General features: G+C 43.6%; 37 protein-coding genes and 3 pseudogenes across 50 annotated transcripts; 19 read left to right on the top strand and 21 right to left on the bottom strand.

Moving 5' to 3' along the window:
- The first annotated feature begins 2,707 nt into the window (after positions 1–2,707).
- On the top strand, positions 2,708–6,060 carry LOC4334653 (mannan endo-1,4-beta-mannosidase 4-like). 2 transcript variants are annotated; one of them, NM_001418976.1, is made up of 4 exons: positions 2,708–2,977; positions 4,312–4,601; positions 4,688–4,882; positions 4,984–6,060. In NM_001418976.1, exons 2-4 carry the CDS (start codon positions 4,359–4,361, stop codon positions 5,863–5,865), a joined length of 1,320 nt encoding a protein of 439 aa, NP_001405905.1. In that variant the 5' UTR covers positions 2,708–2,977; positions 4,312–4,358; the 3' UTR covers positions 5,866–6,060. The 2 variants fall into 2 exon arrangements, with proteins under 2 accessions (NP_001405905.1, NP_001405906.1); NM_001418977.1 differs by lacking the exon at positions 2,708–2,977 and having other exon boundaries at positions 3,527–4,601.
- Positions 6,061–7,815: 1,755 nt separating this feature from the next.
- Positions 7,816–13,088, top strand: LOC9270824 (cation/H(+) antiporter 19). The gene is made up of 2 exons (XM_015774824.3): positions 7,816–8,286; positions 10,623–13,088. The coding sequence occupies exons 1-2, from the start codon at positions 8,128–8,130 to the stop codon at positions 12,804–12,806; spliced, it is 2,343 nt and encodes a 780-aa protein (XP_015630310.1). The 5' UTR covers positions 7,816–8,127; the 3' UTR covers positions 12,807–13,088.
- A 1,069-nt stretch (positions 13,089–14,157) lies between these two features.
- On the top strand, positions 14,158–18,470 carry LOC4334654 (G-type lectin S-receptor-like serine/threonine-protein kinase LECRK3). Of its 7 annotated transcripts, none has more exons than XM_015773190.3 (4): positions 14,158–14,308; positions 14,441–14,536; positions 14,616–17,814; positions 18,149–18,470. In XM_015773190.3, exon 3 carries the CDS (start codon positions 15,225–15,227, stop codon positions 17,793–17,795), a length of 2,571 nt encoding a protein of 856 aa, XP_015628676.1. In that variant the 5' UTR covers positions 14,158–14,308; positions 14,441–14,536; positions 14,616–15,224; the 3' UTR covers positions 17,796–17,814; positions 18,149–18,470. The 7 variants fall into 7 exon arrangements, with proteins under 7 accessions (XP_015628676.1, XP_015628679.1, XP_015628674.1 ...); XM_015773193.3 differs by having other exon boundaries at positions 16,820–17,814; XM_015773188.3 differs by having other exon boundaries at positions 14,456–14,536.
- Positions 18,471–19,342: 872 nt separating this feature from the next.
- On the bottom strand, positions 19,343–20,293 carry LOC107280344 (NAC domain-containing protein 72-like). The gene has a single exon (XM_015774184.1). The coding sequence runs from the start codon at positions 20,291–20,293 to the stop codon at positions 19,343–19,345; it is 951 nt and encodes a 316-aa protein (XP_015629670.1).
- Positions 20,294–22,329: 2,036 nt separating this feature from the next.
- On the bottom strand, positions 22,330–25,566 carry LOC4334655 (probable acylpyruvase FAHD2, mitochondrial). 2 transcript variants are annotated; one of them, XM_015772806.3, is made up of 8 exons: positions 25,395–25,566; positions 25,104–25,278; positions 24,332–24,384; positions 23,849–23,911; positions 23,414–23,464; positions 23,193–23,310; positions 22,991–23,114; positions 22,330–22,672 (listed from the first exon to the last, which is right to left on the bottom strand). In XM_015772806.3, exons 1-7 carry the CDS (start codon positions 25,497–25,499, stop codon positions 22,999–23,001), a joined length of 681 nt encoding a protein of 226 aa, XP_015628292.1. In that variant the 5' UTR covers positions 25,500–25,566; the 3' UTR covers positions 22,330–22,672; positions 22,991–22,998. The 2 variants fall into 2 exon arrangements, with proteins under 2 accessions (XP_015628292.1, XP_015628291.1); XM_015772805.3 differs by lacking the exon at positions 22,330–22,672 and having other exon boundaries at positions 22,890–23,114.
- Positions 25,567–25,890: 324 nt separating this feature from the next.
- On the bottom strand, positions 25,891–28,747 carry LOC4334656 (uncharacterized). Its single transcript, XM_015772569.3, has 4 exons — positions 28,377–28,747; positions 28,113–28,295; positions 27,187–27,419; positions 25,891–26,373 (listed from the first exon to the last, which is right to left on the bottom strand). Exons 1-4 carry the CDS (start codon positions 28,677–28,679, stop codon positions 26,091–26,093), a joined length of 1,002 nt encoding a protein of 333 aa, XP_015628055.1. The 5' UTR covers positions 28,680–28,747; the 3' UTR covers positions 25,891–26,090.
- Positions 28,748–30,705: 1,958 nt separating this feature from the next.
- Positions 30,706–34,406, bottom strand: LOC4334657 (uncharacterized). Its single transcript, XM_015772820.3, has 3 exons — positions 33,765–34,406; positions 32,952–33,152; positions 30,706–31,384 (listed from the first exon to the last, which is right to left on the bottom strand). Exons 1-3 carry the CDS (start codon positions 34,077–34,079, stop codon positions 30,884–30,886), a joined length of 1,017 nt encoding a protein of 338 aa, XP_015628306.1. The 5' UTR covers positions 34,080–34,406; the 3' UTR covers positions 30,706–30,883.
- A 2,412-nt stretch (positions 34,407–36,818) lies between these two features.
- Positions 36,819–37,583, top strand: LOC136355699 (uncharacterized). The gene has a single exon (XM_066308523.1). The coding sequence runs from the start codon at positions 36,819–36,821 to the stop codon at positions 37,581–37,583; it is 765 nt and encodes a 254-aa protein (XP_066164620.1).
- Positions 37,584–47,088: 9,505 nt separating this feature from the next.
- Positions 47,089–48,405, top strand: LOC107280345 (uncharacterized). The gene is made up of 2 exons (XM_015774185.1): positions 47,089–47,398; positions 47,516–48,405. Exons 1-2 carry the CDS (start codon positions 47,089–47,091, stop codon positions 48,403–48,405), a joined length of 1,200 nt encoding a protein of 399 aa, XP_015629671.1.
- Positions 48,406–56,753: 8,348 nt separating this feature from the next.
- LOC4334658 (uncharacterized) lies at positions 56,754–57,835 on the bottom strand. Its single transcript, XM_015774704.3, has one exon. It carries the CDS (start codon positions 57,686–57,688, stop codon positions 57,197–57,199), a length of 492 nt encoding a protein of 163 aa, XP_015630190.1. The 5' UTR covers positions 57,689–57,835; the 3' UTR covers positions 56,754–57,196.
- Positions 57,836–62,322: 4,487 nt separating this feature from the next.
- On the bottom strand, positions 62,323–63,090 carry LOC9271206 (cell number regulator 10-like; annotated as a pseudogene).
- Positions 63,091–65,965: 2,875 nt separating this feature from the next.
- Positions 65,966–66,628, bottom strand: LOC107275571 (cell number regulator 10). The gene is made up of 2 exons (XM_015774186.3): positions 66,562–66,628; positions 65,966–66,309 (listed from the first exon to the last, which is right to left on the bottom strand). The coding sequence occupies exons 1-2, from the start codon at positions 66,626–66,628 to the stop codon at positions 65,966–65,968; spliced, it is 411 nt and encodes a 136-aa protein (XP_015629672.1).
- An 8,754-nt stretch (positions 66,629–75,382) lies between these two features.
- On the bottom strand, positions 75,383–76,651 carry LOC4334660 (cell number regulator 10). Its single transcript, XM_015773751.3, has 2 exons — positions 76,464–76,651; positions 75,383–76,237 (listed from the first exon to the last, which is right to left on the bottom strand). The coding sequence occupies exons 1-2, from the start codon at positions 76,558–76,560 to the stop codon at positions 75,882–75,884; spliced, it is 453 nt and encodes a 150-aa protein (XP_015629237.1). The 5' UTR covers positions 76,561–76,651; the 3' UTR covers positions 75,383–75,881.
- Positions 76,652–78,707: 2,056 nt separating this feature from the next.
- Positions 78,708–79,805, bottom strand: LOC9270047 (cell number regulator 10-like; annotated as a pseudogene).
- Positions 79,806–83,349: 3,544 nt separating this feature from the next.
- On the bottom strand, positions 83,350–84,230 carry LOC9272590 (cell number regulator 10). The gene is made up of 2 exons (XM_015773841.3): positions 84,033–84,230; positions 83,350–83,921 (listed from the first exon to the last, which is right to left on the bottom strand). The coding sequence occupies exons 1-2, from the start codon at positions 84,127–84,129 to the stop codon at positions 83,572–83,574; spliced, it is 447 nt and encodes a 148-aa protein (XP_015629327.1). The 5' UTR covers positions 84,130–84,230; the 3' UTR covers positions 83,350–83,571.
- A 4,492-nt stretch (positions 84,231–88,722) lies between these two features.
- Positions 88,723–89,784, bottom strand: LOC4334663 (cell number regulator 10). The gene is made up of 2 exons (XM_015773812.3): positions 89,610–89,784; positions 88,723–89,375 (listed from the first exon to the last, which is right to left on the bottom strand). Exons 1-2 carry the CDS (start codon positions 89,674–89,676, stop codon positions 89,017–89,019), a joined length of 426 nt encoding a protein of 141 aa, XP_015629298.1. The 5' UTR covers positions 89,677–89,784; the 3' UTR covers positions 88,723–89,016.
- A 6,640-nt stretch (positions 89,785–96,424) lies between these two features.
- Positions 96,425–97,464, bottom strand: LOC4334664 (uncharacterized). The gene has a single exon (XM_015774492.3). It carries the CDS (start codon positions 97,243–97,245, stop codon positions 96,640–96,642), a length of 606 nt encoding a protein of 201 aa, XP_015629978.1. The 5' UTR covers positions 97,246–97,464; the 3' UTR covers positions 96,425–96,639.
- A 3,087-nt stretch (positions 97,465–100,551) lies between these two features.
- On the bottom strand, positions 100,552–101,455 carry LOC4334665 (putative invertase inhibitor). The gene has a single exon (XM_066308764.1). The coding sequence runs from the start codon at positions 101,299–101,301 to the stop codon at positions 100,756–100,758; it is 546 nt and encodes a 181-aa protein (XP_066164861.1). The 5' UTR covers positions 101,302–101,455; the 3' UTR covers positions 100,552–100,755.
- Positions 101,456–101,537: 82 nt separating this feature from the next.
- LOC4334666 (uncharacterized) lies at positions 101,538–106,141 on the bottom strand. Its single transcript, XM_015777709.3, has 7 exons — positions 105,711–106,141; positions 104,431–104,622; positions 104,047–104,319; positions 103,711–103,813; positions 103,174–103,292; positions 102,707–102,862; positions 101,538–102,203 (listed from the first exon to the last, which is right to left on the bottom strand). The coding sequence occupies exons 1-7, from the start codon at positions 106,047–106,049 to the stop codon at positions 101,601–101,603; spliced, it is 1,785 nt and encodes a 594-aa protein (XP_015633195.1). The 5' UTR covers positions 106,050–106,141; the 3' UTR covers positions 101,538–101,600.
- Positions 106,142–109,913: 3,772 nt separating this feature from the next.
- Positions 109,914–111,470, top strand: LOC107276449 (uncharacterized). The gene is made up of 3 exons (XM_015776492.3): positions 109,914–110,262; positions 110,347–110,414; positions 110,774–111,470. The coding sequence occupies exons 1-3, from the start codon at positions 110,070–110,072 to the stop codon at positions 111,293–111,295; spliced, it is 783 nt and encodes a 260-aa protein (XP_015631978.1). The 5' UTR covers positions 109,914–110,069; the 3' UTR covers positions 111,296–111,470.
- A 389-nt stretch (positions 111,471–111,859) lies between these two features.
- Positions 111,860–117,233, bottom strand: LOC4334667 (pumilio homolog 24). The gene is made up of 17 exons (XM_015776491.2): positions 116,964–117,233; positions 116,807–116,860; positions 116,258–116,319; positions 116,084–116,165; positions 115,861–115,984; positions 115,685–115,768; positions 115,396–115,510; positions 115,084–115,234; positions 114,756–114,968; positions 114,482–114,553; positions 114,270–114,320; positions 114,121–114,171; positions 113,930–114,037; positions 113,687–113,851; positions 113,077–113,151; positions 112,470–112,708; positions 111,860–112,216 (listed from the first exon to the last, which is right to left on the bottom strand). Exons 1-17 carry the CDS (start codon positions 117,165–117,167, stop codon positions 112,087–112,089), a joined length of 1,980 nt encoding a protein of 659 aa, XP_015631977.1. The 5' UTR covers positions 117,168–117,233; the 3' UTR covers positions 111,860–112,086.
- A 1,377-nt stretch (positions 117,234–118,610) lies between these two features.
- On the top strand, positions 118,611–120,055 carry LOC4334668 (GATA transcription factor 16). Its single transcript, XM_015776493.3, has 3 exons — positions 118,611–119,037; positions 119,136–119,249; positions 119,370–120,055. The coding sequence occupies exons 1-3, from the start codon at positions 119,014–119,016 to the stop codon at positions 119,640–119,642; spliced, it is 411 nt and encodes a 136-aa protein (XP_015631979.1). The 5' UTR covers positions 118,611–119,013; the 3' UTR covers positions 119,643–120,055.
- A 3,729-nt stretch (positions 120,056–123,784) lies between these two features.
- Positions 123,785–127,801, top strand: LOC4334669 (uncharacterized). The gene is made up of 6 exons (XM_015772681.3): positions 123,785–124,420; positions 125,291–125,505; positions 126,162–126,387; positions 126,467–126,552; positions 127,050–127,141; positions 127,252–127,801. Exons 1-6 carry the CDS (start codon positions 124,010–124,012, stop codon positions 127,503–127,505), a joined length of 1,284 nt encoding a protein of 427 aa, XP_015628167.1. The 5' UTR covers positions 123,785–124,009; the 3' UTR covers positions 127,506–127,801.
- A 694-nt stretch (positions 127,802–128,495) lies between these two features.
- Positions 128,496–128,981, top strand: LOC4334670 (uncharacterized). The gene has a single exon (XM_015776224.3). The coding sequence runs from the start codon at positions 128,546–128,548 to the stop codon at positions 128,768–128,770; it is 225 nt and encodes a 74-aa protein (XP_015631710.2). The 5' UTR covers positions 128,496–128,545; the 3' UTR covers positions 128,771–128,981.
- A 123-nt stretch (positions 128,982–129,104) lies between these two features.
- On the bottom strand, positions 129,105–131,912 carry LOC4334671 (phosphoribosylformylglycinamidine cyclo-ligase, chloroplastic). Its single transcript, XM_015776223.3, has 8 exons — positions 131,513–131,912; positions 131,267–131,361; positions 131,081–131,182; positions 130,901–130,960; positions 130,313–130,485; positions 130,055–130,166; positions 129,818–129,976; positions 129,105–129,535 (listed from the first exon to the last, which is right to left on the bottom strand). The coding sequence occupies exons 1-8, from the start codon at positions 131,835–131,837 to the stop codon at positions 129,365–129,367; spliced, it is 1,197 nt and encodes a 398-aa protein (XP_015631709.1). The 5' UTR covers positions 131,838–131,912; the 3' UTR covers positions 129,105–129,364.
- Positions 131,913–132,548: 636 nt separating this feature from the next.
- LOC107280346 (GDSL esterase/lipase At2g04570-like) lies at positions 132,549–133,805 on the bottom strand (annotated as a pseudogene).
- A 3,811-nt stretch (positions 133,806–137,616) lies between these two features.
- LOC4334672 (uncharacterized) lies at positions 137,617–142,554 on the top strand. 2 transcript variants are annotated; one of them, XM_015776220.3, is made up of 6 exons: positions 137,617–138,076; positions 138,296–138,430; positions 138,539–138,597; positions 138,684–140,342; positions 141,441–141,582; positions 141,665–142,554. In XM_015776220.3, the coding sequence occupies exons 2-6, from the start codon at positions 138,316–138,318 to the stop codon at positions 142,348–142,350; spliced, it is 2,661 nt and encodes an 886-aa protein (XP_015631706.1). In that variant the 5' UTR covers positions 137,617–138,076; positions 138,296–138,315; the 3' UTR covers positions 142,351–142,554. The 2 variants fall into 2 exon arrangements, with proteins under 2 accessions (XP_015631706.1, XP_015631707.1); XM_015776221.3 differs by having other exon boundaries at positions 137,617–137,812.
- A 1,953-nt stretch (positions 142,555–144,507) lies between these two features.
- LOC4334673 (protein transport protein SEC13 homolog B) lies at positions 144,508–146,570 on the top strand. The gene is made up of 2 exons (XM_015776911.3): positions 144,508–144,625; positions 145,311–146,570. The coding sequence occupies exon 2, from the start codon at positions 145,358–145,360 to the stop codon at positions 146,261–146,263; it is 906 nt and encodes a 301-aa protein (XP_015632397.1). The 5' UTR covers positions 144,508–144,625; positions 145,311–145,357; the 3' UTR covers positions 146,264–146,570.
- A 277-nt stretch (positions 146,571–146,847) lies between these two features.
- On the top strand, positions 146,848–149,861 carry LOC4334674 (uncharacterized). The gene is made up of 11 exons (XM_015776912.3): positions 146,848–147,093; positions 147,417–147,459; positions 147,549–147,635; positions 147,749–147,770; positions 147,863–147,945; positions 148,159–148,191; positions 148,488–148,566; positions 148,662–148,714; positions 148,951–149,011; positions 149,188–149,270; positions 149,438–149,861. The coding sequence occupies exons 2-11, from the start codon at positions 147,448–147,450 to the stop codon at positions 149,531–149,533; spliced, it is 609 nt and encodes a 202-aa protein (XP_015632398.1). The 5' UTR covers positions 146,848–147,093; positions 147,417–147,447; the 3' UTR covers positions 149,534–149,861.
- Positions 149,862–151,046: 1,185 nt separating this feature from the next.
- On the top strand, positions 151,047–152,141 carry LOC136355700 (uncharacterized). The gene has a single exon (XM_066308525.1). It carries the CDS (start codon positions 151,047–151,049, stop codon positions 152,139–152,141), a length of 1,095 nt encoding a protein of 364 aa, XP_066164622.1.
- A 304-nt stretch (positions 152,142–152,445) lies between these two features.
- Positions 152,446–161,120, bottom strand: LOC4334675 (calreticulin-like). Of its 2 annotated transcripts, XR_010740286.1 has the most exons (14): positions 160,905–161,120; positions 160,188–160,295; positions 159,897–160,089; positions 159,545–159,803; positions 159,380–159,436; positions 159,024–159,071; positions 158,803–158,889; positions 158,653–158,710; positions 158,487–158,554; positions 158,311–158,406; positions 158,174–158,221; positions 157,985–158,029; positions 157,697–157,910; positions 152,446–152,689 (listed from the first exon to the last, which is right to left on the bottom strand). XR_010740286.1 is itself a non-coding variant. In XM_015773252.3 (13 exons), the coding sequence occupies exons 1-13, from the start codon at positions 161,005–161,007 to the stop codon at positions 157,752–157,754; spliced, it is 1,329 nt and encodes a 442-aa protein (XP_015628738.1). In that variant the 5' UTR covers positions 161,008–161,120; the 3' UTR covers positions 157,524–157,751. The 2 variants fall into 2 exon arrangements, 1 of the variants encoding a protein (XP_015628738.1); XM_015773252.3 differs by lacking the exon at positions 152,446–152,689 and having other exon boundaries at positions 157,524–157,910.
- A 1,116-nt stretch (positions 161,121–162,236) lies between these two features.
- Positions 162,237–164,592, bottom strand: LOC4334676 (uncharacterized). The gene is made up of 4 exons (XM_015773183.3): positions 164,337–164,592; positions 163,359–163,414; positions 162,614–162,680; positions 162,237–162,534 (listed from the first exon to the last, which is right to left on the bottom strand). The coding sequence occupies exons 1-4, from the start codon at positions 164,514–164,516 to the stop codon at positions 162,454–162,456; spliced, it is 384 nt and encodes a 127-aa protein (XP_015628669.1). The 5' UTR covers positions 164,517–164,592; the 3' UTR covers positions 162,237–162,453.
- A 1,530-nt stretch (positions 164,593–166,122) lies between these two features.
- On the top strand, positions 166,123–169,348 carry LOC4334678 (Probable protein phosphatase 2C 36). 2 transcript variants are annotated; one of them, XM_066308194.1, is made up of 4 exons: positions 166,123–166,640; positions 166,719–167,086; positions 167,190–167,426; positions 168,802–169,348. In XM_066308194.1, the coding sequence occupies exons 1-4, from the start codon at positions 166,298–166,300 to the stop codon at positions 168,832–168,834; spliced, it is 981 nt and encodes a 326-aa protein (XP_066164291.1). In that variant the 5' UTR covers positions 166,123–166,297; the 3' UTR covers positions 168,835–169,348. The 2 variants fall into 2 exon arrangements, with proteins under 2 accessions (XP_066164291.1, NP_001389245.1); NM_001402316.1 differs by having other exon boundaries at positions 166,173–166,640; positions 168,797–169,328.
- A 1,349-nt stretch (positions 169,349–170,697) lies between these two features.
- LOC124500712 (uncharacterized) lies at positions 170,698–178,084 on the top strand. 2 transcript variants are annotated; one of them, XM_066308104.1, is made up of 13 exons: positions 170,698–171,008; positions 171,418–171,604; positions 171,976–172,048; positions 172,165–172,309; positions 172,690–172,799; positions 173,147–173,278; positions 173,444–173,489; positions 173,565–173,699; positions 175,410–175,567; positions 176,459–176,533; positions 176,637–176,775; positions 176,970–177,239; positions 177,599–178,084. In XM_066308104.1, the coding sequence occupies exons 1-13, from the start codon at positions 170,778–170,780 to the stop codon at positions 177,743–177,745; spliced, it is 1,848 nt and encodes a 615-aa protein (XP_066164201.1). In that variant the 5' UTR covers positions 170,698–170,777; the 3' UTR covers positions 177,746–178,084. The 2 variants fall into 2 exon arrangements, with proteins under 2 accessions (XP_066164201.1, NP_001389244.1); NM_001402315.1 differs by having other exon boundaries at positions 173,348–173,489; positions 177,599–178,009.
- Positions 178,085–180,036: 1,952 nt separating this feature from the next.
- LOC4334679 (galactokinase) lies at positions 180,037–185,521 on the top strand. The gene is made up of 13 exons (XM_015777636.3): positions 180,037–180,318; positions 180,415–180,587; positions 181,502–181,548; positions 181,678–181,772; positions 181,866–181,948; positions 182,463–182,531; positions 183,006–183,191; positions 183,506–183,640; positions 183,906–184,040; positions 184,280–184,350; positions 184,525–184,602; positions 184,758–184,899; positions 185,072–185,521. The coding sequence occupies exons 1-13, from the start codon at positions 180,123–180,125 to the stop codon at positions 185,180–185,182; spliced, it is 1,521 nt and encodes a 506-aa protein (XP_015633122.1). The 5' UTR covers positions 180,037–180,122; the 3' UTR covers positions 185,183–185,521.
- A 4,989-nt stretch (positions 185,522–190,510) lies between these two features.
- LOC4334681 (probable glycerol-3-phosphate acyltransferase 3) lies at positions 190,511–196,032 on the top strand. The gene is made up of 2 exons (XM_015773935.3): positions 190,511–191,351; positions 194,978–196,032. Exons 1-2 carry the CDS (start codon positions 190,608–190,610, stop codon positions 195,857–195,859), a joined length of 1,626 nt encoding a protein of 541 aa, XP_015629421.1. The 5' UTR covers positions 190,511–190,607; the 3' UTR covers positions 195,860–196,032.
- A 1,116-nt stretch (positions 196,033–197,148) lies between these two features.
- On the bottom strand, positions 197,149–203,093 carry LOC4334682 (uncharacterized). Its single transcript, XM_015777027.3, has 10 exons — positions 202,947–203,093; positions 201,084–201,946; positions 200,682–200,811; positions 200,139–200,593; positions 199,955–200,035; positions 199,773–199,871; positions 198,854–199,012; positions 198,681–198,767; positions 198,472–198,543; positions 197,149–197,842 (listed from the first exon to the last, which is right to left on the bottom strand). Exons 2-10 carry the CDS (start codon positions 201,873–201,875, stop codon positions 197,540–197,542), a joined length of 2,178 nt encoding a protein of 725 aa, XP_015632513.1. The 5' UTR covers positions 201,876–201,946; positions 202,947–203,093; the 3' UTR covers positions 197,149–197,539.
- A 4,398-nt stretch (positions 203,094–207,491) lies between these two features.
- Positions 207,492–209,415, top strand: LOC4334683 (short-chain dehydrogenase reductase 5). The gene is made up of 2 exons (XM_015774445.3): positions 207,492–208,303; positions 208,417–209,415. The coding sequence occupies exons 1-2, from the start codon at positions 208,251–208,253 to the stop codon at positions 209,198–209,200; spliced, it is 837 nt and encodes a 278-aa protein (XP_015629931.1). The 5' UTR covers positions 207,492–208,250; the 3' UTR covers positions 209,201–209,415.
- Positions 209,416–209,876: 461 nt separating this feature from the next.
- On the top strand, positions 209,877–212,925 carry LOC9267457 (tRNA:m(4)X modification enzyme TRM13-like). The gene is made up of 9 exons (XM_015773378.3): positions 209,877–210,082; positions 210,175–210,261; positions 210,348–210,644; positions 210,736–210,967; positions 211,466–211,523; positions 211,719–211,805; positions 211,932–212,063; positions 212,240–212,378; positions 212,592–212,925. Exons 1-9 carry the CDS (start codon positions 209,958–209,960, stop codon positions 212,827–212,829), a joined length of 1,395 nt encoding a protein of 464 aa, XP_015628864.1. The 5' UTR covers positions 209,877–209,957; the 3' UTR covers positions 212,830–212,925.
- A 447-nt stretch (positions 212,926–213,372) lies between these two features.
- On the bottom strand, positions 213,373–221,044 carry LOC4334685 (squamosa promoter-binding-like protein 6). 2 transcript variants are annotated; one of them, NM_001418978.1, is made up of 11 exons: positions 219,931–221,044; positions 218,081–218,262; positions 217,218–217,520; positions 216,906–217,135; positions 216,026–216,100; positions 215,845–215,952; positions 215,636–215,753; positions 215,393–215,534; positions 215,140–215,278; positions 214,471–215,052; positions 213,373–214,247 (listed from the first exon to the last, which is right to left on the bottom strand). In NM_001418978.1, exons 1-11 carry the CDS (start codon positions 220,521–220,523, stop codon positions 213,810–213,812), a joined length of 2,910 nt encoding a protein of 969 aa, NP_001405907.1. In that variant the 5' UTR covers positions 220,524–221,044; the 3' UTR covers positions 213,373–213,809. The 2 variants fall into 2 exon arrangements, with proteins under 2 accessions (NP_001405907.1, XP_015631512.1); XM_015776026.3 differs by having other exon boundaries at positions 213,539–214,247; positions 216,906–217,075; positions 219,931–220,992.
- Between the last annotated feature and the right edge of the window lie 7,185 nt (positions 221,045–228,229).

The following is a 228,229-nucleotide window of genomic DNA, read 5'->3' on the forward strand; positions in this document are numbered from 1 at the left end:
CGGGCCTAGTATGTATGGGCCAAAGCTTCCGCCCATTAACGTGTTGGACCGTTGACGGTTGGTGTTAGAGGGGTGCATCCGGATGAAAGGGTTAGAATCTTCTCCCCACGCGCAAAGTGAGTCATTAATTAATTAAATTTTAAAATATATTAATATGAACTTTTAAAGAAACTTTTGTATAGAAAAATTTCGCAAAAAGTGTAAGGAATCTGAAGATGGGAACTTGTAGTTCAGAACGCAGTCGAAAAAAGATTCAATAAGATTTAATCTATCCATGTTTATCGGTCCATGGTGCAAGTTTAGAGTTTGGGGCAATTTGCTTATTTGACGCTGTTCGGAAGCATAACTTCTAATTTGTCCTCACTTTTTCAAATTTGCTTATTTGACCCATTTCTCAAAATGAAAGATCAAGACTAAACCTGTTATGTGAAAACAAGATAACGGTGCTAAGAACCAAATTGTCATATTTTTTTCTCTTGTTCATTTGACCATAATATATAAAAGCTTTTTTTATTCGAATCTTTGACATAATCTATTATATTATTAAAGGAATAGAAAAAGGAGCCTCCATATTCGCTCTCATGGTCTAGAAATTCTCACATTAATCGGAGAAAAATAAAAGGCAGAGTCCATATAGAAATACAATTTAGAAATAACTGAAATTCGGAATTAAAAAATAAGAATATTAGAAGAGGATACTAGAGTCCATATAGAGTCCATATAGAAATACAATTTAAAAATAGTTGAAATTCGAAATTAAAAAATAAGGAATATTAGAATAGTAGACTAGAGTCCATATAGAAATACAATTAGGAAATAACTGAAATTCAGAATTAAAAAATAAGGAATATTAGAAGTAGCGTATAGAGTTCATATAGAAGTACAATTAGGAAATAACTGAAATTCAAAATTAAAAATAAGGAATATTAGAAGTAGAGTGTAGAGTCCATATAGAAATACAATTAGAAAATTACTGAATTCGGAATTAAAAATAAGAAATATTAGAAGTAGAGTATAGAGTCCACATAGAAATACAATTAGGAAATAATAGAAATTCAGAATTAAAAATAGGAATATTATGAGTAGAGTATAGAGTCCATATAGGAATTGAAAACTAACTAAAATTTGGAATAAACATAACAAAATTAAAAGTAAAGTTTAGAGTCCGTATAAAAATAAAATTTACAAATAACTAAAATTAGAAATTAAGAAAAACATGGGAAGAAGAGTTTAAAGTCAATATAGGAATACAATTTAGAAGTAACTAAAATTCGAAAATTAAAAATTAAAGAATATTGAAAGATGAGTTTAGAGTCCACATAGAAATACAATTAGAAATAATAAAAATTCAGAAATAAAAATAAATAATATTGAAAGAAGAGCATAGAGTCTATATAGAAATACAATTTACAGAAAATTTGGAATTAAAAAAAGAAATATTAAAAGACGAGTCTAGAGTCCATATAGAAATATATATAATTTACAAATAACTAAAATTTGATATAAAAAATAATTAATAACTAACACGTATATAAAATACAATATGAATATTACACATTAGTAGTTTTGTAAAGTTATTGCAAAATTTAAAATTATGTTATCATTTTAATATATTTGAATAATATAATGAGAAAACATATATGCTATTATATGAGAAAATATAATGATGCTAGCCACGCAATCTGCGCGGGCCACCATGCTAGTTGTAATAAATTTAGCATAGCTCCGAGATTTGAGACAAGTTTAATCGATTTGGCTTCAAATTGATATATTTGACAAATCAAATTAACAAAATATGATATAATTATCTTTTTCCCATCCCAAATTGCATATAATTAATAAAATATAGATAAAGCAAAACACACATAGAGCTGAGAGCCATGCGCCACTGTCGCCCCTACTTCTCACGTGTCGCTGCCGCTGCTGGCGTGACTATTGATCCCTTCGTGCGCTGTAGTCTCCGCTGCTACCTCCTTGCCCCTGCCCCCCCTCGGGTGCCACTACCCCTGGCCCCTACTCCCACCATGCACCGTTGTCGTCGCACCCTCTGCGAGCCCACACCGCTGCTCTCTTCATGTGTCGTTGTCGCAGCTCTCATCGCACGCCGCCGCTTTCACCGCCCCGCTACCTCCGCACGTCACCACCCCCACTCCCTCCTCGTGTCGTCACCTCTCCCTCCATCTCGGCTACTGTCCGCCACGCTAGTCTTTGGAGATGAATGGATGAGAAGAAATTTAGGGATATGATGTTGTGTACTTAGGGGTATTTTGTCAATTTGGCGTATAAATAGTTTTTTTAAATGAAATCTTAACAGTGTTTGCAAATAAGGTCAAACGACAACTTCAATTTTAAAAAATATGGTCAAGTGAGTAAACTTAAAAAAATAGAGACAACGAGGTTTAAATAAGCAATTGTCTGTTAAAGTTTCCCTGTCTTTCCCATTGATGAAGATGACAGCGGCAACCAAGCTGCAGTTTGCCGGCTTGCAGCCTCTCGGATGGCTGATGGACGGTTGAGATGAAGGCATTGTAGGCAAGGGCCAATCCTGTCCAACCCGGCTCCGACACGTGCCGTTGCCAGTTTGCCACACCTCGTCGAGGCGAATCCCCCGCCTTTGTGATTCGAACCGCTTTTTGGGATCATTCGAATCCAATCCAATCAATCGAATGCTGCAAGAAAATCCAACGCGCGCCACCGACACACGCGACGACCACCTCTCTACCTCGCCGCATCCTTCGATCCCCTCCTCTTTCACTGGTGCCCAGCGCTCGCCCGTCTCCACCCAACTGAACTTGACTTGCGCCGCCGCCGCCGCGGGGAAGCCTCCGAATAAACTCGCAGCCGCGGGGCCTCTCCGGCGATGCTCGGGGCTGCCCAGGGAGGATACTAGGGGCGGATTTCGAGGGCGACACGGGGGGTGTCGCTTGCTCCGGTCCGAGTCCGACGCTGCTGAGCCATCCACGGACCTCAACCCTAGGTATCGCTTTATCGAATGAGCGTTCATTCGCCTCTCCTTTCTCTGTCCCTTTTTTTTTGGGATCTAGATGGGGCCATGGTTTGCTCTGTTTCTGTTTTTTTTTTTTTGGTTCTAAAAAATTCGTCACGGGCTCATGGCTAGACGTACGGGGTGTTGTGGTGTATTTTGGATAGCCGAACAGCACGAATTCTCAATTGGCTAGATTACGGTTGGATTCCTGAATAGCCGACCTGCAATTTGGGTGGATTAGGTTTGGTTCCTGGATAGCCTACCTGGGATGGGTTAAGCTTAGATTCTGTGGAAGTAGAATTTTGGTTGATTATCAGGGGCTTAGAGTTGAATTCAGTGAGGAATTTTCGTTTTCTTAGATTTAGGCGTATTATGATTTAGGGAGGTTTCGTGAGGAATGGGATTTTTATTTTGCTGGTTACTGTTTGATTTCGGTAGGAATTTGAAGTTGAGGTGATTGTGGTTGCAAAAGAGAGAGAATCTGGATGTGTGCCATCTTTCTATTATTTAGGTCGTTGATTGCTTAAGTTTCAATCTAATGCTAAATTTATTGTATTACCATTCTATAACTTTTGTCTAACACCCCTGGTTTAAAATTTTCATGTGGAACCTGCTATGGATTGGTTGGGATATTTTCATGAGATCTCTTCATCAAAGCATGATCTGTGCTGTTATTACAATATAAATGGTGCACGTTGCTCTTGTTTACACTTATCTGTGATTTGTTAATCTTCTGTTAAACAATTTGCTCCCTATGTTTGTCCTGCCCTGAAATCTGGACTTGTTTAGCACAAATGGTGCATTTTCTGAGACATGTGAATGGCTTTATCTCTAGGTCTATGGTTTAATTTGGCGTAGGTTGATTTTTGATTCTATACTTTTGTTTCCCTATCATTTGACGCTTTACACACAAAAAAAAAAACTTCACCGTTATTGACTGACTGGCATTGAATATGAAGCATCTAGCTGTAATAGTTTCTCAGCCATTAGTATGGTTACGAGTTGTTATGCCATACTGATTGTATTTATCCTTTTTTTCCTGGAGTGGGCAAGGGAAGCTGTTTTTGTTTTTATTCATCCTCAGTAAAAATTTTCATCTAGATCAGATTATGTTTCCTTTGTTTGCAAGTGATGTTTAAAAGAGAAAAAAAAATAACATGTGGGGGCTAAATCAGTGAACAATATAAAATTTTTCATGAAATGCTGGTGAAAAGCAGATAAGGTGTGGCTTGAGCATAGTAAGTTTTGACCTATAGTGAGGCTGTACAAATCTTCTGATGTCAATCATCTTGATAATGATAAATGCATGAGTTCTTGCGCTTTAGTTCAAAGACCTCCACCCTGGCGCGCTGCCGTGGCGCCTGGCGATGGCATGGTGGCCGTGGACGGCACGCAGTTCGTGGTGGACTGCGGCAGGACGATCTTCTTCAGCGGGTTCAACGCGTACTGGCTGATGATGATGGCGGCCGACCCGGCGCTGCGCGGCGCAGTGGCGACGGCGTTCCAGCAGGCATCGGCGCACGGGCTCAACCTGGCAAGAACGTGGGCCTTCAGCGACGGCGGCGACCAGCCGCTGCAGTCGTCGCCGGGCGTCTACAACGAGACCATGTTCCAGGTCATCCTCGCTTGCTTACCATCGTCGTCGTCCAAACCAACGCAAAAACTCACTGGTTGTCTTCTCTGTAACGTTTTTCTGGGCAGGGGCTGGACTTTGTGATCGCCGAAGCAAGGCGGCACGGTATATACCTTCTCCTCTGCCTGACCAACAACTTTGACAATTTTGGAGGCAAGCGGCAGTACGTGCGGTGGGCGGGGGACGCCGGCCACAACCTCACCTCCGACGACGACTTCTTCACCAGCACCATCGTCAAGTCCTACTTCAAGAACCACGTCAAGGTCAGTATATATGCAAAGCATATGCATCGATAATCGATGTGTTACATTTCAATCTCACTCATTCATTCATGCTGCCGTTGCATCGGCGTCGATCGATGCAGACGGTGCTGACGAGGGTGAACACCCTGACGGGCGTGGCGTACAAGGACGACCCCACCATCTTCGCCTGGGAGCTCATGAACGAGCCGCGATGCTACGCCGACCCAACCGGCGCCATGGTGCAGGCGTGGGTGGAGGAGATGGCGCCGTACGTGAAGAGCGTCGACGGCCGGCACCTGGTGACACCCGGGCTGGAGGGGTTCTACGGCGCCGGCGAGCACGAGAGCAAGGAGCTCAACCCGTGGGGCATCTACTACGGCACCAACTACGTCGCCACGCACCGCACCGCCGCCGTCGACTTCGCCACCATCCACCTCTACCCGGACGTCTGGCTATGGGGCTCCAGCGCCGACGAGCAGGCCACTTTCTTCCGGAACTGGACGCGCTCCCACATTGACGCCACGGCGGCGTACCTCGGCATGCCGCTTCTCGTCACCGAGTACGGCAAGTTCCTCTGGAAGGAGGTCGGCGCCAACAAGGCGCAGAGGAACTACTTCCTCGACTTGGTGCTCGACGCCATCTACGCCTCGGCATCGCGCGGTGGCCCGCTCGTCGGCGGCGCGTTCTGGCAGCTGCTGCTCGACGGTGACATCGTCGCTGGCATGGACAGCCTCAGGGACGGGTACGAGATCATACTCGCCGAGGACAGCCGCGCCGCGAGCATCATCGGCGAGCACTCGGAGCAGCTGGCTGCCCTCAATGGCCAGGACGCGGATGTGCTTTGCCGCCGGGCAAGCTCTCACCGGAGGACGCGTCTAGGCAACTCGCTTAGCTGCGGCGGCGGCGACACCCTTGAACTGCTCCTCCGGATGGTCTTGGCTTGTTTCGTCTCTTTGTCCAGATCGATCTCTTCATTTATTGTACAGAATTTCATTCTTTTGTGATTTGTTCCATGCATCCATCTTCATGGGTATAGCTGTTCGTTGGCACATGTTGCAACTGTAACTAGGACAAATTTTCAGGATTTGTTCAAGATGATTGTCCTAATGTTTTGTACCGTAGTTTTCTTGTAGACTATATAGAATGCTTTCTGTGAAAAAAAAATACTATACTTCAAAACAATCCCATCTTCCAATACTACTCCCTCTGTTTCAGGTTATAAGACGTTTTGACTTTAGTCAAAGTTAAATTGCTTTAAGTTTAACTATATATGTAGAAAAAAATAGTAATATTTTTAACCCAAGACAAATTTATTATGAAAATATATATTCAATTATATATTTGGTGAAACTAATTTAATATTATAAATATTACTATATTTGTCTATAAACGTAGTCAAACTTAAAACAATTTGACTTTGACCAAAATCAAAATGTCTTATAACCTAAAACGGAGGGAGTATTTGCCAATGGAAATCGTCATTTGAACCTAACACAATATTAATCAGTACACTTTCTTACTATTTTGGAGGTTAACAGTGGAGTGTCGCTGACAAAAGTCCCGTGGAAATGTTTGAGTTACAACAGGGAAAACATTTTTGTTTGCCATATGCATCCTTCTCCATCTGTTTTTCTTTCTTTTTCTTTTTTTTTAAAAAAAAGAGCACTACACATTGAGCGCTGCAACAATGGGCCGGCGCCAAGCGCATTACTTCACCCCTAATGGGCCGTCATGAACACCTGATGGGTTTAATGTCATGAAACCTGAACTCACGCTCTCTCGCTGCATTTTTTTTTTGCAGCAATTCAAGCCACAATGATCTGGAAGAACGTTGGCCTTCCAAATTTCTTTACATTGTCTCTAGGAAAGGACTTGCAGGTGCATTCAGTTAGTTTCAGTTTCAACAACCCTGCAGTTTTATACTTATGCTGTTTTCATTTAATTCGACTAGTTTCAACAACCTCTAGAATTTCAAATTTAGATAGTAATAATGCATGCATGTGATTAGATAAAAAGTTAGCGCTGACATTTCCCGGTTGCTTTGTTTGCTAGGATTGTGTTGCATCTCATGATTCTCATCTCGATTTCGCGGTAATTTTCAAACAAGTGTACAAGCTTCTCAGGGTACTTCGCATCCAAGCTAGCACTATTGACCTGCATCTCCTTCAGAATTTGCACGATTTGCATGTTTAGTGGATTTGCAAGATTGAAAATCAGTTAGCCAAGTTTGGGACTAAATTATAAGAGCCTAAGAGGTCATCAGTGACCGATTTAATTTGTCAGCCACACCATCAGTTCTAAATTATTTTTGTGGCGTCCACAAATTTGGCCTGCATACTTTTTTAAAAAAATCTGAATTAATCAACCCTGTTATGCCAAAAACGGTTGCTGATGATAACATTTGATTTGTGCGTACGTATCTGCTGACGATAAATTACGACAGAAGCAACTGAAACTACGATATGATGGTCTGAGAAACATCATATGCCTTAACGGACGATCACATTACAGTTGAATTTTCTAGTTACTACTAACTAATTGCTTCTCTAATCGAGTCTCCGCCGTGCAACTCGATCACATGACACATGCATGGTCCATACGCAGTCAAAAAAAACAAAAACAAAAAACAAAAAGAACTTTGCTTTCGTCTAATATATTTGAGGCGCGCAAGCTTTGCGTGATCACGAAAAGAAGTCACAGAAAAACGCAGGCGGTGAATACTCGATCGAATTGAGTTCCCCAAATCGATCTCATCTCATCAACAAATGCTCTCAAAATTCGTCCAATGCATAAGCATGGAAGTGAATGAGTGATCCAATATTTCACAAAAACCCAGCTCTCAAAAGCCCACTGCAACCGCTTAATTACTTGGCTATAAATAAGGTGGTGAAGTGGCCATGAATGGATCACAAAGCTTCACCCACTCCAAACCTCTAACACCTGCAGTGGCCTGCTGCCTATATTTGTCCAATTCGACACCGATCGATCAGCTTAAGAGGCTGAGCTTAATTAATAATCACTAGTGGTCACACGTGTAAGCACTACTAGTTAGCATCAGTTTGCATAATCCCCTCGCATATTTGCAGCTAGCTAGTTATACATATATATGGCAGGAATCTAGCTTGGCTGTGCTTGTTCTTGATCCATCCATCGCCAATTCGCCATGCATGCGTTCTTGCCCTGAGTCGATCTTGTGAATTGGTGGTGGTCGGAGAGATAGATTGGTTGGTTGCGAGGGCGAGGCGGCGGCGGCGGCGGCGAAGGGGATGAAGGCGACGTCGGAGGGGGCGTGGCAGGGGGACAACCCGCTGCGGTTCTCGCTGCCGCTGCTGATCGTGCAGATCTGCCTCGTCGTCGTCTTCACCCGCGGCCTCGCCTACGCCCTCCGCCCTCTCCGCCAGCCTCGCGTCATCGCCGAGATCATCGTAAGTTGTTCTCATCATGCCTTCATCAGTTAAATTTCGCAATCCTTTCTTGTCCTGGTATTATGCAACCATACTATATACAACCTTAATTACTCCCTCCACATTTTAATTTTAATGTATGACGCCGTTGACTTTTTGACGAACGTTTGACCTTTCATCTTATTCAAAAAATTTATATAATTATAATTTATTTTATTGTGACTTGATTTATCATCAAATGTTCTTTAAATATGACATAAGTATTTTTATATTTACATAAAATTTTTAAATAAGACGAGTGATCAAACGTTGATTAAAAAGTAAACGACGTAGTACGGAGTACTTTGTCGTTGCATGAACTGTATGGTTTATCATTTTGTTCTTGAATCCTGACACGCTGTTGATCAACGACACCACCTCATCCTGGCAAAGTTTCCTCCATTCGCACATCCTTCTTCCCATCCCAAACAGTAATTACGAAAAACGGAGCGGTCCATTAGCACGTGATTAATTAAGTATTAGCTATTTTTTTTAAAAAAATAGATTAATTTAATTTTTTAAAGCAACTTTCGTACAGAAACTTTTTTTAAAAAAACGCACCGTTTAGCCGTTTGAAAAGTATACGCACGGAAAACGAGGAAGAATGTTTGGGAAAAGGGGATAGCAAACAGAGCCATATGGTCACTCATTCTTACCTAGAGTGATATAAACCGCAGTTACTTGAGGATAATTCTAGTACCAATAATCACAAGATCACCATACCAAAGACCAACCGATATTTTTTTAAAAAAAAAATGCGTGCTTTTATACTAGCACAACCAAAAAAAAAAGTTAAGCTTTGGACCTCAGGAAAATTAATCCGGCTTTGTAGGTAAGGGAACCAGAGGTGGTAGTTGCAGAAGATTGCTGGCTATTTTTGGGTCACCTGCTAGTTTTATCTTTCCTACTTTTAGAGCAACCTGTACTTAGTAAGCACTAAGATGATGTTCTTGACAAGATCAGTAGCTTCTGCTGCCATTGACAAATGCACCATGCATACAATGAAGAACACAATGCAAGAAGCTGAACCTTACAGATAAAAACGTAAGAAAACTGTTTCTGATCGAGTTCTTCCTCATCACACGTGTGTAACTCGTACCAGTCCACGATACGTACCACGTGCAATCGTAGGAACAACACATACTAACCAGAGTTTTCTTTCTTCGATTTTGAAAATATAAATCAAGCATTGCCCTTCTATAGAAAATACAGGAGTTGACTTCGTGAGGATGGCTCTGACTCTGATAAGCTACCGGCTAGCTAGTACAGTTAAACTAGTAGGACTAGTATGAACCATTTCGAGCCAGCTGACTGTTTGGATTATTCTGTGGCAATTACTGATGCAGCTATTTTCTATGCAAATATTCCCTCCATACTCGTAAAGGAGATCGCTTTGGACAACGACATGGTCTCCAAAATACAACTTTGACTTTTTGTTTATATAAAAAATATTTATTGAAAAATGATATATGTATACTTTTATGAAAGTATTTTTCAAGACAAATCTATTCATATAATTTTTACATGTTCAAACTTAACAACTTGAGAGTTATTTATGAATTATATTCCCAAGGTTTGACTTAAACATTGTCCTAAACGACTTCATTTACAAATACGGAGGGAGTATTTTTCTTGTGTAGCTTTCTCTGGACTAACATATATTTTAGCAAACAGATACAGTTTCCAAGAAGAAGAAAGTAGAGCTCTAAAAAAAACTGGAGAAGTATGGTTCCTTTACACTTTAAAAAACATAATTTTCTTAGATTCTGAAGAAACATCTGGATTAATATTAGGCCAACAGTTGCATCACCATTGACCACCAAAGCACAGCAGCAATACGCTGCCAAACAACCAATTACTACAGATCATCAGTTGATTCCTGAAGAATATTAAATATAAAATATAAGTAGTATATGTGCTGTATCAATTTCAGGCCCATAGCATCAATCATACTATACTCTTTGGGTTCTTTCCCTTACAGTTTTGTATTTAATTCTTCATTTATTTATTTCTTTATTACCCGTTTGAGCAAAATGGGTATGTTGCATCCGTCCAAAATAAGTTCATTTTTCATCCAACCCACAACACGTGCCAATTCAAAACTTATCAATTCTCAATGCAACTAGTTCCAATTTTATCTGCTCTCAGTATAATTATTTTTTACTTTTTACAAATTCTGGTACAATGATTACTTAAAAATAGATTTATTTTATTTTAGGACAAGTAGTAAGAGTAGGTAAAAATAAACTTATTATGAGACGGAGGGAGGAAGCATCTTTGTGTGATGATGAACTGACTGCAATGGCGGCGTGATACAGGGCGGCATCCTCCTGGGCCCGTCGGCGCTTGGGCGGAACAAGCGATTCCTCGACAATGTCTTCCCCAAGGACAGCCTCACCGTGCTCGACACGCTCGCCAACGTCGGCTTGCTCTTCTTCCTCTTCCTCGTCGGCCTCGAGCTCGACCCGGCCTCGCTCCGCCGCACCGGCCGCACCGCCCTCGCCGTCGCCGCCGCCGGGATCTCGCTCCCGTTTGCTCTCGGCGTCGGCGCCTCGCTCGTGCTCCGCGCCGCCATCGCCCCCGACGCCCCCCGTGGCCCGCTCATCGTGTTCATGGGCGTCGCGCTGTCGATCACCGCGTTCCCCGTCCTCGCGCGCATCCTCGCCGAGCTCAAGCTCCTCACCACCGACATCGGACGCATGGCCATGTCGGCCGCGGCTGTCAACGACATCACCGCGTGGGTGCTGCTTGCCCTCGCCATCGCGCTCTCGGGATCCGGGTCGCCGCTCGTGTCCATCTACGTCCTGCTCTGCGGCGTCGCGTTCGTCGGCTTCGCCACGGTCGCCGTGCGGCCCGTGCTCGTCTTCATGGCACGGCGGTCGCCGGAGGGCGAGCCGGTGAAAGAATCGTTCGTCTGCGCCATTCTAGTCATCGTTCTCGCCGCCGGCTTCGCCACGGACGCCATCGGCATCCACGCGCTGTTCGGCGCGTTCGTCATCGGCGTGCTCGTCCCCAAGGAAGGCGCCTGCGCCGGCGCGCTGACGGAGAAGGTCGAGGACCTGGTGTCGTCGCTGTTCCTTCCCCTCTACTTCGTGTCGAGCGGTCTGAAGACGGACGTCACCACCATCTCCGGCGCCAAGTCGTGGGGGCTCCTCGTGCTCGTCATGACGACGGCCTGCGCCGGCAAGATCGGCGGCACGGTGGCGGCGTCGCTGCTGATGCGTGTGCCGCTGCGTGAGGCGCTCGCGCTGGGGATGCTGATGAACACCAAGGGGCTCGTGGAGCTCATCGTGCTCAACATCGGACGCGACCGGAAGGTGCTCAACGAGGAGGCCTTCGCCATCCTCGTGCTCATGGCGCTCGTCACCACCTTCATGACCACGCCGGCCGTCACCGCCGTGTACAAGCCGGCGCGGCGGCAGGCGTCGTACAAGCACCGCACGGTGGAGCGCGCCGACGCCGACAGCGAGCTGCGCGTGCTCGCGTGCTTCCACGCCAGCCGCGGCATCCCGACGCTGATCAACCTCGTGGAGGCGTCGCGCGGCACGAGGAGGAGCAAGCTCACCATGTACGCCATGCACCTCGTCGAGCTGTCGGAGCGCTCGTCGGCCATCTCCATGGTGCAGCGCGCGCGCCGCAACGGGCTCCCGTTCGCGAGCCGGCGCGGCCACGAAGGCGGCGGCGGCGGCGGGGAGGTGGTGGTGGCGTTCGAGGCGTTCCAGCGGCTCACCGCCGTGACGGTGAAGCCGATGACGGCCATCTCCGACCTCGACACCATCCACGACGACATCGTCGCGTCGGCGCTGGACAAGCGATCCGCCATCATCCTGCTCCCGTTCCACAAGATGCTCTGCCATGACGGCACGCTCGAGCCCGTGGACCGGGCGTTCCACCAGGTGAACGTCCGGGTGCTCCGCGACGCGCCATGCTCCGTCGCCGTCCTCGTCGACCGCGCGCTCGGTGGCGCGGCGCAGGTCTCGGCGCCGGACGTCTCCTACTCGGTCCTCCTCCTCTTCTTCGGCGGCGCCGACGACCGCGAGGCGCTCGCGTACGCCTCACGCATGGGCGAGCACCCTGGCATCGCGCTCACCGTGGCCCGTTTCACGGCCGCCGCCGACGACGCCGCCGAAGACGACGACGCCATACAAAAGCACATCTCCAACGTGCGCAAGGCCGGAAACGACGGAGCGTTCAAGTACGACGAGGTGTCGGCCCATGGCCGGCAAGAAGTGGCGTTCGCCATCAAGACACTGGGTAGAGGCAAGAACCTGGTGGTGGCCGGGCGGTCGGCGGCGGTGGCGACGCCGCTGGTGGACAAGACGGACTGCCCGGAGCTCGGCCACGTCGGGAGCTACCTGGCGACGCCGGAGTTCTCGACGACGTCCTCCGTGCTCGTGGTGCAGAAGTACGACTCGAGAGGTGACACTGGCACATCGTCGTCGAGCCAAGCCGGAGGAGAGGCGACCGTGGAGGAATCCGGCGTGCCAATCCGCCGGCCATAGTCGCCGGAGGAGACGGCCGCTACGTCGAGGCAGCCGGCGGAGCCATAGTCGCACTGCCTCTCTGCTGCATGATAGCACGTATATAGCAACATTAGTGTGTCCCTCCTGTCGGTGATTAGATCATATTTGGTTGTTAATTATTAGCTAATTAGTTGTTAAATTAGGGTTCACAGGTTTATTTAGAGAAAGTTTAATAGTATAGCCAACTATGGCTCCAAATCGCCTATATAATAGCCAATGTATACAATAGTTACCTATAAATATATACTATATAATTAATAATGTCTGGTCTCACCTGTCATACACACATGAATCTTAGAGTCTGTGTTGTAGCTGGCTACAAATATGTAGTCCGCTGCTCTTATCTCTTCTCTTTTATATTTTTAAAATATGTTTGTAGCTGACTTATAGTTTGCTATTGTACCTGCTCTTAGAGCATCTCGAACAGGTTCCATATTTAAATTTTAGCAATTTTGAAGCAAAATCGTGCTCCAATAGCCATCCGGCTGGCCAAACTACTCCTCTCGTTGGCCAAATTTGGCCAGCCAAAATAGCCTAGCCAAATCGTGGGTCCCACCTCTTCCCCCCCTCTCGTCCGATGAACGTTGGCGCCGCACCTTTGCTACTTCGCGCCGCCGCCCGTCCGCTTAGGCGACGCCCTCCACTGGCTCCGCCCCACCGCCCCTCCGCACCGCCTCTCCGCGTCGCCCCTCCGCCGGCGGTGCCCCTCCGCGCCGCCCCTTCACACCGCCGCCCGTCCGCGCCGCCCCTCCACGACGCCGCCCCCTGCTTTGCCGACGCTGCCGTTGACCGCCGCCGGGGCCGCCCCTCCGCCACCGTCGTCCTTTGCCGGCGCCGCCCCTCTGCAAGCATCGACGATGAGAAGGAACGAAAGAGAAAAAGAAAAAAAGGAAGGAGGAGAGAGAGAGGGGAAGAAGAGGAGTGGAGACTGACATGTGGGTTCGTTGTTATTTTGGAGAGGATTAATAGAGAGTCTGTTGGAGTGATCATCTAGTTTGACTAGCCAAATTAGATGGAGAATTGGCCATATAGATGTTTGGAGAATCTAATTTAGAGAGACTGTTGAAGGTACTCTTAGGGAAAGTGATGGGCTAACTAAGTTAGTGGTTAATTAGTACAAAATGCAGTGCAGCTGTAATTTTGTAAGAAAAAAGTGTTGTAAACTTGTACCCCACCAGTTAGCGTCAAAGCAAAAGTTAAAATTTGAATTTTTAACTTGATTCGATATTTTCTGAGTAATTTCTTCTTATTTTTGGCTTGTAAATCGCTACAAATAAATATATAAAATACTGTAAATTAACATAAATGGCGAAAATATTGTACATCACACAAGCGTATTCTCACACGAATTTGTAATCGTTCCAGCGGCACGCGCTGCCGCCTCCATTTCCCACGCTACCGGCACCGCCCACCGCCGGACTTCCTCACCCGCGGCTCCGGCGGCGCCACCGCCCACCGCCGGACTTCCACCGCCCGCCCAAGTACTCCCTCTATGCCCAGCATCGGCGAACTTCTCGACCCCTCCTCGCCCTCACCAATCCCGCTCCTCCCCCCACCCCCTACCTCCTCTCTCCTCGTTTAGTTGAGATTGCTTACCCTGTTTGATTCTTCAGTGGTATGATGTGTAGATGTAGTCCGGATACGTGCAGCGGGAGCGCGGGCGGAGCTGGAGTATGGCCAATCTAGAGGGCAAAGGGAGGTAAATTAAGGTATAGAATTTCAGTTTTATCCATTACGCCTATGCTTTGTTTTCCAATTCATACTCACTCTCATGTGCAAACTAACCAGGATCTGGTAATTGGAACGATCCCCATTCCTGCAGACTCATAGTGTGATTCATTGAATCAAGCTAACAAACTGACTGAAAATTACCTCATCAGTGCTGAGTCTAGATCATAACTAACTTTATACAGAAAACATTGAGTTGTACAACATGTATGATGTATCTGTATCAACTTGTTCAATCTCGGTTAACTGGAACCAATTTATGAAAAGGTGGTTATCACTTCCCTTAATCTCTGCTCAGGTTGTTGTTTTCACCATTTTCCTTACTGTAGATCACTTGGTGTTGTGCATTCCCGTTCTTTCTGTATGATGATCAATTTTTTAGACTAAACTCAGGTCCAAGTCTCCCAAGTCCACTAAAGACTTGACTAATAAGTCCATCCACAATTTCTTTCTGTCAGTTTCCTTGACTGTCAAAATACTACTCCCTCTGTCCCTAAATATTTGACGCCGTTGACTTTTTTAAACATGTTGGACCGTTCGTCTTATTCAAAAAATTTAAGTAATTATTAATTCTTTTCCTATCATTTGATTCATTGTTAAATATACTACTACTACTCAAGTTTTTTAATAATATTCACAAAAGTTTTTTAATAAGACGAACGGTCAAACATGTTTAAAGGAGTTAACGGTGTCAAATATTTAAGGACGGTGGGAGTAGTATTCAGTAGTTTACACTTCACAGGGTCTAACAAAAGCCATTCCCTGCTTAGAATTGCCAGTAGGTTTCTTCAGCATACAATTACTATCTCATCTCAAGGAACTGCAGTAGACTCTTCCACCTGGACAATGTTCCCACATATTCTCTTCCTATCCCTGCTGCTCTTGGTTCCTGAAGACCCCAATTTTGCCGCTGGAGCTTCAGCCAATGAGTCATTCATTACTTTGGGATCCTCTATCAACACAAGCAGCACCCAGTACTGGTCCTCCTCTTCAGGCCGCTTTGCGTTCGGCTTCTATCCCAACGGCGAAGGCTTTTCTATTGGGGTGTGGCTTGTGATTGGTGTGTCAAGGACAATTGTGTGGACTGCCAACCGTGATGAGCCCCCAATTGCTGGTGGTTCTATCATATTTGGGCATGGTGGTGCGCTCCAATGGTCACGAACTCCATCAACTCCAGGTAGCCAACTGAACCCCATATCTGACAGTTCTACACCTGCTGCCTCTGCTGCCATGTTGAACACCGGCAACTTTGTACTGTATGATATGAACAGACAGGTCATATGGTCTACTTTCAGTTTTCCGACAGACACATTGTTGGCAGGTCAGAACTTGCGTCCAGGCAGATTTCTTCTTTCAGGTGTCTCTCAGAGTAATCATGCCAGTGGCAAGTATAGGCTTGAGAACCAACAAGATGGCAATCTTGTGATGTACCCAACAGGCACCATTGACTCTGGTAGTGCGTACTGGTCTACCTGGACTTTCAACATGGGCCTCCTCCTCACGCTTTCCTTAGATCCTAATGGTACCATATGGATGTTCGACAGGAAAAACTCCTATACAAAGATACTGTTCCATGCCAACCAGCCTTCCAATGCCTCCCCTGATATGGAAATTTACTATCGTCTGACATTTGATCCCGACGGCATCCTACGACTCTACTCACATGTTTTCTTTAAGCTTGGCAGGGCACCTACAACAGAGGTTGAGTGGCTTGAGCCTGGCAGTGATCGCTGCCTTGTGAAAGGTGTTTGTGGTCCGAATAGCTTCTGCCATCTCACCGTGACTGGAGAGACAAGCTGCTCTTGCCTTCCTGGTTTTGAATTCTTGAGCACTAACCAGAGCACACTTGGTTGTTGGAGAGCATTGCCAACCGGTGGCTGCGTGAGGAACAGCTCTAACGATGAGACGAGAGTGACAACCACGATGGTCGAAGTGAAGAACACTACTTGGTTAGAGAACCCGTATGCTGTTCTACCAGCCACAACTAGTATTGAAGCCTGCAAACTACTTTGCCTCTCCGATTGTGCTTGCGATATCGCCATGTTTAGTGATTCCTACTGCTCAAAACAGATGCTTCCCATTAGATATGGCAGGATGCCTGGTAACACCACACTCTTTGTGAAGATCTACACTTACCAGACCATATCCGGTACTCGCCAAAGGGCTATGAGTATCCATGCAAATTCTGCATTGATATCAGGGGTTTCCTTGGCCATCTTTTCTCTGTTTGTGCTATTAGTGGCATCTCTATTACTTATCTGCAGGCATCGGCGATCATTGGCGCACATGACGATGACGGCACCACGGCAAGAGGACTCCAGGATTGATGGGAACATTGTTGGCCTCAGATCCTATTCTTTCCAGGAACTAGATTTGGCAACAAATGGTTTCGGCGAAGAGCTTGGCAAGGGGGCATACGGGACAGTATTCAAAGGTGTCGTGGCCGACACCAACCAGGACATCGCTGTGAAGAGGCTCGAAAAGATGGCTGAGGATGGGCAGCGTGAATTTAACAGGGAAGTGCGTGTGATTGCAAGAACACACCACCGGAACCTGCTGCGATTGCTTGGTTTCTGCAATGAGGGCATTCATCACCTGCTTGTGTATGAGTACATGCCAAATGGATCCCTGGCAAACCTCCTCTTTCACTCAGATGCCTCCCCTGCCTGGAGCAAGAGGGTTGCAATTGCACTAGATGTTGCCAGAGGGTTGCAATACCTGCATTCAGAGATAGAGGGCCCAATAATCCACTGCGATATCAAGCCAGAGAACATACTCATTGACAGTTTGGGGATAGCTAAGATTGCTGACTTTGGGCTAGCAAAGCTACTGATTGGGAACCAAACAAAGACATTCACCGGCATCCGAGGAACCCGGGGCTATCTAGCACCGGAGTGGAGCAAGAACAGAGCAATCACCGTGAAGGCAGACGTGTACAGCTACGGGATCATGCTTCTGGAGGTCATAAGCTGTAAGAAAAGCATGGATCTGAAGCGGGCTGGGGAGGAGTACAACATTTCCGAGTGGGCATATGAGTGTGTGATGTTTGGTGATGCTGGCAAGGTGGCAGATGGTGTCGACGAAGCTGAGCTGGTGAGAATGGTGAACGTCGGCATTTGGTGCACACAGAGTGAACCTGTGATGCGACCAGCGATGAAGAGTGTTGCTCTTATGATTGAAGGTGCCATCGAAGTTCACCAGCCCCCACCCCCTGCATCATATTCGCAGTCACTAACATGAGCTGCAAGCATAATTCTGAGTAAGTAAAAGGCAAAAAAAAAAGAGGTCTACCTGTAACATTTTTTTTTAAAAAAAAAACTGTTGATAAGCAGAGTGCAATCTGAATCTACTGAATAGATCCAGAGTATATGAGAAGTGGCACTTAGCAAAAGGTGTGATCAGAAGAAACCTCATTGATTGTGTAAAGGGAAAAAAACATTTGATAGCAGATACCCATTACAGAACAACTCTTTGTCAACAGGCACAAAAGAACCTAGCTAATTTTTTGTAATTTTAACAATTATAATATTTCAGACTTTTTTTAGTTGAAATGTCAGGTCGTTTGCTGATAGAAATCCTTGTTTAATTTGCAGAAAAATGATGAAGTTTGCTTGAAGCGCTGCAAAGTACAGCAAGGGTCGTCCGTCTATCACCAGTTCAAATACATGAGCTTGCATCATGGAACACCCTGAAAATTGACAACCAAGTCTTTTACATTATGCAGCTATAAGTTTTACATTTTGATCGGTAGAATGCTATGGATGGCATAAGTACAGGAACGGTCCTAGCAGATGCTGTTATGCTAGAAGTCTAATAGATCATTTCAGTGCAGGAAAATATATGATGAATCATGTACTCTGTTTCTGATATGGAATAAAGTTTATGAGTTCTAAAAAAAAAGTACAGGAACGGAAATCCATTTTCGTCTGCGATGGAGCCTTGATTTTTAGTTAACTGCCGTGTTCGCTTTTCTGATCGCGCAATGCATGTTGGATTGTTCTCTGAATCGTTGTAAATACATTGCTGCATTCTATCGTATCAAATGATTTGAAACTATGTACTACCTCCATGGCTCTGTCCTAGAATATATATGAACTTTTAACTATAGATTTGAATATGTACTTGTTCAGATTTATAGTCAAAATTATTATATTTTGTTACGGAGGTAGTTTGAAGTAAATGATTTTGATGTCAAGCAAATCAACTATTTGAAGTAAATGATTTGGCAACAAAATGAAACGATGAGAAGTCCCGGCCCACCAATGGTTACTGGATCTCAGGCTCTCAGCTACTATTCGTGACTCGAGTTCGTGATGGGCCGAGACCATGATCGCTACCAATGGTAGAGTGATCGGCACAGCACCATCGAACCAAATTGCCCAAACGCCAGAACGAATCACTCTGATGAATAGTCGACAAAAAAAAAGTATCACTCCGAAATCCGAATCCACGATGAAGATGAATTTCATTAGTCCACAAAAGTATCACTCCGAAGTCCGAATCTACGATGAAGATGAATTTCATTAGCCCACAAAAGGGCATTACATCAGACTTTACAGAAAGAATCGATTCAACTCTTCTCATTAGTTATTACAGATCGATCGATCGAGATGATCAATCGAGCAATGCATATCTTCATGCATCTCAGTTGATCAAACAAACACCTAACTAATTGATTGATACGTAGTACATAGTACATGTCTAACTAAACCTGTTCTCTGACGAAAAACACTGCACTACTTAGTGCTACAGCCGCTCACTACACCTCAATCAAAAACTTGTTTCATTTAATTAGGGTTCGAGCCAAGAATGTCGTCGAGGGTTTCTCCGGAAGCCAGCCGCTGGATGATCTCCTCTTCGCCCATGCAAGGTCCGTTCGTCGTCTCGATGAATTCGTCTCCGCCGCCGGCAACCTCCATCGTCGGAGCCCACGGCAATGGCTCGTCGTTCATCAGATACCTCATGTACTGCTCCGTCGTGGCCGTGTCGAATTCCACTCCCAAACTGTCGTCCATCGGCGCCGACAGCAACGCATCCAGGTCCAACTCCGGCAGGATCGCCGGCTGCTCGCTCCCGGCCTCCTCTTGCCGCGGCCGCGCGCTGGGCGGCGCCTCCGGGTGATCCGCGCCGTCGTCCGCCTTCCTCTTCGAGCCGGAGCATGGCGAATCGGCCGACTTCGCCGCCGCCGCCGTGCGCGCCTCCGCGCAGACCGCGCGCGGCGAGCGGTAGACCTTGCAGAGCACCTGCTTGTCTGCTCCGTCGATGGCGTCGTCGTCGAGGCCGTACTCCGTCATGCACCACCCTAGCCTCGTGAACGTGCGCGCCGACCCCGACGACGACGACTCGTAGACGCCATAGGAGAACTTCTGGAGGTACCCGACGCGGCGGCCATCGGCGCCGATCACGGCCTTCTTGCCGCCCTCCGACTTCCACACGCTCTCGCCGCCGCCGCCGCCGCCGACCGCGCGCTGCCGCCTCCCGGAGGTCTTGCGCTTGCTGGTGAAGCGCGGGGAGCAGAAGAAGTACCAGACGCTGCTGCTCCCATGGGTGCCCGGCGCCGGTCTGTGCTCGCCGACGAGCTCGGCCGGATTGGCGGAGTAGACGTCGGCGTGGTTGATGAGGCGGTCCTCGAAGGGGATCTTGGCGATGCTGGGGCGGAGGAAGAGGGTGATGAGGCCGTCGTCGGAAGGGTGGAAGACGTAGCCTGGCTCAAGAGCGATCTCGTCGTCGTCGGCCATGTCGGCGGCGCTAGCTCTCGCGTTGCCCTAGCTTCACCTCGATCAGGGGAGAATCTGAATTGATCGAGGAGAGCTAGAGCTAGCAGATGGTAGCCGATCGAGGGTATTTATCGTGGACGTGGCGCACGTACGCGCGATCAAATCGCAGTACAGACAATGCAATCGATCGAGAGTTCGAGACCGACTCGGACTCAGGCGAACCAAATGGTTTTTTTTTTTTTTTTGGCGGGAATGCGGTATTTGTACGCGTAAGACGAGTATGATTTACTAGTTTGTTGCAAAATGGTAATTAGCCCATCGAATTTATGCTTTTTCTGATGGGCTAGGCCTGGGACCCAATTCCGTGACGGGTGAGGCCCATCACTGAAACGTCGTGATGCGGCTAGGCCCAAATTTGGACAGCGTGGCCGGGGTCGTGACATCATCAGGTTCAAAGGGGGTTCGGAGTTTCCATCCTCCGAACCCCTTTGACCTCTTTTTCTCTCCACCACATGAATGCCTTTGTTTCTCTGGTTCCTTCTCTGAATTTCTCTGCTAATGAAGCTCAATCAAGTTATCATGCACCACCATTGAACTACTAATCTTCTAACACGCGTTTATTATCGATCTTGCCAAAACCATGTTCATGCATGCTCTGGCCATTCAGCGTCTGCTACTGATTGATCATGCAGTACAACTTTGGTCCCTTCTCTGAAATGTTACCATTTTTCTTCTGATGAAGCGTACATACCATGCGTTGCATGAGGCAAACATTCATTTTCTGCAGCCGGAGCTGGAGAGTAGCTCAAGTCGTGACGCCGCCAGGTTCGGAGATTAAAGCTCCGACCCCTATTTTGACCTCTTTTTTCCGGCCCCAACATGGATGCAAAATGTCTCCTTCAATTCAGCCGCCCATGGCTCTCTTGTCCTTATCATGCATGTATGGCCACACATGGTGAAGAAATCGATCGATAGAATCAAATTCACGAGACATTCAGACATGTTGGAATTAATAGATGGGCTAAGGCCAATTCAAAGATTAATTCTTTAGAAAATCACAAAAGCCCATCTCATAAGATGGTATGTATGTGAGTTTAATACCACTTTGCTTATTATAGGAGAGGGAACCTCCTTAAAAGGGAGGATGCCCTCCTAGCCACTTGAAGCATGTGTGGTGGAGAGAAGAGGGGGGAAATACACGCGCTCGCCCTGTCTCGCAGGGCAGGGTTGTTTTGCTGCGGGAAATTCGGATTTGTTTTGTTTTGGAAACATTCCAAAAAATCTGGTGCGTGAAAACGGCATGGAGTTGCGCGACTTATCCGGTTTGCTGCGGGAAATTCGGATTTGTTTTGTTTTGGAAACATTCCGCTGCGGAAAATTCGGATTTGTTTTGTTTTGGAAACATTCTGAAAAATCCGTTGCGTGAAAACGGCATGGAGTCCGAATAAGTTATGCGCGACTTATCCGGTTTGCTGCGGGAAATTCGGATTTGTTTTGTTTTGGAAACATTACGAAAAATCCGGTGTGTGAAAACGGCGTGGAGTCCGAATAAGTTACGCGCGACTTATCCGGTTCGGTTACGCGGAGTGAAGATCATGCGGGCGCCCTGATCAAGCGACCTATCTCTATATAAACCGAGTCGCTGCCTTCACGCAACACACACGAAATCAATCTAGGGTTTGCCTCCTCTGTACTGCGCCGTCGCTCGTAGACTACTACATCCCGCTCGCCGGCGTGCACCGGCGATCGGGAGAGCAGGTCTCCGGAACCTCTGCCTTCGACGTCTTGCACCGGGAGAAGGCGGCAATAAGATTTTTGGGAAGCGCTTCGCGCGACTGCTCCCTGTTCGTCCGTGACGGCTCGCCTTCCTCTCCGCTCACGTGCTGCACGTCTTCATCGACGCCCGCAACCACGAGTAGTTCCTGCCGAGCAACCGGTCTTTCCGCCACCTCGATACGTGTTCGACATGTTGCGCATATTTGATCTGTTCATGTTTTACTACTTAGTTTACATGTGTAGATCTAATGATGCGTTCAATCTAGTTTGCATCTGAAATGTAATAAATTAAATCATTATGTGCTTATAATTTCAACAAGACATTCACAACATTAACAGTTTAGCTGTTAGATGGAATCGGCAGCATAATATTTACATGGGTATTACTACCGCTGCGTATTTTGCCACAGGTAGACAAATCAAGTGTGCTTGGCGACAAGAGATTTGCTATTATTGCAGAGAGCTTAGAGCTCCATCAACATGGACAAAAATACAGCACCGGTATAGTTCATGAAAGGTCTGTTTGCTATAAACAGATCCGGGATAACAATGTGGGGGTAAAGTACGGTCTGGATTTCCCAAGAACAGATCCAGGATTTTCTTGATACAAATGCTCTCGAAGCTCTACATGAAAAGCATCACAAGTGATCCATAAGCATATATTAGACAGGCATATGCTAAAAGAATATCTACTTTTTCATGCACTATGTCATATGGGAAGCCTATGTTTACAATGTACATTAGTTTCAGTACGGGCAAGCCAAGAATATTGTGCAAGTACACTCCGGTTTCATGAAATTAATGGACCAAAATATTTTTTTTAGTTGCGCCAATAAATAAATGCATGCAACCTTAATATCTTGTTTTATTGCGCAAATCAAGATGAGCATAACAATATACTGATATGTCCACACAACAGATTGCATAGTATTAATCTCTTGCCTATCACATCAAGTAGAAAATGACCGCTTGCGCTTCTGAACATCAAACTCAACATCAATGAGGCCGGTTATACCAGCTTTGATCTTCTGTCCTGGTCGTACTGGGCCTACACCCTCAGGAGTACCTGCAGAGGAATTCATTAATAACCCCCACAATCACAACTCTAATGCACAACAAACTGTTCTCCAAAAATGTGATTTACCGGTCAGTATAACATCACCCTCCATTAATGTCATGATGGAACTGATATAACTTATTAGAGATGGTATCTTGAATATCATATCACTTGTAGATCCCTTCTGCCTAAGTTCATCATCAACCTGGACAAGATTTCTCTATGCTTGTTAATAATTTGTTGTACTTTCTACTTCTTAGGGGGCAAATGAATAGATTCACTACATGCCTACATATTTGTATAGTTACCTTTAGCCAGAGCTCTAGATCATCAGGATTAGCTACATCTGATTTTGGAATCTGTTCAATAGAGCAAGAATCATCAAGGAAAGTCAAATGCATTGGATGCAGCAATGGAATTATGTAGTTCATATTCAGTAGAATGACATCGGCAGCATTCAGAGAATACGATCCACGACCAACAAAAGGAGATGCCAATCTGTAACTAGTATCCTGTGGTTCTTTTCATATGATATTGACTCACCTTTTCCAGCATTCTATGATTTATTTCTATCCATTAATAATCATAAAGATTACTGGTGTATATTCCGTCTCTTCAGTTATCCACTACTTTGAATATGGTACTTGGAACTATTTATTACAAGCAAATACATGGAAATGAAAAATAACGTGTCGAGTCACCACCTGAACCAGTTTCTTTAAGCAAGAGAACACATTGCTTACCACTGCACTAATTGGAGTGAAGGTGTCCTGTGCTTTACCCAAAGTCCAAGGAAGACCTGCAGACTACAGAGTACATTGGTTTCTAAGTATAAAACATAGTACAAGACTGAAAAGTTATCTTACATTAAGAAACTATGTGATTGATTCATACAAGTACCAAGGATACAACTGCCAATTAGTTACCATGATTTTGCACAAAAATAGTTATAAAAAACATTGTGTGTATATGATCAAACAAGATAGTGGTAACCAAATTCAAAAGAAACAAATAGTTCTTGTTCTAGTAGCTTATACAATTATTAGTTGATATGATTGCATGAACATAATAAAGAAGCAGCTACTGAGATTATAGTGTGCAGCTTGTTGCTGAATTTCTTTTATCAATTTGAATGTTATGCTCTTATCTATCCTCTGAAACTACCAAGGATGATAGATGGCAATAAGGTGACAAGACCAAAGAAAACTAGGGCAGCTAGTGCACACCTTAGCCGCAGACTGAAGTTCTCTTGCTGTCATGTCCAAAGCAAGTGCATAACCTGGGAAATCCAAAGATATACCATTAGTTATAATTGTACTTTGTCACTGAAAGGGGAAAACTGAAAACCAGTATAGCTTTTTGTTGACTCGTAGAACCCACATTAACAAATACTAGCATAAAAGAAAGAGTAATAGTGAACAATCTGCTACTTACTGTAGCATAATTTGGTATTGAACCAAACAATAAGATCAATTTCACTACCATGATTATTTAGAGAACATGAAGCAACCAACGATAAAAGAAAATGTGACTATGTTAACGAATACTCCTCACTAATGAGACTTTCATGAGCCTGGTCATGGCAAAACAGGCATTGAACAAGCAGATGGCTAAGAGCTTAAAATTCCATGTCTGAATTTTTCTACCAAGCCTGTCAAATGTATATGGACAAAGTTTACCGGAATTGCTGAAAGAGTGAAATTTATATGTCCTATAGTTGTCCACTTTCAGTCTAAGTCTCTAAGGCCTGCTCAAATAGTTCTGAATGGCAATTCCAAGGTTCTAGTACGTAGTTTTCACAGAACAAAGCATATCGGCATCTCCTATTCGGATTTTTCGGTGGAAATCATATTTTGATTTATTTACCAAACTTGTGATTTTCTTCCATGATCAGGGATATAGAAGTATACAACTCATCACACAACTAATCAGCTGAAAGGATGCCACCAGTTTAGATTAGATCCATTTTATCACAGCACATCCTAGATTATCAATTACCTCCTACGAAGTCCATGGCGGATGCTTCGGGGACGTCGCGCGCGCGCTGGGAGATGACAACGGCAAGCTCGACCTCGTGGTGCAGCGACTCGACCGGCTCCGGCACCTCGATGGCGGCGCCGGCCACGCCCGCGTGGAGGAACGACGAGGTGGGCTTCAGGAACAGCACCGGCTCCTGCAACCAGACGCGGCACGGGCACCACCGACGCCGGATCAGGGCACCCCGCGGGAAGAAGGCGACCGGAGAACCCACCGCCGCCAGTGGTGGTTCGGGATTGGAGAGTACTGTACCTTGGGGACGGGGTTCCCGAGCTCCTTGGCGTGGGCGACGAAGTTGCGGCCCACCCCTACGATCTTCGTGCTGGCCGCCAGGAGCCTCTGCGCCGCCGCCGCCATGGCCGCCGGAGGAGAGCTGCGAGCGGCGGAGGGATGCGTCGATCGAGGAGGTGGAGGTGGTGGTGACGGGGAAGAAATGGACTCCAGCGCATGGTCAAGTGACAAAATATACGGCCCATAAGACAAAAACCGGCATATCATGGCCCACAAGACAGACACCTGCCTTCCTGTGTCAAACTTTTATAATTTTGACAAAGTTTTGTAGCAACTCTTGTAACACCAAATTAGTTTCATCAAACCTAACATTGAATGTATATGTTGATAGTACATTTGTTTGGTGTTGAAAATTTTACTATATTTTTATATAAATTTGATTAAACCTAAAAAAATTGACTTAAAAAAAGAAAAAGAAAATCAAAAGTGGTAGTATAAAACGGAGGGAGCATAGGAATTAGTTTATAGGCATCCTAGAAGCTCTTTTAAATTCATTCAGACCCTTGAAATTTCATTGTTTGCCAAGATAGCCAAACTTGGCATTACAAAAGCTCTGCAGCATTAGCCAAACACAGCATGACAAAAGAACCACACCATCAGCCTAAAGCATTACATCCTTTATTCTCTTGAAATTATTCTTTACAGCAGTAAATTATCTCACAACCTCGATGATTTTGGAGAAGAAACACCCGTATTGAACTTCTTGATGTAGTTATAGATGTGATCACTGATTTCCTGTGCTCTCTCCTGCTGGATGAAGTGCCCAGCACCTTTGATTACCACTACTTCCTCAAGCATAGGAACATCTTTCTTCAACCTACCCTTGTGTATGTAGCTTTTGACTCCTGGGAGATGGTAAGCCAGGTCACCATCCCCGACAATAAACTTTGTTGGCACTAGAACTTTTGCACCTGTCCATGGTGCCATCAGCTCCCAATTCCTGTGCATGCAGGTCAGAGGTTATGAGTTCCTGCTACATAGGATTATATGATCATATCATGCAACCCACAACTGCGTATGTTGATGCAGTTCTCAAGTCCATGGGAGTGCATGCTTGTGATCATGACTGGTGACAAAATATTCAATATGGAAATTACTGAATAAATAATCTGTGTAGTTCAGAACAGATTTCTATATTTACCATAAGTGTTTTTTTTCTTGAATACGCAGGAGAATTGCGAATCATCATTATATTAAGAAGAAGGAAAAGGAAAAGGTCCCGACAAACTACAAGACTGAGAAACCAAAAAGACGCACAGCACACGGCACACCCAGTCACCCACCCATACATATCCACCCTCACAAAGTGTTATGCAAACAAGAATTTCATCTCTCCGAGATCTGTTAACTGCAGTTCATATAGGTTGTGAGCTCCTGGTTAAAAACACACAACAGATGCTATGATATCTCATAGTAGTATAGAGGTATTGAATTGGACAACAGTTAATTCCAAGCAACACCATTATCTAAAAAAAAAAGTTAATTCCAAGCAACGTATGCAGTAAGACAAACAGGATACACAGCAATCAGTGACAACAGGTAAATCTAAAGGAAAAAATGTGATATTGTGCTTCATGTTTCTCTCTCTAGTAACCTGTCAGGGAGTTCAAAAACTGTATTGCAACGTTAAACAGGTTGTATGTGTGTCTTCTTTTGGATAGAATTTAGGTATCTGGAGAAAAATAATTCGAGTGATTTGACATGTATGAATTCTGCACACAATGATTTGGTACCTTAAAAATGGCATACTTACAGGTCAAAACATCGGTAGTAATTAATACCACCAGCGAAGCCAGTTTTTGCATACACACTTGCTACATAACTGATATCTTCCTCAGAGAGCCAAGGAGGCAATGTTACTTCCCTGTTGTTTGCCCGCATTTTTTTAATGGACATAGCAGAAGATCCTGTTGTTTGAACAATCAAGGCCAATTTGAAGAATCTCTTCAAGTCAAGACTGGCCAATTCTTTTTCAACTCCAGGTTCCTGGCAGCCAAGATGACACTTGTGAAGGCAAATTATAAAAATTACATGACTGAGAGTCCGAACATGGTTCAGAAACAGTTGTGAAGCACTGACTTCATGAGGACAAAACTTGTTCAGAAATGAAATTATTCCACATAGTTGTGCAAAATTGTTGTTGTTTTTCTAAGCATTATTTAGTATTTACTCATTAGCCCATGCCAATCCATTTAGCAAACTATGTATGATTGATATTTCATTTCAATGTGTACGCAAACTACAATTGGAGCTGCTCACAAAGAGGAAAAAGGGCTTGCGGCACGACTATATTACATTCCCCAAAGATCAATTGACAGGAAAATTTAACACCCCAGCCTAGCACATGCACAAAAATGAAATTTCCTGAGTATGTCTATGTTATGTGTTCATCTATATGACTAGTGTGTTAAGATGAAGAGCAGATGTGAGCACCATACCACTGGTAAGATACTAAAAGACTTCTTTTTGAAAATAAGTATTCATAGACACAACTCACTTATCCATTGCAATGAAGTGAACTATTCACTAATAAACAAAATAAGCACAATCATTCTCAAATTAGTTGATAATTAGTGGATGATAGACATTTGGGACGGGGATTTAGCTTTAATTCTTCGATTATTAAACAGATAGCAGTCGATTGGCCATTTCTGTGGCCTACGGGAACAAATTGCGCACCTGGAATCGGCAGACATAGTAATCATCGCCATACGCGCCGCGGAAGTAGTCGAGGGGCTTCTCGGCGGGGCGCCTCGGCATGAACGCGACGCTGAGGTTGACAAGCGCGCGCACCCGGTCAGGCCGCAGCAGGCACAGGTTCCACGACACGATGGCGCCCCAGTCATGCCCCACCACGAACACCTTCACCGCAACAACGCGCGACGCGTCATCTCAGCGATTTGGGGGCGGAAAGGGGAGAGGGGGCGCGTGCTTTTTTTTTACCTGGGGGAGCTCGAGGGCGTCGAGGAGGGCGACGAGGTCCCCGACGAGGTGGAAGATGGTGTAGGAGGTGTGCTCCGGCGGCGCGGTGGTGCCGCCGTAGCCGCGGAGGTCGGGCGCGACGCAGCGGTATCCGCGCGCGGCCAGGTGCCCCATCTGGTGGCGCCACGAGTACCACAGCTCCGGGAACCCGTGCACGAACAGCACCGCGGGAGCAGTGCCGCTGCCCGGCCCCGCCTCCGCGACGTGCATCGAGATCCCGTTCGCCTCCACCGTCCGGTGCCTTACCGCCGCCGCCGCCGCCATGGTCTCCTCTCCACTCCGTCGCGCGACGCGGCGACGACGTGCGGTGCTCTGCTACTGGCTGTGAACCTGCTGATTACCCGAGGTAGTTGGAGATAGTTGACTGACATGTGGGTCCAGTTTCCTGGATGGGCCGATGTGATACTGGGCCTAGTTCCTTTAGTTTCCAAATGCAAAGTGGCCCAGGACGGATAGAGCATTTGCATCGCAAAGCATGGTCAATTATACCAAATCAATGCATCATCCAAACATTGGGAAGAAAATTACACAGGAATTCAGTCTTTTACTTATCAGTAGGACTTTGCTTCTTTGCGTGACAGCTGTATAATACGAATCTCAAAGCAACATGTCTTCATCCCTGATTTCCCCAGAGACTTGACTTGACGAGTAAACGCGTTCTCCTGCCGCCGCCGCACGCCAGTATCCTTGGCGGTGCCCCCTCGCTTCGGCCCTTCCTTGCGTCCTTGTGGGCTGTGGCCCTCCGCGCCTCTCGTCGTGGCGGCCAGCGGTGCTAGCGGCAGCTAAGTGGTTTGCACGTGTTGACCAGCCGACTCTTTGTTAGACTAACTTTGCAGGTAGTGGGGATTATCACTTAGTTCTCGCCAGCACTTACGTTGTCAATTGAAAAGAAGTTCAACAGCTAAAAGACAATGGACTAGGCATGCCTATAAGACTTCACCATGGTCTTGGTGATGTGCTTCTATGATCTCGTGATGGCTTTTCTCTGGCAGACAATGGGTAGGCATGCCTTCAGGAGTTAGGTCCTTGCCATGGACCCTGTTGGAATTAATAGATGGGCTAAGGCACATTCAAAGATTAATTCTTTGGAAAATCATAAAAGCCCACCTCATGAGATGGCATGCATGTGGAGTTTAGTACCACCTTGCTTATTCTAGGAGAGGGGGACCTCCTTAAAAGCGAGGATGCCCTCCTAGCCACTTGAAGCATGTGTGGTAGAGAGAAGAGGGGAAACACGCGCGCGCTCGCTCGCCTGGCAGGGCAAGCGGCGCGCGTGCACGACGTTACTACGCGTCGAATGGTTCGAAAAATTGGCTCCTCACCCTTGCGGATAGGTTACGCGCGACTTATCCGAATTTGTTTTGTTTTGGAAACATTCCGGACGGTTCGAAAAATTGGCTCCTCACCCTTGTGCAGATGTAGCCTCCTTGTGAAAACGGCATGGAGTCCGGATAGGTTACGCGCGACTTATCCGGATTTGTTTTGTTTTGGAAACATTTCGGACTTATCCGGATTTGTTTTGTTTTGGAAACATTCCGAAAAATCCGGTGCGTGAAAACGGCATGGAGTCCGGATAGGTTACGCGCGACTTATCCGGTTCGGTTTACGCGGGCGCCCTGATCAGGCGATCTATCTCTATATAAACCGAGCCGCCGCCTTCACGCAACACATGCGAAATCAATCTAGGGTTTGCCTCCTACTCTGTACTGCGCCGTCGCTTGTAGATTACTCCATCCCGCTCGCCGGCGTGCACCGGCGATCGGGAGAGCAGGTCTCCGGAACCTCTGCCTTCGACGTCCTACACCGGGAGAAGGCGGCAATAAGGTTTTTGGGAAGCGCTTCGCGCGACTGCTCCCTGTTAGTCCGCGACGGCTCGCCTTCCTCTCCGCTCGCGTGCTTCGCGCCTTTGTCGACGCTCGCAACCGCGAGTAGTTCCTGTCGAGCAACCGGTCTTTCCGTCACCTCGGTACATGTTCGACATGTTGCGCATATTTGATCTGTTCATGTTTTACTGCTTAGTTTACATGTGTAGATCTAATGATGCATTCAATCTAGTTTATATCTGCAATGTCATGATTTATTTATGGAATAAATTAAATTATTATGTGCTTATAATTTCAATAGACCCATGGTCGGATAAGATGTTGGTCTCCTGCAGAAGGAGGAAGAGAACTCATGAAGAAAAGACAATGAGGAATTGGAGAAGAGGAGGAATCATGCTTTGAGATTTGGACTGGACAGGTGTCAAACAAATAAACAAAGTCCTACCGATGAGTAAAAGACTGAAGTCTTATGAAATTTTCTTCCCAAACATTGAAATTTCATAGGAATACGGTCCAAATTACAACAACATTTGGTCACATATACGTTGACACTGATTGGCACACACGCTTGTTTGAAGAGTTTTTTTTTTTGTTTTTTTTTTACGGCGATGAATTGCATCTGACAGTTGAGTTGAGTTGAGCGCTTCAGTTGGGTTGGGGTATGAACTTGGTGATGAAGTTGTAGATAAGGTCGCTGACCTCCTCAGCCCTCTCCTGCTGGATGAAGTGGCCGGCGCCGGGGATGACGACGACGTCCTCGAGCAGCGGCACCTCGGCCTTGAGCCCGCCCTTGTGCAGGTAGTCCTGGATGCCGGCGTAGTGGTACGTCAGGTCGCCGTCCCCGACGATGAACTTGGTCGGCACCTGCACCTTGGCGTCCGCCCATGGCGCCGCCATCTCCCAGTTCCTGTCCATGTTGCGGTAGTAGTTGATGCCGCCGGTGAAGCCCGTCCTCTCGAACGCGGCGGCGAAGTAGTCGATGTCCTCCTCCGTTAGCCAGGCCGGCAGCGGCAGCGGCGGCGGCGGCGGCGACTCCTCGCTCTCCGGCTTGCCGGCCTTGTGGACGGTGAAGCGGTTGCACAGTGTCCGCCTTATGATGTGCCTCGCGTGCGCCGGCGCGAACTCCTCCTCCGCAACGCCAGGCTCCTGCAAACAGCAACAATTAGCGGCCGGTATTGGGCCAGATTATCCTGTGCAATTGGGCCTCATAAATGGGCCGCCGGCCCAGAGAGGATGAAAGGTAAGTGGTCTCATGTATGGCAGTGGCTGAACCGACCAGAGGTGATCACGTACAAGAATGTAGTAGTAAAAGATTACCTAGAGAATCGATATCTTTCGATGAGAAACGGAATGGCCAAGTAACCTCAGGGCAAGTAATTAGGGCTTAATCTCTCAATTCCCTATTTCGGCTTGATTTGCTCCCTCCCTGCACCTCTATAAAATGGCACGCACGTAGTGCTCAGTTGATCAATCGATCAGAAGCAGATAGAGCTTTCTGTTGCGTCAATGGCGGAGATCATCCTGAACAACCACTGCGAGGGCTGCGCGATCGACATCCGCAAGGCCGTCGAGAAAATGTTCGGTAAGAAGCTAGATGATGTGTGCAGTGCCAGTGCATTTTTGTCATGGCGATCGATTTGACATTTTGGGCTGCGTGCGTGCGTGCGTGCGTGGGGGTGCAGGGGTAAAGAGGGTTTGGGTGGACATGTATGGGCGGCGGGTGGTGATCGCCGGCCGAAAGGTCGACGCGACGAAGCTCAGAGAGCGACTCAGGCGGAAGACCGGCAAGTCAGTCACCATCGTCAGCGACGGCACGCCGCCGCCGCCGCCCGACGACGTCCCCTTTGTCGGGATGATGCACCTGGCGCCGTCGCCGCCCTACTACCCATTGCCCGCGCCGCCTCCGCCGCCGCCGCCGGGGAGCTACCTGTACGGCGGCAACTACCCCTGCCAGAACCCGTACCACCAGTACGTTCAAGGAGGCATGCCGGCGCGCTTCGTCGGCGACGACACCTACGACGACGGATGCTGCTCCATGCAGTGACCGATCGTGCTACTACCAGTCGTAGACGAATAACGGAATAAGCCAACACGTAGTATTTCATCTACTGTTCCATCGGAGACACCAACAGTAGTAGCAGTATGCATTTTTTTTTTCTTGTACTGCGACCACGCACTGTACCGGTCAGGCTATCGAGTCCGTGCAGGAGAAAATTTCGCTACTCCGGCTGGACCGCTGGTTCTGATCCGTTTGGGACTTTGAACAATATTTACGATAGTATTATTCTACTACTAGTAGCATATATAAAAAAGGTTCGTTTGCGTCTATCTGCTCACGAGTTCTACCTAATTTTCTCCCATGCTGCATGTTGTAGTAGCTTCAAAGTAGAAGAAATATATATGCATATCATTCGTTACTTATTATAAGTCGTTTAATTTTTTTCTTAGTCAAACTTCTTAAAATTTAATTAAAATATAAAAAAATATAGCAATATTTTTAATACAAAACAAACATATTATCAAACTATATTAAATTTAATAAAATTAATTTGGTGTTATAAATATTACCGTTTTTTCTATAAATTTGATTAAATCTAACGAACTTTAATTAAAAAAATAAACAGTCGAATAGCTTATAAGTATATAATATGAAACGGAGGAAACGATAAGTACGTAGAGGAAATGGCAGAGGATGAGGTTCTGTGTATTGAACCTGGAAGCGGCAGATGTAGTAGGTGGGGCCGTAGGCCTTGTGGAAGTGATCGGTGGTCTTGATGGCGTCGGCGCCGGAGCGGATGAAGACGTGGCGCATGAAGGCGACGCTGGTGTTGACGAGCGCCGTCACGCGATCCGGCCGGAACAGGCACATGTACCACGCGATTATCGCGCCCCAGTCGTGCCCCACCACGAACACCTGCTTCAATCCAAAACCAGATCAGATCAGATCAGCCTCTAAGTTTTATTTGCAACAGCTAGTAGAAAATCTTGTAAATAAAAAAAAATTCACTAGTAGTGACGAATTGGCATTTAATTATTAGTAGTACTCTAGTTCTGCTTGATTTGATTAATAAGTTCCAAGATTTTCAGTACTGATCTGCTTAAGTACATAGCATTGACAGATTAGTCGTGGAGTCGTTGGATGATGCCAATCAAATTGACAGGCAAGCCACGGCGTCACGTTGGGTTGGGATATGCCCATATTTTTTTTTCATTCCGTCTACCCATTGTTGATGCCGCCTTCAGTTTGAACTTTGAACCGTATCGAAGCACTATCGAACAAAACAGTCAACTTCTTTGCGCTCACATCACAAAGCCAAATCAACCAAAAGCAATTTTAAAAATGGCAGCCTTTTCATTCGCTATCCATGTTCGACGCTTCTAGGGATCACGTATTTTATTTTATTTAGATAATGATCACATATTCGCATATTTTAATTAATAGCGGAATCAAACAATTTAAGCGCATGTGATTAATCAATTAACAGTAAATCAAAGCGTGGTTTGCATCTGCTAAGCTCGTACGTACCTTGGCGAGGCCGAGGGCGTCGAGGAGCGCGACGAGGTCGCCGACGACGTGGAAGGCGGAGTAGGACTCGATCTCGGGCGGCGCGTCGGTGTCGCCGTACCCGCGGAGGTCGGGGGCGAGGCAGCGGAATCCCCGGCCGGCGAGGTGCTCCATCTGGTGCCGCCACGAGTACCAGAGCTCCGGGAATCCGTGCAGGAACAGCACCGCCGCGCCATCGCCGCCCTCGCCGCCGGCCTCCGCGACGTGGATCGAGATGCCGTTCGCCTCCACCGTCCGGTGCCTAATGACCGCCGCCGCCGCCGCCGCGCCCTCCATGCTCTCTAGCTCCTTCGCTTTCTTCTCTCCTCTCCTCACCGGCGAGCTGATCGATCAGCGTGTGTTTGCACACTTCGCGTGCGAGGTGTGAGCTCGTATTTATCGTACGTGTGGTGCCCCCTGTCGTGTTGACAATGAAGAAGGTATTGTTTAGTTTCAACTTTTTTCTTTAAACTTTCTACTCACTTTTCTACACATATAAACTTTTAATTTTTTTATCGTATCATTTCAATTTCAACCAAACTTTTAATTTTGCTGTGAACTAAACACATCCGAACTCTCGTGTGAAAGTGGATAAACCGAGAGAGAGAGAGAGGGTCACGTTTGAAAAAAAAGAAACGGTGGCGAAGTGTGGCTGTGCAAGCGTGTGACGTGGACGCTAACGCACGTGGCGCGTGGGAACTGGCCCCCAGGAAAACGGCGACCGGAAGAGTGTGATCATAGCGGCTGAACTATTTTCTCAAATTAATTTTATAAAATTTAATATACTTCGATCAAGCTATTTCTTTAAGGTGGCATATCATGTAACTATACAGATTTAAGGTGAATTTCTTATTAAACTGTAGATTTAAAATAAGGTGTAAGATAAATAAATATCAAGTAGCAAAATCTCATAACTATAAGTTTGTTAGTGTCAATTTAATCATAAAATTACCACGTTTATAACTCCAACGTAATGGTAATTCTAGGGAATTTAAGCTTTAGAATTTATAGTTCTATGATAACTCCAAATTTATTTTGAGAGCGATAACTTCAATTTTAAATATGTAGTTTTGTAATACTTTATTATAAATCTATAGTTTTGTTATAAAAAAATAGTTAAATTTGTAAGTGTATAACATGATAAATCTATAATTTTGTGATAATTCGTTTAATATATTATAGTTTTTGAAATTTAGTCCTTTACTTTTGGATGAAATAGGAAGGTTATATTGACTTGGTCATGGCCTGCATCAATTTCAGTAGCAGTAGAGTAGGTGCATCCACGATGTGCTTGAAAAAAGCGATACCCCATCAACATGTTCAATAATACATTTATATAAGTGCTATAAATCATATTGTTGAGGAGAGATCCTCAATAGCGGGGAATTGTGAGACCCCCCATTTGTGATTTCGGCCGGGGGCGGAGGCTCATCTCTTGAAAATCACTCGCTCGTCCCTAGGATTACCGGCAAGCTTGCACGCAGTCGGATTATACAGGTTCGGGCCGCTATGGAGCGTAACACCCTACTCCTGTGTTTGGGATTATGGATGAGTTTTACAAAGATTTCTTCACTCTAGAAAGCGCACTCGCTTCCTCTCTTCTGGAGTTCAGGTTTTCTAGGCGTCCTCCTCTGTCTCAGTGGGCAGGGTCCTCCTTTTATAGCTCAAGGGGATACCATATGCGCCGCCTCTACCTACCCTCTATCGGAGGGGGATCCCACTCCACTTTTCCTGGGCTTTAAACCGTGCCTTCTCCCGGAAGCTAAGCAACAACCGGTTCTCGAGTGGAACCAGGCGCCGCCCCCGCCTGACACGGGGGACAGCCCTGTCATTCCCTCATAAATGAACGATGACCTGTGACAGCCCTTCCTCGAGTGACGCTTGGACGTGACGGGTCATACCCACCCCCACTCCGCCGGGTACAAGGGCGACGTGAGGACATGGTTGCCCTATCCATCGGATGTGACGGTGTCAGGCCGGTCACATCCGTTGGACAGAGGTTAGCTAGGCGCGCCGCACGTCTGCCCTTACCGCATTAAATGCGGTGAGGGACAGTTGGGGCGTCGCACTTTTATGGCTGTTCAGCCTGTGCTCTCGCTCTCTCCCTGTCACGCCCGGAAATTCACTAGTGAATTTCCGGGCGTGACAAGTTGGTATCAGAGCCATCTCGACTGTAGGATAAGCCAAATGGTCAAACCTTAAGGACTAATTTTCCGAAAACATGATTTGTGAAAATTTCTCCTTTCTTCCTTATCTAGAATTCTTTGCAAATTGTTTCATTGTCTACTCCCCTCTCTCTTTCAACTTGAGTAGTTCTAAGACATTGAAACTTGAAGACATTTATGTGGTCAACTTATGGAGGTCAGTCAAGTGGATCGAGGAAGGACCGAAGTGCCAAGTGGTCAAGATGGAATGAAGTTTGGATCCTACCTTAGAACCTATGCCGCCAAAGTGTCCTTGAAGAATAGTTAGTAGGGTAGAACGCTTGTTGTTTGCTTTGTGTGTAGGTATGGTTGCATTCCCATCATTGGAGTAGTTCATTGATGAGTGTGTAACTATACTAGGTTGCTTGCTTAATCAACTTGAACAATATAATGGTCTACACACATCAGATCAGTGTTAACCTGGTTAAGGTCTTGTCTTTAGTGTAACCCCTCTCCTTCTATCTTCTCTAATATGCAACAGATGGTGAACACTCGCGCCAGTGGAAGTGGAAACAATAACAATGAAGGGAACCCAATTCTTGCTCAAGTTCTGGCTCAACAGACTCAGTTAATGAACATGATGATACAGCAGATGCAGAACCAGCTCAACCAAGGGAACAACAATGCTCCACCGCCGCAGAACAAGTTAGCTGATTTTCTTCGTGTGAGGCCACCTACCTTTTCTAGCACTACTAACCCAGTGGAAGCAGGTGATTGGTTGCACACTATTGAGAAGAAGTTGGAACTGCTCCAGTGCACGGATCAGGAGAAAGTTGTTTTCGCTTCACATCAGTTGCAAGGACCTGCATCAGAATGGTGGGATCATTTTCGGATGAACAGAGCAGAAGGACAACCAATCACTTGGGTGGAGTTCACGGAAGCATTCAAGAAGACACACATACCTGTAGGAGTTGTTTCTTTGAAGAAGCGTGAGTTCAGGACATTGAAGCAAAAGGATCATACCGTGGCAGAGTATCTTCATGAGTTCAATCGTCTGGCACGTTATGCTCCAGAAGATGTGCGTACTGACGAAGAAAGGCAGGAGAAGTTCCTGGAAGGCCTGAAGGATGAACTGTCAGTTACATTGATCTCCCATGACTATGTTGATTTTCAGCAGCTGGTTGACAAAGCAATTCGACTTGAAGACAAGAAGAACAGGATGGATAACCGTAAACGGAGAATGACTGTATTCCAGGAGGCACAAGGTAGTAGCCAGAGGCAGCATATCAGGCCACTCCAAATTGGTGAATCTTCTTCCGCTGGTCAAGGACAGTCGCAACAATTGAACATCGCTGGTGAGATCAAATCAGAGACTAATGAAAGCAATGATGTTAACATCGAGCAAGCTAATCAGCCGGTGCCAGTTCAGCAGGACCAGTCTCAGGAGAATAACACTAGTGGAAGGGAGCAGCAGGTATGTTTCAACTGTTACAAGCCAGGCCACTTTGCAAGAGAGTGTCCGAAGCCGAAGCGTCAGCAGCCGCAAGGTCAGGTCAACAACATTGTCGTCACAGGAGCCAATGCAGTGCCAGTTGCGTCTTCAAGAGTTGCGTCTTCAAGTGTTACAGCTCAGCCACTAGTTTCAAAGCAGCAGTAGTTTTCTTTAAAGCCTTAGAATAATTATCTGAGTTATGGAATAATAAGATAGACTACAGTTTACCTATGCCCTTTTCTTTCTAGCCGTTCCGAATCTCGGGACGAGATTCTTTGTAAGGGGGGTAGATTTATCACATCCTGATTTTTGTTTCAGGATTTATAAATTATTTAATAAATTAATAATAGAATTTATGTTAAATGATCTTTAATTTACAAGTGAAGTTAAATGTGGGAAATAAAATTTCCTTAATATAAAGCATGGATGGATTTAATTTTTATTAAATTCTCCATGATTAAGTCAACTCTCTGAAATTTTCTCGGATTTTTCGGAGCTCAATTCCTAAATGATACAAAGAACAGTTCAGTAATTATTTGATTTTAATGATCTAATTATATTTGTTAAGAGCTTTTCTTGTTTAAAATCCTTAAATTATAAATTGTTGTTTAAAAGGAATTATTAGAAATGATTTTAAAAGCCTAGAAGAGAAGATCTAATTTTAATCTGTTAAATCTCAATATAAAATTGGGCTAGATAAAATTTTGTTAAATACTTTGCTTAATTCTATAATTCCTAGATTTTTCTGGGATTTATTTGAGCTAAGGAAGTATTTTTAATAAATGGAATTGCATTTCATGAATAATTTAAATTGAAAAAGGTTTTTAAAAGTCTCTTTTGGCTTTGGGCCGAAAGCCGGCCCAAAACCTCCTCTCTCTCTCTCTCCCCGGCCCAGTCGGCCCAGCTCGAGCCGCTGCTCTCTTCTCTCTCTCGGTGCCGCTGACAGGTGGGGCCCACCTGTCAGGCCTGTCTTCCTCCTCGCGCCGGCCGCCGCTCGAACCCTAGCGCCGCGCCGCCGTCGTCTCCTTCCAAATCCGGTCGATCCTTTCCCGATCCGGTGAAATCAATAGAGGGGAAATGATCTTCTCGATCTCCTCTTCCTTTTCTCTTATGGAATCATCGCCTAATTCGGTTTGGAAACTCGTGGATTCGAGGTCGAATCGGATCGGTCTCTTTCCTTCAAACCCCGATCTTTCCTTCCCGTCGCCGGCCGCCGTGGGCCTTCGTCGTCGCCTCCTAGCCCCTTTAAAAGGTTCCCCGAGCTCTTCTCTACCCGCCGCCACCTTTGCCTTCGCCTCTCGTCGTCCGTAGTGCCCTAGCGCCGTGTAGCTTCGAGCCGCCGTCGTCGCCGCCGCTCCAGCCGTGCGCCGCCGTCGTTTCAGCCGTCGTCGTCGCTCGGGAAGGTCGCCGTCGTGATCGTCAAGTCACCGCCGTCCTCGTCTGCCTCTTCGTCGCCGCCGGAGACCGCCGGAGCACCGCCGTCACCGTCGACCCGAAAACCGCCGCCGTTTCTTCCTCGTCGCCGGCGCCATCCGTTGCTCCTCCGCTGTTGCTTTGGTCACCGGTGAGTTCGCCGCGTCGCGCTCTACCCGTTGGTGCCCTCCGTTTGCGTCCTCGCGCCGTCGTTCGCCGGCGAGCTTGCGCTCCCGAGCCGTCGCCGGTGGTGACGTCATCGCCGACGTCATCGTCGCCCTTCCCCGTGAGCCGGTCGTGGACCGTTCGATCTCGGCCGTCCGTTTTGGATAGGTTCTATCTCGACCGTCCGTTCCCGTGAACCGCTGCCGTGCACCCGGTTCACCGCAAACCTTAGCCGCTGACGCAATAATCCTCTTTTCCTTTTCAAAAATAATTCATTATTGCGTCATAATTCAATTAAAATCCATATAAGTGTTTTAATCCGATTTAATCTTTGAAAATTCATAACTAATTCATTTCATTGTAACTCAGTTTAATGTGGTTCAAGTTGCAAAAATTATATAAAATAAAGATCTACATATTAAAATTGTCCATAAATTGAATTAAATTTATTTAATTCTTTTTAAATGGGCTTTAATTAGATTTAATCTTGTAAAATTCATATTAAATTCATATTAAGTCAGAATGAGGCCGTTCAAGTCTCATAATTCATCTAAAATTATGATCTACATGTTTGTTTACTTTTTATGTATTGTTTATTTGGTTTTTATTAGTCTTTTTCCTCGTTTTGCGTGTTAGCTTGTGAAGGTTCGCGAGTGCGCCGGAAGTATTCAAGAAGATTAATTGAAGACCGATTATTGCAAGGCAAGTCACACAGATCCTAAACACAATCCTTTGAGCATGTTGATCCTATATTTAAATTCTCTATTTATTTCAACTGTGCATTTATTTTCGAATGTCACCGGGTGGTGTGAACCTATTCCTTTGTTATGGCCTGTTTGCATTGATTACTCTATTCCTTGATACCTTGGGATATTATAACTTGACTAGTTGAGCTTTATATATTGGTTCAGCTAGATATTAGATATGATTGCTTAGCCATGCTTAGAAACATTAGCACACTATTGGGATAACTTATGACTTAATATTATTTAATGATGGCTTAATGATAGTTCACGATGGTCAATCGTGATTGGTTAATTAATTACTTGCCAACTAAAACTTGATAATGGTGGGTTGTGAGCACATGGTTTTGAGAGTCGTGCTCATGGCAATTAAGGACCGGTTCGCGAGCTACTGTTGTGAAACATTAACCGTGCCAACCACAAGCCAGCGTGGGCAACGGCTTTACCTTTTGTATAACATGGTTCATTGCGGATCACCAGACTGAGAAGTGGCGGAGATAAGCCCACGGGGGTCGCTGGGGAGTCCATGCCTTGTTTTATAAGGGGGTGATTATGATCCAGGAATGGTGCACTGTGGTGAGTTGTGTTGTGCAGAGGGTATTGTCACAGCCTCTATTCGGGTACTTTTCAGTATCGCGACGCATGGTAGACATGATGTTGAGGCTGTGTCTTGTGGGTACAGTGGTACACCTCTGGCCAGAGTAAAACTATTCGAATAGCCGTGCCCGCGGTTATGGGCGGGTTGAGCAATGTTTTTCGTGATTAGTCTCACACCTCTCACAATAATTATGGATGTTATACCTGGTAATAATTTGCTTAGCTCCTGGTTTGGAGTTAGATCTGTACAGCCGGGTATGGTTGTTCAGAATGGTTGGGCCTGTGCAGCATGGGTGTGTTGTTCAGTGTTGATTAAAATTTCTGATTAATTACTCCACTGTTTTACATCTCTTAAATGTTTTGCTAAGTGCTGCTTTTGCAAATGAGCCTATATTATGCCATCCTTTGGTATCCTTGTGCACTTGCATATTTGCTTTGTGGCTTGCTGAGTATGTCATATGCTCATTCTTGCAATAATCAATCAACCTCAGTTGAAGAAAAAGAATCCAGAAGGAGAAGACGTTTGGCTTATACCCCAGTTGAGCTGCCTGTGGGAGTGGAGCCGGAGCTTCGGTAGATTTTATTTTCCGCTGCAGTTTTCTTCATGGTGAGGACTAAGTGCCTCTTAAGTAAGTACTTATCGTTTTAGTTAATTTGATGAATCTGTATATTAAATTGTCAGTTTGTGTACCTCGGCTGATTCCTGGACGAGGATTTTATGCACAAATAAGTTTGGAAATTACTAGTGAATTTCCGGGCGTGACACTCCCTCCTCCGCATGGCAGCCGGGTGAGGGCCTCGGGGCGAACCCGCGGGATAGCCCGAGGGGGTGACGCCATGCCCCGAGCCCCCCCCGGCCGCTTCCACGACTCGCGTGACGCGCGAATGGGGCTAACTTGCAAAGTCACGTCGCCGGAGGGAAAGTAACCCTCTACTTCACATACCCCCGGGTCCATATCTCCGACAGTAGCCCCCGACGCTATATCAGGTATCGATTTCCTGAGATCGTTCTGACATGGTGCCTCACGACTCCTCGAGCTGGGGTTGTGGGCCCGGCAGGGAATCCAAAAGGATATCGCCGCGTGGCCAGGTTGGCGTGCCAACCATAATAGCGGTTTGACCGCCACTGACCGCGCTCATGATGAAGATGCTTGAGGCGCGATAACCCGGGGGGTCAGTCAGACCACGCCTCGATTCTCCCGCTCGCTACTCCTGCGGCGGTAGTGGTGACGGTTTGCTCAACTTGCGCTCATAGCCGTTGTGCACTCCACCTCGAGTGTGCCACTGACAGACGCACTAAAGGCGGGAGCGGATACAACGGGCGACGTGATGAGTGGGCGCAGGATGCGAAGAGACAAATGCGGGCGCGAGGATCGTGGGGGCAAGTATGGGAGCGCGAAACGAGGAGGCAAGTGCGGATGAAGCGAGGATAAAAGGGGGCGGAGGCAGAGACTCTGCCCCCTTCCTTTCACCAACCGCCCACTCGTCCTTTCGCTTCTCAAACCCTAACATTCTCGCCACCTCATACTGTCTCACGCTCCACGCTCTCCGCCGGTTGCCATGGCCCAAGACACCGGCGACGCAGTGCTCCCTTCCTCCCGCATCACAGCAGACAGGCACCTTAGCCTTCCCCGCAAGATCATGCCGGACGGTGCCGTCGTGCGGGCGGGAGAGTCGCGGCCACGGCCACGATATCCGGAGCGATCCATGCACCTCTTGTCCTTCGCCATGACGGGCTTGATTCCGCCGTTCTCCAGATTCTTCCATGAGGTTCTGGATTTCTACGAAATTCATGCCTTGCATCTCGCACCCAATGCCGTGATGACGCTGGCCATCTTCGTGCATTTGTGTGAGATGTTCATTGGGGTGCGACCGACGATGCGGTTGTTCCAGGCCTTCTTCATTCCGTAGCTTCTGCAAGGCGCGGTGGTGGGGGGATGCTACTTCCAGCCCCGGCCAGGCACAGCGGGTCAGTACATCGAGAGCAATCTCCGCAAGAAATGGGAGGACTGGAATAAGGACTGGTTCTACACCGCGTTGCCGGACCATCCGCGACTTCGAGTTCCCGCTGGCCCTCCTGAAAGGTCTGCCGCATGGCTGGCGACTTCGGAGCTGGGCGAGGAATACGACGCGGTGTGGGATCGCCTTAGGGGCCTGCGGAGCCTGGGCCTCACGGGGGCGATGGTCTTTGGCGATTACTTCCGCCGCTGCATCGCACCTCTTCAGGAACGATCCCGTGGAGCGTGGGAATACACTGGTCCCAACGACCCCATGCGGACGCATGTGGGCGAGCGCTGGGACTAGGGTGAGGAGGACGCGAAGAGGGTGATTCGGCGGGTGCTGGGCCTAGACTCCGCTGAGCCAACACTAATCCCAGATGGGATTCTTCCCCTCTGCTGCTACCGTGACCGGGAGAGCATTCTGGCCGTGATGTCAGCCATCGTGTCACGCCCGGAATTTCTATCCAAAATTCCAAACGCTTACATGTGTGTGAACCCTCGTCCAGGAATCAGCCGAGGCACACAATAACAAATTGATAATAGAGTACAATTATTACTCTAATTAATAGGCGAATAAAATGTCATTACAGAGGTAGATAGTTCCTCTCAATCAATAAAGATCTAAGCAGCGGAAAATAAAATAAACGGCGCAGACGGCTCCACTCCACAAGCAGCTTGACCAAGGCTACACCTAATCCTCCACACCATCAGCATCATTGTAGAACTCTTCCTCTGATGAATGATTGCAAGGTGAGTATATGACATACTCAGCAAGCCACGCAGCAAATATGCAAGTGCACAGGATAACAAAGGATGGCATAGTAGGGTTTCATCTTTTTGCAAAAGCAGCATTCAGCAAACATTTGAGAATTTAATAAAACAGTTAAGTATTAAACAATATTAACCCAACGCTATACAACATACCCTGTTGCATAGGCCCAACCATTCTGAACAACCATCCCGGCTGCACAGTTCTATCTCCAAACCAGGAATATACCATTCCAAACCAGGAGCTAATCAAATTATTACCAATTATAGCATCATTTACTATGGTGAGAAGTGTGAGACTAATCACGAAAGACATTGTTAGACCCGCCCATAACCGTGGGCACGGCTATTCGAATAGTTTTACTCTGATCAGAAGTGTACCACTGTACCCACAAGACACAACCCCACATCATGTCACCATGTGCCTCAATACCACCACGGTACCTCGGAAAGGAGTTGTGACAATACCCCTTGCATAACACAATCCACTACAGCGCACCTTTCCTGGATCATAATCACCCCCTTATAAACAAGGCATGGACTCCCCAGCGACCCCCGTGGGCTTATCTCCGCCACTTCTCAGTCTGGTGCTCCGCAATGAACCATGCTATACAAAAGATAAAGCCGTTGCCCACGCTGGCTTGTGGTTGGCACGGTTAATGTTTCACAACCGAAACTCGTGAACCGGTCCTTAATTGTCATGAGCACGACCATCAAAACCATGTGCTCACAACCCACCATTATCAGGTTTTAGTTGGCAAGTAATTAATTAACCAGTCACGATTGACCATCATGAACAATCATTAAGCCATCATTAAAATAATAGTGAGTCATAAGTTATCCCAATAGTGTGCTAATGTTTCTAAGCATGGATAAGCAATCACATCTAATATCTAGCTGAACCAATATATAAAGCTCAACTAGTCAAGTTATAATAACCCAAGGTATCAAGGAATAAAGTAACCAAGAACAAAAGGGCTATAACAAAGAATAGGTTAATTCCACCCAATGACATTCGAAAATAAATGCAATAGTTGAATAGAAACAATAGCTTTAAACGGGATCAACATGCTCAAAGGGTTGTTTGGGATCTGTGTGACTTGCCTTGCTGGCCTTGGAACTCTTCAAACTCTTCTCCTGCGAAAACGGACTCTCCGGAAACGACGGAATCTAAACAGAAAAGAGCAAAATCACCAAAACAGCACATAAACAAGCATGAACAGTACATGTGGATATTTTTAACATGTAGATCTCAATTTTAGAAAAATTTAGAGACTTGAACCAACTAAATCGGAGCTAAGATGAATTAGTTATGAATTTTTGAAGATTAAATCGGATTAAAACACTTGTATTGATTTTAATTGAATTATGACGCAATAATGAATTATTTTTGAAAAGGAAAAAGAGATTTATTGCGTCAGCGGGCTAGGGTTTCGGTGGACCGGGCGCACGGCGGCGGTTCACACGAACGGACGGCCGAGATCGACTTGATCCAAAACGGATGGCCGAGATTGAACGGTCCACGACCGGCTCACGGGGAAGGGCGACGATGACGTCGGCGATGATGTCACCACCGGCGACGGCGGCTCGGCGGCTCGGGCGCGCATGCTCGCCGGCGAACGGCTGCACTACGGCACGAACGGAGGGCACCAACGGGTAGAGGGCGACGCGGCGAACTCACCGGCGACCAAAAAGGCGGCGGAAGAGCAACGGACGGCGACGGCGACGAGGTTGAAACGGCGGCGGAGATCGGGTCGACGGTGACGGCGGTGCTCCGGCGGTCTTCGGCGGCGGCGAAGCGGCGGACGAGGACGGCGGCGACTTGACGATCACGACGGCGACCTTCCCGAGCAACGGCGACGGCTGAAACGACGGCGGCGCACGGCTGGAGCGGCGGCGACGACGGCGGCTCGAAGCTACACGGCGCTAGGGCACTACGGACGACGAGAGGCGAAGGCGAAGGTGGCGACGGGTAGAGGAGAGCTCGGGGAACCTTTTAAAGGGGCTAGGAGGCGACGGCGAAGGCCCACGGCGGCTGGCGACGGGAAGGAAAGATCGGGGTTTGAAGGAAAGAGACCGATCCGAATCGAACTTGATTCCACGAACTTCCAAAACGAATTAGCCGACGTTTCCAAAGGGGAAAAGGTAGAGGAGATCCCAAAGATTGTTTCCCCTCAATCAATTTCACCGGAAACGGAAAGGAGCGGCCGGATTTTGGAAGGAAACGGCGGCGGCGCGAAACTAGGGTTTCGGGCGGCGGCGGCCGGAGGTTGACGACGACCCTGACAGGTGGGCCCCACCTGTCAGCGGGCGGACGCGCGCGCGCGGCGGCGGACTGGGCCGGACTGGGCCGAGGAGAGAGAGAAGGGTTTTGGGCCGACTTTCGGCCCAAAGCCAAAAGAAGACTTTTTAAAACCTTTTTCAATTTAAATTATTTATGAAATGCAATTCCATTTATTAAAAATACTTTCTTAGCTCAAATAAATCCCAGAAAAATCTAGGAATTATAGAATTAAGCAAAGTATTTAATGAAATTTTATCTGGCCCCATTTTATATTGGAATTTATTAATTAAAATTAGATCGTCTCTTCTAGGCTTTTAAAATAAATTCTAAAAATTCCAATTAAACAACAATTTATATATTTTGAATTTTTAGGGTGTGACACATCGGCGCCGGTAGGAGCCGGTCCAGTCGATGCGGCGCCAGCGGTAGCGCCGTCGGCACGGGTGGCGGTGGTGCGACCGCGGGCGGGAGCCGGGCCGGCGGTCCAGGCGGCGGTGGCTCAAGGGCGCCTGGATCGAGCCGCGGACCTGGAGATGATTCCGCCGGTGACCCAAAGGGGAAACGGAAGGTGGCCTATTCCCGGCCGCCCTCTCCCCCACATGGAGGAGGTGCCGAGCGTGCAACGGATCGTTCGCCAATGGGCCACAAGCGACCTGCCGGGCCCGAGGCTGGTCGGAAAAAGAAGCGGCTCCGGAAGATAGCACAAACGGAGCCATGCCGGGGGGGGGGGGGGTTTCATCGAGCCCCCAAAGTGGACCTTCAACCGCCCTCCCCGTAGGTACGATTATTGGCGCTCACTTTGGTGCTCTTACCCAACCCATTTTCTTGTTCCTTCTTTTTCTTTTGTTAACATGATCTAGGTTCTCTTGTAGCGAGATTCCTTCTCAGGGAATCTCAGGGTCAGACCCCCCGCAAGGGACGAAATCTGAACGGTTGGGGCAGTCCGAGCCCGGCCAAACCAAGGCCGGGGTTTTCGCAGCCTCGTGGCGGGACCCAGAGGACACGCACTGGGCCCGATCCCGAGCGACCCTCAGGCGGGACCCGTCCTACTGTGGGTGGCAGGGGTGGCGACGCTCCTCCCGGGGGCGGCTCCGGGACCAGGGTCCACGCGGAGCACCACCAAGGATCGGGGGATGAGGGAGGTCGCGGCCTGGGAGCCGAAGCCGGAGGTGGTCCCGAGCTTGAGGTTGAGGCTGGGGGCGGTCCCGAGGCTGAGGCCGAGGCTGAGGCCGGGGGCGGTCCCGAGCCCGAGCCCGAGGCCGAGGCTGAATCCACCCGAGGACCCGAAGCGGGGGGTGAGAGGGACAGCCGTTCCCCCTTGCGCTTGGGGCGCCCTCGAGGCTGGTCTCGCAGAAGGGGGGCCGAGAGCAGCCCCCAGTCTCGCGGGGGATCCAGCAGTACCCCGTCGTCCCGGGGGCGGACCGCGGCCTTTTCCTCCCCAACTCCGGCGAGTATGGAGCCACTTCTGCAGGTGCTCGCCGCCGCCGACTACACTGTACGAGAGGGGTTGAACACCCAAGTTCAAGCCCTAGCGGAAGAGCGGGCGGCCCTGGATGCAGAGTGGGAACAGCTCGCCGCGGACCGCGCGCGAGTCGACGAGGGGCGTCGCGCCGTGGACGACATGGTAAGGGTGGGGGCGCAAAATGCATCAAACCCAACTAGCCAAAATCCAGGCGCGCGAGGAGGCACTGGACTCCGTCATGCGGGAGGCGGAGGAGGAGCGGCAGGCGGCGCTGATCGCCTCGAGCGTCCTGGATGAAGCGCGGGGCGATATCCGCCTTCAGTACGAGGCTCACGCCGAGGACTTGGCGAAGAGGATTAGGGACGCGCGCGGCATCCTCGACGCAGCCGCTGCCCACGAGCGGCGGGCATCGGAGGCCGACGCCTCGCTGCGGGCGCGGACGATGGCACTCGAGGCTGAACGCAGGGCCTTGGATGATCGTGCCCGCTCTGCACAGGAGTTTGAAGCCACAATCCGTCGGCGGATCGAGGTCCTCGATCGAAACCAGCGTGAGCAAAACGCGTGCGGTGAAGAACAGGCACGGCGGGCCCGGGAGCTGGAGGAGTGAGCACGCCTGCTAGATCAGCTGGAGTCTACCTTGGCCGCCCATGAAAGAACGGCGGCAGAGGTGGAGGCTTCCCTTCGCCTCCGTGAAGAAGCCGCGGCCGAGCGTGACCGGATCACCCTCGCCGCGAAAGCTTCCGCGGACCGCCGCGCGGAAGAGCTACGGCTGCGGGAAGAGGCATGCCGGGAACGGGATGCCGCACTCGCCGAGCGCGAAGCCGAGGTGAATCGCCGCGAGGTAGCCTTGCGCCGGCTAGGCGAGCAACTCGCGAAACGAGAGGAGGCCGTTGCCGGGCGCGAGGCTCGTCATCTGGAGAGCGCCCGCGCTGAGCGTGCGGCAATATCAGCGAAGGTCTCCGAGCTGGAGGCCCGGGAGAAGGACTTGGTAGCAGGCGGGCCGCCCGGCGGCGCGGGTTTGGCGAGCCAGCTCGCCATGGCTCAGAGTACCCTCGCCGACTTGGAACGCCTGGTGCAGGATCAGGCTGGGGAAATTGCGGCCCTCCGCCTCACCAACGAGCTCGGGCCCGGGCAACTCTCCGACACCGTCGACTGGCTGGAGCACGCGGGGCGCCGAGTCGGCATCTCTGTGCGTCGGGACAGCAAACTCCCGCCCACACAGCCAGCACTCGCGCTTCGGCTGGACGGGCTGGCGGTGGACCTGGAAAGGCTGGAGGAGGAGGTCGGCGAGACCATAAAGTCTTCGTCAGTTTCTTTGGCACGGGCTGCGGTGGAGCTGGTCCTCGCGAGCCACCAAGCGCGCGACCCCGAATTCATGCCGTGGCATGCGCTCGAGGATTTTCCCCCGGGTACCGAGGCAAGGGCCCGGGAGCAAGTCCGGGAGGCGGCTAACGCGATTGTCTCAAGCTTCGAGGGGTCGGCCCCCCGGTTCACCTCCGGGCTTACCGCGGACGAGGAAAACGGAAGCGGGGGTGACGACGGCGATGACGACTAGGACGACATCGTCAGTGGCGCTGGCCTCGGGGGGCCGGGCACTCCGTGACCACTCGCGCCTTTAATTCCTTTTTGCTGTGTGCCCGTAGCAGGCACTTCTTGTATTTAGGCCATTGTGCCATCCTATCTTGTTCTGCAACTGAAACTTCTTTAACCCCTCTTACTCTTTTGCTTTTTCCATTGGATGCCTGTGATATAAAGAGAAGAAAAAACCAGGACAAAAGGGGATTATTAGACTGCCTGCGATTGATATGTCGTTTTGACCCCCCCTCTCGGGCTTGTTCTAGCGAGAAGATAAATCCGCGCTCGGTCCATGGAATCTAAGTGGTGAAAGGCAAGACCATCGCCCCGAGGGAGCCGCCCAGCAGGACTGGCCAGACCGAGGCTGCGACGACCGGGGGTCGGGGACGACCGTGTGTAGGCCCTTCCGATCCCCCGGGGTTCGGCACAACCCGGGGCGCGGCCCGCGCTCGTGCTCCCTTTCGGCGGTTTTCAGGCCGTCTTACGGCACTTAGGGTTTAGAGTAAACGCGGATTATCCCTTGAACCGGGACAAGCCAGAGAAAGGGGAGAAAACGGTCTCCACGAAAACCAAGGGGTTGTGCGGGGGCTGGCCCGTGCTCCAGGAAAGCAAAAAATCTCGATGTCATGGATAGAAACGACAAAGGTGCTCGATATTCCAGGGGTTGGGCAGCTCTGTGCCGTCCTCCATGGTTAACCGAACGGAGCCTAGCCAGGGCACTTCGATCACTTTGTATGGCCCTTCCCACATTGGCGAGAGCTTCCTCAGCCCCAGGCGCGACTGAACGCGGCGTAGGACGAGGTCGCTAGCTTGTAGTGATCGGGCCCGGACGTGGCGCTGATGGTAGCGTCGCAGGCTTTGTTGATAGCGCGCGGCACGCAAGGCCGCTCGCCTTCTCCGTTCTTCAAGATAATCGAGATCTTCGCGGCGAAGGGCATCTTGGTTGGCCTCGTTGTACAACGCGACACGAGGCGACCCGAGGGAAAGCTCGAAGGGTAGGACCGCTTCGGCGCCGTACACCAAGAAAAATGGTGTTTCCCCTGTGGCGCGGCTTGGAGTGGTCCGATTTGCCCACAACACGGCGGGCAACTCCTCGAGCCATGAATCCCCGTGCTTCTTCAGGACGTTGTACGTCTTGGTCTTGAGTCCTTTAAGGATTTCGGCGTTGGCTCGCTCGACTTGGCTGTTGCTCTTGGGGTGGGCGGGTGAGGCAAAGCACAATTTGATACCCATGTCGTCACAGTAATCGCCAAACAGCTCACTGGGGAACTGGGTGCCGTTGTCTGTAATGATACGGTTGGGCACTCCGAATCGAGACGTGATGCCCCTGATGAACTTAAGAGCAGAATGCTTGTCGATTTTGACAACTGGGTAGGCCTCGGGCCACTTGGTGAATTTGTCGATGGCGACGTACAAGTGCTGATACCCGCCTCGAGCCGCCTTGAATGGCCCAAGGATGTCCAGCCCCCAAACTGCGAAAGGCCAAGATAGTGGGATGATCTGTAAGGCTTGGGCCGGCTGGTGGGTCCACTTGGCGTGGAACCGGCATGCCTTGCACCGCTGGACCCATTCTTGGGCATCTTGTAATGCAGTCGGCCAATAAAAACCTTGCCGGAAGGCTTTTCCGACCAAAGTTCGTAAGGTCGAATGGGCTCGGAACTCACCCTGATGGGCGTCGGCTATGAGCTCGATGCCCTGCTCTCGAGAAATACACTTCAAGAGTATCTCGTTGGCGGTACGCCGGTATAGGGTCCCTTCTACAAGGACGTACCGTTTGGAGATGCGCGCGAGCTTTTCAGCTTCTGCGCGATCCTCAGGATGAGTATTGCCTTCGAGATATGCCCGGATGTCGGTCATCCACACGACCTGACGAGGGGGGTCAGGGTTGACCCCCTCGGGCCCCGAGGGGCACAGGTCGCCCGGAGTCGGGTCGGAGGGCGTGTCATTGGGGTCCCTCAAAGGGCTCGGTCGTGCCGATGGTTGCGCGAGCCTTTCCTCGAAGGTCCCTGGGGGAGTGGGGCTCGTGCCGACGCAACATGCGACAACTCGTCAGCAATTGTGTTGTCGCGTCGGGGCACGTGCTGGAGCTTAAGTCCGTCGAAGTGGCGTTCCATGCGCCGTACCTCGCGGACGTACGCTTCCATTTGCGGGTCGTTGCACTGATACTCTTTGGATACTTGATTTACGATCAGCTGGGAGTCACCCAAGACCAGGAGACGGTGGATGCCCATTCCGGCTGCCGCCCTCAATCCCGCGAGGAGCCCTTCATATTCTGCCATGTTGTTCGTGGCTCGGAAGTCGAGACGAACGACGTATTTGAGGACATCCCCGTTTGGCGAGGTCAGCGTGACTCCGGCACTTGCACCTTGAAGGTTGAGGGAGCCGTCAAAATGCATAACCCAGTGCCCGTCGCGAATGTCGGCGTTTGGATCCTCTTCTTCTCCAGGGAGGGGAAAGGGGACATTAGACGAAACAGGTTCGTCCACCGGGGTTCATTCCGCGATGAAGTCAGCCAGGATTTGACTTTTGATCGCGTGCCGCGGTTCGAAGTGCAGATTGAACTCAGCCAGCTCGATGGCCCATTTTACCACTCGTCCAGTACCCTCTCGGTTGTGCAAAATTTGGCCAAGAGGGTATGTCGTCACTACGGAAACCCGATGCGCTTGGAAGTAATGACGCAACTTCCTTGAGGCCATTAAGACGTCATAAAGCATTTTCTGGGCCTGCGGATACCGGGTTTTCGCATCTCGAAGTGCCTCGCTAACAAAGTAGACGGGCCGCTGCACCTTTCGACGGGGCCAGTTCGTGTTGTCAGGGGCTGATGACTCGGAGCGCGCCTGTTCGGAGGTCCCGGGGGGATCCCAGACTGCCTCGGGATCATAAGGCTCGGGGCCACCTGCCAAAGCCTCCGCTCCTCCCTTGGGGGCCTCGGGGTCCTCCCGGGGGCTGGAAGCTTTGGGCGCTAGGCCTTCGGGGGACGAGGGGCCATCGCAAGCCGAAGGGGCCTCCCGTTCGCCTTCCTCACGCTCAACTACTAGGGCGGCACTCACCACATGGGGGGTCGCGGCCAAGTAGAGTAGCAATGGTTCCTCCGGTCCCGGGGCCACCAAGACGGGAGGGAAGTTAGGTAAGCTTTCAGCTGATTGAGAGCTTGCTCAGCTTCCTCCGTCCATACAAATGGCCCGGAGCGCTTGAGGAGCTTGAATAGGGGCAGCGCCCTCTCACCCAGCCTCGATATAAATCGACTCAGGGCGGCCATGCATCCAGTGACGCACTGCACATCCCTAAGCTTGCTAGGGGGGCGCATCCTCTCTATCGCGCATATTTTCTCAGGATTTGCTTCTATGCCTCGGGAAGAGACTAGAAAACCGAGAAGTTTGCCCGCCGGCACGCCGAACACACACTTATCGGGGTTCAGCTTTACGCGCGTGGACCTAAGACTATCGAAAGTTTCGGCCAGGTCCTGTAGCAACGTGTCTTGGTGGTGCGTCTTTACCACCAGATCATCGACATACGCCTCTACATTGTGCCCTATCTGATTACTTAAGGTAATACGAGTCATGCGCTGAAAAGTAGGGCCTGCATTCTTCAATCCAAAAGGCATAGTTGTATAACAAAAGGTGCCCACAGGAGTAATAAAGGCGGTTTTTTCCTCATCTTTCCTAGCCATACGAATTTGATGGTATCCAGAGTATGCATCTAGAAAACACAAAAGGTCGCACCCCGCAGTGGAGTCGACTATTTGATCTATGTGTGGTAGAGGGAAGGGATCTTTGGGGCATGCCTTGTTGAGGTCGGTGTAGTCGATGCACATCCGTAGCTTGCCATTGGCCTTCGGGACGACCACCGGGTTTGCCAGCCACTCCGGATGGATCACCTCGCGAATGAAATCAGCCTCCAGGAGCCGCGCCACTTCCTCCCTGATGAAGGCCTGCCGCTCCGGGGCTTGACGCCGCACTTTCTGCCGGACAGGTCGCGCATCCGGCCGCACGGCAAGGCGGTGCTCGATCACCTCCCTGAGGACCCCGGGCATATCTGACGGCTTCCATGCGAAAACGTCAGAATTCGCCAGCAGGAAGGAGACGAGCGCGCCTTCTTATTTGGCGTCCAAGGTTCTGCCAATCTTGGCGGTCTTAGATGGATCGTCGCCAAGGGGGATTTCCTTGACGGGCACCTCGTCAGCCGAGGGGAGGCGCTTCTTGGAAGCGTGGGACGCAGAGGCTTCTGGGGCCTGCGGCTCCGTGGCCACCGCCAGGTTGTCTGCGCGCTGCTCCGCGCAGGCGAGGGCGACCTTGACATCACCAAGGACGGTGATGGGACCAGCAGGACCCGGCATCTTCATCTAGAGGTAGGCGTAGTGGGTGGCGACCATGAACTTCACCAACGCGGGTCTACCCAAAACCGCATTGTAGGGCAGATTGAGGTCCGCCACATCGACTGGCCCCCCCATCCACCAGCACATGCTTCATCTTGACGTTGTGGATGGTCGGGGAGACCACCAGGGCCAACTTTCCCCCCCCCCCCCCGAGCGAGCACCGTCGGATGGTCGCTCTGGTCGAATGTGAGCTTCACCTCCGACCAGCGCACCTTCCGGACCACCTCATGCGTGGGAACAATGGCCAGAAGCTCCCACTTCATAGCCTTGAAGCTTCGGCGAGAGGTGTGAGCGCAAGCCCCCCCCCCCCGGTCGAGCGTGGCGACGGTCCCCTGAGGTATCTGGAAATCCAGATCCTCACCGTCTCCGCCATCATCGGCGGGGGCCTTGTCCTTGGCCTCCCCTCGCTGGTCACCGGTTGAGGTCGCGGGGGCTTTGCCCTCCCGTCGACCCTGCCGCTTTTCCTCATCAGCCTTTCGGAACCGCTCGGCTAAATTCTTGACCGAGCGGCAGTCGGCGAGACTGTGGCGGTAAGTGTTGTGTACCGAGCACCACTTGTCCGCCGACCGGCCCTCGCCGGAGGGAATGGTAGGGCTCGGCCTATCGACGGTGGCATTTTCTTTGCGCGGGGCCCGCGTGGGCCCGTCTGCTGCAAGGACATGGCCCTCGTCATCGGAGCGGGCTGGTTTCCTTTTGCCTCTCCTATCTCACTGCTTAGAGCGGGAGGCAGATTCGGGGGTAGCCGCAGCCGCCGCACCGGTGCTGGGAGAGTTCCAGGCCCATGCCTCCTTCTTCTGGGCCACCTTGTCCGCCAGCTCGAAGAGCTCGGCAGTGGTCTTGAGCTCCTTGGAGGCGATCTTCTCCAGCATGCGATTATGCCGCACGCTGTTCCGGAATGCATACACAACCGCGTGGGCTGGGATGCACGGAATGGTGTTGCGGACCTGACAGAAGTGTTGTATGTACGAACGGAGGGACTCATCATCCTTCCGCCGTACAGCATGTAGGTCCACCTCTTCCCCCGGGCGGGGATATGTGCCCTGGAAGTTCGTAATGAACTGCTGGCACAGATCCTCCCAGGAGTGAATGGAGCCGGGGGGCTGGGTCATCAACCAGCCACGCGCCTGACCCTTGAGGGCCATGGGAAAGTAATTCGCCATGACCCGGTCGTCACTCCCTGCCGCCACGATAACCGTGGTGTAGATCTGGAGGAACTCGGAGGGATTGATGCTACCATCATACTTCTCCGTAAGGTTGGGGCGAAACTTCGGGGGCCACCGGACATTCCGGAGACTCGCCACAAAGGCCCTACAACCCGTCCCCCCAGGGGTGAGTGTGGGGGGAGGGCCGCCTCGTGAAGAGGAGCGTGGCGCTCCAGATGAGGAGGCGCCTTCCCCCATACGGGTAGCTCGGCGCTCGTCTCGGCGTCGCTCGATGTTGATTCGAGCGTCCTGCGTCCCGTAGAGGCCGTCATGGCACCTCCGGCTTTCCGAGGCCCCTGACGATGTTGGAACCGTGGACCGCCTCGAGATCGTGGCCGATCGACGAGCCCTTCTCCTTGCCGACGAGGAGAGGGTGACCGAGGTACGCGACGTACCAGCGGCAGCGGATCGGCCACTCGTGGCTAACTGCCACTGGGTAGTAGTGACCAAGTTGGCCACGTCGTCCAACCAGCGCTGAACAGGAGTCTCCAGCTCCGGGTTTACCGGGGGATGCCGCAGAAGGGCGCCTGCTACCTGAAGCGTGCCTTGGGGCAAACCGCCGTCTCCATAGTCGAGACGGCAGCGTGCCCCGGCGCGTCGCGGCCTCCCTCCGCCAGGGGGCGGAGAGAGAGCCGAATCACCTGAACGAGTGGGATCCTCCCTCCGCGAAGGTTCGCGGCGGGGAGGAGTTGGAGAACCATGGCGACGGTGACGAGGACCTCGGCTCTCGCCGGAATCCCCACTCCCGGACAGGGTGGGAGTAAATGCCACCGCCTCCTCCTCTACTTTCAGGACCTCGACCATGGTCGGCTAAGGCCTGGAGAAAATTGGGACGAAAGAAAGCGACTTCCTCTCGGAATGCGCAACCGCCCCTACTTGGCGCGCCAGCTGTCGAGGAGAGATCCTCAATAGCGGGGAATCGTGAGACCCCCCATTTGTGAGTTCGGCCGGGGGCGGAGGCTCATCTCTTGGAAATCACTCGCTCGTCCCTAGGATTACCGGCAAGCTTGCACGCAGTCGGATTATACAGGTTCGGGCCGCTATGGAGCGTAACACCCTACTCCTGTATTTGGGATTATGGATGAGTTTTACAAAGATTTCTTCACTCTAGAAAGCGCACTCGCTTCCTCTCTTCTGGAGTTCAGGTTTTCTGGGCGTCCTCCTCTATCTCAGTGGGCAGGGTCCTCCTTTTATAGCTCAAGGGGATACCACATGCGCCGCCTCTACCTACCCTCTATCGGAGGGGGATCCCACTCCACTTTTCCTGGGCTTTAAACCGTGCCTTCTCCCGGAAGCTAAGCAACAACCGGTTCTCGAGTGGAACCAGGCGCTGCCCCCCGCCTGACACGGGGGACAGCCCTATCATTCCCTCATAAATGAACGATGACCTGTGACAGCCCTTCCTCGAGTGACGCTCGGACATGACGGGTCATACCCACCCCCACTCCGCCGGGTACAAGGGCGACGTGAGGACATGGTTGCCCTATCCATCGGATGTGACGGTGTCAGGCCGGTCACATCCGTTGGACAGAGGTTAGCTAGGCGCGCCGCACGTCTGCCCTTACCGCATTAAATGCGGTGAGGGACAGTTGGGGCGTCGCACTTTTATGGCTGTTCAGCCTGTGCTCTCGCTCTCTCCCTCCGCTGCGTGGCAGCCGGGTGAGGGCCTCGGGGCGAATCCGCGGGATAGCCCGAGGGGGTGACGCCATGCCCCGAGCCCCCCCCCCTCCCCCCCGCCCCCCCGCCGCTTCCACGACTCGCGTGACGCGCGAATGGGGCTAACTTGCAAAGTCACGTGGCCAGAGGGAAAGTAATTCCCCTCTACTTCACATACCCCCGGGTCCATATCTCCGACACATATCATCAGAAATCTTGAGGGGATGTCCCTTGATGCACCCATTTCTCTCCACTATAGTACTAGTTTAATAATAATCTAGAGTATAATGATACCATCACTCCACGAAATGAAGTTTAAAAGCCATATTGTGAGTACCTGCACGTTGGAATTTTCTCAACTAGATGTGGAGATGAACACGAGGGAACACGGCGTGTACCGCGATTTCATTATGTTATTATTATGAGATTGCATCTAGTAACAAGAAAATGTATGTGTTAGACAATAATTATGAAACTGACGGACTAACCATCCATACCGACAACATAGTGTGTGCCACCGCTCCTTTTCGATACGTACAATGCCCTACTATACGTTTTAATTTTATTCCTCATTAGCATTTACAGAGTACGTTACCATGATCGATCTAACAAAAACTCTACTTAAGGCGCCGAAGAATTAACTAATTAAAAAGTGATTTTACAGTTCTTGATACGATACTGAAAGATACCGTGTTTTTTATGTAAAATTTAATACCTCGCGATATCTTCAATAATAATAATAATAGAAGATTAATACCTTCAATAACAGTAGAAGATATCAAATTTACATTAAAAATTTTTGGTGTATCTCCGAAGGATTGTAAAATTTCTCGTGATTAAATGATAGTGTAGCATCTGACCACGATCGAATCATGCCAGTTTCAGAGCAAGGCGGCGACGGTGACGAGCTTCTCGAACTGGCGCGCCCGGCCGCTTCTGCGACGTCGGGGAGGCGAACGGCGTGGGCTGGACTTTCCGTTAGTGGGCCTCATTCAGGCCCACTGTTATCACCGCCGATCCACATTTCCGTCAATAAACCGACAGTTGACTCAGATGTTAGTTCAAAGCATTGGCCAGAGTGAGTATATTTGGATCTGTAATAACAATATTTACTTTACTTGCAGTTTATTCACGTGAGCTAAACCAACAAAAAGAGAGAGGGAAAAAAACGAAGACGGGATACAGCTGGGGAAGAAATTAGGGTACTCAACTCTGAAAAATCAAAACGAAGGCTAGCTAACTATGATCGCAACCAGAGAACGTACGTACTGAAGAGGGTTAACTAGGGGGCTCTCTTAATTAAGGGATAATCGCTGGATAATCCAGTCCAGCGAACTGAAGTGAAGAAGCAAGCATATTCAGTGCAGCCGATGAGGAGTAGGAGGAGCAGGAGGAGTAGAACGAGGAGGAGGAGGAAGCGGTGACTTCTTCATCTTGCTGATGAAGTTGACGGCGATCCTCATCATCTTCTGGAACTGGACGAGGCTGTGCTCCAGGATGACCGCCATGTCGCCGTTGAGCTCCCTGCAGCTGTACGTTCACATGGTGACGTCGTTGATGGCGCGAAGCACGAGCGTCTTGGCGACCTCGTCGTCGCCGGCCTTGAGCGCGGCGGCGGCGCCGTGGATCTCCTTCATGGCGCTCGACACCGTCACGCTGCAGTTGTCGAGGCAGGCCTTGAAGTCCGGCACGGACTTGTTGAACCCGGGGAGCTTCCCCTCGAACACCGTCGCCGCCACCGCGCCGGACTCCGTGGCGGCCTCCATGGCGACGGCGACCAGGGACCTGAAGTCCACCTGCCCCGGCGCGCCGGCGATGGCGGCGCCGTGGTTCGACACCGACGTCAGCACCGTCTGGATGTCCAGCAGGCGGTGGCCCAGGTCCTTGACGCACAGCTTGGAGAACGGCCCCGCCGTGCACGCCGCCACCAGCGGGCTAGACCCCGGCGGGAGGCGCGCCTGGGCGGCCATTGCTGAGGCGCACATCAGGACCACGACGAACATCGCCATGGACAACAACGACGACGCCATTTAATTTCCTTGTCGATCACTCTGCTAATGAAGCTTTTCTAGTTGTTATTCAAGATCTGAATTACAGTAAAATTCGATCAAACGCAATAATATATATAAGCTGAAGAGACAGATCTGTTGGTTTGATCAGTGAGTGGTTCTTCTTTGTGCTCTCAGCTCGTCGCCGTAGTCGCTGAGGCTGGGAGGGGTTTTCTCTGGATGGTGCGTGCATGCGCGCCATGAGTGGTCGCGCGGGAGTGAACTAGCAGAGGAAGCGGGCCAGCTTGTGCGAGTTTGCCGCGCTCTTCCCTCTCGCCGTCTCGCGTCGCGTACCCGCGCCCCCGTACGTCACCGCTGTCACGGTGTCACATTGACTTTTCTAGTTGTGTGGAGTATGTTTCTGCAGCGCTTGTACTCTGTCAGCTGATTGTTGCGAGAAGAGGTCGGCTAAGCCGTGTCTCGTAGACTTTGATCACATCCCTTTTATATACAGTGCAAAGTAGCTCAAATAATTTCGCATGTAAGTCCCTTTTATTTTCTATTTTACTCTTTATATTTTGTTGATTTAGGGGAAAACTTCAATATTTTACAATGAACACCTCAAAAATCATGAACATTTATAAAATCACATTCCCTCCTCTCCACCGGCAACTTCCTCTACTGAAGCCCCTCTCTGCCAGCGCCGCTCTCCCCCCACCCCTTCTGCCGATGACACTCCCCCCAAAACACTGATGATGCTAGCTTCCATCCCCATCCGCCTTGTATGGGGCCATGCCATCTCCTAACGTGCTGCTCGAGCTGTGCCTCGGTCCGCCCTGATAAATCCTAACGATGAACACATGTTTTAATTGGGCTCAGCAGTATTCACTAAATATGGGAAAGGCGGATGTGGCATGAAATCTCTGATGTGTAAAGCTGGGGCTAAACAACAACTAGGCACACTGTGAAAGCCCTAAGGGTACTCACAGTGCAAGCCACAGGTATGAGGAGCCTGGACTAGGTCACAAGTTAGAAATCTCTATCTCACAGTGAAAAGTGGCTCTAGGATGACTTAATTTATCATGTGCTCCCTTGTAATTTTTTACTTTAATACTCATATACTTTTTAAAATTTAGAGAGTAGTCTAGCAATTTGCATAGAACACCCTAAAAATCAGAGAAAAAAAAATCTACTCCCTAACCTCTTCCCCGCCACCCACCCGTCACTTTCATGTTCCCCTCGCTTCACCGGCTTTACCACTCACATCGTCGGTGATGAGCTCCTCAGTGGCGCCATTTCTCCCCTCTCTCTTCCCGGTGCCACCTCTATCCGGACGGCCGTCGAGTATATTGAAACAGCAAAAAGGCCGAAGGCAACTCCGACGGCGCGTCAAGGAAGCCACGAATGGGTCAAGGCGGCCGCCAATGCCGTCTCGTCGAGCTCCGCCTTCCGTCCTCTCTTTCTTCTCCGGTAGGTGGCGGCAGAGGTGACGGCATGAATCTGGCGACCCTCAACGGCGTGGAGTGAGACAACACGGATGTGGCGGTGGGCCTTGATAGCAGAGGACTCCAAGGCAAGTTAATGGCTGACGGCTCCGTGGAGTGGCCCTCTACAGCGGAGGACCCCGAGGTGGGCCTTGGCGGTGGACCTCGACGGCAGAGGACTCCAATGCAGGCTGACGGCTCCGTGGTGCGGTGGAGTGGCCTTGGCGGGGGCTGCAGATCTGGCCGTAGCGATGAGGTTCCGCAACGGCTCGCCGTCGGCCAGTCTGCCGCCACCAGGTTCTTCCTTTCTCCAGTCCTCATCTCCTCCCCAGCTCGCTGGCGATTTATGGCGATCACGGAAGCCACTTAAGGCGAGGCTACAGTTGTAATCTCCACAATGCGGGTCGCGCCCATCTATCCTCATGCCGCACGCCCTCGATCGGATCAAAGAACCTTTGGCTCATTTTGGCTACGCATAGTTTGTTTGGTCACTATAGGAGCGAACGTGGAGTCTAATCTACTACGTGGAAGGTCGAGGGGCGAACGACATGTCGACGCACTATGAACGCCCTAACATTGCAGCACATTGATATCTGATATTTTGTCTATCGGGCTTAGGTTGATGGACAGTAGCAGCAGTTGATCATATATTGCACTTGTTTATTGAGTTGCGCGTTTACTCGTGTAACGAGATTAGAAGTATGGTTAACTTTGTGTTTATCACGCGTTCTCATTGGATGTTATGCATAGTATATCTACCGTTGACAACTAGAGACCTTTTACAGGGTCTGTATTCCAAAAAAAGTAGAAATCCAACGCTCCATAATGAAAGGTACCCTGTAAAAGGTATTTGAGTATTGGCATAGGCACTTAGGTACCAAGGGTAAAAAGATAAATTTGCTAGTAGAGAGGAAAGGAAAGAGTTGTCCGTAAATTCAGATCGGTACCGCGTCGGTACCAGTTAAGTTGCATGGTACTAGCATTAAAGTTCTCATTTACGTGGTTTTCTCTAGATTTACATTTTTGTTTCCAAGGACATGGTAGAACTCTTCCCATTAATTCTCCATTACGTTATTTGCATAGTTATTTTGATATTTATATTTTGTTCCCAAGAACATTAAAATATCACTCAAGGTTTACGTTTTAAGTTTTACATTTTATTTGTGGAAAAAAGAAAATTGTAGATAAAATATTCCTAATGATTGCGTCCATCTGAACATGCTATGTTAGGTTAACCAACAATATCAGAGCTTCTCTCTTGACCCTATCTTCTTACAGGTTCACCTATTCAAACCCTAGAAGAAGAACATATGAGAATATCTCATTTTAGTCCCTTATATGAAGGAATTTGTTAACTATGTAAATAACGAATCAATCGTGCAAATAAGTATAGGAGCAGAGGAGATCTTTCCCGATGCGCTTGCACCTAGCCGTCGATCGGCCCATCTTGAACCCTCAACTGTGCCGATATTTCTCTGGACCAATTCAAACCCTAGAACAAGAACGAAGCCGGGGTCAAAGAAATGAGGCGTTGATCTTTTTTTTTCCCGGTGCAGAACTGCAGATCGATCGATGCATTAAATTGTTCGAAAGATTTACTTTGTTTTCTACCTAACAATTCTGGTGATTGCACCCAGGTATTCGATTCACTCAAAATGCTCCAGGTATTCGATTCACTCAAAATGCTCATTTTTTAGTAGTTAATTACTCCATTGCTACTAGTTATGAAAATTTTATTCCATACTTGCCCCTCTTTTAATCAATGGTTCACATTGTTCTACCTCTCAATACCTTCAAGTACCTCGCAAACACCGTAAAAGGTCTCTGACAACTATTATACCAGTTGTGCCGCTGAAACCCGACTTGAAACCCGGCTGTGTGTGTTGTCAGGCAGCAAGAAAGATAAGACATTACTTACAAATCACCGACGGCATGTGCGTACAATAGACACATTCAAACATATATACTGCATCTATTTGATGCAATGCAAAGATTTATGAATGAATTGAGAGGGAAAGTTAGAATTGTCTAATAACCGTCATCCAGTTTATTTTTATGTCTTCCAACTAGCTCTTGGTATGCAATGTTACCATACATCTGAGAAGTAGTAAGATATTATGCGCGGTGATACTACTATGCTCTTAAAATCGGTTTCTAAGGTTATTAAAAAGTTATTAAAAATTTGAAGGTATATTGCTTCAGTTCCATGCCTCCTTTTGAATGAATGAATATTTCAGGAGAATTTTGAGAGGAAATTAACGTTTCTTGTAAAATTCTTGTTTTCAATATGAGAATTTCTAGCATCATCTTTTTTTCGTCGGGACAATACATGAAAGAAGGCGGTCCGAATTTCACTAGAGTTTAAAGGAGTTTACTACATAAAAGCTCGTTAAACCAGTTTTGCTGATGAAAGTCGTATTCTCGGCGCTTACAAGTTACAACGCTAAAAACTACACTTTACTACAATCGTGTTGCTAGATTAGACTAGCATCCTGCCAAATTAACCACTTGTGTCTGTGATCCACAGGCCAACAGGCGGAGTTTCACAGATGCACAGAAAATACGAAAAGGTGGTCCGGTCCGTCGTGAGACAGTCAGAGTTTAAAAAAACCGTACGGTTATTTTGATTATCATGTATAGTAACCTAGCTTTAATTTTTTTTCCTGCAACTTAACAAAAGAGTAGAAATTCCGGTCTGTGGCATGGAATGACCGTTCAACGGCGCATGATTAAAGGGTTGGCGTGTCAGCGCATTTCAGCACACACTGTCGAATTTCTGGAGTATTCCTTCTTATTGGAAATATATGGGCCGGCCGGCAATATATATTTTGTAAGAAAAACATCAAAACAATCAACTGTACACACCCTCGCGCGATCTCCTTTACGGTTCTACTACCACATATAAGCATGCGTGTACACACATAATATGCACCATGCATGCATATAATCACATGAGTAATTTTATAGTTCTTGAGAAGGTATCATGAGGTATCATTTTTTTCTATCGTAGATTTGATATCTCTTGGTATCTAAATACTAGGAGGTACCAAAAATTTAATGTAAAATTTGGTACCTTATGATACCTTCTCAAGGACCGTAGAATTGTTCTAATCACATAAAAACTGCTCAGTACATAGTTCTTCACAAGGCCGGCCGAATACGAGAGGTGATCGATCGACGATTCGAAGCTAGCTAGCGTCCCATGTGTTGCACGGCGGGCGCGGCGGCGGCGGCGGCGCGGCGCTCCATGTTGAGGTGCCACCCAAGCTTGGGGTCGTAGCCGCGCGCGGCGAGCTCCCTGTACTCCTGGATGAGCGCGCATGGCTCGCACCAGCAGTGGATGCAGCAGTCGCCGCAGGGCTCGCCGGAGAGGCCGTACTGGGCGCGCATCTTGCCGCGGTAGGTGCAGGTACATCCACTGGAACCCGGTGATCACGGCCAGAAACACGTAGAGCGCGCCGCTGTGGCCGCACGACGTCGACCCCCTGTCCACGATCTCCGCCACCCTCCCGAACGTGATGCACGGACACCACCATGTCATGCAACCTGCAGATCAAAATACATGTTTGTTTAGGATTAATTGATTAATTCTCTGTAATCCATACACTACTTGAGAACTGATCTTTACTGCTTGGTCGACCGAAAACCACAATAGTCCCAACACTGAAAATGTTTTTTTTCCCGGTTTATAACTCCAACAGAAATAAATGATCTTTAGTTCTAAATATCATATTTAGTTCTGATTCACCTTCTAACAGGGCCTTTCAGGGGCTGGGATCTTTCGTCCCGGCCTATGCATGCTTGCCATGGTATGGTGTGGCCGGAGGCGCGCGCCGCGGCGGCGAGAACGTACGTACATAGGCCGTAGTCGTCGAAGCAGTCGCAGAGGCCAGACGACCAGGGAGCGGAGCCGACGGGGACGCCGGGCGCTGGCCCGGCCGTTGGCTTGTCTGGCTGCATCTCCTCCTTAATTCGGTTGCCCCTGCTAGCTGCAAGTTCTTGTGATCGACTTGTTGTTTGCGCTGGGAAACTGAGCACAAGCTAGCTAGCGGGCGGGACGATGCTCATATATAGCACGCGACAAGTTGCATTGGCCCCGGTGTGATCTGGACATATCTGGTTCGGTTAAACCAATTAGTCATTGAGGAGAAGACGAAGGAAATTCCATGGGACGGGGCCTAAACCTCGTCCTCTGTAGTCGTCCCTGTTACGATTTTGACATGCAGAGGACGACGTTTAGGCATATCGCCTTTTAGACGATATGATATGACATGATATATGCATCAAGATTACATTGATTAGTCACCATCCTGTCCGTTGCACGGATTATTATTGACTAGGCAAATGGTGGCAGCTGTTTCATTGGCATCCGGGAGAAGTAGTGTGTTTGTCGATAACGGCAGATCCAGTGCAATTAAAGAGTATTTAGATGCATATCCAGTTCAATTCAAGAGTATTTAGATGCATATCGAATACAGTATGTCATACGTATGTTTATAAAATAAAAATAAATAAAAATAAAAACTGAACATGTTTCCGATGCTTTAATATGTCGTCCGTATTTGAGTTTGTTTTTAAGTTCGTTCATTTTTAAAAGTACATAAGAAGTCGTATAAGAAACCCTTTTAAAAATCTCGCATGCTAATTTAGAACTAAAGTCGGACTTCTAATTGCTTTACAATTCTCACCAGACCGTAAGAAAGCAACGTGCAAGATATGATCATCATCCCAATGAGGTTTCTGGATTAGATATCAATACTATCAAAATAAAAATCCCATATATACTTTTTAGAAAAAAAATTAACAACAATACGATTAAAATAGTCTTCACCCGTTGTAACGCACATGCATTTTTTTCTTAAAAAAAAAGGAAAAGAGAACGTATTCGACCTAAGAAGCAAATGACTTTCCGTTTTCGGCCATTTGCTATTTTTGATATATCCTTTTTCGGCCCAACCACACACGATCAATCCGGCCCATTACCAAATTTGGCCACACGTTTTCAGACTTTCTTTTTTTTGTAATTTTCCTGTGGTCTTTATTACTCCCTCCGTTTCATACTATAAGTCGTTTGACTTTTTTTTTCTAAGTTTATAGAAAAATATAGTACTAGTATTTTTAACAAAAAAATATATTATAAAAATATATTCAATGCTAGATTTAATGAAACTAAATTGATATTTTAGATGTTCCTAAATTTTTCTATAGATTTGATCAAACTTAACAAATTTTAATTAGGAAAAAAGTTAAATGACTTATAACTAGCATGGTGGCCCACGCAGATTGCGCGGCTAGCATCATTATATTTTCTCTTATATAATAGCATATATGTTTTCTCATTATATTATTCAAATATATTAAAATGACATTATAATTTTAAATTTTGCAATAACTATACGAAACTACAAATGTGTAATATTCATATTGTATTTTATATACGTGTTAGTTATTAATTATTTTTAATATCAAATTTTAGTTATTTGTAAATTATATATATTCCTATATGTACTCTAGACTCGTCTTTTAATATATTTTTTTAATTCCGAATTTTTTGTAAATTGTATTTCTATATAGACTCTAGGCTCTTCTTTCAATATTATTTATTTTTTATTTTTGATTTTTTATTATTTCTAATTATATTTATATGTGGACTCTAAACTCATCTCTCAATATTCTTTAATTTTGAATTTCAGTTACTTCTAAATTATATTCCTATATTGACTTTAAACTCTTCTTCCCATGTTTTTCTTAATTTTGAATTTTAGTTATTTGTAAATTGTATTTTTATACAGACTCAAAACTCTACTTTTAATTTTATTATGTTTATTCTGAATTTTAGTTAATTTTAAATTCCTATATGGACTCTATACTCTACTTCTAATATTCCTTATTTTTTAACTCTGAATTTCTTTTTTTTCTTAATTGTATTTCTATATGGACTCTATGCTCTACTTCTAATATTTCTTATTTTTAATTCCGAATTTCTATTATTTCCTATTCGTATTTCTATATGGACTCTATACTCTACTTCTAATATTCCTTATTTTTAATTCCGAATTTTAGTTATTTTCTAATTGTATTTCTATATGGACTCTAGTCTCCTCTTCTAATATTCCTTATTTTTAGTTTCAAATTTCAACTATTTCTAAATTGTATTTCTATATGGACTCTAGTCTCCTCTTCTAATATTCCTTATTTTTTAATTCCGAATTTCAGCTATTTCTAAATTGTATTTCTATATGGACTCTACCTTTTCTTTTTCTCCGATTAATGTGAGAGTTTCTAGGCCATGAGAGCGAACGTGGAGGCTCCTTTTCTATTCCTTTAATAATATAATAATAGATATGTAACAGAGGGAGTATTTAACAGGCCGGCCTAATTCATCCATTCAGACCGAATTGGGCTTTTTCTCTTTTACACACATGCATATAAAGTTTGTACTTAGTCCCTCATATTCAGCCATGTGTATAAAATTTGTATACGTATGCATATACTTAGAATTCATACATATAAACTTTGTATTGTACCCAATACAAAGTATATACATGTGTATATACGAATAGAGCGGAGACTAGAAGCCCAATTTGGCGACCGCGGCGAGGGCTCAGGAAGGCGACGGCGAGGACGGGAGCTCATCAGGAGGCAGGAGCTCAGGAAGTCGATGGGGCCGGCATATTTTAAGTTCACTTACTTCAAAACAGTCATTCAAAACCAAGTTTATTAAACATATGTGGCCGGCCGGCAGCTAATTTGAAGCAAATACAACAGATATATAAGAAATGGGCTGAAGAACAGACTCGACGAGGCACTCATCTTAAGTAGACCACCCGTACTATTAGCGTCGCATCGGCGGGTTGTGCTTGGGCGGGACGTGCTGGTTGTTTCCGAGCCAGCCAAGCGAGGGTTTGTAGCCGAGGCTCTTGAGGTGCCTGTACTCCTGGCACAGCGCGCACTGCAGGCAGAGGGCGTGGACGCAGCAGTCGCAGCATGGGTCCTCGGGGAGGTGGAAGCTGTCGCGCATCTTGCCGCGGTAGCAGCAGGAGTAGAGGCAGTGGCAGTGGGCGAAGAAGCCGAGCAGCACGCACATCACGCCCGCCGCGCAGCACGTCCTCTCCCCCCTCGACACGATCTCCGCGCTCCGCCCGAACGTGATGCACGGGCACACCGTCGTCAAGCAACCTGCATATATATAATTAGTTTGTGTCACATAAAGACGTGAATATTAAGGAATGATCTAATATGGTACCAAATGTTATATGGTAAAATTACTCAATCAATATATATATTCCGGGAAATAAGCTTAAATTAGCTTAGAATTAATAGATGGTCTATACAATAAATGCAATATATATAATCTGGTGAAGGACGATCGATAGAATCATCGCAAGTAGTATAGTACTGATCGACAATATGGAAGTAATATATACGCACAAACTTCGCAGTCATTGAAGCAGGCGAAGAGTCCGGATGACCAGTCATTGTGTTGCGGCCTCGCCATCTCCTCCGATCCTCTCCTTCGCTAGTGCGACCACTGACCAGCTGCTGCTGTTGTGATCGGCAGGCTTGCTAGCTAGGAGCGATGAGCATGAGCTTAGCTAGGAGCGTGGCTCTTATATAGCAGTAGCACGATCGGTATGCATGCATGTTTACTGAAACTTTAAAACGATGATTTTTAATTATATATATTAGCCCGATCTAACTAGCGTTTGGTTGACCCAATTAACTTAGTTGACTCCACCAGAACCGACCGGCAACACTAGTCAATGAGGCAGTGAATACCTCGGACATGACCTAGATCAGGTCTCACGAGTCATACAATGTCGCTGGCAGTGGCAGTAGTACTTCCTCCTCCGTTAAAAAAACAAAAAAAACTAACATAATAATAATATAATAATAATATAGGATGGGACATATCCTAATACAACAAATCAATGTCTATATTCGTGTTTGGGTTTTTTTTTTATGGATGTAGTAAGTAGTACCAACTATTATATATTCATGCCTTAGAAACCATGTTTATTTTGATTATCATCTTAATTAGCGTGTGGCATACCAACTATGTGCTTGACAGTTGGGAGCTTGGGGGATTTCACAATAACTATGTACGTTCACTTCTTTTTCGCGTATATTGAAGTTCCGGTCAGTTAATTAGCCAACCGGCCGCCGGAATTTCGACTCCTTCCCAATGGCTATTTCCTGACCAATCTTTTCATACTCTATTTTTTTATTAAATGGTGTCTCCTAATATTTTTTTAATCTCAAATGATTAAGAATTTCTTTCAACGAGGAAAATGTCAATCGATCAAGATCAATATATCAGTTGCAAGTTGTCAGGAAAATGAGTAAAAGAGACAGGTTCTGTTCGGCTTGTTTACACTTACCTACTTCTTGGATCGGTACTACAACATTAGAACATTATAACTAGCTAGTTACTAACTTAATTAGTACCAGAGTTAGGTTAAGATAGTACCATTAGTAACATATTTGTGCATTGATTGCTGGCAACAGCTAAGCTAGGCACAAATGTACTAGGATTCTAGGAACTCATGACATTTCTGTGCTGTCGTTGCCTGAAAAATGATCCGTTGATTTGGTCTTAGAAACCTACCCCACGAGATCGATCTTGAGCTCGAAAACATGAGCCCAATCAGCTCATTACATATGTGCTACTGCTACTGAAAGGGCTTTGTTGAGAAAACTGTGTGCTTGAAACAGCCAAACATAGGCAGGATCACGCCTGATCTGATAGGCCATTATAAGGGCATACTCAGACTGATGACGTTTTCAACCATAATATCATTATTTGTTAAAATTGATAATTATGTGGCTACATTTAGTTTGTTATTAAATATTGGCAATGTATATGGAATTTTGGCAACATTTTAAAGCCAATCCTATCAAAATTTTGACAATGTTATCAATTTGTTAAAATTTTGGTATATTGCCAAGTTTTGGTAATATTTATTTTGGCACTAATCTGAACAAACTCTAACTTGTAAGTACTGTACAAACAAGACTTCCGAGGGTCTGTACTGCAGGTCAAAATTCATGCAAGAGAATACTTGCCATGCGAAAGCCTTTCGTTATATATTGGTATAGTAGCTTCACTGCTTATGACTCACTCGATTAGTTAAGCACAATAATTAATTGTTGAGAAGAAATGGAGCAAGGGAGAGGAAATTCTATTTGGGACTTGGGCATATTGTTTTGGAACTGAATATTACTACGAGTAGTAATGAGAGTTTTAGGCCCCGTTCGCTTCAGGTGGCGTGCAAAATGTGATACATAATTAGCAGTAATTAATTATGTATTAAACTTCGATATAATATTTTTTTAAAAAAAAGTACAAGGGAGCAAAATGTTGCTCACTACAAGTAGCTCATCCAATGAGATAACCGGACAGGACTCCAGTGTATCCGGATATTGGGCCGAGAGCCCAGATAGCCCATCTGGCGACATGCCCTCCTTGGGCCGGATGGTCCATCAGGAGAGCAGCTAAAGATAAAATATGGGCCGCATGCTCATCGCTAAGCGAACCAGAAGGGCCCACCCAATTTTGTCGTGCGGTAAGGGTGAGGAATTTTTTTATTTTTAATTTTTTTTATTAAAAGTTTTACAAAAATAATTTTCCATTTTAAAAATTGACGGAAGTGGTCGCCTACCGCCCTCTGGGAGGGCGATTTTTAAAAATCGCCATCCCAGAGGGCGGCGAAAATGACGTGGCAGACGGCCGTTCGCTCTCGGGCGACGGCCGTCAACGAAATTTGCAGGCGGCCCCCTTGCCGCCCTCCGCTAGGGCGATTTTGTACTGTGCGGGGGGCCGCCTGCAAATGGGCGGCGAGGGGGCATGGAATTTTGCAGGCGGCCCCCTTGCCGCCCTGGGGGAGGGCGATTTTTGCCTCCCCCCTATAAAGCCCAGTCCCCCCTCTCTGAAATTTCATTATATTCACTAAAAATCCAAAAAAAACGAAAGAGAGAGAGGGGAGGGCAGCAGAAGGGGAGCGGCGAAGCCCTGCTGCTTCGCTCACTTCATCACAGGTTTGCTCCCATACATCTTTTGCATTTGTACTAATATGTTATATTTGAGTATATATGTTGCGTTTTAGTTTTAGTTCCATATATTTTAGCATATCTGTAGCACACAGCACATATGTGTAGATCCAGAGCATAGAATATAATAGTATGAATTGAGACATAGACAGTAGTGTTAATTGTAAGATGTAGTTTAGTTTGATCTGGAGAATGTAACCTACTTTTAGAATTTTGGAGAACAATATTGTAGAGAATGTAACTTAGGGTGTAGTACAGAAATGCGAGGTTAACGCAGTTATTGTTTTCATCAGGCACAATGTCAAATAAGGTCACATTTCAGATAGTTCACGGTGAAGGAAATATTAGATTTGGTCCAGATGGTGTTGATCTGTCAGATTTTGTAATGACATCTAAGGGCATCGATAGGCCTGCGGAGAGAACATTTCAGTCAATTTATAGTTGGTTGTTGAGAGGATTTAGAATAGACCAAGAAGTCTACACAATGTCAGTATCAGTTGTAGTGAGTCGTGCAACAGAAGGTTATTTTTGGGAACTAATGCCGATGGACAACACTGCTGCTTGGAGACGGTATGTGGAAATGGCTTTTGAACGGTCATGGCCCCTCGTTATATTTGTGTCGGTACAAGAGAAAGATATAAATGTTTCAATGCAAACCGAAGATGTAGAGGGTCCTATCAATGCAGGGGATGTTGTTGGACCATCGATGCAAAATGAGGAAAATCAACCAAGGGAGGAGCAGGCCATGGGCATGGCGGATGAGGGGGAGAGAGTCGGTATAATTGTTGATGAAATGGAGAGGGAAGATTCGGATAATGAGGAAGCGGACGACGACGCATCATCCGATGAGGAAGGTGATGTAATGGCCACTGATTGGGCAAATGAGGACTTCTCTGGACTTGTTATATCAGAGGGTGATCATGTACCCTGGGAGTATAAGGAGAACGAGGTAATTGACGGTGCAAGGTATGCTCATAAGGATGAGATGAAGGAGGCGGTGAAGCATTGGGCAGTTTCCTTGCAGAGAGAGTTTAGGGTGGTCAAGTCAACAAATTATGTGTATGAAGTGAGGTGCATGAAGGAAGATTGTCCGTGGCGTGTCCATGCATATAAGGGTAAATGGAATGATTATTGGAAAGTTAGCATTGTGACCGAGCACAAGTGCTACTTACAAGGGGTGGAGAAGTATCACCGAAACATCACTTCAGCTTTTGTGGCAAGTGAGATGTACAGCAGTGTTGTTGGTAACATTGGCTTTAAACCAAAATCAATTATTAGGCACATCGAGAACAAATTCAAGTACACCATAAGCTATGCAAAGGCCTAGAGAGCCAAACAAAAGATTATTGAGATGATGTATGGCACATTTGAAGCTTCTTATGATAATTTGCCTCGTTTGTTAGCCACCATTGCCCAGAGGAATAATAATACTTACTATGACCTACATACATTTACATCGGTTGATGATCGAACAAAGAGTGTGCTGCAAAGAGCCTTTTTCTCATTGGGTGCTTGCATCAATGCTTTTGTGCATTGTCGACCTGTTCTATGCACAGTCCACAACAGCACACATGAAAAGCGGCAGCTCGAGTTGTCACTATCAACTTTCGGCGCTGCCTGTTGACATAAAGTGAATCACGCCCACGCGTGATCGTCTTGTCACATCTAATGAATAATGTATCTCATTGAGTTCACATATATTGCAGTGAAAATGACGCTATATAATTGACAATCTGAAGGCAACCTCTTCATATCTTCTTTCCCACTAGCACACAACACACGAAAATGGAAGCGCCATTCCTTGAGCGTCTCAACTGGCGAAGCGATCCTTTTGCTGGTTGGTTTCCACCATGGTGTGACCGTCCTTTGTGCGATTGTGGGGATGGATGCATACTCAAGTCTTCCCTCATGATACAAACTCGGGGCAGGAGATTCTTCCAATGCGCGAACTTTGATCAGGTATGCTTCATCTATTCGAAGTTCAAATGGATAAAAAAACTAACTTCTTCGTACATAATTGTAACATCTTACGCAGACATATCGTCCAATGTGCAACTTCATCGAGTGGGTAGACATGGAGAACCCACAAAACGACGGAACCCGTGCTTACCCACGTAGTGAAACAAGATCGGACTACCTAAGGTGGAAGGATGAGCATGAACGTCGAATTGCTGCTGAGGCTTTAGAATGGCACGTAAATCCCCTAAGACTCCCCACGTGGCGTGAGCGTCCGGAGTGTCGTTGTGGTGACCGTTGTCAGGTCATAAGGTCCGTAAGGCACCGAACTCGAGGACAAAGGTGTTTCGTGTGTCCAAACATTGTCGACGATGATTTCGTGGTAATTACAACTATTCTTTTCATCACTCCTCAGTACTATCATTAACTTAACTATCCCAAAATGGATGTACATAGGAGGATGTAAGGAAATGTCAATTCGTACAATGGATTGACACAGTCAGAGTTACTTCAAGTGGCGGGCCGATAACGCAACCTGAACCGACCATACAGTTCATTCATGCTTGGATGGAGTACGAACGTCGGGTGGAAATTGCAAGCTTAGACTGGAGGAACAATCCATTAGGGTTACCTAAATGGTCCGAGCGTCCAAAGTGTGGGTGCAGAGATCGCTGGCAGGTGGCTACATCCTTTGCTGAACAAACATTTCGAAGGAGATATTTTGTCTGCCCCAATGTAGACAACGATTTCGTTGTATGTCTAATCATTTACAAAATCCGCTATGATTTGCACAAAATTACTACCCAAACTGAATAACATTACTATTTTTACAGGGCAATCCAAGGATGGGTGGATTTACTCGATGGATCGACAATGTCACTCCATCATATCATGGCCAGAAGATAACAGAGTCAGAAACACAAGTAGAGTATCAACGATTGAAGGACCACGGGAATGCAATGCATTCTGACCGACCTAGAAGGTGCCGATAGGTTACCGCATGCTTGATTCGTCGGGATCGACAAATTTGTACCGTGTATCGATGGCACTTCTTATCTATCTTATCATTACAATGTTTAATTATGGTGGTGATTTTTTGTATGCGTAAGACTAAGGGCCTATTTGGATTGCTACCAAAAACATGCCCTACCAATATTTTGGTAATTTGAATAGTACTTGTGTTTGATTTCGATTGAAGCCTATTCATTGGTAATACGTAATCTAGATTTGAGATTATGTAGAACATTCTTCACTACAATTTTACATTTTGGCAGCAAACCAAATATGATCAAATGCAATTTTACCTTACCAAATATTTGGTAGTGCCAAAACTTGCTTATATTTTGGCACTAACAAAATATTTGTACGGTAACATTCCAAATAGGCCCTAAAAAATAATAAAATTGTATTTTACCAGTCTTGGAGATTTTAATCTTGTATAGTTTTCAATATAAAAAGATTTGATAACTATTGATATTTATACAAAAATATAAAGCACAGTATAAATTCGCCCTCCCCCAGGGCGGCAAGGGGGCCGCCTGCAAAATTCCAGGCCCCCCGCCGCCCATTTGCAGGCGGCCCCCCGCACAGTACAAAATCGCCCTAGCAGAGGGCGGCAAGGGGGCCGCCTGCAAATTTCGTTGACGGCCGTCGCCCGAGAGCGAACGGCCGTCTGCCACGTCACTTTCACCGCCCTCTGGGATGGCGATTTTTAAAAATCGCCCTCCCAGAGGGCGGTAGGCGACCACTTCTGTCAATTTTCAAAATAAAAAATTATTTTTGTAAAACTTTTAATAAAAAAAATTAAAAATAAAAAAAATTCTAAGGGTGAGTGGGTGCAGACGTGCAGTATGGGGTATGGCTGGTGTTTACAGCCGTCAGATCAAAACGAAACCGACTCAAAATCTGTGTACTGTTAAACGAAAACCGACTCAAAAGCTGTGTACTGTTAAAGAATGTCTACGATACACAGTACTACGATTTTTTTTTGAACGGACAGTACTACGATTTGATTATGTTTTACTAAGATTTGAGTATATAGCTTCATAATTTTAATCCAAAATTAACATTGGGCTGGCCGTCGGCTAATTAATAATTTGTTGGGGGCATATACATCGGACAAATTAACATGACCATCATCATACACACATTAATTTGCAGGTTTACAAGATTAGCAATGCGAGGTTAATTAGGGATCATTAGCAACTCAGGTCGTAATTTGGCAGTCGTGCAGAACGAGTATATATTACAAACGATTGTTGATAAGTCGTCGTCGTTGATAGTATCAGTAGTTGGCATCGCACTGCTTGTATAATGTGTGTATACGCGCACTAAATCTTACCTAACGAGATTAATTCAGTTGGGCATTTGTCTATTTGCCTGTGTCATCTACCAAACATTCTACATTGTCAGAAGATATATGAAGTATTCCCTCCGAATTTTCAGCAATACATATGCAGCTTCATAAATTATAGAACTCGTGATGGATGCGAAATGAACCTAATGAATTAACAATAATGCATATAATTTTCACCCTATAAAACGGGGTTATATATGTAGTAAAATATAGGGAGAATAGCCAACATCATCCTTAAAGTTTTGCTCGGGGATCAATTTGGTCCCTAACTTTTTATATTGTCCAAACGAGTCCTTATAATTTGTCAAGTGGGCTAATATAGTCCTTGGGCCAACTTAAATCGCCACGTTAGCATACCATGTTATGCTCTCATGCATAATATGTGGTGAAATGTCCAATTTGCCCTTCTATATACCATAGAAAAACAATGAAATGAGTTTACAAACTTTGTTCAATGTGACTATGGATATATGGCAAACTTTTTTCACTGGATTATGCTAATACAAAATTAAATTAGCTATAACCACTAAATATATAATTACCATGCCAAATAAATTTCATGTAAGTAGTTGCATTTTAATGTTAAAACTCTAACGGATATTTAATATGCAAGATCACCTACTTATATTTTGTATTTTTCTCGTTTTCTTTCTCTTTTTTCCCTATGACGATATGTGCAAGGGCAAATTGGGTATTTCATCATATATTTGCATTGGAAGATGACATGGCATGTTCACGTGACAATTTTCGATGGGCCAATGACTATATATGTCCACATGATAAAGTTTAATGGCTTGCTTGGACAATTTGAAAGGTCAGGGACTAAAACGATCTCGGAGCGAAACTTCAGGGATCATAGTGGCTATTCTCCCAAAAATATATATAAACTTCAGGGCCAACAGTTCCAATTATTGAAGTATATACGGAGTATGAACTAGCTCCGTGTTGACCATCACCATTGTAAGTTTGTAACATGTGTGCCAACGAAACACAACATGATATCCGGCTTGAACTGCGTGTTATCAGTCAATAAGGAGGATATACAAACACAGCATGTGGCTAGAGTACACACATTCAACCGTAATACGTGTTCATATTGTCATATGCTATACATATTGCGTCTGTTTGTTGCAAAGGGGTTAGGAATTGAAATGGAAAGTTAGAAGGCAGAATTAGTATTTTAGCAAACCCTGTGCTTGACTCCGTAAACTAAGAATTTGAAAAGGCTGAATTTTTAGTTTCTAATTAATATGCGATTCTATGTGTACTAAAGCTACTCTTGAGTTAGCAAATTTAGGCAGTACGAGTGTAGAATCTCTGTCTTGTACTGAAACGATTGTAATATCCACCCTTTCCCGCAAAAATTAAAAAGTAAACATTGGGTAGTTTTTACCACTAGAATATTCTTACCACTCTTGATACGAGTGTAACTCAACTGGTTAGGTTTCTGTTGGAGGAATATACCCACACAAGTTCAAGTCAACTTGTCCTGAGTATTTACATTTACGGTTAATTATTGTTTCAGTGATAGACGACATACTCATCGATGACAGGATACGTCTGCAGTGACTTCTTGAATCTCATAATACGACGACTAATGGGTATATGATAGAGGGGTTTGGAATGACTTTTTGAATTTTAGGATATATTGGCCCAGTCATTATATGGGCGTTACATTTGCACTGTGTTTTTTTAAAAAAGAATTACAAAAGTTCGAAATAGACAGTTGAATTAATTATACTTGAATATTGCGTGTGTCCACTAGCTTGTACACCTAAACATTTTCATACTTCGGCGCCGTAGACCGTAGGATACGTATAGTACTCTCGTTGACGAATAATCACACTCATAAATATAAATGCACCTATACTTTTGACTTTGAACCAGAGAAGCTTAATTTTCAACGAAATTATTCATTTATTATTTTGCCCCGAAACAAGGGGCAGGCCGGCTAATTTGGAGAGTACAATCAGAAATCCATTAAACTGGAGAAAATTACAAACAAAAGCTGAGACCACGCATCACCAAACACGCATTTACAAACTTAATCCCATGACTATAGTCGTAGATATCAAATAAAACACACGTAATTTACCACGGGTAATTAAAATTTTTAACTGGATACTCTAAAAGAAATTTGTTCCGGATACTTTTCGTTTAGAGATTTGTTCCGGTCCAAATAAAAAGTATCACATGGTACTGATACCTCACGGTATCAAATAGTTTCCGATCGATGAATCTAACAATGCTCATCGTCCTGTCCAGCTAAATTCAACAATCAGAAACGATTTGATACTGTGAGATACCAATATCTTGAGATTTTTTTTGACCGGAACAAATCACTTTTGTTTAACTGAACAACTCTTATTTCACAGTCCAAGTACGCTATTTAGCGGCCCATGTACTGCACGGCGGGAGCGGCGCCGGCGGCGGCGGCGCGGTCGGCGTTGAGGTGCCAGCCGAGCTTGGGGTCGTAGCCGCGGGCGACGAGCTCGCGGTACTCCTGGCACAGCGCGCATGGCTCGCAGCAGAAGTGGACGCAGCAGTCGGCGCAGCCGGCTTCGGCGAGCCCGTACTGAGTGCGCATCTTGCCCCGGTAGGTGCAGGAGTAGATCCACTGGCACCCGGTGAACGCGCACAGCAGCCCGTACAGCGCGCCGCCGGTGCCGCACGACGTCGAGCCCCTGTCCACCATCTCCGCCACCCTCCCGAACGTGATGCACGGGCACCAGCACGTCAAGCAGCCTGCAGATTAATGTGAATTAATTAGTAAATTACAGATCATGTTCATGATATGATCTAGCCATGGCACGGTGGCCGGCGGCGAGAGCGAGAACGTTTTTTTCGTGAACACGTAAAATGATTACATATCAATATACCACAATGGAATCAGCCAGACCAACTTATGTCAGAAGAAGGGAGAAAAAGCAAAATAAAGAGCTGAAGCTTATAAAAAAGAGCGAGAACGTACATAGGCCGCAGTCGTCGAAGCAGTCGCAGAGGCCGGTGGACCAGGCGGCGGAGCCGACGGGGACGCCGGTCACCGGAGCGGCGCTTGGCTTGGCCATCGATCTCCTCCTACTTTTCTTCCCCGGCGATGTGATCAGAGTTGCTAGCTAGCTACTGCTTGTGCTGAGAATGAGCATGAGCCGGGAGTGGGAGGACGCTTTATATAGCGCGCGAGCGGCGAGTTGATCTGGTATGCAATGCAAGCGAACAACACAGCTAAGCACCCATGTTAATTTACTACGAACTCGCGACATTTCTGTGCTGTTGCTTACGAAACGAACCGTTGATTTAGTCTTCAACCCCCACGAGATCGATCTTGATCGAGATCTCGCAAACATTGAGCCCAATCAGCCCATCACATTCACATATGTATAATGTGCTGCTGCTACTATACTGATACACAGGTTAAATAAATAAATCCAGAAAAAAGGGGGCTTTTTGTTGAGCAAACTGTGTGCTTCGAACTTGAAACCACCGAACTGGAAATGATCACGATTCAAGCCTGGTAGGCTATTCTAACTTGCATTATGTGTTCAAACGAGACTTCCGAGAGGGCCCCAAAATTCATGCATGCAAGAGAAGGCATGCCATGCCATGCCAAAGTCTTTCGTGATACCATTGGTATATAGCTCCACTGCTTATGACTCGCTCGATTAATTAATTAAGGCTGAGCACAATAATTAGCCGTCGAATAGAAGTGGGATAAGGGAGAGGATCAGAGGAAATTCTATATCGGTTTTTTGTACCGATCTAGGCTTCACTAGATTTATATTAGTAGGTTATCTATCTGGTAGTACTATGTTGTGTCTAATATTGTACTAATCTACATTTTATAATAGAGGGAGTATGCTTCTTTTTTTTTAGAAAAAAGGATTAGTAATTTAGAAATTGGACTCACGGAAAAAGGAGGTAGTTGATCCGATGAGCTTGATCCAACAGGGCCTTAGTGCATTCGCAAATTGGCCGATCAGCCCAATTAGCCCATTTAGCGACACGCTGAGTCCCTTAAATGGGCCGGACGTCATCGCCAAGCGAACTAGAAGGCCCAAATTTGATTTGCAGGTGTTTACAACCGTCAGATCAAACGAAACCGACGGCGGCTAATAATTTTGGGGCATATATATCATGCAGATTAACTTGACCATCACCATACACACATTAATTTGGAGATTTACAAGATTAGCGATGCGAGATTAATTAAGGGGTCTTTAGCAATGCAGATCGTAATTAATTTTGAAGTCGTGTAGCGAACGAGTAATATATATACAAATGTTCTTGATATTCCCAAGCTAGTAGTTAGGCCGTTAATTTGAAGCATAGGTCGGATTTAATATATAATATTTAAAAAATTCTAAGTCGTTGGTAGTACCAGGAGTTGACAATGCACTATTGTATAAGCCTGGATAAGGCTATACGCGTACTAAATCTTACTGAACTAGATTAGATGCGTGTTGTTTAATTGCTTGTGTCGTCTACCACACATCGTCAAAAAAATGAAGTGTTTCCTTCCGAATTTTCAGCAATATATACAGCTTCATGAATTATTAATTAGAACTCGTGATGCGAAATGAACCTAACAATGCATCTTTGTTCTCACCCTAAAAGACTGCGTAATATAAGTTTCAGAGCCGACGACGCTTCCAAAGTTCCAATTATTGAAGTACGGAGTATATACACTAGCTCCGTTGACTATCACCATCAGAAAACATGTGTGCCACTCCTGCCAACGAAACACAACATGATATCTGCCAACGAAACACAAACATGCATGATATCCGGCTTGATCTGCAAGTGTCAGTCAATGAAGGAGGATAGACAAAGCTTACAAATTAATACGAGAAAACCCAAGAAATGTAATCAACAAACGCTCTATTCTAAGATATCATTGACGAACCTAACTTTATGAAAATGTTATGATACAAGCATCTTTATATCAGAAATATCATCATTGTTAGATTTTTGTTAGTAGTCTTCCGTTAGTGCTATAAAAGATTATTTTATTGTTATATATTGTTGAATGCTCAATAAAATTATTGTTTTTTCGTTAGCATTAATTTAGTGTAAAGAGCAATATATAAATTAGTGTAGTCACAACTCTTATTATATGGGCTCATATGTTTTAGAAAAAAAGGATATGTATTTAATTAGGGAAACCACATAATCTGTCATTTTTTTTGGTTTGTGTAAGATTTAATAGAACGATAAATAATTTGAAACAGAAAGACTATATCCAATGGGCCGGACGCCAACTAATTTACAGCAAACTAATACAACAAACAATCGATTAAGCGCAGAGAATTACAAACAAAACTTGACCATGCATCACCATACTTACAAACTTACAGGAGTACAGGCATAGTCCCTAGATATATCAAGTATAATAATTTATCTGGACAGCTCTTCACACTCACTACCTCCGTCTCAAAATAAGCTTATTTGTGAGTTTTTATGTTCAACATTTGACCGTCCGTCTTATTTGAAAAAAAAAAGTAAAATAAGTCACGCGTAAAGTACTATTCATATTTTATCATCTAATAACAATAAAAATACTAATCATAAAAAAATTAAATAAAATGAATTGTTAAACGCTAGATATAGAAACCTACAAATAAACTTATTTTGGGATGGAGAGTGCATGAAGTGAAGCTTTTTCTAACGGCCCATGTGCTGCACGGCCGGTGCCGCGGCGGCGGCGGCGGCGGCAGCGGCGCCGCGCTCGACGTTGAGGTGCCATCCGAGCTTGGGGTCGTAGCCGCGGGCGACGAGCTCGCGGTACTCCTGGCACAGCGCGCAGGACTCGCAGCAGCAGTGGACGCAGCAGTCGCCGCAGGCGGCGTCGCCGAGGCCGTGCTGGGCGCGCATCTTGCCGCGGTAGGTGCAGGTACATCCACTGGAACCCGGTGAACGCGCACAGCAGCGCGTAGAGCGCGCCGCCGGTGCCGAACGACGTCGACCCCCTGTCCACGATCTCCGCCACCCTCCCGAACGTGATGCACGGGCACCAGCACGTCGTGCAGCCTATCAATATTGCACAGATTGTTATTACAGATTGAATGAATCAGTTCATGTTGATCGATCGATCGATCACCATGGATGCAAGCTACTAGTAGCTAGCCATGGCCGGTGGCGAGGACGTAGATGTACGTACATAGGCCACAGTCGTCGAAGCAGTCGCAGAGGCCGGTGGACCAGGCGGCGGAGCCGATGGGGACGCCGGTCACCGCACCGGCGCTTGGCTTGGCCATCTCCTCCAATCCTCTCCTTCGCCGGTATACAGTTTTTTTTAAAGGAAATTCGCCGGTATACAGTTACCTGCTGCTGCTGCTGCTCACTACTTAAAAAATGTTCCTCAGTGCCGTCTTATCCATGCCGGGTTTTTTAATAAATCGGATAATAGGAAATGTCTCATTCATTCAAATATTTTTATATTTTAAAACAGATGGTGTAGTAAATAGTAGAATTTTAAAACAGATGGTGTAGTAAATAGTAGAACCAGCCAAAGGGATGATTTTTTTTTCTCGACCATATGTCTCCCAGCCACTACACCCCCCTCCCTCCCTTCTCTCGACCTTATCTCCTACACACCCACTCACTCTCTCCCTTATTTGAGTTGAAACTTGAAACAATTGAGCAGGATAGGATCACACCTGATAACTTGAAAAGTGTCCGTAATGTAACCAAAAAGTCATGTAAGAGAAGATTTGCCACGCTAAAGTCTTTCGTGATGCTATACCAATAGATCCATTTATTGACATGTAAGCTTTTTACGCGTTCGCGAAAGAAAAATCCACAATCCAGTCAAAAATAAAATCCATGACCTATGACTTACTTGATTAATTAGTTATAAGCACAATAAAATTAGTCGTTGAGGTGAACAGGATAAAATGAGAGGAAATGAACTAGAGAGGTAAAGCTGAATTTAGGTTACCCCACAACTTTACTACAGACCCAATTTCTGAAACTAAATTTAGGAGTTAGAGCACTACCAAACGAACCGTTAGGCTGAGTTCTTCTTGGCAACTCCAAATAGCAACTTTCTGGTTTTCGTTGTGAGGCTTGACTAAGTTTATATTACTAGGTTGTCTATCTCGTAGTACTATATTGTGTCTAATATAGTACTAGCTTTCTATACTTTATAATGGAGGGAGTATACGTAATTTTTTTAAAAAAAATTATGTTTAGCAATTTAATTACACTCACGGGAAAAGAAGGTAGCTCATCGGAATAAGTTCACTTTGACTATGTTAAAAGTGACCCGAATCTAATCCGTGACTCTGAACCGTAAACCAGAAATCTTGACCCCTAAACTGTTAAAACCAGCGCAATTTGACTCCCTGGATGGTTTTGAATGACGGTTTCGCTGACGTGACGACTACGTGGCAGTAAAATATGGGTAACCATGTAATCTGTCAAATCTTCTTAGTTTGTGCAAGATTTAACAGAGCAACAAGTAATTTAAAACGAGGGGACTCTTTCCAAACACAAGGCCGGCACAACTAATTTGCATCAAACTAGCTAGATGGCCCGCGCAATTGCGCGGCTAGCACCATACAAAATTATATATTTTTTAATATGGTTTTACTTAAAATTTATTAAATAGTTATCTCATTGTCTTAAGATCACTTTGCAAGACAAAACCTTATTATCCTCGTGTTTCTAATTTTTATAGTTTTTAAAAATCACATTAGTTGCTACCACTTACTTCTGTCATATCCTTGTTTATTTACTTGCTCGATCTACCACAATTTCTATTCATTCTTATTCGAACCTTTAAAAATTAGATCTTATAGTTTTCAGAGTTTATTATCCCGTTGGGTTCATTTTTATAATTTATAGAAGTCCTATCAAACACTGCCATTATACTCCTCTACAGCCATCCACTGCCTCTTCTCTTTATTGTCATTGATATTTTAATTAAAAATTGAACATAATTATCGTTTAAGTTCATTTTTTTACTTTCTAGAAGTTCCGCCAAAATGTCAACGACTTTGTCACTATATTCCTCTACGACTCGCCCGCTGCCTACCTTCTTTATTATCATTGAGATTTTAAAATCAAACATGATTATCATTAGGGTTTATTTATGTACTTTTTAGAAGTTCAGACCTTTAAAAATTGGACCTTATAGTTTTTAGAGTTTATTGTCTCGTTTGGTTTTATTTTTTAATTTTTTAGAAATCTCATCAAATGTTGCCACTATATTTCTCTATGACCCGTCTGCCGACCATTTTTTATTATCATTGGGATTTTAAAAATTGAACATAACTATCATTGAAATTTTTTTTTTACTTTCTAGAACTCCCACCAACCATCGGCAGCTCTGCCATTGTACTCCTGTACGATTCGCCCGCTGCCTCTCATTTTTATTGTCATTGAGATTTTAAAAATCAAATATGATTATTATTGGGTTTTTTTTTTCTAGAAATCCCGATAACCGTCTTGACCGATTGCTTCACGACCTCTCTATCATCCTTTATTTTAATCGTCATTAGGATTTCATTTGGTGTTTTATTAATAGTTTTTAGATATCCCATCAACCGCCACCACTTTACTTCTTTATAGACATGTTAATTAATTAATCTCGTCATATGTTCTAGATTACTCTAAAGATTAAAAAAATCATAATTCCAATAATTGAACTTCCCATGGTAATATACTAAGATGTGCTAACCTCACTGTTTGTTTAATGTAGGTTTAGAGAGTAATATGACATGCTAAGCTGCTAGCATCTCATTGATGTGCTAATTGGGTTTAGTCAATAAGATGGATGCGTCCAACACCTCGCATGCATGCGTTATCGTCGTTTGTTTTTCATGTGTGCACGCATCATATTGTCATGGGTATGGTGCATGAGACAGACACGGGTGCTAGTTTTACATGTCATTACATTACTACTCAGCTACCGACTTACGATTTAGCTTAATCACAGGGAAAATTAGATTTCTATTCTGTTTATATACTGTTAGTATTATAGTAGTATAGTTGTATTTCCTATAAAACCTTTTCTAAATAAAAATATATTTGGTCCTTTTTTTCCTTTTCCCTCTTATTAACATGAACAAACTTTCGCGTTTATATCACTTCAAAAATTAATTTCCTATTCTGATTTGGATGCAAGGTCAGTGTGTGCAATTGGTTCAATTGCTATACGGTTTCACACTCGTATCCGTTTCATCTCTTTAACTTTTTAAATTTTAATTAAATCTTAACCGTTAATATTCAAGTATACCACAATTCTATCCATGGTTGGTATTTTCTTTATTTTGTTTAATTAACGTGATAATTTCTTTAGAGCAAATATAGCGTACAATTTAAGCACATAAATATTTTATTATACATGCATGTATAATTAGATTTAGTGTACAACACTTATCTTCTGTTTCTATAGATAAAATTATAGCATTGTAATTTAGTCCTACCATAACCTATTGGAATATATTTTAATCTACCTTTGAGCGCTTAATAATTAACATAATATTTGCTTATTCTTTCGTGGATGAACGTGCATGACTCTAATTACAAATTTACAGGCTCAAATGGCCATACGCATGCATGCAAATACATGCATGTCCGACTCCTAGTCAAATTAGTCCAAATACATACATGTCCGATTCCTAGTCAATCTCTCTAGATGTTTTTTTGTTTGGACTCACGTATTTCCCTGCTTGATCTAGACCATCAAAATCTAGACAAATACGATCCAACGACACATATATTTTCCTTTTTCTTCGATTAACGTGGGAATTTCTAGCCTCCACAGCGAACGTGTTGCCTTTTTTCAAAGCTGTTTTAATAATATAATAGACATATAGATTAATACAACAAACAACCGATTAAGTGCAGAGAAATTACAAACAAAACCTGACCATGCATACCATATACTTACACAAACTTACAGGAGTACATACAGGTATAGATATCAAGTTAAAAAAACTCATAATTAATTTTGAAAAAGATGGATCTAGTAAGATCGATCGATCGTACGCTCCAAAAAAAACATTTTTTTTTAACTGGACACCACTTCACACGTCCAAGTACGATCGATGATGTACGAGGAGAGATGACGCTATTTAACGGCCCATGTGCTGCACGGCGGGCGCGGCGGCGGCGCCGCGCTCGACGTTGAGGTGCCAGCCGAGCTTGGGGTCGTAGCCGCGGGCGACGAGCTCCCGGTACTCCTGGCACAGCGCGCAGGACTCGCACCAGCAGTGGACGCAGCAGTCGCCGCAGGCGGCGTCGGCGAGGCCGTACTGTGCGCGCATCTTGCCCCGGTAGGTGCAGGAGTAGATGCACTGGCAGCCGGTGACCATGGCCAGCAGCGCGTACAGCGCGCCGCTGGCGCCGCACGACGTCGAGCCCCTGTCCACGATCTCCGCCACCCTCCCGAACGTGATGCACGGGCACCAGCACGTCATGCAGCCTGCAGATTAATGTCAATTAGTTAGTTAATTAATTACAGATCAGAATGAATCAGTGTTCATGATATGATCTAGCCATGGCACGGTGGCCGGCGGCGAGAACGGGAACGTACATAGGCCGCAGTCGTCGAAGCAGTCGAAGAGGCCGGAGGACCAGGCGGCGGAGCCGACGGGGACGCCGGTCACCGGAGCGGCGCTTGGCTTGGCCATTGATCTCCTCCTCCTCCTCCTTCTTCGCCGGTGTACACAGTTACCTGCTGCTGCTGCAAGGATGTGATCAATCGAGTTGCTGCTAGTGCTGGGAATGGGAGGACGCTTTATGTAGTGCGCCAACGGCGAGTTGATCTGGTAAGAAAGCGTGTCTGCTTCAATTTGATTGGTCGATGCTATAATCATGTTTGCTCCGTCGGTCTTCGTTGACCCAATACAGTTGACGGCGGCCAGAAGCAGCACTAGCTAGATTTTTTTTATTTTTTTGAAACTTTTTATTTTTTTAATTTTTAAAATAAACTGTTTTAATACCAATTTCAAAATCCCTTTTTTTTATCACGCCACCCCGTCTGACGTGACAAAATATTGCCACGTCACTAATAGTTACATTGTCACGTCACCAATAGTTGGCATGACAGTTTTAATGTCATGTGAAATTACGTTGGAACACCGCCCAGATTAGTGTGGTATTATTGTTCCACAACGCACTAGAGTGGTGTGGTATTATTGTTTCACAACGCCAGTCTTCTAGGCATGGGTAAAAGGTTTAGGCTGTGTTTATATACGCCAGTCTTCTAGGCATGGGTAAAAGGTTTAGGCTGTGTTTATATCCAGGTTTAGCTTCAGATTAATCCTCAATCTGAGGATGTATTCATACACGTTTACCAGCATAGTACTGTATGTTATTTTTTGCGACGGCATCAAATCGTTTTAATTAGAGCGTGATGCCGTGATCGACATGAGACTAATCAATGCGCGTGCCAGTTGGGATTTAATTAGAGCTCATTTTCTACTATTAGTCTATTTTAAAGCCAACATATATTATATTAGTTATAAGGTTGGCTTTAATTTTCTTCTCCTCTCTCTATCTCTATCTTGGAGCTTGTGTTAAGCTAGCTCTTGCATATAAGAGCCAACACTTTTGATTTCTTGTTATCTTTCTCCTTCACATAAGCTTATAGTAGACTTATAGCTCAATATTATACTTGCTCTTAGCCACAGTAATAATCCCTCTGGCGTTGATGCTAATTACCTAGCCAACCGGGAGTATCGCCACTATTTTCTCGATCGATTGCCAGTTCACTTGTATTTTTTTTCTAATCCAGGCCAGTAATATCTTTTTTATTTTCCAGCTAAAATGATATATCTCATGTACGCATAGTACGATTTTCTATTAATTTTTTGTATAAATGTCAATCAAATTAAAGATATATCGTTTTCGAAGAAAATATCAAATCATAGCTGTGGTCACAAGTTGTGTGGAAAAGTGAAGTACTAACCTGTCTTAATATATACTCCGTAGTAACCTAGAACCGAATTTGATACATTTTATGATTATGAATTTTAACATATATTTGTCTAGATTCGTAGTCTTAAAATATATTAAATATATTTCAGATTATTATATATTAGGACCTACTCCCTCCGTAAAAAAACGTTAACCTAGTACTAAAATATTATGTGAAACATGCTCTATATACAGATTCGTTATATTAGGATATGTTATATTCTAGCATTAGATTTGATTTTTTTAGATGGAGGGAGTAGGAAATATGAAACAACGCGTCAGTATCACACACTCGCACAACGTACGCAACAAGCTAGGCGATCGAGATATGCTACAGGCCTACAGCGACATGATTCGTGTTACAAACAGCAGGCATTGGTTCGTTTACCAGCATAGTACGTTATTATTTAGGTTGGGTTATTGGGTTAGGTTAGCTCCCACCATCTTATACTAATACTCCCTCTGATTTTATTATATGATGTTGATTAAGTTCAAATTTAGACTATCCGGCGCTATACGTAAAAGAAAGGACAGAATATAATATGTAGTGCTTAATTATGGGTGTGTTTAGATAAAAAAAATTTTGGCCAAAAATATCACATCAAATGTTTGGACACATGCATGGAGCATTAAATGTTGTCTAATTGTACCATGAATTAATTTTAATAAATTCATCTCATAATTTACAGTCGGAATATGTAATTTATTTTGTTATTAGTCTATATTTAATACTTTAAATGTGTATTCGTATGCTTAAAAAAAATGACCAAAGAACTAAACACGACCAGTATCGTGTATTTGCACATTTGCATGCAACCTCTAGGCACGCATGGACTGGGAACCGATGAAATTTCTTCGATGTTTCTGCACATCTATTCAAATCCCATGAGAGGAGAGGAGCCCATCTGAAAGTGCATGCATCTTCATGATCATGGATAACCTTTACGTACACCAACCAAACTTTCCACCACCGAACTGAATTGATCCACTCCGGTCCGGTCCGGGTCCGACCGAAACAACGACGCGTTGTTGTCGCGTCAACTGCGCTGCCGCTGCACGTGATTGGCGTGCCGTGTCAGTGATGATACATGCATATACACCGGCTATATATATGCCCGTCAAATACTCAAACCCCAATCCATGGAAAACTTGCAAAACAAAACAAAACAAAAAGGAAAAATGAGTGTCTTTTGATTTTGCAAGCTTACCAATATATGCCCGCGGCTACTCAGTATTTAAGTATAATCAACCTTGTTTTGCGAAAAAAAAACCTGGTAAATATACAACACGTACGGTGATGTTTGGCATTCCATAAAATTTTAGTTCAAAATTTGATCAAACACATCGAGAAAATATTTTTTGGTAAATTTGGTTATGAATTGGTGATATGTAAATATTCACGTGTTCCATGCATGCATGACGTCCAATGTATCTGCCTCATCCATCATTAATTGGTGCCGTACGTACGCCAACCTGATTTCTTGTTTCTTGTTCGTTGTCTCGATCCGGCACATCTCCTTCCTCTGCAGAATTTAATCATGGGAGTTTGGAAAAACTTGGAAAGGGTGGGAGAATTCAGGCGGCGATCTAGTGTCCTTCAGGGGTGGACGAAAAGCTCGTAGCTCGTTTGGCTTATAACAAACTCGGCTCGGCTCGTTTCATTTTTCTAATGAAAATCGGATTCGTTGACAAGTTAAGAGACCTTATTTGAACTTATTTCAATTGGCCGATCTGCTGGCCCATTTAGCGGCACGCTGAGTCCCTTAAGTGGGCCGGCTGACATCGCCAACCGAACCAGAAGGCCCGAAGGCCCAACTTTGCTTTGCAGGAGAAGCGAAGGAAGTGAGTACAGTATGGGGTCTGGCCCAGCCTTTCCTTACTACAGGTATAAGGTGTTTACAACCGTCAGATCAAACGAAACCGACGGTGGCTAATAAATTTGGGGCATATACATCATGCAGATTAACCTAATTAACCATCATCACACACATCTTAATTTGGAGATTTACAAGATTATCAATGGCGAGGTTAATAATTAGGGGATCTTTAGTAATGCAGGTCGTAATTTTGAAGTCGTGGAGAACGAGTAATACAAATGTTGTTGATATATATTTCCAGGCTAGCTTGGCCACTGAAGTAAAGACCGAGTTTAATTTATATTATTAAAAAATTCTAGGTCGTTGATAGTACCAGTAGTTGACAATGCACTATTGTATAAGCGTGGATACGGCTATACGCGTACTAATTAAATCTTACTGAATGAGGTTAGATGCGCGTTGTTTAATTGCTTGTGTCGTCTACCACACATCGTCAAAAAGATGAAGTGTCGTTCCTTCCGAATTTTCAGCAAAACATATAGCTAGACGTAGTTTTCATAAACTCTAGTACTAGACACTACTCTTTCAATACATACACCATTATTTTATACTTAAATTTAATACTATTTATCTCACATGATGTCTTGAATGTTGCGTAGAAACCATATCTCATGCAAGATATGGTTTCCTTCTCTTTTCTCATTTATTCACTTGCCACATCATTTTTCATCTTAGTTGGTAGCTTATTTAATGTTATGGATATCATCCTAATCATTTGGTTGAAAATGGTCTAAATTATTAGAACTCGTGATATATGCGAAATGAACCTAACAGTGCATTTTTTTTACCCTACAAATCTGCGTACTATAAGTTTCACAGCCAACGACGCTTTGTTTGGCCAATTATTTAAGTACGAAGTATACACAATCTCGTTGACCCATCACCATCATAACCACATGCTGCCAACGAAACACAAGATTAGCTAGCTTGATCTGCATGTTGTCGGTCAACAAGGAGGATGGACACAGGTTACAATTAATATGAGAAAACATAAGAAATGTTATCGATAACCCTACCTTATTGAAAATAATTATCATGGTATAAGCGTCTTTGTTTCAGAAATATCATCATCATTAGGTTTCCGTTAGCAACTATCCGTTAAGTGTTATAAAAAGATCATTTTACCTCTATTTAGTGTTATGAAAATTATCCGTTACAATAATTTAGTGTAAAGAGCAACCTACAAATTAGTACAGTCATAACACCTACAAATTTAGTGCATTATATTGGATCAAACACCTACAAATTTAGTGCATTATATTGGATCAAACACCTACAAATTTAGTGCATTATATTGGATCATGTGCTTTGGAAAAATAATATGTCAAATCTTATTAGTTTGTGCAAGATTTAATAGAGCAACAAGTAATTTGAAATGAGAGGAGTCTTTCCAAACACGGGGCCGGCAGCTAATTTGCAGCAAATTAATAAATACAACAAACAATTGATTAAGTGCAGAGAATTACAAACAAAACCTGACCATGCGTCACCATACTTACACAAACTTAATTACAGGAGTATATAGAGGCATAGTAGATAGTATCAAGTAAAAAAACGCATATAATTAATATACCACTTATAAATTTCTTTTAAAAAACTGGATACTATAACTAGCTCCCAAAAAAAAAACTTTTTTTTAACTGGACACCACTTCACACGCCCAAAGTACGATCGATCGATGATATGATAGATACGAGGTGACGCTATAGCTAGCTAATCCATTTAACGGCCCATGTGCTGCACGGCGGGCGCTGCGGCGGCGGCGGCGCCGCGCTGGACGTTGAGGTCCCATCCGAGCTTGGGGTCGTAGCCGCGGGCGACGAGCTCGCGGTACTCCTGGCACAGCGCGCACTTGTTGCACCAGAAGTGGACGCAGCAGTCGGCGCAGGCGGCGTCGTCGCCGAGGCCGTACTGGGCGCGCATCTTGCCCCGGTAGACGCAGGAGTAGACGAACTGGCAGCCGGTGACCGTCGCCAGCAGCGCGTACAGCGCGCCGCTGGTGCCGCACGACGTCGACCCCCTGTCCACCATCTCCGCCACCCGCCCGAACGTGATGCACGGGCACCAGCACGTCATGCAGCCTGCAGATCAATGTGAACTAATAAGTTAGTTACAGATCAGAACTAACGAATCAGTGTTCATGATATGATCTAGCACAGTAGAGATTATCTGCACTACTGCTGATGTAGTAGTAGACATTAACGTGGGGATCCGAACCCACGTGTCAGCTACGGCTACTGCATTAGTAGTACTACGGAGGATTTGCATATGATCTAGCCATGGCACGGCGGCCGGCGGCGAGGACGAGGACGTACATAGGCCGCAGTCGTCGAAGCAGTCCAAGAGGCCGGTGGACCAGGCGGCGGCGCTTGGCTTGGCCATCGATCTCCTACTTTCCTTTAATTTCCTTCGCCGGTGTACAATTACCTGCTGCTGCAAATTAAGGATGTGATGGAGTTGCTGGTACCTTAATTAGCTTGTGGTGGGAATGAGCATGAGCTGGGAGTGAGGGGACGCTTTATATAGTGCGCGAGCGGCGAGTTGAACTCTGGTATGTGTGTATGCTTCGAATTGATTGGTCGGATCAATGCAGTAATCATGCACGCATGTTTGACCGGCCGGTCCAACCACCGTTTCGTTGACCCAATACAGTTGACGGCTCGCTGCCAGAAGCAGCACTAGCTAGCAGCCAAATATAACCTTGGTAAGGTCGTGTTTACTTCACCTCCAACTATCTTCAACTTCCAACTTTCCATCACATCATATCCAAAACTTTCCTACACATATAAACTTATAACTTTTTTTTCAAACTTCCAACTTTCCACAAACTTCCAACTTTTTTCAGAAACTAAACACAGCCTACCTACACTTCGAGCGTAATCCTTAACCTGAGGATTTGTTTGATCAATTTTATTTTCTTTTTTTAAGGTAACTAGCTGGGTACCCGCTCAAATTGCGTGACTAGCATATGTACAAATTTATCTGCTTTTTATATATGACTTTTATTTAAAATTTGTTAAATAGCTTGTATCTTGTTGTCATCTTTGAAAGGCCGAACATTATCATCCCGTGTTTCTAATCGTATAGTTTTTACCAGTTACTCCTTTATCACACTACCAGTTGTGTTACTCGTATTTGCTTAATCTACCACGGCTTCTATTCATCCTACTTGGGACATTTAAACACTAAATCTTGCATTTTTAGAGTTCATCGTCTTATTGGGTTTCGTTTTTACGATTTTCAGAACACCTGTCAAACATCGTTACTGTACTCCTCTACGATCCATATGTTTGTCTCCTCTTTTACTGCCATTGAGAATGAAACATAATTATCGTTGGGTTTATTTTTTTTACTTTGTAAAAGTCCCACCAAACCATCAACGACTTCACCATTGTACTTCTCTATGGCCCGCCCGCTATTTCTCCTCTAATTGTCATTAAGATATTAAAATATCAAACATGATTATTACTGCAATTTATTTATTTATTACTTTCTAAATGTTTTGATTAATTTGAGTCCAATTCTATCTCATGGTTTTGATCGAAAATGATTGTAATATGTCTCGTGTGATTTAATAAAGTCCTTTCCCCTGAAAAGAAAAATGTCACACACTCCAACAACGTACGCAGCAAGTCGATTTCCCGGAAGGATATGCTACAGCGATTCGTCTTACAAACCGCGAACGTTGGTTCGTTAGTTTACCAGCTGATCGAGAGTTTACATTAATATATTATGTGTTGTGTTGGGTTAGGTTAGCTGCCACCACCATCTTATATACTCCCTCGATTTTTCTAATTAACGTGCAACGCCAACTTTTAACGAGTTGTTTAACCATTTATTTTATTAAAAAAATTATATAAGTATTATTTATTTTTCTGTGATTTATTTTATCATCAAAGAGTATATAATTTTAACTTATATTTTTATATATATTTTAAATAATACAAATGGTGAAACGTCGGTGTCATAAATTAAAAAACAAACGTACTTACTACTACATTAATGATATGTAACGCCCATTAATTTGCCCATGTGCATGCAAAAATGTACTGCGTTGGGGAACTGATGGAATTTCTGCGATGTTTCTTGCAAAACGTATGGCATGAATAATCCATGGATTTTAATTTCTTCAAATCCCACGAGAGGAGAGGAGAGGAGAGGACCCCGTCTGATACTGAAAGTGCCGTGCCGCTTGATAATTGATGGATAAATTACGTATACCAACAACCAAACTTTCCACCACCACCACCGCACTTGATCCACTCCGTGTCCGGCCAAAACAACGTGTGTTTGTCGCATGGACACTCTCGACTGCGCCGCCGCTGCACTGCACGTGATTGCGGTGCCGGATACGCAATTAGCTATATCCGGTCAAATACTCAAATCAGTTTGCGAAAAAGGACCAAATTTATGCGAAACCAAGCAGGTATAGTTAACTTAACAAGTAAGGGTGTGTTTAGTTTACGCCAAAATTAGAAATTTGATTAAAATTAGAACGTTGTGACAAAAAAGTTAGAAATTTGTGTGTAAAAAAATTTTAATGTGATAAAAAAATTAAAAATTTAAATTAAAGAAAAAGTTGGGAACTAAAGCAGCCCTAACTGTCGTTGAACAAGCCGTGTGTTCGGAACAAGTGCCCAATATAAATGCGCGTGGGACTTAGTTTCCCTAGCAGTGTTTCCGTGGGGCTCAGTTTTGCACATGTTTGTACCTCCATTTTTCTTCGTACGACTAGCAAAAAGCACATGTTTTGCTACGGTTATAATGTCCATACTTATTTAGGTTTTGTTTAGTTCCAAACTTTTTCTTCAAACTTTTAACTTTTCCATCACATCAAAACTTTTCACACACATAAACTTCTAACTTTTCCATCACATCGTTCCAATTTCAACCAAACTTCTATTTTTGGCGTGAACTAAACACACCCTTAGTATATGTTGTTCATTTGATTCAAACAAATATTAAACTCTTGTTTAATATTAAAAAAATTAGGGACTAATTTGTAAAAATGTGCAGGAGTAATTGTGGTGGATTGATGGTAGTTCCATACTTCCATCACCAATATTATCTTTTATAGTAGTAATATATATATTAATTTGACAAATAACCACCACTAGAGAAATGATCTTTACTACCAGTTTAAAATCCCCTTTATTCTCGGTTGTAGCAGCTAAGAATAGCTAGTAAAGCGAGACTAAAAATCGAAATCTTTAGTACCAGTTAAAAGAACTAGTACTAAAGATACATACTAAATCAAAAATAATATGTGGGATATGAGATTTAAACTTCAGCCCTCACGCATGTTACCATCGCACATACTACACACATCTGACTTGGATGGAGATGCTTTATTTGTAAACTAACCTTGGAGATATCTTTAATATCGGTAAGTAACACCAACCGGAACTAAAGATTCTCCATCTTCAGTCTCGATTGTCTTTAGTCTCGGTTGGTAAAGATGTATTTTTATTACCGGTTGGTAACACCAACCAAAACTAAAGACGTTTTTAGGACTTGGATTTTTCAAACCGATACTTAAAAATATCTTTAGTAATGATTCTAAATCTAACCGAGATATTTGTGTTTTGGGTACCACGATAAAAGATTGGTTGTCCAGTAGTGAACAAACTAAATAAGGACGTAGAATGTGTTAAAAAAAAGACGCTGAACACTCGCTTTGATTTGGAAAAAGAGTTATTCACTCTATTTTTAAATATATAATGTTCATGATTTTTTACATAACAGTGATCATTTGTCTTGTTAAAATATTTAGTACAAATATAAAAAAATATTAGTTACACACAAAATACCTTTAATGATAAAATAAATCATAACAAAATACTTCCTCTGTCTCAAAGTGTAGACATTTGTTAGGTTATCACGGGCATTTTTAAAGTAGATGAGAATGGTTGAAGAAATGGTGTGATTGGTTGAAAAAAGAAAGTAGGTGAAAGAGAATGGTTGTGATTGGTTGAGAGGAGGATCGAGGTAGGTGAAAAAATAGCTTTATTATGGGACAAGGTATTATGCTAGAAATAACTATATTTTATAATGAAAGTTATAAATAATAGTTTTTAATAAGACAAATACTCAAACGTAATAATGAAATGTCAAAACATCACACACCCCTAGTTTTTGAAAATGAGGTAAGCGATTTTCTTTTTGTCAGCTAATCGTGTTCAAAGTGACTGAAATGCGTGTTGTGTCGTTCTTGATATTGCAGACCTTAGAGGGCCAATGGGCTCCATGTCCTTTTGATGCGTTATTTTCAGCAACAACCACTTAGTACTAGAGTATTAGAGCACCTGTAATGGTAAAGTAAGGTGCTATTTATAAAACATGTACATCTCAGCAATAGACTAAATTAATTGTAAACCATCTTAATAGTATGTCTATATGGGTATCTATAGCTCTCTAATGCATTGCCTCGTTTTTCTCTATAGACTATCTTCAGGTTAGTAGATAGCTTTGCTCTCTCTCTTCATTTAATCTCTTCCAAATAGGAAAATATGCTGACATAGATCTCTTATAGAGAGCCTATAGATAACCATTGCGGGTGCCCTTATGGACATGCTTCTTAAGCTATAAATAGTCTGATTTTCTAGAAATTTACTATATAAAAATTTCTTATACTCTGCAATTTCCTATACCACTTAGTAATATTTAAACATTTATTTGTAACTTATTAATATTTTGTTTATTTGTTTATGCCCTAATAATTATCGTAAAATCAGAATAGTCTACCATTCATCCCCTGCAATCCATATCCAGTGAGATCTTAATCTTCACACAAATAGCTAAAAAAGAAGTCAAGACTTGTAGTTGCTTGTATCTCTCTCATTCCAAGAGGTGAATATTAACAAATTTGGTTGTTAATTTGTTAATACTACACGATTGCAAACTTGTTTTTTTTTTGCAGGGAAAACTTGTAATATTTTATTATATTAAGATAATTGACCTTTGTTTGCAAAAAAAGAAAAAGAAAAAGAAAAAACATACAACCCGGTGGTGTTCGCCGTTCCACATAATTTTAGTTCGAAATTTGATCTATACAAGAAAATAATTCGACAAATTTGGTTGTTAATTGCTGCTGTAGTATTCACGTGTTCCATCACGTCCAATGTATCTGCCTCTTCCATCATTGGTGTCCGTGTCCTACCTGATTTCTTCTTCTTTGGTTCCTTTCGTTGTCTGCATCCTGCACATCTCCTTCCTCCGCAGAATTTAATCATGGGAGTTTGGAAAAACTTGCAAAGGGTGGGAGAATTCAGCCGGCCGGTCTAGTGTCCACTAGTGCCTAAGTCTTAGTATCTCTTGGGGCACTCACAGTACAAACACCGGACCTCGTGGCTTAGCCAAAAAAAAAAAACACACACAAAGACACTCATTTCCACAGTGAAAGGATCCTATTTTGCATGGCCTAATTGGATAGAGATATTGTGCAAGGCAACTAAGCCCACAACAAGCGTGACCCGGGTCCGGCTAGCACGGGCGAGCGTTCCTTCACCCACCCTTGCTCCCGTTTTCCTCCATCCCATCGCGAGCTCGCCTCCTTCCACTCCGCCCCACCCACCGCTCCTCCTCCCGGTCCGTCACGACGGCCCGCTCTCTCCTCGGCACGCTCGTCCTCGGCATCTGCCACCTCCTCTCCCTCGTTCTTGGCGGCAGCTCGCCGGTGCGCGCGTGGCCGCCGGCTCTTGTCGGCGGGAGGCATCTCCGGCTGCCGTGGCGGCATCGGCCACCACCACCGGCCTCGCCGCCGCCCGCCGCGTCGGCCACCAGCCCACCACCACCCGTCGCGTCAACCACCATCACCGGCCTCGTCGCCGCCCACCGCTCCACCTCCCGGTCCGCCGCGGCGGCCCATTCTCCCCTCGGCGTACGAGGTAGATGTGGTGGCCGCGGCGGCGGATGTGGTGGTCGATGCGGACTCGGGAGCACCGGCGGTGGGCGGCGGCGGATGGATCTGCCTTTCTCGATGGTGGGAGCGGCAGGGCGGCGGATGTGGTGGTCGATGCGGACTCGGGAGCACCGGCGGCGGGCAGCGGCGGACGGGTCCGCCTTTCCTGACGGTGGGAGCAGCGGGGGTGGCGGGAGCAGACGGCGTGGGAGGAGAAGAATCGGTGGTGGGAGGAGGAAATTGCTGTGGTAGGAGAGGATTTTTCGAGGGTGATTCGGGGTTTTCGCCGGGCGGAATCGACGCGAGGGCACGGGCGGCCAAGAAACGCTGCTCACAGCGCGGGTGCCTCACGATTTCGGCGCCGCGCGTGGATTTGCCTCGACGAAGTTTTGCGCCCCTCTTGTGGGCACGAGACACCTAGTTTGGTCGCGGGCGCATGCGACACGTCGACCAAAATCCGATGTGGCGCAACGAGGTTCCGGTCTAGCTCAGCACAGTGTGAAAGACTTTATAGTATCCCCAAAGGAACACAAAGATAAGTTTTCTTTTTCTACTCCTATATATAACAATTAATTGACAAAAGAAAGAAAATTAAGAAGGTCCCAGCCGTAGCCATATTTAAGTTAGACCTAAAAAATAATATCTGATTAGCACTCTATAGTCAACATATGAGTTGAACTGAGCCATAATGCCCTTTAATTAAGAATGATTCAGTTTAGAATTATTATAATATAAACTATTAGGAGTAAGCTTAAACAAACATATAGCTTATTATGATAGATTATTACAATCTATAAACCAGATTACTATAATATAATAATCCACTCTAAAGATGTTTTTTTAATTATTGGGTGGCTAACAACTAACAAACGACTAATAATATAGAGATACAAACAGCTAACAGCTTATTTTATGTCCGCTTATTATAATTCAGCTTATAGTAATCTGGCTTAACAATCTAGATTACAATAATCTTAAACCTTAAAATCATGATCACACTGGCTCAGTAAGCTTAGAGAGGGGAGAGAGAGAGATGCATATATGACAAAGAAAGATTATAATCTGATGATTTATTAGTTAGCTAATGAACGAATCAACCACTTTATTGATGGTTAAACAAAACATTCAACGAATTAGAAGAGCTAATTAATTAATTAGTGCCTGTTCAGATTGTAGCCAAAATAAATCTTACCAAATTTTGGCAATATCAAAATTTTGGCAAGATGATAATGTTGTCCAAATTTTGGCAGGATTTCTTATATATTTATCAAATTTAGTAGCAAACTAAACGTAGACATTTTTTTGACAACTTTAAAAAAAATGGTATGGTTGAAAATGACGTCAAATTGAACGGGCCCTTAATTAACCTAATCAAAATACCTGAACACGATCGATCAAAAATGGAGATGAGAAGTCACATGAGCGATTAGTACATTATGAATTGATCATAACTGGACATCCGGTATTAGTTCGTCCGAGTGTTCATCAGCTGACGGCTCCGGCGCCGGCTCGCCGGCCGTTCCGATGACCATCTCGATGAGCGCGCCGGTGACCCGCATGAACTTCTCGAACGCCTCGTTCTTGTCGAGCAGGGTGGCCTTGACGGTGGAGTCCGGCGCGTCCCGGCAGCTCTCCTCGCACGACCACGTGTCCCTCTCGGCGACGTCCATGAACAGCCGCACGTCCTTGAACTTGGCGTCGAGGTCGACGACGCCGCCCTCGGTGTCGTCGAGGTGGGAGACGGCCTCCTCGATGTCCTGCGCGCACTCGTCCAGGCACTGCCACATGTCGGTGTCCTTCACGATGTCGAGCTCCGCGCGCGCGAACGTGCCCGCCGCCGCGCCGATGGTGGCGGCGGAGCGGACGGCGTTCTCGGCGAGGACGCGCGGGTCGCCGGTGTTCCTGCACTCCGGGATGGCGCCCAGCACGGTGATGCACACGTCCGGGTGCGGCGTCTTGGCGCACGTCATCATCAGTGGGCTCCCCGCCGCGGCGGGGCGGAGGAGGAGGATCAGGAGGAGGAGCCGCACGGAGCCGCGTGTCGCCGCCATTGTCGTCGATGGAGGATCATGGGTGGAGGCACCGCGGCGAGCGATATATGGTGGTGGGGAGCGGGAGTTGGGTTCGTGTGGTCGGGAGCGTTTTGTGAGCGAGGCGTGCTAATGCTGCCATGGCGAGAGATGCGCGGGCGGGATCCGCCATGGACGTGGGAGAGCTTGCATGCAGCGAATTAGCGGAAGTGAGTTGAGGCTGAGCTGACTCCCACCCATTTCTGCGGCGGCTGTCTCGCTGGAGAAGACGACCGGTTCGCGGAGGAAGCAAATCAGACTCACTCTCTCTCTCACACACACACACACTCTTGGGCTTTTTTTGTATCGGGTTATCTTGGGCCGAATATGCCAGGGGGATCGAAAAAGTGGGGGAATAAGTTCATCTGAGGTCCCTGAACTTGTCAACGAATCCAATTTTCGTCCTTGAACCCCAAAACCAGATACAACGGGTCCCTCGACTATAAAAACCGGTGCAGATAAGGTCCATCGGCGGTTTAGATGGCGGTTTTGACTAACGTGGCGCCTACGTAGCTATTTTTGACTCGATCTTCATCGGATGTGGCACTGACGTGGCGCTTACGTGGCAATTCGATCCAGAAAAATAATAAAACCTGTGGGACCCACATGTTAGTTACACAAAAAAATAATTAGAAAATGGTGGGGCCCACGTGTCATCCTCACCCTATCCTTCTTCCTCATCTCTCCCTATCTCCCCGCTCTTCATCTCTCTCCCCTCTCCTGTCTCTCCAAGTGCCACGGAACGGGGAGGTTCGGCGGCCGGCGGCACAGCGGTGGCGGCGGCACAAGAGAAGGGGAGGGCGCAAGAGAAGGGGCGGCCGGCGCACGCGCGGGTTCCTCATGGGAGGATCACGTGGGCTTCCATGCCGCCGCAGTTGTCGTCGTCGTCGTCCAGGTCGTCGCCACCCTTGAGGAATCCGGCGTTGTTGACGAAAAAATCGAACACACCGGCCTAGGAGATCTGCTTAACTCCTGTGCAGGTCCAAAGGTTGGTGAGATGCGGGCGTGCCAGTCAGTTTGATCCTGCAACTGACAAGATATGCAAATAGTAGATCAAAACAACCGATCGGCTGACAAGCCGATAGAGTAGTTCCAGCCGATAGTCGATAATAGCCGATGCCGATACCAGCCGATAGCGATAGGGTTTTGATAAATCGGCTATATGTCCAATGTAGATGATGATATAAAGGCAATCGGCTGATGATAATATAATATTGCAATATAATCCGGTATAAACCAATCGGCTAGCAATGATATGATAAATAAGCATCGATCCGAGGTTTAAAGCACACATCGGCTGGAGGTCCGATGTCATGAAATCCACAAGATTAGATTAAACAGTGAAACCTTTGTTGTCATCGCTAAATCCAACTTATATGTATATACAATCCTTATGAGCCGATGCAACGTCCAGATAACTCACCGGCTAAAACCCCGATGATACCCTTATTGGCAATCAAGAAGCAGGCTAGAGATTATGGTTCTAAGCACGACTTAGTAGATCAAACTTAACTGATGCAGCACTAAGTATGAAAAGAAACATTATATCTAGACAATCAAGCCGTTGACTGAGTTTTCAGGGTGGTAGATGTCTAAGCTAATCTAATCTAGAAACACGATTTAGCTAATACCGGCAAAAACCCTAAAACGAGAAGCAGCCGATAGAGCTAAATTGATATGCTAAGACTAGATTAACAGAGACATATGATAAATAGGTAGGCAAATATATCATCCAAACCAGAGCAATCCAAGAGGTCGAATGTACTAGTGCAGCCTTGAACGACGCCGACATAAATGATACAATTGCCTGGACCGGCGAAACATTGGACTTACCCCTTCGCCGGAGATCGAAGCCGGAGATCGAACACCGATGCAGCCCCGCGTCGGGTGCCAAGTCCCGCCAGACGATAAAATAAAGTAGAAAAGGTAAAAGGGGTGGCGATGCGCCGAATTGTATCGATCGTGGAGATAGATTACATAGACCCCGGGTGTACATATTTATACCCATGGGTTGATACAAGCCCTTGTCGGACAAGAAAGAAACTAACCTAAAGATAAAAGGAAAATATAAAGTCCTTATCGGACACACTTTCCTAAAGATAAAAGGAAACTAACAAACTATTCCTAATTAATAGATAAACTGCCATGCCGCATCCTCTTTAAACTCGGTCACTTAGGGATAAGTATCCTTTAGTAGATTGATTTCCTTAACCGAATATAGCAGGAATCCGACTATTGGCGACTTGATAACTCCCATCGGCTGATTCCGAGATGCTGCAGCAGATAATGATTCTAAGCCGATGACGTCTTTGCCGATTACCAAATTTCACTGTTAATAGGCGTGCGCCGGCCGCCCCGCTCCGCCCCCTTCACCCAACGCTCCCGCCACCGCAGTCGTCGTCGTCGTCGTCCAGGTTGTCGTCGCCCTTGAGGAACCCAGCCGGCCGCCCCTTCTCTTGCGTCGCTGCCGCCGCCACCGGCCGCCGAACCTCCCCGTCCAATGGCGCGTGGAAAGAGAGGAGAGGGGAGATAGGGAGAGATGAGGAAGAAGGGTAGGGTGAGGATGACATGTGGGGCTCACGTGGGCCCCACTATTTTTTAATTATTTTTTGTGTAACTGACATGTGGGTCCCACGGGTTTTATTATTTTTCTATATCGAATTGCCACATAAGCGTCACGTCAGTGCCATGTCCGATGAAGACCGAGTCAAAATAGCCACGCAGGCGCCTTGTCAGCCAAAACTGCCATCTAAACCACAGAAGGACCTTATCTGTACCAGTTTTGATAGTTGAGGGACCCGTTGTATCTGGTTTTGGGGTTAAGGACTAAAATCGGATTCGTTGACAAGTTTATGGACCTCAGATGAACTTATTCCGAAAGTGGGACGGGCGACTGTGGGCTGCAATAGTCTCCACGGCCCATCCAAGAATATTCGGCTCATCTGGATTATAGGATTTTGGGATAGTTTTTGTAGGATTTAAATTGATTTTGTGTGAAAACTGTAAAAATGATGATTCTAAGTACTCAGCCCTTTCTGGCCTTTTGTGAATCTCACTCAGCATCCAAAATTCCAAACCAATCGAATCGTACCACATTCGTCACCGGTTTTAGCCCGTTTGGTCTGTTACGTGATAGGTGATACCATCTATTTCACAAGCTAATGCATGATAAATACAATATTTACTCTTGAAATTGAAATTTGGCAGATTTACATAGCCTGATGTGTCCAACATAAATTTTGTTGGAAATTTGAAACGTTGCAATGAGACGTGCTCAAGTCATGAATATAACAAGAGAGAATTTGGTGGTCGTATATATACACGAGGATACATGAAATGCACATGATAGTACAGTGGTAAAGGGTATATGGTTTCAATCCCGATTCCGAGATCTCGTGTTCAATCTTTAACACGCTCATAATTTCTTTTTAATAAATGTTTGGATAGAGGTCTCCCCCTCCAAATCTCGTTTTTGTTATACACGATGATTTGCTACGGATGTTTGCTCATGGACGCATTGGTGAGGGCGAGGGCGATGGAGCAGAGCTTGGCGAGCTCGTCGATCCTGTCGGCGATCTCCGGGGCGGCGCCGCCCTCCGTCATCCGGCACTCGTCCATGCACGTCTCGCCGTCCGCCCTGGCCTCCGTCACCCACGCCTTGGCGCCGGCGGCGTCATGGCGCACCTCCATCGCCGCCTCGGACCGCCTCAGCTCCGCCACCGCCTCCTGGAACTTCGCCACGCACCCTTCCAGGCACTCCGGCGGCATGCCGCCGGGCATCTTCGCCAGGTTCCTCACGAACGACGTCGCCGCCGCCCCGCTCTCCGCCGCCATCGACAGCGCCGCCTCCGCCAGCGCCGGCATGTCCAACGCCGCCGCCCTGCTCTCCGGCCTCGCCGACAGCGCCTTCACGCAGTACGCCTCGTGCCTCGTGTGCCGGCACGCGTCCTCCACGGTCACCGCCGTGGCGGCGGCGCCCCGGAGGGAGATCGCGACGGCGGCGGCGACGACGACCAGACGGAGAGAAGCAGCAGCCATGTCGATCTGCGTGATGGCGAGCTAAATTTTCGTTTTCATGAAAACACTTGAAAGTGATGATATAGAGCGTGAGGCCGAGAGGATTTACAGCTGCATGCATGAGAGACCAACCGTACGGAGGATGTCCACGTCATCCGGTCAACGGAATGGTTCCAACTTTGACCATGCAAATTTAGCTTTAGTGGTATATATACAGAGTAGCATTGGGACAGAAATAACATGCAGGCATATGGAAATTGTTTTAGAACAATGCAATTTGCAAAGAATTGGATTAATAATTTATTGAGTTTTTACATAATTTACAAATCATTTGTTATTGTATCTACATTATCGTCTTTGAGCAGCTGTTCCAATAATGATTCCATTGTGCTTATGTAACTAGGCATGTAATGCTCCTTTATCATGTTTGGAGCTAGCCTTATTTTCCCATACAAATCTCTTGGCGTTTCATAAATGCTAATGATCTCATTGCTGCTGGATCCCTCACCAGGATTTGGGTCAGGTGAGGCCATTGCAACCATGTGAATAATTCTTCCAGGAGGGAAAAACTGGCGCGAACTGCAGGTTGGTAGCGGTTCTTTCAGCTTGTCTTTGATATCACAGTTCTGCTTCAGTGATTCTGGTTCCTCCTGCCCTGTCAAGGATGATTGTTCTTGTTCAGTGTCCAGTGATCCATTGATGTTCACATCCCCTTGTGCTGCAAAGCCTGATCCAGCAACAGACTTTGTACTGATAACATTATCGTTGCTAGATAGTACAATCTTTTCTTCAGAGGTAACAACTGATACAGCTGAAAAGTCCTGCTCTGTATTAGCAACGAGGTCCGTTTGATGCTGGTTGCAGTCTGTGCTTAGCCCATTTGTTACAGGCTGCGTGATTTCGGGGACATGTTTGAGCAAGGGCTGCATTGACAGAATAAATAGGGTGTCAGAAAATCGTCAATCCTCTCGTTGCTTTGCTTCTGTACTCACGTTGGCACTAATCAGTAAACCCAAGAGTTACTTTGCTTCTGTAAATTTTTGGAAGGTACACTGCACGGAGAAGCAGGAACTGTGCATGATGGAAATTCTCATTTTGCCCTTTTGTAATAGATGTGATGCTTGTATGGCCAATGGAAGGAAAATCATCCGTACCAAAGATATGCCTACTACCTAGTATACTAACAGATAATATTAGCATGCCCGCCACAGTGTTATCGGTGTTGATTGGGATTGGATGCTAGAAAGGATCGCTGGATCAGCTGTTAACAGTCATTAAAACCGCTGGGTAATCAAATTAATACTCGTGCTGGGTTCACATGTGGCTTAAGGACGCAAAATTATCATTGTGCTAGTTTAGGATCCAGTGACAAGTGACAGAAGCAATCATTTAAATAGTAGAAATTAAAGTGCCTAAGAGGTATTACCTCAGATATGCTAGAATCAGGATCTGTGTTCTTCTCTGTTGGATGAGATACTGACAGCATATGAGACTTTATGAAAGCTACACGCTTACTTATTGCCGTAAATAAGCTAAAGTGAGCTTGATCCTGCTCATCATCTAGCTTTGATGATACCATTACCTGCAGTAGAGACAAAAAAATCAGTGATGATAGAACACTGTTGGGAATCAGGTATATGGTCGTTTTCACAATTTATCAGAAATTTTATATGGCCACTGTCCAGTATGCCAATGAGGTTAACATTTCAAGTTTGAAGCTAAGATCTCCATTGCATCACATATTTCTTGAAATATCACAAGAAATTAATGTATTAACACTTTGCTAAGTTCTTAAAATGTTTCCTTGTTAATTACAAAAGAAGTTCATACTAGTGAAGGTCTGATTTTATTATGCTGACACATAAGACACTGGCCATCAGAAATTCAGAGTACCTCAGCTCGCAGGTTCTCAGCAGAAACTTTTGAAAAGGCCGGGACCACATCATTTCTGTTGATGAGAGAAGTGACAAATTCTTTGCCCGACTCCGCCAGCTCCCATGACATACAGGCAGCTATACAAAACAGGAACCCTTTAAAAATCTGAAAGCATTTCCTCTCTTAAATCTAGAAAATAGTATAACTGTCTCAGTTCCTGGATTAACTTGTAGCCTAATAAAATAAATCTTGCAAGTCAATGCAATTCTATCATATCTGTATAAAACAATGGCTAATTCTCCATCACTGTCCAATAATGCAAATTGTACACAAGAACGTTCAACCAAACAGTTGGCATGGATGAGATCATGAGAACATAGTGCCAAAACAACTTTTGTCACCCATTAAGTACTGAAACAGAACAAAGTTACAACTCAGGAAAATAATATAAGAAAACACCTGATAATCATAAAGCCATATAATATCTCGAAGGCACAATGCAAAAACTAAGCAAAGTGTGGCTTTAAAGATGTAAATCATGAATAAGTCACTTACGAGGAGCAAATGCCAGACACGTGCACGATGAGAACTCATGATGCTCATGAAGAATGTATGTCAGAATTGCTCCGATACCTGCTCCCATTGAATGCCCAATGACCTAGTACAAATGACAAATAAGGAGACATAATTTGGGTCAGAAATCTTCACAAAAATAAACATGACATAAAAGACAAAAGGAGAGATCTGATTACGCTTCTTAACTGTCTCAGTGATATTTATCAAAAACAAATTATTTCAAATAAGGTCATGTATATAGATCACAGCGCACTGCAGCGGCTACACCTATAAATTGTAGTCACTTCATCCATGCATAGCACTAATAAGAAATACCTTTATTTGATAATCAGGGAATTCTTGTACTGCCTTGTGAAGATGGGGCTTGGCAAGGTTAGCAATCCAACGAGCTGCAGCAAGCATCCCACAATGTGCATATCCTAAAACCACGTTGCTGATTTGTCCTTCACTTAAAACTATATGGTGAAAAGGAACCTCAGCAGCAGTTGCGGCTGTTAGGCGCTCCTTAGTACTGATAGCACCCCGAATGAAAAGCAGAAAGCACTTGGATTTTTTGTCACACACAAGCGCGAAAGAAGGTTGCATAAGCTGCATCAAGTTGATAGTTAAGAGTGAGTCAAAATGTGGAGGAACAAATACAAATTGTAAATGTGAGTACCTTAAGCATGAGATAAGAGGAATACAGTGATACTTACTCACCCTCGCCCTAGCCTTGTGAATAAGAATGTCTTCTTGATTGTACCCACCAAACTGAAGAAACGCTGAAAATGTTTTCTTTGAGTAGAACATGCAAATCTTCAAGTGCTCAAGTAGATAAGCTACTTCAGTGTGTGCGTCGTGACCTTTTAGTTGAAGGCAATCATTTCCACTATACTCATGCTGCAAATCACCCTAGAGCACACAAACAGGAAAAAATACAGTCACAATATGATTCCACACCATTGACTATGTAATATGTTCAAGACAGCTATACAGAACCAAGCTGATTATAATCTGCATAACTGAATTGCTTCAGCAAACAATCTACTACCGCCGAATTTACGTCTTAAAGAACAAAATGCTAGTTATGCTGATTCATCAGAACATCGGATAGCCAGCTTCTCTTCACTCACGGGAAGTACATCTTATTGAGTTTTGATGCATTGAATAGCTTTGCAAAGAACATCTGCAGATAAACAGAGTACATTATATTGAACTGAATGTTGAGTGCGTCCTGTTTCCTCTTCTTTGAGCAACCATTTTAGTTTTAGCAAGACAACAGAATTCTGGTCCAATTTTATTAGTTGTTCTTCTAGCAAATTCACACATGCGCAACAAAATAACCAGCTCTGTATAAAACGCATATCGATTGGTTATCAGAAGTTCAGAACAGTTGGAAACGTTTCTCACTTCAGATCAACATCTAGAGGAGACCTTGACCACCATGACCAGCTTGACTCTGAAAAAATCCATGAATCCGACCTTACGGATCCATGAGATTTACCCATATTTACATCAACGATCTTAAGTCCCGCACAGAATTTAAGTATGATCTGACATTGCAAGTACGAGGAATGTATTGAATTAGTGGTAGAGGTGAAGCTATTGTAAGCCACTGACCCAACATTGAGCCTTTATTTCCCAAATAAAAAGGCAAAAGCAGTCTTACTTGCAAGTCAAATCAAGTCAAACCTTGAAATAGTCATAAATCCTGCCTTTTACACCAAAATTTTCAGCAAGAGTAAAACTAAAACGAAGAAAAAGTCCACTCGAAGCAAAGCAACTACACGTTCCGCCGCTCAGTGCGATTTGAGCGCAGTTAGAACATCGTGATCAGTCGCTATCGTTAAAGCCATCGAGCGAAATGATCCTCAATTTGCAAGTAAGAAACGCAAAGCGCAGACACAGAAACGAACAGAAGAACTGAATACTGGCAGCATCGCAGTAATCGCGCACAAGAGCGAGGAATCACGAGGTGAAATGCGAAAAATCTCGCGGACCTGGCGCTTCATGTGGCGCTTGATCCCGAAGGCGATGCCGTGGAGGCCCCAGCGCCCGACGGTGAGGTCCCACGTGCGCCGCGCCGTGCGCGCGGCCACCGCCGCCGCCTCGCAGCACGTTGACGGCGGCCTGTACGGCCACTCCTCCTCCTCCTCGCCGCCATCCCCCGCCTCCCTCCCCCGCGCCTCCGCCCCGGACGACAACAGCCGCGACTCCTCCTCCTCCTCCTCGCCGGCCTCCGGCGCCGGCTGCGGCCGGCAGCATGCGAGGAGTATGTAGGCGAGCAGCGCGGTGCCCGAGGCTGCCGCCGCCCCCGCGGCGGCGACGGCGGCGGGCATCCGGCGATTCGCGGCGGCGGCGGCGGCGGCGGGGATTTGGGGCGATCGATCGCGAGGCGTTGAAGTGTGGGACGAAGTGGAGAAGAAGCTTCGGTTTGTTTGTGAAAGGGGTGGATTTGTAAACTTGAGACTTGCAACTTGCCCCCCAAGTGAAGTGAGGTGGTTTTTAAAATAAGGCACGGTTTAGTTTGGGAAAAATTTTAGGTTTAGTTATCACATTGGATACATGGATAAACGTTTGAAATATTAAACTTAGCCTAATAACAAAACAAATTACAGATTCTGCTAAGAAACTGCGAGACGAATTTATTAAGTCTAATTAATCTGTCATTAGCAAATGTTTACTGTAGGTTTGTAGCACCACATTGTCAAATCATAGCACAAATTAGGCTTAAATGATTCGTCTCGTAATCTATATGCAGACTGTGTGATTGGTTTTTTTTCCATTTAATACTACTTACACTCCATGCGTGTATCCAAACATTCGATGTGATAGGTGAAAATTTTGTTTTGCGAACTAAAGAGCCCCTAAGAAATTTGGTTTTCGAATTCGTCCTGGAATTTTTGGGAAGCTTGTGAGCCAAATATGTTTGGTTTGTGGAGGTCGTTTTCGAAAATAAAATGGTTTGCCGAGAGGGTGATGTCATCGCTGGATACTGACATTTTTCAGATGAAATAGTCTCCACTTGCATAATGTTCTTACATCAATGGCTGAATACCTTCATAATTTATGATAATTATAAAATAGTATAAATAAATAAATTAACTATTATAAAGTTTAAAACAATCTAAACATTTTTTCTAAAAGATTTAGTAGTATGTGCGTAAAGCTGTTTTACAAAAATCATAACTGAAAGCGTGTGTACTTGCATATTCATCGGTTAAGCATAAAAAAAAAACATGGCTGCGCATCAAGTACCATTTTTTTTCTTGGCAATAATTGTACTGTAGTGTTAGTATGCTCCAATCATTGTTCATGAGTAGGGCTCAGAGCACGTGATTTGCATTTGAATAGAAAAACACTACTATTCCAATTACGATAGAGATTGAATGAAAGGAAATTCGACATAACCCCAAACGCTATTCCATTTTTATTTGACATCACCACGATAAATTATCCATTGCAGGCGCGATGTTATTTACCGGATTGATCCATTTTCTTTTCCCCAAACAAAAAAAGGGAAGCATTTTCCCTAAGTTTCATAGGTCTACTAATTTTCAAGGAATGTTCTGGCTCTCGGTTCGCAATTTCGCATTGTAAAACGATCTCTAAAAATGGATTTATTGAATATAAGTACAGTACAATTTGCTTTCCTCACAGTCTTTTTTACGTTCGTGCTCGGTCAATCATCCAAACAAAACAGTGGATCTCAAGATCACAAAATGCTAGTAGGATTAATTATTTGTCCCCTTTTGCTAAAAGGCCCTGGTAGAAACCAGCAATTAGAAACAAGAACAGCAGCGAGCTCCGGATGCTTATCGACAAGGGAGAGCTGGTGGGCCCGGGATGACAGCGTGGATCACATGGAAGCGCCAATTGGTCAGCTCGACATGGCCCCACCGAAATGATTGCTGCCAAGAAGAAAAAAAAACCACGGGTTTTTTCTCACCCATTACTCCCCACACACACCGACATGTGGGCCCGCTTCTACCACTGGGCCCACATGTAAGAGGGCGCCAAGGACAATGAGGCCGTGGGTTTTACTCCGTGGTGACTGGTGAGTGATGATGCTGGCACCCTCGTGGGAAGATGCCGAGAGTTTGGAGCCCTGAGCTGTGGGGCCCACATGCAGTGGCACGTGAATGTTTTTTTTTTCCAAGAAGAAGATCTCCTTCTCTCCGAGCCGTTGGATCAAGCTACGGACGGCCAGATGGTGCTGGGAGGATATCCGTATGATCTTTCGAGTATCATCGCAACATGAAGCTCGAAAATCTTAGCCGCATTCTGCAGCCACCAAACTGTTTATAGCAGTTTAGCTCTGTCTGATTGCTGCTGCAGGCGAGCTACGCTTCAATAATCAATATGTCTTCTTTATTATTCTAGCATCAGATTTGAGTTTAGCTGTGAACAGCCACAATTACTCCAAAGGCTCTCTCATATTAGCAATTGGTTGGGTGTGTAAAATTTTTACACTGTTCCAAGATCAGCTTTGGATTCTTTGTTGCTTGTGTTTGGCGTCGCAAATTGGAACGTTGAAAAGATAGGGTTCGTGTTTAGCTAGTGTGTTCAGTCGTTCTTCAGGTCTTTGCAAAATGAAAATAGTATTTCATTGCTCATTGAAAATATTATTCTTTTATTGGCATTCTGTGGTGATCCAAGTATACTGGACAAAATTCTTGCATCGGCAACCGATGCATTAGCAGCCTAACTTGATACAGTGCTTCTGGTTGAAAGTCTCGAAGCAACTCTCTCTTTTGACTGAATTCATTTGTCAAGTAGCAGTAGAGTACTAGCCTTGCCAATCGATCGAGAATTCGACATAGCCACTGGTGTCAGGGTCTCACGGCTCAAGGAAAAACTAATCCTGCCTGGCTGACAAATGTTACAGAAATACAGTTCAGATTATTGAGAAATGTTTGGTTCAGTATGAACCTTCTGGTTCAGTCTCGTTGAAATGGCGACTGACTGACAACCGGAGTTTATTATCTGAAACTGTAAGACCATAATATACTGTTATTGTTTGTTGATTATTATACTACGAGTACTTCCAATCGTAGTGACAGTGTGAACAATCGGAACCTGAAAGCCAATCATCCAGCTGAATGTTTGGCGCAACTGGATTATGTGAGAAGTTTAGTCCAAGAAACAGGGACTGGTTCCATTCAGATGACGATCATCAGAGATGCGAAACTCTGAAATCTGAATGATCACAGCTCTGCATTTCCATTTCCAGATCAGTATTCGGTGTCATCAGGACTTTGATCGCCATGGCCAACCTAAAACATTGGACGTTTACAGCAACAGGACAAACACCAAATCTCGTCGGCGAGCTGCACTTGTTTGATCCCTGCAACCCTCTGTCCATACAACATGTACTCATTCGAGCAAGGAGAGCATCGGAAGATAATATAGAGAGACTAACATGTGGTACCATAAAAGATACTCCCATAAATGAGATGTTAAGTATTCCCTTCGTTTCATATTATAAGTCGTTTGACTTTTTTTTAAATCTTTTTTAAAAAAGTTTGATTAAGTTTGTAGTAAAATATAATAACATTTTCAATACAAAACAAACATGGTATCAAAATATATTCAAAGTTAAATATAATGGAGCTAATTTGATATCATTAATATTGCTATTTTTTTTCTATAAACTTAGTCAAATCTAAAAAAAATTGTTAAGAAAAAAGTCAAACAACTTATAATATGAAACGGAAGGAGTAGAAAATTTGGTGAAGTTTTTATTAGAATAAATTTTCAAAATCTATTAAGACTGTAATTTCTAGATCTTTTGGTTCCAATCAAAGCATATAGATCCATAAATGGACCTATTAAATTACGATAGTCTTTTTTAAGTCAAATATACGTACATAATTTATTTAATCTTTGAACCAACAATATGAGAAAGAAATTATCGATGATCGGAATTGTAGAAGTTTCACCAAATCTTATCATAATTATCAAATACTTATTATTAGAGAGAGTAATATGATAATAAGATATATTATTAAAAAACAGGATAAATATTTCTCTAGTAGTATGTGATGAATTTAATTGATCCGTGTTAAATCAAATCATTTTGTTTTTTTTATTTCCCTATTCTGATTTTTGTCGCTTGGCCGCAATTTGCGCTGTTGAATTCCCCCCTCGAGATCTCCTCTCATCGCTGCTTTGAACGGTACCGTCTCGCCACTCCACTCCTCACACGCAGAGACGAAGTGGACACGGTTACTATAACTGGTAGCATCTCGCCGCGACGCCTGCACTGCTCGGCTCGGCTCTCACTGCGGCCGATCGATCGATCGATCGAATGTGCATGGCCGTGGAGGTGAAGCGGATCGAGTGACGCGGTGGGGGCAATGGCAATGGCGGACGGCGGCGGCGGTAGCAAGGCGCAGGCGGTGAGGGAGGTGTGCGCGGCGTCGGCGGCGTTCTCCGCGTGCACGCACCGGCGCCGGCAGCGATCCCCGCCCTTCGTCGACTGGTACCTCGTCCTCGCCGTCGCCGACGCCGCCACCGAGGACGCCGTCAGGCGCCGCTACCGCCAGCTCGGTGCGTGCGACGCAATGCAATGCCCTGAATCGGATTACCTGATTTTGATTTGGTTCGATTTGATTTGGTTTGGTTTGCATGCAGCGCTGCAGCTTCACCCGGACAAGAACACGCACGCAAAGGCGGAGGTCGCATTCAAGATCGTCTCCGAGGTTGGTAATCTCTGCCTCCGCATGCTTCTTCTTCCTAATGATGGCTTGGAATCTTTGCCTTTTTTCTTGCTTTCAATTTAGTGGGTGGTTGCATTGCATTGGGCTCCTCTTCTTGGAGATATGGTCAATTTTCGATCGCCGCCACCATCGGTTACTGCAGCGGTGGTCGCCCACAGAGCGGCGTTTTCAAATCGATTTGAAACTTTGAATCCTCGTGGTTAACGTAACAGTGATTAAACGTGGTGATTTGCTACAGTTTTTACTGCCTCGTAATTAGTAGTACTAATTCTGCAAAAACCGTTTCGTTTCGTTGCGGTTTCTGCTTTTGATGCGACGATCAAATCGTGTAACGTGTGCAGGCGCACGCGTGCCTCACTGACGGGGCTCGCCGGCGAGCCTTCGACGACGAGCGGGCGGCGAGCTACTGCGCCGCGTGCCACGACAGGTTCAGGCACCGCGCGGAGAGGAGGACGCCGGCGGCGGCGACGGCCACCGGCGGCGCGCAGCACGGGAAGCACCGCGGCGGCGGCGGCGGGGGGAGGAGGATGCCCGTCGCGGCGCAGGCGCTGCGGGAGGTGCAGAACCGGCTCCGGGACGAGTGCCGCGTCATCGACAGCTGCCTCAAGGCCAACGGCGGCGGTGGCGCGCGGCGGCGGCAGTCGTTCCCGCTCTTCGACCCCTCCGACCGGCTGCGGTTCCCCGGCTACCCGCACACCCGCCCGCCCCCGCCGCCGCCGTTCGCCGCGGAGTTCTGCCGGTTCGAGGAGAACCTCGCCGCCGATCGGAACCAGAGATGGTGCGGCAGCGGCGCCGGCGAGTCGCCGGTGTATCAGATCAGAACCGCGCCGGAGCGCGCCGCAAGAACAAAGCGTCATTGGTGACGGACGAACTCCTGCTAGTGACATTGCAGATTTATTAGCTTCCATTCTCTCTCAAAGAATCGTTTACATTTTCAGATTGCTTAGCTTTCTTTAGTTCATTTTACGGCAACAAGAAGAGGAAAACAGTGAAATTCACTAAAAGAAGTTTAATAATATAGTCCACTGTCCACTGCTAGCTCCAATTCATCTATAGTCAATCTAATAGCTAACTATACTATTAATATACGATCCCACCTATCATATACACACTGCGTCTTGAAGTTCGTGCTGCAGCTAGCTACATATCTACAGTCCGCTGCTCTTATCTCTTATCTTTTTTATCTCATTAAAATATGTTTATAGCTGGCTAATAGTTTACTATTGTACCTGCTCTAAATACTGCTCTAAATACTGCCCAGGTTTTGAAGCATTTGTAAGTGTTTTGCAAAAATCGTTTTCTAGTATTAAAAATGACAACTCTATGATTAAGGCATCCGTTTTCTCCAAGATTTGTTCAGGTCAGTTGTCAATAAAATTATCAATCGCATTCCTATGCAGAACAAACACGGCCGGAGAATTCGTATCTTGCAGTCATACCAAAATAAATGCAATTTTACTGTAAAGGTACATAACATTACGGAGAGTTAATACTCACTCACTGGTGACAGCAGTAGCTACACTCTTTTAACAGGTGACAAAATTGCTCCGCAGAACATACTCATGTTACAAAAAAAACATCCAACACAGAAGCACGGATGTTCGTCTGTCGATTTCTCGTATTGCTGTAGATGCTTGGAAGTCAGGTGCAAAACTCATTTTTCGACTGCTTTATGGTCTGAGATTTTCAGAATGCCACGATCAACCAGCGGCTGCAGCTCAGCTTTTGCAAGATCCCTTACCTTGGAATCGGGCGATTCAAGGAATGCTGCGACCACCTTGGAACTGAATAAAAATATCAAGAAATCAAAACCAAAATGTTCATCAGGCAGAACAAGCAAGCTGAGAGAATATCAGAAATTTACAGTATGCATGATAAATTAGACAATGCCACCGGAATATGACCTAAAGGGACTGGTGTCAAATTCCAATCAACGATTGAATTTTATAAATATCCGATGAATAGAACATATCTATATGTGACTCCTGGAAAACATGAGAAGAGGCGAGAGGGTCATATCAATAAAAATCGAGGTACCTGTGCCCATCAGCCCATGTCTTGCATTTGCCTTCAAGAGCTTTTTTCCATAGGATGGCAGCAAATGCTGGAGATTCAAGTATAAGTCTTCTGATTAGACGGCTGGAATGATAGTTATCAAAGGCATGTTCAGTATCTTCTGCCTTTGGACGTGCTGCATCAGAAGCTATTGCATTGTGCAAGCTGTGGATCCTGTCAGTGATGCCCTCCAGAATATTATCTTCTCCACCAACCGCAACCTTCAGATTTGCAAATGTCAACATATCAGAGTGACACCAGTGGCACTTATGAAACATTATTTATACAATGACAACAATCAAGCACCGCAGATTGGCAAAGACACGTTGCTTCAATATTCCAGATTATGACTGTGTATCGTATTTCACTAACTCGTTTGTGCCTGATATACTACGAAAGGGTATTCTTGGTGCAACTTATTCAAATCATGATTTCCCTGATACATGATTCAGTAAACAAGTGACCGATATTCACGGAAAGAAGAGTACCAGCCAAAGATCATGCCATGCCAATGAGGTTATGACATGAAAAATTGTTAGCATATAATAAAAAGCAGGTTTCACCATCTGCAAGGACAAAAGTAGTTCACCTCATGCAATACATCTTTGCCAAAATTTGTTCGAAGTAACTCCCCGACATTCTCAATGAGAGTCTGGATGAGCACCTGAGAAAAGATCAGGAAGGTCTGCATTATATTAAATCCACATAAAGCATATTCAATACTTTGAGTCACAAGTAACTCTATGCTGCCACGATGGCATCTAGATATTATATCTAATAATCACAAAAAGAAAGGCCTATGAGCAAGGCTAGTAAATTCATCACGATTAACTTATGTTAGTTGTCACGTCAGCACTAATTGGGCAAAATAGTGGGCACACAAGAAAATACAGTAGACCCTTATTGTAAGTGTTGTTTTCCAGTTACATACTTGAAACCTTGCATAGGAAAATCCCTAATGGACCATTTTGCCATCATTTATATAATAATATTCGTGAGCACACAAAATGCTGTGCATGTTGGTATTATGGGGTTTAGGACATGGTGGGCATGTAGCTATACATACTGTGACTGGCTACTGCTATGCGACTAAACGAGCACCAAAGAAATCATATTGTACCCTACTGCAGTAATCAATGTGAAAAGGTGCATCCTTTTAACACTGTATTTGAATAAACATAGCACTGAATAAATGTCACCTCGGCAAGTTCACTTTTGATCAACAATTCATGTCGCCGTTGAAATGGGTCCTTTTTGCTGTCAGACGCACTCTGCATGCTTTCTGAACCATCTTGCTCCTTATTAGTTGCAACATCCACCTTATTCTCTGGGATATCTTCTGCAGCACTCTCGGAAGCTTCATCCTAACCAAAAGTGGAATATTTATAACACAGCACTTCACTATGTTCTCCTTAAAATACTAAACAGAATAGCTAGCTTGCCTTTGAAATAAGAGAAGGCACACGATAGTTCAGACAAGCCAGATCAGCTGGAGGCAGATAGCGTGAACAATTAGGGTGAAGTAGTTGCAGCAATGGACGTCTTCCATTCTGTACCAACAAGAAGCTTCATTACTATTAGTGCATTGTGGATTTATTTTGAAAAATATCAGAAGCTCAGTTTTCCTTTTCACCTTGTCAAAAATAAGTTGCTTCAAATGTTTGGCGAGCTCTTGAATTACGATCTATCAAATCAAACAAAAGTGTTATATAAATGCTCCATACGATATTTATCACAGCACAATACTCAGAACAGGTGCATAGAAGACTGGAGCTAGCTAACCTTGGTAACAAGCTTTGTGTCATCAACAACGGAAAGAATGGCAACAAGTAACTGAAAGGGAAAAGATGACATATCAGTAGAGTATAAATCATTTGAGCACAAAATAAACTGAAATCTTCGGTAGCAAAAAAGTTCTTTCACATATAACAATTTTATTCATAATGTTGTTTTCACCAAGCGGTAACTGCAAATGTAAACACTGGCATACTTACAATGCATCCATAATCACTAAGAGCAAGCTTCATAATGTGCCCCTTCAAACTTTTAATGATCTTCTTCCTATCCTGAAGTTCAACACAAAGTTAACGGAATCTTACATGGAAGCCGAATACATTTTAATTATGAGGATAATCTCCACACTAAGAAAAAAACAGAGGAAGGACTATGTAATGGGTAGTCATTTGGCATGCTACTTCAGTGTCCCATAAGAAAAGGTATGGAGTCAACATAAAATAATAGTCTCAGAGAAAAAAAAATATAACCTACCTTTGCACTTCCATGCTTGAGGCAACTAACTCCTATTTTTAATCCTTCTCTGGTGTTCATAATCCGAACAAGAAGTGGCTCTGTCAACCTTTTTTTCTTAGCTTTCAGTTTCTTTTGTAATTCAGGGGCAACCGATGGCTCATCTCCATCAATGGCAGATGATCCTTGTGTAAGAAGGGGGATAAATTGTCGAATCACATCAGTGGCCGAGGTCTGCAAAATCAAGCATTATAGGACAGTGTGATAAAGACAAACCAAAAGGAAAGGATATGCCAACAAAGGCATGTTTAGACTGTAGATAGGCTACACAATAAATGGATAGCATTACCTTGTCAGCGATTGTAAAATACTCCAATACAGCCGTGTGCACTATAGGATATTCAACGATACCTTTCTCCAAGATCGGATAAATCACGGTAGTCATATGCTGCAGTACAGATGATTTTTGTAATCCAAGGTTGGAAATTGTCTCTAACAAACTGAAAAAGGGAGTTTAAGTTAGCAAATTGCAGTAGCCTGTTACCGCAGACAGTTGTTTGATCTATAGTGAAAACGAATCTTTTTTTCAGAAAGCATATAGAACAATCAAAAGAGCAAGGAAATTTGAAAACAGAAACATGAGTTAGTTTAGTGCAATGACCTGTGGGTTTTCTGTCCAGTCAGGTCAGTGAACAGCTGGAGCTCAGTAGAATACAATTCCAATAGCAACCTTCTTTTCTGAGGCGGTGTTGCCAGTTGATATGCAAAGTCAACGACTGAAAGAAAAAGAATTGGCATAACATTAAATTATCATTTACTTTATCATGTACAGATAAAATACAAACAAATTCACATGAATTGCACACAACTATCAACTCTTAAGGTTCCTAACAAATGATAATAAAATAGCAAGTTTTATGCCATCTCTTACAATAACAAGTAATATATACCTGAAGCTCCTATAGTATGACGAAGAAGTTTAGCAACACGACCGTGAAGAGAAGAGATGAACCATTCAAACTGCTTTTTAGTGGCTGCAATCACAAATACAGGCATGTTAATGGAGCCAATGGCATATCCAACCATAAAGAAATATTATCATGTATGAACCCAACAGAGCTTTTACCTCGCTTAATGAGCTTCTTTACAAGGAAAACAGCATATTTCTTGAGAGAGAGAGTTAGCAAATCTGGCTGTAGGGCTTCAAAAATCGCATCCCTTTCTGATTGTGAGCACAACTTCACGCATGTCTGCCAAAAGAAACAATGCTCATCAACACCAGGAAAAAGAACATCAAAACCATGTAACATGTTGATATACAAATGAATATGATCGATTGATCATCTTACTTGTAAAACACGTGCAGTTACGTGGGAACCAGCAATTTCTGAATATTTCCCATCCATTTTACGGAGAGCCTCACTTACCAGCCTGGATATTTTGAGAAAAAAATCAATATAATAAATTGATTTGTCACTGTAAGATCTCAAAGATACGAGTCATGACAATGATGTAATGCATACTTAGATCTCTCCGTGCTGCTCACATTGTGGCATCGCATCTTTTCCCATAGTACAGTAAGCTCCTGACAATATTTAAATGCAATCAGTAAACTAGATTCGAATGAAACCAACATAAATTTGACACCCAATGCTTACTGTTAGTAGAGAGAAATATGACAATGTAGCTATTCTCGTGAAGCTAAGTATCCCCACCAGTGACAAGGGTACCAGAATCAAATTACAGTTTTGCATTCATGTCATATAGTTCCAAGAGTGAAGATCAAGATTGGATATAACACATGACCATGAAAATAGTAGGTTCCCCTTATTCAATGTTCAACTAATGCAGCGAAAATTAAACTCTTCTAATGAAATTCGTGAACATATAAGCTCTATATGTGAGAATATATTGGTGAGAATATATCTTAAAAAAAATAAAACCCTGAACACACCATTGTTCCAATTGCCTAGCATTATGAGAGTTGGTCCTGGAATCATACTCTGGCTCATAAGTCAATAGGCATGAATTTCCCGGCATGTTGAAATAGATCGTACAGGGACCAAATTTACCTTCTCGAGGCTGTAATTCCGTTTCCTCTTCTTCTTCCTTGACTCTGCCATTTCCTGACCAATCCACACCACACCAAGTTCAGCGCTAATGCCTCGAACCCATGCTCCAGCTCCAGAGATGATTAAAATTTACCGAGCGGACGAGCAACAACGATACCTTAGCAGCCAGGCGCTTCTCCTTGGCAGTAACCGGCTCCTTCTTCACCTTGACCTCGCCGCCGCCGCCGCCTTGCGCCATGTTGGCATCTGAGGGCCTCTTCCGCTTCTTCCCGTCGTCTCCCCCCTTCGCCAGCGTCTTGGGCTTCCCCGCCGCATCACGCTTCCGCTTCTTCGGGCTCTGGAGGTCGCCGCCGCCGGCCATGGCGATCTCGGAGACGGCGACGCGGTCTCGATCGGAGTAGGAAGACGAGGGTTTTTGCTCGGAGCCGGAGGAATTCGGTGGCACGAGCGGCTAGGGTTTATACCCCCGAGATGTTCTTGCTGCCCATGGGCTGGGCCTAGTACCATGTGCTCCTAGTTAGGCCCATCAAAGAGAGAGACTTTCTAGAAGGTCTCACTGGGCCGAGCCCGAGCAGAGATTGGCCGGGCCGTTCTGACCGGTCAAAGAGGGTGAGGGCAAAGCGGTCATTTCACCTCCCGCGGCAATGCAGACGACGCGCGCAGAGGCGGGGGGAATTCCCGCGGATGCGTCCGGGTCGGGCTCGTAAATTTTCGCAAAGCAGCAAACAGCGGCGCGGGGGTGGGGGGACCACGTGGGCGCGCGTGGCGGCGCGAGGCGCCGGGGCGGTTGGGTGTCCGGTGCGCGGAGCCGCGCAGCGGATGGAGGCTTTGCTGCTGCTGCTGCCGCCTTTTTGGGTTCTAGTGTCGGCCTGATGCGGTGCGGCCGCGCGCGTGTGTGGGCGTGCCAGCGGCAACGGTCGACGCCTCTACGCCGCACACGCGCGCGCCACGCCTGGAGGGGAGTGAAGTGGAGTGTTGGAGTGGACTCGCCGAGACGAGATGAGAACTGCCGCCGCCGCGGCCTGGTTAGGCCTGGTATAGCCTCGTACGAGCTATAGATGGCTTGTCTTGCTTGCTTGCGACACAAGAAGAAGAAGAAGGATCTGTTTTCAAACTTTTAACCTCTCACATCAAATTTTTCTATACTATGTTTTAATTTTTCTCACATCGTTTCAATCTCTTTAAACTTCTAATTTTAGCGTGGAACTAAACATAGCCGAAGAAGAAGAAGAAAAAGAATCGTCAGAGTAACTCTCATACTACTACTCCAGTAGATGGCATTTGTTTTTTACTGTGACCATTGTCCATAAAAAAGTTCATGATGAATTTGATTGATTTATGTTGATTTTAGAAAAAAGTTATATGCATATTTCTATTGTTTGTACTATATTAAGTATATTTTAAATAGACGCTTGTAAATCATATCTGTATATGTATAAATTTATAAGTAGCTTATTTCTGTTCATATCATGTCGCTAGCCGTTAAATAATCTATATCAATATTAACAACTTCACTATCGTTTATAGGCCCAACAAATATCTTCAAATAAAACACTACAACAGCATAGTAAAACACGAGCCTATCAAATAAACCATGTGCTAGCACAAGTGAAAATTATTAGACACACTAACACACGTGGCCTTCAGGTGATGGACGATGATCCTGGTTGTTCTAAAACCTTCCATAGATCATCATCACTCAACCAAACCAAACAAACCCCTCAGACAGAACAGAAACAACCCTAGAGTAGAGTGTGTGTGTAGTGCATACATAAACGCGCCCAATTTCACCAGCTTTCCCTCCATGGTTTTCTGTTTCCCTCCACTCGCTCCCCTCTTCCCTCCTCCATTTTGAGATCTAAATCCAAATCCCTCCCCCTTTTTCTTCTCACCCTCACCACCTCATCCTCCACCACCACCATTCCCTCTTCTTCTCCTCCTCCTTGCTTCTCCCGCCCCTTAACCCCTACTGCTCCCTCCCAGTAGCCGGTGCTAACCCTAGCTTGCTAGCTAGATTGCTCTCTCTGGTAGTAGTAGATCCGTGGAGTGGAGATCTGCCCGCGGATCGAGCGGCGGCGGCAGAGCACCAGCCGTGTCTGCGGCGCGGTGTGCGCGGGTGTTGCGGAGCGGCGGCTGAGCGGAGGTGTGGGAGGAGGGGGAGTGCTGCGGCTTCCGGGGTGTTAGATCCGCCGATCCTGGCGCCGGAGATGGATTCCTCGTCGGTCGAGAAGGTGAAGCTTCCGATCCGTGGGTTCTTGGGGGGCTCGATCTGTGGCTGGAATGGCGCCTTGGCTGGGTGGTTTTTTGACGCTCGATCTGTGGGTTGCAGGGGAGTGGGTCGATAGATCCGGACGAGCGCACGGCCTCCGGCGAGCCCAAGGCGTGCACCGACTGCCACACCACCAAGACTCCGCTCTGGCGCGGCGGCCCCTCCGGCCCCAAGGTGAGATGAGATCCGATCTGCTCCTCCTGCTCTTCCCTTTCTCGATCTGTGCATTTTTTTCGCCTGGGTTTTCGGTGGTTGATCCGCCCGATCTGTGTTTTTTTTTTTGCTTTGATCCAGTCGCTGTGCAACGCGTGCGGGATCCGGTACCGGAAGAAGAGACGGGAGGCGCTGGGGCTCGACGCCGGCGAGGGCGGCGCGGAGCGGCAGGAGAAGAAGAAGAGCAAGAGGGAGAGAGGGGAGGAGGTGACCATGGAGCTCCGCATGGTGGGGTTCGGGAAGGAGGTGGTCCTGAAGCAGCGGCGGCGGATGCGGCGGAGGAGACGCCTCGGCGAGGAGGAGAAGGCGGCCATCCTCCTCATGGCCCTCTCCTCCGGAGTCATCTACGCCTGAACCACCACCCTACCTACCTACCCACCTAGCAACAGCAAGAGAGAGAGAAGCAGAGGAAAGGAGGCAGCCATGGGAAAGAGTGATTTGCTTGCTTAACATGCATGATCTCAACCGGGAGAGACTAGACAGATCTCTACCCTTTTTTTTCTTCTCCCCTGCTTAGTTTTTCCAGCTAATTAGTTCGATCAAAGTGGAAGCCAAGTTAATAATGATGATGATGATGTAGTAGCTGCTGTTCTTCCTGTTACTGTTACTTGTTCTTGCCTAGCTGTAATGTTACTAGTAGTGTTTTTAGTAGAGCGTGTAACGTTGCAATGTAAGAAAGAGCTTATGATCCATCTTCTTTCTCTTGTTCTTTGCAAGAGATTAGCTCCTGGATCTGCACCAAGTAATGCAGTTTTTCAGCTGAAGAATCTTTGCCTCCCAGGTGTCTCTTATTGCATGATCTGCACACAGTGTTGACTGATTTACTTACCGCTGATGATGACAGCATGGTTGATTATTCAGCTCAACTTGTGGTTTGTTCTCCCGTGGCTGTTGTGCTGCTCGGATCTATGATGTGCTGGTGTTGTATCTGTTGATTGATCTGTTGTTAATGATGTGATCATGGATGGTTTGTTTCCGTTTATTGCTTTGTATACTAGTAGATCTGTTGGGTTTTGCTATGTTTAGCTCTTGGTTTTGAGCAATGATATGGCAACTAGTAGATCATTCTATTTTCAGGTGTTGTGAGCCCAAATAGTCAGGTCAACATCCGTGCAATTTCCTGGAAGGGGAAAAGTCAAGCACCCAGGTGTTCCTGTGTTTCTCCATCAGGCGTGATCAGGGTCTTCGCTGTTGTGCTGTTACTACTATCCTCTACTCCGTACTAGCAGCAGTAGTAGCTTTTACTAGGAATGGATGGGATGGTGTTGTGATGTTCTAGGCTTTGACAAGAGGTGTTTGGTGTGTTTTCTCCTTTGAGAGGAGAGGGTTGCCACAATAATGGATGGATCATTCTTTGATTGCTGCTTAGTACTTTCCTTGTCTTGTTGAAGAAATGATATGGATTGGTGTCACTAATACTAATAACAGTGGTGCTGATTATGTTTTTGTGAGCATCTTTGTGATCCTGGTGGTTGGTTTGTTCCATTTTGTTGTCATGCAAGACAGCAAGAGCTCATGATTTTTGCTGATGTTGTGGATACCTCATTATTTGTGGAAGAATAAGAAGAAAAACAACTCACACACACCCCTTTGCTGTGTCCGAGATGGTGACAAGTGAGGGAGTGAGTGGCATTGTTGTTAGTGCTACATTCCAAGTGATGATGATGCATCCATCGAAGAATCTCCTGGTAGGAGTAGGAGTACCAAATATGGAAACAAACTGTGAAGCAGGGGGGAGGCGGAGACCGTTGCTTTCTCCGGGTGAGATTTTGCATGGATTTGGAAAGGAACGAGGTGAAAGGATGGGCAAGTGAGAGGCAAGGCGATGCATGCGAGAGGTGGCCGGCCACATGAACGTGTCGCCGTCCATCCGTGTGAGTGACTGTGTCTGTGTGTGCCATTGGCATGGGTCGCCCGTATTCGCGGCTTTTTTTACCGCTGGCGATGGGGCGATGGACAGCCACTTTGACGGCGGCACTCCCCGTGCGGTGGGTGAAATCTGTTTTTACTGCTCACGGTCTCCGATGGTCGTGTGGTCGTGCACTGGTGCTTGGGAACTTGCTGGCTGTGATCATCTCTTTTCTTTTTCCCGAAAGCTCCCCCTGCTTCTGGTAAATCATGGCAGTATATGAAGACTTGAATTAGAACAAGTGCAATAGCAGGCTATAAGTCAACTATTAAACATATGTAGAGGAGAGAAAAAAAAGAGAGAAGGAAAACATACTACTATGGACTCCAACACAAGGTGTGTATGAAAAGTGAGATCATATGTTAATGGTTTAGTATATGTTTATAGATAAATATTGTTTGAATAAACTATTAGATTGGCTATAGATGAATTAGAGCTAATAGTTAGCTATTCTATTAAACTTGCTCTTATGTTGACAACACACTGGTATTGTAATGTAAAAAAAAACATAATGGTATTGTAATACTCCCTCTTTCCCTAAATGTTTGACGCCGTTGACTTTTTAAAATATGTTTGACCGTTCGTCTTATTCAAAAACTTTTGTGAAATGTGTAAAACTATATGTATACATAAAAGTATATTTAACAATAAATCAAATGATAGGAAAAGAATTAATAATTACTTAATTTTTTAATAAGACGAACGGTCAAACATGTTTTAAAAAGTTAACTGCGTCAAACATTATGTGATGGAGGGAGTACTATTTATGTTGACAACATACTTTTACCTTTGGGTAAATGTCTAACATTGTGGTATCGGGTGATCCTCATCGATTTTTTTGGGTAGTATCAAAATATAGCTAAATTATGTAACTATTGTTAAGGATTTGCTACTGATTACAAGTATGCGTTAGCCGTTTCTTGGAGACACGGAATTTTTGGAACATAGGAAATCATGAATATGGAAAAATTGTAAAATTTCAGTGCCTTAGCATCTTGAATCCCGTGAATGAAAAAAAGCATAAAAAATACAGGAATAACTGTTTAATTGGAGCACGGAAAAACAAAAGATATCTTTTAACATGTTGAATCTCATGTTAAAAATCCTTCAAAATTTTAACAAGTGAATGCGATTCTTATGTATTACAATAAGGAGAGTTGTTTCTTCGTTCCACTTAACTATATAGAATTCTTTTTCGTAGGAATCTGATTATTCAAAATCTAAACCATATTTAAGTAGTATGTATGGGACCATCGATTTCAATTGATGTTTCCACCTTATAAGTTAGGATTAAATTTTTTTCTACGACTAACTTTTTATGATATGTTAGTTCGCAAAATATTTTTCTACTCCCAGTGAAATCCATACTTTCGTACTACTTAAGTGGTGATTATTACTATTCTACGAGAGATGTGAATGTGACTAACATATTACACTTTATAGTGCTTCCCCACATGACCACTCTGCTCATGTTTCATCACTGTTGCTCCTATCCTAATGACATGCCTTAGTTCTTAACGTCTGGCATTGGCTATGCTACACAAGATGCTTATTGTACCTCCAACATCTATCTATGCTATCTTTGTTCTTTATTACCGTTGGTTGCCGCCTTGTATGACTTTACTATTCTGATTTTTGTTGCTGGGATTTTTCAAAAAAGATATGTGTCATTCTAATGTCTTTATCATGTCCTACATATTATCTAGCCAATGGCTTCGATGATGTCACAGCTCTTACCACAGACTTTTTCTTATCCCTACTCCCTAGTATTGTTGTGTTATTCCTCTTCTATTATTTGACAAAAACTTGCTTTGGTTGCGATTACCATTGTCGAAGAAGATGGGTTTGTGAACAAGACGCAAAAAAAATACAAGTGCTGATGTCTAGATAGCAGTGGCACATGTACGTATGTTTGATGTCACATAAATACGGTAAAATCTATGACAATTGAGCACGTTACACCATCCACGCGGCAAGACAATCAAGCCAAATGTTCAATTGATGGCTACGTCGCTTTTGTCAACTCCTTATTTTCCGGGCTATACCGCTTTGAAATAACTTAGCCACCACTTTTAAATATCTCTCTTCTTATTTATATGGGTCCCACAAATCGGTAACAGTCGTCTTCCTCATCGCACCCATCTTCAATCTCGATACCGTCTTGTTAGGTAGCCATTACTCGATATTCAGGTCTGCTAACGAAATCAAAAGAGAGGAAGCTATGACTCCATAAGGTACCATGATATTATCCTTGCTGCCACATCCTCGTTTCGTCTCATAGGAATTTCTATGCTAACTCCTAATATGATTCTCTCATTTCTATCACCGTAATCAGAAGAGCGTTTATAACACCATTCTTTATTCATCCATGGTAGAGCTCTGTATTGCCGTTGCTTTTATTTAAAAGATATTTTTCCCTATGTTTTGTGACATGCTACGAAAAATCCCAAGAACCAAACCACTAGGAAGAACGCATTAGAAATTCCTTTGATTTCGACACTATCACACGGTATAGAGAAAAAAAAAACGGGAGAAACAATGCTCCCGGAAAATGGAAGTAGGGCCAGCGACGGGGAGGCGAAGAAGCAAACACAAGACAGGCAGACAGCACAGTGGAGAGGAGTGTGGCTGCGTGCGTCCGCTCCGCTCTTGCGTTGCGCCTCCTTCCTCCTCCCCTCCGCTCCTCGCTTCAGATCCAAACCCTCCTCTAAAAAAAGGGGAAAAAGCCACCAAAACCCTAACCCTAAGCATCCCAATCCCCAAATCCCCCCGAAAACCCTAACCGGATCCCCCTTCCCCTCCCGCCGCCGCCATGGCGGGGTCCTCCGGCGGCGCCACCTCCTCCTCCTCCCGCAACAGCGTCGAACGATTCTACCTGCCTCCCCATTCCCGCCGCCAGCAGCAGCAGCGGCTGCGGAGCCCCACGTCCCCTTCACTGTCCCCGTCGCCGTCCCCGCGGTCGGGGAGGCACAAGGCGGCCGCCGCGGCGCCACCGGCGGTGGTGGCTGCGGCGGCGGTGGGCGCGGGTGTGCTGACGGACGGGGATAGCAGGGTGGATTCGGACGACTCCTCGTCGACGTCGTCCAAGCCTTCCGTGGCATCCACAGCGACTGCCACGACCACCGCGGCTGACGTGAATGTGACGGCGGTGGAGGAGAGTGGGAATTTGGAGAGGTTTCTCACCTCCACCACTCCCTCCGTGCCCTTCCAATACCTGCCCAAGGTATTTTAGGAGTGCAGCATGCGAATTTCGGAAACTTAGACATGTTATGTTGGGTGATATGAGGAAGAACGAGCGAATTTTGATATCTATACTTCTGTTTCCATTTTTAATTAATATGTTTTTAAGTGTAGCTAGTGCGTCGTGACTACAAAGGGAAAATGCTACTCATTGGTGTAGGATCGATGAAATAGTTCGATACTGTAGTTCAGGGGAAAATCAACTATTCTTGTTGAGCATTCTAGTGGTGATCAACAGAAGGGCTCATGTTTCTGAATTTGCGCTTGACTGCTGATTTTAAGATCTGATTGATAGTCACCAGCCATTTAAGACGCTTGATGATAGTAATCGTGGATGTGTAGTAGCAAGTTTTCTTTAAATTAGGAAGAGGATCCTTGTTTTGTTTGGTGCAAACTATTTTCAAGTGTTGTTGCCTTGAGAAGTGAAGGATTTTTATATTATGATTTTTTTTTCTGAACACATGGAGGTGTCACCTAAAACTCAATAAAACTGTGGTTGCCCACTGCTTGTTGCTATATCTATGCTCTAAGCACTATCGGGGGGCTTTGCATATTTTTTGCAGGATAATCCTAGATGGAAAATTGTGTCTTTCTTGAGCTCCTAACTTCCTAATTACTGCAGTAGCTATAATTTTCATCTATAAACAATTCATACCCTGTGGTTTTGTGTTCATGCCAATCAGATTTAGGATGTAACAACATTAGAATCAGTTTTGTGAGAGATTATTGAGTCGTGCAGTGATGTTTGTACAATGTTCTGATGAGATAAACAGCTTTTTATTGAAGTAACGAGCTATCTTGCCGTGGTTCTAGTTACGCTGTTTTTGGTTGTAATACCTTTGTTCTTCTGCAGACAAGCTTGAAAATGTGGAGGACTGGTGATTGTACAAATACATCACCATATTTCTGCCTTGAAGATCTTTGGGAATCTTTCAGGGAGTGGAGTGCTTATGGAGCTGGCGTTCCCCTGTTGCTAAATGGCAGTGACTCTGTAACACAGTATTACGTGCCATATCTGTCTGCTATCCAGTTGTATGCAGATCCATCAAGATCTGTTTCAAGAACCAGGTAGCAATCTTTATCTCCAATGCCAAGTTTTGATTTTTAGAATTTCTCCTTTTTGGAAGAAAAACCTTCACTAGGTCAACCATTGTGAAAGAAAAACCATCAATATGGCAACATGTCTAGCTGGTCACTTTGTTTGTATCTTTGGTTTCACTTCAGTTTATTTAGGCTTTTTAGTGTTCATATGTTTGCAGGACTTATCAAATTCTACTGGGCTAATAAGAAATTACTCCAGTATATCAGTTTGTTACAGCCGTGCCAAATTATATGTAAATAAATAATTTATGCATTGGATGTTATTAGACAAGCACAGGGTAGACACAGAATTCCTCAACTTTATTTCTTCGGTTGGTTTTCCTGGGTTCTAATAGATGGAATTATCTCATGCCTTCCTGAAGTTTCAGGAACTTGCTTTTGCAATAAGTCTTGGTGGACAAACATATGTATAAATGAAGAAAAATAAATAAATCTGTGTTAAACTGAAAGAGTGGCGAGCTGTGAATTTATGGCTTTATCATTAGATGACCTCTACTTAGGCATAGTGACCACCATGAAGATAGTTAGGAACAGCTTACCTGTTCAGTAGTGTTGCTTTCATTATCTTGGTGATTCCTTGATAGCATATAACTTTCTCTACTTATTTTTCTCGCTTACTTAAGGCGCCTTGGGGATGAAAGTGATGGGGAATACCTGGATGCTAGCAGCGAGAGTAGCAGTGAAACTGATGTTGACCGATTAAGAGTCTCATCCGTGGAAGCTACACATGGGATGGCAAATGGTAGTTTGCGAACTGATGATGCTGATGGTTATGCATCTGCAAGTTCTCCAATCTTTCAGTATATGGAGAGGGATCCCCCGTTTTGTAGAGAACCTCTGACAGACAAGGTGAGTTTTTGTTTACACCCATGCTTATTACAAACATTTATGCACATAGCCACATAATCATACTCTGCATGAACTTCAGGTATCAATTCTTGCTAGTAGATTTCCAGCTCTGAAGGCATTCAAAAGCTGTGATCTGCTGCCATCCAGTTGGATGTCTGTTGCATGGTATGGTTATTTTATTTCTTCAAGTTCTACTTCCATGTTCCAATTGTGAGATGTCCTCATTCAGTTGATAAGATGTGTCCCTTGTTGTCAAACTGTTGGGATTCAAGAAGTATTTTGAAGTCAATGTTTTCATGTTGTTTCCGCTTAAAAAATGGTCATATTACTATATTAGACTATCCGCCATGAGCTCACCTCATGTCTTATTGTCTGATAGCTTCTAGTTTTAGTGCCACAATATTGCACTTCCTTTTCTGTGGACATCGTTTTTGTTTTATAAGTACTAGAATGATGTTGTTGCAACGGTGAGAATAATGACATTTGCCAACTGTGCTGGCCCGCGCAGAGGATGCCTACCAGTTGCAATGCCTAACAACAGGCATGCCTACTGTGCTGAAATTCAGCACGACATACAATCTGTGTAGAAGAGCATCACTGCTAATATGGTGTTGCTATGATTCTATACATTACTGGTTTCATCCTCGTGCTTCCCATTGCAGGTACCCCATATATAGAATTCCAACAGGGCCGACGTTGGAAGACCTTGATGCCTGTTTCTTGACATTCCATTGCCTAGCAACACCTTCTAAGGGTAAATACCTTCTAATGCCTAATGAATTATGAAGGTGTAAATAGTTTGTACCTAGATGCAACTTATATGTTACATACTGCATAGATTGCTTAACATTCCCATTCTTGCAGATAGCGATAGCACTACACCAGCATGCCCTGGTTTTGGTGGCATCAGCCCTTGCGCAAATGCAACTGGCAAGCTATCTTTGCCTGCCTTTGGACTGGCATCTTACAAACTTCGCAGCTCCATTTGGGCATCCGATGGGACCCAAGGACAGCGTGTCACCTCGCTGATGGAGGAGGCTGGCAACTGGCTCAGCTGCGTACAAGTAGAGCATCCAGATTTCCGTTTTTTCGTCTCCCGTTCCGGTACGTGGAGATGACTGTAAATGTTTGTTAGTGAAACATTGCCGTCTGAATTTTCAGCTGCCTTGAGCACATCTGCCTATGGCACATAGAGTATGATGATATGATGATGAATGCCCTCTTGTACGGGGGTTGTATCAGCCTACATGCTAACTTTTTTCCTGTCTCCAATAAGTTGTCTGGTGTAGCGGTGTAGGTAACCCTTTGTGGGAGAGTAAAGATGGAAAGGAAAATTGGAGACTTGTAGAACTTAAGAGGGGGAAAAAAAGAGAAAGAGCAAAAAAAAAAAGATTTTTTTGTTAGAATTAGACAACATCATGTGTTTGCATGTAAATTGTTTTTTTTATCTCGGTTACTTTTGATCAACATAGTGAGATGATAGATCAGTTTGCACCTGTGCCTTGTACATTCCAAGAAAAAAAAAAGAGGTTCTCACTTTCTGAGTGTTACATATGCTGCGGAAACAAACTGATATCTGGTTGTAATTGGATGGAGGGCGACTTGTTCCATCCAGCCAAGAGCCGAGCACACGGAAATGCCCACCAAATCACAGCTACGGCCGGGACGGCGCGCTTGCTGACTGCTCCTCCACTACTGGCAATCACACACCAAAAGAAAAAAAAATATATTTGAGCTGCAAGTCTGCAACTTTGCCATATTTCAAGCAGATTACCAGAAGCACCATGTGAATTTAACTGTCAAAACTCCTAACTGCAACATGTTGCACGTATGAAAACCAACGTGACGGCGTGCCATCTACTACCTGAGAAGAAACACATAGAAATCTCCATGCAATGCAAATCCTAATCAATTTGTCAACCATTGTTTTTTTGAGGGTTGCAAAGGCTAATAATTCCACGAGCTGTGCCAAGCACTAGTCGACGACGACAATTTCAGGGCTAATCTGGGAGACGGGGAGAGTATTGCGTTGAGGCCGTCATGGCCGGCCTCAAACTCTCCCTGATTTTCTCCCCTATATATGCGAGCTGCCAAAAGCTCCTCTCCTCGCTCGTCGTCGTTGCCGGCAAACGCGCACTCAAAGAGAGAGACGGAACGCATGAGGGATCTCGAGGAGTTCCGGGGCGGGTCGGCGCCGCCGCGCGACGGCGACGAGAGGACGGTGGCCTCGTCGTCGTCGACGCCGTGGTGGTCCGGCGACCCGGAGGCGAAGCGCCGGCGGAGGGTGGCGGCGTACAAGGCCTACGCCGTCGAGGCCAGGGTCAAGGCGTCGCTCCGCCGGGGGTTCCGGTGGATCAAGGACCGCTTCGTCCGCCGCTGGTGACTCGCCGGACGGCGGCCGGACACCTTACGGCGGCGACGGCGATATCAACCGGTGATCCTATCCTATCCTATGCCATTTTGACGCTTGTAAAGCCAAGGTTTTCGATCCAGATTCTTTTTTTTTTTTGCTTTACGTTTTTTTGAGTGTTTTCTTGTGGTAATGGATGCAAGAACTTCGAATAATAACATGTATGCTTGAGTATTGTTGCTGAGATCATGTAGCAGGTAATTACGTAAAAAGTTTTTTTTTTTGCATTAATGCGATTTTTCTGGATGCTTATAACGAGTATAGAAATGCAACGCCTCGATGGTGAGACACATCAGGATATCTAGAGTTGGTATGCAAGAACATTTTAATAAGATGACACCTCTCGTAGATGCAAGTCCAAATAATAGGTTCTGCCGTTTGGGGGCAAGTTCTCATGTGGAACTAAAAGGAGTACGCCCCATGTTTTCTTATCTTACAGGACTAAACTCACTGTTGCTCCAGGACTTGGCCCCCTTTATGTTATGCGATTACAAAAATTAGGCTGGTTTGCCTGTCGGATGAACAAACCTCAAACTACTCAAAGCATTATAAAGATCATTAATTAGATCAGACGTAGTGGACTCCTTCACCACTGATCACCTCTCCAATGCGATATGCGTGGTTCGGTCCATGGGTACCTTCGAGAATTCCATCAGCTGCTTCTTTGCTTACCACAAGGACCATTCCAATTCCCATGTTGAACGTGCGCCTCATCTCTGCATCTTCAATTTTTCCAACCTACAAACACCCGGAGAAAATGATAAGGACCAAATAGGCAGCGCAGCACAGTGCATGAAAACTGGGGACCAAAAGAAAAACCCAGTCTCTAATTAGGGCTTCCTATCATAATCTTTAAAGTTTCTACCGAGTTCAAATATGGCTGATTATATATATAACTTCCACCAGAGGAATTCAGAACAGATACACAATACTATAATGATTTTCAGTACAACACAGTCGAATAACTTCACTGGGGTTACAAGAATACACATGACATGCTCGTGGACTGTTAACCCTTACCTCTTGAATCCACCTGAATACAGGTGGCACTTCCCATGCTGCAGTAAAAATCTTTGCCCCAAGTCCAGAAGGAAATACTCTTGGGATATTATCGGTGAAGCCACCACCAGTAATATGGGCTATTCCTTTTACACCACCCTTGTTAATAATCTCGAGCACCTTTTCATTTTCAACAATTTAATTAGAAACTTGCATATACATATATGCTAAATATGAAACATATATCAGCAAAGCTACCTGCTTAACATAGATAACAGTTGGTGCCATGAGAGCTTCACCAACAGTAGTTATCATGCCATCATTTCTGGGGAGCTGGTCATTCAACGAAAGTCCACTTTTCTCCAGTACTCTAAAAAAATATGAAATTTTGTAGGTACCATTAATGACACATAATTCAACAGGAGGACGGGTTGTCAAGTATCAACATCAAAAGAAAAGAGCATGCGTCAACCATCTATTTGGATCAAAACAACTCGAATTGGATAGATGCAATACCTTCTAGCAAGGGAGAACCCGTTAGAATGAACCCCACTAGAAGGAAGACCAATGATGATATCTCCCTCCATGATATTTTTACCATCGATGACCTTATCCTTCTTAACAGCACCCACAGCAAAGCCACTTAGATCATATTCACCTTCTTTATAGAAATCAGGCATTTCTGCTGTCTGCATGACAAATGGATCAATGATAAATGCAATTGTTTTTTATTAGTATGTTGCTGCACATAACAGAGTCAAAACATTATGTTAACTTTGTACTTATGCTCATATATCATAGTTAAGTATTCTCAAAGCATTTACAAACCAAAGTATGATGAAAAACAAGATCCACCATGTGAACTAAGCTGAATACCATATCAACATTTACAAAGATTCACTTGTTGAAGCTAGTGCTTGCTAGTTAGAAAATGGTCTAATGATCAGTCTGTAAGCATAATTGAAAATTTATTCGTATGAAGTAAAGTAGTCACAAACCATTGCAAGACAGATGAACAATTATGATACATATATTCTGTATTCATTGGTACAAAGATTGAAGTATTCCACTGCTAAAACATGGGTTCTAGTTAGGGAACTTCACCTCTCCTCCTAGCAGAGCACAATCTGATTGCCGGCATCCATCGACAATCCCCTTGATAACCTATGTAGTTGAGAAAATAAAAGTTTTGAACAGAATAATTATGACTTTATAAGCAGATGTAGATAAGAGAGGATTAGCCGGCATAACTGTTTTCAGCAAACAAAATAGCGTCAACAATACCTTCTCTGCTAGATCAACGTCGAGCTTGCTCGTAGCATAGTAGTCTAGGAAGAACAGTGGTTTTGCACCCGAAGTCACAATGTCATTAACACTCATAGCCACCTAACATGAGAATTAAAAATCATTTGAGTCAATCAAACTCAAAGGGATGAAATAAAATACTCATCTAGCAAAGTGAACACATACCAGATCAATCCCAATTGTGTCATGGATACCAGTTTCAAACGCAAGCTTGAGCTTCGTCCCGACTCCATCGGTTCCAGCAACAAGAAATTGGTCACCTGGGGTAAGAACTACCAATACATATCACAGAACCCTCCCAAACACACACCCATTAATGACGAGCAAACTAAACCCCAATCTACTTCCCCGCAAAAAAAAAAAAAACCAATCTACTTAATACAAACAAGGAGATGGGTAGTAGTATAGTACCGAAGGGGAAGAGGCCACCGAAGCCGCCTATCGCTGGAGCCAACCTGCCGATGCGGCGGACGAGCTCCGTCCCGGCGTCGATATCCACGCCGGCGCCCTTGTACGTCATCCCCTCCTCATCGCCCTCGACCCCGCTCCCGCCCGCGCCCGCGGAGCTGCAGGCCACGGCAACGCGGCGCATACCGGATGCCCCTGCCGCCAGGCGGAGGCTCCGCGGCTGGTGGTAGAAGGTGGCTCGGGTGCGGGACGACGGGACGGCGGCGGGGGCCGGGGAAGCAGGCGCGGCGCGGAGGAGGTGGAGGAGGCGGTCGGCGGCGGCGGCCATGGGTGGGAGGAGAGAGGGAGAGATGGGACGCGAGCGGCGGCCGCAGGTGGGGAGGTTTTTGTTAGGGCTTTTGATGACCAAAACGCAGCGAGATTACCGGCGAAACGACAGCGGCGCAGATGCCTCGGGGTGGTTAGTGGGCGGTGGGGCCCACACGGCAGTGAGACGGGAGACCAAATCCATATCATTCGATTTCCATCTAATCTAAGTATTAGTGCTCGTTTGATCTGATGATCCGATAAGACCGGCCCAGTAAGAGAGCAAGCCCGTGGATTAGTTATTCCACGGAATAAGCTTATCTGAGTTCCCTTAACTTGTCAATGAATCCGATTTTCATCCTTCAACCGAAAAACCAGATACAATGGGTCCCTCAACTATTAAAACCGGTGCAGATGAGGTCCCTCGGCAGTTTGATGGTGGTTTTGGCTGACGTGGCACCTACGTGGCATTTGACGTGGCGCTTACGTGTCAATTCTATCACTGAAAATAATAAAAAACCATGGGCCCACATGTCAGTTAAAAAAACTGGTGGGCCCCAAGTGGGTCCCACATATCAGCTCTCTCTCACTCACTCTTCTCATCTCAATCCCCTCCTCTTCTTCCTCCTCTCTCCCCATCTCACCTATCTTCACAACTCTCCCCTTTCCTCTCTCCTCTCACCGGCGGAGATGCGGATAGCGTAGGCGCGGCCTCCTCCACTCCCGCCCCCATGGGCCTACCGCCGGCTGCCGCTGCCCTCTCCTTGTCGCCTGCCGTGCCTGCCTCCGCCGCCTCCGCATGTTCCCGCCGCCGCCGCCGCTTCCCCCTTGCCTCGGCCTCCGGTGGCCGTTCTCCAGCACCGCCTTCCGCCCCCGCGCCCTCCTCAGGAACGGTCGCTGCGCTCGCCTCCGCCGGCGACCGAGCAGGACAGGTCCGGGCACCGAAGCGATGCAGTTGTAGTGGGACTATGGGAGCACCCCGCCGACCTCATCCTACCGGGGGCGAACATGTCGAAGCAGATGGCACAGGTGAGCCGCCGCCGGTTGACCCGCGTGGGCACGGTGTTGTTGCCTACGTTCTCCACCCCGTACGCCGCCGGCGGCCACCGACCTGTACACGTCGCCATACACGATCATCTCGCCGTCGCCGAGCTCATCGTTGAGCCTCGCGATCATGTCCTGGAGGCCGGCGTTGAAGCGCTCGACGACGGTGTTTTTCTCGTCGGTACACGCGCCGCCGCTCCCCGTGGCGCGCTCCAGCGGGAGGCAGCCCATGGGCGGGAGGCCGTTAAGGTCGACCTTGCGGGCACCGAGCGCGTGCAGCTCGCGGACGAACGAGTACGACTCGGCGATGCGCCGATGCCGAGGAGGTAGTCGCCGTACGCCACCGCCGTGGAGTACTCCGCCGCTTGGGCGCGCGCCATGGCGTAGTAGTTCTCGAGGAAGTCTTTGGTGCCCATGCTGACGATGTAGAGCGCCTCCGACAGCGTCGCCGCCGCCGCCGCGTCGTCGTCCCCCCGGAAGCTTTGAAGCCTCGCCGCGTACTCCTTGAAGTAGTCCAGCTCCTTCCACATCGGCAGCACCGACTGCACGACGCGACCTCACAAAATTACTCCATGGATGTCATGTGTGATGTCACCCAAGAACACCATGAAAATGTAGCTAAGCTAGCTATCGTTTTGCTCTAATGGAAGGCTAACGAAAAGATCAGAGGTGGCATTGTCGTAGCCGGCGCCGGCGGAGGCGAAGCATGCGCCGGCGGCAAGGCTGCTCATGTTGACGGCCGGGTCGAGGGCTGGGACGAGCGGCGGCAGCCCGAACGCCTCGGAGTGAAGTCGACGGCAAGGGTCCAGATAAGAAGAGTGAGAGAGAGAGAGAGAGAGCACTGACTTGTGGGGGCCCACTTTTTTTTAACTGACATGTGGGCCCATGGTTTTTATTATTTTTCAGGGATGGAATTGCCATGTAAGCGCCACGTCAATGCCACGTGGGACAAATACCGAGTCAAATTAGCCACATAGGCGTCACGTCAGCTAAAACTGTCATCAAAACCGCCGAGGGACCTCATCTACACCAGTTTTGATAGTTAAGGGACCTGTCGTATCTGGTTTTCCGGTTGAAGGACGAAAATCAGATTCGTTAACAAGTTAAGGGACCTCAGATGAACTTATTTCTTATTCCACCGCGTGAGGCCCAGCAAGATGTTTGGCCACCGTTCTCTTTTAGTTTGGGCCGCAGAGAGAGGTGGCCCAAGACGATCTGATCTTGGATGAGTGGGCCTCTGTTGCATTTATCGTTTACTGCAAGCAGAGTGGAGGGGCAGCCTGCCTCTCTGAATCTCTGATTGCTTTGCCTCAAGCAGGCAGACAATGGGACAGCCACGGTTCAGATCTCGTTGCTGATGCGTCCCTCATAGTAGCCTCCTGGTACAAGAACAGGTGGTGTTGACCCATTGCATTTTGCAAATCTCATCTTCAGTTTTGCGCCCTTCAAATCGGTAAAGTGTCTCGATTAGTACATACTATTCCCAAAATACTCGTGTAAATGTTTCTGGAGTTTTTTTTCGTGGAGATTAAGAAGATATGTGAAATTAAATGAGAAATAGTCGTGATTGATTGAGATGAGATAGTAAAGGAATAGCTAAAATAAGATCCTGCTCTAATTAGTTGAGACGCGAGGTTGTTATATTTTAAGATAGATTTTAAATGGTACAAGTTGCTATATTATGCAGCATAGGAGTAGTGTTTGCAACTCCGTACTTCTGACCAACGTGTTCCCAACTTAATCGTCTCTATGTCAACGTGTACTAGTTTCAGATTACAGGGCCTTAAAAACCATGCCATTGGTCATGTAAACGTGCAATAGTTTTGAGTCTTTCAGAGCATTCAGTCCATCTAAAAGAAAAGTTTCAGAGAGAGAAAAAAAAACTATAGAATCTGAATTTGCTACTCGCTTGAGCCAGACACAAGCACACAGCAGCAAAGGCTTTCCTCATCTCATCTGATAGCTGATCAAAGTGAGGTTTGGCAGGTAAAATCACATGGGAGGCTGTCAGTTTTCTCGTTGCGTGCTCTCGCGGCTTAAGGAGCACTACTACCCTACCTGCCATCTTTTTTCAGAGTGCTGCACTGCATATGCACTAAGGGGGTGTTAGCCCCTCTCTCCCAAACACCCCCTAAACCTCGCGTTACTTCGTTAACGTGAAAAGGTTATGTTCTGTTCTGTAGATCTCAAATCTGCAAAAAAGCTCGAATTTTTCCGTTTATTTTTCATGAAAAGATGTACTACTGGTGTAAAGTACTGGGAAGAGTGAAAAACACAATCACCCCACTGCTATGTATGCTTTTCAGCTACAACAACTTCCCCCACCACATCTGATAATCTCAACTTCTGACTGAAGCTGATGCTGTGCCAAAATATTCAGTATACTTCAGGAATTGTAACACAAAACAAACAAAAATGGTACAATTTTCTCATCCTGGAATGTCTGTTTAGTGCACTCTAAAACAAAAATTAGCTCATTTCTCTCCTATTTCTTTCAATGAAGATATATATGTAGTACAGTCCTCTTTGCAGATTATTTTTTGTTAAAAAATGATAATAATAAGATAAAAATCTTGGACCTTTGCTTGCCCGGGGGAAAAGAAAAGCATCTGCAATGGCGACCAAGCACCTACACATATGCACAATCTTGCAGGTTGTCTGTCAGATAAGGGAATCGAAGCAAACACACTGCCAAAGTATTCGTGTCCTACATTGGATTCTATTCTATCCAAGCACTCACAAAATCGCAAGCAGATTAAGCAAAAACCGGTAATTGATGGCCTACAGGTTGTTGAGACATCAACGCAGACGAATCCGTCACTACTTGTCAGCATAAGCTCTGTCAGTGTAAGCTGATGCTGATCTCCAAACGAGCTTAGCTGAACTTGGTGATGTTCTTGCAGCTGCTGACTTGCAGAGTTGCAGTACCCTTAAACTCGAGCAGAGCAGCTAACTCCTCCTCGCATTAACTCTGCCCTGCTTGCAAAGGAAACCACTGCTGCTAGTGTGATTAGTTTGCATTAATCTCTCCTGTCACTTTGCATAATTGCGACCTGTACCAGCACTAGCTCGTATGGATGCTTGGCTTGTGGAGAAGACAAAAGACAACAAGAGCAGGATGGATTGGATTGGATGCTCTCCATACGTAGTAGAGTAGTACTACACTTTCGTTGGTTGGTGAAATGTTCAGTCAGGTTAAAGTGTACGTCTTAACCACATATTTTTTTCCCTTTTAGGGCACCCACAATGGTTATCTATAAGCTCTCTACAAGAGATCCATGTCAGCATATTTTCCTACTTGGAAGAGATTAAATGAAGAGAGAGAGCAAAGCTATCTACTAACATGGAGATAGTCTATAGAGAAAAACTAGGCAATGGATTAGAGAGCTATAGATACCCATGTAGATATACCATTGAAGTGGTTTACTATTAATCTAGTCTATTGTTGAGGTGTACATGTTTTATAGATAGCACCTTACTCCAAACTTTGACTGAAACCGTAGCCCAGTTCATGCGGATTGTTGGTTGGGGTGATTGTGTACTTGTGGGTATCCTACGAAGGATTTGCAGTAAAACTAAAGAGAGTGTAAAAAAAAAAAACTGGTTTGGACAGGATGATAAGCTGCAACATCAACGGAAATCGACGAAAATGATGAAGACGGCGACGGGAATCGTCTTTTTTAGCCGGCGACCGTCGATAATGCGTACGCATGATTGTACACTACCACCAACTACTGACGTCTACGGTGCACCGCCGCCGCCGCCGTGGCCGTGGCCGTCGCCGGCGGCGCCCATTTCGTGAAACAACCTTGTCATTTTAGGGTGCAAGCGACATGCCGTGGTGTGTCTACGTTTTACCCTTTTAAAAGCATTTAAAACTTTAGTAAAGTGTGTAATGTAACAACGGCCAATTTTCCAAGCTTCTAAACGGTGTACGCTTTTTTTATAAAAATGCTTTTTATACAAACTTTTAGAAAACAATTTTTATTTATTTTTCAACTTTTTAATGCTTACTTCATTCATTTGTACTCTCAAATAATTATTACAAAATCATTCAACTATTTAGTTATTCATTAAAAAAACTGAATAAAGTAAAATGATATACCAGTAAGGTCTTTTTTGGAACATATAGATATTTAGAAGATTTTTATGAGAATCAAGGTCTTCTTTGAGAGGATGATTTTTCAGAATTTTTTTTGTGGGAATTGAACCAATATCTACTGATTTTTCGCGAACTCAATATCTACTGAAATTTGTACTATTAAATTCGTGCACTGCAATAATAGCCCAAAACCAATTTATATAATTGTTTTTATAATTCGTGTGTTGGCAAGACCTTCCATTTCATTGTTAGGTGTACTTTTATCACTGTCCATCTCCTCTATGCCGTGGACATGACCATCTGGTTGAAATAAATTTTTTGGTACATATATGATCTGTTAACTGTACTGGCCACTGGGCTCATCGTGTCCTACTCTTAAACATGATCTGTTTCAGCGGATCCAACACACCGAAAAAACCCATTTATTTTATTTTACCAGGCGAAACACCCCCACACACAAAGAGCCAAAATTTGTGAGCAAATGATCCAAACCCAACCGCCAAATCTCGTTACATCACGAAAACGACCAAACCGATCCCCAAAATTCCCCAAATTTCCTTCCTTTTTAATAAACCTTTCGTCATAAAGACGAGAGAGAGAGAGAGAGAGGAGAAGAGCAGCAAGAGAAGAAGAGAGGACAAGTGAGAGAAAAAAAAGGCTTCTTTTCTCTCCAATCTCTCTCTCTCTCTCTCTCTTCTCCTCCTCCTCGCCCACCTCAGGCAGCCGCATTAATGGATTCCGCGGCCGCGGCCTCCTCCTCCTCCTCCTCCCACCTCCGCCACCTCTCCACCTCGCCGGACCTAATGTGACGGCGGCGCGGATCCCTCAACGGCGGCGGCTGGGTCCAAGAGGTGTGGTTTTGTTGTGTTGTGCACGAGAAAAAGTCGCTGGTTTGGGAGCTTACCGGCGAGGGCGACGAGCTACGGCTCAATGCGGCTCGATCCGGAGTGGTGTTCGCGGCGATTTGGCTCCGGTTGGGCGCTGCTTTGGTGAATCCGGCGGCGTTGACTCCAGCTGGGAGGAGAAGGCCGGATCTTTGCGGTGTTCTACACGGGCGAGGGCTGCCTTGTGGTTTCTTGGGGGGTGTTCTTAGTTGGGGATTACCTGCATTTCGGGTAAATTGATGGAATGCTGCTGTATATTGCAGGCGTTGTTCTCTGAGTTTGAGTAGTATTGTTTCTTGGGTTTTGTTTTCTAGGTCACATTTGGGGGGGTAAAGATTGGGTTTTGGGGGACTCATCACTGGGCTCTTTCTTGATTACTAGTTTAGCTGCATTAAGCTAAGTATTACTTTGGTTCATTCGTTGTGTTTACGCGAGCTATTTTGTTTGCAGGTTTAGGGGAGTAAAGGGAAATGGATGTGGAGAAGCCTACTTCAAAGGGACATGGCTTCTTTAGCCTGTTTGATTGGGGCAAGAAGTCCAAGAAGCGGCTGGTCAGTGGAAATGGGAGCGATTCTCCGGCTCCAAGTAAGTCAATGTGGCACAGGAGTCCAGTCATTGCTATAAACTCGATACATCCTTTTTTTCTCAAATGGATGGAGGAATTAGGATTGCATACTGATACTTCCTTTGCAGGGGTTTCTGAAAATTTCAGGGAATCTGATGGTGGCACACCAAGCACTCGACCAAATTCGGTGCGTGTTCATGCGAGCAATCTTATTAGTTTTTTAGTTTTTTTTGTGTTATTTATGTGTAATTGTGTATGCATAATTGTTGGCAGTTCCTTGAAGATGCACCGAGTTTGAAGGAAAGCAGTGAGCACAGTTGCTCATCTTCAGTGGTTGACGATGAAGCTCTTGTGAGGAGGGGCCCCACTGTTGTAGCAAGGCTTATGGGTCTGGATTCCATGCCCGCAGCAAGCTCATCTGGATCCTATACGATGCCATTAACTGTGCAGCAGTCCCCCCAGAACAGTACTATCCATGATGAGTTCATTGGCAGAAGCTATGTTGGCAGTCCTCATAAGATGCCCGGTAGTCCTCATAAGATGCCTGGTAGTCCTATTGACCGGTTTAGGATGGAAGCATTGCCACCAAGATTTGCCAAAAGGACACTGTCGGTTGCGCAAAACAAGTTGTCCCCCATGAAGAATCCTAATCATATATCTAGCAGAAATGCTGCTGATATAATGGAGGCGGCGTCTAGGATTATAGGGGCTGGAGTTGAGGTTATTAGCCCTTACAGAGTTCGTGATGTTGGATATGCAAATACTGTTCGTGTATACAGCCAAAGAGAGATTGCGATAGTCCAACAAAGGCCACCAAGAATGAATGAAGCACTGAAGAAGCATGATGGCTTGACATCTTATAGGCTACCAACTGGAAAGCCTTTGGATGGAAGTCTGAAAAGTTCAGGGAACACCTCTGCTTCTGTGGTCTCACAGTCAAATGGAGGTGCTCCAGTTGGCCCAAAGGTCAAGGCCAGCAGTCGATCATCACCAGATTCTAGAGCAACTAATGTTCAAGGAAGGGAAGATATAAGCAAGATTAGCAGAAAACTTGCAACTCGGGATCCTGAGCGGAGAATGGTTGAGAGAAATGGGATTAACCAAGGGAAGAATAACAATCAAGTGGGCATGGCAAGTTCGTCCAATGTGCTTGTGCAAAATAACAGAAAGCAAAATGCTATGGTTAAGCACAAGGTGAATTCCAAGCCACCAACACCCAACCGGCAAAGAAGCAACACACATTCAATAAATGGCACTATGAGAAAGGTTGGGACTGCCGGCACACCGTCTGAAAACAATACTCAAGGTAACAGAAACGTGGAATTGCGGTCAACTGGCCATGCAAATAGAAGGCAAAATTCTACAGCCAAATCAATCCCCAAGCCAGGAAGATTACCAGATGGGAGGATACATTCAGTGAAAACCCGTCCAAGTGATAAAGATATTGCTGACAGAAGCCAAAGGCGTGTTCGGCACAATATTGTAATAGATGAGCAATCACCTTTTTCCATGAACAAGAAGAAAATTAGCACTGATATTGTTTCATTCACATTCACCGCACCAGTTGATAAACCATTATCTGGTTATCGCCTACCCAATCATTTAGTGGAAAAACAGTTTATGAAAAACGCGAGCTCAGTACCAAATTCAAGCGAGACATCGAGTGCTAAATTTGATTCAATTGATGGTGATTATTTGGGTCTCCTTTTAGAGCAGAAGTTGAGAGAACTTACTTCTGGGGTTAGGTCACCCTACTGTAAGCCAGCCAAAGATGTTCGGATATATGCCCCATCATCAGTTCTGGAAGATTCACAATCAGCATGTGAAACATCGAGCATTGCATCTACTGATTATGATAGGGAGTCCGTCCAATCCTATAAGGATGGAAAAGGCAGTTTCACCCAGACAGATCTTGCATCAAAGAGTGGTCAGGTATGGAATCACAGGCAATTCTGTTGCTATCATGCCCACCTTTTTCTCCTATGCATGTCATTTCCATTGCTGTGAGCATATGATAAATACCTGAAAAGGTTATTCAGATTCTGTGTTTCACCTGTTGGGAGCATGGAAAAAATATTAACCACTCCCTCCGTCCCATAATAAGTTCATTTTTGGCCTCCCCCATTTGTCCCAAAATAAGTTTATTTTTGAATAATCATTGCATCGGAGTTTGTGAAAGTAGGGGATAAATGTATTGGGAGTAGATAAAGTGGGGAATAATTGTATTGGGATTTGATAAAGTAGGGCTATTCTAGTCTTTTCGATGTTGTATTGGTATATGTGGGATAGGTGAAAAATGAACTTATTTTGGAACGGAGGGAGTAGTTAATTAGGCATATTATCTTTTCTTCATGTAGCTGCGATAAATGCAGAAACTGATATGGTTAATTTATCTTTTATTTTCAAGTCAGAGAATACTTTGATTCTCAGTTGATAACATCAAAAAGTTTGTCCAAAGAATATGTTGTCCATCAGAATTCAGAAATAAGAGCAATAGATTGATATCATAACCCTATCATATTTGGCATATTAATGATTTTGACCACCATGCTAATGTTTGTAAATTACATCAGCTCCAACTGTACGTCTTTACCCCATATGCTTTTCCTGCATGACCTTTGGTGTAAAAGTGTATATTGTTGATATTTTGGGATGTTAATAATCTAGATTTTTATTAACAATTAGTTTAGGGATTCTATGTTGTTCTTAAAGGTTATAATATTGTGTTCTGTTAGGAAATCCCTGGCTGTATACCCAACATTTTGTGCCTTTGATTATTCTTACATGCATAATTGGGTAGTTCCTAGTTTATTTTGTTCCATATGCCTTTTTACCTTTTGGAAACTGGCATACTTGGAATGCACGGATGAATCAAGGGAAACACCTGAAGCTTCTCGCTGCTATACTGAAGTGGGACACTTATTGTAACTCCTAAACAATGATTACTGCGTCTAAATATATAAAAGAGTAAATTTATCAATGACTGGTTGAGAATTGGTCATTGTGCTAACATTCCCTCTCTTTCACCAGTCATCTCAATCTGTGAAGTATGATAATGATGCCATGGATCAAATGGAGATAGAGCGCCTTCACCTCAGTCCCCTTTCAACATGGGATGCTTCTGTTTCAACTGAAACCGGTAGCTCAACAGAGAGCTGGAGAAGCGCAAATGGTAAATATACAGGTGCTTGGTTGTTGCTGGAGCATTAGCTGTATGTCTTCCTCAAAATCTTATATATTTTCCCTCTTTATAGGAACCAAAGTATTTAGCTCAACGGAAGGTGCAACAACGTCTAATTCTGCATGCTTCAGTAAATTCCTGGAAGCTGACGCTTTCTCGGAGTATTCTGACACAGCCTCATCAATCACTGTGACTACGACGGATATCCCCCCATCAGATAGCAGCAGTTCAAGCCGAATGGATTGCAGACAGGAGATTGATTTCATAAGAGAAATATTAAACACCAGTCCTCTTAATGGTCAAATTTGCTCGGGCTTGGAGCGATTCATTAACTCAGATATCCTGGATCTACAACTACTGGAAGACTTAAATGGCGATATTCGGCTGGCGGTGGGTGTAGCAGAGGGCAAAACACTCCGAATGAATCGGAGGCTGCTCTTCGAATGTGTAAACGAGATACTGAGTGTGAGATGTGCATACTATTTCAATGCCGGCTACGGCTCATGGTTCTTGGGGATGGCAATTCTGAAGAAGCTCACAGCTGAAGAAATCTATGCGGAGATGACTGATCTGAAGGTTGCTGAGGAGTGGATGGTGGATGAACTCGTGTACAAAGAAATGAGTAGTCCTCTGGGGAGCTGGGTAGATTTCAAGTTGGAGTCATACGAATCTGGCATTGACATTACAACAGAGTTGCTTGGTTCCTTGATCGATGAAATGGTTGCTGATCTACTTCTAGTGTCTGACACTTCTTTGTAGCAGGTGTTCTTTTCCCACTAATGATACCAGTTTGACAGCCACAAACAAGGTTTTTGTTCCATATGTTGGTCTCACAAATTGTAAATTGGTAGTAGTTCGGTCATGCAACTGTGCATGTTTTGTCACGAAAGATTGATAATGTTGCTACTAACCTGCCCATTGTTTATCTGATGATTGACCGTCGATGTCTGTCATGATGAACCATTCTTGAACTGTTCATGTGCCATTTGATTGGAGCACCTGTGGGGATAAAATAATTACTACCATCTGCTGTGTGATGCTGTCCCTCCTGTAACATGTTAATCCTTGCAAAAACATTGTCCCCATTCTCCATTCACCCCATGGTCAATTGAAGTAACTTCCACTGCATCTTTAGCTTCTCCTTTCAGTTTCTTGCTTCTATTTAGGGTTAATAAATAATCTGGTGGGGTATCATAGATGATGAGAGTACAGATGATGAGAGTGTAGATCTCATATGCATTAGCATCGGGGGCAGCACGGGCTCGGCCGTGACCGCAAGAATGACGTTAAGTCTAGTGACTCTACCATCGCTCCACCTTCAAGTCCAGTGATTATGCAATCACTCTCCACACTTCTCTCTCGTTTTTTCTTTTTTTCTTTGATAGTTGGGGAATCCAAGGAGGAGCCTGGATCTAGCATCTTCGCTCTTCGCCGGGTAAGTTCCTGCCTCCCTGAGCCTCTTCAAGCTCGACACCCCTAGCCTTAATGATGACCATGATAATAGCGTGCATGACGGCGGGGGAGAAGAAAAAACATGTCTCATGGAGAAAGAGTGGTGGTGCGTGAAGCGGCAACTATAGTGGTTAGCCTCCCTGAGCCTCTTCAAGCCCGACACCCCAGCCTCAATGACGACCATGATAATAGCGTGCATGACGATGGGGAGAAGAAAAAACATGTCTCATGGAGAAAGAGTGGTGGTGCATGAAGCGGCAGCTATAGTGGTTGCCGGTGGTCTGAGTAGTTCCGAGTTTGTTGATTTTTTTTCTATGAGTACCGTTGACATGTCATCACACACAAAAAAAAACGCAAAATCTAAATCGAGAGTACTCTCGATTTAGTCATAACAAGCGAACTCTATCCAGATGTGTATTAACTTGAAGAATCTTACTTTACTATAGTACTAATCCATTAAGCAAGTAGGGGAAATATTCCTATCGTCTAAGCTACAAATAAAATTTTCTCTTAAATTACTCATCCGATTTACAATCCGATTACACCGTTGTATTCGTAATAATTAAATCTTTACAACAAGATTTCACATGATTATATTTTGATGAAAAATCACAAATTACTTTTATGATATGTATAAATTACTTTTAGATTTCACTAAGTTACTTCTTAGACATATAAAAGTAAATTCAGTAAAGTCTAAAAGTAATTTAGATATATTATAGAAGTAACTTATAACAAAAGGAAAGTAACTTTAATTAATGCCTTTTTTATTGAACAAATTATCATATATATAAGTTACTTTTAGATTTGATTAAAATACTTCCTATACATTTATAATGCTCCGAGGTGATTACTTTTATTATTATTTTTAGTTAATTTCATAATTTGTACTGATTAATTTAATTTCTACATAGAGTCATGTTTTTATCTCTATAACGTATTTACTTCAAATGACATGCCAAAGTTACCTTTGTTTTTGTTCTAAGTTACTTCTATAATATATGTAAATTACTTTTAGGCTTCACTGAATTTACTTTTATATATTTAAGAAGTAACTTAGTGAAATCTAAAAATAATTTAGACATATCATAAAAGTAATTTGTGATTTTTCATCAAAATATAATCATGTGAGATCTTGTTGTAAAGATTTAATTATTACGAACACAACGGTGTAATTAGATCGTAGATCAGATGAGTAGTTTAATAGAAAATTGTATTTGAAGTATAGGTAAATGGTGTCTCTTATAGATGGAGTGGAACCAGCTACCACTAGCTGTGTAGTTACGTCCATAAAAAAAAAAGGTAGTATAGCTAGTTTTAGGGTGAAAAAAAATTGAGATAAAAGGTGGGGTCATCATAAATATTTTTTAAGTGAAAATTTTGAGATAAAAGGTGGAGTCATCATAAAGATTTTTAAAGTGAAAACCTCGAGTATACTATCTCCCCCTTCCCTTCCCTTGGCGTAGAAGAAAATCACCCATCTCGTCGTCTCCTCCGCTCCTTGAGCCATCTCGCGGCCGAACAGGGGAGGGGGCGCCGATCTCCATCTGGCGAGAAGAGCAGGGGAGGGGATCCTGGTGAGGTGAGCATCCCCGCATCCTCTTTCTGATTCATCTCTCTGCTTGCGTTCGTTAACCCTAGCTTCTCTTCTAGATCTGGAAGAAGCTCTTCTTCTTCTTCTTAATTTCAGAGCCTTATTAACCTTAATACAAAGTAACAGTTTGTTTGTTCACCCAAAAGTTTGGCTGAACCCTCATGTCCCAAGTTGGATCCGCCCCTGTGAATCTCTCTTCTTGTGATCCTGCAAGCTGCAGGCAGCAAGCTAAGGCTGCAATGTGCAATTACCAGTTGTGATCCATGGACATATCAAAACCGTCTTACCCCATATATGTAGTGAGCCTGATACGTTTTTATGCCAGTTTTGTTCCTTCTGTTGATTATATTGCAGTAGGTGTTGGCTGAAAACAATCATTGGGAAGCTAATGTGTAATGAATTGAACTAATACGATGGCATTGATGCCTCTATGTTCTATTGTCCGTGCTGTTGTGCAAGGTCCTTCTTAGATGGATGCTTTTCTCTGCAATTAAATTGTTCCATCTGGTCTGTGTTGGTGAATTGACTTAGTCACTTCATTTCTCTGCAATTAAATTGTTCCATCTGGTCTGTATTGGTGAATTGACTTGTCACTTCATTTCTCTGCAATTAAATTGTTCCATCTGGTCTGTGTTGGTGAATTGACTTGTCACTTCATTTTAATCACAATCAGGACTACAAAGGAGGGATTCAAGTTTGAGTCTGGATTAAGTTGGCAGCATGTCGTCAAACAAGATAGAGCTTGACCACAAGGACATGGTCCATGATTCTGCCATCGACTACTACGGGAAGAGCCTTGCCACAGCCTCCTCAGACTCCACCGTGCAGATCAGCAGCATTGGAGGTGCATCCGCGCCATCCCAGCTGCTTGCAACCCTCAGCGGACACTATGGACCTGTGTGGCGTGTTGCATGGGCCCATCCCAAGTTTGGTTCGATTCTTGCATCCTGCGGCTACGATGGCCGTGTCGTAGTTTGGAAGGAGGGTGCAGCTGGGCAATGGTCTCAGGCTCACGTATTCGACAACCACAAGTCTTCACTCAACTCCATTGCTTGGGCTCCGTATGAGCTTGGCCTTTGCCTTGCCTGTGGCTCTTCCGACGGGAGCATCTCTGTCATGACCATGCGCCCGGATGGAGGATGGGACTCCACAACAATTGAGCAAGCACACCCTGTTGGGGTGATGGCAGTCTCATGGGCTCCAGCAACCGCACTCGGTTCCATTGTTGGCTCAGGGGAACTTGTCCAGAAGCTCGTCTCTGGTGGCTTCGACTGTGTTGTCAAGGTGTGGGCTTTTGTCAATGGCAGCTGGAAGCTGGATAGCGTTCTGCCCTCCGACATGCACACGGACTGCGTTAGAGATGTATCCTGGGCACCTGTTTTGGGCCTCGCAAAGTTTACAATCGCCAGTGCCTCTGAAGACGGTAAGGTTGTCATCTGGACCAAGGGGAAAGAGGGCGACAAATGGGAAGGGAAGGTGATGCATGACTTCGAGGCTCCGGCATGGAGGGTGTCCTGGTCACTGACCGGAAACATACTGTCCGTGGCGGCCGGCTCCGGCGATATCACACTGTGGAAGGAGGCATCAGATGGTCAGTGGGAGAAGGTGACCAAGGTGGAGCCATAGGAAGCCTCGGCTGTGGCCTGCAGTTTGCATCTCATATCAGATTCAGTCAGATACATGTTTCTAGTAGCAATGGAATCCACGAGTGTACTGATAGATACTCAAATTCTCACTTGTTATCATCATCATCTTTGGATGGATGTTGTTCTTACCTGAACAGAGTTGTGCTGTGTCTGTTTAGACCTGTAATTTACTGGTGCAATGGTGGTTTCTTAGTACTGTCAAATGAGACATCAGACATCTATGAGACGATTATAGTCTAGTTTCTTCCTTGCGCTTTGACATAGTTGAATAAAGCAATTTCTTATCCCATGGTGCCTCACTCTTGAAATATGAGAAGGATTTCTCTAATATTTTGAGGTCTCTTCAGAAAAAAAAAAACGCCAACCTCAACAGCAGTCGTCCGATTCTGATCCAACGGAATTCACATGAGCACATAGGATCCCGATTATTTTTGGGCCTAAATGCTACTCTGAGAAAGGTCTGAGAAGCCCACTAACACTTGCACAGCCCATAAAGGCCCAAAGCTCATGCCCAGTTTAGTCTCTAACGCTTTGCAAAAGAAAAACAGAAAAAAAGGAAAAAAGGAAAGGGAAAAAAAAAGTAGGGTTCCGGCGACCGGGCTACCGGCGGCGAGAAGGCGCAGCTCCGCACCCACCGGCCACCGTGAGGCCTGAGCCCCCCGCCCCCTAACGCCGACGGCCTACACCCAGAGGCGACTCGGCAAGCGGGCTGTGGCGCTAGGCGGCAGCGGGGGCGGCGGCCGCGACCACGACCAGCAAGGAGGAAGGGCTCTCCTCTAATCCTCTCCGTCTCTCCAAGAATCCAACCAGGTTAGTTTTTTGTTATCACATTTTTACTCGGGTAACTACCTCTAATCCTCTCCCTGATGGATAGATTGAAATCGAAGTCAGTGAGGGTTCAGAGATCAGGCTTGTTTTTGTGATTTGTAGGCCTAGATCAAGTTGATTTCACAATTCAAAGATGCAGTGCATGTTTTCTATGATTCGAATGCTCAGATCAGCTTGATTTCACAACCTAGGCACACTCGTCGTCGTGATTCCCTGGGTCCGCTTCGCCTAGTTATTTAGGGGGAGAGATTTTTTTTCTGTTATTATACCTGTTTCTCATTGCTGCTTCTGCTTGTGCTTCTTAGGTAGCAGCTGCTTGGCAGTGGGCAGAGCAACATGTCTAGCAATGTAAGTTACTTATATATGCTTCAAAGAGACTCATAAAATAAGGCAGTGTGGTGCATTTGAGCTGACCTTTTGCTTGTTTTGATGCATAGCCGGTTGGTGTCGATAACACTTTCCGGAGGAAATTTGACAAGGAGGAGTACTTGGAACGAGCTCGGCAGAGGGAGCGGGAGGAGAAGGTCCTCATTTTACATTCCACAATCATTTTCGAAGCTAAAAAAATATATACTTAATACTTCCTTCGCCCAACCTGTTGTTAACTTTGTTCTTTCTTTTTCTCTTGCTGATGCAGGAAGAAGCGCGGAAAGGCAAGGGTATGTAGTGCTATGTACTTCAATTCAGTTAGATTTGGATGGATGCATTTTATTTCTTGTAAAGCTAAATTAATTTCAACTATACATGACAGAAAAGGGCCCTCCTGTGCAAAGGCAACCTTTGAAGCATAGGGACTATGAAGTTGACCTTGAGTCCCGTCTTGGCAAGACTCAGGTTTGCTAGATCATCTTTGCTTTCTAATAAGTCTTCTTCTGTTGCTTTAGCATAGATTTTCCATGCTTCCTCATGCTGCATGATTATGTCTCCCGATTTTTTGTTCTTGTAGTCTTACCATTATTTTCTTTTATGATCAACAAGCTGTTTTTACAAATATGAATGCCCTTCTGATTGAGCTCATAACCGATTATGTTTGTTGTTTTTCTCCAGGTGGTAACTCCAATTGCACCTTTGAGTCAACAGGTTCGTCCAGAAATCCCACAGGACATGTTATAGTATTTTCATTGAGCTTTAATTATTTATTTACATGCCCTCTGGAATTCACTTACTGTCATTCATTTTGCTTTTGAAACAGAGTTTTTATCAGAAAAAAAAAATTTAGAATTCAGCCTGTGATTCATCTGTCCATGATGTCTGTTCTCGATAGCTGCATTATTAACAATTCTAGTTTCAATTTCAATGATTCTAGAAATTGCCTAAATGTTTTTCATGTTAAATTTATCACCTAAAATTTTGCTTTTAACTCTACTTCCTGACAGGCTGGTTACTATTGTAAAGTTTGTGAATGTGTCGTTAAAGATTCAGCTAACTATTTGGACCATATAAATGGCAAGAAACGTAAGTATTCTGACTTTCTGAGACCTCTGGTTTAGGCTGAGTTGGTATATCAAACCTTTTAATAATCAATGTTTCGTGGTTTGAATGTTTGACAGATCAGAGAGCATTGGGCATGTCTATGCGTGTTGAGAGAGCATCACTTGAACAGGTATAATATCTGAGCCTATTTGTCAGATCTGCAATTGAAAATTAACAATCCTGTTCCAATTGTTTACAAGTCTTGCTCACTCATATGTGTACTACATTATGGATTTGTTCATGTGAGACAAGTGAGCCAATGGTTGCATATTTAGCTTCTCGATATTCCTATCGGGAACTTGAAATATGTAGTCAGTACTCTTTTTCTCCTGTTTTTTTTTTCCTTAAGTAACTTTCTGGCTGCAGGTTCAGAAAAGGTTTGAGTCACTTAAGAAGAGGAAAGACCCAGGTAGCTTTAGTGAACAAGGTGAGAAAAAGCAACAAAAATAAATATCAAATTTATTTTGTTCTATCTTTGTCCTTAAGATTTATTTTCCCCTATCTTTGCCCTTGAGAAGGAAACTGTTATGTGGAATAGCTGCAAAGGGAGCCTTATGAGGAAGTATTATCTAAACATTCTCCTTTTGTGTTCTACACCTTCAGATTTGGATGAGAGAATATTGAAACAGCAGCAAGAGGATGAGGAGAGGAAGCGCCAACGCAAAGAAAAGAAGAAAGAGAAAAAGGTAATTGCAACCATGCATGCAGATGGCTGACATTTCCTTAGTTCACAGTTCTGTTGGCTGTGAAATTCAGTAGAATTCATGATATTTTCTGCTTTCCTTAATTTACAGTTCTGTTGGCTGTGAAAATCAGTAGAATTCATAATAAACTGGATGTCAAATGGTTTCAGAAAGAGCTGGCTGCCCAGAATGAACCTGAGGAGGACATAGACCCTGATGTTGCTGCCATGATGGGTTTCGGAGGCTTCCGTTCCTCAAAGAAATGAATGATCCATGGCGGCCTTTTTTTGTGACCTGTGGTTTCTTTCAGGTCGAAGAGTATATGCACCTGGATTACAATATATATTTGTTTCTAAGGAACCAGGACAAGAGTTTTGTGCACCTCTTGATCCAAAGCTGCGTGGAAGTGATTGAAAATAACTTTTGTAATCGCTACCAGATAGTATTTTATCTGTAAGGATGCATGAGATGTCGAAACAAGTTTAATCTGTGTATTTCGGTATCCAAGAGTGAATGGTGACCTTGCTGTAATTCGATTCTCGCTTATGTGAATGATTTCTGAAGTGTTAAAATTACTCTGAACTTTCGAATTAACTCAGGTTTCTGGCACCAAATTGTGTATGCCATTGCGTTCGTGGTAGTCAGATTGCAATGTACAAGCATAAGTGAACGGGTGTACTAATAGATTTACTTCAGTTATTGAAATAATAATAAACTAATACTCTTTAGTTAAACTCAGTTGCGACTGTCAATGATGGTAAGCTGATACTCTTTCAGTCTTCACTCGCAAAGCGAACAAAGCCATCTGCACAAGTTCATAAACTTGCTAATTTGATCAAAACAGATCAGCAGCTCTTCCCGCCTAATTTACAAATCGACAATAGTAAAAATTTACAATAATATGACTCTTGATGTAAATAACTTTTTTTCCCTTTTTCTCTTAACTACTTATACTTACTCTTTGGTGTACGCGTACATCCTCTTCCTCATCCACTCCGTATTAATTGCCTTAACCTTGTCTTAAACAATTACATCATGTAAGAGACCTCTTTGCCTTAACCTTTTTCACGAATGCGCAACACGTCAATATATTAGAAGAAAATAGTTATAGTTACACAACGCAATCAGCCAGACCAGCTTATGCCAGAGGAAGGGAGAAAAAACAAAATGAAAAGATGAAGCTTAGAAAAACTACGGTGGCTAAAACATAGACTCTAAGCAAGTAGGCAGCGGGAAGGGGCCGAGCCACGTTACACTCCCAACAAGTTCCTAAAAGCGGCAACGCCAACTAAAGACCATAGATGACCCTATGAGTGGATGGACTCTAGCACCATTGAGACCAAAGAGAGCTTATAGTCAAAAACCTTAAAGTTCCGTTACTTCCACAGCTGCCAAGAGACCAGGAGTACCAGGGAGTCGAAACCAACGCGAAGATGCTTAGGCAAGCAAGACCTGGAAGATGGCCACTAGTTCTAAAACCAGCTGCCACGGGGTGGAGAGAGGGTAGCCCAGCCTTTGCCTTAACCTTGTTAATTAACAGCTTGTGTGTTCCTTATTCCCCACGTTACGTCCACCCTTTGTTTCCCGCCATATTTTCACAAATCCGAGTCCGACTCCGAGTGTAACACCGAGTTCCAAACCTTTTGGAGAAACCAAAATCAACGCCTTATAAATATGAAGGCCATCCACACACCCGCTTCACCTGAAGTCAAACCCTAGCTAGGGTTCTTCACCTTCACCTCTTCTTCCTCACGTCCGTGCCAACTCTCGCCGCGCGCCATGGCTGAGATCGGCAAGGGCTTGGTGTTCTCCCCCAGCGACGACCAGCTCACCGACGGCTACCTCCGGAGCTACCTTGTCCGGACCAGCCTCGACGACCTGCCCTCCGCCGCCACCTCCTACTTCCACGTCGCCGACGTGTACTCCGCCCCACCCGATCAGCTCGTCGCCGGCCTCGCCCCGGCGCCCGGCACCGGCGACGGCGATGGCCGGGTGTGGTACGTGTTCACCCCAGTGCGCGTTCTCGGCAGCCGCGGCGCGAGGAAGGCTCGCACCGTCGGCGGCGGCTGCGGCGAGTGCTGGCACGCGGAGGGAGGCCCCAAGGACGTCAAGGGCAGCGCCGCCGGCGGCAAGCTGCAGAAGTTCTCGTACAAGATCAAGACGGCGTTGGGCGCCGTCGTCAAGCCCGGGTGGCTCATGGTGGAGTTCTCGTTCCCCGGCTCCGACCACCTCGCGCTCTGCAAGGTCTACCGCTCGCCCCGCACGTCGCGCTACGGCGCGCCCTCGCCGCCGTCCTCCGCCGCGTCGTCACCGTCGAGGGCCGCGCCGCCGCCCGTGTCGTCGACGTCCGGCCGCAAGCGCAAGGCAGAGGAGGAGTCCGACCACCCCGAGGCGCCAGCGAGCAGCGCGCCGCGGCGAACTCTGCCGGCGTCGGAGCAACACGTCGACGTCGACGCCGCTGCAGCATCCGAGCCGGATCAGGGCGGCTACCTGAGCACTGACCAGCTGGACAGCGTCGCGGCGTTCGTGCAAGAACACGAGGCGTTCGTGCAAGAACACGAGGGGGACGAGGAGTTCTGCAAGAGCCTCGGGTTCGACGAGCGCTCGGATCCGCAATGCTGGACCAACTTCTTCTTGTCGGCGTTGGAGGAGTTCGGGCCGGCGCCAGAAACCGACGCCGCCGCCGTCGCCGTCGCCGCCGTTGAGCCTGGCCCTTGCCCGGAGTACGAGGAACACGATGACACTGCCACTACTGCTGCGTCCAGCCATGCTTACGACAGTGCCACGGCTGAGCTGGTGAACCTCTCGGACAAGGAGTTCTATGACATCATCTTCTCCGGTGACCAACAAGGCGGCGCCGCTGTGGCTGGATGAGCCTCTGAGAATTCCTCCGACGAGCTGTCCAACACTAACTTCATGGGACTTGTTAGATGTTTATTCGTACTTACTCCGTTTCATAATGTAAGTCATTCTAGCATTTCCCACATTTTACATTGTGAAACGGAGGGAGTAGCTAGCTACCTAGCTTTGGTCCTCGAGATGTAAAGATTCCCATTGCGATGAACAGAAGTACAGAACTCTCGTAATTACTGTCACTAATCCTCGATGTGTTGTTTAGTCAGACAGATTGATTATTTCTGTGCGTCTAATTGAATTCACTAGATCAGAATAAAAAGGATTGCTCAATAGTAGTAGGAAATTTTGTAAGTCCCATTAAGATTCAGGTATGCCGCCCGGATGCAGAGTTATGAGACGAACTCGCTAGCTGCTCAATGACTTTTGGATATTCCATTTATCAGATAAAAAAGAGATTGCGTTACTCCTTTTCCTCTCAGCAATGTCTCTAGTAGTGCTAAAAATTCATGGACTTTCCTCTAATCACTCTGACCAAACACACACACAAAGGAAGAAATGGCAACTTCCTGATGTTGGAGTTAATTTATTTCTAGAACATACCAGCCTACTCTCTAACCCTCTCTACTACTCGTGAAACTAAAGTCAAGGTTGAAGTCCTTGCTCTATAAATTTTCTAGAACAGTGTAGTGTGTAGACATGCATGATGTGATTTTACAGTAGTACTAGTACCAGTGAAGTTTGACAATGTAGTAGTACTACAAGTCTCTAGCTAGGTCCTGAAGCTTCCTACATATCAGTTTATCAAGCCTATAAATAGAAAGCCAGTGCATGTGTATAGACTGATGATGGTGTGCTGCCCAACGTACAAGCAAGTGTACTGTTCAGTCCTCAAGCAAGCAAGTAAAGAAACCAGTTAAAACTAGCACAAGCTTCTCTGCTCCTCTTCTCTGATCCCCTGCTTAGGAAATATTTAGCACCAACAACTGGTATCAGAGCGCCCAGGTTCGAGTAGGGCGTGACAGAGTAGCACGGCGTATCGGTATTGTCAATTGAAGCTACAAGTATGGCTTCAAGTTCGGGCGCCACAATGGCGCAGTCTATGGTTCCTGTATTTGCAGGAGAAAATTATGATATATGGAGCATCAAGATGCGGACGCTGCTGCTATCTCAAGGATTGTGGGATATTGTTGAGAATGGCTATCAAGAGTATTCCGCTGGAGAAACTCTTACGGCGGAACAGAAAAAGTCTTTGGCAGAGGATCGGATGTCGGACGCCAAGGCCTTGTTCTTGATCCAACAAGGAGTTGCGGAAAGTCTATTTCCACGTATTATTGGCGCCAAGAAATCCAAGGAAGCATGGGACAAGTTGAAGGAGGAGTTTCAAGGATCTCAGAAGGTACTTGCGGTGAAGCTTCAAACCTTGAGAAGACAATTTCAGAATTTGCTAATGAAGGAGTCAGAGAAGGTAAAAGACTATTTCTCAAGAGTTATTGAGATCGTTAATCAGATGCGCCTCTATGGTGAAGATATAAACGACCAGAAGGTTGTGGAGAAAATTTTAATCAGTCTGCCTGAAAAATACGAGTACATTGTTGCTGCTATTGAGGAGTCGAAAGACTTGTCGAAAGACTCGTTGGAATCTCATGAAGAAAGAAAGCTTCAGCGCGAAGGGAGCTCTATTGAAAATGCATTTCAGTCAAAGTTGAGCTTCAGGCCTCAAAACTCAAGGTTTCGCGGAAATTTTCAAAAAAATGGATTTCCAATGCGAGACCGTGGTTATTTTCAGAAAAATGGCTTTTCCAGGCAGAAGGAAGATGGTCAAGAGAGAAGAGAAAAAGGTACGTCCAGTTCAAATTTGTGGTGTGACATTTGCCAAAAATCTAGTCATACTACAGATATGTGCTGGAAGAAAATGACCTGCAACAAGTGCAAAAGAAAGGGCCATATTGCAAAATATTGCAGAACTCGAGAAATTAATCGGGCTAATTTTTCACAAGAAAAGGAAAAATCTGAAGAAATGGTTTTCTCTTGCCATACTGCTCAAGAAGAAAAAGATGATGTTTGGGTTATTGACAGTGGTTGTACAAACCATATGGCCGCTGATCCAAATTTATTTCGAGAAATGGATTCATCGTATCATGCAAAGATCCACATGGGAAATGGCTCTATAGCCCAAAGTGAAGGCAAAGGTACGGTTGCTGTTCAAACAGCAGACGGTCCAAAATTTATAAAAGATGTTTTGTTGGTACCCGATTTAAAGCAAAATTTGCTAAGTATTGGGCAGCTTCTAGAACACGGGTACGCGGTTTATTTTGAAGATTTTTCTTGCAAAATATTGGACCGTAAAAATAATCGTCTGGTCGCTAAAATAAATATGGAGAAGAATAGAAATTTTCTATTAAGGATGAATCATACAACTCAAATGGCTCTCAGAAGTGAAGTTGATATTTCCGATTTATGGCACAAAAGAATGGGTCATCTTAATTACAGAGCATTGAAGCTACTCAGGACAAAAGGTATGGTTCAAGGCCTTCCATTTATTACTCTCAAGTCTGACCCATGTGAAGGTTGTGTATTTGGAAAACAAATCCGGGCTTCTTTTCCCCACAGTGGAGCTTGGAGAGCAAGTGCACCATTGGAACTAGTGCACGCTGATATAGTTGGTAAAGTGCCAACAATTTCAGAAGGAGGAAATTGGTACTTTATCACATTTATCGATGATTATACAAGAATGATCTGGGTATATTTTCTAAAAGAAAAATCTGCAGCCTTGGAGATATTCAAAAAATTCAAGGCCATGGTGGAAAATCAGAGTAATCGAAAAATTAAAGTATTGCGCAGCGATCAAGGAAGAGAATATATCTCAAAAGAATTTGAGAAATATTGTGAAAATGCTGGCATCCGAAGACAGCTAACGGCAGGCTATAGTGCTCAACAAAATGGAGTTGCAGAACGGAAAAATCGGACGATCAATGATATGGCCAATTCTATGCTCCAAGACAAAGGTATGCCTAAATCTTTCTGGGCTGAAGCAGTTAATACTGCAGTTTATATTTTAAATAGAAGTCCTACCAAGGCAGTAACAAACCGTACACCTTTTGAAGCTTGGTATGGTAAAAAGCCTGTCATTGGTCATATGAGAGTATTTGGTTGCATTTGCTATGCTCAAGTGCCAGCACAAAAGAGAGTAAAATTTGATAATAAAAGTGATCGGTGCATATTTGTTGGCTATGCTGATGGTATCAAAGGCTATAGACTTTATAATTTGGAGAAAAAGAAAATTATCATTAGCAGAGATGCGATTTTTGATGAGAGTGCTACATGGAACTGGAAGTCTCCAGAAGCCTCTAGTACTCCATTATTGCCAACCACTACCATCACACTAGGCCAACCACATATGCATGGCACTCATGAAGTGGAAGATCATACTCCAAGTCCACAGCCATCAAGTCCAATGTCAAGCTCAAGTGCTAGTTCAGATTCAAGCCCGAGCAGTGAAGAGCAAATTTCTACACCGGAATCAGCTCCAAGACGGGTAAGAAGTATGGTTGAATTATTAGAATCTACTTCTCAACAAAGAGGGTCAGAACAACATGAATTTTGCAATTATTCAGTTGTTGAGCCACAAAGTTTCCAAGAAGCAGAAAAACATGATAATTGGATAAAGGCCATGGAAGATGAGATTCATATGATTGAGAAAAATAATACATGGGAGTTGGTTGATCGTCCTAGGGACAGAGAAGTTATTGGAGTTAAGTGGGTTTATAAGACAAAATTAAATCCAGATGGCTCAGTTCAGAAATACAAGGCAAGACTTGTGGCAAAAGGCTTTAAGCAAAAGCCTGGGATTGATTATTATGAGACATATGCTCCTGTTGCCAGGCTAGAGACAATTCGTACCATAATTGCTCTAGCAGCTCAAAAGAGGTGGAAGATATATCAACTTGATGTTAAATCGGCTTTCTTAAATGGTTATCTTGATGAAGAAATCTATGTTGAACAACCTGAAGGGTTTTCAGTCCAAGGGGGAGAAAATAAGGTATTCAGACTCAAGAAGGCTTTATATGGATTAAAGCAAGCGCCTAGAGCGTGGTATAGTCAAATTGACAAGTACTTTATTCAGAAAGGATTTGCCAAGAGCATAAGTGAGCCTACTCTATATGTCAACAAAACAGGTACGGATATCCTAATCGTCTCACTCTATGTTGACGATTTGATATATACTGGCAATAGTGAGAAGATGATGCAAGACTTTAAAAAAGATATGATGCATACATATGAAATGAGTGATCTGGGCTTGCTCCACTATTTTCTCGGTATGGAAGTGCATCAAAGTGATGAAGGAATATTTATATCACAAAGGAAATATGCTGAAAATATTCTGAAGAAATTTAAGATGGATAACTGCAAGTCAGTTACAACCCCCTTGTTGCCAAATGAAAAGCAAAAGGCTAGAGATGGAGCTGATAAGGCAGATCCAACAATTTACAGAAGCTTAGTTGGAAGTTTATTATATTTGACCGCAACACGACCGGATATTATGTTTGCGGCAAGTTTATTATCAAGATATATGTCTAGCCCAAGTCAATTAAATTTTACCGCTGCAAAGAGAGTTTTGCGGTATATCAAAGGGACCGCAGATTATGGTATATGGTATAAGCCAGTTAAAGAATCAAAATTAATTGGCTACACGGACAGTGACTGGGCTGGATGTCTTGACGATATGAAGAGCACATCAGGCTACGCTTTCTCACTTGGTTCAGGTATGTGCTCCTGGTCTACAAAAAAACAAAATATTGTCGCTTTATCTTCAGCCGAAGCAGAATATGTAGCAGCATCAAAAGCTGTTTCACAAGTTGTTTGGTTGAGGAGAATTATGGAAGATCTGGGCGAGAAGCAATATCAGCCTACTACAATTTATTGCGACAGTAAGTCTGCAATTGCGATCAGCGAAAATCCAGTCAGTCATGACAGGACGAAACATATTGCTATCAAGTATCATTATATCCGGGAAGCAGTTGATCGCCAGGAAGTTAAATTGGAATTTTGCCGAACTGATGAGCAGTTGGCAGATATATTTACCAAGGCTTTATCCAAAGAAAAATTTGTCCGCGACAGAGAGCTCATCGGAGTTTGCAAGAAATAAATTAAGGGGGAGTTTGTTGGAGTTAATTTATTTCTAGAACATACCAGCCTACTCTCTAACCCTCTCTACTACTCGTGAAACTAAAGTCAAGGTTGAAGTCCTTGCTCTATAAATTTTCTAGAACAGTGTAGTGTGTAGACATGCATGATGTGATTTTACAGTAGTACTAGTACCAGTGAAGTTTGACAATGTAGTAGTACTACAAGTCTCTAGCTAGGTCCTGAAGCTTCTTACATATCGGTTTATCAAGCCTATAAATAGAAAGCCAGTGCATGTGTATAGACTGATGATGGTGTGCTGCCCAACGTACAAGCAAGTGTACTGTTCAGCCCTCAAGCAAGCAAGTAAAGAAACCAGTTAAAACTAGCACAAGCTTCTCTGCTCCTCTTCTCTGATCCCCTGCTTAGGAAATATTTAGCACCAACACCTGATTCAGTTGCCTCTTCGTCATGACATATTATCATCTAATAATAATAAAATATCTAAAGCTCGTCCTTCTTCGCAGCGGAAGAATCATCCTTGCTGCTCTTTGGCTTCTCATCAGCAGAGACCTTGATGTCCTGCGGTTTCTCATCACCCTTGTCCTTGGTCTGCTCAGCAACGACATCAGCCTTGTCATCGTCCGCCTCATCCTCATCATCCTGACATACAAATTATGGCATGGTGTTTAGCACAAGGTTAGTGTATACTGTATCTAGCGCGGTCTGGAGCTTACACTAGCGTCGTCGTCGCTGTCGTCGATTTTAGAGTTTGCAGATTCCTAGCAAGAAGGAACAATTAAAAGTTAGAGCTGAAAAATGCTTTTGTTAGTTCTGTCATGTATTACAGGTTATTTTCTGCATCTATAGTTCAAACAAGAAGCAACAGCAAGATATGGCTCAGAAAAAGAAAATTTCCTGCCTACCTCCTCAAGCCTCTTCTTCTCAGCTTCATCAAAGGCGGCTTTCTCAGCCTACACAGACAAATCACGATTTAATTCTTCACAACTAGAAACTGAAACAAAATAAAACAGTAATGTGCACCAAAGATAAGACAACACACATCTTTATGCTTGGCCCAGGTTTCTTCTGCAAATTTCTTGGCATACTCAGGGTCATCAGTGATAAGAATGTTGTCAAACAAAGTTCCCGACTTAACCTGTTACCAATACATTGAATTATTAATGTTTCAACAGAACTACAGAAATTAATTTCAGTTTCATGGAATTCAGCACTAACCTGCCACAGCTCAATGCCAATGTGGTTCAAACTATCAAAAGCGTAGATGTAAGGATCATCCTTGTAATCTGCACAAACAAGAAAGGAATTCACATGAGCGATAAAAGCATATACAAATCGCTGGATTACCTTGTTTCTTTCTAGAAAAAATATGTTTGGTGTATACCTGGGTTGGGGATCAATGGTGCCTTCCATTTGCCCTTGTAATTAGGGTTCTTAAGTTTCTAAACACACAAAATTTCATGCAATTAGTGAGTAATCGTGATGCTGAACCTAGCTTGTCTAGAGTAAATGAACTATTCAGTCACACTCATACCTTTTGGTTCCATGGTCCCTTGTACTCAGGGTTTGGAATGGTTGGAGCTGTCCATTCTCCATCTTCCTCATCATCCCAGTCCTCAGGCTGTACAGATTGCATAATGTGAAGTTGCATGTTGGACAAAATGATGTGAAATCGCATACTGGTTGATGCATCTCATCGAACTTGTATGAGAAGAATGGAAAATGTCCATTTAAAATAAAAATGGCAACACATACCTTAGTTGCTTCTGGGTCAGTAATTTCCTTAGGGATATCATCATAGCCCTTCAAACGACAATTATTCATAAGTAAAAGAAACCATCAGAGAGAAGCATCAAGGGAAAATAACAGTATATATAGTTCAGTTTAGAAATTTATAATGCTGTGCTGTGGTAGTGTGGTTAGATTTACTCAAAATAAAATGGGTAGTGCAATGTACTCTGCTGCTATCTGAGTAGCAGCAAGCTCACAACATACAGTGCAGTATTGCCACCCATTTTCATGCAGAATCTCAGTAGAGTGGTATTAGTAAAAACTCAATTAATCTTCAGACAGAAATATCATCTAAAGTTGCACAAACAAAGGAAAGCAACCTCAGGCTTCTTGTCCTCAGGATCAGGAATGTATTCATTGTCGTCCCAGTCTTCTGGCTGCAAACAGTAACATATTACCATATAAGTTATGACCTCTGTAAAAATAGAAGAGCATAGACAGCCTATTCAGAAGTCAGAACAACCAGTGAATTATCTCTAAGTTACCTTCTTGGCTTCAGGATCCCTCTTATTCTTTGGAGGAATAATGTTCCAATCATCATAGATGCTTCCAGTTTGCTTCTCAGTGTTATCGATCAGAATGCTGTATTTGGCGTCAGGACGGATGATCAAGGTGTAGACGTGCGTCAGTTGATCGGTCTTGCATGGCACGTCCTTCTTGATTAGATGGTTCTTGCCGTTCTTTGTAAGGATAGCGTGAACCTTCTTGGTGGCATACCCGCAGATATCTGGTCCAAACATGATGCTGCAATTTCAAAAGAAACTGATCAATCAAAGATGTTGCGCTCTGAAATGAGCACACAGAGGGGAATGCGAAGTGATCAAATTAAACCATCACCTGTACGGCGTCTCGCCACCAAACTTCTTCTGGTCAACGTCGCCACCGAGCAATTTCACGTAGCCGCCGCCGCAGTCGAGCTTCTGCTCGTGCTTCACCGAGAACTGCAGCACGAGGGTCTTGTCCTTGCTGCTGAACTCAGGGTACTTGGCCGAAATGGCGTAGAATCTGTAGTCCTCTGACGTCTGGATACCTGCACAGAGAAGCAGAGTAACTTCGCACATGCCTGAACAGAAAAAAAAAAAGAAGAAAAAACGAAATCAGCAGCGTGGTGTGTGCATCGATCCTCACCCTTGTCGTCGGCGTCGCCGTACCACTTGCCGGAGGTGTGGTTCCATTCGCCGGCCCTGTTGTCATCCTTCTTCCACTCAGATTTGACCCACCGATCCTCCCATCCATCTGTTTTCACACACAATTCAGAATTCAGAAACCAACCAATTTTAATATTCTACATATCCACCAACAGGATCAGGGAAAAGAGGAAAAAAATAATCTCTCAAAAAATCAAGTAATAAACCCTGAACCCCGGCCTTAATTTTTCACGAAAGGAAATCCTATTTTCCCTTCGAATTCTCCGGAGATCTGAGAAATGAACGCGTAGAAAGCACGCGATCGCTACTGAGACTACTGAAACTAAATGGATCCTTCCGTTAAAAAAAAAAAACTAAATGGATCCATTCATGCGAAGCAAAAACGGTGCGCCACGCAAACGGGAACATCTTTTTTTTGAAACCGCAAACGGGAACATCCTAAAGCTGTGGATCGCGAGGCCAAAACAGTAACGGTTACGAGATGGCACATGAACTCCAGAATTCCTCAGACTCGCTTCGTCGCAAATGCCACTGATGAATTCCACGGAAACAACGGGATCATGCATCATGAACAGGCTAAGAAACTGACCAGATCAACGTCATCATCCAACGAACCAACGAAAAAAATTCAAACGCATTACCAGTCTACTGGATCCACATTACACGACGACACAGGTTGTTAGATCCGGCGACTCACCGTCGAACTTCTCCTGGAAGAAGACCTCGCCGGCGACAGCGGCCACGGACGCGAGCGCCACCACGGCAGCGACGGCGGCCGCCGACCTTCTGGGGATCGCCATCACCCCCCGGGACGGCGGTATCTAGAAACCTCTAGAACCTTCCAAAGAAGTCTAATTCTAACCTTTTTTTTTCTCCACTGAACCAGAAAACCACCTGAGAAAATGAGATGGGTAGCGAGCGCGAAATGCACCGCGCTTAATAAAGGGCGGAGCGGTGTGGTTACCCGCACGGGAGGATGTTTCACTGACAAACCTGGCCCACGGGGAGTGACGAGCCGCGCGTGTACACGTGGGATGGCATGGCCCACGGCCGCTGTCCAATAGTGCACTGGGATACGGGAGCGTGGCCAATAGGAGGGCGACGCGTGTATAAAGCGACGTGTTTTTGGTCAGGGGAGGCAGAAGCCTCGTGCCACGTGGATGCTCCCGTGGAGTTATCCCCCTCCACGTACGGCCGGTGAAGGTCTCGCTGCACAAGGGCCAAGGGGTCCATGAGTTGGGCCCGCATGTCAGGAAAGAATCTTAATCAGAAATTCGAGTTAAGGTCATCTTGATAAAATTGAACTGTCAGAGCAACGTAAGTATTTGTTGATCAGGTGATCTCTCCGAGATGAGCGTTAAACAGCTCTCTAAACTTATATACTCCCTCCATTTCGAAATATTTGACACCGTTGACTTTTTAGCACATGTTTGACCGTTCGTTTTATTCAAAAACTTTTGTGAAATATGTAAAATTATATGCCTACATAAAAATATATTTAACAATGAATCAAATGATAGAAAAATAATTAATAATTACTTAAATTTTTTGAATAAGACGAATGGTCAAACATGTATTAAAAAGTCAACGGCGTCAAACATTTCGAAACGAAGGGAGTATGAGTTAACTCACAAATTTCCACAGAAGACAACTAGGCAATACAAAGAGTATAGAGAATTGGATATCTCAATGCTTCGTTTCAGACAGTCTTCCAGAAATTGAATTGCAAAGTTGCAGCCCCAAACTCAAGAAGCTGTCAGTACACAACAATGTGGTAGCAAACAGGCAGGTGCCAATGATGCAGGGCAATCAAATGGATACAATTTGGCATGTGGTACAGATGAATGTTTCTTACCTTTGAAGGCACTTCACCTTTGTTGTAATAAAAGCATACAAGTACGAAACAATTAAATGTCATCTTCTCTTCATCTTGGATAATCTATCAGCTATTCTTTTGCTCTATGGTCATTCCAGTCATTCAGAACCAGAGCTTAGGATATCCAAAAAAAATCAGAACATCTTGAGAAGGTATAGAAAGACCTTGGATAAACGGCAATAAACTCCTGAGTGAACCAAGTTTTACAAGAAGACAACAGAGACCAGTTTGCAACATCATGGAAAAAAAGTTCTACATAGATGCCAAATATGATCGTTTCATTGTGGATACAGAAATTCCTCTCAGCAGCAAGCAATAGCAAACTACAGCTGCTTCATATGGTGTATAGATCTTGCAAAATGTGTAAGAATCAGCGAAGCAAGAACCGGACTGCAGCTACAGCATCGCCTTTGTGCTCCCGTAGTGTTCTCTCTGCAATCTTCTTGTCCAACTGTGTGTTCAAATATATATTAGAACAGGATTTGAAAACATTATAAAACAATCATCTGATGAGGATTTAAGGTGGTCACCTCAAGCTCGTTAGCGATAATTTCAACATCAGCAGGGTTGATCTTGATGGCAGCTAATTCTTTTTCCCTGGTGAAGAGCAAAGACATTCCCACATGTAACTAATAACAATATACCGTATACGACATGCAAACTATGTTTTCAGTAAACCAGGGTCAGCCCATTTATCCAATGATGAGAAAGCTCACAAACCTATTCAAGGGCATCGCCTTCATTTCACAAGAGGGTTTATATAACTTGAAGAAATAGCATCATACTATCATGCAGAATCAGGCTAAATCAAAAGATTTGCAAGAAATAAAAGGGAGATATCCACTTAGAACATGCATGAGTTGTTCCTTCTTGTTGCGCTTATACTGTTTGGGATTCTTTTTTTCGTTTGCTTGTTCTTTCATCAGGTTAAAAGACTACCCCATTGAGGTATCAAGACTGCAACTGGTGCAAGTCGTCTGGTTTTCCTTCCCCAGGGCTTTATCATAACGCTTTTAGATGAAGCTAAAATTTTTGGCAAGCAAAGCTACTGTTCAAATTAAACTTCATGTTTGCTTTCCTCCACACACAGTTTCTAGTCGTTTAGCTTACATTAAGTCTTAATAGTATATTTTCACCATAATAAAGGGCAACCTAACATCATCTACTCAGGAAAAAAACTGCAATCACCATAAAACCTGCTTAGAGGAATAGGTAATTCCTAGGGAATGTATTAATCGTCAGAATGGAGAAATAATGGGTGTTTTGTACACTGACCTCAATCTCATGGCATTCCAATCAGCTTCTTTGGAAGAAGCAAGAGCTGCCATAGCCTGCAAAAGAAAGAGACGATTAAGCACAAACACCTTTCTTAATTGGCAAGTTGGTGTCAACATAATCCCTTAAATATTTGTAAGCAGATCATGTGTCAAGGGCTAAACACGGATTACTGATACCATAATTAGAAATTTATGAGGACCTTTATATCTGGAAAATTATTGGCATTCCAATAAAATAGTCAGATTCAAAATAAGCTCATGTTTAAGCCAAGCATGACTAAATTATAGCTAAAAACCATGAAAAAAACAAATCAGCCTGATTTGTCCTGCAAAATACCCATTAATCTATCTAACATTATCACCCACCAAGAACTTGAAAAAAAAATCAGGCTCACACACACCACCGTGCAAAAAGGATTTCATCATTCTGGCCTCAAGATCATCTGCCGTGTGTCTTGATTTTTATGTGCAGAACATACCCTGTAACAGGGATGGACAAATTACAGGATCTTTTCTACACAAACAGAATTTGAAGTCTTAAGCTCATCGCTCTACAGGCTACAGTTTGGCGTCTTGTGATGATGGCAGTGCTTGTAGTAGGTGCATGAAGACAATAGCAATGACACGGGATTAGAGGCTTTTGTACTGAAAATGCCACACTGTTCTTACTCAGGTTAAAGATGCACGTGAAATGTGTAATTATTGGATCAATACTTAGGTGACAACTGAAATACAAGGACCTAAAAAATAAAATGCACGAAATTCCTCTAGGCAAGGCTATTACGAGGTGAGTCTACCAATAGACATTAGTGAACCATCATGAGTCTACCAAACATCTAAATTATCCAGCTCTGCTCTTCACTCCGTTGCTTGCCACTGAACGGATTGACAATCAATCTATACATGTTCCACGCTGATGAGGCCGCTAATATGAGTAATCTAGAAGGGATTGAGGTTGGAGATGAACCAAACGTACGGATTGGACGCGGGAGGAATCGAGCTGGCGGTCCTCGACGCGGTCGGTGAGCTTGTCCAGCGCCTTGCTCTGCTGCTGCAGGTCCTTGGAGTCAACCGCCGCCTCCCCCGCGGCGGCACCGCCCGCCGCCGCCGCCGCAGCCGCAGCGGCAGCCGCCGACTCGTCGCCCGCCGCAGCCATCGCTCCCCACCACGCTCGCTGCCTAAACCCTAGAAATTCCCTTCTGCCGTGCGCAATCCAACGGAGGAGAAGATCTGGGAACGGCGGGGCAGTGTGTGGGTTGGTATGTTACCCTTCTTCGGCTTTGAGATTCGTGCGAGGGCGTGAAGGGTCTTTGTATTTTCAGATGGAATTGAACTTAATACAAATTTTGTAATCTGTGAATTTTGAAGGAGGCTAAATAGCATGTCGATTAGATATAATAATTTGAAAATTGAAATGAAATTTTAGTGGAATAAAATGATTAGTGTCATAGCAAAGCATGGTTAAACATCAACAACGATCAACATAACACTTTATATATTACAGTTTGTTCATGTCGAGAATGGAATTACTTGCACCTAATATTAATTTCAGTGCACATGCGACATATGTTAATGGTTTTCTCTACTACTATGACATCAATCACAAATTATCTTAGCAGCGTACGGCCCAAGTAGATTGTGAGAAAGTTTGTCTTATTTTCTGCGCGCACGCTTCTCGAACTACTAAACCGTGTATTTTTTAAAAAAAATTTATATACGAAAGTTGCTTAAAAAATCATATTAATCCATTTTTTAAGTTTAAAATAGTTTATACTCTATTTCGTCTTGCATATCTTCTCAAATTTCTATTTTCCTCTTCTCTCAAATTCACCCTAGTGTAAGCATGCAACAATAATCCATAATAAAAGTTTAAATAAGTAAGAGTGAATTGGAATGTAGGTCATCTTTTGCTGGTAACATTTTATTTTGGACCACCATTTTACCAATATTTTTCTTTGGATCAGATATTTTTGTTATTGCTACCGCGAACATTTTTTCACTGCACATCAATGATTGTAAGCATATTGGCTTCGGCATACTGCCGAACTTCTCCATCTATGCGAAGGCAAATATTTTTGCTGCGAGGAAGGCTAAACAACTAAAAACTGACAAAAAGAAAAAAATGATATAAAGGTAGTCTAAAGTAAAATTTCGACATGCCTAAAGTGTAATTCACTCACTAAATAAATAAAGATATCAAGCAATACTAATTGTATTTTTATGCATACAATTTGTTTTTTTATAGGAACGTGCGTAAGTTCATCAGATAAACGATATGCATCACCTTTTCTGTTTCTTATCTTTGAATGATAAGAATTCCGATTTTGTATCTAGAAGGGGACGAACTAAAACTCTGTCAGCATACTATCCTATTCAAGAGTAGAAAAAAGATGGACCTAATATCTAAAATAAATTCCAGATGTCGACAGAAGCCAATGCTAAAATAAAAATAAGATCACAATTTGTTAATGAGCTGCAGAAGAGACAGGTGAGCGCATAGGTACAACGACGTACAATACGCTGACCCCGCCATCATCGTATCATATACGGGTGGAGGCCACTCCCAATACTTTACACTACTCATCGACAAAAAAAAAAGGAAAAAAAAAAGAAAAACGACGGCCGTCCAATTCCCTCAAGAGCGGAGCGGAGGAGTCAGCAGCAGGCAGGCGCGCACAAACACCGCGTCGCACCGAACCCGACCCGAGACCTCACCTTTTCCTTTTTTTCTATTTTTTTCCCCCTTCTCGTACACCGATTGCGACCTCCGCGTCGCACTCGACTCGCATCGCACACCACCACCACCACCACCGTGCCAAAAGCATTCCTTCCTCCGCGCATTCTCCGCTCCGCTCCGCTTCGCTTCTCCCCCCTTCTCTCTCTCGCCGTCTCGCGCCGCCGCCTCGGGGACGCCCCGGTCGGCGATGTGGCGGGAGCATGCTGGGCGCGCTCCTTAGGCTGCTCTCCGCGTGCGGCGGGGTCTGGCCCACGTCACCGGCGCCGCCCGCGCGGTCGTCGTCGTCTTCGTCGGCGGCGGCCGCGGCGGACCAGGCCGCTGCTGAGGGCAGGGATGGCCTGCTGTGGTGGCGGGACCTCGCGCGGTGCCACGCCGGGGAGCTGTCCGTCGCCGTCGTGCAGGGGAACCACGTGCTCGAGGACCAGTGCCGCGTCGAGTCGGGCCCGCCGCCCCTCGCCGCCACCTGCATCGGCGTCTTCGACGGCCACGCCGGCCCCGACGCCGCCCGCTTCGCCTGCGACCACCTCCTCCCCAACCTCCGAGGTGAGCACCGCCCCCCCTCGCCCTTCCTACCCGCCGCCGCCCCGCCGGAAACGCGCGACTTAGGGTTGATCCGTGCAGAGGCCGCGTCCGGGCCGGAGGGCGTCACGGCCGACGCCATCAGGGACGCGTTCCTGGCCACGGAGGAAGGCTTCCTCGCGGTCGTCTCGCGGATGTGGGAGGCGCAGCCGGACATGGCCACCGTCGGGACGTGCTGCCTCGTCGGAGTCGTGCACCAGAGGACGCTCTTCGTCGCCAACCTCGGGGATTCCAGGGCCGTTCTTGGGAAGAAGGTTGGTCGCGCTGGTCAGATTACCGCCGAGCAACTGTCCAGTGAGCATAACGCCAATGAAGAGGATGTCAGGCAGGAGCTCATGGCTCAGCACCCAGATGATCCTCAGATTGTTGCTCTTAAACATGGGGTTTGGAGAGTCAAGGGCATCATACAGGTTGGTTTTTATCGCATTGTTCAGTTTCCTGTTGCTGAAACAGGATATTGTATCTGTAATATATATATTTTTCACTTCTCAGTAAATGTATTGGGCAATGCAGGTGTCCAGATCATTAGGCGATGCATATCTAAAGCATAGTCAGTATAACACGGAACAGATCAAACCAAAGTTCAGGCTCCCTGAACCATTCAGCAGGCCTATATTGAGTGCCAACCCATCTATCATCGCACGTTGCCTTCAACCAAGTGATTGCTTCATCATATTTGCCTCCGATGGTTTGTGGGAACACCTGAGTAATCAGCAGGCTGTTGAGATTGTGCACAACCATCAACGAGCTGTAAGATTCTGCACATTTAACTTGTTTATCTACTGCTTCACATTCTGGTCTCTGCTGTTGCCTAAGGGCTTGTTCAGTTAATCCCTCTCACAAGGGGATTGAGGGGGATTTGGAGGGAATTTATTCCACACATATTGTGGTGTGGAATTATTGCCCCTCAATACTCTCCAATTCCCTCCTCTTGAGGATTAAACGAGCAAGGCCCAAGTGATCTTAAACAATTTGCAATATTTTATGACCGGAGTTTTTCCCACTGAATTTTTTGTTAAGGCTTCAGGACATGAACGGTGAACCTTGGAACCTTATTTCACCTGGAAATAATGCCTTGATGTATTTTGCTATAATATTTACAATCAAATGTATGCATTAAAGTTTCAGATCTTGAACCTCTGTATTGCTAGTTTTGTTCCACAGGGTGACAGTATAATTCAAGTTCTGTTTTGCATCTAGACATTAGTATTTTGGGTAGCATTGTCCAAGCATTGCAATATTTAGACTAGACACTTATTGGGTGCTATGTGTATCCTCTAAAACAACAAATTCAGAAAGTATTAAGCTGATATACTTGATTGGTGATTAACTAAATGAGCATAGTCTGCATAAAATCTAGTTGCCATGCGCCGTGAAATTTTCAGTTATTTTGTTTGGTGATGGGTGCGGCTTTGGATGCAAGTATTTACTATCATGCAATCCATGTCCAGTGTCCACAGTTATCCACTGGGTTACAACCTGCAAGCTGGAAAAAAATATTGACATCGCCGGCTGTTTCCTTGAATGCTTTGCAGTTAGGAATAGGATCATCCTATTACTGTGATCTTTTCCATTTATTTAATCATGTGTCGTGACTTGTGACTGTATCAGCAATGGGCCAAAAATACCATTCTCAATGGATCATTGCTCTCCTGTAGTGCTGGGCTGCTGGCAGGAACAGTCTGGTCATGATAACCATTGTCTGATGATGTATACTGGACAGGGTTATTGTAGGTCCATACCAATAATGAATTGTTACTGCTTATATGTAAGGAGCTCCAGTTTTCTGATAAGTACTGGGGACATATTACTTGCTGCAGTGTAATGACTGCAGTCTATTACTTGTCTTCCTGGCTATATATTTGTTTTCTATATGGTTGCTCCTGATGATTCACATGCTTGCATTTCCTGCTATGCCCTAACCTAGCTAGTATTAAGATAATTGGTGCTGTTGACAATTTGATACACTGGTTTTCTTGTACTAGTAATAACTGTAGAAAATTTGGTTCAGTATGCGCTTCAACCTACTAGCATGGTAATTATTTTCATGGTTGTTGCCTAACGACTTAAAATAGGATAATAATTTATTCTATTTGATGGTAACACTTTTTTAAATTTAGGGAAGTGCAAGAAGGCTCATAAAGGCAGCTCTCCATGAAGCAGCACGGAAACGTGAGATGCGTTATTCAGACCTTATGAAGATTGACAAGAAGGTTCGCAGGCATTTCCATGACGATATCACTGTCATCGTCTTATTCATAAATTATGACCAATTAGCTAAAGGTCATTCACAAGGGCAATCTCTATCCATCAGATGTGCTTTAGATCATTGATTATGAGCTAATCCTACCATGAATGATCAGTTTCTGTGGGCAACAATCGCTACTCTGATGGTTTCATCAACCATACCATTGTGAACAGCCCACAACCTCCTGCAGCAGTTTTTTTTTCTTTTTTCCCTTTGGCTTTTGCACATAAAACTGACTACCTTCTAAATTGTCAGTTTTCCCCTCAAACGAATCGGATAAATGTGCATATTCCTGAAGCTGGAACTTTGCCTAGAGTTGAGGGAGCTTTATTAAGGATTATCATGTATTTTTTAATTGATTCATTTGTTCTCGTTTACATAAGCTAGTTTCTTTTGTATTGAGGAAAAAAGGTTTGTCTATCCACACCACATTTGCTTTTTCTTTTTTCTGAGCGGATATCGACACCACATTCTGCAGCATACAAAACTGCTGATCTCTACTTGATTATCCACTGGACAGTTTCTGGGATCATTAGTTTAGTGATTATTTGTACTACTTGATAATAATCATAGAGTAAAATATACCGTTGGTATCACAACTTGCGAGGTGAGTGCAGTTTAGTCACTCATCTAGCAAATTGCTCAATTAAGTCACTCATCTTGTTTCAATGGTGTAAATCTTACCAAATACATTGTCACATGGATTATTTGTTTTCAAATTGGAGATCGTATTGTCCTAACATCATGCATTTTTTAGCCATGTGGGCAGGGCAAGCGTTAAAATTACAAATTAACGCTCATATTTTTCATGTATATACACGACCATATTGTGCTTGGCAGTCAATAACAAAATTTATTTTTAATTGGATTTTACTATTGGTAGTATTGCATGTTGGCTTATTTATGAATCGTGTGACCATGTTTACAAAATAAATTAACATAGCACATAATTTCATTGCGAACAACCCACAAGACGCATGTTTTATATTATTTGCACCCCTAAAACATGATGAGTGACTTGTTTGAGCATTTTATAAGATGGATGACTAAATTGCACCCACCTTACAGGTTGTGGTATTAGTGGTGCATTTCACTCATAATCATATGCATAGGTGACTGCCTTAGTTTCAGTCCTCTTCGGCTTGAATTTTTTAAGTTGAGACTTGGATAACTTGAAACAAGAGGAGGCATAGATGGGTTGGCTCTGTTTAGCAGATTCACACTGGATTTGGAGTCCGTAAATTGAGGCCTTTTTTGACACAGTTCTGGATCCAAGATTTTTTTCTTGCTCCACAAATCCATAGATTACATTGATAACATTAGGATAAATCATTTTATTCTCATTTTGTATGAAATTTAAAGTTTTGAGCCACTATAATTCAATATAGAAACTTCAAATTTACTGCGGATTTGAGATCTAGAACTGTGCCAAACAGGACCTGAATTGAAATGGTTTAAAATTTTATATTTATCTCAAACAAAAACAAAATGATTGTAATTACGGACCATGGGTTTTTGTAGGTAGGAAAACCTAGCTTAAAAAATACTGAGAGAGAGAATTAAGTTTTGTGCTTGTGAATATTACACGGTTATAAGAAACTGCTCCGAATTATTTCGTACTTTCTGTTCTTGTTTTGTTTTTGTTTTTAAGACGTTGATTTCGGTGTCCAACGTTGCAAGACCCAAAAACTCGCTGTAAAATAGCAGCAGTATCTTCCGCGCGCGTATCCGTGATCTCTCTTTTCCCGCGCTCCTTCCTTCACTCTCCTCTCCATCTCGTTTTTTTTTTTCTTTTTCGCGCCCGTCTCCTTCGCCTTCGCCGTCTCCCCCGCCTTCCTCCTGTCTAGGGTTCCATGGATTCTGCCGCCGCCTCCGCCGATGGGGGCGCGTTCCTCGAGTTCGTCGACTACGCCATCTCCATGCTCTCCTCCTCCTCCTCCGGGGGAAACGGCGACGAGTCCCCCGGCGCCGGGCCAGCGCCTGCGCGGCCGCCGTGGGGGTGGGCGGTGGCGCAAGTGCTCAAGTCGTGCTGCGCTTATTCCAGCGGCGTCACCGCCGCCATCCTGCTCTCCGACCTCTTCCAGGTTAGACATTTTTACTTGAATTCAAACTACATCTCGAGGATGCAACTCTTTCTCCAAGCTGTTACAGTTTCTATTTGTGCCTTGTGCTCGTTGTTAGAATCAAATTTGTTCTGAATGCGATTCCGGATATATCGAAGAATGTCGAACCAATGTGATCTCTATATCGAAACAGAAAAGGGCATACATAAGCAATTATTCACTAATCACCCCCCATAGATTCTGGCACCGCTCAAGCAAGTGGCTTATATTATTTTTCCAAGGATAACACAATTTGGCAATCCATGCTTCTTGCTTGTGTACAGACTAACAAATGCAAACCCATTTCAAATCCATGATTGCATTTTTTTTCACCATTTCTTTTCGCATTGGACATGTGGATTAGCCTTTAAATATTTTCTGCTTTTGCTAGTCTTGGACAGAACAAAGCAAGTCTCTGACCGCAAAGAGGAAAGTTGAATTGACCAATCTTCTAAAAACAAGAAATAGAAGAAGGCGGCTTCCTAATACCATCACAATCGATTCTATCCATGAGAAGAACTTCCTATCTCCTAAGAGTGTCCTTGAAGCTGTTGTCATTGATGTGTTTGTCATTCCTGGTATGCTTATACTTTGCTTCTATCAAACAAAGAAACTATATCTGTTAGCTATTTTTATATTTTTTAGCCTGGGCCAGCCAAATTTCATTAAGATTATGAGTGGTGTTACAAGCTATTTTTATATTGTATCAGAATATTTGTCCTCTGCAGGGATGTTTAGTAGTAAACAGAATGCCTATTAGTTCTCTATGTCATTTTTCCTCAACAAGGGCACAAGTTAAATCTTATGAATATCCTTGATCATTGGATTATCATTTTTTCCAACATGATCCTTGAATAAATGTACTGATAAAATTAATCGCTTGAACTTGCACTTTATATATGGCTGCTAACTTGCATTTTCTTCGATTACCTCCTAAACTGTCTTGTAGGTACAAACATATACATGCTTACCTTGGGAGACATGTGGAGCACATCGACTATCGATCTATATCTACACCGAAGGTAGATCTGAGTATGACTATTTATTGCTTAGATAATGCTACTTAATAATGCATTAGAAATCCATCAGTGAATGAAGGTAAAATTGTTACTGGACTGACTCTAAATTTTCATGTTAGGTACTACAACTACATTGGACAGCATGATGTCTTGAAGAAGGGTCGAGAAGTTATGCTCACGGGATGTTGCCTACGTACAGCTATGGAGGGATCAGGCCATGCTCGTATTTTGCCAACAGAATATATGGTGATGTTACTTGATGAGGTACCTAAGAAACACATTTAGGTTTATAAGGAAGTGGAGTTCACAACATGTTTTTTGTTTTCAGCTTGTCATTTCTTGGGTCAATTTTCTTTTTTCTTTTAATTCACTTTCATCCCTCATGGTTCTTCATCGTTCACAGTGATAATAGATTACAAAAATATCTTCTAAACACTAAACAATTTCATTGTTCTTTACTCAGCCCTCAGTAAACTAGCTGCTAACTTCTTGCTTCTTATAAGGATTCAATACTAGTATTAAGCTGCTAGTAGAAGTTAAAATTTTGCATTTGTGCTGTGGAGTGCTAGATGCAACTGGTTCAATTTTTTTTCTCGTACTATATCACACACTATTTAGTTTCGACTCATGTTTAATTTATACAGGAGGAAGATGAAGATGCCATGTTACTTGCCGCACAGTTTTGCATGTATTCTTTCTCATCTATGATGCTAGATGAGAACAGAAACAATATTTCCTATTCGTTTTATGCCAGGTATATTAGATATATTGTACTTTTTAGTTTTTAATGGTGACATTTTTTACATTCGCCCTGTTCGGCAGCTATCGCTGCTGCAGCTGCTGCTGTACATAGTCTCTTCAAGCCGCAGCAATTTTGAACTTCTGCCGCCGCAGCTGCTGCTGCAAAAATGCCCTCTGAACACACCCTATGTGTACTGCTGTGGCTATATTAGCACAACACATTCAGTTACCAACACTATGATTTCTGGTAAAAAGAAGAAGAAGAGCTTATCTATCCAGTTGAGAATATAAGTTGAATAGAATGAACCAAATCACTTGACCTTGAACGATTTGTAACACTGCTATTTCTTTGCCCTGTAGGATCGAAAAGATCGAGTCTTTAGAACCATTTGGATCTACAGAAAGAAAGCAGATTGTACTTGTTGACAATGATGATGCAAAAATAAAATTTGTTTTATGGGGGGAGCAGGTTTTGCTTGCAAATCTTTTCAGGTTTATTCCACTCAATATAAGTACCAAATGTCTCATTCAAGTTATTGTAAACTAAACTTTCTATTTTAGCGTAGGGAGCATGCTTGCACTGCACAGACCTTTTATTGCAAATTATGTGCACAATAATCATGAGGAGTCTCAGGAACTTTGCCTTGAATATGGCAGTGCTACACAGGTTTATTTGGTGCCTATTGCTCAGCAGGAGGAACAGGTTGGTATGAATATCTTGGTGCTACATCTTTTTGCACTACTCCTTTTGACCAAGATGGAAATGATTGTGTGCTAGGTACTTCTTACACCTACTCAAATAAGGAGTCAAGGGTCTCGATTGTCATGTGTTCCAAGTGATCATATGGCTTCACAAGTAACATTACCACGTGATTTGCATGGTTCAGTTGATTTCAGCAAATATCCATTTCGAGTAAGTAACCTGAACTTCATTTTTCTGAGTTTATTTTTACAGATAAACGTACCAATTATTATGTTGCTTACTTGCTTGGGAACTGAAGGTTTATTGGTTTAGCATATAACGACTGATTCTATTCATGGTTTAATCTGCATCGAGTTATATTGTTCAGATCTTCATTATCAACAAAGCAATACTATTGTGTTTATCTTAACGTGCTGAATGAATCATCTGAAAACTAGCACTCGATCCCTTATTACTGACTAATATGTGTAGTAATTTATTAGTATATAATTTGCGGTAATATTGTTTAAGTGCATCTTGTGCTCTCATTCCATGGGCTTCTTAGTAATGCAGGTGTAATATATCTAGTAACATAAACATATGTGTGGTCTGCTGTTTTACTTGGTAGAAATATGTTTTCAGAAGTATCTATGTTTCATGCTTCCCGTATCATTTTGTTGTTTTCATCTTTTTCATGATCATCTACTATTATAGCAGCATTTGAAATTCTTGATTCCTTGAAATAAAGGGAAATCATTGAAATATATATATATATATATATATATATATATATATATATATATATATATATATATATATATATATATATATATATATATATATATATATATATATATATATATATATATATATATATATATATATATATATATATATATATATATATATATATATATATATATATATATATATATATATATATATATATATATACACGGTCATGCTACGTAGTGCGTAGCGCGCCATCGAATAGGTAGCGCCCTCGGGCCTCAAGCCTCCAGTTCAGCGCCTTCGCTTCCTCTTTTGCCGTTCTCACCACCCGATCGACCTTCCCGTTCTCTTTCTCAACCACAGTAAAAAAATAACTGCCTCTCACCATGTGTCACTTTCCCATGGGTCCCACACCATCAAATCAACTTAGTGAAAAAATTACTATCAAGTACTAGAGTTATCAGAAACTAGCACCAACATCCTTCAGTTATATTTTTACTTAACTGTGTTTTTCATTTTCTTTCTGTTAACTGTATTTTCTATAGTTAAATTTTTACTTAACTGAATGTTGCAGTATTGTATTTTTCTTTTTTTCTATTAATTGTATTTTTAGGTACCAATATCCTTTAGTTATATTTTTACTTAACTGCAGTTTTCATTTTATGTTGCAGTATTTTGTATTTTTCGTTTTTGCTATTAGCATTTTCAGGGACAAACAAAAGGTTGCAGTGCAGTAGTACAATTAGTCCCTGTATGGATGGTAAAAATTCACCAACACGTAGAATAATCTATTTCCTTAGGTAAAAGTCAGTAGTAATTTTTTTACTCCACTCTGATGAGTGTACAATGAAGCATAGGTGCAGAAAAGACTACACACGGTAAAAAAGACACGTGGATGGTAGTCAGAATTTAACTATTACGTCAACATAGGTGGGTTCAGGATGGGGGGTGGGGGTGTGCGCAGTTGGTGGGTCTAAATCACTGTGTCAGGTGCCGTTTAATAGGTAGCACCTTAAGGTGCCATATAGTAGCTATACACACACACACACACATGCTGTCTTTCTTGCCCCGTGGTCTGTGGATCATGTTTGTTTTTAGTCTAATGCAACTTTTATACCATATAAAAGTATTTATCAATTATCATGCATGCAGTAAAGTTCCCGTGATATATTCATTGCTGTGTGCTTCTATAACATGTCTAATTTTTAGGTATACGTAAGTGATCTTCATGATAAAATGGTTGGAGTTAGTCTGTTTGGCATGGTAACAAGTGTTTGCAAAGCAAGTACATCAGGCACTTACTTTTATTTGGAGATAGAAGATGCAACAGGAGTTGTCCTGATGAAGCTTAACTTCATTGGACTCTGGTATCAGTTTTTGTACTTATGCAATGATCTAGTTTTCCCACTGTCTATTCCCTATTTTGTCTGAAAATGATTTGCTTATTTGACTTAAAATATCACCGGGATTATTTGACTTGAAATACAAACCAAAATTCTTCTTGTACTGATCATAGTGTTGAGTGTCAAATTTGCAATATCCTGGCATATATGCTTTGGTAGTTTGGATGAGTTAATGTGTGCTAGGTTTAAATATAGAAAGCTGGTCAACGTACTAAGTTTCAAACAGTTTGGAGCCTGGCAAATAAATATCCAATTTGCTTTTGCACTGAGCAGGATATCATTGAAATAGGAATTCATCAAGTTTCTTCCATCTAAGAACTGATTGTTTTGTCATTTTCTGTTTCTGTTATCAAATCAATGCTGAGCCTTTGATATTCATTTTATATTGCACCAAATCAATTGCATCCTGCCATAAGAAAAACCAAGTGCATCCTCTTTATCTATTTCCTGTGAACGCGCGATGTTCTGAAGTCTATACCATATCTTTTTTTTTTCTGATTGGAGCTGTTGTTATATGAACTGATGAATTCTGATTAGAAAATTCATGAGGTACCTAAATTGTACACTGTATGCAAGTCTGCATGGTCTTATACAAAGATTTGATGTTATGTTCACTGGTTTTTTTATGTTGATGCCATGTTCTGCCTGACAGCCTGTGGGTAATGAATTCTTAAAGATTAAGGTCCATTTAAAAGTGTGGCATTGACTCTTCAGTGTTCTAAATTCGATCATTTTTGTTTAGTGTTCTTCAGATAAGGTTACCTTTTTTTTTTTTACAAAATTGTCATTTCCTATGCCAGCTCATCTGCCTCTACTATACTTCAATTCGATCCATTTATAGATATATTTATGCAGGTCGCTAGGCAGGGTAGGTGTTGGTCATATGGTGTACATGTCTGGTTTGACTTGTACCTTGAGTTCAACAAACAAGTAAGCACTATATTCCTTTTAATTTCATATGCTCACAATTTAAATGTCGCAATAATTGCTTGATGGTGAAAAATTCTGGTTGGTGGACTATTTGGTGTGACAGGCTTGAAGTCGCGTGGACTGAAAAGGAACCAGGGTCTCTATTTGTTAACATAAGCTTGCTGCCAGCGCTTCTTAATTCAACATGCCTGCATAATTTGTCACTCTTGTCAGATCTTCCCCATTCAACTAATAGAACACATGTAAGTCTTCATTATTATTGTGACATCTTCTGAAGCATTTACATTTTAGTTCTTTTAGATGGAATCGCAGAGTTATCAGTGACATTTTAGAAAGTATTTTCTGGTACCTATTTTGTTTGTTTTAAGAACTTTGCATTCTTCATTTGTGTTGTCGTTCCTAATATCCTGATTGTGTTTGATATCTTAATAAACAGATATGCCATGTTCGACTTGACCACATCGATGTCAACAGTTTGAAGGTATTATTATTCCACAATCTTTGTGGGTGTGTTGTGAGTGATCAATCAGGCGGACTTCAGTGTTCCTTCTGTAAGTGCGCATGCCATATCAGTGGATGTACACATGGCTTTCAGCTTCACTTGACCATTGCAGATGACAGTGAAAAGGTTTTTGCCTGGTGCATTGGGCAAACAGCCGTAGAGTTCCTTCAAATATCTCCTGATGAATATATGGAACTCCCTGAGGTATTAACCAACAAAATTCTTACACATGTACCTAATAATCGAGAACACCTTTTCAATACGCATCACTTGCCACTGCCTGGGATATTTTACGGAACAATTCTGTGGTGATAGTTTTTGCATATAAACTTACCTGGTTCACTGCCAAAGTCTCAGCTTAGTCACTATTGGTCTCATTCCTGCGAACTCATAGGTAGCAAGTCCTGATACTTACATGTTTCGGCACACGAAAACGGTATAGCTAATCCTGTAATTTTGTGCATCATGTAGCATCAGCCTCTTTTTTTCTTTACTAGACTTGTCTATGCCTGCTAAGTTTCTGTTCCTATTCTTATTAAAAATTCCCGGTGATGAATTACCAGGATGAACGAGCAATGTATCTCTATACTCTTCAGAATGAGAATTTTACGGTCGCTATTGCAAATACCAGCCAGCGGATTGAAGCGTATATTGAAGGCGAGAAATTTCTTCCAGTATGGGAGATCACAAGAGCCCAAAAATGCGAGTGAGATCCTTGAGCTGGATTTGGTAGCTATTGCAGAAGAAGAAAGGCGGCAATATTAATAAGTTTATGGTATATCAATCGTAAAACTATTCAGGATTAGCAATGGAATGGAGCATCTTTGTATCTGACTCGATGATCTTGTAGTGTTTCTCGCTGATGTGTTTTCTGTTCATATGATGCACGCCTGCATCTCTGTCCTGTAATGTGGTTCGCGGTTGTCAATTGTGAGGAAGTAAAAACAATTTGCCAGCAGAATTAGCTATCTGGTAACAAAAGAAAAGTGAAAAGAAAAAAACAATGTAAGTTATAGCGGTTTTTGTGAACATTGTCTCGTATGCGTTTATTTTGTGTTCACGAATGAGCTTGTACACATGCGGCTCAAAGCCTCAAACTTCTTCCATGCGTTTGAATAGGAAGTTCAAACTTTTTCAATTATGTACTATATTCTATGTTTGATATTCTATGTTTGACCCATCCAGTGTTAGGACATGTTTGGTATAGTTTCAGCTGCTAGATTCACTCTACTTGAAGCTAGAGAAACTTAGTGACGCGGGAAAGCAGATGATCGGATATACTCTCTTCGTCCCAAAAAGATTCTGAGGGGTACGCATGATGACTGTATAGTACACATTGCAACTTGCTTAGCTAGATGTAAATAGATAATGCTATTAACTTTTGATGTTATGTTCGACTATTTATTCTATTTAAAAAATTATATAAATAATATTTATTTTTTATAACATGTATTATCATTAAAGAAACTTTAAATATGATTTATACCTTACTATAATTACATATTTTTATTTAAAATAGTATGAATGGTTAAATGTTATTTTAAAATATATCTATTTAAAAATAGCGATTGTATAATACTAGTATGATAACAAAACTTAGGTCCGTATCTCGACGGAAAGTGCAGCTTAGCTGCTTAAGCTTGAAGCTGACGGAAGGTGGGATTAACAAAAACAAGTCATGCTAGGTGCCTGTGACTTGATGATACACATGCCGTACTAGTTACTGAACGCTGGTTATACTTTTAAATAATGCACCAATATGATTTGACTAAGGCCTTGTTTAGATAAAAAATTTTTGGTCAAAAATATCACATCAAATGTTTATACATATGCACGAGACATTAAATATAAAAAACCAATTGCACAGTTTGCATGTAAATTGTGAGACGAATCTTTTAAGCCTAATTATGCCATAATTTGACAATGTGATGTTACAGTAAACATTTACTAATGACGGATTAATTAGGCTTAATAAATTCATTTCACAGTTTACAGGTGAAATCTGTAATTTGTTTTGTTATTAGTTTACGTTTAATACTTTAAATATGTATAAATATGTATCTGTATAGTTAATAATTTTACACCTAAATAACTAAACACCATAATGTAGTAATTTGCCTCCCTCTATGGAGACTGGAGAGTGGACTGTGCCTATATGCGCGCAGCCGTGACGCGATGCGCACCATGTTGGGTTGCTACCGAGTCCACGTGTCTCCTAGTACTCCCGTCTGTTTTTTTTTAAAGTATTAAGTTTAACTAAATTTATAAAAAATAACATTATCTAAGGTACTAAATTAGTTATATTAAATCCAATTTTAAATATATTTTAATGTAATATTTATTTTTATTAAAAACATTATTATATTTTACTGCAAATTGCAAGTTTAATTTTAAAAAAATCAATCGACTTATAGTGTGAAATAGAGAGAATAATTGAGAAGCTAAAGAGCTACTAGTAGAACACAAATATGGACCCACATTTCTAACGACGTGATAAATCTTACTCGAATTCTAAACGATCTTTTGATGATGATAAATAAAGTTATCTGGACGCCGAATCGTATTACGTGTTCTGTGGCAAATCGTTTTGATACCGATAGGATATAAACCGATGACGCCGATAAGCAAAATCCAATCACCCATAATCGGATAATAATTAATTAGTTAGTGGAACTAATCGGCAGTTGGCCCACGCCCTCGCCATGTGTCCACCCCACCGCCCATCCAGTGCCACTGACCGGTGGGCCCCACAAAACCGCCCGCTGCACTCTCTCACTGCCAAGTGGGTCCCACTTCCCATCTATCCATTCCGAGTCCGAAACTACACGTTCACCGACGTGTGGGCCAGCCATAAGTCCGGGACCACCTGTCTGCGACGGTGAGTCATCACGTCCCCCGTCTATATAACCCAGGGAGGTTAAGGTTAAGGTTAAGGTTAGTAGTAGTCAATCGAAGTTGCCACCCCGCAATCACATAGAGTGTGATACGACTTGTAACGGATAGAGACGAGGCGTGAGGAAGAAGACGACGACTGATTCGCTAGACAGCGCGAGAAGCGGAAGAGGAGGAGGCGAGAGAGCACCAGCGATGGCGGCTCGGGTGCCCGGAGGAGGAGGCGCCGCCGCGGCGGCGGAGGCGGAGGTTGTCCCGACGTTCTCCTCCCTGGAGCCGATCTACGGCGACGGCTCTCCGCTCGACGAGGCGCGCCTCCGCTTGGCCCGCCTCGCCGACAAGTTCCACGCCGTCTACGCCGCGCGCCCCGCGCTCTTCGCCCGCTCTCCGGGTAGGTTGATAGATGGATGGGTACCACTCTAGGTTTCGGTGGATGCGTTTGATTTGATCTGACAAGGATGGATTGCGTGTGCGTGTGTGTGTGCAGGGCGGGTGAATCTGATAGGGGAGCACATCGACTACGAGGGGTACTCGGTGTTGCCCATGGCCATCCGGCAGGACATGATCGTCGCCATCAGGAGGGCAGAGGGGAAGGAGGTGCGCGTCGCCAATGTCGACGACAAGTACCCCATCTGTGTCTACCCGGCCGACCCCGACAAGGTTAATTTTGCCAGCATTCTACTCTGCTTTGCCCCTGTTCCTAGATTAATCCTGCTCAGTTTGAGTGGATTTTGTTAATTTTTTGCTTTTTCGTTCGTTGGTTGAGATTGATTGAAGAACGTAGGTCCTTATCAGTTATCGCGGGGAATGTTTTTAGTTGAGATTCTAAAGAGAAAAAGGGAGAGAGTTTTCTGTAGCGCATCGGATTCCATTTTTTTTCGGTGGAGGTAGAGACAATCTCCTTACTATTTTAGGATGGGTGGGTGGTTGCGTTATTACCCCATTAATTAATTTATTATCATAACAAGAAGCCCGTGATACAGTTTCGTTGCCCTGCCCGTGAGCTTAATTTGTTGTCCCCGCGGGCTTGTGGCCCACAGAGATAATGGTGTGGAAGTCCATGCTTCCCCTTTGTTTTGTTTTAGGCTGGTGGCCTTCAAATGGATTGCAAACATTCCTTGTGGACTCCCATTCAGCCCTTCGATGGGGGCTTAATACTGCATTGCATCCAGCCTCATCCAGCCTTATCAGCCAAAATTTGAATTTTTAATCTTAAATTTGGAGTTGATTTTGAGGTTTTTTCATTGAAGTTTATTTTTCAGCCTTAGCTTTTAAATCGCTAAGAACACTAATATAAAAGTTTTATTTATAAATTATTTTTCGTTTTCAAATATGCCGAATAAGCCAAACGATGGGGGCCATCATGTTGCAGTTGCAAATGGATTTTCATATACTAGTACTATTGCTTCATTCTTAATTCTATTTGACTTGGAATAATATGAAATGGAAAATGCTATCTCTGGCTTCGGAATTGTGCCATGATCCGTCTGAAGTTGCTGTTTTTTCTTAGCTTCAGTTATTTGATTATTTCTTTGATATATTGATTTGGTTGTTGATAAATATTTTTCATGCAGGAAATTGACATAAAAAACCACAAATGGGGCCACTATTTCATGTGTGGGTAAGTTAATTCTTATAATATTGTATAATGTTGCATAAATAGCGAAATTTGTTCACTTTTTCATACACTTCATTGGCCACAAGAAAAAGAAAACGAACATATCCTGTCTGTTCAATTCTCTATCTGCAGATACAAGGGAGTTTATGAGTATTGTAGGTCAAAAGGGATAGATATGGGTGGACCTGTTGGCCTTGATGTAGTTGTTGATGGCACAGTTCCTACAGGTATATTTTTGATATTTTGTTTTGGGATTCTTTCACTTCCAAATAATAAGCATGTTAAGTTTGACATGATTGCGTGTTGTTACTCTTATGTAGGATCTGGACTTTCAAGCTCAGCAGCATTTGTCTGTTCAGCAACAATTGCTATCATGGGAGTTCTTGAGAAAAATTTCCCAAAGGTATCCCTTGCTACGAATCGAACAACTCCCTTGCCATTATCTTCACATAGCTCCCTTATTGCCAGTACTGTCCACAAAACAAAATAATATTAATTGCCTAAACTGATAGTGAAGTAATTTTTTAATTCGTATGGGAGGCATGAAGCCTACCAAACTCCTCTGAAAAGGATTGCAAACAACTGAAACACTGTATAAGGGTGAGATGGATGGATAGAATGATGAATCTTGAGTTTTGCTGAAGTGATTTTATACCATAAAATTTGGGGAAAAAAGAACTGCTCTTTTGTACATAATGGGTATGTATTTGTTATAGAAAATGGTACACCAAGAACTTGAACAGTGCAAACTTGAGAGATAAAATTGATCCTGGTGGCTCTAAGTTTAAACTGGAGCCTGACATGTTCACCTCATAGTCTAAGTTCAAACTTCTGTAATTTCAGTTTCCTTTTTGCATTCATTATTCAGAAAAGTTCAAGAGATTTTTTTTTCTAATTTTTCCATTCAAATCATGCAGAAAGAAGTTGCACAATTCACCTGTCAATCTGAGCGCCACATTGGAACACAATCTGGGGGCATGGATCAGGTAAATAGTTCATAGTTTTCTAACTGATTATGGTAATACTCAGTTCTTTTTGTACTTTAACTTATTATTATGCCACCTGTCATGTAAATCAAAGTACATCTGTCTAAAGGAAAATGTCATTTGTTGGGGTTAGCTTATGGACGAGATATTACTATGTTTGTAATATGGACATCCAAATATACTACTTCGTAAATTGTATCGCTTATTGTTCATATAATCCTTTGACTATTTGTGTTCTTCTGAAACTTTTTGTTAATATAATCATGCTTACGTGCAAAAAACCATCGTGGTTCCAAGTATTGATTACAAAATCAACTCATGACAGGATGACCATCAATAAATTTTGCAGAACTTTTTATATATTATTACTGTGTGTACAAGCAATGCTATTTATATAATGAATAACATATTTTAGTTGGCCTTTTTATTTTGAACTACCCTGTTGTCTGTTAACATTTCATTATATTTTCCCAGGCTATATCTATCATGGCCAAACCTGGATTTGCTGAGTTGATAGATTTCAATCCAATCCATGCCACTGATGTGCAACTACCTCCAGGCGGTACATTTGTGATTGCCCATTGCCTGGCAGAGTCCAAGAAAGCAGAGACAGCTGCAACAAACTATAACAACCGTGTTGTTGAATGTCGCCTGGCTGCAGTAAGTGATTTATTTCGGACTGAACATGTTTAAACACTAGTTTCAGACATCTTTATTTTGCACATGTGTGACTTGGCAGCTGTAAATTGACTTTAATTTTGAATTGAAATTTTAAGAATATTCAAAGGTTCCCAGATTCCTTTCTGTTGTGCTGCTGCACAATGCAAGTGACCTTAACATGTTTATTCAGCTTCTAGGGCAATTTTAAAATTTTACTTTGGAACTGGATTTGAGCTGGCTGCTATATCACCAACAAAGTAATGATATTTCTTTTTCATTTGTTCATTTAATATTGCTGTTTTGCATTTTTGCAGATTGTTCTTGCCATCAAACTAGGGATGGAAACAAAAAAGGCTGTCTCCTCTGTTACCACCCTCTCTGATGTTGAGGGGTTATGTGTCTCTTTTGCTGGAAAAGAGGGTTCTTCTGATCCTGGAGTTGCCGTGAAGGTACAAAATTTTATCAGGAACTTAGATTATCCTCTCATGAAGGATATACGTACGTTCCATCTATTTATTCGAGAAAAGAGATGATCGGTACAAGTTAGGCAAGTTATGTTTCATTATTTTGTACTCATATGGGACACTTGGTTACAATATGTTGTAATTAGCGTTTGGGTGTATATAATTTTTTTTATAAAAGTAATGCTGGAAAGTTCTTTTTGTTCTGTCTTATCATGTACTCATCTGATTGTGTTATTGTGTAATTTTGCAGAAACTATTACATGAAGAATCATATACAACAGAAGAAATAGAGAAAATTACAGGTCAAAGCCTGACATCTATCTTCCAGAGCTCTCAAACTTCCTTGGATGTTCTAAGAGCAGCAAAGCATTTCAAGTTATTTCAGGTGATTTCCCTTTGATGCAGTCCTACTCAGTAGAACAACTCTTCTGTGGAAAATCTGTTTTTTAAAGATATTTTGTCATTCTATTATACATGTCTCTTTGTTTTTGCGTGGTACTTTTTTTTTTGCATTATTTTTTGCTGAAGTTCGCTTTAGTTTTGTGTAACTCAGGAATATGTTTGACTGTGCCCTTTGATGATATGCCAATTGGTTATAAGTTTCTAATGTGTGTTTACTTTCAGCGTGCCTTTCATGTGTACTCGGAAGCAAGGCGGGTTTATGCCTTCAGAGATACTGTATTGTCAAAACTCAGGTACGTTCATTAATTGCAGTCACCATGCATATTCTGGTTATTTTCTTGTTTGTTTCTTCCCAACTATTCTCTTACTACATTTATCCTCACAGCTGTCATGGACGATTAGCAGCCCGTATACGAACATTTATTTCTAAATTGAGAGATCTAACTGTTGCTATCTTTTTTCTGCAGTGCGGAAGATATGCTTCAAAAACTGGGCGATCTTATGAATGAAAGTCACTATAGCTGCAGTGTGTTATATGAATGCAGGTACCATTTTTAGTAGTGTACTTTAACTACGATGGGTATCGTTCCTGAGCAGACACATTGATACTTAAAACTCGTATTGACACTTCGGATGTCATGAAAACAGTCCTCTCTTTCAGAAAAAAAGTTATAGCATACTGACATATTCCATTGCCCAGCTGTCCCGAGTTGGAAGAGCTTGTAAAAGTATGTAGAGACAACGGAGCACTCGGAGCACGTCTTACTGGAGCAGGGTGGGGTGGCTGTGCAGTCGCTTTGGTTAAGGAAGGCATTGTCCCGCAGTTTATTCTCAATTTAAAGGTAAATTAAATCTGTAAGCTCTTGTCTTTATCCAATAAGCAACATATATGCATGATAATACATACATAATCCACGCAGACAACTATAGTCTACATATTTCAAGTGAAACAGCAGCACCCAACTCTGTTTATTGGAGGTGATCCTCACTGACAAGATATACATTTTATTGCAGGAAACGTACTATAAATCAAGGATCGACCGGGGAGTGATCAACCAGAAGGATCTTGGGTTGTACGTGTTCGCGTCCAAGCCGTCGAGTGGAGCAGCCATATTCAAGCTGTAGGCCACCAATCCACCATTCTTTCGCCACCTGTAAATCGATTCAGACCAGAAGCGCCACGACGCAAGCACGCAGGTTCCTACATGACCTAAGTCCACCCACACGTCAATGTATCTTTATACAAGTACTTATTAGAAACAATAAATCATGTCTATTAATCTATTACTATGCCGGGACACAACCAATAGAGACTTCAAAACAATGATGCATCAGTGGTTAGTAGGGTGTCGATGGAGGTTGCTTTTTTTTTTTTTTCTTATACAGTGATACGATGATACTTCTAGTACTTGCAGTGGACCTTTGGACTTTGGTCAAGTTATTCAGGTGTCATCTTCGTGTGTACTGTTGATTTTGCTGTGCCTAGAGACCGTCATGTTCTTCCAGGCGTCTCGTGCACCATAAGGCTATGGTTATGTTTTAACTAACATCAGTTATGCCATTGCAGCGTGTTTGTTAGTACAGGCACTGTTCACCATAAGCAAACTAACTCTCCTGTTTAATTTGCATAAATGAAAGGAAACTAACTAACTGTAGTTTGACATTGATTTCCCATATGATCGCAAATTCGTTCGCCAGTCAGATCTTTTTTTTTTGGTCGTCATTGTGGTTTTGCTGCTTGCAATGAATGCATCGGAAAATTTTTATCACAACTTGAGAAATGGATCGAGTCGAGATAATACATACACAATACAAAAACATTTCTCTTAATGCGTTCCTAATTTGCATTTACGCCTGCATGATTAAGGTTACGTGCTTATCCACGTGCAGACATGATCGACATGTTCACCGTGTGAGGATATAATTTCTCCCTAAAGATATCATGTTACTCCTTAGAGAATTGAGATCGGGTGCAGTTACACTCAGTTACACTTGTAATTATAAGATAAAACTGCACACAATTTTGGCCATCCATTTTTACGATCAACGGCTCAGAGCGAGCGCTACAGTAGTAATAGCTACAGTGCTTCACACTACAGTATTTTGCTACAGTACTATGCACAGTACAGCATGCAATCTGTACCATCTGATTTGCATCCAATGACATGCACTGCCTGCTTAAGTTACAGTACTATGAGCCTAATCGATATCAATGCCAAAAAAAAAAGAAGAAAATTGTGGCGAAGGGAAATATTGGATTGAGTTTTTTCTCTTTCGTGGGTGATGCTTGCCTTGACTGACTTTTTCTTTTAAGGGAAGGGGTGAGTTTTATTGATTATTTTTCTGACTGACTTTGTCATGTTTAAAATCCACGTGTAGTTAGGTCTCAATTCTGCTGCTCCGGTGTAATACAACTTCAATGTGTCCTGTAACAAGAAAAGTATGTGTGGCCTTCCTGTTGTCCTCTCTTTTCAGTTTCTGCCCTAGACAATAGTATAAATTTATTTGAAATTAATATCACGTTTTTTTCAGAGACTCTTGTGTAAGTACGTGTGCAAATTAAAATGTACTTCCTCCGTTTCAAAACGGAGGGAGTACATTCAATTAATTTGACATTCATTGGGGGAAAAGAAATCCTTACATTGGTGCATATGCAGCATTACCTGGACATCGATGAATTTATTTTTCAGTTCTCGCGACTAAAGCTTGACGAAAAATGATTGAAATTTATTTGAGAAAAAAATGGAAAATGCCATGTTAGAGACAAGTGAGTTGCAAAATATCATCAAATATGAAAATAACATGTATAGGCCATAATCCATATGTTGGCACATGCGATGGGTTTTTTTTTTAAAACACTAGTTTTTCGGATGGTTATCAAAGGTGGCCCAATTTATTATCAGCTAAAAGCCTGTGACTTTCACTCGACGAAAAGGTGGCCTGACCTGCTACTGGAGACCAGAACAATATATTTAATTCACACTAAATTATTTCTCTGTAGCTACTTAAACCTAGTGTTAGTTCGGTCGATGGAATTAATACTGCAAGTGCCAATCAGATCGGTTGGAACACCCAGTCCCTTGTGCCCATCCCATGCAGATCGAGGCAAATCACATTCATCTATCATATCATAAGCCGCCATCTCTAATTTTATCTATATACCTGAAAAATTAGCACCAGTGCGTATATAGGCCTTGTGTAGATCCCCTCACAAAAATTTACACTATGTCACATCGAATGTTTGGATATATGCATGACGTATTAAAATATAGACAAAAAATAACTAATTACACAGATTGCGTGTAAATTGCGAGACGAATCTTTCAAGCCTAATTGCGCCATGATTTTGACAATGTGGTGCTACAGTAAACATTTGCTAATGACGAATTACTTAGGCTTAATAAATCCGTTTCACGGTTTATAGGTGGATTATGTAATTTTTTTTGTTATTAGACTACGTTTAATACTTTAAATGTATGCCCGTATAGTATATCCGATGTGACACGCTAAAACTTTACGCCCCTAGATGTAAGCACATCCATACTCTCTTTTGTCAAACTTTTGAAATAACAAAATCTCTCATATACATAATTTAAAAAATGGTATGCTGTATCTGTCTCGAAAAATACTATTATCCTATTAGACTTTTCAAACATTTCTAATATGAAATTGATTACTGGGATTTTAAAGTGCGATCAAATCTTATCCTGGGCGTCAATGACCGGAGATAACTTTTGAATTTTGATTAAGCCTGTTGATGACATTTTGTATGGCGCCTAGAACAACATGCATGCATGCAGACTGTTTTTGTGAATGGAAATTTGGAGGAACTGTAGCCTGCAAGCATGTTCAGCATTTGATATATATAACAGTGCGCAGGCTGCCCTCTGTTTTGGGGGAAACGGCAGGACATACAAAAAAAATTAACCCTCAGAATAAGATTCGATCAAAATTTTTAAATTTTGACCATCAGTAAATTTTCAAATGCTTAGCTTAAAAAAGGTATATGTGTATTTGCCTCAAAAGTACTATCATAATATTATAAACTTATTAGATTTTACAAATTTATTTAAATATAAAATTGATTATCGGAATTTTTAAAAGTTTACCCAATTTTATCTTAAGCATAAAATATTTATGGCGGGAACGACAAGCATGCATTCGGACTTGTTGAATTTTGTATGGCTAGATAGCATGCATATTGTGAATAATGGAAATTTGGAGCAACTGCAGGCCTCCATGCATATGATTAGCTAGCATTGATAATATTATAACAGTGTAAATGGCAAACATAAATCCTACCTAGCCAAATGTACATGTAGTTATCAATAGTACAGCTAGCAATGCAACTCTTTTGCACTTCTTTTTTATTTTGCAAATACTACAATTAATTAAAGTGAGAGAAACGCGGCGGTGGGTGGGAGTAATCTGTGTGCATCTTCATCGTTAATCAGCTACGTACATCGCCAACATGATGCTGACTATATACAAAGACGTGCTGATAATAATTAATATACAATACCCCACCAATGAGATATCATATCACTCTACCAGAAACCTCATGAGGTTTTGTGTCGCCAAAGTATATATACTCCAAATGTAAATTAGCGAAAGTCATGTCGTTGTAGGAACAGCTAATTAGGAGTAGTAATTATTGCAACAGTGAACCTTACTTTTTCAAGGAAAATTAACAGAGTGAAATTAAGCGCTGATATAATTAATTACAGCCCTGTACAAGTGGACACGTAGTACTCCGTACTAGATAGATAGACGCCTGCCACCAGCTTGGCAATTTAATCATGTATGCTCCAATTAATTAACCATCCTTCCGTGTTGATGGTTACCACTGTATTAATCACTTTAAAGCTGGAAATCGATCCATGTAGCTAAGGCTCAACTAACTGTGTGCAGGGAAGGGGCTTTCCAACAAAATGTGAGACATCAGCTAATAAACCAATATGTCATTTCAGACTTTGACATATATAGTGAAATGTCGATGTACTAACCTAGCTACTCATAAACAGGTCTATTAAAAATATCTCAAAAATATTGGAAATATACAGTGTTGCGTTAGATCAGGATCCTCTAAAATATATAATATCTTATTGATGACTTAATTGTGCCTAACTTCCACCTAAGCTGCATATAGCTAGGAAAGGAACAACAAAGCTATTCGTCTAGATATAGGTAGTTTTCATCTTTACAATATATCCTATACTAATCGAGTCTCTTTCTCTCATACATCATTACGCCTTTCATGTAGGTGTAAACTTGCCTTCCATGTAGATGAAAACTTACCCGATAAAGAATTTTGGCGTCTAAGGCTATGTTTGAGAGAAAACAGAATGATAAAATTGAAAAGATACGTAAAACGAGCTAAGCCATTAACACATGACTAATTAAGTATTAATTATTTTAAACTTAAAAATAGATAATGTGAACTTTCTAAAGCAACTTTGTATAGATTTTTTTTACCAAAAACATATCGTTTAATAGTTTAGAAAGTGTGGGCGTGGAAAGCTAGGGACTTTCTAGCTTTATGTGTACGTCGATCTCTCGAACGCAACCTAAATATTGTTAGTTGGATGATTTGCAGACACCTGGCACTATTAACTTCTCTACCTTTTTACCTTGACATTAATGTATTTTAGGGCTCCTCGTTGACCTGATCGAAGGAATTTTAAAGTATTCTAAACCTTAGGAATTTTTACTCTATATGTTGTTTGGAGCAAAGGATGTGAGTATGTTATATAGCACGTGCATTGTTGGATTTAGAAAGGGTTCCATAGGAGAAAGAAGGTGATAGAGCCGACTGTATACATTGCAAAATTCTCCTTATTGAATTAAGCGTAGTGACAGGCACTAGTGGTAGCATCCGGTTTCAGTTAAGGAAAAGTATACTGAACCCACATGTCAGATATCATTGCGCTCACAAAGAAAGTGATCAATCTCTATTTCCCTTTTTTATTCACGTGGGTCCCACCCATGGTAGCTTGTAGTGTGATTCTATACGTGGTAGTACGGTGGTGTTTGAATCTACTGAGGATGAAGATGAAGATAAAAATTAAGTGTTTCATGCAAAACGATATGGTAATAATATATAATTAATTGAGTTTTAATTATTATAAATTTGAAAAATAGATTAATATGATATTTTAGAGCAACTTTCGTATATAAAGTTTTCGCACAAAATGCACCATTTAACAGTTTGAAAAGCGTGCCACGAGTATCCAAAATTTAATCCTCCCCGTACAGAAGAAACCAATCTCTATATGAAATAGATTCATATAGTAATATACATTTTATTCTTTTCATAAATATATGATTGATTTGATAAAAACACAATGACCAAAAGCATGCCAATTGCAGAGATAGTTACTCTCACTGGTCTCCCTCTCCCCTGCGGTGCCCCTGCCCGGCCGTCTATATATAATGTTAGTACAGGTGCAACACTAGCTCCCAATACAACTAGCTAACTTAATTAGTTGTTAATTAGAGTTTGCCCATGCTGCTTTAATATTCGCGCTCGATCGAACGAGTTGTAGCAGCCATGTCGTGGAAGGCCTTCACCAAGTCCCTCCTCTTCCACTCCAACAAGATCGTCAGGCGGCTCAAATCCTTCGTCCTCCATGCGCATCCTCCTCCGCCGCCGCCGCACGTCGTCAGGCGGCCGCCGTCGTCGGACGAGCTGCCGGCGGCGGCGGACGTGACGGTGTGCAAGGTGGAGGGCGGCCTGCTGATGTCGCCGTCGACCTTCCCGTACTTCATGCTCGTCGCGCTGGAGGCCGGGGGGCTCTTCCGCGGCCTCCTCCTGCTGCTGCTCTACCCCGTGCTGCTCCTGCTCGGCCATGACCGGGCCACCAAGCTCATGGTCATGGTCAGCTTCGCCGGAGTCAGGAAGGAGAAGGACGGGTCGCCGTCCTTCCGGGTGGGCAGGGCGGTGATGCCCAAGCTGTTCCTGGAGGACGTCAGCGCCGAGGTGTTCGATGCGGCGGCGCGGCGGCGGCGGCTGGTGTGCGTGAGCTCCATGCCGAGGGAGATGGTGGAGCCGTTCTTGAAGGAGTACCTCGCCGTCGACGCCGTCGTGGCGCCGGAGCTGAGGGCGTTCAGGGGGTATTACCTTGGCCTCGCGGAGTCCGACGGCGAGGTCATGCAGAGGCTGGACATGGAGGAGGTGATCGGGATGAAGGAGCGCGGCGGCGCCGGCGACGGTGACGGTGATGGACAGGTCACCGTCGTCGGCATCGCCGGACTCGGGAACTCGTTCCATCAGCTCTTCCAAAACTATTGCAAGGTAGGAGTGGAGTAATTCACTCGGAAAACTCAAATAATCCTTAAAGGGGATATCACTTAAAAAGTCATCAAAATTTTTAAAAAAATTTAGTAAGATAGGTCAGTATATGATTTGCCACTTCAATTCAAATTCAACTTATATAGATAAAAACAAAAATAATAAATTTAACTACGAAGTGAACACGTAATTCATAGTCAAATTTGTTATTTTTGTTTTATATTATATAAGTTGAATTTTAACTAATATGTTTACGAAAAGATATATTATATAGTGATCTATCTTAAAAGTATTTTTTAAAACTATAGGTACGCAAAACGAGTGATGTCCCTCGAGGGAAAAAAATCTACTTCCTAATTCACTCTACATGCATGCATGTGTCGTCACATGCAAACTACTTTACTCCACGTCAGCGTTATGCATGCATATCTCTTCGTAGCTACTACTCCGTATCTAGTGTTGATGATCAAAGCCAGAACTCCCTGACTTCACATTACAAGTCTTTTGATTTTTTTTTAAAAAAATTCTTTTGATTTAATTAAATTTATAGAAAAAAAAATTAGCAATTTACAACACTAAATTATTTTCATATAATTTAACATTGAATATATTTTGATATTTATTTTATATTTAAAATATTATTATATTTTTTCTATAAATTTAGTAACTTTGACTATGAAAAAAATAAACGACTTATAATATAAAACGGGGGAGTAGTAGTTAGTGATATGATACAGAGTTTAATTTGATTTGCATGCCTATATGCATATATATACTCACTTTATTTTTTTAATGCAATTGTGACGTTCACTTTAAACGTTTAACCATTTATCTTATTTAAAAAAATTACATAATTGTGCAAGAATATAATCATGTTTAATGTATATTTAATAATAAAATAAATAATTATTATATAATTTTGTTAATAAGACGAACGGTTAAACGTATGTCTAGAAGTTAATGGCATATCATATACTATTTATTAAGAAAAGAGTAACTGAAAGCTGTAGATAATATATTTTTTCGTATATTATACATTGGGTCTTGATCGATCTACATGTAGCTTTAATAGCTCTTCTTTTTTTCTAATTAATTCATCCCTCATTAATTACGTGATAATAAGTTTCTGTTGTCGGCCGGACTGTATATAGCGAGTTATGGGTAAGGTATGAATGCCGGTTTTCATTGAAATCTCAGTTTACGTACACACGGCCCAGAACGGTAATTGGCATGTTACTGAATTTTTGTCAGCAGAGCTACAGTTTATTCACCTCTTGTCTTGTAGTACCTATATATATGCCACTTTAAAATTAAATGCTTCTTTTAAGGCTATCTTCAAATGGTTTTCAACTGTTCATACTGGTAGTATGTAAATAACCATGCATATTTAAGAAGGTTAATTGGATTTATGTCATTATAAAAAATACCCTATTAAAATTTATCATTACAAAGGATGAAATTGGGTGATATAATGATTATTTTGCAAAGTTTAAACCATATCATTATGTAGTACGCAGTACATCTAGGATGTCTTTGTTCAAGTATTTTTCATATAGACTAAAATGCCCCTGCCATTCTTTTCATATGAACCGTATTTTCGTATATATGGCACTGATCGATTTTTTTTTCATCAATTAATTATAAGTCTCTGTTCACATCAACATCATCATTAAGAAAAGACCCGTGCATACAGTAGCTCCGCATCACTTCGTTATGAATCGACGTACGTTGCACGTTTATATTACTACTCTTATCAGATATAATTAAGAGCACTGTTTTATTCAGGTGAATCAAATCGTATTATTCACCCGACATGCATCCTACATATTTACTTCCGCTGTCCTAAAATAACATCGTGTTTACCCTCCTCCAGTTTATTCCAAATTAAATTTACTTTTAGCAATCATTGTATTAGAGTTTGTAAAAGTGAATAGTAAATACATTGAAACTAGATAAAATAAGAAACAATTATATTGTGATTTAATAAAATAGAACTATTTTAGTTTTTTTTGTCCTATTGATACGTGTGAGATTGATAAAAAATAAATTTATTTAGGGAGGTAGTATGCATGATCAGCTGCAGTGTTGATAAAATTAGTTTTACCAACAATAAGACACTGGTCAATTAATCTACCGACCGATTAAGACACCGGTCAAATTAATATTCGTACCGATCAAATAAATCTGCATAACCGATTAAGACATCGGTCAATTAATCTACCGATTAACTACCAGTTGTCGATCACTCTTTACTACACATCTTTCTCAACCATAAATTCGTAAGGATTTCTCATTCACGCCCATGCTTGTGCACAAACAGAATAAAATTTATTATCTACAATAGTATATACTACTACGTGATTAATAAATACATGTACATGTATATTTACATCTTACGAAATGAGCGTAGCTCAACTAGTTAGGGGCTGCTGATGGATGGCTTGCCACGCGCCTAGCACGGTCACCTCACCTCCTTACATCCCCTGTACGTTTGTACATACTTTTGCAGTGGTAGAGCTAACTCAAGGGCAGGTCGGGCGGTCGCTTAGGCTCTGTCGCTGGCGTCTCGGCTGTAGATAGCATTTGATGTCCCAAAAAATTAGTTGATTACTGAAAAACGCTAATACTTGTCTGGGCTTCATGGCATCTTTGCTCCACCACTGTACTTTTGTATACACACGTATAAACTGTGTACATGTATATATACCAAGTTTATACATGTATATATACTAAATTTATATGTATGTATACAAAGTATAAACTTCACATATACATCTACAAATTTTCTATATTTAGAAAAATTGTGTGTATACTTTTTAGATGTATAAAAAATACACATACGCATATAAACTTTATACTTCTATGTACAAATTATGCGTGTATGTATAAAAATAGAAAAAAAAGGCATGATCGGAAACTGACCAGACACGCAGTCGATCGCTAATTAGTAATTTTGTAACTGCGTGGGTTCCTTGTGGTGGAAACTGTCTTTCGGGTTCAATTCCTAGACTTAGCTCACGTGCTCGCATTTATAATTAATATTCTTTTCATTATAGGGATAGAGAGACGCTCGCGATGACTTTATCAATCTTAAGAATGTCGCTCAGTCTTTTTAAAAATGCTCACAGGGATAGAGTGTGCGCGTTTTTGTGTACGTCTGAGTTTGTTCCGTGTTTTAGAAAAATATTTACACGCTCAAATAATTAATATAAAGATTACATTTTTTTTAATCGGGCTAAAGATTTACTATTGATCCCGATACTTTTACTGTGGGTTAAAACGGACGCATTCATGGTGTTGAGGTGTTGTGCGATGGTACTGAACACATTGTGTACTCCCTCCATCCCATATAAAATCAAACCCTCGCATCCCTATATAAAGTTAGTGCAGAGTAAAAATGAACAAAATACTTTTTATTATTGAAAAAATAGTAATGGTGATAGATAGGTAAAGAGTATCGAAGGAATAAAACTTTTCATTTTACATGCTGAGAATAGATAAGATTGTACAAGTTTTTTTTGATAAAATTTAAGCTCTAGAAGTTGATTTTTTTTTTTTAGGGAGAGAGTAGAAAGGAAGATGCAAGATAGATTAATCAAGTGAGAATGGGCAAACATTAATGAATGCAGGAGGTGTACGTGGCGTCGGAGTGGGCGCGGCGGCGATGGCGTCCCCTCCATCCCCGGCGATACGCGAAGCCCCTCATCTTCCACGACGGCCGCGTCGCGTTCCGGCCGACGACGTCGGCGACGCTGGCCATGTTCGTGTGGCTGCCGCTGGCCGTGCCCCTCGCCCTCCTCCGCGTCGCCCTCATCGTCGTCGTCCTCCCCTTCTCCCTCGCCGCCCCGATCGCCGCCGCCCTCGGCATCCACTGCCGCTGCATCGCCGCCTCCACGCTGCGGGCCGCCGCGGTCTTGGACCTCTTCGTCTGCAACCACCGCTCCCTCCTCGACCCGCTCTATGTCTCCGCCGTCGCCGGCCGCGCCGACCTCGCCGCCGCCACCTACAGCATCAGCCGCCTCTCCGAGATCCTCGCCCCGATCCGCACCTTCCGCCTCACCCGCGACCGCGCCGCCGACCGCGCCGCCATGCAGGCCCACCTCTCCCGCTCCCGGCGCGGCGGCGGCGGCGGCGGCCTGGTGGTGTGCCCGGAGGGGACCACCTGCCGCGAGCCGTTCCTGCTGCGCTTCAGCCCGCTCTTCACGGAGCTCGGCGCCGACGTGCAGCCCGTGGCGCTGCACTCGGAGGTGGCCATGTTCCATGGCACCACGGCCGGGGGGTGGAAGATGCTCGACCCCTTCTTCCTCCTCATGAACCCCTCGCCGGCCTACGTCGTGCACTTCCTCGACCCCGTCGCCGGCGGCGGCGGCGGCCCGGAGGTGGCCAACGAGGTGCAGCGCCGGATCGCGGAGACGCTGGGGTACACCTGCACGGCGCTCACGCGGAGGGACAAGTACCTCGTGCTCGCCGGCAACGATGGCGTCGTCGCCAACAACAACAAGAGCAATTAATTTACTAATCAACTACTCTACTGTCTACTACTGTTGTGTACTCCACTACGTGGCTTGTAATTAGCATCCTTAATCCCGCAGTTAATTAAGGGGAAGTGTAAGACACACTGGTTGTACTCATCCAAATGCTCATATCAAGTTATAATGAACTGCGAAATTCGATTGCTGCTTCACCTTATATTCTCAGTTCTTTAGGCAGGTAGTAACATATTTCTTCTAGGGGCAATTGTGTTCTTATCCTCACTTTGAGTTGCAATTGTGATTTTACCCTAACTTTTTAGGGTTTGTGATTTTGCCCTCACTTTTTTCAAACGAAGCTCTGTTTTGCCCCTATTCTGTTAGCATCACTTAACAGCGTCAACTTAGCAGTAGAAGGACTTGTATACCCTTACACATTTGCCTCTCCTTTCTTGATATAATGCGTATATATTTCGAATTTGACCAAACTTTGACAAATTTTGGAAGAATTTAACATCATTTCTGCAGCATTTTCAAAGAACTTGCATCGGGTGCAAAAATTCACCAACAAGATTCATCACAGGAAGAAATCACCATTCACCAAACAAATCTCTCGCAGATACAAGACAGGAAAATGGGAAAGAAAACAGGGGATTTGCAGCAGATTTCCACCATGCACAAGATTTACTCCATTATGTCTCTTAATCCTGTATTTTCAATAGCGCTAGGCCTCCGTCCCTGCGCCGGCAAGAGGTTAGGAGCGCCAGCCCGCCGGCAGCAAGTCGTGCCTCCCTGCGTCCCTAGCCTGCGCTCCAGCCCGAGGTCGCCGCCGCGCCTGCCTACATCCTTTAACAGCGCCATCCCGCCGCCAAGCTACCTGCTCGCTGCTCGCTCGCTGGCTGGCTGACGGAGCCGCCGCTCCTCTCCGCCGCGCGCTGACCGCGGGGCCACCGGCCGCCGCGCCGCGCCTCCATGCACGCGCGACGCTGCCGCCGCAGCGCCTCCCTGCCCGCGCCCGACTCCGCCGCGCGCTATTCCGTGGCAGCTGGCCCCGCCGCCGCTCCTCCCTGCCGCGCGTAGCCGCCGCCACCGCCGGGTTTTGGAGTGGAAATCGGGATAGGGATTGGGGATTTGGTTCTTTCATTGAACCAAGGGTAAGGGTAGAATGGTCATTCAAAAATGATAATAACATTTTCTATCTTCGTTTAAATCTGAAATTCCGGACCCACCAAACTTCTATCAAAACCAAGGCTAGACGGCTGCTTTATTTCAGAAAAACAAGGGCAAAATCACAAACCCTAAAAAGTAGGGGTAAAATCACAATTGAATCGTAAAGCAAGGGCAGAAAGATTTCTATGTATCAACGAGACATCAGCAACAATGTAATATATCTGATGACAAGTGTATGGAAATTGTAGCTTGCGCTACCTGTCCAAACAATTCAATCATGTAGGCTCAACATATTTTGCGCTTTACATTCCAACAATCTTTGCCACATACATGGCCCTTTCTTCTCTTCTGATTTCTAATTCTCCATATGAAAAATCACAGCAAGATGAATCATGATTTTGAATGGCATCGCCTTAAAGCGAGTCAGGATGGTTGAGCATCTAGGACCCCTATTATTGGGGTGTTTTCCTGCATAACTATACCGAACAAACACCATATGTTTTACTTCTTTCTGCTCACAAAGAAGAATCGCCATTATCGGACCTTCTTCAGTTACCATTGCTTCTTGCCCTTCTTCTTTTTCTTACTACTGCTATTACTACCCTTGGCATTGCTTCCACTTCCAGGGGAAGGGGGCTCGTTTTGCGCGCCAAACGATTCAAACATGCCAGACTGCAGTGCATTCTGCAACCACTCGAAGAACTCCTCTTCATCGATTCCGCCATCCATGTTTACACCATTAGGGATCCCTCCACCCCTCTGCGCCGAGGTGCTCCCCTTGCCACTATTCTGCTTTAACAAGCTGGCATTGACATGGAAGCTCGGCTTGTGAGTGTTCGCGGGGCATCTCATTCCCTGAAGAACAGAACAGTTGCATATCAATTCATAAATCTCTATTTTCTCTCTGCTCAATAGGCAGAGACAATTTGTCGGTGCATCACATTGTTGGATAACTCCATTGGGCACCTCAACCAGTCTATGTGTTTGTGTGTTACTGTGAATAGTGTAATGTTTTCCTATCCATAACACAAAGGCCTTACATGGAGAGTAGAGAAATCCCCCCCCCCCAGTACTACTTTTTGCCAGATCTTCAAGTTGATATTAGTAATCGTTAGTCTTAAAAAACAATAATAATTGTTCTCCTTAATGTCCCTGCTCACAGTTTTAATGACCTAAAACAAAGCTTTCAGTGGATGAAATAATTTAGCATTTCGGCAATACTGCATATAGTACTCATGTTGCATAGCATCTGTATACGTTTTAAAGCGCAGAACTACATGATAGTGTATTGTATACCGTACAGACCAGAGATCATAGCTATGAGCATTCAACATGCAACCCTTGCTGTATATTGTCTTGCATGAACATTGTTAGAAGAATAAAATAGATAAGGCCCTTATGTACAAAACAAGCCACCATGTTGGAGCAATATTAAACAAGCAACTGAACGAATCAGAAATTTCATTGAAGAATATCTGAATTACCTGACAGGTGAACCACTCGGTGACATCGAAAATGATGCTTTCAGCACAAACATATGCATGAGGCAATTCAGGCTGCATAACAATAAACAACATTACATGACAGTCATAGCACATTTTTGATCGCTAGTTACCACACAAATAATTCTTCTTAGTTCAAAAAGAAGCTGAATTTTCAGTATTGGGCAAGGGCTCGAATAACCTGACATTACCTTGTGCAGCAACCCAAATAGAACTGGTTGAAAAGACTGCTCAACCCATCCATCCCCATCTTTAGCTTGGTGAAAATCATTGCAGTCCTATGGTGCAGAAAACACAGAAGTTTCATAACAGATTTGAAGCATGGTATCAAAAGTAAAAACAACCACATGCCAAAAGAAAATACCTGACACCATCTAGCTTGCGATTTAGCTCTTCCTGTATAAATCCACAGGTGGAAGTCACCACATTTCTTGCAGGCTATTCTTCTTGATAAACCATAAGGTCCTTCATCAACACCTTCAGAAGGGCTAAACCCTTGTCGAAAAATACCACTTCCTCCTTTCTAGCAATTAGAGAGAAAACAAATAAGAAAAGAATATCAAGCCAACCAGAAGAATAACCAGTTACAAGGAAGAGGACAGATTAAAGCAACTGATAGGAAACCAGGAAGAATATGCCCAATCCAAAAGAGCAGTTTCTTTGCAGCACATACTACTAAAATACTATTGGTACAAGTAAAACCATGTGTGCATACTGACACTTCCTTCAGACCATCTTTAGTGAATTGACTACAGAACAAAAAAAACATTTGATGGTGGTAAGCCAAAATTTTGCTTTTGGCAGATGCAGTGCTTGACAAGATTGCAAGTATAACACCATTTCAACTGCCAAAACTACAATTGCCAAATGCCGCATATGAATCTACCATTGAGCTATAACAAGAATCCTGCTCCAGTAACACAAACTGTTAATCTATAACATGAATCAGACAAAGACCAATTCAGTTTCACCCAGGACCTCAGGCAGGCTCATCCTCTTGTTTGATACTTAAAGATATGTATATATATATAATTACTTTAGTTATGCAATGCAAGCTATTCCACATGCGCTTCAAAATCATTTGGACAACAAAAATTGAGGATTCAGTCCAGCTAAACTAGACAGTTTTCATCCGATAAGAGCCAACCAAAGTTCATGGGCTATCAGCAGTTGCAAATAGTTCTCAGCATGCTGCTTGGAACTACTTTAAAGAAAGAAGATTTAGGAAAAAAAATATAGCAAAGCACAAATGAACACTCAGAAAAAGGAATATCTAATAAGACCTTTTGAGAAGCACTCTGAAACCGTCTGAAGTAGTTCAAAAGCTCCTCCCTCCTTAGCTCATCATCATATGTCTTCCGTTTCAAAGAATCAAGAAGAACCTGTGTATTTTGAATTGGGGCCTCATTAATATATAGGATATTTATCAGATATGCGGTTAACTCAACAAGAAATACATGCAAACCTCGTATGCATTTTGAAGTTTTTTAAATGCATCAGCAGCTTTATCATTGCCCATGTTCTTATCAGGGTGGACTAACATAGCCTGCGAAATTATTAAATTTAATTAACAAATAACTTTACATACTACAACTTTGCAGAACATGAACAGTCTGGTGCACAATGATGGTTAATGTTTATAGTATCACCTTTTTCTTGTATTCTCTCTTGAGTAATGATACATCTATATTTTCATAACGATGGAAGCCTAATGCTGAATAGTGATCAGTGCAGTTCAGTAAACGAGACACTTCATCTTCAGAGGTCAACTCTTTCTCAGCTCCACTAGTTGAAGGATCGCCAGGGCCCCGATCTGATGGTTGAGCATACTCGGACTGTGAGGTATTATCTGCTGATGATTGTCGAAATTCTCCAAAGAAGCCTGATTTGCCTGAATTTTGCTCAGAGTTCCTTGAAGAGCCAGCAGATTTGTTATTGTCTACATTGTTCTTTAGGAGTTGCACAAGAACATCACTTGAAATGAAAGATAAGTTCAGGCTCAAAAGTAACCCAAGCCATCCAACATAGTTTTTTGCACAATACATTGAATATAGGCAGGTGACAAGCAATGCAAAACGTTCATGCTTCAGGAAAAAGGAAGCACCTGTGATTCAAGAAATATTACAGCATTCTTAGACATTCTCAAGTGCTGGATATACTTGACTAATAGTAAACAAACTGTAGAATATTACCTCCGAGAATTATGATGCCGCTTGTTGTCCAAAAGCTTCCATACAGCCACAAAATCACCACTGCAGCCACTGCGATAACCAGAACAGCAAAACCAAGACCAACAAAGGCAACTACAGCAGCAGCAATTACCTGGGTCACAGAGAGAATAGAATTGATGAATGTTTTCGAAAATATGTCAGGAGCATCTATTTCCATTTCATAATTCAAACTTTCACTATTAATGCCCATTAATCTATACTCATTGCATTATTTCATCATAGTTATGTTGTTTTGTGGAGAAAAACCGAACTGTAGGCAAGAACTGTACAACAATAATATCTCTTGGTTGCATCATGCAACATAGCCTAGTAAACATTCACAGCAGAGGCAACTCAAAAGGCAAAAGGATAGCTGAATCATACCATTAATATTAGCATTTTCTTTAGTCCAATCATTGCAAAAACTGATAGTGTACTGCACCAAAGTACTGTAAGGAGTGAGTTTGTCCCTAGGCGTAGCAAAGAATCGAAGCCCCTTATGTTGCAGTTGAACCAAACTGCCAACAAGAGCAATATCAACTTTCCAGCACTAAACATCCATGCCCGACAAATAGGATAAGTATACTTAATTTTGCTGCGGACATAGTCATGCCCCTTGTGCACAATAGCCATGAAAGTTGTGATTGCTGGCCTATTTCTCTCAAGTAGCAATTTGCTTTCTTCTATTATATACATCACGGAAGCCCTAAAAATGGATGCAGCCATGCAAGCTATGCACCTGGTCTTCTCCAAAACTTTTTCTGCAAAAACTGGCATTGGGGTTTGTTCTATCGATGAGTTTTTACCACATCCACGCCGTGATGATCTCTTGCTATCTCTTCTTGCTTTGGAAGTGCTGGATGATAACTCATTGTCATTTTCTCCTGAATTACCTATATCATAATTGGTGTCCACTGACTGCTTTTTTGAGGCTCTGTCATCTGATTTGCCAGAGGATGAAATGCCATTGCTTCTGTTATTCTTCTTGATACCTTTTGTTTTCTGGCCATAGTTTACTCCAGAAACATTTGAACCACCTTGAACATGTGAACTTCGATTTTCACCATCCATCACATCACTTTCTGGTGTATTTAGTACCTCACAATTAGCTGCATTTTGTCGGTTAGGTGAAGCATGATTCAGAACACTTTTACTTTGACTTCCTTTTCGGGCCATGGTTTCAAAGTAGATTCAAAGCTTAGGCAATGTTATACAAATCTGTCCATATTTCCTTGGTAAAACAGTACCTATGGGTACAAAAAGACATGCCATAAGGATGGATATAAAATAAACCTACTAGAAAATATGTGCCATGCTTTAGTGCTCCATATAATAAGAAGTTTATTAATCTCTAAGCACATAAATAGTCACTGGGACTCAAATGCAGTACATGCACTCAGCAAGAGACAATTGCATGTGACTGTCAGCAGGTTAATGTAGTCGGGTGCGAATTACATTGAAAGGATAGCATATTTAGAGGGTATATCGATTACTTAATGCAGTCTCATCCATTAGACATAGTAAAAGTGTGTTAACGGAACCTACATCAATGAGTGACAGTAAATTGTTGGCATTCATCCCTTGAGCAACAAACTGTATTGAACAAATTTTAGCCCCAACCAATCACAAGAGAAACATGAAATTGAAGTCATGGCTGAGAATTAAGAATAGTTGGTTTAGGATGACAACAGAAGTGTATTTTGATTAACTAATTTACACCAGAATAGGACAGAGCTAATTTTACATTTCAGTGTTTAGTGTTTTGTCGCGATGCCCCGACTCATTAGTAACCGAATTTTCATTCGAGGTTAGTGCAAGCCCTTTTCTACTAAAAGAGTACCAAAGCAAAGACCTAAAAGCATTAGTAACAGAATACTGATTCGAGGTTAGCGCAAGCCTTTTCTACTAAAAGAGTATCAAAGCAAAGACCTAAATAAAGGCAATAACAACCATAAAAGGGTAGGTTGCACAAGATATTTGTATAATACATTCAGAAACCTATTATTTGATAAGCCACCCAATCAAAAACACGAGGATATAACGCAGTGGCGGATCTAACAACGGACATGGCCACATGGGGGTTCAGTCGAACCCACGAAAAATTTTGGGAGCAAAGAAACTGTTATTAGTACTGAGTCTAACGCAAATTTCTAGAACAGAAGCTAGGGTTAATACAAATTCGAGAAGAAAAAAAAAGTGGGTGGGTAGAGAGAGAGAGATGAATGAGGAAGAGGACGGGATGCTCACCGGGATGCGATGCGGCGGAAGCAGCAGGGCGGACGGACGACGGCGCCGCTGCTCGCCCGCTCGCGGTGGCGGGACGGATGGGGATCGGCGGTGGCGCAGGCGGCGGCGGGCGAAGTCACTCACGAGGAGTCGACGCCGAGAGGGGACGGGGGAATTTAGGATTTCTGCGGGGAAAATATCCTCGACGCACCGCACTGCACGACGCCACGATTTGCTCTTTTTTTCTTGGGCACAATTACGCAAGGATGCCCGAGAATATGAGATATTGGTATTTTGGTATCTGTCTTACTCCCTCCGTCAGCATTTTAAGTGTCGCCATAGTTTTCTACTCTCTCCGTAAAATAAAAAAAAAGATAAACTTTGATTTTCCGTGTCCAACGTTTAACTGTCTGTTTTATATGAATTTTTTTATAATTAGTATTTTTATTGTTGTTAGATGATAAAACATGATTAATACTTTATGCGTAACGGACGGTCAAACGTTGGACACGGAAACCCAGGGTTTGTCTTTTTTTTTGACGGAGGGAGTACATCTAACTTTAATCATATATCGTATTTAAAAAAATTAAAAAAATGAAAACTATAAGTCATGAGTAAAGTACTCCTCCTTCCTAAAATGATCATCATATATCTTTATACACCAAGACCAATGATAATTTAAATCACATCAATCAAGACACCATGCACACATTCTCCTATAATACATGCATCGATTAAACACTATACCAATTACACCTTAGCATGTACATATTCTCCCATGTTGCATTAATTGTATTTTGATAAAATCTGTATCCATACGGTTATATGATAATCAATTTGAGAAATTTTGAATTCCATTATATGATGATCAATTTGGAAATGAAAGAGTACTATTCATGTTTTATCATCTCATAAAAACAAAAATACTAATCACAAAAAAAATAAAATAAAACAGACAATCAAAGTTGGACACGGAAATTCATGGTTGCACTTAAAATAGGACAGAGGAAGTAAGTTTTTGTTATTGATTAATAGTATTATTTTTTTTCTCTTTTGCTATATGTTAATTTATTTTTTTCCTTTTGATAAAATGCATAATTATTGATCTGCCACCAGGGAAGCATAAAGGGTAACACTTATTCATACTCAATTTTATCCATCCCATAATTGAGTATTACTCATCAATGGGTAAGTGAAGAGACAATACAAATTTTAAATATAAAAATAAAGTCCAAGTAGAAATATAATTTTTAAAAAATAGAATAAAAAATAAAATAAAATAATTGACCATGTAGAAATGGTTCAAAATTTATACAAAGTTGCTCCTCTATATAATAAATCATCTCCCGAATTTTAATCAGTTTTTTTTAATATGAACATTAGTTTAAAAATTTTAGGTCTAAATTTTACACATAGCAAATGGGTTCATATAAAATGGACAAAATGAGTAATACCCTCACTATATCCAAAATTTAAATGGATATATTTTTTTTATCTATCCCCTATCCAAATAAGGTTGTGTTGCACAATGGGGTTAGGAACCTCTCCCCCACAGCACGCAAAACAAAACGGTGTATTGTTAGCTTAAAAAACTTAAAATGGATTGGCATGATGGGCCTGTTCACTTAAAAAAAGTGGCTACATTTAGTTTGCTGCCAAATTTTAGTAACTATATAAGAAATCCTACTAAAATTTTGGCAAGTTGCCAAAATGGTAATGCCAAAATTTGGTAAGGTTTTTTTTGGCATCAAAGTGAACAGGCCCGATGTCTTAAGCCAACTTTTCTCTCTTTTTTTGCAAAAAAAATAACTGCATTTAGCAGCTTGAAAATTAGCAGCTTGAAAATCATGTGCATGAAAACGAGAAAATAGAAGTTGTGAAAATGGTGAAATAAACTCAGTCTAATATGAATATGAATATAGGGATACCCAAGGATAGGTCTAGGTAGAAAAATGTGGTTGGGATGGATGAGGAAAAAACTTGTGAGTTGGCATACCCATTTTATGATTATATCAAATTCATAGTCCCATGAACCATCCAAACATAGTATGTTACTATGTTTCAAATTTATGTAGGATTTGTCCATATATGACACTCCAATCCTCTATTTTTTTTTTCATTTTCTTTTGCATTTTTTCAAATCACATGTTCCATAGAAAGCCTTTAGGTATAACAACATCTTTGGTACTCTATCTAGTCCAGAAAATATTTCTGAATACAAATATAAATGCTTAAAAGAGAAGGAAAAGATGTATGGGTAAAAGGAATACAAAGCTCAAACAAAGTCGTGTTTGTAGTATCATCTTTACTTCCAAGTAAAATATTGAACGGTTTTATTAAGAAAAGGCAATGTGGTTACCTAAGGGCTGACAACATAGTTGATTAGTTATTGACGCAATAGCCCATTAGCCCTAGAACTAGAAGGCCAGCCTATAGCGGCCAGCCCACACCTGTCTTGTTTATGACATTATATTATATCTTTTATGACTACCATGGTTTTTCTTACCAACACTAAATTGCATCCTCTCCTATTCTCACTAGGAAGCAGTGTAAAAAGTTTTCATAGCAAAAACTAAAGTTTGCTTCTTATAGTCGTCACTTGTCATGACAATGTTAGATTGATCTGAATTTTACAGTTATCTATACACTAACACCAAGGAAGATGTGAATTCTACAGTTATCTATACCCGTTGCAATATGTATGCCCTACTATACATTACTATAAGTCAAATGCATCATACTTCCTCCGTCTCATTTTAAATGCAACCATAAGTTTCCACGCTCAACTTTGATCGTCCATCTTATTTGAAAATTTTTTATAATTAGTACTTTTGTTGTTATGAGATGATAAAACATGAATAGTACTTTACTCGTGACTTATGTTTTAAATTTTTTTTAAAACAATTTCAATTAAGACGGACTGTTAAAGTTAGGCGCGAAAAACCATGGCTGCACTTAAAATGAGACGGATGGAGTAATATTATACTACCTCTGTTGTTTTTTTTCTAATTGACGTTGGTTAGTTAAAAAAATAGGGAGTATAATTTACTAATCATTTAGACAGATGAATTGTGTAGGATAAACCTGATCATTGAGTCCAGTGAGCAGAGTCGCATCCATCAATTCCAACACGTTGATTCGTTTAGACCGACAGTGGCAAACTAACAGCTACTTACATGAATGCATGAACATTGAACAGTACAATAAGGCTACATAGTACAATACAATGTATATACGTTGTCGCTGCTGACATAAGTGGCAAGGCAAAGAACCTGTGTTCATAGGATAATAAATCCCACAGCTATTTGATCAAGACGTGTCAAGGTAGTTAGCCTCAATGATTTTTCTAAATGGTCCTAGCTTAACCGATTTTTGGACATATCGAAGATAATATCAACAACACTGTGTAAATAGTTACTATGTCTACGTATAATGTGGAAAAAATGGTAGTTGGTACTAGTAGACAACAACCAAATAGTGTTGGTGTTTTGGTTTACTTAATTTCTTTTAGTGCATAACTACCATGTCCCTTTTGTTTCAAATCCTTCCATAGTCTGAGTGCTTTTCAAAGCATTTCGTCATTAAATGCAAAGAAACTCTGGCTGGTAATAACCAATAGACATTGAGGTAACAGCTCACCTTTGCTGGTCCATATATATCTATCTGAACTATTGCTTCAATTTGCAAAAATTCAATTCCAAGTGTGTTAGTTTTCCCCTATTTTCTTCTGAAAGATGTCTGCTGGTCCTGTCACATGTATGGTCCATCCATGCAACTCAGTTCAAGTGCTATATACTGCTTTGAAAGTCTACTTACAAAGCACACTGCTACTGTGTAATTCTTTAATCCGAGAATCAAACTTTTGCACAGGAAAAGGAACTGTGCTCCTTCTGAAAACATTGCATTCTTCTAGTAGTTCAAACTTCAAATGATATGGTCATTCAGTCATTCAGTGCGATAGAAGTCAATTCTGAAGCAAAAGTCTTGTGCTTTGACTACTGCAAATGATCCTACTGGCAGATGAAACCAAGGGAGCTGTCATATCAGCAGGGTCAGAGAGCCAATAACTAATCTGAAGCTAATTGACTTTGGGAGATAGCATTAGCAGCAGTGCAAACAATTAAACATGCCAGTGCGAGAAAACTGGCGTGAGATCCAATAATTGCGGCCATTGACCATACCACATTACAGACAATTCACTATTGTCGTTCTCTGAACAATACCTGTAGTATCTATTATCTTTTCTTTTCTTTTCTTCTGTCAGGCAATCAGTCACCAACAGGCAGCATCTAACAGTAACGGTAACAGTAAAGTTAGTAAGACAGGCACCGACAATATAGTTATACACAGCCTAAATCAGAATTTTAAAACTTAATTTTACAGTTGATTGGAGGTTTTTTCATTGTAGTTTATTTTTAAGTACTAGCTTTTAAATCGCTAAGTTCGTAAATATAAAAGTTTTGCATATAAATTATTTTTGGTTGCTTGTTTATTTTTTCACGCTTATCAGTCATAAGCAAACTTACGAGAGTGGAATGCTTCAGCAACAATTACAAGCAAGAACAGAAATCCCGGCAAGCTTCGCGTTCGATTGACTGCATCTTTTCCTGAAAGTGAACATGCAGTGCATGGAGTTTCTTGCAGGATCAGGATGCAGCATTGCATTGCAGCCGACCCTGTCGTGGAGTAATCATTAGCAGTAGAAATGAAGGCAGCGACCCAACCCAAATCCAACTCTAGATTTCCTCCTCTTATCCTTTCTGTTCTTGAATTGATCTTGTTAAGCTCATCTTCTCATCCGCTAATGACAGTGATGGTAAGCAAAGCGCCATGAGCATTGGGACCGGATTTGCAACGCGAGATGATTAGGGTTCATGGTGTTCCCCACATGACAGCGTGCTTGGATCAACCGCTTTTGTCTTCTCCAGCTCAGCTCGTCTTCTCCGCTTCATCCATCTATTATAAAACTGAAACTCTGATGAGTTTTTCAATGCTTCCATGTCTATTGTTTCTCTGGGATTTGTCTGTCTGATGATCTCACTGGATTTGGAAACGCCGTGTTCTTGGATACTCGTTTTTCGTTTTTTTTTTAGTTGTGCTGCTACCTAATTGATGAAATATTGAATTGAAGGTTTGAAGGATGTGGCATTCTGTTGATTTGGATTAATAATAGAATTGGGTTTTGGAGTATTTTATACTCGTCGTGTACGGATATATATGCCCATTCCTCTGAATTTTAAAAAGAATTTTGCTTTTGAGTAAAATATTGGCATAGTTGACGACTTTTAAAAGCGAATTGAGCACTATATAAACAACCACATCCCGATGCAGAAGGCAGACACGAAACAGCTTTTGCATTGCATCATGTCGAAGACAAGGTGAGTCACTCGCAGCTACTAGTAGTTTTTTTCGTTTGATTTTTTTTTAGATTTGAGGATGTTGGATTGGTTTGGGTCGAATTCGTTTGATGGATTTGAGCGGGGGCGTGCAGGATGGACGGCAAGGTGGCCATCGTGACCGGCGGCGCGAGCGGCATCGGCGAGGCGGCGGCGCGGCTGTTCGCGTCGTGCGGCGCGACGGTGGTCATCGCCGACGTCCAGGACGAGCTGGGCGAGGCGGTGGCGGCGTCGGTGGCGGGGGGCGGGTGCCGGTACGTGCGGTGCGACGTGACGGACGAGGCGCAGGTGGAGGCGGCGGTGGCCGCCGCGGTGGCGGAGCACGGGCGGCTCGACGTGATGGTGAGCAACGCCGGCGTGCTGCTCCCGACGGGGCCCGTCGTGGACATGGACCTCGCGGCTCTGGACCGGGTGATGTCGGTGAACTTCCGCGGCGCGGCGGCGTGCGTGAAGCACGCGGCGCGCGCCATGGTGTCGCGCGGCACCCGCGGCGCCATCGTGTGCACGGCGAGCGTGGCGTCGTGCCAGGGCGGGTTCGGGCCGGCGGCGTACACGGCGTCGAAGCACGCGGTGCTGGGGCTGGTGCGCGCGGCGGCCGGCGAGCTCGGGCGGCACGGCGTGCGCGTGAACTGCGTGTCCCCCGGCGGCGTGGCGACGCCGCTGAGCTGCGGGCTGACGGGGATGAGCCCCGAGGAGATGGAGGCGGCGGCGGAGCCCCACAACGTGCTCCGCGGGAAGGTGCTCAAGGCGGCGGACGTCGCGGAGGCCATGCTCTTCCTCGCCTCCGACCAGGCCGCCTTCGTCAGCGGCCACAACCTCGTCGTCGACGGCGCCACCACCGCCGTCAACTACGCCGTGCTCCAGTCCGTCGGCCTGTGACACGGACCGACGCCATTAATTTAATTTAAAAGAAAAACATATCTTTACGATAAATTTTACCGCGTTTTGACTGGAAAGATGATCCCTTTTTCTTATTAGGCGATCAATGGTGACGTGGTGTCATAGCATGTGGTTTGTAAAATTGTGTTTGTTCGTTTGTAATATTATATGTTGGTTGCCATTGCATCTCATCATGATGCAACCTTTTGGACTCAGTGGAGCATGTTTTCATGTAACAATTTTTGAGTTTTGAATTTGTAAATTTGTCTGACATAATTTGTGTTTATGTCTCTTCTCGGTTAGTTCTAGTATCGCTCTGCGAATGAAAAATGGCTATTGTGTTTTTCAATCTACTCCCTCTATCTCTTTTTATTTTTAACGTGGATTAGTTAACCGGTGTCAAATAAATGAGAATGGAGGAAGTATCTATTTTTTTCATTTGACGTTGGTTAGTTTATTAGTGCGCGGTGTTAAATAAATGAGAATGGAGGGAGTAATCTAGTAATATTTTTTTAACGTCAAATTTATAAGGGATATGTAGCGGTACGATAATCTGATTTTGTGTCAAACGTGGAGGACACCTTCACATGTTCGAATTCACTCGAAATTTATTTTTTTAAAAAAAAACAAATTCATAAGATGCAAATTTAGCAATGACGTCACGCATTTCCCCTTCGGTTGTGTTCACACCGGGGGTCTGCACTTCTGCTCCCTCTCCGCCTCCGGCGTCTCCCGCTCGCCGCCGCCGCTGTCAGAGATGGGCCGTGCTCCGGCGAAACGGAAGCCCTCGTCGCCGCCGCCTCCTCCGCCTCCGGGCCGTTGCCACTTCTGGCTCCCTAACAAGCGCCGCCACTGCGCCAACACTCCGCTCCCAACCTCTCAGTAAGCAGCTCTCCGAGTTACCTTCCTGCTTAACCCCTGAACCCTAACCCTAACCCTAACCCCCATCGCCGCCTCCTCCCCCTCCTCCTCAGGTACTGTGGGAACCACCTCCCGGATTCCGCCTCCGATGCCGGTGCGCCCTTCCGCCGCCTTGTCCCCTGCCCCGTCGACCCCTCGCAGTAAGACCCCCCAAAATCCTATACCACCGCCAAGTGATCTCCATCACCAGCGTCCCTATCCGCTAATGCCGCCTTGTCTTGGGCAGCACCGTGCTCGAGGAGAACCTGGAGGCGCACGTCGGCAAGTGCCCCCTCAAGAAGCAGGCCGCGGCGCTCGCAGCGCAGCCGTTCTACTCCAAGGGCATCAACTCCGGTGGGGGAGAAGGCGGTGGGGGTGTCACCTCGGCCGCTAAGCGTGCATTGGTGCACAAGCTCACCAAGGATGAATTGCGCGCCTTGATTGAGAAGATCAAGTTGGCGCATGCGTCGGCGGCCATGGCAATGCGTGATTCATTTCTTGTTACAGATGCTTGCGACAATTGGATGAGGAACCAGGTTGATAGGTGTGTGTGCTTACCACTTTTGATGGTGTAAGGGTTGGATTTTTTTGAGGATTTTGTAGTGAGGAGTGATTTAAGCTGGTGTGTTGGGCAGGAAGGTGCCATACCAGGAAAAGCATGTCACGCAGCAGGCATCCATCATTGGCAATATGGAGGCATTTGGTTTGCTGCAGAAGGGAGGTGAGGTGGCGGAGGAGAATGGTGTGAAAAATGCTCCGGCAGTGGTGGAATTCGGAGCAGGGAGAGGGTACTTGACTCAGATGCTGGCAGACTGCTACGGGATTAGGAATGTTTTCTTGGTTGAGAGAAGATCATACAAGCTCAAGGTCAGTTTCTCTGTTCATATTGCCTCAGGATGATATCTACTTTGAGCTTGTCAAACATGGACAGTTGCCATTGGTTATTCGACCTTTTGAAATCAATTTCAGCTTATTTTTCATGTAGAAATTTAGAAGGACATTACTTATTTCTGTGCCAGATTAGAATATATCTGCAATTTATTGGCTTGCTATTATGCTCAACAATAGTTAATTCAGTATTTTGTGTTCGTTGTTTAAGATGTCTCAACTTTAAGTATGAAGGCATGTATAGGTTGTTTACAGTGATTTTGAATTTAATGCACTGTCCTATCTGTGTCTAGTGCCTTATGAAGTTTGAGTTTGTTTCGACACATTGTTGCTGTATTCCTCATGATTTGCAGTAAAACTTTTATTGTTTTGTTATTTTCTGAAAGTGCTTGTTGTGTTAAATCTAATTTCAGCTTAGGTTGGTTCTTTGACTGCTCTGTTGTTGCCCTGTTTCTTCCTTTTCTCTGTACTTTCTAGGCTGATCGAAGTTTGCGACAAAATGAAGGCGTTACTTTGAAGCGTTTGAGAATTGATAGTAAGATTTCTTTTCATTCTTTGAAGTGGTTTTTAGGCACCTTTGGTGCTGAAGGCCAAATGTGTTTGTTATCAGTTCACTTATATGCATGTGTGGGTGGTCTCTGTGTTCTTAAAACGAATTGTCACATTCATACCCTGTGATTTGAGATAGTAAGAGATATAAGCACTCATAAGAAACATAAACACAATGCAGTTGAAGATTTGAACCTTCAAGGAATAGAGGCATTGAGTGGACTTCATTATCTAGCAATTGGAAAGCATCTATGTGGACCTGCAACAGGTGGTTCTAAGTTCTAACATATGAAATTTATTCATGGATTTTATACTCCGACAAACTGATGTATAATACATGACAATGAGATTAACTGATTGCTTGATTGTATATAATGAATATTGTCCTCTCCAGATATGACCATGATGTGCTGCCTTCATGAACGGTATAACCAGGCACATGAAAAAGAATATGGCAAAAGCAATCTATGTGGCCTTGCTTTGGCCACCTGCTGCCACCATCTGTGCCAATGGAATCACTATGCAAGTAAATTTTTTTTTGCCAGCCAATGCTGCTAATTATTTTTGTTTAGGATGTATCGTGCGATTATGTCGCTTACAGCTTTGACTACTTTATATAATATTATACCGTCCTCCTTTGAAAATTGCAGTAAAACCTTTAGATTTTCTTCTTAGAGAATAATGTTCCTGTTCTCATTGCAGATAAGACATTCCTCTCAGGGTTAGGGATTACAGAGGAAGATTTCCATACCATGACTTGGTTTAGCAGCTGGGCTGTGGATGGTGATCACAGCTCCCCGGATTCCTCTTTAGAGGTTGAAGACTCATCTGTAGAAGACAGGTAAGAACCATTAGTTGAACTAAGCCTTAGTTTTCTTCTACATTCTGATAGCTATAAAAGATCATCTGTTCAAATCTTGGTGGGAAGTATCACCCTTTTAAATTGTTATGATGCATCATGTATGGGCAAAAACATGGTACAGTTCGTTTTCTTGAATCATTCTCGAATGGTGTCACGGAAGCTTAATATGTTTGTCGCTACGTTTTTTTACAGGTGCGGAAAAGCAGAGAAGTCTGATGTGGAGGTCAGCGGAATCGATAGACTCATCCGAAGTATACCAGCAGGGGAGAGAGCTGCCTTGGGGTTTATGTGTAAAGATATTATTGATACTGGTAGGCTATTATGGCTTAGAGAGAAGGGTTTAGATGCAGATCTTGTAAGCTACGTCCCATCAAATATTTCTCCAGAGAATCACTTACTCATTGCAAAATGTACGTCTTTATCAGGATGAAAAAGAAGCTTACATGTTCCATTTTGAACCTGATTAAGTTCGCAAATTTTGGTTGTATAATTTATGACATATGGTGCTCATCAGTTCAGTGAAAAATTAGGTGTGCAAGCCAAAAACATCCGGAGAGCATGCTATATCTCCATGTGAAATTTCAATATGAGAGCAGTCTCCATGTGAAATTCCAGTATTGAATCACATTTTGAATGATACATAGTGCTGAAATATATCTTTTCCTATCTCACTAGTTACCGTTGGGTTTGATATTACAATTATGCCGATGCGTATAGCGTACCATTAACAAGCTCCGAGATAGGAAGTATCATGATAGTACTTTGAGAAACTTTTCAAATCGACCTGGTTTTCACGCATTTTGAGCGTCCAGTGCACTTGGACAACAAATATGTTGGGAAAGATTCAGCATCGTTTCTGAATCAACATTTGATCTCAAGTGATATATAGACAAGAAAAAAAAAGGAGCGCAAAGACATGAAAAAAAAAAGTTCTATTCCGAGTCTACAACAATACAACACTCACAAAGCGCATGAAAAAAATGTTTTATTCTGAGTTTACAACAATACAACGCTGACGAAAAAAAAAAGTTTTATTCCGAGTTTACAACAATACAACACCGACAAAATCTTGTAGCCACAAAACTAGAAGTCTAGAATGAACCGAAAGCAGCCAGAAGCATGGCTCCAACAAGAAGCTCTGGAAAGAATGAATTCTACAACCACACCATGAATTTTATGGAACATATGTTCTGTTTACATGTTAGGCGGTAAATATAATATAAATAATAATAACTAATCAATAATAATTAATAATGACGGTATGTAAGCTTTTATATAAACGAAACGATCCTGCTTTAAATACAAAGGATCATCCTCCTCACATAGTACTGTTATTTTGATCTTAGCCAGCACACTAAGCTCTCGACTTACGTAAAACACAACTACACTTATTCCATTCTAAGCTCCTCCTCACATTGGTCCACGTTCTAACAGCTCCCATCTGAATGTAGGAGCTGCATAAACCTTTGGACAGGTGTGGAGTAGCAGGCCGACGCAGACGCAGATGACGGCGATGCCCATCACGGTCAGCATCGCTGGCCTGTACAGGAAGGTCCTCGCCGTCGAGTTGGGGTACATCAGGGCCTGACGGCTGCAGGCGTTGCAGCTCGGTGCTGGCGGCGGCACGGTCATGCCGATCTCCAGGCTGACTTCACCAGGCTTCACACCATCGGTTATTACAGGGTGTATGCTGCTAGGGACGCCGAGGACAACATGGCCTTTGCCAAGATGCTTATTGATCTTCTTCTCGACCATATTCAGGTAAGCATCGTTGCCCCTCTGGCGAGCGTAGTCTTCTGGGGTGAAGCCTGCGCCGTCTCGCGCGTTTCTCCACGTGTTGATCCCAACCTGCAATAACAGGTAGCAGCAGGAAGATTAGACAGGATATTCAAGTGTAATTCATTTTTTAAAAAAACTAGGATAGAAAGATCTATAGTGCACATGGCACGGCACCGTTGTTGATGTGCCCAACATCAATTGCAACGGAAGTCTATATTTCTGTGCAAAAGGCACATAGAATACGAGCAAATACTTAAAACCATATCCTAAGGATTATAGATAAGGGGAATACCAGTCCAGGATCATTAGTAAGTGCATCCAATACATCCTCTGCATCATCTGTGGCAGCTGCTATATGGAGGGGGGTAAATTTGGAAGGGCCTTGAGCATCAGGTCTGAATAGGAATGTCTCTGCAGTTCTCTTCAGGCTTTCATTTGGCTTGTATCCCAGCAGAAACCTAACCATTTGGGCAGATTTCATCCGCACGGCAGCATGTAGCAGATTTTCTGACAACACCACCTCTTCTGGAGACTGGGACCCGATATCAACGAGTCCAGTAAATAAGAAATCTAACAGCAGTTTGGTCACAGCACACCATTCCCGCTCCATGGCAAATATACCAAGATTTCTGAATCTCCATATGTTAAAGGATGCTAGAGGAACCTTATCCTGTTTAGATATTATGTTTGCTCTATGAAGAAGCCAGCCCAGCTCATTTAGAAACTCTAAAGCTTGGTTCCTGGCATTGTCATCATCTGCCTGTTCATGACTGGAGGACTCAAATATGCTCTCCAGCTCACAGACCTCAGAGCATATGTCCTGCTCAGCAATTATGAAAGGGAAGAAGCCGTTGCTAAATCCACCATCTTCAACCTGAAATTAACGATGGCATTCTAGTAAATTCAAAGGTTGTGACAGAAAACAGACACATGAAAACAGCAGACATATGAAAAGCTGTACCTCCACAAATCCTCTCCCTCTTGAACTAGGGAGAGGACAACAGAAGTTCAGATATTCAATATCATCATGCTCAACGTCATCAACTATATTATCGGTGTCTTCCTGGAATATACAACTCCCTTCAAATGAGCAAATTAGCCTGAAAACATGAGATGATCAATCTTTAGATGACAAGTAAGCTTAAGCAAACATCAACCTATGTCTCCATCAAGAACAAACATATGTAAACTGTAGATGCAAACTGGCAAAGTACCTTGAGGAATCACTGACTAGGTTCAAGCCTTCTACCCTGAAATTCACTTTTGTTGAAAAAGGAGCAGCAATTGGTCTCACACATAAAATCTTGCAGTAATGATGAGCACTGTTTGCAAGTGGTCTGTCCAACATAAGTTGACCTGCAGTGATATAAAGGAGTGGTGAGAATAACAAAATTCCGATGTAAAATATGTATAATAGAACTTGAAGAGCACTGCGCTAACTAAGCATTCGGGCTTACCATTATGCATGAAAGCTATCTGATGCCGTACCATTACAAATACCAAACCAGATGCCCAAAAGTTGCCGGTGGAACTATTCAGAAGCTTATCCAGGTATGAGCTCATATTATCAGAGAGCTGTAGTAAATAAGAGGAAAACATCAAGCTATCAAGCATTAAGCAAAAAGATCATTGTCATGACATGAAATAATTAGTTGAAAAATCATACCTCTTTCCATGCAGACTCAACTAAGCGAAGATATACTGTTAAAATAATACAACCAGGTCTAATATAGCTCTCTATATCAGTAGGGCTACTGGACAACCAACCAAGAATCTGAAATTCAGGATTGAAGTGTTAGATTTACGATATTTACTCTTCCACGTTGCTGAGGGAATGCATAATTTACCTGTGATCGCAAAACTGGAGGTAAATCACTAGGAACTTTCTCGAAAAGCTTGAAGACAATTTTATCAGTCCGACACTGCAAGCATTCATAATGACAATCAATGTGTGTGTGTGTGTGAGAGAGAGAGAGAGAGAGAGAGAGAGAGAGAGAGAGAGAGCACACGCATTTCAACATATTTGAGGTGCAAATCCACTATGCAATATTACAAAATAGAAAATACTGGCATTTGGCATCTCAATACGTATGTACTAGACCGACTGTTGTTATCAGTAGAAATTCTCTTTCTTCATGCACTTCTTTATACTGATCAAAAGGTAGTTCAGTTCACCTTGTTTATGTGGCATTTATGTGAGAAACAGATGCGATGAATTAGTTAGAGACATTTCACTGGTGCAGATGAGTCAGTTAAATTTGGATCTGGGAAAATGTGCATTCTGTTCAAATTTCTCTGCAGACTTAATGTTTTTGGTTCTTGATGATATCTGCAACAATTTTTCTAGTAAAGGTACTGAAAAGTCATGCACGTGTAAGTGTGTAACTTTTAAGTTCAAAATGTACAGTTAAGTTCATACTTATATACCCCTTAAAACAGAATCTGAAGCATATCTAGTACTGCATAAATTAAGGCATGTTTGACAGCACTCCAACCCTTGTAGAAGTGCACTAAAATCCCCTTCCAGTTCAAAATCCCACTTGAACTAATGCCCACTTAAGATAGTTATTTCCTTATTTGGTATGTACCTCTTGTTAACTTGTTATCAAAAGATAAGGATGTTATTATAGACCAATAAGTCGTGAGCATTTGAAAATTGAAGCGATCCCTTTAGTTTTGGGAAACTAGTTTTCTTTACATTAAGTTGCAAGGAACAAATTTGCAAACCTGAGCATCTCCATTTGAGCTTGACAGTGACTGAGCTGATGTTGAATCTGAATTGCCACTAGTCTGTGGTGGGCTTTGAGTAGAATCTTGGTGCATCCATGATGGACAATTGGGAGAATCAGTTGTCTTGAAAGCTGGTGTAGGTGAACCTTCATACCCATCCTCGAAACCTTCCATGCCACCATAAGTGTCATTCAAATCAAAATCTTTAAATTTGCATGCTGGAGGGTCTGTGAAAAAAAGCCACTAGTGTAACTTAAAATCTTCATTTGGAAACATTCACTGAAGGGCTAGAAATGTTGTGCATCTCACCAGGAGTTGCAACAGTGGGAGACTTTGATTGTACTGGTACAACAGATGATGATGCCAGGCCACATTGATCACCGTTCACAAAAGGCATCTTAGAGTTAGATGGCCCTGCAGCCTCTGCTACAGCAGTATTTACCAAAGCATTAGCTGTTTCAGAGGTCCCAGCATTTGATCCATCTTGCATGCTTTGGCATGCCTCCAAGAGTTTACAGAGTTCTTTTGGATCCAATGATTTGGCAACTGCCCCCAGGTTTCTCAAAAGACCAGATATCAACTCCTGACCTCTTAAATGCTCAGCATTGTCAGCTGCAAGTACAATTGTGGAGTCCTGTGAGTATTATCATAAAACTAGCTTGCATGGACCAAGTATGTTCATAATAGTCCAGTCTAGGCACTAGAAGTATTCCTACGTTATTTTGGGAGGCTCTACATTTAAGCAAATGGCTAAAAGATTGCAGAATTGTGCTGTTGTGAAGTCTTGACATAGGATAGGCAATCTTGACACAAAGGTGGAAATTTCCTGTAAGCAAATCTGGGAGTTGAATATAAGACTTAACTATGAACTCATCTAGTACCACACTACAGTCTTTGTAGTCCTAGAAACTATGCCACTAACAACCTTTCCAATAAACAAGAACCATATACAACATAAAAGCTACCTTACTTGAAAACATCAGAAGTCTTATTTCAATCAATACCAAGTAAATTCACTCAGAAACATATTCAGATAAAGTCAAACTCAAGTACGCAATTGAAAACAAACTATACTAGTACCAGCTCACCAATACATACGTGCAGATGGAGGATCTATGTTATTGTACCATAAAAACATTACCTACAGTTCAAATAAGAATATGTTTACTTACCATTCAAATTGGCGCATACTCCAAGGAGACCCAACAATAAATAACTGCTAATTTTGTCCTCAGTAAATGCAGAACCACCAACAGCAACTTCAGGGCGGGTCTTCCTCCTTCGTCTGTTGTGGCCTGCTAAACGTCGGCGGCAACTTCGCTTCCCTTCATCAAATTCTTGAAGAGGGTGGAATCTGTAAAAGGAACATGTAAGCATGTACAGTAATTACAGAGTTCACCCATATCTTTTTGAAAAAAAAAATGCATACTATGGCACCATAGCACAGTACATTGTAAATAGTATTAGCACTATGTAATCACACGGTACTCCTTGAACAGAGTGCCAGTTCCTTTGAAACATTTATGAAAAAATATGCATGAAAAACAAATACTGTAAAAACTATTATAATTGACAGTGCCCAAGAAGAATTCACAATATTTTCTAAAAGTTGACAGTGGTGTTAAGCATAGGAACAACCCACACACATAAAAGGGTGAGCAAAAGAAAGCATTACTGTTGGACGTGGGATGCACAAATGAGGACATTAAGGAACCAAATGTTCTCTTACATCAGACGAAAAAGAATATATGAAAATACTGGTCCATGAAAAACGTGCGTACTAGTTCTAGCAATTACGAAATGTAAAAATGGTCTCAGAAATTCTACGATTCAAAAAATATCTTAGCAAAAATGTTTCTGGCTTTGTCAACTTCAACTAATTTTTCCCCAAAAAAAATTAATTTCAGACTTTCAGTACAGATGTTGGAAATAAAAAAGTATTTTCTTTGAAGAGAAAATAATCCAAAGAAATTACGAGAGAAAGCAGTCTGATTGTTATGACACGTACAACTGTAATTTTGAGCTGAGCCATCGGCAGTACCACATAGATCTTAGATATACAGGCACAGCTAGAAGGGCATAGGCCATTTTATAATATATTTACTTTCGAACATTTTCTTTTATATCGTATATTCAAATGGGTTGTGCAATACGACTCCTTTTCGGTTGTATTCACTGCTTTCATAAGAGTTAATCCCTAACGATTTCTCTTAGCATGGCACTACGTTGATCACTTCTTCCAGCATCATCACTAAATCTTGCCTATGACTGATAGTCCGTGTTTTTCACAATTACAACATAAGCATCGTCATTTTAATCTTCGCTCCACAAATTATGGTGTCCTTTTCATTTTACTACCACTGCGCCCATATGCTGTGACAGATGTCAAATTAATAAACCACGTCCTGAGTTAAAGAATCATTACACTCTAAGCTCAAAAGGTGCAGACAAATATCATATCATCATGAATTTGAGAATTTGACTTTAGGATGAGAAGGAAAAAAAATATACCTAAAATTATTCTTCAAAATCAAAAGGTACGATCCAAAATCATTACTTCCATAATAGTCCCTCCGTTTCACAATGTAAGACTTTCTAGCATTGCCCACATTCATTTAGATGTTAATGAATCTAGACATATGTATGTGTTTAGATTCATTAACATCTATATGTATGTGGGCAATGCTAGAAAGTCTTACATTGTGAAACGGAGGAAGTATATAATACAGACAAGTCTACGTATAAATTTATCTCAGCCAATCTAGATTGAACATGCACAGATGATAGATCACACCAACTCCTCTCTTTAACTATCATTTTATCAATTTAATTTACCATATTCATCAGGATTACTTTCAAAATCCAATGCTTACAAAATTGTTAGGGTTGGAAGTTTGTGAGGGTCTAGAATCTGTTTAGCCGCATTGCATCAAACTTGCATAGCATATTCTACCTAATCATTCCAATATGAACAAATTATAGAATGAGAATGAAAGGCAGTAGTAGTTTGAATTAAACTAACCTACTACATTGTTGGCAGAACCGCTGGACAGTGTTCCCAACCACAGCAGTGGTAGCCTTGGCATGCATCTCGCAGACCTTGTGTCGTCGATGGTAATCCCTCACACCAGTAAGGTCCGCAGTGCAGCCCTCCACCTGGCACGCGGGGCCACTAGGACTGCCTCCCTGCACCCTGATCTTTTTGCCATTCCTGTCTTCCTCATCAGCACCACCACCCACCCCTGCTCCATGGGCAACAGCATCACCCCCAATTCTCAAGCTCAGTGACCCGCCGCCGTTCTCCACCAGCTCGTCATCCTCCACATCATCATCATCAATGACCACCACCCGCTTCCTCTTATCGGAGTCACCTCTAGCATTAACATTTCTCACCGACGCGGCCCCGGCTTCCTCGGAGGAAGACGGCGAGCTGTTCAGCGCCAAGCCGCTCGCCTCCGCGGCGGGCACCGGCGTAGCGACGAAGCGGTCACTGTCCCACCGCCAGTCGTTGAGGTCCCAGCCGAACAGCCTCTTGTCGCGCCTGTCCATGTCAGGCTCGCCTAGCCCTCCGCCGTACAGGTGGCGGCTCTGCGCCCCGACCCGGGCAGCCTCCATGGCCCCCCGCCCCCGAAACCCTAGAACCCCTCGTCAACCTCAACCTCAACCACCACCTCCCTCCCCGGCACACCGCGTAAAAGGATCTACTCGGCTTCCCTCCCGCCCAAGTAGTCGACGAACGTGACGCCCACGCACCCACGGATCCAGACCAGCGAAACCCACATGCCCCCCTCTTCCCCGCGCCGCCGCCCTCCGACGCGGCGGAGCAAATCAACCAACCCGCCGCGAAACCGAGCTCATACACCCCGAATCGCCGCGTAAGAAGGTAAAAAAAAAACAAAAAAACGAGAGAGTGGATCAGCGAACCGCCGGACCGAGCGAATTGGCGGCGGAGACGGCGGATTCGAGCGCCGAATCGAGCGGCGGAGGGGGGGAATTCGCCGGGAGGGGTGGGGGGAATTTGGGAGTAGAGAGGAATTTTGGTGGGAATGGAGTGGACTAAACTGCAAGAGTCGAAGAGGAAGACGAGAGAAGTGGGGGAGAGGGGAAAGAGCAGAAGAAGGGGAGGGAGGGGGGATGGGATGGGGACGCGTAGCGCGGTGGTATGGTACAAATAGGGGGCGCCTATTTTGCAAGGAGCACCCCGGGTTGGCTACACGACAATTTTCTCCGCGCAGGTTAGGGGAAAATAAATCATATGCAGGTTACTGTAATTTACTCTCTCTGATTCATATTACTTTTTATTTTATTAAATTTTATAGAATAATTAGCAACAGTTATAATACCAAATTAGTTTTATTAAATATAACATTGAATACATTTTGATAGTATATTTGTTTTGTGTTGAAAATGTTGCTATATTTTTTTTTTGCAAATTCAGTCAAATTTAAATGAATTTGAATAAGAGAAAAGTCAAAGCAACTTTAATTTATATGGTCTAACTTGATATGGATGATGTGATTAATTGTTTCTTTTTGCATTTTTTTATGATTTTACAGTGTATGCATACAATTACTGAGTTGCAGAATATTTATGAAGTTGGGTATTGGACTTTTATTTTATGTCCAATCCTCACTCCCCAATTCCCATTGCATTTTTATAGAGTTCAAATGTAGTGACAACAATAAGGTTATATTATATTAAACTATAATTACTCACATAAATGTTTGGAGACATTTGTTACTTTGTGGGGCATATGCAAAGTTATTGTGCGGTACTGCTACGTGTTAAGAAGCATTGAAATGTATGACACTCACATTGGCTGGCGACGAAGTACGCAGTCTACAGAAGATAGATCGTTGTGAGAAAGTCAAATGTGAGTTGTTGGACCAAAGTCTGCCCGTTCCAATTTACGTAGGAGGGGGAGAAGCATTCAACTGCGTGCATCATGCAAATTGTCATTAAATCATGTGTAAGTACATACTGGTATCTAACAAGAAGTACCCATCAAATAAGGAAGTTCTTTTAAAACTATGGAGATCGATCGGAATATTCAAATCGTCAAATGTAAAACAGGAGGATTTTTAGCCATAATGAGTACTGGATTAAAACTTTCTGATCCTAACTGCATAAAATTGTGTGATAACAATAGATGGTCCATAGATATATATGACAACAATAACTGGCAAATTAAATAATGGATCACATCATGATGGTAGTAAAAGATTTAATCGTTCCAATCAAGATGAGATGATTCATTACCATCTCGATCAATGGCACTTTTCCGGCAACATGTAAGAACTTGGAGCAAGACAATGTTTGTGTTCCCATGGAATAAATTACCAGGTGCCATTCACTATCTTGATATGGACACATTATTTGTTCTACAATTCTTAACATAGTAAAGGCATATAAAAATATATTGCTGTAAATATATACTATTATTGTATGCCATTCTCATAAATTTATTGTATAATGCGCTCCCAGAGCGGAACGTTGATAACCAAATATTGAATCATACTCATGCATTTATATTTTTATAAATCCACCCATATAACCATTGATCACATTTATCAATGGACGTGTCTCTCGTCAACTCTAGTTGGAAGTACTCATTATAGTCATAGTTTCGGCATCATAAAAAACGACACCATCGTAGCCACAGTGCCATCATGGCCGTGTCACTTTTGTTGGAAGTACCCTTTATGGTCATATAGTCTCGATATCATAGCAAATGACAACGCCGTAGCCATAGTGTTGTCACGAGTTGTGTCAATAAGATTGATATAACCTACAACGTGGCTATCTTGTTAACTACACGCGGCACTACTCATGTTATCGTGGCAAGCATATGTACCACGTGTTGCCATCACGAGTTTCTAAAATCCGCCGAGAGTCCACCGCAAAATTATAAAATCCACGCTATCTCTAGCAGCACTTACTATTATGATAATGCAGTGACAGGGTTAATTAATTAATCATTTTATCATTTGTGTGGATGTGATGTAGCATTAGTTTCATTCCATTCATCTAAGGGGAAAAAGTTCACCTCCATGGGTCAGATCAACGTGGTTATTTGTCAATGTGCTAGCTAGTGTATCACCACCTACCAAGCCCATAAACCTATAGCAAGTGAAAATTTCAGTTTAATTGATTTAGTTCCCTCTTTCTGATGACAATTAATCGTGGCCTTATCATGTTAGCAATCATCATCAGGGATCCACCATATATATAGTTGATGCTTCCATTATGGCTAGAAAGTATGTTTAATTAAGGCCATGACTTGGAGAATGACATCATGTTTGAGGCACCCGCGCTCGCTTATTGTCGTAGCTAATTAACATATTAGATTATCACTTCGTCATCCAGCGATTTGCCCTAAATCAAGTCAATGAGAAAGATGTACTGGCATAGATCAGAACTGTTAAGTAGTAGTTTTTCGAACGGTCAGGCTGTTGCCGACGTTTTATATAAAGAAGAAGGTGTCTTATTTTAAGGAGAAAACGAGACTAAACCTTACAATGCACAGTTAATTAGGGAAAAACTGGACGAAAACCACAACACTCTAACCTAAGCTACCAATACCATGGAAAAAGGAAAAATGGCGGAGCCCAAAACAGCTATCGATAAAGAGCTTGTTGTAAGCGATACAAAGGCTTCGACTTCGTGAGGCAAATGTTATCGTTGCCGGGCTTGTCGCCTGGCGACACAGCAGCTTCGACTCCACAGCTATCACAACATCGTTGCCAAATGCATCACAGAAAACAAGCAAGACAAACCGATCGAATCGAAACATCTGTATGTTCTCTTTAAGGAAACACTGACAGGCGAGCCTCGCCCGGCAGGCCGGCAGTGACATATTTATATTAAAATACAGAAAAAAAAGTTATTACAGATAGTTTTATAAAGATTCTTTCTTGTTACAATCTTTATTCTGCAAAATACGCAGAAGATCAATGTCCTTCCTAAATGCATGAAATCGATGTTGTGTGGAGGAGAATTTCGATGTTTCTGATGAGTCTTCATGTCCATTTTACCTCTTCTGAAAACATTATGCTACTCAAGAATTCAGTATGAGAAATTGAGAATCCATGTGTTGCATTTGCAAACACGGTTTCTAGGTTCTTGCTGACGCTTCCAGTTTTCAAGCAAAACCATTTGAATTAGCTTCAGAATTTGAGTCTCCAGGTTTGCATTTGCATTAGTTTTCGGACGTTCAGACTTTCAGTAGTTTTCACTTTAGAAGTCAGGATCGGTAGAACTTGCAGTCAGTGAGATGCCTCTCGTGCGTCCATCGCCACATCGGTCTGTTCCATTGCTGACTGGTGGGCCACCCCGTGCAGGGGCCTGACTGCTTGTGGGCCATGCTGGACTGTTGTACACACAGGATCAGAAACTGTTGTCAGATTGTTGTTTCCGCTGGCTTTTTATATGGAGATGCTAGTGGAGTATAGTAGTATTAATTTTTTTCTTCTCCTGTCCTTATTTCCACCTACTGTCAAAAAATGCAGTTTGTATATGGACCACTGCATGTACATGTAGTAGCAATAATGCAGTACTGTCTGTGTAGTGCTTGCATAAATCAAGAACAATAAATTATCACTAAATATAATCAAGAGAATCTTAAAGCAATTGAGATGGTGCCACTACACATAATATAATTAAAAAAATTATCACTGGGAGGCTCACATTATATACTCCATAATATATCATGAATATAGTACTACCCATCCTATTTTAAGTGCAGTTGTGGATTTATGTGTCTAACGTTTGACCATTCATCTAATAATAATAAAAATATTAATTATAATTTTTTTAATTAGACGGATAGTTAAACATTGATAGTAGATAGTGTAAAATTGTGATTATGGGATGGAGGTAGTAGTAATAAAGTGCTAGGTGCATTGGCAGTTTATTGGTTATAGTCACTGATTGGGTTGTACCAAATAAATAATTGTTAGGTGGAGCAAGAAAGCAGCAAGCATGCACGGGAGAGTTGATGTTGGAGATCCCTAATCTAGACTTTCTGTCGCGCTAACGACGGCGACCTGGTTTGGACTAAACTGTTGTTTAGAAAACTCGCACAGTATCATCGTACTCTCATGATAGGGAGACCACTATATATTATATGTATGTTTATTGCTTTTTTTTCCTTGATCATGTATATATATTTACACCGTCCATAGTATTTAATTAGATAATTGTTAATGCCTTCTCGACTAGTTTCAGAAATGCAATTAAGCGACCAAGACCGGCGGAATCAAGGAGCGGCGGATCACAAGTAACTGAGGCATGGGAAACTACGGAAAGTTGAGTAACACAGCCTAAGAGTTTACTTGGTTGAGAAGACGTGAGGAAAGAAAAAGAGTAGGATGCCAACATATGAAAAGCACTGTCAGATTGGAGAATGTAACGGAGAATTATTGTAGTGAAAGAAAAATCCGGCTCTAATTCTTTTGGTAAATTGATCAAATAGATATTTGGATAGTAAAAATAGTAACTCTGTTGAAGATGTTCTAAGGTCGTCTCTTGGTCGGTTTATGCTGCATGCAGCGTACGTGCACGACTGCACGGTGTATGTCCACCTAGGGAAAAGGATGCCGGGTTGCCGACCGATCGCTCGGCTTTTCTTATGGGAGAAGCTAGCAGTAGCATATGCATATGCACGGTTGGTCTGGATCGGACCACACGTCACACATATGCATGATTTGAGGTCCAGGAACGCCCAAGGTGATCGTTCCATCGAGTTGGCATCTGCACCTACGCATGTGAGGGAAACATGAATGAACAGTAACATGCATGCTCTTTGGGCAGAGAAACATGAATGAACAGTACACGCATGATCTTAAAATTGAGATCCTCTGCAGTAAAATGCACGATGTTTTTGTCAGGGTCCACATGTCAGTGACAAAGTCACGTGTCTTTGACCGCAAGCGGGATGTATCTGGTGTATTTGTGATTTTATAGAAGTGGGTCTAAAATAGTTAATTATTGTTAAAGCAATTTCTATAATGGATAGAAAAACGTCCGCATTAGCTCTTGTCCATCAAATATATGAGAGAGAATTGCTTTATTTTTGGTTGTGGTATAGCACGGTAAGCTAAAGCTAATTTTCACGATATGTATGACTCACTTTACAGGATGGGCACGAATCATTGTCTTGATGTTTTATATATATATATATATATATATGTGTGTGTGTGTGTGTGTGTGTGTGTGTGTGTGTGTGTGTGTGTGTGTGTGTGTGTGTGTGTGTGTGTGTGTGTGTGTGTGTGTGTGTGTGTGTGTGTGTGTGTGTGTGTGTGTGTATTGTGATTGCCCAGCAACCTAGTATCTCCTTGGGTCATAAATATTTAATATTTAGAATCAAATTCGGCTAAAATTTTGATAGTTTTATATTTAAATTCAACGTAAACAGCAATATGCACAATTACGCGCATTCGTATACGTACACAGCGATGAAGTCAACGTCGACGCAGACACCAAAGGACGATAAGTCGATAACCACGCCACTGTTAATTCGATTATTCCTCAAACTCGTGGATGCATATATGCTTAATTATGATGCTATCGCCAACAATGTGAGTGGCAAAGGGGATTGATCTGCTAGCTACGTAGCACAACTCATCGTCTGTTTATTTTATTTCATTTTTGCGGGGCATCGTCTGTTTATTTGCTACTCGATATTACTATAGTACTAATTATTTTGCATTCATTTCTTTATGTGTTCCAATAAATCAATAATTACTTTTATTTCCAGTACCTAGATAGACTATTATTGTTCTTATTACATGATAGTAGCAAGACTTTTTTTTTAAAAAAAAAAGAACAGATGTAACAATCAGATAGTGTAATTAAATTGGTTGCCCCTGTCTGCTTGTACGAGACCAGCAGATAAGTTTCCTATATACTCAAGGGCCCATTTAATTACTCTGGCCCCGTGACCATCTGTAGGCCCAACGATGGGCCAGATATTATTTCGTACGGCCCAGCATTTTTCTTGGGTCCTTTCTTTAAGGGGAAAACACTTTTTTATTGGGCCATATGGGCCCATGGCTTGCTTTGTTCAGTTTGTTTTCCTAAGGAAAAAAAAACGAGGCATCTCGAACAAAGAAAAGACAGAGAGAGAAGGGAAAAAGGAGGTCCAGGGGTTCGGAATTTTACTCACCGAACCCCTCTGGTTCAAAAAAATAACACATTATGATCAAACTAAGCATATATTTAACCTCCAAAACGATTTACTGTTTTGTTAATCATCCTAATTAAGAGTTGATGTCAGCTAAAGCAGCTCATAAGCATGCCGCTATGGTGGCGTTTTACCAGCTGGTTCTGACGAAGGTTTTATATATTCAGTGTACTGTTAGCTGCATCCTGCAGGGAATGGATATATCGAGTTAATCTCTCCATAATTAATTTTCCTTGTCATTTCCTCGCTGCGATATGTGTCTCTTGCAGATGCTCTTGATGAATCGAAATAAACGAATCGATCGATCTCGAATGAATAGATGGATGATGAGGGTGGTCAAATGGATATATTGGCACGTTCACTTTGTCCTAAAAAGTCAACTTACTAAAATTTGATAATGTTAAATTTTTGACACATTTTAGCTTTAGCATATTTTTGGCAGTGTTATGTGTTTTCGTTTATAGACTAAGTATAGTGTTTCTTGATAAGATACTTTCGAAAATACCAAATTTAATAGGATAATAATGTTAAGGTTATCTTTAGTTTATTAGTTACCAGAACTATCCTATAAGCCCAAAACTGTCGAAAAAAAATACATTATAACACATTGTACTGTCGAAAATTATTTTACCATGGGTGAACCGATAAAAATTACCGACGAAATTTTTTTAGATCATTTACGGGAAAAAAAATAACAGCCTACAGACTTACTAGGAATTGTGATAGTGTCCAATTTAATAGAGTTAAAAATGATAATAAAGTGAACATGCCATGTATCCGAATGCTCCATGCAACCAACCAATATGCCTCTTGGCTGCTTAATTCACCTTCGGATTTGATGCATGGATATATGGCCCCATGCAACCAATGCACATAAGCACATGCCTGAGTATATAGCCATATATGACATTGGGTTGCTCTCGTGCATGTTTCAATCCTACGTGTAAGTGCGTATGCAAATGCCACCTTTTTTTTACCCCTTGAGATACATGCATTTGCATGCATGGCTTGGCCTTAGCCATTAAGCAAGCCAAATTAAAGTGTGTGTCATCTGCTCTGCACACCACAAGTCAATCGCAAAGCTTGCTTAATTAGTCAATTAATTACCCATTCGATCACTTGCTGCATTGCCCATTGG

Source organism: Oryza sativa, chromosome 3 (genome assembly GCF_034140825.1).
Source record: "Oryza sativa Japonica Group chromosome 3, ASM3414082v1".
Lineage (NCBI taxonomy): Eukaryota > Viridiplantae > Streptophyta > Magnoliopsida > Poales > Poaceae > Oryza > Oryza sativa.

Excerpts from the sequence above, each read along its gene's own strand:
- LOC4334653 (NM_001418977.1), top strand. The coding sequence starts at position 4,293 with ATGAGTTCTTGCGCTTTAGTTCAAAGACCTCCACCCTGGCGCGCTGCC. Across the intron at positions 4,602-4,687 it reads ACAACGAGACCATGTTCCAG|GGGCTGGACTTTGTGATCGC; the intron begins GTCATCCTCGCT and ends TTTTCTGGGCAG. Across the intron at positions 4,883-4,983 it reads ACTTCAAGAACCACGTCAAG|ACGGTGCTGACGAGGGTGAA; the intron begins GTCAGTATATAT and ends CGATCGATGCAG.
- LOC9270824 (XM_015774824.3), top strand. The coding sequence starts at position 8,128 with ATGAAGGCGACGTCGGAGGGGGCGTGGCAGGGGGACAACCCGCTGCGG. Across the intron at positions 8,287-10,622 it reads GCGTCATCGCCGAGATCATC|GGCGGCATCCTCCTGGGCCC; the intron begins GTAAGTTGTTCT and ends GGCGTGATACAG.
- LOC4334654 (XM_066308619.1), top strand. The coding sequence starts at position 15,225 with ATGTTTAAAGGAGTTAACGGTGTCAAATATTTAAGGACGGTGGGAGTA.
- LOC107280344 (XM_015774184.1), bottom strand. The coding sequence starts at position 20,293 with ATGGCCGACGACGACGAGATCGCTCTTGAGCCAGGCTACGTCTTCCAC.
- LOC4334655 (XM_015772806.3), bottom strand. The coding sequence starts at position 25,499 with ATGGCGGCGGCGGCGCAGAGGCTCCTGGCGGCCAGCACGAAGATCGTA. Across the intron at positions 23,912-24,331 it reads AACTTCAGTCTGCGGCTAAG|TCTGCAGGTCTTCCTTGGAC; the intron begins GTGTGCACTAGC and ends TGTACTCTGTAG. Across the intron at positions 23,115-23,192 it reads GGGTGATGTTATACTGACCG|GTACTCCTGAGGGTGTAGGC; the intron begins GTAAATCACATT and ends ATTCCTCTGCAG.
- LOC4334656 (XM_015772569.3), bottom strand. The coding sequence starts at position 28,679 with ATGGCGGCGGCGGCGGCGGTAAGGCACCGGACGGTGGAGGCGAACGGG. Across the intron at positions 28,296-28,376 it reads ACGCCCTCGAGCTCCCCCAG|GTGTTCGTGGTGGGGCATGA; the intron begins GTAAAAAAAAAG and ends GTTGCGGTGAAG. Across the intron at positions 27,420-28,112 it reads ACTATGTCTGCCGATTCCAG|GAACCTGGAGTTGAAAAAGA; the intron begins GTGCGCAATTTG and ends CTTGGCTGCCAG.
- LOC4334657 (XM_015772820.3), bottom strand. The coding sequence starts at position 34,079 with ATGGAGGGCGCGGCGGCGGCGGCGGCGGTCATTAGGCACCGGACGGTG. Across the intron at positions 33,153-33,764 it reads ACGCCCTCGGCCTCGCCAAG|GTGTTCGTGGTGGGGCACGA; the intron begins GTACGTACGAGC and ends GGATTGAAGCAG. Across the intron at positions 31,385-32,951 it reads ACTACATCTGCCGCTTCCAG|GAGCCTGGCGTTGCGGAGGA; the intron begins GTTCAATACACA and ends TGCTGTTTGCAG.
- LOC136355699 (XM_066308523.1), top strand. The coding sequence starts at position 36,819 with ATGAACAGAGCAGAAGGACAACCAATCACTTGGGTGGAGTTCACGGAA.
- LOC107280345 (XM_015774185.1), top strand. The coding sequence starts at position 47,089 with ATGCGGGAGGCGGAGGAGGAGCGGCAGGCGGCGCTGATCGCCTCGAGC. Across the intron at positions 47,399-47,515 it reads GGTCCTCGATCGAAACCAGC|AGGTGGAGGCTTCCCTTCGC; the intron begins GTGAGCAAAACG and ends GAACGGCGGCAG.
- LOC4334658 (XM_015774704.3), bottom strand. The coding sequence starts at position 57,688 with ATGGCGTCGTCGTTGTTGTCCATGGCGATGTTCGTCGTGGTCCTGATG.
- LOC107275571 (XM_015774186.3), bottom strand. The coding sequence starts at position 66,628 with ATGGCGAGGCCGCAACACAATGACTGGTCATCCGGACTCTTCGCCTGC. Across the intron at positions 66,310-66,561 it reads CTTCAATGACTGCGAAGTTT|GTTGCTTGACGACGGTGTGC; the intron begins GTGCGTATATAT and ends ATATATATGCAG.
- LOC4334660 (XM_015773751.3), bottom strand. The coding sequence starts at position 76,560 with ATGGCCAAGCCAAGCGCCGCTCCGGTGACCGGCGTCCCCGTCGGCTCC. Across the intron at positions 76,238-76,463 it reads CTTCGACGACTGCGGCCTAT|GCTGCTTGACGTGCTGGTGC; the intron begins GTACGTTCTCGC and ends ATTAATCTGCAG.
- LOC9272590 (XM_015773841.3), bottom strand. The coding sequence starts at position 84,129 with ATGGCCAAGCCAAGCGCCGCTCCGGTGACCGGCGTCCCCGTCGGCTCC. Across the intron at positions 83,922-84,032 it reads CTTCGACGACTGCGGCCTAT|GCTGCATGACGTGCTGGTGC; the intron begins GTACGTTCCCGT and ends ATTAATCTGCAG.
- LOC4334663 (XM_015773812.3), bottom strand. The coding sequence starts at position 89,676 with ATGGCCAAGCCAAGCGCCGCCGCCTGGTCCACCGGCCTCTTGGACTGC. Across the intron at positions 89,376-89,609 it reads CTTCGACGACTGCGGCCTAT|GCTGCATGACGTGCTGGTGC; the intron begins GTACGTCCTCGT and ends ATTGATCTGCAG.
- LOC4334664 (XM_015774492.3), bottom strand. The coding sequence starts at position 97,245 with ATGGCGGCGACACGCGGCTCCGTGCGGCTCCTCCTCCTGATCCTCCTC.
- LOC4334665 (XM_066308764.1), bottom strand. The coding sequence starts at position 101,301 with ATGGCTGCTGCTTCTCTCCGTCTGGTCGTCGTCGCCGCCGCCGTCGCG.
- LOC4334666 (XM_015777709.3), bottom strand. The coding sequence starts at position 106,049 with ATGCCCGCCGCCGTCGCCGCCGCGGGGGCGGCGGCAGCCTCGGGCACC. Across the intron at positions 104,320-104,430 it reads TTCACAAGGCTAGGGCGAGG|CTTATGCAACCTTCTTTCGC; the intron begins GTGAGTAAGTAT and ends AACTTGATGCAG. Across the intron at positions 102,863-103,173 it reads CTGAGAACCTGCGAGCTGAG|GTAATGGTATCATCAAAGCT; the intron begins GTACTCTGAATT and ends TCTCTACTGCAG.
- LOC107276449 (XM_015776492.3), top strand. The coding sequence starts at position 110,070 with ATGGCAATGGCGGACGGCGGCGGCGGTAGCAAGGCGCAGGCGGTGAGG. Across the intron at positions 110,263-110,346 it reads GCGCCGCTACCGCCAGCTCG|CGCTGCAGCTTCACCCGGAC; the intron begins GTGCGTGCGACG and ends GTTTGCATGCAG. Across the intron at positions 110,415-110,773 it reads CATTCAAGATCGTCTCCGAG|GCGCACGCGTGCCTCACTGA; the intron begins GTTGGTAATCTC and ends TAACGTGTGCAG.
- LOC4334667 (XM_015776491.2), bottom strand. The coding sequence starts at position 117,167 with ATGGCCGGCGGCGGCGACCTCCAGAGCCCGAAGAAGCGGAAGCGTGAT. Across the intron at positions 115,235-115,395 it reads ACTGGACAGAAAACCCACAG|TTTGTTAGAGACAATTTCCA; the intron begins GTCATTGCACTA and ends TCCCTTTTTCAG. Across the intron at positions 114,321-114,481 it reads TTAGTGATTATGGATGCATT|TTACTTGTTGCCATTCTTTC; the intron begins GTAAGTATGCCA and ends TTTCCCTTTCAG.
- LOC4334668 (XM_015776493.3), top strand. The coding sequence starts at position 119,014 with ATGGATTCCTCGTCGGTCGAGAAG. Across the intron at positions 119,038-119,135 it reads ATTCCTCGTCGGTCGAGAAG|GGGAGTGGGTCGATAGATCC; the intron begins GTGAAGCTTCCG and ends TGTGGGTTGCAG. Across the intron at positions 119,250-119,369 it reads GCGGCCCCTCCGGCCCCAAG|TCGCTGTGCAACGCGTGCGG; the intron begins GTGAGATGAGAT and ends GCTTTGATCCAG.
- LOC4334669 (XM_015772681.3), top strand. The coding sequence starts at position 124,010 with ATGGCGGGGTCCTCCGGCGGCGCCACCTCCTCCTCCTCCCGCAACAGC. Across the intron at positions 126,388-126,466 it reads GAGAACCTCTGACAGACAAG|GTATCAATTCTTGCTAGTAG; the intron begins GTGAGTTTTTGT and ends CATGAACTTCAG. Across the intron at positions 126,553-127,049 it reads AGTTGGATGTCTGTTGCATG|GTACCCCATATATAGAATTC; the intron begins GTATGGTTATTT and ends TTCCCATTGCAG.
- LOC4334670 (XM_015776224.3), top strand. The coding sequence starts at position 128,546 with ATGAGGGATCTCGAGGAGTTCCGGGGCGGGTCGGCGCCGCCGCGCGAC.
- LOC4334671 (XM_015776223.3), bottom strand. The coding sequence starts at position 131,837 with ATGGCCGCCGCCGCCGACCGCCTCCTCCACCTCCTCCGCGCCGCGCCT. Across the intron at positions 131,183-131,266 it reads ACACAATTGGGATTGATCTG|GTGGCTATGAGTGTTAATGA; the intron begins GTATGTGTTCAC and ends TTCTCATGTTAG. Across the intron at positions 129,977-130,054 it reads CTGTTATCTATGTTAAGCAG|GTGCTCGAGATTATTAACAA; the intron begins GTAGCTTTGCTG and ends GAAAATGAAAAG.
- LOC4334672 (XM_015776220.3), top strand. The coding sequence starts at position 138,316 with ATGGATGTGGAGAAGCCTACTTCAAAGGGACATGGCTTCTTTAGCCTG. Across the intron at positions 138,431-138,538 it reads GAGCGATTCTCCGGCTCCAA|GGGTTTCTGAAAATTTCAGG; the intron begins GTAAGTCAATGT and ends CTTCCTTTGCAG. Across the intron at positions 140,343-141,440 it reads TTGCATCAAAGAGTGGTCAG|TCATCTCAATCTGTGAAGTA; the intron begins GTATGGAATCAC and ends CTCTTTCACCAG.
- LOC4334673 (XM_015776911.3), top strand. The coding sequence starts at position 145,358 with ATGTCGTCAAACAAGATAGAGCTTGACCACAAGGACATGGTCCATGAT.
- LOC4334674 (XM_015776912.3), top strand. Across the intron at positions 148,567-148,661 it reads CCATATAAATGGCAAGAAAC|ATCAGAGAGCATTGGGCATG; the intron begins GTAAGTATTCTG and ends AATGTTTGACAG. Across the intron at positions 149,271-149,437 it reads AAAAGAAGAAAGAGAAAAAG|AAAGAGCTGGCTGCCCAGAA; the intron begins GTAATTGCAACC and ends AAATGGTTTCAG.
- LOC136355700 (XM_066308525.1), top strand. The coding sequence starts at position 151,047 with ATGGCTGAGATCGGCAAGGGCTTGGTGTTCTCCCCCAGCGACGACCAG.
- LOC4334675 (XM_015773252.3), bottom strand. The coding sequence starts at position 161,007 with ATGGCGATCCCCAGAAGGTCGGCGGCCGCCGTCGCTGCCGTGGTGGCG. Across the intron at positions 160,296-160,904 it reads CTTCCAGGAGAAGTTCGACG|ATGGATGGGAGGATCGGTGG; the intron begins GTGAGTCGCCGG and ends GTGTGAAAACAG. Across the intron at positions 160,090-160,187 it reads CGGCGACGCCGACGACAAGG|GTATCCAGACGTCAGAGGAC; the intron begins GTGAGGATCGAT and ends TTCTCTGTGCAG.
- LOC4334676 (XM_015773183.3), bottom strand. The coding sequence starts at position 164,516 with ATGGCTGCGGCGGGCGACGAGTCGGCGGCTGCCGCTGCGGCTGCGGCG. Across the intron at positions 163,415-164,336 it reads ATTCCTCCCGCGTCCAATCC|GCTATGGCAGCTCTTGCTTC; the intron begins GTACGTTTGGTT and ends TTTCTTTTGCAG. Across the intron at positions 162,535-162,613 it reads TTATCGCTAACGAGCTTGAG|TTGGACAAGAAGATTGCAGA; the intron begins GTGACCACCTTA and ends TTGAACACACAG.
- LOC4334678 (NM_001402316.1), top strand. The coding sequence starts at position 166,298 with ATGCTGGGCGCGCTCCTTAGGCTGCTCTCCGCGTGCGGCGGGGTCTGG. Across the intron at positions 167,087-167,189 it reads GAGTCAAGGGCATCATACAG|GTGTCCAGATCATTAGGCGA; the intron begins GTTGGTTTTTAT and ends TGGGCAATGCAG. Across the intron at positions 167,427-168,796 it reads TGCACAACCATCAACGAGCT|GGAAGTGCAAGAAGGCTCAT; the intron begins GTAAGATTCTGC and ends TTTTAAATTTAG.
- LOC124500712 (NM_001402315.1), top strand. The coding sequence starts at position 170,778 with ATGGATTCTGCCGCCGCCTCCGCCGATGGGGGCGCGTTCCTCGAGTTC. Across the intron at positions 172,049-172,164 it reads GATCTATATCTACACCGAAG|GTACTACAACTACATTGGAC; the intron begins GTAGATCTGAGT and ends TTTTCATGTTAG. Across the intron at positions 177,240-177,598 it reads AATATATGGAACTCCCTGAG|GATGAACGAGCAATGTATCT; the intron begins GTATTAACCAAC and ends ATGAATTACCAG.
- LOC4334679 (XM_015777636.3), top strand. The coding sequence starts at position 180,123 with ATGGCGGCTCGGGTGCCCGGAGGAGGAGGCGCCGCCGCGGCGGCGGAG. Across the intron at positions 180,588-181,501 it reads ACCCGGCCGACCCCGACAAG|GAAATTGACATAAAAAACCA; the intron begins GTTAATTTTGCC and ends TTTTTCATGCAG. Across the intron at positions 184,351-184,524 it reads ACTGTATTGTCAAAACTCAG|TGCGGAAGATATGCTTCAAA; the intron begins GTACGTTCATTA and ends TTTTTTCTGCAG.
- LOC4334681 (XM_015773935.3), top strand. The coding sequence starts at position 190,608 with ATGTCGTGGAAGGCCTTCACCAAGTCCCTCCTCTTCCACTCCAACAAG. Across the intron at positions 191,352-194,977 it reads TCTTCCAAAACTATTGCAAG|GAGGTGTACGTGGCGTCGGA; the intron begins GTAGGAGTGGAG and ends TAATGAATGCAG.
- LOC4334682 (XM_015777027.3), bottom strand. The coding sequence starts at position 201,875 with ATGGCCCGAAAAGGAAGTCAAAGTAAAAGTGTTCTGAATCATGCTTCA. Across the intron at positions 198,768-198,853 it reads CGCAAGCTAGATGGTGTCAG|GACTGCAATGATTTTCACCA; the intron begins GTATTTTCTTTT and ends TCTGCACCATAG. Across the intron at positions 197,843-198,471 it reads CCGAGTGGTTCACCTGTCAG|GGAATGAGATGCCCCGCGAA; the intron begins GTAATTCAGATA and ends TCTGTTCTTCAG.
- LOC4334683 (XM_015774445.3), top strand. The coding sequence starts at position 208,251 with ATGCAGAAGGCAGACACGAAACAGCTTTTGCATTGCATCATGTCGAAG. Across the intron at positions 208,304-208,416 it reads TGCATCATGTCGAAGACAAG|GATGGACGGCAAGGTGGCCA; the intron begins GTGAGTCACTCG and ends GGGGGCGTGCAG.
- LOC9267457 (XM_015773378.3), top strand. The coding sequence starts at position 209,958 with ATGGGCCGTGCTCCGGCGAAACGGAAGCCCTCGTCGCCGCCGCCTCCT. Across the intron at positions 211,524-211,718 it reads GAAGCGTTTGAGAATTGATA|TTGAAGATTTGAACCTTCAA; the intron begins GTAAGATTTCTT and ends AACACAATGCAG. Across the intron at positions 212,064-212,239 it reads CCAATGGAATCACTATGCAA|ATAAGACATTCCTCTCAGGG; the intron begins GTAAATTTTTTT and ends TTCTCATTGCAG.
- LOC4334685 (NM_001418978.1), bottom strand. The coding sequence starts at position 220,523 with ATGGAGGCTGCCCGGGTCGGGGCGCAGAGCCGCCACCTGTACGGCGGA. Across the intron at positions 217,521-218,080 it reads AGTATGCGCCAATTTGAATG|CTGACAATGCTGAGCATTTA; the intron begins GTAAGTAAACAT and ends TTGTACTTGCAG. Across the intron at positions 217,136-217,217 it reads TCCCACTGTTGCAACTCCTG|ACCCTCCAGCATGCAAATTT; the intron begins GTGAGATGCACA and ends TTTTTTTCACAG.